We start from the raw sequence: 288,358 nt of genomic DNA on the forward strand, positions 1-288,358 counted from the left end.
CAGCAAATTATCTTTTGGATCTATTCCCAGACCCTCCACTATGTCAATAACTTTCCCTCAATTACCTTTCAGTTCAAATGAAAAAGGCATAAAAAAGGCCTGAGGTGTAGAAGCCTTCTTGACAAGCTTTCAGAATTTGTTTTTCCAGACTGTTTCCAATAATTACTGTAATTGATATTTAAAATATAAGCATAAAAAGACTGTAAAATGGCTCTGAAGAATTTTCAGAGAGAATGATGTCATCCCTTTCATCAGCTGAAAAGCTGTTACACTTACTGTTTAGGTCATTGTTTGCTCATCAGTTCAGAATGTCATTCAGCATTTTAATGTCAAAATGCATTTTTATCTCTACATTATCACCTTTTGTCATTAGTTTTCTCTCTTTAGAAGCATTAAAGGACAAAATTCTCCCCTCAGATATAGGTGCACAATTTTAATGGGATGGGTGCGTGTGTACTTGGAAAATTTTGGCCCAAGTGTACACCTTCCACTTTTCCTGAGGTGCTTTGAGTGATACATTTCAGACATTTCCCAGAAGGTTACTTAGAGAAGGGTGTTCTTTCTCATGAGGAGAAGAAACAAGTTGAAATTGCCAACTGGGAGTGGAAAACACCCATGCCAAAAGTTGTCCACAGTGAACAGTGAGTCCGCCACTTAGGAATTTGAAATTGGGACTATCCTTTAAATTCCAGGATATATATCACCACTAACCCTACCTGTATCTCTCCATTGATCCAAATTGTGCTGGCCCTTATGTGAATGTGCAGGGGCAGATGGAAGGAACCTCTCTTCCAACTGCACCCCTGTCAAGGGAGCCAGGCACTGTGGCATGGGAATCAGAAGACTTGGGTTCCATAATTGGCTCTGCCATGGACCTGCTTGGTGACCTTGTTCAAGTCACTTCACTGTGTGCCTCACTTCCCTATCTGGGGATAGGGATAATATGAGGATAATAAGATTGAGCCCTGCTCAGGGACTGAGCACAATTGCAGCTGGCTAGTGATGCAAACTACCCAAACGAGATGGAAAACGAGGAGTCAAGGCCTTAGCCCCACCTCATTCTATACCAACCAGGCTGGCACAGAGGAAAGCACATGCTGAACCCTATAAAAGAATGGTGCAGCTACTTAGCTACCTTGGAGTTCCACCACAAAGCCTTCTGGTGCACCCGCTAAAGTAGTGCGAGTCCTCAGTGTGATGCTGGCAGACCAGGTGCCAGCTCATGCCAAGGCCCCTAAGTCTCAATGAACACTGACAAATGCATAGCTGGAAACAAGTCTGGCTCACCTGTGTGTTAGGCTGCTGCATATATTGATCTCATTCATAACATCTGTAGCCCACGGTATGAAGTTACATTGATAATTTGTTTGCATCATGAAGTTCTCTAATTGTGTAACACAGCAAACAAGAAATGACTACATTAATTAATGTAAAGTGCTGGGCCTGCATACAAGAAGGCCCTTTGAAACCAAAGGAGCCATTGGGGAACATCTAAGGACCAGGGCCAGCTCTAGGATTTTTGCCACCCCAAGCAAAAACATTTTTGGCCGCCCCCACTTTTTTTTCGTGCCCCCAGCTCCGTCCCAACTCTGCCCCTTCCCCACCCCTTCCCCAAATCCCTGGCCCCGCCTCCTCCCCCGGGCATGCTGCATTTCCCCCCCTCCGCCATTGCTTCCTGCTGCTCCCCACCCACAACCCCCCCGCCCGCTCCCCTGAACATGCCGCCGCTCTGCTTCTCCTCCCTCCCTCTCAGGCGAGGGAGAGGCAGCACATTCAGGGGAGCAGGCAGAGTGGAGGTGAGCGAGGGTGGGGGGAAGCGCAGAAAGTAACAGGGGGGGAGTAGAGGAACCGCTCCCCGCCCCAGCTCACCTCCGCTCCACCACCACCGCCTCCCCCGAGTCCACGGCCGCTTGGGTTCTCCCTCCCTCCCAGGCTTCCAGCATGAAACAGCTGTTTCGTGCGCGGCAAGCCTGGGAGGGAGGGGGGAGAAGCGGAGCGGCAGCGGTGCGCTCAGGGGAGCAGGCGGAGGCAGAGCGGAGGCGAGCTGGGGCAGCAGGGGCATATTTCTAGGGGCGGCATGGCGGGCGCCAGAATGCCGCCCCTAGAAATATGCCACTACAAGCACCTGCTTGTTTTTCTGGTGCCTAGAGCCGGCCCTGCAAAGGACAAAGACTTTGCTGATTGCCTCCCCCACCCTCTACCCACACACACACACAGAGGAGACAAACACCAACACTTGTTTTATCAGTTTGGAGACAGGGAATAAAAATGCCTGACCAGAAGGAACTGTATCACTGTGCTGCTTGGAATTTGGAGATGACAACATTTCTAAGCATAAGCAAGGGATCCCCAAGATGCTTAGTTTAGGTTAGTCCTGCACAGCATAGAGAATTTGCATATTACCACAGCTTCTATTACACTTTGAAACCTAAGACTGTAACTCATTTGTGCATGTGTGTTTATCTGCTTTAAACTTGTAAAGCTTCCTGTTGGTTTTTTTCACTTTTTGTTCACAAAAGATTTGTTTTCTGAATAATTTTACACTAGATATTCAGGTCTCATCTAGTTTGTTTTTCCTAGAAAGCTGGAGAGCTTGTGTTACTGACATCACAGACACCAAGGAAGTGAAACCTGATTCACTGGGGGAAGAAGGGATTTTTATTCAGACTGTTACACTTTAAAAAACAAACAACTGCTTAACTAAACCTTAAACTGTAGGGTGAAAAACTCCCTTTGTTAAAAATTAAACATACTGGGCCTTCACTCAAGGTCGGAGAACTCCCAAACCATTTCTCTGCATCTTCCAAGGGAGACCTCCAGCAAAATCAGGAAATGCAAGACTTAATGAATCAGAATAAATCTCAACTTTAAAAAATTCAGTCTTTCACTATAAAGAAACAGAGGGCAACACAAATCCCACTTTTCTCCCTTTGAAATGACCTTTAATTTAGACTGTAGGGGCCAATTTCACCACTGGTGTAAGTGGCTGCTACTTCTCTGCAGTCCACTGAAGCAAATGGATTGTTTTCAACTCAGCAAATACAGTCTTTGACTCAGGACCAATACTTCCTGGTTCAATTCAAGTTATTTACAGTAAGAGCTCCACATAAATAGCTGCACATGAGAAGTCATTTACAGTGAAGAGCAACAACTTTTACTGGTTCTAGAAAACCTATGAACAATGGTGAATGCCAACAATTTCTTGAATGCCAGCTACTGGCAAATTTTCTATTAACTGGACATCTGCAAATATAGACATTTCTTTTGTAGAGCACTCTCTTAACAGTTCAGTCAGAAGAATCTTATCTTTGGAGGCAAGTCTGTTAAGTCACTGTAAGAATATGCTGTCACCTCAGGAATAAGAAAGGGAAAGTAGAGAGGCAGCGAGGGGGAAACATACAAATACTTACTACTGGAAGAGAGAAAGATGCAGCTGTCACTTACAAAATACCCACTTTAGAGCTGCAGCATTTTGGTTCTGCCATATTGAAAGAGCCAGCCTCAGAAAAGCATGTGAGAGAGACTAGATAATAGGGCAACTCTGTGCAAAAGGGAATTAGTAGGGAAAATAAACCCAAGTAAGCTGCTCATGGGGAAAGGGTTCCCTCTGTATTATGCATCTCATTGCTATATTGTAAGCTCTGAGTAGCTACAGATCAATGTATGTTACTGACAAATGTTCAAAAAATTCACTCTGTCATTTCTATGAGGAAGAGCAGTCACTTTATTTTGAATCTATTTCTTGTAAGTTTGATATTATGTTATATAAGTAAACCAACCTTATATCTGTTTGTTACCAGTGAAAATACTGTTGCTTTATAGTGCTGAGGGATAATTAACCTAAAAGATACTCTTAAAAGGTGTGCTAATTTAAGGAAGCCTAACAGTAGCATATAAGGAGAGTGGCTAGCCTTGAGCAAATAGACACTGACAGCAGCTAAATGTGAATTCCCCCTTCTTTGTCAGGACTTAACTAGGATCTCTGGGATAGTTACATTAAACTGGTTTACCCTGATCTGCTCTTACATCCTGATGAGGAACCATGCTTTGGGGACTGTACAACTCAAACCCAGATAATGAGGTGTCATAAATATAAAGGGAAGGGTAAACACCTTTAAAATCCCTCCTGGCCAGAGGAAAAACCCTTTCACCTGTAAAGGGTTAAGAAGCTAGGATAACCTCGCTGGCACCTGACCAAAATGAAGAGACAAGATACTTTCAAAAGCTGGGGGGAGGGAGAAAACAAATCTCTCTCTCTCTCTGTCTGTCTGAGGCTTTTGCTGGGGACATAACAGGAATGGAGTCTTAGAATTTAGTAAGTAATCTAGCTAGATACATGTTAGATTATGATTTCTTTAAATGGCTGAGAAAATAAACTGTGCTGAATAGGATGGATATTCCTGTCTGTGTGTCTTTTTGTAACTTAAGGTTTTGCCTAGAGGGATTCTCTATGTTTTGAATCTAATTCCCTTGTAAGTTATTTAACATCCTGATTTTATAGAGGTGATTCTTTTTATTGTTACTTCAATTAAAATTCTTCTTTTCAAGAACTGAATACATTTTTTATTGTTCTTAAGCTCCAAGAGTTTGGGTCTGTGGTCACCTATGCAAATTGGTGAGGATTTTTATCAAACCTTTCCCAGGAAGTGGGGTGCAAGGGTTGGGAGGCTTTTGGGGGGGGAAAGATGTTTCCAAACGGGCTCTTTCCTAATAAAATAAACCCGGTCAGATGTTTGGTGGTGGCAGTGGAAGTCCAAGGGTAAAATAGTTTGTACCTTGGGGAAGTTTTAACCTAAGCTGGTAAAAGTAAGCTTAGGAGGTTTTCATGCAGGTCCCCACATCTGAACCCTAGTGGTCAGAGTGGGGAAGGAACCTTGACATGAGGGATAATGATTTGATAAACATGTGGGCCATATTCATTACTGATGTAACTCTACTGACTTGCATATGCAACAGCTTTCAACTATTTATTATTATTGTGTTGTTAAAGCAAGACAGTGAAAATCGTCTCTATTGAATCAGGCTTTTAAATATGGTGAACGTTTCTTTTTAAGCCAGGAGTTCTCAATATGCACATAATGTGACTCCTTAAAAAAAAAATGAGTGCGTAGGCAGTTTCCCTCCCACTCTGCCTACGGGGATAATTAACAGGATGTATGCGTTTTAGATGTCTTTGCATGTGACTTAGCAGGTACAAACAATGAAAGCCAGCACCAGGGTGGAACCAGGAAGGGACTAAGATGTTGCAGTGCTGAACATCATAGCACCTAACTTGTAGGTGCCTACACAGTCGAAGAGCAACACTGGGATCCACAAAGCCAATTAGGTGCCAAGGCTCCTTATACAATGAATAGGTACCTCAAAATACAATTCACCAAAGTCAGCACCCTAGGCAAGAAGTTACCTAAGCTACCCAAAGGGAGATGCTGATCAGAGGGATGGTATCCTCTCAGAGAGATGTGCCTAAATCCAGGTTACAGGGAAATGGTTAGCTCTGCTTAGCAATCCAGAAATGGGGTCCCTCCTTGTAACACCAGCTACAACAATGCTATACAAACCCCTGTTCTCAGGTGACATTGTGACCAAGAAGTGGGCAGCATTATCTTCACTAAATGTAAACAAACTTGTTTGACTTAACAATTGGCTGAATAAGAACTAGGACTGATTGGACTTGTAGGCTCTAAAGTTTTGCTTTGTTTTTGAGTGCAGTTATGTAAAAAATATTCTAGATTTGTAAATTGCACTTTCATGATTGCATTACAGTTCTTGTATAAGGTGAATTGAAAAATACTTTTTCTTTTGTTTATCTTTTACAGTGCAAATATTTGAAATAAAAATAATATAAAATGAGCACTGTACACTGTATTCTGTGTTGTAACTGAAATCAATATATTTGAAAATGTAGGAAAACATCCAAAATATTTATAATAAATTTAAATTGGTATTCTATTATTGTTTACAGTGTAATTAAAACTACAATTTTTTGAGTTAATTGTGATTTAATTGATAGCCCTAGTATTTATCCACAGTGGAACAAGCATTGGGCCAGACAGTGGGAATGACTATGTAGTCCAGAGATTAGGGCACCTAGCTGGGAGGTGGGATGCCTTAGGTATAGTCCCCCTGCTTCAACCACACTTTCCTTAGTAACAGGTTTCAGAGTAACAGCCGTGTTAGTCTGTATTCGCAAAAAGAAAAGGAGTACTTGTGGCACCTTAGAGACTAACCAATTTATTAGAGCATAAGCTTTCGTGAGCTACAGCTCACTTCATCAGATGCATATCGTGGAAACTGCAGCAGACTTTATATATACACAGAGAATATGAACCAATACCTCCTCCCACCCCACTGTCCTGCTGGTAATAGCTTATCTAAAGTGATCATCAGGTGGGCCATTTCCAGCACAAATCCAGGTTTTCTCACCCTCCACCCCCCCACACAAATTCACTCTCCTGCTGGTGATAGCCCATCCAAAGTGACAACTCTTTACACAATGTGCATGACAATCAAGTTGGGCTATTTCCTGCACAAATCCAGGTTTTCTCACATCCCCCCCCACCCCCATACACACACAAACTCACTCTCCTGCTGGTAATAGCTCATCCAAACTGACCACTCTTCAAGTTTAAATCCAAGTTAAACCAGAACATCTGGGGGGGGGGGTAGGAAAAAACAAGAGGAAACAGGCTACCTTAGTAGTGATCCACAACAGAACAGCTTCAACAGGAGAGATTGAGGGAGTTCCTCCTCCTCTTTTGCCCTGAAAATATCCCATAGCTCTCCAGGATTAAAACACTGTCCTGAGCAATGTGAGATCCCTGTTCAGATCCTTTTCCCCCTACTGGCAGAGGTGGAAGGAATTGAACCTGCATCTCCCACATACCAGGTTAACCACTGAGTCAGAAGGTGGGCATCAGCTCCAGCTGCATTTTGCATGGGAGTTAACCTGCTAGATTCCCTCTGAGCAGGCCTACTCATAAATGAGGCAGCCAAATACCTGTCTTCCCCTGATTTGTGAATTGCTCTGGGGCTTAGGTGGGAGGTAGGTACCTGGATGCTTAGGGGGAGGCTGCAGTGCCCAGAGGCAGAAACACAGGCACCCAGGGAACTTTTACTCTGGAAAAACATAGGGGCTAGGTGAGTTTAGGCACCTACAGGGTTCAGCAGAAGTTTTGTGAACCACAGTGGAGGCAAAACAGGGACTTAGGCACCCTGAGCAGCAACTTTGCTGTAGACCACAAGTCACAGTTTTACAAACTGCTTGGTAAGGCCTACATAATCTTGTCTGCAGCCAAGTACTAGACACTTTCTTGTTTAGCCACTTCTATTGCTCTCTTCAAATGCAAATTGATTTAGAAGAGATAGTATTCAGATGTGAAACAGTTAATAAACTAATTCAGTTGTGAACACTGACCTATATACAGAGGCAAACTGGCACCCTCAGTTGTTCTAGTTAATCTTTACAGTTTAAAAGGCAAGCAATGTTTGCGTAACACACCTGGTCCTGTCAGCAGATGTTAACCCTCTCCCAGCAGGATCCACTGGGTTCTGCTGTTTAAATAAGCCTCACCGGCTTGGGGGTCAGGGAAGACTGTTGGTTGCTCTGAAGTAGGAGCCCTAAGAGCATACAAGCCGGGGGAGAACTTAAGGGTTTATTACTTTGTTTATGAAGCCAGAAGGGGTAGAATCTCTAACTCTGGACAGTGAGTGGACTGTGTTTTATGAGAGATTGGGAAAGGCATCTGCTCACAGCACTGTGCGAGGCTCATTTACTGCATCTTTCTCCCAACAATTACTTCATTGGCTCTTCCCCTCACATGCAGAGTTGGACCCAGTTTGGCACTAGGTGATACTATGCATGGGCATTTAAGGGTACAAGATAGGAGAGCTAGTTGAAGAGACCTAACAAATACTAGATTGCAATGGTGCAGAGAGCACATGGGCATAGTACACTGGGCATGATTTGATGCTATGAGGGACCTCAGAGGTATTGTGCTGCAATGGTGTAGAGGGTGCTTTTAAAGTGTGTATTAATGTTTTCATTTCAGTTTCAGAGTAACAGCCGTGTTAGTCTGTATTCACAAAAAGAAAAGGAGGACTTGTGGCACCTTAGAGACTAACCAATTTATTTGAGCATAAGCTTTCGTGAGCTACAGCTCACTTCATCAGATGCATCCGATGAAGTGAGCTGTAGCTCATGAAAGCTTATGCTCAAATAAATTGGTTAGTCTCTAAGGTGCCGCAAGTCCTCCTTTTCTTTCATTTCAGTTGAAATTTCCAACCAATGACTAAATTGACAACACTGAGTACAACTGGTTGACCGCTGTGGCGGTGTTGGGGAAATTAACGGGGTGTAGAGAAATCCCTGGGCCCCTGAGCAAGACCTAACACCATGAGAGTCTGAGGCGGCACTAGGCTGCAGAGGGGCAGAGGACATATGGGCACGGCCTGACGCTGTGAGAGCCCCGGGTGGCACTGGGCGGAAGGGGTCAGCGGGCTCACGGGAACGGCCTGATGCTGTGAGAGACCAGGGCGGCACTGGGCGGCAGGGGTCACATGGGCACAGCCTGATGCTGTGAGAGCCCCGGGCAGCGCTGGGAGGCAGGGGGCAGAGGGCACATGGGCACGGCCTGACGCTGTGAGAGACCAGGGTGGCGCTGGGCGGCAGAGGGCACATGGGCACGGCCTGACGCTGTGAGAGCCCCGGGCAGCGCTGGGAGGCAGGGGGCAGAGAGCACATGGGCACGGCCTGACGCTGTGAGAGACCAGGGTGGCGCTGGGCGGCAGGGGGCAGAGGGCACATGGGCACGGCCTGACGCTGTGAGAGACCAGGGTGGCGCTGGGCGGCAGGGGGCAGAGGGCACATGGGCACGGCCTGACGCTGTGAGAGCCCAGGGTGGCGCTGGGCGGCAGGGGGCAGAGGGCACATGGGCACGGCCTGACGCTGTGAGAGCCCAGGGTGGCGCTGGGAGGCAGAGGGCACATGGGCACGGCCTGACGCTGTGAGAGACCAGGGTGGAGCTGGGAGGCAGGGGGCAGAGGGCACATGGGCACGGCCTGACGCTGTGAGAGCCCCGGGCAGCGCTGGGAAGCAGGGGGCACATGGGCACGGCCTGACGCTGTGAGAGACCAGGGTGGCGCTGGGCGTCAGGGGGCAGAGGACTCACGGGCAAGGCCCGATGCTGTCAGAGACCAGGACGGCGCTGGGCAGCAGGGGTCACACGGGCACAGCCTGACGCTGTGAGAGCCCCGGGCGGCGCTGGGCTGCAGAGGGCGGAGGGCTCACGGGGACGGCCCGACGCTGTGAGAGCCCCGGGCGGCGATGGAAGGAAGGGGGCGGAGGACACACGGGCTCGGCCCGACGCTGTGAGAGCCCCGGGCGGCGCTGGGCTGCGGAGGGCACACGGGGACGGCCCGACGCTGTGAGAGCCCCGGGCGGCGATGGAAGGAAGGGGGCGGAGGACACACGGGCTCGGCCCGACGCTGTGAGAGCCCCGGGCGGCGATGGAAGGAAGGGGGCGGAGGACACACGGGCTCGGCCCGACGCTGTGAGAGCCCCGGGCGGCGATGGAAGGAAGGGGGCGGAGGACACACGGGCTCGGCCCGACGCTGTGAGAGCCCCGGGCGGCGCTGGGCTGCAGGGGGTGGAGGGCTCACGGGCTCGGCCTGACGCTTGGCCACAACGGGGATCGCGCGTCGCGGCCCTTGGCCCCAGCGCCGCTTAGCAGCTTTGCACCCGGGCCCGTATCTTCGCCGCCGCCAGCAGAGAGACGGCGAGGCTCCACCCTCGGCGGTGATTTCCATACGTGCTGACGCTCTCGTCCTCCTACGCTAGGCAATAGCCGGATAGCGGTGAGGCCGGGCCCCGTTAGCTGCCGGCTGCCGCCATCCCGGTGCCCAGGAGCTGGGCGGCCCCTTAGGCCCGGGCTATGCGTCGCGGGGCAGGCGTGCTCTGGCCCTGAGCGCCCATGGAGCAGCCCGCGGGCGGCCGGCGGCCCCGGCTCGTCTCCTCGTTGGCCTTCGGGCAGCGCGCCTGGGAGGTCACGTTAGAGTGGGAGCCGGGGCTGCTGTCCTGGCGGGACCCGCAGCCGCCCCGGGGCCGGGACGGCGGTGAGTGATGGGGCCTGGCGGGAGGAGGGGCTGGGGGTTGTACAGGGCGGGCTTGGAGGGGTTCTGGGGGTAGGGTATAGTGCGGGGCAGACTGCAGGGGCTCTGGCAGGTGCGGGGGACTGAACGGCCATGGGGGGTGGTGTCCTTGGGGCGGAGAATGGAGGGGGTGAGGGTATAGTGGGGGACCCTGGAGAGGCTCTGGCAGGTGCAGCGTTGTATAGTGTGGGGTTTTGAGGGGCTCTGGGAGTGGGGTTATAGTGGGGTACACTGGAGGGGCTCTGGCAGTAGTGGGGGGTTGGATAATGTGGGGTTGGAGGGGCTCTGGGATTGGGGTTATAGTGGGGGACACTGGAGGGGCTCTGGCAGTAGTGGGGGGTTGGATAATGTGGGGTTGGAGGGGCTCTGGGATTGGGGTTATAGTGGGGGACACTGGAGGGGCTCTGGCAGTAGTGCGGGTTTGGAGGGGCTTTGAGATGTGAGGGGTTGTACAGTGTGTGGGGGAGGTTGGAGCGGCTCTGGAGGTTGTCATAGAGTGCACCTGTTCCTGTTCTTGTCTGCTTGTGCCCTTGGCACATGTATCACTGAAATGTGTGTGGGAGGTAACACACATACTGTAAAGATAAGGCACCACCTTCCTATGTCCAACCAGCTCTTACGAAAAGGGACAGACCAGTTAATAGTGCAAGCTGTTGCGCACAGGTCTGCCTTCTCCTAAAGGGCGTAAAGTTCCAAAGGTTCCTGCTCTTTCTTCTCTCGTTTTGGGTCCAGAATGGGGTTGAGAAATGTTCCTCTTGTCCCAGAGGGTTCTGATTCTTTGTGGTGGTGTTTAGCCTACTGTAGTATATTTGGTGTAGTATTTACTAGAGGCTTCTCGAGTGTTGCTGCAAAATAAATTTTAAAAATGTGTGCAATACAGATTAGTTTACACACCATCAGCAACTTTTTCTTAAAGCCATATATTTAGGGCAAGACTGTGGGGTCCAGCGTTTAAAATAAATTAAACAGCTGGTGAGAATTAATAGTAGGAAAACAGCTTTGCAAACTTCTGCTCCTGGGTTCATTCACTAAGTTTCTTCATAAGTATGGGAAAGGCTGCATGCATAGACTTTGGACCACATTGACAAGCTCATAATGATTTGACAAGACACTAAGAAGTGGTTTCTCCCCCACCCCAGCCCGAAGAGCTTGTCAGCAGATATAAAGCCAAGTGTGCATAGTCCTCTTTCTGCGCACTAAACATAAATTAGTAATAGCTAGAAAAAGTACTCATTTTGAGGATCTTGTAGGTGGCTTTTAGTCACTTGGAGAGCCATTGGAGTTAGGGGTTTTAGCTGGAATATGTTACAGCAATGAGCAGATCTAAAACAAGAATATTTATTAAAATATTCAAGCCACAATGTAATTTAGTACTTTTATCATGTAATGGATGTGCCATTTGAGATTCCAGAAAAACTGCATCTGTGAAATAGTGTGTTTGCAATTGAAATTGAAACTTGCAGTGTGTTTGCAGAACTGACTGCTTAATAATTCCAGCATTTCTCAGCGTTCCTCTTAAGAGTAAAGGTTGTAGTTGCATGGTGTTAGGAGGCCTCTAAATTACTACCACAGGATAACTGAGGGTCAAGGCCTTGTTATGCCGGTGCTACTTTAAGTCTTGGGACTAAATCTTGCTCGTATATCAGTGCAGATACCACTGTGCCTATACAAATATTCTTTGGCTTCATGGTAACGGGTAAGTGTGAGAAGGAGAAAATGTGGAAGGACAAGATAACAAGTGGAACTATCGTGTTTAGTATAATCAGCAGTCACAACACACCAACTGCTTAGCCAATGTATACTCCTTGACATGGAAAGAAATGGGTCTTAAATTAGTCAGTTAAAGTAATCCTAGGGCTTGTAACTGCAAGTAAGTACACTTTTCAGACCATATGATTTGAGCATCCTTTGTATGAATGTTGACTCTTTCTGTCTACCACAAGAACACATGCCAGTCTAGCTGGAGTACAAAAACACAGGCTAATATGTTTACACTATTTTCTGAAAACATCAAAGCCTTAAGTATTGTTTTAGTAAATAGTTGTTTTTCTGTTTCATATTCAAATTAATTGCACCTGGATATAGTAGAATAACTGTTGCTTCAAAACAGTGATGAAAACATTCCTTTCCTTTTTGTTTGTTAGCTGATTTCATTATGGTCGAGGAAGCACTTTAATGTTAAGCCACTATAGCTTTGGGCACTTATTGCCTTCCAGATAAGTTTATCCTTTGAGCTGTTGCATGATCCCTCAGCTGAAAAGTGAAACTTCTTTTGCCAAGTCTTGTGAAGTCTCCTAGGTCATATGAGATATCACTGTGAGATAAGGGAAGTTATTAACATAGTTAGAAAATTGATAGTGTATCTATTTGTATGTAAAAAAGCTTAACTTCAAACTTGGGATACGTATTCAACTCACTGGAAGAGAAATGTCTGACAAATTTGAGGAAATTTGGTATTAGAAATAATGGAGTTTATCTTTTGGAAACTTCCTGCATATGAATGATATCAAATTTTCTATTAAATTTTAAATAGTGTGCTTACTTAAATAGTAAGGCTACAATTTAGTCATGGGTATTTTTAGAACAAGTCATGGGCAATAAACAAAAATTCACAGTCCGTGACCTTTACTGGGGCACCGTGGGAGCGCCGCTCCTCTGGGAGGTGGAGATCTTCTAGGGAACATCATCCTGGCAACTATGGATGTAGAAGCCCTCTCCACCAACATGCCACGCAAAGATGGATTACAAGCCATCAGAAACAGTATCTGTCAAGGTTCCTCCCCCACTCTGAACTCTAGGGTACAGATGTGGGGACCTGCATGAAAAAACCTCCTAAGCTTATCTTTACCAGCTTAGGTCAAAACTTCCCCAAGGTACAAAATATTCCCCCCGTTGTCCTTGGACTGGCCGCTACCACCACCAAACTAATACTGGTTACTGGGGAAGAGCTGTTTGGACGCGTCTTTCCCCCCAAAATACTTCCCAAAACCTTGCACCCCACTTCCTGGACAAGGTTTGGTAAAAAGCCTCACCAATTTGCATAGGTGACCACAGACCCAAACCCTTGGATCTTAAGAACAATGAACAATCCTCCCAACACTTGCACCCCCCCTTTCCTGGGAAATGTTGGATAAAAAGCCTCACCAATTTGCATAGGTGACCACAGACCCAAACCCTTGGATCTGAGAACAATGAAAAAGCAGTCAGTGTTTTACAAGAAGACTTTTAATAAAAAATAGAAGTAAATAGAAATAAAGAAATCCCCCCTGTAAAATCAGGATGGTAGATATATTACAGGGTAATTAGATTCAAAAACATAGAGAACCCCTCTAGGCAAAACCTTAAGTTACAAAAAAGATACACAGACAGAAATAGTTATTCTATTCAGCACAATTCTTTTCTCAGCCATTTAAAGAAATCATAATCTAACACATACCTAGCTAGATTACTTACTAAAAGTCCTAAGACTCCATTCCTGGTCTATCCCCGGCCAAGACGACTACAGACAGACACAGACCCTTTGTTTCTCTCCCTCCTCCCAGCTTTTGAAAGTATCTTGTCTCCTCATTGGTCATTTTGGTCAGGTGCCAGCAAGGTTACCTTTAGCTTCTTAACCCTTTACAGGTGAGAGGAGCTTTCCCCTGGCCAGGAGGGATTTCAAAGGGGTTTACCCTTCCCTTTATATTTATGACAGTATCCCTGATAATGTCATGGCAAACCTAGTGGCTGACCTTTGTGACCTTGTCCTCACCCACAACTATTTCACATTTGGGGACAGTGTATACCTTCAAGTCAGCAGCACTGCTATGGGTACCCCCATGGCCCCACAGTATGCCAACATTTTTATGTCTGACTTAGAACAACGCTTCCTTAGCTCTCGTCCCCTAATACCCCAACTCTACTTTGATGACATCTTCATCATCTGGACCCATGGACAAGAAGCCCTTGAGGAATTCCACCATGATTTCAACAATTTCCATTCCACCATCAACCTCAGCCTGGATCAGTCCACACAAGAGATCCACTTCCTGGACACAACGGTGCTGATAAGCCATGGTCACATAAACGCCACCCTATACTCGCCTACATGCCTCCAGCTTCCATCCAGACCACACTGCACGATCCATTGTCTACAGCCAAGCTCTAAGATACAACCGCATTTGCTCCAACCCCTCAGACAGAGACAAACACCTACAAGATCTCTATCAAGCATTCTTACAACTACAATACCCACTTGCTGAGGTGAAGAAACAGATTGACAGAGCCAGAAGACTACCCAGAAGTCACCTACTACAGGACAGGCCCAACAAAGAAAGTAACAGAACACCACTAGCTGTCACCTTCAGCCCCCAACTAAAACCTCTCCAACGCATCATCAAGGATCTACAACCTATCCTGAAGAACAACCTCTCACTCTCTCAGATCTTGGGAGACAGGCCAGTCCTTGCTTACAGACAGCCCCCCATCCTGAAGCAAATACTCACCAGCAACCACATGCCACACAACAAAAACATGAACCCAGGAACCCATCCTTGCAACAAAGCCCGTTGCCAACTGAGTCCACATATCTATTCAGGGGACACCGTCATAGGACCTAATCACATCAGCCACACTATCAGAGACTCATTCACCTGCACATCTACTAATGTGATATATGCCATCATGTGCCAACAATGTCCCTCTGCCATGTACATTGGTCCAACTGGTCAGTCTCTACCTAAAAGAAGAAATGGACACAAATCAGACGTCAAGAATTATAACATTCAAAAACCAGTTAGGGATCACTTCGACCTCCCTGGACACTCAATTTCAGACCTAAAAGTCGCAATTATTCAACAAAAACTCTTCAAAAACAGACTCCAATGAGAAACAGGAAAACTGGAATGAATCTGCAAACTGGACACCATTAAATTAGTCTTGAATAAAGACTGGGAGTGGATGAGTCATTACACTAACTAAAAACTATTTCCCCATGCTAATTTTCCCCCTACTGTTACTCACACCTTCTTGTCAACTGTTTGAAATGGGCCATCCTGATTATCACTACAAAAGTTTTTTTCTCCTGCTGATAATAGCCCTCCTTAATCGATTGGTCTTGTTAAGAGTTGGTATGGCAACCCCCATTTTTTCATGTTCTCTCTCTCTGTATATCTATCTATCTATCTTCGTATGTATTTTTTACTGCATGCATCTGGTGAAGTGGGCTTTAGCCCATGAAAGCTTATGCTCAAATAAATTTGTTAGTCTCTAAGGAGCCACAAGTACTCCTCGTTCTTTCAAATTATACACTGTATGTCAACCACAGCTACTGAGAACTGCGGGTTGCCATGCTTGTGGACTGTCAATGTAAATATTGTCTCGCGGCCCGCCAGCAGATTACTCTGATGGGCCGCATTAGGCCTGTGGGCTTCATGTTGCCCACTCCTGCTGTACATACATTTCCCACTATTTTGTGCACTCATAGTATTGGCTAACTTTACATTTACTCTTACTTAACTATGTTTACTCTTAACTCTTGTGTTAATATAAATATTTTGATTTGAATTTTAATTAGTTTTTGTGTAGATGCAATGACAGATTATGGAATACAAACTAATCCTCTGCAAAAATGGTATGCCTCAGTACAAACCAGGCTGCACTCAATGTAAACTTTACCCTTGAAATAGGTTTAAATGGTGAGTAATATTTTTCGGGTATCAGCTGTGTATCTAAGATACATTTTTTGTTTTGTAAGTGTCCCTTTAAATGTCCTAATTAAGAACTATCTGCATAATCAGTCTGTTGCACACTAAGAATTTTATTGTTACCAGTTCCATGTTTGCTCATGTAAACGTCTGACATGTCAACATTTAACAAATTTCTAATGTAAACTTGGCTTTAATTGCAGGACTGAGGATTTATTATAAATTCTTAGGAAAAGAATCAATTTCAAAGAAGGTGTCCGGCAAAGTGTATCAGACTTAATCAGTACCGGATTTACCATGGCACCAGGTCCACGGTCCAAAGGGGTCCAACCTGGCCTGCTCTTCTTCACCCCACCGCCTCCCCTGATCTCTTCTGTGGGGGCAGAAGCAAGGCAGGCTCCGCCATCAGTCAAGCTCCTCCCCCGCCTCTTCCCCGAGTGTGCTGCGTTCTGCCCCTCCCCCTTCCACTTCCATGCATTTTCTCCCACTTCCATACAGCCAGTGGCCTGTGCTCCCCACTGCCATGCTGGAGCCTCTACATTTATTTATTGACAAATAAGTTTGCAGAATTTTTATTTTTTGGCACAGAATTCCCTCAGGAGTAAGTTTGGGAAGTCTTTATAATGAACTACCATCTAATTTGAGAATTGGGCTCTCCATCTCTAGGCTGAGTCACATGGGCAGGAACATGCGCATATGCACCTATTCTGAGGATAATTAGGCCATCAATCTCCAGGGCTGTCAGACTATTAAAATGGAATTTTGCAATTCTTAATTTTTAAAATGGGATGATCAATGAAGGTGTCTTTGGTTGGTTGGTTTTCATTTTATTGTTGTCTGGCTTTTTGTTTTTGTTGAAGCTTAACATAAAATGTAGGTTTCAGAGTAAAAACAGACACACACCCCAGCCTGGCTGCTGCCAGCTGCAGAGCCAGTGAAGTGCATCCTCGAGGCTTGTGGTGCAGTGTGCTTCAGCACCCCCCAGGATCTCTTATCCCTACCCTTGCTGCACCCCTGGAGGCAGAAATAAGGAATCCTCGGGAGGCAGTGGGGAAGTTTTAGGGCTGGCTCCCACTCACTGCCCTCACAGTGCATGCTGCCTGGGTGAATCTGCACATGCAGCCCTGGGAGGAGCGGGCGGGCATAGTGGGGACCAAGGGACAGAGAGTGGAGCAGGGACTAAAGGGCTGCCCTGCAGGGCGGGGGAGGGGCAGAGCTCCAGGCTCAGCTCTGCAACCTCCCAACATCCTGGCAGCTGCCTCCTGCCTGTCAACTTTGCTCCCTGCTCCAGGCAAGCTCCATGCAGCAGTGAGGAGCAGCAGGAGTAGGAAGGGGGAGTGCACTCAGCCAGGCAATAACGGTAGGTCTGGCCTCTGTGCTTGCTACCAGTAGCATTGCTCTTCTTCCACCAGGAATTCTGGGATATATGCAGAAGACTGCCAGTGCTGCACGCACACAGGAAAGCAGTAGGGCTTGGACCTTTGGTCCTAGCTTAACACAGGCTTGGACTCTCCAGCCCTGCAGGATCTTGGACCCTAGGTCCGAGCCCTAGGTTAGTACAATTGGTGTGTGGCTAAAAGGGGAGGTAGGCTTGAGCCTGGGCTCATATTGCTGTGTAGATATACCCTTAGTAGTTAGCTGATGCATAGGTTAGAGTGGGGCTGCTTTTGAACTGGCGGCTTCTGTGCGGATGATATACTTCCTTCAGACCAGCACTTTTCAGACAGGGGTCTGAGGCCTTCGGGGGGCCACCAAGCATGGCCAGCATTAGATTCACTGGGGCCCAGAGCAGAAAGCTGAAGCCCCACCGCCCCAAGCCCCACCACCCAGTGCTGAAGCCTGAGCAACTTAGCTTCGCAGCGCCCCCTGTGGAATGGGGCCCCAAATTTCCCTGCTTGCTACCCCCTAATGCCACCCTGGTTTTTATATGCAGAAAAACACTTGTGGCACAGCTTGTGCCGAGGAGTTTGTATTGCATGTTGGAGGGGCCTCAGAAAGAAAAAGGTTGAGAACCCCTGCTCCAGACCATGAAAGAACCACAGAACCTACTGGACGTGCTCCCAGCACGCTAGTTTCGTTCGGAACCAGTGGCTGCTTATATGCTTGTATCTGCTGTTGACTATTTTCTGCTGAGATGGGATGTGGACTGGGTAAGATGGCTGCTGCAAAGCAGATGGTATCCCCCATAATCCTTTGCAAATAGAATGTTGTCTGGTCATTCTACATGCAAAAAATTGAGGTTGGCTAAGAGCTGTGAAAAAGCACAATGAACTTGACTTTTCTTGGTATGTCTGCCGAAGCACTAGGTAGGCTGGAGAATCATGGCAGTCCCTGTTATCAAATTTGGCTGCAGTCCTGCAAAAGTCTATTTAAGACACACTGGTAAATAAAGAGTAAAAACAAGGAAATATGCAAGTGCGCTTCTGGAGGCACAGCTACACTTTATGAAGAAAATAATTCAGTATCTGAAGTGCATCCTCCTTTTAACTGCTTGATGTGTGATTTGTGGAATGTGCGGTTAGCTACTAAGGCAATATTTACTAGAGCTTCACAGGTGACTCCTGTTGGCTTTTAGGTTCTCTGTGCTCTGGAGGCCTCAGTACAGTCTTTATAAGGACTTGGGAATATGAAAGAAATGTGTGCTGCTAAAATATAAATGAACACTTTTATGAGGAGGATTGGCAAGCAACCCAAAAGTACCTGAGTGAAGAGGCAGTAATTTGGTAAAGATTGATTGCCTTTTAAAAGTTGATCCTTCATGATCAGGGCGTTACTGTGCAGTATATCTAACTATAAATTTACCTGTGCACAGCTTATAAAATTATGTATTTTTATGAGTGGTTTGCAGTTATCATGTGATCATTAAATTAAAACAATCATTGTCTCAAACTTAGCAAAGGTAGCACTTTCTTGAGGGCTGTTGACCTTCCAACTATTATCTGACCTTTTGGACTTGGGCTTATCTTTTGTGAAAGTTATTTGGTACTTCTATAAAACAGGAAAACACTGGTGGGCAGGAAACAGGAAAGGACTGCTCATAAAGAGTGTTCAAATGCCCACTTGTCTCCTTCCTACCCAAATACAGAAACTGCTAAAGAGAATTCGCTCAAACTTCCCAAAAGGGAACAGTTCGCAAGGGAGGAGAGGAGAATTCATCCTACATGCAGAGATTAAAAATAAAGCTTAATCTGAAAAACTAACAATTTAAAAGTTTTCAAATTAGGAGGATTTGTGGAAAGTCTTGAGGCTTGTATGCTCACTCTGTGAAAAATTCCTTTTGTCAGGAAAAATGTTTTGACCTTCAGTTATATATGGTATTTATAAAGACCTCTAATGAACTGTTAGATATAAAGCTCATCTATATTCATACCGTCGTATGTAGGATTTAAATCATAGGCATTACAAATGAAAAAGCCTATTAGTTTCTCCTACCCCTGCCAGTGCAGGGTTATTAACTAGAATATATTTTCAAGAGTTTTCTTCAGTTTAGTTTAAATAAGCAACACAATGAGGCTTCCACTTTCTTTGGGAGACTACTATGGTCTAATAGAGTTCAGTGTTTAGGACAAAAATTCCCTCAAGTTTACCTTAAATATCTCTTTGCTCCTCCGTTACTTCATTACACTACTTCTTCCTTGGTGTATTAATACTCTTCAAATATATAAGGTTTCTTGCCCCACAACCACACCTCAAAATCACATACATAGTCCTTAGTCATTAATTACATTTGGTTATTGAGTAGCCAAGCTTCACATTTAATATTTTATCAGTTCCTCCAGGTCTTCAATCATTGTATTTTGAAAAAAAATCGCTACAACTTGTTGATCTCTTCCTGGTTTAAATGTCTGGAATCAATTCAGCATTTAGGTGTGGCTTTGCCAGTCAATTGTAGAGATGCTATAATTTCCCTGATGTGTAGTATGTTTTTTCCTACCCCCCCCCCAGACTTTCTTGTTAAACCCTGGATTTGTGTTGGAAATGGCCCACCTTGATTATCATCCACATTGTAAGGAGGGTGATTGCTTTAGATAATCCCTGAGGGGGGGGGGTATAGCTCAGTGGTTTGAGCATTGGCCTGCTAAACCCAGGATTGTGAGTTCAATCCTTGAGGGGGCCATTTAGGGATCTGGGGCAAAAATTGGACACTGGTCCTGCTTTGAGCAGGGGGTTGGACTAGATGACCTCCTGAGGTCCCTTCCAGCCCTGAGATTCTATGATAAGCTATTACAAGCAGGAGAGTGGGGTGGGGGGAGAGAAAACCTTTTGTAGTGGTAAATACCCATTTTTTCATGGCTTGTGTGTATAAAAAGATCTTTTTTCAGAGTAACAGCCGTGTTAGTCTGTATTCGCAAAAAGAAAAGGAGTACTTGTGGCACCTTAGAGACTAACCAATTTATTACTTTCCACAGTATGCAGCCAATGAAGTGAGCTGTAGCTCACGAAAGCTTATGCTCAAATAAATTGGTTAGTCTCTAAGGTGCCACAAGTACTCCTTTTCTTTTTGCTGAAACCTGATATCTAATATGAAACATTTGAGTTTGGCTTACCAATATAAATGTGTAGAGCTTTTTGACTGCACTTTCATAATAGAGAGCATCGTGTAGCAAACACGGTATCAGACCAAGCGTCTGGGTTCTATTTCTGGCCGTGCCAATGACCTCTGCTATGTGACCTTGGGCACATTTCTTCACCTTTCCTTCCCGCTCCTTGTTTCTAACTGTGTTTTAGGCCCAGTCTACACTGCAGGGGATGGGGGGGAATCGATCTAAGATACGCAACTTCAGCTACGAGAATAGCGTAGGTGAAGTCGCTGTATCTTAGATCGACTTAGAATCACTTACTTTGCATCCTCGCGGCCCGGGATCGACGGCCACCTCTCCACTGTCGACTCCGCTTCCACCTCTCGCCGTGGTGGAGTTCCGGAGCCGACGACAGAGCAATCGGGGATCAATTTATCGCGTCTACACTAGATGTGATAAATCAATCCCCGATAGATCGATCACTACCCGCCGATCTGGTGGGTACTGTAGACATGGCCTTAGATTGTAAACTCTGATATCTCACCTTTTATGGTGCCATATTTGGTGGGAGCCTCTAAGATACAAAGTAATACAGATATTCAATTTGCTGTCTGGTCTGATTTCACTTCCATTGTGACACTTTCAAAGTGTATGGGACAGTAGGTCTTTAGACAAAGATTAGGTCAGCCAATAAAATTCAAATGAATTGCTAATGTTCCTATGGGGTAAGTGAAAATTATGGGGAAATGTGGCAGCAGCCCCTGTATTGTTGCCCATCACTTACATAATTGAATAATCTAAAATAAAACTTGTAGGAAGTGTGTAATGAGAAGTTCTACAAGCTGATGTTTCTGTCAATCGGAGAAATTGTCATACTACGTACTCAGTGCAATATGCATATATATTCATAGAATCCTACAAGATTAGGGTTGGAAGAGAGCTCAGGAGGTCATCTAATCCAATCCCTTGCTCAAAGCAGGACTAACCCCAACTAAATCATCCCTGCCAGGCCTTCGTCAAGCCAGGCCTTCAAAACCTCTAAGGATGGAGATTCCATCATCTCCCTAGGTATGGCATTCCAGTGCTTCACCATCCTCCTAGTGAAATAGTTTTTCCTAATACCCAACCTACACCTCCCTCATTGCAGCTTGAGATCATTGCTCCTTGTTCTGTCATCTGTCACCACTGAGAACAGCCTAGTGCCATCCTGTTTTGAACCCCCGTTTTGGTAGTTGAAGGCCCCTCACTCTTCTGCAGACTAAATAACCGCAGGTCAGCCTCTCCTCATAAATCATGTGCCCCAGCCCCCTAATCTTTTTTGTTGCCATCTGCTGGAGTCTCTCCAATTTGTCCACATCCTTTCTGTAGTGGGGGCCCCAAAACTGGACACAGTACTCCAGATGTGGCCTCACTAGTGCTGAATAGAGGGGAATAATAAAAAATTCCTCTATCTGCTGGCAGTGCTCCTACTAATGCAGCCCAATATGCCGTTAGCCTTCTTAGCAACAAGGGCACACTGTTGATCCCATATTCAGCTTCTCACCCACTGCAATCCCTAGGTCCTTTTCTGCAGAACAACTGCTTAGCCAGTCAGTCCCCAGCCTGTAGCAGTACATGGGATTCTTCCGTCCTAAGTGCAGGACTCTTCACTTGTCCTTGTTGAACCTCATCAGATTTCTTTTGGTCCAATCCTCTAATTTGTCTAGGTCACTCTGGACCCTATCCCTACCCTCCAGCATATCTTTACCTCTCCCTCCAGTTGAGTGTCATCTGCAAACTTGCTGAGGGTGTTATCCATCACATCATCCTGGTCATTAATGAAGATGGTGAACAAAACTGGCCCCAGGACAGACCCCTGGGGCACTCCACTTGATACCGGCTGCCAACTAGACATCGAGCCGTTGATCGCTACCTAGTGAGTCCAACAATGTAGCAAGCTTTCTGTCCACCTTACAGTGGGAGAGCATATCAAAAGCTTCACTACAGTGAAGGTATATCACATCCACCGCCTTCCCCACATCAACCGAGCCAGTTATCTCATGATAAAAGCAATGAGGTTGGTCAGGATGACTTGCCCTTGGTGAATCCTTTCTCTCCTCCAAGTGCTTCAAAATGGATTGCTTTGAGGACTTGCACTGTGATTTTTCTGGGGACTGAAGTGAACATTCTTTCCTATTACTTTCATCTCTTGTATTTTTCTTAATGTGAGTACATGTGAAGTATAAAGAAATATTTTCAGAGTACAGTACTCAGTTTGAATGAAAACAGTTCCACTCTTGCTGTCGCACATTTATAGCCCTGGTAGAGCTCCTAGGTTGATATTCACTGGTCTGTTGTGTTTGGGTCCCACTTCACTGGGATTTGGGTGCTTTAAGCTGGTGAATCTGAACAGAGTCCAGGCATTGCCCCTGGCTGGGGTCTCTAGGCACACTTTTATGGTACAGGTGCTCTGTCTAGCACCCATTTCTGAGAGCTGTAACCTCACAGTTCAACTGCCTAGCCTTTGGGACAAGTGCTTGCCCCCCCCCACCACACCCTGTCAGGCTCCCCTGTAGCTGAAGCACACCCTATCCCAGAATTCCAGCTGTGTGGGTTCTCTGGGTTGGGTTTCACTCTTAGGGGCATGTGATAGTGAAGCCAACAGACACAAAGACTTTTCACAAGATTCTAAACATTAATCTTTATTTAGATACCAAAAGAGAGATACAGATGTAGACAGAATACCCTACCTCCATTTCCTTACCACTCCAGAGCATGTTTGGCTGTAGACCAGAGCCCTCTAAGGAGTCCACTGTCTCTCCCGCCATCTGCCTGTGTGTGGTTTCTTATCCAGAACATGAAGTCTTGCTCTCCTTCTCCCTTTCTCTCTCAAATGCTGATGAGACCTTCTTTTTCAGACACAATACACTGATTCTTCCACATGGTAATGTGATCCTGACACAGCTACAAAATGGGTAATATCAAGTTAAATGCTGAAAAGGATCTGCGGGTTATAGAATCATAGAAGTGTAGAACTGGAAGGGACCTTAACAGGTCATCTAGTCCAGTCCCCTGCAGTCAAGGCAAGGCTAAGTAATAACTAGATCATTCCTGAAAGGATCATTAACTGAATGTGTGTCAACAATGTGATGCAGCTGTGAAAGGCTAATATTTTACGATATATTAACAGGACTGTCATGTAAGATGTGGGAGGTAATTGTTTTGTTCTGCTTGGCACTGGTGAGGCCTCAGCTAGAGTATAGCATCCACTTTTGTGCACAACACTTTAGGAAAGATGTAGACAAACTGGAGAGAATCCAAGGGAGAGCAACAAAAATGATATAAGGTTTAGAAAGCCTGATTTATAAGGAAAGTAGGGCTGCCAAGCGATTAAAAAAAATTGTGATCGCACGATTAATTACGCTGTTAATAATAGAATACCATTTATTTAAATACTTTTGGATATTTTCTACGTTTTCAAATATATTGATTTCAGTTATAACACAGAATACAAAGTGTACCGTGCTCACTTTATATTTATTTTTATTACAAGTATTTGCACTGTAAAAAAAAACAAAAGAAATAATATTTTTCAGTTCACCTAATATAAGTACTGTACTGCAATCTCTTTATCATGAAAGCTGAATGTACAAATGTTGAATTATGTACCCCAAAAAAAGCTGCACTCAAAAACAGAACAATGTAAAACTTCAGAGCCTACAAGTCCACTCAGTCCTACTTCTTGTTCAGCCAGTTGCTCAGACAAACAAGTTTGTTTACATTTGAAGGATGTAATGCTGCCTGCTTCTTGTTTAAAATGTCACCTGAAAGTGAGAACAGGCATTCTCATGGCACTGTTGTAGCTGACATCGCAAGATATTTACGTACCAGAGGCGCTAAAGATTCATATGTCCCTTCCTGCTTCAACCACCATTCCAGGGGACATGTGTCCATACTAGGGTGCCCAGAGTCCCGATTTTTACAGGGACAGTCCTGATATTTGGGGCTTTGTTTTATATGGGTGCCTGTTATCCCCCCACCCCATGTCCCAATTTTTCACCCTTGCTGTCTGGTCACCCGAGTCCATGCAGATGATGGGTTCTGCTCAATAACAATCCAAAGCTAATGTTCTCAATGCTTTTTTTGCCTCTGTCTTCACAAACAAGGTCAGCTCCCAGACTGCTGCACTGGGCAACACAGCATGGGGAGGAGGTGACCAGCCCTCTGTGGAGAAATAAGTGGTTCGGGACTATTTAGAAAAGCTGGACGTGTACAAGTCCATGGGGCCGGATTCGTTCAATCTGAGAGTGCTAAGGAGTTGGCAGATGTGATTGCAGAGCCATTGGCCATTATCTTTGAAAACTCATGGCGATCCAGGGAAGTCCCGGACGACTGGAAAAAGGCTAATATAGTGCCCATCTTTAAAAAAGGGAAGAAGGAGGATCCTGGGAACTACAGGCCAGTCAGCCTGACCTCAGTCCCTGGAAAAATCATGGAGCAGGTCCTCAAGGAATCAATTTTGAAGCACTTAAGGGAGAGGAAAGTGATCAGGAACAGTCAGCATGGATTCACCAAGGGCAAGTCATGCCTGACTAATCTAATTGCCTTCTATGATGAGGTAACTGGCTCTGTGGATGAAGGGAAAGCCGTGGATGTGCTGTTCCTTGACTTTAGCAAAGCTTTTGACACAGTCTCCCACAGTATTCTTGCCAGCAAGTTAAAGTGGTATGGGCTGGATGAATGGACTATAAGGTGGATAGAAAGTCTACCTCTCCTCCCAGTTTAGTGTCATCTGCAAACTTGCTGAGGGTGAAATCCACACCATCCTCCAGATCATTTAGGAAGATATTGAACAAAACCGGCCCCAGGACCGACCCTTGGGGCACTCCACTTGGTACCGGCTGCCAACTAGACATGAAGCCATTGATCACTACCCATTGAGCCCGACAATCTAGCCAACTTTCTATCTAGGTACCAATGGGAGATTTCTAAAGACAGCTACAGCACTTGACCCAAGTTTTAAGAATCTAAAGTGGCTTCCAAAATCTGAGAGGGATGAGGTGTGGAGCATGCTTTTAGAAGTCTTAAAAGAGCAATACACCGATGCGGAAACTACAGAACCCGAACCACGAAAAAAAGAAAATCAACCTTCTCCTGGTGGCATCTTACTCAGATAATGAAAACAAATGTATGTCAATCATAGAATATCAGGGTTGGAAGGGACCTCAGGAGGTCATCTAGTCCAACCCCGTGCTCAAAGCAAGACCAATCCCCAATTAAATCATCCCAGCCAGGCCTTTGTCAAGCCTCACCTTAAAAACGTCTAAGGAAGGAGATTCCACCACCTCCCTAGGTAATGTATTCCAGTGTTTCACCACCCTCCATGTGAAAAAGTTTTTCCTAATATCCAACCTAAACCTCCCCCACTGCAACTTGAGACCATTACTCCTTGTTCTGTCATCTGCTACCACTGAGAACAGTCTAGATCCATCCTCTTTGGAACCTCCTTTCAGGTAGTTGAAAGCAGCTATCAAATCCCCCCTCATTCTTCTCTTCTGCAGACTAAACATCCCCAGTTCCCTCAGCCTCTCCTCATCAATCATGTGTTCCAGTCCCCTAATCATTTTTGTTGCCCTCCGCTGGACTCTTTCCAATTTTTCCACATCCTCCTTGTAGTGTGGGGCCCAAAACTGGACACCGTACTCCAGATGAGGCCTCACCAATGTCGAATAGAGGGGAACGATCACGTCCCTCGATCTGCTGGCAATGCCCCTACTTATACACCCCAAAATGCCATTGGCCTTCTTGGCAACAAGGGCACACTGTTGACTCATATCCAGCTTCTCGTCCACTGTCACCCCTAAGTCCTTTTCTGCAGAATTGCTGCTTAGCCAGTCGGTCCCTAGTCTGTAGCGGTGCATGGGGTTCTTCCATCCTAAGTGCAGGACTCTGCACTTGTCCTTGTTGAACCTCATCAGATTTCTTTTGGCCCAATCCTCTAATTTGTCTAGGTCCCTCTGTTTCCTATCCCTACCCTCCAGCGTTTAGTGTCATCTGCAAACTTGCTGAGGGTGCAATCCACACCATCCTCCAGATCATTTAGGAAGATATTGAACAAAACCGGCCCCAGGACCGACCCTTGGGGCACTCCACTTGGTACCGGCTGCCAAGTAGACATGAAGCCATTGATCACTACCCATTGAGCCCGACAATCTAGCCAACTTTCATGGCAAAGAGTTTGCTACTACAGTTCTTGAATGAGATGGATTGAAAAATACTATTTCTTTTGTTTGTGATTTTTACAGTGCAAATATTTGTAATAAAAAATAACACTTTGATTTAAATTGACACAGAATACAATATATATGAAAATGTAGAAAAACATCCAAAATATTTAATAAATTTCAATTGGTATTCTACTGTTTAACAGTGTAATTAAAATTGCGAATAATTGCTATTAATTTTTTTTAGTTAAGCGCGTGAGTTAACTGCGATGAATCAACAGCCCTAAAGGAAAGGTTTAAAAAAACTGGGCATGTTTAGTCTTTAGAAAAGAAACCTGAGGGGACACTTGATAAGTCTTCAAATATGTTATGGGGTGTTATAAAGAGGATGGTGATCAATTGTTTGCTATGTCCCTTTAAGCCCATTACTACAAATCCTACCTTCATCTGCACCATGGGAGCATAAGGTTAGATATTAGAAAATGTTTCCTCATTTTCCTAATTCTAAGGGTAGTTAAGTGTAATTATACAGACTTTCAATCACCATCATTTGAGGTTTATTAACAACAGTTTGGACAAACACTTGTCAGGGATGTTCTGGATTTATTTGGTCCTATCTTAGCACAGGGGGCTGGGCTTGAGGACTTCTTGAGGTCCCTTCCAGCCCTACATTTTTGTGTCTTTATAGTCTTTAAAATTGCACTTCTTGTGATTAGAATACCACACTGACCTTCCCTGTGCTTGCTTTTCTTGTGTGTTACAATAAAACATCGGTGTTCATTTTTAATTTATATATAAAGGAAAGAGAGAATCCTAAGTATTGTCACTTGCCAATGTCACATAAAATGTATATTAGCAAAGCAACAAGTAGCATACTGTATGCTGAGACTTTATTTCTTTATAGATATATCCATTTCAAGAACAATCTCAACTTCAGTTACATCAGGTAATTATCCTAACATCATTCTGAAGAGCTGATGAGGAACTAAGCAGTTAGAAACACAATATTAGCCAGTGTTTGTAGCATTTTTCTGGTACTTGTGTATTTAAATGTATATGTGTCACAGTTTTCAGCCAGCTATGTTCATATTCCCCCTCTGTGGCCCAGCAAGGGCTCCCACTTCAGGTTTCCAGCTCCCAGCCATCACCTCTCTTGGGAGAGACTGGTGTCTCTCTTCCTCCTTACCAGGGATTTTAAGGCAGCGTGGCTCCCTGCCTGACATTGTGATATCCCCAGCAAGCCAAATTGCCGAAGAGGCCAGTGCCTGCACTTTGCTTTCACTCCAAGGGCTCTGAGCAATGTATTGCCCCAAGTTATAAGTTACCACTGAGTTCCTTCTGAGCAAGTACATTTATTCTTAAGGTAAAAGAATTAAAGAGAAAACACATTTAAAGGAACCTACACAGGTTTCAGAGCTTACCAGAAGTCATCCCTCAACTCCAATTTACAGTAACTCCTCACTTAAAGTCGTCCCGGTTAACGTTGTTACATTGCTGATCAATTAGGGAACATGCTTGTTTAAAGTTGTGCAATGCTCCCTTATAACGTAGTTTGGCAGCTGCCTGCTTTGTCCACTGCTTGCAGGAAGAGCAGCCCATTGCAGCTAGCTGGTGGGGGCTTGAAACCAGGGTGAAGCGGCAGCCCCCCATCAGCTCCCTGCTCCCCTAAGTTCCCTGTGCGGCAGCTGCCTAGCAGGCTACCAATTGCCGGCAGTTCAGATGTCCCTCCCCCCACTGCCATGTGCTGCTCCTGCCCTCTGCCTTGGAGCTGCTCCCTGGAGCGTCCTGCTTGCTGTGCAGGGGCGGGGGGAAGAAGGGGGCTAATGTCAAGGTGTCCCCCTCCCCCCTATGCCTGCCCCCCACTTAAACCTTCTCCATATAGAGCAGGGTGGGGACACAACAGGGCTCAGGACAGAGAGAGCTTGCTGGCCGCAGCTGCTGTCTCAACTTCCTGATCTATTTAAAAAGGCAATGTACTTAGAGTGATGTCAGTGTACTTAAAGGGGCAATGTGTATCTCTCTCTCCCCTCCCGCCCACACACACAGGGTTTGTGTCTCTGTCTGCCATGCTGTCTCCCCTCCCACCATTTGTGCTGCCTTGTAGAGTGTGAGGCTACATTAACAATGTGTTAACCCTTGAGGGCTCAGCTGAATGCTAGTTCATCATTTAGCAGTAAGGCATTCCCTGGGAAATATCCCACTCTCTTCCACCCTCTAACTTCACCACCTCAACCAAGCTTCACAATCATCATTGCTGTGTACAATATTAAATTGTTTGTTTAAAACTTATACTGTGTGTGTGTATATGTGTGTATTATTTCAGCCAGGACAAACTCGTAGGGCTAGTCTACAGTACCGCGCTACATCGGTGCAGCTGCACCACGTCTGGTGAAGACACGCTTCGCTGACAGGAGAGCGTGTCCTGCTTACATAGCATGGGGAGGACATGCTTTAAGTTGATGTGACTTGGGTTGGTCAGGGGGGTGATTTTTTCATACACCTGAGCAAAGTAAGTTACATCGATTTAAGCGGTAGTGTAGACAGGCCCATAATGAGCTACACTGTACATATAGGGTCTGATACTGATCTCACACATAGAATCCTCAAATATTAGGGTTGGAAGGGACCTCAGGATGTCATCTAGTCCAATCCTCTGCTCAAAGCAGGACCAACACCAACTAAATCATCCCATTACACCGGTGTAAATAGCAATGAACTCCACTAACACATTGCAGTATAGTGTAAAACTATTATGGGGTTAGTAGTTTGGGTGTGTGGATTATTTTCAAGGGGAATAATTGCTCCACAAATTCTCTGAGAGAGTTGTCCTACTATTTACTTCTGTGGGTGGTTATGATATTTCAGGCTGTTGCAGATAAAGCCATCCTGTTTGGGGATGATTTTAGTAGGGTGCCTTTTGTAGCTTGCTCTATGCATTTGTATTTGAGCACCTACTTGTGGAAACTACCCGCTCTATCGGGGAAGGAATAGACTGCGGTGGATAAGGATCCTAGGCTACTGTTCGTTGACCCTACATTTTCACACAATGTTCTATTGGCAGAGTGAAGTGAGGCCCTACATTCATCTCGATGACATTTGTCCATCTGTATGTAACGTGACAACTTTTCAGAACCATGTGGGAATGTTCTCGGTATTAGTCTCACTCTTGAGCTAGTATTTGGACTGAGATTGGAGGAGGGAGAGCTGGAAAATTTACCCCTATCATGGAGTACATTTTTCTTAACTTGCTTAAGGTTGGGGCAGTCTTCTCCTGTGAAGACAGTAGACTTGTCTGGTGTCTGTACAGTGTCTAGCACTAGTACAGTAGGGCTTTGTAAGTTAGTGTAGTCATCCTAGATGGAACTGAGATTTCTCAAACCATGGTTTGAACTAGTACTCACCACTAATGAGTAAGTAGTTTCTCTGAAGAATGTGCAAGATCCTTTTCATCACTGGTTTCAGAGTAACAGCCGTGTTAGTCTGTATTCGCAAAAAGAAAAGGAGTACTTGTGGCACCTTAGAGACTAACCAATTTATTTGAGCATAAGCTTTTGCGAGCTACAGCTCACTTCATCGGATGCATACTGTGGAAACTGCAGAAGACATTATATACACAGAGACCATGAAACAATACCTCCTCCCACCCCACTCTCCTGCTGGTAATAGCTTATCTAAAGTGATCACTCATCACACACATTGTAAGGAGATCAAATTGAGGATTTGTGCTGGAAATGGCCCAACTTGATTATCATACACATTGTAAAGAGAGTGTTCACTTTAGATAAGCTATTACCAGCAGGAGAGTGGGGTGGGAGGAGGTATTGTTTCATGGTCTCTGTGTATATAATGTCTTCTGCAGTTTCCACAGTATGCATCCGATGAAGTGAGCTGTAGCTCGCAAAAGCTTATGCTCAAATAAATTGGTTAGTCTCTAAGGTGCCACAAGTACTCCTTTTCTCTTTTCATCACTGTCATTGGTGCTGCCCAGTCGAAGTCAGATGTGAAACCTATGACTGTATTGTGAATTAAGGTTACTCCTGTCTGGGGAAGGCTGTAAGCAGAGACAGATCTAGCCCTCAGCTGCTAGAAACACTCTACAGCAGCGGTGGAGTCAAGATGCTATCCTTATCCTCTTTTAAATAAAAGTTAACTTTTTAGAAAGATTAGGCAGATTAGTGCCCATCATACACTCTAGTAGGCCCCTTAAATGTTATTTAACTCACCCAAAATCTTGTATAACAATATATAGGCTTGTGTGTAGGCTGCTTGAAAGCTTTTCCTAATTCAGAATATGTCTCTTGCTTTAGGGCAGGGTTAACTAGAGAGAACTATGTGACAGTTTGAGCAATTTTTGTGTCAGCTTATGAACTCCATTTTTCTTTTGAGAATGCCAGTTGTATTAGAACCTCTGTTTTGAATGTAATCTTAAGTGTAGCTTTGAGCATTCTTTGTGTACCAGGAGTTTGATTTATTAGCACAGAGACTGTCTGGAAAGTTGTGATAGAGCAATTAAGGGGTTAACTAGGGAACCAGAACTCCCACAGCCATTTAGACTGTAGGGAGAATGAGTCTAACATCTGGAGGCTCAGGAGGACTGAGGCACTGCTTCCAGGATCTAAGTAACATCTCACTGCCCAGGAAGGGTGTCTGACACACACAATCTGCTGCACCAGGAGAGATTTCCTGAGACCCAGATTTAGGAACAGTGATCAGTCGCTACCCAGAACCAAAGAGCTTAACTACATGTGTGATTCAGCAGTTGGAGCCCATCACAACAGAATGACGTTTGTCCAGAGAGTGGTACTGGTCTAGGCTGTGACAAACATATTGTGTTTTTTGCACCACACTTGGTACTGGCTGCCAGTCAACTTCTGGTTGAGTCAGTGTTTCCAGTTAAATCTATATACAGGTCCTAGGGCTTGGATACTTCTCTGACCTGCCATGCTGCCTGCTTACCTTTCTCTAGAATGCTTAAACTAAACTCCCAAGATTAAGAACTAAGGGGATTGTTGGACAGAGTATTTTTAGTAGCAGGTGTGTCTCTGGAATTTTCTCTTGCCAGGAATACATCTGAACCTTAGCCTGGCCACGATTCAGAAGGAATCGTGAAACTTGTCGGGCTAACTTTCTACCTGCTGCTGGCTCAATTTTCTCTCATTTTTTGATTAGTGAAATTTTCTTGATGTGTCTTTAAAATGGTGTTGGTTGTGATGTAGGATTACCTTTAATCTAAACCATGTAAAAGGAGCCCGGATACTTATAAATGCTTGCAATAATATGTATTTAAAAGTTTGTATGAAATTATTGTTACCTACGGGGTTAGACCGCTTTCTTTTCTTTCTAGTGTATAGAAAATGTGTAATAAAGCAATGTGCCTTCTGTTACTTCTCCTAGCAAACATGCCAATGAGTATCCTATCCAGAATCTTCGTTTATATTTTATCTAATTGGAATCTCTCATTTTAATTTTAACATGTCCAGGAGATAGCAAAATGAACAATCATTAAAAGTTTGTTTTTTGTTAATGCAACACAGAATTGCCCTTAATATTGAAGAATATCTGAGTAACTTATACAGTTCAGTAATAGAATTAAAAACACAAACAGAGCAGAAATTATATCTTTCTCCCTTTTGTTTCTTGTCCTCCTGCTCTTGACTGCTTCATGTCTAGCCAGGTCAGGCAACTACATTTTGAAATCCCCTTACATAAATGACAGGTTTCAGAGTAGCAGCCGTGTTAGTCTGTATTCGCAAAAAGAAAAGGAGTACTTGTGGCACCACTCAAATAAATTTGTTAGTCTCTAAGGTGCCACAGGTACTCCTTTTCTTCTTACATAAAAGGTTCTATTCTTTGATTATCAAGAGAGCTGACCATTATTATAGTCTTAATCATGGTTAAACTGCAGCTAGCAATATTCAATAAATTAAGTTACATTTATGCTCTAGAGTCTGTTTAGAAACAGAAATAGCTATGGTTGGCTTGCCACACACTCCTACTCTTTTTAGCCTTGATAAATTTAACAATTATTTGTACGGTGAAATCTCATTTTTTTTTTCATGTACTTCCCACTTTTTTAATATAGTCAGGCTTCTGAAATAACAAGATCATCACGGTGTAAGGGTGATGTAGAAATTAGATACCAGTAAGCTTTTCTTCAGTACCAGGAATAGGATTGAAACAACAACAACAATTAGAATTACAAAACACTTTATTTGAAGATTTATTTGCCCTTCTGTCATGACTGGGGGAGGGTCGGGGAGAGTGATGGGCTCATGGTTGGGCCAATTTTGAGTGAGTGGTGTTGTGACCCTGTATTCCTGATTTATGTCCTTGGTTGTGCATGGCTTAGTTCAAAGCTGTTTGTCTGATATTTACCTACATAGTCTTTACATTTGATATGAAATACACATTTTACACTTCTATGTTTTGAGGCTATTTTAATGTGTTTTGTATTGTTAATGTTCAGTTTTCATGTATGGATGTTGTGTTTGTACAGGAAATTATTTTGTGCCCGCCTCAGAGATTATTGTTGTAGAAGAAACTGAAATTGACGAGAAGCAATGTAGTAGTGGAAAATGGCAAAAAATGGGAAAGCCGCATGCTTTCACAGGTAGGGAAACTACTCCTATTTTCAGAATGCTGTAGTAATCTGTAGATATTGTAAGGGGGACTTGAATCTAAGAGCTGTACAAAGAGTTTTTTATAAACAGAACTATTGGTCAAGAGCCTGGCTTTTTATTATTGTTAAAGATGTTTTAATCAAATCTTTCCTTCATGGCTCATCTCCTTCTCTTTGGTCCCACAATGGAGTCATAACCCTTACTTACTACATCTCACTGTTGCGAAGTAAATATTGTGGCATCATAGATTCTGTATTACTCCACTAGAAAATCAAATAAGAGATGCTGTCCTCACGAAAACTCCAATCATTATTAATGATCAGACTGTGTGAGAAAAGATCTTTCACACATTTTTCGACGTGTGAAGACTTTCTTTTATGTAAGCACTTATGTACAATCAAGTGAGATACAATGGTACTCTAACCTGCTTAGTGATATAATGGCAATCCTCTGTACTGCTAACTGTGGAAAGGGGACTTGAATGTACTTGTCCAAGGCTTTATGGAAGGACTAAATGTGAGAAAATAGTCTGTAATGATTTGGTGGTTCTCTTCCACCCACACACATGCTTCTCAAGAGACTGAAATTGGCTTTCAGATTCTCCCTCTTCCTTTCAGCTTCCTGCAAACTGATGTGATATTTAAAAGGGGGTACTGAGGACTGGGTGTTTTTTCTGACATGAACTTTGCAAGCTTTATATGGCATATAAATTTTTCAAAACAAAAGAAATTCAGGCAGTATGAATGCTGCAACTCTTGTAAGCAACCATGTAATAACCTATTGTCCTTTCCTCTGGGCATGCTGAGAAGTATCTTTAAAAAATCATTCACATTTGAGCAGTTACTGTAAGCTGAAATGTGTCAGGGAGGAATTACTGTTTTTTAAATTGTGAAAAATACTTGGAATGTTGCCCTCTTACAAACACACACACAAAGTTTTCCTATTAGAATTATGAGAAATAGAAACATTCCAGAAGGGGGTAGTAGTGTCTTTTGGTTCATTAATATATTGTCTTTTAAATATGTTGCACAGATTTTTAAAACTAGGCTTCAGCACACAATTAAGTATATTTCATTGTTGCAATAAATGTAGAATACATAAATGTCTTTCTTTTTCTTTTTTTATATACTATATATAGTATATTACATGAAAAGAGCACAAAAACACCGCTGGCGGTGCAGCGAAGTAACATTTTCGTGCGTTGATGAGCAACTGTGTAACCAGTGGATACAGGCACTTAAAGAATTACTTGAGTTACAGAGTAAGTTGTTCGACTAAATTACTGAAATATACAACATTATTTTCATGGCACCTACAGCAGTTTAGTTAAGTTTCTATTAATGTGGCTAACTCAGCCCTTAAGCTCAGCTCATGCCCTCCTAAGGGAGAGCAGTTGGGGATAGGAGGTGTGCTGCATTTGAACTAGCAAGTATCTGATTCTCCACTGTCACAAGGTGCAAGGCAGCATAGTCATTAATACCTGTGGAAAGTGAATGTCAAACCCTAACAGATCAGAATAGTAGGGTTCTTATTCATTTGTCCAAGTGTAAATGACTGTGAAGAGCACTGGAGAATGTGGGGCCTGCAGACTTTCCATAGTATTGTGATTTGAATGAATGAGAGGAGTTTTTGGATACATTCATGCTGACAAGGAATCCCGGACCACTGCATAAACATTTGTATGTTAGCCGGGGTAATGCTGCTACAGAATAGCCATTCCATCCATAGTATCTCCTGCACCTTCCGAAACTTCATTAGATTCAAAAACACACTGCTGCTTAAGCTCTTCTTCCCCGCACCCCACATATCACTTGTATTGATTGAAAATCCTCTGGAGCATGGACTATAGGCCTGTCTACGCTTAAAATGCTGCAGTGGCACAGCTTCAGTGGTTCACTAAAGATGCTTCCTATGCCAGCAGGAGGTGTTCTCCTGTTGGTGTAGCTAATCCACTTGCCCGAGAGGCGGTAGCTAGGTTGATGGGAAAATTCTCCTGTTGATCTAGTGATCTAGTTGATCTGGAGAGGGGTTAGATCAGTTTATTGCATCGCTCAGGGGTGTGGATTTTTCACACCCCTGACCAGCGTAGCCTTGCCAACTTTATTTCCTAGTGTAGACCAGATCTATGTGTTTGTAAAACACCTAGAATTATGGGCCTCTAACTACAAGCCCGGTATAACTATTTAGTAATAGTAAACTTCCCAGAGCCTTAAGCACTGGGAACAAACATCTGCTAATAACTTTGTTAATGTTTCTTCCAATAAAACAAGTTACAGTGCTCACACCAGTGTCAGCTACTTCAGAGTGCTTGGTAGTTGCTGGCTGCATAGTTCCTGTTATACCAGTATTGCTTTGTTTTTGAAGTACTTTGTATGCATTACTTATGAAAGGAGGAGACCAAAGAGGCACAATCCTCACTCAGTTTTCCTATTCTGCACCTATTGTGACTAGGCGTTTGCCTTAACTGGGAATTGCTTGCCTTGGGTATTTGTTCAGAATCTTAATGTTGCTTAAAACTACTTTTAAAAATAAGCTAGAGGGAATTATTGTTCAATGGTTTTAATGTTATTCTGGTCCTTATCAGTGAGCTGTCCAGAAGCTTGATTATGTGAACCCTTTGGTTTCATCGATTTTGAGGTCAGAAGGGACCATTGGCTCATCTAGTCTGACCTCCTATGACACAGGACAGAGAATTTCACCTAGTTACCCCAGTGTTGAGCCCAATAGTTTGCTTAAGGCTTATGGGATCTCTGTGTATGGCCACACATATGAATATGTATGATTTGATATCGTCTGGAAAATTTCCTTACTGAGTTAAGAGGTGCAACTTTCCTCTCAGGTATAACACATACTGATAAGCTCTTCAGGATATCTTCCTCTATCTTGCCACATCTACACAGTGGTGAAATTTTGCATCTAAGACATGAAATCAGGGCCCCAATCTTGATCAGGGCCAATGGACATTGCTCTAATAAAATACTAATTTATCAGATTACATTCAATACTATGCTAGAGACGTTGAGAAAGGTGAACTTGCCCTTTTTGTGGTTGGACCAAGAGAGTGAATTATACAGTTTTAAATCTGCACTTCTGGAATAGGTGTCTGAGAGAGAAGCTAGTGTGCCTTTTCTGGTATTGAGGACAAGCACATCTGAAATCATAATTTTATCAGAATGTCTTTTGTAAAAATTGCACTTTAGGATTTCCTCGTTTGTCTAAATAATTTCTGTATTAAATGTACTCAGTTTAAAAATAAATGCTATGGTCAGCCAGCTCTGAATGTCAAGCTGGGTGCTTTTCTTCTCATGCAATATCACCATTAATAAAAGCTCTGCTGGGCAGACTGGGCTCAAAATTATTTCTGCAGCTTTGTGTTTAGATTGTGCCTTCAGCAACGTATGTGCAACTCCAACAGTTACAATGGATTTGCTCATGTGTAAGTGTCTGAAATTTAGTAAACCATGGTGATGCAGAAAAAGGAGTATAATCCAGTTTCTTTCTTTCTCTCTCTTTTTTTTTTTTTTTTTAGTTTTGTCTCTGAATAATCACACAGGACATATCTTTGTGTAAAAAGGTGTTTGCATAAATATCTCTCTGGTACAGCCTGTAACACTATTCTGTGATGCTGAAGAATGAATTGAACATTAGGTTTGCAGGACTGATTCCAGGGACTAGTGAATGAGTTGCAATATACAGCCAGTGCTGGAAAAAAGTCTTGTCTATGCAATGTCCAATTTGGCTATATATGAAACCATGTTACTATAATACGGATAGCCTTGATTCTTTGCAAAGACCTAGGTGATACATTCAGTATTTATCTTATATTCCTTTCAAAGTTGTCTTAATTCAGCCAACCTGGTGCTTTTCACCATGTTCCAGTGCAGATGATATTTGTGATGAAGCTGGTCAAAATATAGGAATTTTCTGTGAATTTTTTTTTTCAAAAATTTGTTTGTGTTTTCCTCAAAGATTTAAATTTTGGAATTTTCAGTCAGTCCTGTGTTGGTTGGTTGTTTGAAACATACGAAGCTGTGAAAAGCATCTCACCTTGAGTCTCAAAATTTGGGCTAACTGGCCTTAGGTTACCAACGGTTTTAGAAAGGGACAATGTGGTTGAAGGTCTGTCATGAGATCTAGATTCTATTTCTGTTTCAATCGCAGATTTCCACTTAGCTCTTGGCCAGTTTACTAATGTCTCTTTTCGTTAATCTTACCTTTTTAAATAGGGATAATAATCAGTACCTCCATAGAAAAACTTTGAATCTTAATTAATTAATGTTATCAAAGCACAGATATATCCTAAGACCCTCTAGCAGTGGAAAGCATTCTCATTTAAGGTGTCTAGTTGGATAGCCCTGTTGTGATAGGTGTTTTTGGTTCCTTGACTCGACTGACTTTGGGGTCAAACTGAAGTCCTTTCAGCCAGACTTCAGACAGTAATGGTAGATATTCTTACATTATATTGAGTTCAGATCTTCAGAGCAGTTTCCCGCAGTTCAGAATATGCTTTTACAAAATATACTTACCACTTTTCTATCACATGAAGGATCATTCAATTGCCTGTTACAAAAGCTATTTTCTAGAATTCTATTCATAAAATACCTTCTGTACAGACATATTTCTGTATTCATCTCACCCACAGGATGCATACAGTTACTATGCTCATTTTTTCCAAGAAGAAGATAATATGCCTCTTTCCAGTTGCCACCTTAGCTTGTATCTTATTGGTAGCTCTGATGCCATTGTCATTTCATTTAGTGGAAAGGCAAGGTGAATGCAGAACTGCCTGAAAGTAATATGAACTTTCTGCTGCTCTTTCCATATAATAAGGAACCCATTTAATCCTCACACTAAGGAGTTTTAATAAAATCTTTTATTCAAATTGCCTCTGTTCACTAACAAAATATTTTATAAGAGTATGTATTTAAATGTAATAACTTAGAATTAAAAAATACATTTATCAAAACTGGCTTGTTTTTATACTCAAGTGCCTAACAATGTGGTGTGTTTGTTTCCCCTCTCCTCCCCCAGAATCTAGACCAAAGCAACTGCTAGTATATATTAATCCATATGGAGGAAAACGGCAAGGGAAGAGGATCTATGAACAAAAAGTGGCTCCATTGTTTAGTCTAGCTTCCATCTCTACAGATGTTATTAGTGAGTAATGTTAATATTTTACTTCAATCTCTCATTAAATATAAAATGAAATCTTTAAAGCAGCTCTTCCTTACAGCTTAAGAAAATGTCTTTTTAGAATTCTGCTTTCTGCATTAATAAGTGCATGAAATGGAACAGTAACTGATTTCTAGCTAATTTAGCTATAGCCCTGCAATTCACAAATGAGGGTGATGTAGCAATGTACCATTTTATTTCAGTGACCATTTTGTAGGTAGTGATGCATCCAAGCTATTTAAGCTCTTAATTTATAAAACATATATCCTTCTTTTTCCACTTAAAATAAATAAATAAATAAAACTTGCCATTTAAAACTGCATAGGTAGTTACCCTGATGAAATAATTACTTTAAATGTTACAGCGACTCACAGTGAAAAATACATGTATGTGACACTTACATTTACATTTAATTTTTTTGTTTTCTCAACAAAGAATTTTCCTCGTATGTAGTACATGCATTTCTCATTTGTTTCCTTGTTGTAAAATCCATTAAAATGAAACATTTTGGTAAACCGAGACATTGTAATGGTTTTGTTTTCTGCTTGTATGTAATGTAGTTGTAGGTGTGTTGGTCTCAGGATGTTAGAGAGACAGGGTGAGTGAGGGAATATCTTTTATTGGACCAACTTTTGTTGGTGAAAGGTCCAGTAAAAGATATTCTCTCACCCACCCTGTCTCTCTATCTTTTATTGGACCTCTCACCAACAGAAGTTGGTCCAATAAAAGATATTGCCTCACTACCTTGTCTCTTGTTTTCTGCTTGACAGCCACATTCATTTGGTTTTGTTTATGGAACTTATGAAACATTACTTGATAAGTTTATGAAACTTAGCTTAATAGGAAGGCTTGAGTGAATAAGTGTGTTTGTTTGTTCTCCATAGTAACTGAACATGCTAACCATGCTAAGGATAACTTATTAGAAGTTAATATCTACAAGTATGATGGGTAAGTGATTTGATTTGATTTTTCCTGGCATATGTAGCTTAATTTCTGGAGAAGAGACTATTGTAACAAGATAGTTTATGGTAATGTGATAACTTTGATGATGAGATCATTGTAATAAACAGCATTTCAAAACAGGCGTCCGTTTCCTGCACCTGAATATGGATTTATTCTCAAAGGCAAAAATAGACTGTTTCAGGGGAGTCCAGTTAACCCCCTGAATTAATATTCTTCTTTGAATGGTGGTCCCTGTTGTATTCCATGGTGGGATTACGCATGTGCACCATGCACCCAGAGCCAGAGAATTTGGAAGTAGTGTCCGTTGGTCTGTGCATGTGCACTGGCTCACCTCATGCCTCCAACCGAGGTGTTAAAGGCGGGGTGGACTGACTTCCTCTCCACTTCCTTCTCACAGTCGTATGGTCCAGGTTGGAATCCTTCGTGTCCACAGCCTCTCATCTTAGACTATATCTTGTCTTTGAAAATGTCGGGTCTATCCATCAGCTCCTTAGGTGTTTACTTAGCAGTGGTCAGTCCATACCATCTACCTGCTTCAGGCTACTTGATTATCGTACATCCTCTAATCAATAGATTCTGGAAAGACTTAATAAGGACCTTTCTGCCTACTCAGAAGATTCCACCCCAATGAGACCTGAATCTTGTTCCTTTAGTACTGACAAGGCCCCACTTTGAGCTTTTAGCTACTTGTTCCATGTCCCTCCTTTCCATGAAGGTTGCCTTTCTGATAGCTGTCATGTGAGTGAGAAGGGTTGGTGAACTGGGAGCAATGATGGCAGACCCTCCATGCACAGTGTTCCATAAACATCAGGTTTCTTTACATCTACACCCCAAATTCACCCCGAAGTAGTTTTGGAATTTCACTTTAACCAGACCATTCACTTACCTGTTTTTATCCTAAAACTTCACACTTCTGTAGAAGAACGAAGACTCCACTTCCTTGCTGTTTGACAAGCCTTGGCCTTTTATCTGCAGAGAACAAAACTAATCAGAAAATCCCCAAGACTGTTTGTCACCGTTGCAGAGAGGGTTAGAGAGCATGCCATGCCATCTCCACCAAGAGAATCTCCAAATAGATATCTGGCTACATTCTACTCTCCATCAACTCTTGAACACCGGGGCCTCCCAGGGGTAAGAGCTCATTCCACTAGAGCGCAAGCTACAACTAAAGTCTCTTCAGGACATACCCTTCCTGGACACCTGTAAAGTGGCCATGTGGAGTTCCATTTACACGTTTGCAAGGCATTATGCCCTGATGCAAGCCTCTGCTGCTGATGCCTCCTTTGGGATGGTGGATCTCTGCTCAACCCTACTGTCCACACCGTCCTCTTCCTTAGGTAATGCTTGTCAGTCAACTAGAGTGGTCCCTATTGTATTCCATCACTCGAAGAAGAAGAAGTGGTTAGTTACATGTAACTGAAGATTCTTCGAGATGTATGGTCCCTAGCTGTATTCCACAACCAGCCCTCCTTCCCCTCTGCTTCAGGTCTTCTATTATTTGTGGTGTAAAAGGAACTGGAAAGGTGGTCAGTCCGCCTTGCTCTTTATCAACTCAATCGGAGGCATGAGGTGTGAGCCAGGGTGCATGTGCAGACCAACGGATGCTACTTTCAAATTCTCTGGCTCCGGACACATGGTGCACATGCATAAATCCGCAGTGGAGTACAGATGTGTGGTTCCTATCTCGAAGAACCTCCAGTTACAGGTAAATAACCTCCTCTTACACTTACGTGAACTTTATATGCTAAGTTAGTCTATAGTTTTATGTACCAAATAAACACACTAAAACACTTAAATTAAGGCCCCAATTCAATTAGCACATGCTTAAGTTTTTTGTGAATCAGGGCCTAAAACCAGATACAGTCATAAGCACGTTTCAGCAGAGTTCAACCACCACTCAATATTACACTTCATTCCAAATTTCTGTACTTTGTTTTAAAAGCTAAAACTTTAAAAAGTCTGGCAATGAATAATTACAGGATCCAGTCACTTTTTCCCCATTGCCAAGTAATCCTTTACCAGTAGGTACACCTCACCTGATTTAGCCACCACTCCATTTTAATTTTGCTCCTGACTTGTTCTGTAGTTGGGGATTATGCTTTTGGATGTATACTGGTGTCCTAAATTCCCTCTAAGCTGCACAGCCACGCAGCTGCCTATTAAACACCGTGCAGGTGCTCAGGGCTGCAGTAGGAAGAGATGCTTCTCCCCAAGCCCCAGACCTGCTGCGGAACCTCTCCCACAGCCCCAACCCAGCCCAGCCCCAGACCTGAGTGGGCCAGGTGACCTGGCCCGGGGAGAGGCACCTCTCCCACTCAGCCCAGGTGCTACTGTGGGGGGAGAGAGAGAGCTGGGGGGAGTCCTCTCTTCCCACCGTAGCCCCAGGGAGCCCCACTGCACCTGAAATCCCTCATCCTCAGCCCTCACCCTCCTGCACCCCAATCCTCTGCCCCAGCCCTGAGCCCCTCATCCCCAGCCCCACCCCAGAGCCTGCACCCTCAGTCAGAGCCCTCATCCCCCCACACTGCAACCTTCTGCCACACCCCAGGGCCTGAACCCCCAGCCAGAGCCCTCAGCCCCACGCAACCACATGAATTTTATGTGCACCAATATGAAGGTGATGTGTCATATATCACCTCCATATTGGTGCACATAACAAAATTCATTCCGCACATGGGTGGGAAAAATTAGAGGGAACACTGCTGTTGACTTTGTATTAAATGTATAGAATTCAAAAGGGGTGATATTCAATTATATCAGAATTCTGTTTTCTTACAGTGTGGTGTGTTGGGGAAATGAAAATATATTTTTAAATAGAATTGGAATGATCGATCTGTTTGGTGGTATGAAATACGTGGATTATTTGGTATTATGGTTTAATGGAAATGTATTCAGACTATGCAAGAACATTGTAAAGAACATTAATATTGAATATTGGCAGCACTCCACCAAAACTTGTCCTTACGTTGCTCTTTAACAAAGTGCTGCTGTTTTTGAATTGCCCAGTTTGGCTTTTTAAATGGGCACTAAAAATTCCGCTTCAAGTAGATGCAGATGTGTATTCCACTTAGATGTGTGTGTATCCAGTGCGCTGGAGCCAGAGACTTTTGCTTAGCAGTACCTGTAGAGGGGAGGTGCTAACGGCTTGTGGTTGTGGCCACTTCCTTGGCTATGTGCTGCGGCAGCACCACCCTGACGCCCCTCAGTTCCTTCTCACCACCTGTGGCTGGAGTCTGAGCTCTGTGTGGTTGTAGTCTCACATTTAGTCTTTGTCTAGTTGATTGTATGTATTTAGTTAGTAGTCAGTGGATAGTGGTCCCAGTGATTCCCTCACCGGGGTTTAAACATTGTCCTTTATGTGGAGGAGTGATCCCCAATAGTTACTCCCACACATAGTGCTTGCTTTGCCTTGGCAAGGCCCAACTTGAAAAGTGTTGTTCGATCTGTAGGTCATTCAAGAAGTGGACTCAGGTGACATGGGACCTCCGCCTCATGCAGCACCTACTAGTACAGGCCAGGCAGCCTGATCCGGTACTGAGGCCCTCCTCAGGCCAAAAATCACCCTTGGGCTTGGAGAGCATTGCCGCTTCTCATTCCAGGACAGGCGCATCTCCAAAGAGTCAGAGGAGCTGTTCTGTTGCCAGCACTGAGGAAGAGGTCTTATAAGACCAATCATGACTGCCCCAGATCGTGGGGCAGCTCCTCTGCCTCCCCCAGGAAAAGCATGCACTGGTTCTGGCGCACAAAATGGCATGGATACTTCTGACCCTTCTCTGGTACCAAATGCGAAGGGTAGAAACCCTGTACCATCAACTCTGGTTCAGACTCCGGGTATCTGTTGAGTCCAGTACTGATGAGGGAGATGCTGGTACCATGTCCATGTCATCAGCATACGAGGCAGCCGCAGACGACCTCTGCCTTTTGGTCTAGACCTCCCTGTTAGTCCAGGACTTTCCCAGGGCTGTGCCACGTATAGCCCCTCCGATGGAGTGAACTGCTGAACCCTCGTGTCTGTTGGCAGGCATCCAGACGTTCCCCTCCCCGTGGTGAGGATGGAGCTGGTACCAGAATTGGTACAGGGGACCTCTGCAACAGGACTGTCTTCAGCCCTGCTGCATTTGACACTGCAGATTCTCCACTGGTGGCTTTCACCATCCTTGATGTCGATTCGCTCTGGTACTGCTGTTTGCACTTGGACCTATAGGCACTGACTTTTGTTTTTGCCAGTGTGTGCTTTTGAAGAGGAGTGTGGGGCGGGGGGAGTGGAAGGGGGCACTCTGCCAGTTTTGGGGAGAGGTTATTTTCTCCATATTTATACACTTCTTCCATATTCTAGTTATTGAATGTGTCATTGATATCTTTACTATTTTAATAATTCAATTCTTATGAATTACATAAATACATTATCATAAATTACAGTATATTAAAATCATTGCAATCACTTACAAGCTGTCTTCACTAATGTCCCAGTTTAAAGACATTATGTCTCATTGTAGCTTTCTGGATGAAACTGTCAGCAATCTTATTTACATCTAATTCCCTGGTATTGTCTTGATGCACGTTAAGGACAGCTACATTATTCAGTTGTGGCTGTCCCATTGATGACTGGAGATAATTTTTAAATCTTCTGAAGTTGGAGAATGAGTTCAGGATGATACAGACATGGTGAGAAGGATTCTTATAAATTTGCAGTACTCTGGAAACATAATGTTTCCAGAGTACTGCAAATGACTCCAAGATCTTTCTCTTGATGGATAACAGCTAATTTAGGCACCATCATTTTGTATGTATAGTTGGGATTATGTTTTGCCATGTGCATTACTTTGCATTTAACATGGAATTTCATCTGCCATTTTGTTGCCAAGTCACCCAGTTTTATGTGACTCCTTTGTAACGCTTTGCAGTCTGCTTTGGACTTAACGATCTTGAGTTATTTTGTATCATCTGCAAACTTTGCCACCTCACTGTTTACCCCTTTTTGCAGATTATTTATGAATATGTTGAATAGCACTGGGCTCAGTACAAGCTCCTGTAGGACACCACTATTTACTTTTTCTCCATTCTGAAAATGGACCATTTATTCCTGCCCTTTGTTTCCTCTCTTTTAACTGGAGTGCCTGATCATGCTTTCAGGGTCATCTAAAGATCCTTTATTTAATTTAATAACAAGCCTTTTGTTATCTTAATCACCCTGCCTCTGTTTATAAACTCCCTTCCCCAAGAGCAGAAGTTGTAGCAGCAGAGAACTCATCACATTCCACACTCAAACTCTGGCTCCTGGGTGCTGAGCACCCACTATTGTTTTTTCTGTGGGTGCTTGAGCCCCGGAGCACCCATGGAGTTGTCACCTATGTTTGGACCAACACTACCTGTGCCATCAGCATGCTTGGTACTGCCACATCAGGAGTGCTAATTTCTGCCACTTTCTAGGTGATGGATGAATCAGACTGCCGATTGGCTCCCTTTGGTCTCACTCCACCAATGTTGCTGAGATCCTGAGGCTCCGATTCAGAGTCGGAGTCATCATCCTCCCACTCCCTGTCACCTGATTAACTCTGGGGGCTGCCAGTGGACCAGTACGGCTTCCAGGGTTGGCGTGTGTGCTCTGGCCATGGTGGAGGTCCCTGTCTCAGCCCCCTATTGGCCACCAATGCCCTACCCGTTTCAGTGGCCTTGAACTCAGTGGGATGCTACTTGTTCATGGAGATCCCATTCTTCATCCCATTCAAAGCCAGTCACCCACCAGGTTGACAGTAATGGCTTTGGATCAACCGCAAGCCTGGGCATTAGAGGTCTTCCTCCCCATGGAGGTTGAGTCCTTCCTCCCTTAGTCCTCATTGCTGGATGATGCTGAGCTGCTTGGTTCATCTTCTTCTGCTCCAAAGGATTTTTAAGGTGTACAAGAACCTTTTTCACTGCGCATCCATGTAGAGTTCCTCCAAGAAAATGTCTCATATTGTTTCCTCTCCATCCTGACCTGTTCACTTAGAACCAGAGCCACACCCTCCATCCTGCAGTCAGCTCCCTGCACCTCATGGTATGGCTGTTGCATGGGTAAAGGAGGAAGAATAGTGCTTGGAACCTGTCCAACAAGTGCTACTCAACAATGGGAAGTCCTCCACTAGGATGGCCTACTTAGTGAAATGGAACAGGTTCTCAGTGTGGCCCATGGGACCCACCTGACAGAGGCCTCCACCCAGTACATCTTGTGATATTTGTTACATCTTCAGAAATCTGGACTTGTGCTCAGTTCACTGAGAGCGCGTTTGGCAGCAATATCAGTATTCTATCCCCCAATTCAAGGGAAGTCAGGTTTTTTTCTAATACCATAGTGACAAGATTTCTGAAGGGGCTTGTCCACTTGCATCCTCTGGTCTGAGAACCCGTCCATTGTGGGATCTAAACATGGTTCTGGTTGCTCTGATGGGCCCTCTGTTCAAGTCCATTGTATCCTATCCTGTCTCAGAAAACCACGTTCCTGATAGCCATCCTTTTGGCAAGAAGGGTGTGCGAGTTGCAGGCCGTGGTGGCTGAGTTGCTTTTCACACAGTTCTCCAAGAACAAGGTAACGCTGTGACCCACACCCAATGTTTTTATCCAAGGTGGTTTCTGTTTTATCTGAATTAGGCTGCGTATTTACCAGTGTTTTTCCCTAAGCTGCACTCTTCCCCCAGAAGATCAACACCTCCATACTTGATAACAGGCAATGTCTAGCCTTTTATATAGACATAAGAATGGCCCTACTGGGTCAGACCAAAGGTCCATCTAGCCCAGTATCCTGTCTTCCAACAGTGGCCAGTGCCAGGTGCCCCAGAGGGAATGAACAGAACAGGTAATCATCAAGTGATCCATTTCTGGTCGCTCATTCCCAGCTTCTGGGAAATAGAGGCTAGGGACACCATTCCTGCGCATCCTGTTTCATAGTCATTGATGGGCCTATCCTCCATGAATTTATCTAGTTCTTTTTTGAACCCTGTTATGGTCTTGGCCTTCACAACATCCTCTGGCAAGGAGTTTCACAGGTTGACTGTGTGTTGTTTGAAGAAATACTTCCTTTATTTGTTTTAAACCTGCTGACTATTAATTTCATTTGGTGACCCCTAGTTCTTGTGTTATGAGAAGTAGTAAACAACACTTCCTTCTGTACACCGGTCATGATTTTATAGACCTCAATCATATCTCCCCTTAGCCGTCTCTTTTCCAAGCTGAAAAGTCCCAGTCTTTTCAATCTCTCCTCATACGGAAGCTGTTCCATACCCCTAATTATTTTAGTTGCCCTTTTCTGAACCTTTTCTAATTCCAATATATCCAATCCCTATGTATAGACAGGACTAAACTGTTGCATGTTTTACCTTGCCTGTTCGGACCACATGAAGGGACAAGCAATCTCTGCACAGACCATCTCTAGATGGATAACATCCTGTATCAAGGCTGCATATGAAATACTTTTCACTGCACGTCTTCAGCAGATACGGGCTCACTCTACGAAGCCACAAGTGATGTTGATCGTGACATTTCCGTACTGGACGTTTGCAGGGAAGCCACGTGGTTGTCGATACATACATTTATGGATCATTATGCTATTACTGCAACTTCCAGACTGGATGCATGTCTTGGAAGGGCAGTTCCGTAATCCCTATTGCAGCAGACTTCGAGTCCCGCCTCTGGTTTGGTGTACTATTCGCGAGTGACCTAAGTGGAATATTCATCTGCATCTACTTGAAGAAGAAGAAATGGTTGGTTACTTACTGTAACTGGTTCTTTGACATGTATTTCCTGACCCACTCTCCATCCCCTCTACCTTGGAATCTCCTCTCATGGGTTGTCAGTGGAAAGGAATTGAGCGGGTGGAGGGGGGAATCGGGGCAGCGCTGCCTCACATAGCCAGAGGAGGGGCCACAGCTCCGAGGCACGAGCACCGCCCCTTTACAGGTACTGCTAGGCAAAAGGCTCGGGCTCTGACACACTGGGTGCGCACACACCTAAGTGGAATATATGTCTGCATCACATCTCAGAGAACCACAGTTACAGTAAGTAACCATTTCTGGTCTTTTTTCCCCCCATTTTAATTGAATATTTATGTAAAGCATTATAATTTAAAATGACCCAAACACTATGGTGAAAGTTAGCATACAGAGGATCAGACTTCTATCGTTTGTATTTAATTTTGTGTGTAAAAGTTAGATTGGTAAAGGTAATAAAAATAGAGGTGACTGAGGGAAAGAAACAATCTAGAGAAGAAAGGGAGAGGGAAGGAGGAGTCATAACATGGCCTACCAACGCATTCCACTGTTTCTATAGAGTCTACCCATATATCAATGAACTTATCATTTTTATTATGATTGGAGATCCTTTCCATCACTGCCATATTGGTATGCCAATCATTGGACTGGATTTTGATTTCCAGTACTAAAGAACATATCTTTTAGCCAAAAGTAGTTATGTCACAAATTTTTAGTATTTAAGTTCTATATCTAGAAAAGGAAAGCATTAAGGAGGATAGTTTAGAATACAAATCCTCAATCCCTTAGGCTCTTTTGAAAATTTCCCCTGTAAAGTTTAACATGGATAAAAGACTCTGCTTCTCCTGTCCCTCTCTTCCACTTCAATGTTAGTGTGAACTATATGCATCCTATCACAAGCACTGTATATTTTTAAACTCTTCTACTACTACTACCACCAGTCATCACTCCATCAGAATACTAATATATTTCTCTTGAGGAAGCCCAGAAAAATAAAACAAAACCCGTGAGTTCTCGGAAAAGCCATTTTGGAGAGATGAACCAAAATACTGAATAATTTTTACGATGGCAACAGGAAAAAAATTTCAACACCACAAATTTTTAAACTCCTTTTCTGACTTCCCAGAAAAATTCTACTCTACAATAAAATGAGGAATGTTAAGTTTAGGGAAATTGTGTGTTTTGGAGAAGTTATGGAGTGGATATTTGAAAATAGGTTTTGTACCTTAAAACTAGCTTCAGCCTTAGCTATGGACTGAATGGCTACCTTACCTCCAAAATAAAGGGGTGAATTTACAGGTGGGTTGAAGTGCTGTTTTCATGTTTGTAAGCCAGTTGTGGCGATAAATCTACACACCTGTAGAAAGGGAAACTGACCCTCTGAAAATGTAGTCTAGTATATGTTGTACCCAACAATCCTCACAATGAGTTTTCTCCCTCATGTTTTCTGGGAGGGTGTGGCAGTGACCAAATATAGTAGCTCTTAATGCAGCGCAAGACCTATCCTCCTAGAAAATCACTCCCAGTATTTTGTTCAAAGTCTTCCTTAAGAAAAAGCCAGATATCCCTGTGTGTAGTCTTTATTATTCCTGAATATCTCATTTGATCTCTCTAAGTTGATAGAACATTAGATTTTTAATTGGAACTTCTTTGATCTGGCTGAGAGAAAAATCTGAACTGTCTAAAAGAAACAACACCAAAAAAAAAGGCAAAAATAGTTGTCTTACAGTAATTCAGTAGATAATTCAGGTACAGTGAAGGTCTGATCTTTAGAAGAAATAGTGACAGTTATCAAGCTGACTGCACCTCTGACCCTTTCTGGTTCCCACTGCATACATGACTGCCACAAATATTTGTTTAGCTATTTCACATTTTCTCCAGTTAGAAAAAACCTTTCAAACCTGTCTATGTCTATTACCTACTCATTAGATACTTCAGCATAAAAATTGTCACTGCTACCAGATATCTCCATAATAGCCAGGCCCCAGGATGACAGTTCATAAGAATTTAATTAAAATGAGCAATAGCTCTGGAGGTATGAAAACTCTTCACTAAAGCACCATTTTTTGCATGTTGATATTCTGGTATTCACTTCCAGTTTGAGTCAAAGTAATATACCATGAATTTCTTGGTCTCTGTTATTGGCAATGGGGATTATCCTCAGAAGAGAGAGGCATCTGTTTTGTCCTGGCAATATTGAATTTGTACTTACTGTTAGTTGAGAGCGGGATAAGATTATCGTTATTTCAGTCCTACATTAATTCCAAACCAATTCCTTGCCTTCACAGTGCCATAGATCCAATCTAGAGTTGAGGCAGGAATATGTCAAGGGTCTGATTGGGTATAGAATATACTTAAGGAGGTGAGAAACTGGCAGCTGCCTTTTCTTTTGAGGTAGAATGTAGCTCAATAATATACAACTGAGAAACTGTATCTTTCTTTTAAAACAAGGTATTTGGCATAGAGAGCAAGTATTGAGCAGAAGCTAACATATATTTATAGGACTGTGACTCCAGTACTGGAGCAAAAATAGGGTTCTCTCAAAGGATAAATATCACTTGTGGATTGTCTATATGCAGGAGTTTCCCTTAACTGCTTATTTTTCTACTCTGTGCCAAGAGTTCGATCAGTTTTGAAAGTGCAGCAGTTCAGTGATGACAGAATTTAAATGCTTAAATGATCAACAAATAGCATGAAAAAGTGTATTAGCATAATGGTCTGTATGTTGAGAATGATGGTGAGAACAAATTCTATTCTGATCTGTACTGTGAGTGCCTATTCCCCATACTGGTCTGTTTCATACAGATGGTGCAGAATATGCAATAGGAGTATTCTGCATGAGAAATGGGTGCAAAATAGAAATAGGTTCTGCAAGTTAGAGTACACACTGAACAAATTAGAGAGTAATTGTACTAATCCAATTGTTTTCATATATAACTTTCTACTGCTTGTATGTGTATGTTAGGGATTTAATATGCAATTTTCTGAAGGTTTGACTAGGCTCATTCTCATAGTGCATCTCATTGGAAGATTTTTTTTTTTTAATTATAGCTCTGTGCCCCTTTAAGATTTTTAAGGGGGTGCATTTTGTTAATATTTATGCACAGACCAGATATTATTTACCATCATGTAATACTTTGTTTCTGGTGTTACTCTTGGCTACAGACTTTGAGTCTGTCCGTCCTGAGCTTTAACTATAGTTGCTACTTTAGCTAAACTGGATTAATTTTGCGAAACAAACTCTTGCTTCTGAAGACATTTAAAACTATTTGTTGTCAGATTGTAGAATTGTCATCTTGATCTATCCAACTCTTTTATGCTTTTGTGTAACAAGACAATTTAAGATTTCAGGATTCAGCCACGTTAAGAAGGATAAGTCACTTTAGCTAATATGTAAGCCTTTGTACTTTTGAGACTTGAGGCTCCAATTGTCTACCATTTTATAAACTTACATGGTTTTTAAATGTATAAATGTTCAGTTCAGGATTCAAAGTATGTCTTTTGATAGTAATTGTGTGTGATGTAGCAGTTGATTTAAAATTAATAGAAAAAACAGATTAAATGGAATTGCATATTAAAGGAATACAAATATCGTACTTCTTTCTGAAACTACATATGTTAACTTACAAATTTTTTTAATTGGTATGTTTATAAATAAGAGGGGAGGAATTTTTACTTTGTTTAATTTTGTATTTGAGGGCTTTTTGTGTACAGTCTGTTTCAGTGTTTTACTTGTATAGTTAGTTTCCACTAATGTTTGTGTCTGTTCACAAAGCAACAGGGGAAAGAAAAAGCACATTTTAAAAACACAGGAGAAAATTGTTGTAAAGTTACAAAATGAGGCAGGGGGACTCCTGTAGTTCCTGCAGCTATCTTGTTTTATTTGTTTGTTTGTTTTAAATATAATGTTTTAAGTTGACTGTGTCCCTTTTTTATAAATCATAAAGGAGAATAGGGAGAACAAAATGATGACTGTAAGTGGCGTTTGTGCTAATTGGAACATTTAATGTGTTTTTTGACTGTTAGCATGCATTCTAACTTGTGTTTTCTGGCAGTATTGTTTGTGTTGGTGGGGACGGAATGTTCAGTGAAGTGATGCATGGTCTAATTGGAAGAATACAGAAGGATTCTGGCATAGATCAAAATAATCCCAAAGCACCATTAGTCCAGTGCAATATAAGGATTGGCATAATCCCTGCTGGTAAGAATGAAAAAGGGTTAACTTTCAGTTTACGTTATTTATTAATGTAGTAACTTTCTGTAGTCAGGCCTGCCTGTAGAATTAAATATGAACAGTAATGCTCCATAAAGCTATTGGTGAGCCAGCATAAATAGTGATGGCTGCAATGTCTTGTTTGTGGGAGAGGGAATTTACATGAGGGGGAGGAAGCAAAAATTAAAGTATCTGATAAAATTATTATTGTAGCGCCTAAGAACTGCTTTCTTGTTTAGTGTTCTGGGGCTTACATATGCTAATACAAATGTTATAAAAAAAGGAATGGTGAGGGAAAATTATAAATTCGCACTAACAAACACTCACTGAAAGCATTATCAGTTGAAACCCACTGAATAGAGGCTAAACACTTTATTCTGTACAGCGAAAGGAGCCCAATATTCTCTCTGTTTTCATCACTGGCTAACTATGCAAGTGTTGAAATCCGTTTTGTGGGATAGAAACCACAGCCTCTCCTTCTATCTCAATGCTTCTGTCACAAGAAGCGTAGAACCATCGGAGAGCCAGTCCACAGGATCCAGATAGGGGTGCATATTATGTTCTTCTTCTTGCTCTGTAGTCATAATGCCTGCAGAAGCCCTGCTGCTAGCTTCCTTCAATATCTCAGTGAGGTGCTGGTCCATTCCAATTCACTATGATAGCCACCCTTTTCAGGCTAATTATGACCACTGCTAGTGAGCATCATTGTTCAAAACTTTTCCCTAAGTGAAGTCCTTTGACAAAGTAGATTTAACTGCCAAAACTAATCCAAAGAGCATCTTTGGCACTTGAAAATTAATGACCCATAGAGCCAAAAAAAGAGATCCCTAAGGTTCCATTCAAAATGGCTCTGGGCTGGAGGGAGGGCTTCCTCTTCCAATACTGGAATTAATAATACTCAGGGGTATCTCCAGAACTACAGATGAGTATGGGCATACAATTGTTCAGGTAAGGCACAGAATTATCCTGTGTTGACAATCACATGACTGCCTTTGAGTAAATTACTAAAATTTGAAGTTAGTCGTGATAAGCAACAAAACACTGAGTGTGCTGATGGTAAATAATGAAAAATTCTGAAATTTAGTATTTTTAGTGAACATAAATATTAAATTTCCTCATTTACTATTTTAATTGTTATTTACCCAACTCTCACGCCTGTTCATTTAGTCTTATAGTGTAGTGAGTAAAACAAAGGTACTGTATATCTGAGGAGCTTTATATAAATCACTCTGTGGAGAGATTTTCATGTGTTCCTCCTATTAATACTAATGAAGAGACACACTTGTATCCATTTGCAACTCAATTAAACTTATGGGAACAAAATCTGAATTGCTTTCTCACTCCTTAACTCTTTGCTTGGGCAAAATTTCCATTGACTTCAGTAAAGATTTTTTTTGTCTGAGTAAAGTATTCTGGGTTTGACACATGCTCATCTGAAAACTTTCGTCTGTTTATGGTGTTAGTGATCTAAAGAAGGTACTGGTAAAAAGCATAACTCTAATGTTTAGGTTATGGCATAATTATACTTTTGTGGGGAGGAATAGGTTAAAATGGAGTTGAAATGCTTTTGCTTTTGTAGCGTACCAATTTGTCACCATCTGACATTTGTTAAATGTACATATTTGGGGTTATCGTTTTTCCTGTCTGTTTTTAAAACAATCTTCGCTGATGTTAAAACAGTATTAAACTTAAGTTCTTTTCTTGTACAATCCTTTATAGTCTATTTGTTATAAATGTGAGTTGTTTGCTTTTTGCTTTCATTTTGTCCACTGTACAGCCATTTGCTGTATGTGAATTTACATTGTATCCTTGTCCTGTATTTTGCAAGGTTTTATATTAAACACATTCTCTTAATATAGTCATAATTTTACTTTTGGATCTGAATAGTGATTTTGAAAAATATATTTAATGAACATGTTTAAGGAAGTTAACCTCTAAATTATGTTACACACTCTTCTGGAGAACAAATTTAAAATATAAATCCTTTATATATAATAAGTATTGGTAAAGTATGTGGTTTTTTTGTTTTGGTTTTTTAATGTTGGAAATAGGGGGAAAGGCAGGGAGTCTTTTCTTAATGTTTTATTCCTAAATAAAGATGGGAAATTGGTAAAGGGATACATACATATAGTGTATACATTAATATTTTCAGTAATTTATATAGATCTGTGCACTGTACAAATCTTAAGGCTCGGTTTCAGGTCCTCTTAAATCATAGGCACCAGATGGCCACATGTGAATCAGTCAGTGACATACTTGAGGAAAAGTTGCAAGAATTCTCCCCTAATTCCTGGTGAACCCACTCACAGCGGTAGTCCTGGTGCTCACCTGAGTGCAATGTCTGTTAGGTTAGAGTTTCTGTAGTGTTGTCTTTCACTGATGGGACAGAACTATGGCTACAAAAATATTATACATTGTCATATTGCAAATGGAAATCTGTTTCTGTAATCTGTCATTTACAGAGTGCATATAGCTATTCATTTTTCCTTTTACATATTAGTAGACAAGTATTGAACTTTTATACTCAACAGTTCTCAATTTAATTATCTTAGTGGGTGTTTTGGGGGCAAGTGAGGGGAGAATTAAAATCTTAAAAGTGGCAGGCAAAGGCATACTGTCTAGCATCTGATACTTTTTGTGGGATCATAAGACTGGGAAGGGTGGGAAAAAATGCAACGAAGTTCTAAGCAAATAGGTTTGGGGGCAGCTATTCAACGCCATCTACAATTGGAGGAATAGAGCTTTGTCTCTGCAGCAACATGCCTTCTGTGGCCTGCAGCATGTCACAAGCTCCACGTGGAGGATGCAGGAGTGATGTGGCGAGATCGGGGGAAAGAGGAAATTTCCACTCCCCAACCCCTTCCTGTACATTGGGCAGCAGGCCAAATGAAATATTCTGGTGGGCTGGATGTGGCCTGTAGACCACAGTTGGCCATTCCTTTATTTTGGATCTGGTTGTTGCACAGCGGGGGGCTGATATGGAGGCACTGTGCAAGTGCACTGAGTGCACATTGATTAATCTGGGCCTGGTCACCCCCCATAGTTTTCAAAGTAGACTGCTAAGATGGAGCATTCATCTGTGAAAAGCCAACCTGAATACTCTGTTCCAGGAAGGTTGTGTTTGGAGGTGAGCCCCAAGGGGACTGCGGCATGAAAAAGTTTGGAAACTGTTGTGTTAGTGTATTAACTTGTGTATAGTGTATTGTATTGTGGGACAAAAGGGAAATTTTACAATATAGTCTGTCATGCTATGCCAGCTTTCCAATTAATAGTAAGTAGGGCTGTCGATTAATCGCCGTTAACTCACGCAATTAACTCAAAAAATTAATTGCAATTAAAAAATTAGTAGCTATTAATCACAGTTTTAATTGCACTGTTAAACAATAGAGAATACCAATTGAAATTTATTACATTTTTGATGGTTTTCTACATTTTCAAATATATTGATTTCACTTACAACACAGAATACAAAGTGTACAGTGCTCACTTTATATTTTTTATTACTAATACTTGTACTGTAAGGATGATAAACAAGAAATGGTATTTTTCAGCTCACCTCATATAAGTACTGCAGTGCAATCTCTTTATTGTGAAAGTGCAATTTACAAATGTAGATTTTTTTTTTGTTACATGACTGCACTCAAAAACAAAACAATGTAAAACTTTAGAGCTTATGAGTCCATTCAGTCCTCCTCCTTCAGCTAAGACAAACAAGTTTGTTTACATTTACAGGAGATAATGCTGCCCACTTCTTATTTACAATGTCACCTGAAATTGAGAACAGATGTTTGCATGGCACTTTTGTAGCCAGCATTGCAAGGTATTTATGTACCAGATATGGTAAACATTTGTATGCTCCTTCATGCTTTGGCCACCACGCCAGAGGGACGTGCTTCCATGCTGATGGCGCTCGTTAAAAAAATAGTGCGTTAACTAAATTTGAGACTGAACTCGTTGGGGGGAAATTGTATGTCTCCTGCTCTATTTTACCCACATTCTGCCATATATTTCATGTTATAGCAGTCTCTGATGATGACCCAGCACGTGTTTGTTTTTAAGAACACTTTCACTGCAGATTTGACAAAACCCAAAGAAGGTACCAATGTGAGATTTTGCTACAGCATTCGACTCGAGGTTTAAGAATCTGAAGTGCCTTCCAAAATCTGAGAAGGATGAGGTGTGGAGCATGATTTCAGAAGTCTAAAAAAGCAACACTCCGATGCGGAAACTATAGAACCGAACCACCAAAAAAGAAAATCAACCTTCTGCTGGTGGCATCTGACTTAGATGATGAAAATGAACATGCTTCGGTCCACGCTGCTTTGGATCATTATCGAACAGAACCCGTCATCAGCATGGACACGTCCCCTAGAATGGTGGTTGAAGCATGAAGGGACATATGAATCTTCAGTGCATTTGGCACATAAATATCTTGTGACACCAGTTACAACAATGCCATGCAAACACCTGTTCTCACTTTTAGGTGACATTGTAAACAAGAAGTGGGCAGCTTTATCTCCTGCAAATGTAAACAAACTTGTTTGTCCGAACGATTGGCTGAACAAGAAGTAGGACTGAGTGGACTTGTATGCTGTAAAGTTTTACGTTTATTTTATTTTTGAACGCAGTTTTTTTTTTTGCACATAATTCTACATTTGTAAGTTCAACTTTCATGATAAAGAGATTGCAGTAGAGTACTTGTATTAGGTGACTTGAAAAATACTATTTTGTTTTTACAGTGCCAATATTTAATAAAAATAAATATAAAGTGAGCACTATACACTTTGTATTGTGTGCTGTAATTGAAATCAATATATTTGAAAATGTAGAAAACAGCCAAAAATATTTAAATAAATTGTATTCTATTATTGTTTAACAGCGCGATTAATCCCAATTAATTTTTTAATCGCTTGACACCCCCTAATAGTAAGAGAGAGTGTGCAATTAAAGTTTTGTTGGAAATTCAGAATATACCCCAGAGTTTAAACAAACCATTTAAGAGCAGATAAAAGTAAGATGATGCGTTTGTAGCAGGAACCATTATTCTAGTTGAAGCTTTTGTTCTTAGTTTCCAGCAAACACAGCGTTAAACTAAGTGTTCACACTACTTACAAACCTTTCATTTTCCCTTCCTTCCTTCACACAGCTTACATTTAAAATGTCCCATTCCAACTTAAACGTGTGTTGCTTTTGAAACAGTTTTTTCTTTCACATCAAATTCAAGTTTCTTGTCATCAAAACTCCTCATAACTTCATTCACCTATATCTTTGCCCATCACTCATCTTTCTTCTGCCTTGTGACCACACTTTTTTTTTTCATCTAGACAGAACATGCCCCTGTGTGTGCACAGAAAACTGAAGAAAGTGCTGTGGTGATAGCAGGATACCCTTAAGAAGGAAGTCAGTAGGGAAAATGTAATAGGAAGCAGGGTAAAATGTTCAAGAAAACTGGGGATAGTGTAAGTGAGAACCAATGAAGCAAGGAAGGAAAAAGCTATTTGATAACCTCCCTGGAGGGAAAAAAAAGTGATGACTCTGCTAGTATGAAGGTCAACTAAGGTAGAATTATGCTTCTTATGTGGGTCATATTTCATGTTTTAAATCAATATATAAAACTGAATACTAGTTCTAGGTAAAGATAGTTTGAGACCAGTTCAGATTCATTAGAAGTAAAATAGGGAGAGCCCTATTTGGCGATGGTAGCTGTACCTTTGACCTTAGTACTACCAGGGTAAGCACTTTTTTTCAGACAGGCTTCTCGGACTACTCTTCTCTCTTGCTTTGTTAGTTTCCTCTCTTACACTATCCCCAGCTTTATTGTACACCTCAGCATGCTTCCTATTACATTTTCCTTACTGACTTTCTCCTTTTGGGGTATCCTGCTTCTGCCAATGCACTTTCTTCCATTTTCTTCTCCATTCAACTACCTCTTACAAATCCAGAGAATCCTTCTGGCTCAGAATACCTTCCCTCCTTCTGTTAGACATACCCTATTTCACTGTCTTAGGAGTGTTCCAGCACTAGTAACAACTTGACAAAAGACTTTTATATTGCAATGCAGTAACAGTGGATCCACCTGTCTGTAAAACGTCTCTTGAAACACTGGATTGCTTTCTGTCAGTGTCATCAAATGGACTGGAAGAAAGCAAATATAACACTACTTTGGTGTCTTACTATGTTCAGAGAGAAGTAGTATGAGTTCTTCTATGCCAACAGAGAACGGTTTCCAAGAATGTATCCAATCTCCCTTGTCAACTCACTAGATTGAAGAGTAATTTAAAAAGGTGTGTGGTGCCTGTGCACTATCTGTCTTAAAACACTTGTGTAGGTGCATGAAAGGGAAAATGGTAAGCTTCTTACTTTAGTTGTATTGTATTCTGTTTAATGCAGTGTTATCCTGTGGCTTCTCTTCACCTCAGAGTGGTAAATCTTTTTCTCATGAACTAGAGAGGACTCGCTGTGTTGCCATAGGGCTGCTGCCCCCTTTGCCCCCTCCCTCCCCGATCCCTACAGGTGCAAGGTGCAGGAGCAAGACACTGGTGTTGAGGGGGCAGAGCAGGGTCCTGGGGGGAGGGTGTCTCTTTTCTGCCCCATACCTTGCCCCTACCGGGAGCAGTACAGCAAGCGTTCTGCAGCCCTGCTGTCATAGGAATAAGTGAATGGGGCAGAGCAGACCTCTGCGTCTGAGGCTGCCAGGAGAAGAGAGTGAGAGAGAGCAAGCCCCTGGTTACATGGGAGGCTACCCTGCTGCTGAATGGATTCTGCCCCCTCAATTATCTGAACTCCTAATTATCCAGATAAAATCTGTGTTGCACATACTATTTGGTTAAGCAGTGGTATACTGTACCACATGAGCCTTGGATACTGAAGCCATACACCTATAAAATTGCTATGGAGCACCTTTTCATACAGATGGCCAATTGTAGTACCCTGATCGAACCATGACCACAAGTAACTGTTCGGGGCTAGGAACATGTGGTGAGCAGTCATTCTCTCTCAAGACAGTTTACATACATTGTGAGCAAACCACTAAATGACACCCTCTGCAGCTATTTGACTCAGGATAGATTGTCAGAACATAGGTCAAATACCCCCAAATTCACCAAGCCAGTAATAAGAGTATTCCTGGATCACTACACTAGTTTTACCATGGAATACAGGCCCCTGTTTATCACCCAGGCAAACTGGACTTTATGATGTAAGGTTATTAAAACCAAAACCACTTCATATTAGGTTATTCCAGTTCCAAATACCAATCAGTCACCGCTGGTTACTGGATACTTCAGTATTTTACCCAAAACAATGGTGTTAGTTTACTAAGGATTGGCTAACTAAAGATTTATTAATTTAAAAATTGAAATGAGAGTTAAGAAATTAAAGCAAATAATATACATTACAGGTGAATTAGAGGTTGTAGTCCAAATGATAGCATAGATGTAGAAGCTGTTAGAATCTTTTCATAAGTCCACAGGGCTTCCCAAAAATGAATTCTGAGGATCTCTGTCTGTATGCGTAGATCTCTCGCTGCTCGCCCAGAGTTCAGGCAGTCCAGAAATGAATCAGAGAGCAGGATCATTCCCATGGTCCAGTATTTGTAGTTGGAAGCAGCTTGGTAAAGGTTATTGGCATAGTATAGGTAATGCAGACAGTTAGAGTGTCTCTAGTGTTAAGCCAAAGACCCTTGGTTTGAAGTTAACTACCTACTTCCCATGCATACACAAATAATTCAATTACACTGATTTACATTAGGCAATGACTGGCCATTCATTAAAACATGGACAGATAAATGAGGACAATACAGGAAATATTCATTAGTTCCTTGCGGTATATACACAACTTTGATCGTAAGGCTAATTAAGTACAGGATATAGACAGATCTAAGCATACAAACACCATTTTCCTTGATTTCTTGTCCAAACAAGTGAAGGAGCTGGTGTCTGCTAGCCCATTTAACATCCCTTTGATACTTACACACGATTGAATTGCAGTGCGTCTTGACATGCCTTTAAAGGTTACAGACAGGTGAACTGGCCTATTGATTCTAATCTGAGCTGGTTTGTCAGCATCACAATACCCTCTTGGAATGATGTGAAGAATTATTAAAGGAGTGGGCCATCCATGTGCTGTATCAGTGTTTTGTTTCTCTGTGATGGCTATACTCTAGTACCTGAGAGCATCAAATTAGTAATGCTTCACACTGCTGTTTACTGTTCAGACCTTGTGTGGCTAACTGACTGTTGGAGTTCCATCTGCTTAGACCAGGTCTGAATATGGAACTAAACTTTCTGTTCAGCTACTGCAAAATCCCTGACCTAGATGAAGGCAGAAAGGCTAAGTGACAAACAAGGAATTCACACCTGAATGCTCAGATCCTATTCAGATCTTCAAGCAGTTATGATATTAACTAAGAGGATAACTAGAGGGTCATCTGCTTTCTTCCCTAACTGAACCAAGATATGATAGAGTTCATGCATGCATCAGGGTCTTCCACAAACTGCAGGCAAAATGAAATGGAAAGATTTGGTATAGCATTTCTACATGCCAAATCTCTGAACAGCTATTGCTACTACGAAGCCCCAAATTTGGCTCCTTACCATCTGCCATCCATCACGTTTGTCACCACCTTAAAAGAGAAATTGGAGTTCTGTGTGCTGTGCCAAACCACTTGCCCATGACAATGTGTCCTGAACTATGCGCTGGTCTCACAGAAAAGTCCCTCCATCACACTTACTGTTTCCTTTGGAGTGTGATTCCATTATGTGTGTTTGCCTCCTTTTGCTGTCAGGGCCTTACTCATTAAAACCTCTTGATCACTGTGGCCAGCTTCTGCAAAATGTTCATATGAGATGGAGCAGCCTCCTCTCTTGTGTCCTTAAGTGGACGTGGTGATGACAGTCTCCTGGACAGTGAGAGATAGGGAAGGATTTTCCCTGCCCCTGTCTACCAGCATGTATTCCCTGGTTTCCTCTGAAGTGATTAAAAAAAAGAATGGAGAGTAGATTTGAAATCCATGAATCATTCATCCTTTGGCATGTTTCTCAGCGTCTGAATTGGCCTTGTGAAAATGGAGTAGTCTGACTTGGCCTTTGTCCAGTTTGTCTGTGCTGTGTCTGAAAACAGGCAGGTGGACAAAGGTGTTTTTCAAGGCTTATGCTATCAATTTTGGAGGAGTTTGGGGAGGAGAAGGGCCTACAGACCCTTAGCAAGTCTCACCTAGGTGTTGGTTCCTCGCAAGATCTTATCTTTGACTTGGCTAATTTAATCTTCCTTGATCTTTCTCAATGCACATTCCTAACCCTTGTTTGGGCTCCCATAGGCAAGTTTCCTCCTGCTCAGTCTGCATTAAAAGCTGGTTCTTCACCTGAAGGGAAATAATCACAGTATTTTATAAGCTAAAATTGGATGTATCTTATACATCCTTTATGTTATGGTTTTAAATTAATCCTGTGAAATACTTCAAACAGCATAAAATAGCTTTCCTTTATTGAATAGATCTTCTTATGCTTTTATCTTCTAATGCTAAATGTGTTTTGTATGTTAAATATCTATACATGTACATAAGAGAGGCTGAAAATTAAAGGGATGCTGTCACATAAAAAAATCATTTTGAATAAAACCTCCATATCTGTGCTGCAGCAAACACCTTTGGTTATTAAAGATGAAAAAATCAGGCATACTCCTCACTGTGTGTGCTGGGTTTCTTTGCATTAATGAGGAGACTGAAAATAAACTAGAGTCAATTTCATTTCTTTACGCTTTGCTTTTCTAGTCAACTTCACTTGCAGGCTTACAGGTGTTTGTACAATACTGAACTGTTTGAGTTTTAAACACAACAGGGACTTACTTTAAAAAAAAACAACCGGTCCTATTGGAATCTTAAAAATGCATGGAAACAAATCTCTTGGGCTTAGATTTTGTAAACATTTGTTTTTATAAAACCTAAATATTTAGCAAAAATTCACTATATCCTTTCAAAATAGCAAAACCTATTTACACAAAGCTAAAATTATTCCCCCCCCCCAACCCTCCAGCCTATGTAGGGACAAAAATAGAATATGAATTATTTGCTCTGCTATAAAGAGCAAAATTTAGTTTTAACAACTGTAATGGTTCTCAGGGTATCCAGAATTGAGAGTCACCGTGTTACCCACTGCCTCGAGCATGAGAGAGTCTTGCCTGTATTTAGTTGGGTGTCAGCTCCCCAATGCCACCAGCTTTTCAGCCACTCAAGCACTTTCCTCTAGCTTGTGACTTCACTTTACAGACTAACATGAGGTGCACCCCTTGTCCTTTTGAGTTGTTTCCCTGTGATATCCAGCCCCTGCCACTGGCTACTAACAGAAATTCCAGGAGCAGTTTACCAGTTTTATCTTAATCTACTGCCCCTGATTAACACACAGCACTTGTATGGTTTATTTAAGAATAAAGATTCTGCTGGAAGCAAGAGAGAGTGATGAAAACAAATTATTACAATACAAAATAATAAAACGTGAACCTGAGCCTACACTTATTAATAGTTACCTTCGTTATCTAAAAAGTAGATTTCTGCACCCACCCCCCAAGTTCAGTCTGTGGCTGGCTTCACGTGAACCAGGATCTAATTTTTCATGAGAACACCTTGCTTCTCTAGGTGTCTCCACAGCAAAAGGATTCAGGGTACCTTCCCCTCCTTAGTGTTCTACTGAAACAGTGTTTTATTTCTGTTCATAGATAGGGTGAACCCCTGTCAAGAGGTTTAGATTGATTGCTGTTGCCTCTGATGGTTTTCCATTGAAAATCTTGGGGTTGAACAAGCCCAAACAATTGAGCTTTGTATTGTATCACCAGCAAAATAGGCAGAGTGGTAACTCCCTCCTGCTTGAATGGGCCATCATCAACACACATTATCCCCTGGTGACTAATTTTTACTCCAAGTCCATAAAGCATGCTTTCAATATAAGTAAATTATTCATTAAATATTACTTGTACATAAACCTCACGATTATGAATCTTGACAAGTTATTAGTTTTCTGTAGGTACCTTACATAGGTTAATATCCTGTAAGACATGTTTGGTGTAGTGAGTTTGTCAGATCTGAGGTGAGAGTTGTTTGCAAAGAACAGGGGGGACCTTTTGACCACGAACCTCTGTCTCATACCAACTCTTTTCCAGTATATTGGATTTATCACAAGCTGTTCCTCTTCCAAACAAAAGTATGTATTAATAATAAATATGCTACTTTAATACAAAGGCACAGGTATATCTACTAGTTTTTGCAGTTTTTGTTGTATCTTTACTCCAGACAAACATTTGTGCAATCCAGATGCTTAGATAAAGTTACTGACTAATTATACAAAGTCTAGAAACCAGTAATTTTGTACTGTGGTAACAAATTTTTTTTTAAGTGGGAAAGAAGGGATTTTTGTACAGAAAAAAATAAGATTGCAAGTATTTTCTGTAAGGACCCAATCAAATTAATGGGTGAAAATATAAGTAACTTAAATATATTTAATACATATTCAAGGTCTTTACACAGTCTATTTGCCCCAAATCAATTTGCCCTTTCAAAAAAGAGTGAGGATTGGTGGACTAGGAGGATGATGCATGCAATAGTCGTTCATGTGTTAGGGTATGTCTACACTAAAAACTTAAGTTGACCTATATTAGATTGACTTACAGCCACGGCAGCGATTACTATAGTGGTGCATGTACACACTATGCTCTTTGGTTCGGTGGTGTGCGTCATCACCAGGAGTGCTTCCACTGACCTAAGAGGGGCAGTGTGGGGAGCTGAGAGCCTGGTCTCCCAGCTGGAAGCCTGGATGCCCCACAGGCTCCTTGGCTCTCGGCGAGCTGCCGCCTCCCACTTCATCTCCCCGTTCCCCCCGGGAGTGGGGGTAAGCCACCCAGGGCTTCTCGCCTCTCTGTTCCCCGCCATCAGTGTGGAAAGCTGCTCGGGGCTTCTCGTCTTCCTGTTCTCCACTGGGAGTGAGGGAAGCCAACTGGGGCTTCTTGCTCCCTGTTCCCCACTGGGAGCAGGGGAAGCCGCCCGGGGCTTCTCGCCTCCCCATTCCCTGCCAAGACGGGGGTCCAGCTGCCAGGGCTTCTTGCCCCCTGGGAGTGGGGTCCAGCCGCCAGGGCTTCTTGGCCCCTGAGAGCAGGGCCAAGGTGCCTGGACTTCACACCCTGGCTCCCAGCTGGGAGCAGGGTCCATTCTCACCCGGTTCCCAGCTGGGAGTGGGGTCCAGCCAATTGGGCTTCTCACCTCGGTCCCAGCTGAGAGCGTGGTCCAGCTGCTTGGGATTCCTTCCCCATCGCTCAGCCGGGAGCAGGATCCATTCTTGCCCTGGCTCCCAGCTGGAAGCAGGGTCCAGTCACCCAGCTCTCCAGGGAAGAGGGAGGGCAGCTACAGCCTAGCTGCCCAGCTTTCTTTTCAATTTCACAGCTCCACTGGGCAAGAGAGCTAACAGTGATGTAAGTAACACAGTATCTACACAGACACTGCGTCGCCCTAACTACACTGACATAAACCCTACAACTCTTGCGGAAGCGGAATTATTATGTCGGTATAGTAGCGCACTTACATTGGCAGGACAAGGCTGTAGTGTAGACACTGACATAATTTGGTCAAGGTAAGCTGCCTTACATCGACCTAACTCTGTAGTATAGATCAGGCCGCAGTGATGAAAAAGCAATACCTAAAGGTGCATCCCTATGTCCTAAGGAATTGTGCCCTAATGCTGTGAATTGACTGGTATGGAGTGGATTGCTTTATCTTTTTTTTTTTTAAATGAGGTTCCAGTGAGCAGGAATTTCTGAACTTGGGGTGCAAAGTGGCAGAAGCTGCCACTCCTGTCCATAGGCTGAGATAAAGACTGTGTCATTGTCCTTTCGCTGAGGTAGAATCGGCTTCTACCTCCCCAAAACCAGCATTCTTCAGTGCATAAAATGGAAGTATGTGGACTTTGTTCAGAGAGGAGTAAATTTCACTCAAAGAGGAAATCAGTATTCTAATTTATTCGTTATAATTTTCCTATCCATATTATTGCTTGGTTTTATTCTATTTCCGCATTTAGGAAAAGGGAATAAAAAGTGATGAGAGAATAGAATGTTTTTAGCTGAACGACTACATGTATAGAGCAGTATTCTCTCTATTATTAAAAGATAAAAAATGAAAAGCATTTATTTTTTACAGGTTCAACAGACTGCGTATGTTATGCAACAGTTGGTGTCACTGATCCAGTAACATCAGCACTACATATTATTGTGGGTAGGTTTTCAGCTTACAGGTCATTAACTTCTTTTCAAGACCTTAACATATCCAGAATGATCATCATTTCTGTTGTGTAAGAATATAGTTTGATTATAATAGATAAATAAAGTATGAGCTGTTTGCTAGTGAGGTGTGTGTGTGTGTATCTCACTAGCAAACAGCTCATACTTTATTTATCTATCTATCTGATGCTAAAGAGAGCTGCATTAAGATTGGATGAGCATTTCTGTTTTAACCGACTGTTTTCGGATGAGCAGAACTTTCTGAAACTTTAACTTTTGGTAATATTGTAAACAAGAAATAAATGATTATGTACTTTAAAATTATTGTAATGCAGAAGTATAAAGAGCAGTGTTAAGATTTTGCATGCAACCTTAATTTCAGCATTTCTCGGCTTTCGAAAGCTTAACTGTTGTAATCCTAAAACCTGATCTTGCAAAGATCTATGCAAATACTTAACTTCATGCACTGTGAGTAGTCCCACTGAAGTGAGCATAAAGTTAAGCACCTGTGGACACCTTTGCAGAATTGGGGCCCTCATGTGCTCTGGACATAGTGTTTGGCCTAGGATATTAAATGTAGGTGTATATTTGTATTTTTTTAAGTATTGCTTTTTTTTGCTTATGCTAAAATATAGAATTAGCTCAAATACATTACATTAAGCAACTTCAAAAATGGTAGGATTCAGCAAGATGCCGCTATTGTCTCTGCCCGCCCCCCCCAGTACACTGGCCAGTACATTAGTACACTGGCCTCCTTGTGTCTTCATTATTTTTCCTCATTTAACAATATATGGCATCATTAGCGTTGCAGAATGTTTCTCTTTTTCTCTGTTGCATATTTTATAAGGTTGTTCTCAATAAAAAAAATGTTTAATGTTAAAAATTAGTATCAGGTTTGAAACAAAGAAACTTTTAACTGAGATAAAGCCTGGAATTTCTGTTAACAGGTGATTCTCAGCCTCTGGATGTCTCCTCCATACATCACAACAATACATTTCTTAAATACTTTGTGTCACTGTTGGGCTATGGTTTTTATGGCGATATACTAAAAGACAGTGAAAAGAAGCGGTGGATGGGTACGATCAGATATGACTTTTCAGGTAACTTTTGTGTAATTACTATATCTTTATGTAGAAAATCTAAAGATAATGGAGCGCTGGATAACTTCTCTCTAAGTAAACTTCTGTGAAGCTTTTCAAAAATAGCAGCCAGACTGCATCAGATGGAAATTCCCTAAGGCACCACCAAGCACACTGGATCTCATTAATAGACTAGGAGTATTTGTGGCACCTTAGAGACTAACAAATTTATTTGAGCATAAGCTTTCGTGAGCTACAGCTCACTTCATCGGATGCATGCAGTGGAAAATACAGTGGGGAGACAAAGTAAAACTATTTCCCCATGTTTATTCCTCCCCCCCCACTGATCCTCACACGTTTTTGTCAACTGCTGGAAGTGGCCTACCTTGGTTATCACTACAAAAGTCTTTTTTTTTTCTCTCCTGCTGGTAATACCTGATCACTCTCCTTACAGTGTTTCATGTTCTCTGTGTATATAAAATCTCCCCACTGTATTTTCCACTTCATGCAACCGATGAAATTAGCTGTAGCTCATGAAAGCTTATGCTCAAATAAATTTGTTAGTCTCTAAGGTGCTACAAGTACCCCTTTTCTTTTTGCGGATACAGACTAACACGGCTGCTACTCTGAAACCTGTCATTAATAGTCTAGCCTGTTGTGAATCTTCATGCACACGTAGCGCATCATAACACAGAGGCAGCCTAAATAGCTCCAAAATGAAGGTTACACTGAGTTTCTGGTTTAACTCTGGGCTTCAGTCTCTTTATTTCTTAACATTTTATCTGTGATAAAAATAAGTGTTTCAAATAACCAAAATTGTGGACAACTTACTCTGATTATACCAAATTAATTTCCTGGAAAGTTATAAATTAATATTTTCAAGATTTTGGGAGCTGGAAGGAGTTTAAAAGGACTTGGTTTTTGAAATGTTACAACTGGTGTCTAATCTGTTTTTCAGACTATTGTGATTAACAAGTGGCTTTGTTTTAACTCTTGAAGTTGTATATAGATATAGTTCTTCAAGTGGTAGTCTCTGTTGTATTCCACTCTGGGTTACACATGTGTAACCCAATGTGCCTGGAGTCAGAGAAATTGAAATTAGTGTGCATTGGTCCGTGCAGGGGCATGTATAAGGGGGGACAAGCAGGGGCATAGCCCTCCCAGTAATCATCTTCACCACCGCTTCCAGCTTCTTCTCCAGCTCCCTTCCTCCTCCCCTCCACCCACCTCAGGATTCCCTAAACTCTATCGTGGCATGGGCATATTTGCCCACAGACAAATTTCAGGCAATGAACAACATCATAGTTTGCATCATGAACAACCCTTGTGTACCAGCCAAGACTTGTCTTATCTCTACTTGGCCATATGGTCTTGTGCACTTATGTGACCCCATTTGGAAGACTTCACCTTCATTGCCTTCAGACAGGGCTGCAGTTTGTGTACTCAGTGAGTCGCCATTCCATGAACCTCATGCTGACAGTCCTCTCCAAGGTACTGTCCTGCCTCCTGTGGTGGACAGACTCACATCACATACGCTTGGGAGTCCCCTTTCTTCCCTCTTCCCCAAACAAAACTATCATCACCGATGCATGCCTGCTAGGCTGGAAAGGCCATTTGGACAACCGCACAACACAAGGGACGTGGATATCTTGAGAATCCAGGATGCACATCAATATCCTGGAACTTCGAACAGTAAGGAAGGTATGTGAACTCTTTCTTCCACTCTTTCACTCTCATCCTGATCATTTCAGACAGCATCACCACTGTTTTCTACATCAACAAACAAGCGGGAGCGAAATCTACCGCTCTATGCACAGATGCAGTCAGTCTGTGGAACGGGTGCATCAGCAATCAGATCACTCTATCCATAGCCTATCTTCTGGGGACAGAGAATGTGATCACAGATTCACTCAGCGGACACTTTTCAATCGACCATGAGTGGGAACTTCACGAAGAAGTGCTATATGCATCTTCACGCAGTGGGGGACCCCAAACAGAGACCTATTCACTTCTCAGACAAACAGCAATATATTGCTCAAAGGTGCCCTCAGTTACTGCTCCTGGGGCAATTCTCTCCTTCTCTCCTGGTCAGACCAAATAAACTACACCTTCCGTCCACTGCTCCTTCTATTTCGGGTTATACATAATATCCAGTGAGACAAGGAGATGGTCACTCGGATTGCCCCCTTCTGGCCCAGATAATTCTGGTTCCCCAATCTCCTGCATATGTCATCCTGTCCACCGATTACCATCCTGAACTTCCCTCATCTTCTCACCCAGTACACCATCAGGATTAAGCATCCCAATCCACAATCTCTCCACCTCAGGGCCTGGTATTTGATGGGCATCAACCTTAGAATACATATGTTCCTCAGCAGCAGAGGACATTGACTTTAAAGGTAGGAAAGACTCCACTAGACAATGTTATTGGACTTAAATGGAAATGCTTTTCGTCTTGGGTACAACATAAAGGTGTTATACCAGAAACTGCTTAGTTTCCCTAATCCTGGACTACATTCGATCTTTAAAGACATTGGGTCTCTCCCTCAGCATCTTGTGAGTCCACCTGATGGTGATTAGCATGTCCCATCCTTCTGTGGAGGGTTACTCTTTTTTATGCTAACGCTTGATTTTGGAAAGGCCTCCTAAGAACCTTTTCCCCTCTCGAAATGATCACGCCTCAATGGGACCTGAATCTGGTACTCTCCGTATTATGAAACCCTCATCCTTTGAACTAATGGTGTCTTGCTCCATATCCCTTCTCTCCATGAAGGTCTCCATCCTATCTAATCACTTCAGGGAGAAGTATCGGTGAACTTGGAGCAATCATGGCAGACACACCTGTGATGGGTTCCCCTTGGGGTGCTGCCTGGAACTGGGGTACCATTGAGCCCCCTGACCCATCAGCCTGGGCTCCCACCCTGTAATGCTGTGATAAGCTTCAGACACACTCCCACTTTCACCAGCACACAGGTAGGGACACACCCAGCTGTAGTAACATGCAGACAGGCTTTCTGACCAGCCCCTGCATGGGAAAGCTATACAGCTTGGGCACTTACCAGCTTCTCAGGCGCATACCCTCTCTTGAGGGTAAACCCAAAATTGTACCGCGTTGCACTGCACAGAGAGCTGTACAGCGTAAGCTCTTAAAATTCGCCCTGTCCCTCAATCTGGAGAGGGATATGCAGCAGCTTTCTGCTCTGAGTTATATTTCCACACACTGATTTTAGACAAAACAAAAGCAAGTTTATTAACTAGAAAAGATAGATTTTAAGTTATTATAAGGGATAGCAAACAGATCAAAGCAGATTGCCTTGCAAATATACAAAAACACAATCTAAGTTTAATATACTAAAGAGATGGGATATGAGGAGTAAATTCTCACCCTAAATGTTGATTTAGGCAATTTGCAGAGATTCTAGAGGGCAAACTGCACTTGCTTTTAGCTTAAAACCCCAGGTATTCTTTTCACAGGCTAGAAATACCTCTAGCCTGGGTTCAGCCCTTCTTCCCAATTCAGTCCTTGTTTCTCAGGTGTTTTTAGGAGTTCTTGGGCGGGGAGTCAGTGATGAACCACGATGATGTCATTCCCCTGCCATAAATAGCTTTTGCATATGGTGGTAACCCTTTGTCTCCAGGCTTAGTTCCCACGCCTTTCATTTGAAAAACAATGGTATTTCAAGATGGAATCCAGTACTAGGTGACTTGGTCATATGTCCCTGTAGGGTCATAGCAGCCATAACTCAGAGACTGTTTGTAGCGTCCTCAGGAAGGCTTCCCAGTGGGAGATTAGCATTTTCTAAGTCCTATTGTTCTCTCTTTCCAGCCTGCCATCTAGACTGACTACATTCTGCCTAGTGGGCATTCCCCTGGTGTAAACTCATTTGTAATAGCTGCATAGACAATATTCCTAATTTCAGATACCAAAATGATACATGCATACAAATAGGATAATCATATTCAGTGAATCATAACCTTTTCAACGATATCTTACATGACCTATCTTGCATAAAATACATCATAGTTACGTCATAATGATATCCTAATAATATCTCTATGAAGAATATGGGGCATAGTGTCACAACGCCATTCACAGTATTCCACAAGGATACGGTCTCCTTATGCCGACACCTGAAATTTTTACCAAAAGTGGTCTCCCCGTTTCATATTAACCAGTCCATTCACTTAGCTGTTTTTCTTTCCATAACCACACACATCTGCAGAAGAATGTAGACTCCATTCCCTCGATGTCCAACAAGCTTTGGCCCTTTACCTGCAGAGAACAAAAACAATTAGGTTGTCCCCTAGACCAGTGGTCCCCAGCCTTTCTGTGGGAATAGCATATTCCTATTCCCAGAAGACTGTGGCAGGTGCTGGACACACCACCGCCGAAATGCTGCTGAGAAGCGGCAGCAGCAAGAAGCGTCACCGCCAAAATGCTGCTGAGAAACGGCAATGCTTCTCGGCAGCATTTTGGCGGGCGGCTTTAGGGTGGCCGCGCTCTGCGGCAGCATTTTGGCAGTGCATTGTCCTGTGGGGGCACACAACTGCCTTGGTGGGCGCCATTGTGCCCACGGGCACCGTGTTGGGGACCCCTGCCCTAGACTGTTTATTGTGGTAGAAGAGAATCAGGAGACAGGCCTTCTCCACCCAGAGAATCTCCCATGTGGAGTTCTGCCTACATGTTCGCAACACACTATGCCTTGGTGCAAGTTGCAGTGGCAGCTGCCTCCTTTGGAATGGCGGCCCTCCACACAACCCTTCTATCCTCATCCTCGCACCCTCCTCCCACTTGGAATGCTTGTCAGTCACCCACAGTGGAATACAATAGGAACCATCACTCAAAGAAGAAGAGAAGAGGAATTTATTTACCTGTAACTAGAAGTTCTCTGAGATGTGTGATACCTATCTGTATTCAACTTCCTGCCCTCCTTCCCTTCCACTTCAGATCTGTCAGATTCATGGTGGAGAAGGAACTGGATATGCAGTCAGTCCACCCCACTCTTTATCACCTCAGTCAGAGGCATGATGTGAGTCAGGGCCCATGCGCGCAACAACCAACACTACTTTCAAATTCTCTGATTGTGGGCCCATGGTGCACATGCGTAACCCATAGCAGAATACAGATAGGGACCACACATCTCAAAAAACCTCCAGTTACAAGTAGGTAACCTCCTCATCTATAACTAAAATTTCATTGATAAGCTAACTCAGTGAGTAAAGTGAACAAAGTTCCTAGTATTATTCATCACAACTGTTTCCATTCACACTATGGAAGCTGACAGATTAAGCAAAATTTGTTAAATGTCAACATCTGATAGTTTCCATGATAGTTATTGTCCAGGTTTTACTAATAGCACTGTTATTGTTAATGTGCTCTTTGTAAGAGTGATATCACATATCAACCTTAACATTCAGTAACCAATTTTAATGGGAGAGCTTGGGAATGTTTTTTGTCTGAGAACAAGTAATGTTAGTGCTACAAGGAGTAAGGGCAAGATGCAACATTTGAGGGTAGAAAAGGAACCAATGAACCCAAGTATTCCTCTTATAGAAAATATATTAGAGTTTCAAGGAGAAAAAAAAATGGAGCCAGGTATTGGATTAACTGTAGAGAATGAGGCTGTTGCGCTTGAAAGAGCAGTGGAACTACAGTGATGTGCAGGAAGCATCCATACCTCCAAAACATTATTTTCCTAAATTCTGTAAATCATATTGGCCAGAAAAAATAAGTTTTGGTTTGATTTTTTTTTAAGGTGGGTGAACTAGTGATCTTCAAATATTTCTATCCATGTATTTCTTACTCCTCCCCCTTTCTTAAGACTGTTTGCCAAAGTGCTTGTAAATCCAGGAATAGACTCATTCAATTTTGTATTTGACCTTCATATTGTGCTTCTCACTTCCACAGAGAGTTTTGGAAATTAATACTGAATTTTAATTTTGGTTGTACTCTCCATTCTTGAACCCTATAAATCCAGTTATTATGCTCCTGGGAAGTATTGTTTATGTCCCCTCTCCTTTAAAAAGAAAAACTAATGTTTTTGCCCCATCTAGGCCATTGAAATTCACGGGAGTTGTATAGCTAAGTGCCATACGCTTTAAAAATCTGGGCCACAATTTTTTTTATTCAAGTAATAATTAAGGAAAATGAAGGAGAGGTATTTTTCACCTTCCACCTATTCTAAAAGTTCCAGTATAGCAAAGAGATGTGGAATTGAGAAGAGCAACTGTTCTCTTGCAATTCCTGGTGGAGGAAATGGAACAACAAGGGGATGGATGAAATGCACGATTAAAACAACTAAAAGCTATGTAATTCTGCTGTTGTTTTTTTGTTTTGTTTTGTTTTTTTAAGGTTTCAAGACGTTTCTTTCTCATCATTACTATGAGGGAACAGTTTCCTTTCTACCAGCAAAACAGACACTGGGATCTCCAAGAGATAAAAAAAAATGCAGAACAGGGTAAGTTAATATATCTCTATTGGTAATTACACACAAACTGTTTAAAAAGGGATCAGAACTAAGATCCCTTTATTTTGATAAACTATTCACTTCCATTTTCTGCATGATCTAACAAAGAAAAGTAATACAGAACACTTATGTATTTATTTATTTTGGGAACAGATAAGGGCAATTTTGTTTTTTCCATATCCAGAAACATACTATGGAAGAGATGAATTTTGTAAAAAGAAGTGCAGTTCCTTGATTATCAAATGGACCACTTAATTTTCCTAAATCAGTAGACAAAGTTAACTCTTCAAAACAAAAAAGAAACACTAGAACTGGTTTGCATTACAAAAATGTGTCTATTGACCAGCTGATGTGTTTCATCCTCCATTACTAAAGGAAGCAAAATAAAGCAATAATGTAGTGCTCAGTTACCAAAGAGACACTCAAGTACACATGTCATGTAAACACGAGCAAAAGACCAATCCAAAAGCCTTCTAGCTTCTACAAACAAGGAAGTAATTACACTATGAGGCTTCAGATCCTGGAAAGGTGTAAGCATGTGAGTAGTCCCATTGAGGTAAAATCTTTTCAGTTATCACAATATGACTCTTGAGGTTAATGTGACTACATACATGGTTCAGTCGTTTCAGGTCTGGGGACTTGTTCTTTTCCCATTGAAGTAAATTGCAAAACTCAAACCCCACATTAACTGGAGGCAGGGCCCCCTAATACAGCCAAATATATTTTAATTAATCACTAGTTTCCTTTTTTCCAATTCTATTAATAATTTTGCTCTAAGGTAGAACTGTCTTTGTCAGTAGTCATTGAGGTGTAAGAATCTGTTCCTTGCTTTGAGATAATGGACCTGGGTCTTTGATTTCAGACAGTAGAGGCTCATGGCTTCAGATCCAGGCATCCTGGGTCCAGTCCCTGCTGCTGAAGACCTACACTGGGAGAGTCCCATCCCCACTCTACTAATGTCATGTCGGGACCTTATGAAATTCCATAATTTTGTACAGATATTTTTCTTTCTACTTACATTTTAAAGGTGTTTCACTTTTTTCTATTTAAAAATGTTGAACCTAAAAATAATTATGAAATTAAAAAACCTTGTAAAAGCTAAACAAGAGTTTCCAAACAAATATTTAAAAAAACAAGTCATCTGAATTGGGGATCAGACTTTCCTCAGCCCTTGGTACTGCTGTTAATGTGCCCCTCTCAACAGCCCTGGTCCTGCAGTCCAATCCAAGAGGACAGATCATCATTGAAATCAGTGATGGTCTACATGGGCACAAGAATCCATCTGCGTGGATCCAGTTGGAGGAATGGGACCATGGTGTGGATGTGGGGAAGAGAATCATACTGCACTTGTGCTCACAATCCTATTCTGTTATCTGTACTCTGTTGTAGACTCTTGGGTGTGCATTACAGGTCTCTTGGAATGGCAGCTCCGTTTGATTCTGATCACTAGCAGAAAATAAAAGTTTTAGTGTGACTTTTGCATAGTTTAGTACTAAAATAATCCATTACTGTGTATGTATCCCTTTTAGGGATTGGGTATTTCTTACACAGATTTCTTTAGTGTAAATCCAAGCACTGAACTCTGTTTGAAGCACGTGGAATCTTTATATGCTAAAGAACAATGAATGTAGGCTGTGGTAAAAATAACATTTTCCAAATGTAAAATAATTTAAGTAACTTATTTCAATAGTTGAGAAAAACATACTAAAATTAAACTGAACAATATTCTTGTTTTTCAGGTGTTACATTTGCAGGCAAAGTAAGCAACAACCAGAGGAGCAACAGAAGAATTATGGATTAGAACATAACGGTAACATATTGAAGTGATAAATGTGAAGAATGTGTAATGTTTCATTTCAAAAAAATTCTTGAACACCTAGATCAATTTCACTTTGTTTTAATTATTATAAACTAGGATTCAAGTTGAAAAGAAGAATTTAAAGAAAAACCATAAGAAACGATCACCCTCCAACAATCCTCCTAATAAATATACTAATTCCTTGAATAGTTTAGTGGATCAGGCTTCTCCTGCCTGAGAAGAAGAGTTTATTTTGTGGGCTCAACTAAATCCTAAATCATCTGAACTCTTAATCACAAAATAACAATTAATTGGCAAGCCCTGAGCTAGTGTGGAAGCTGAATTGCCTCCTAGATAGATTTCTCAGCAGATAGCAGTTAAGGTTTTGTACTTTGTCAGAGCTAAACTTCATCCTAAATAAACAGTTAAAAATTGTAAGTATCATGCTGTGAACATGGACTGTTAACAACTACTTAACATCTTTCTCAGTGACACCCTACCAGTTCTCTGTACAGATTACGTGGTGTTCCTCATCTGGTGCTCCAATCATGTCAACCCCCTCTACACACATACACAACTCCTTGAATTCCTGCATTGACTTTCAGTCTTCTTTCTCAGTACCTTCAGACTACTGCTCCTTCCCTTCAAGGCTCTGTGCAGCTCTGCTCCTGGCTGCATCACTTCTCCTGGAGCCTGTTATTCCCTCACTTGTGCTCTACCGTCTTGGCAAACCTCAAGCCTCTAGCAGAGCCAAATTCAGACTAATGTAAATGGGTGCATTCCATTTGACTGGAAACTAGCCCCGCCTCAATCTCCTCATGGAAATCCTTCTTCAGTGTTCTCGTCTTTTGGACAGACTTCCAGTGCAGACCTCTACTTCTGTTCTTCTTTGTTTCCTTAGAGCCTGATCCAAAGCCTGACTTCAGTGGATCAAGGCCTTAAACATAGTAGACCAGAGCATCCAGTATATTGCAGTCATTTTGTGCAACATCGCTGGTAGATTCTGGTCATAAAACTAGCATATTTAGCACCAAGAGTGTCAACTTATATGACAGGCCCACCTCCTGCTGCCAGTGTAAGAGTTGGGATGTTTTCAGGCTGCACTGATCCCCAACTGCTATTTCAACCCCTTAAGATAGTTAGCAGCTGTAGTAAATTAGAAGAACTCTCAGGTTGCTTTGACTTATGCCTAGGAACCAACCCTGCTCAGAGTACCTGAGCCAGTGCTTGTTGAAGGCAATAGGAGTCTTTTCTGGGCACTGGATCAGGCCCAGAATCCCCATGATCAGGAGCGAAGAAGCATTTTTAGCAGTTTTTCATTCAGTATCTCGTACCACTGCTCTTCCTATGGACATGCACCCCACATACAGCTGAAACCAAGGGCACAGGTTTTCTTGTTTCTCTTTATGGTTATGTAACTTATTGTAACATTGCCTAGTCCCTGGTAAGATGGAATTGCAAAAAATGTGTCATGATATTGAGGAAGTGTTTTATTTTCATCAGTTTTAGGAGCTTATCATACTTTATTAAAGTTCAGTGGTTGTTTCAAATTTCTGTTTTTCCTTATAAATCTACATTAACTCAGCATCTTTATGTGCAGAAAGAAGTGGGAAGATGATGGTAATGTGTCATGTCACACTAGAAGAAAATTATCTGATGTGTTGATCAAAGACTCAACCCTGCAAGGGTTTAGAAGACAGTTGTGAAAGAGCAGTTCAGGGTCATCATGAAGGCTGCTAAGCATGGTGCTATGTTAGTTATGATCCAATAAACACTGGCTCAAGAGAGTGGGACCTGCTAGCTAGTGAGCCAGGAATACTGTGGCCAGCACGTGTCATGAGGCATTAAGCTTCTGGTTGTGCAGATTACTATTTTCTTAGAACACAGATACTGTCAGCAGCTGGTCCTCATGGCTGTCCCAGCTCTTCTCTAAGCGAAACTAATAAGCAAAGTAGAATCATCTGCTAGTCTTGGTTTGCAGTAAAAATAACTAAAAAGATTTACAAAAAGAAAAGGAGTACTTGTGGCACCTTAGAGACTAACCAATTTATTAGAGCATAAGCTTTCGTGGCCACTGCGCACATGCTTTGTATTCACTGGATTGCTCTCCCTACCCTCCGTCATGCTCGCTTCCTCCCTGCTCAGTTCAGCACAGGTTTAGAAATTTGCTCATACTGCTGAGCACTGAATGCATTTCTCAGTTCTATGTAGAAGTATCTGTGCAGGTGCTGAGCAAATATTGAGTACTAGCACTTCTTTGTGTCTGCACAAGTAATTTCAGCAGCTTCCAGCAACCTGTGGAAGGCCCAAATGAATATTGCAATCAAATACTCTGAAACATCTCCATGTTTAACACTCAGTCATCCTGTAGCTATGTCTCCCTTAGTTCAGTTGCCAACGAATCTGGTGAGTGGAAGATTCAAAAAGTGGAAAATTCAAGTGAAGTTAGAAAAATTCATTTGCTTTCAAGAAATATCTCCCTCAGGCTCTCGCTGTCTCTCTGTTGCTGTTTAGATTGGAGGAAGATCAGTTCAGAATTAATCCAACACACGCAACAGATACTGCTTTTGCTTACAAGCTATTCACGCTGCATGATCAGGCTAATTCTTCTCTAAAACAAGCGTGGCACCATTTGATCAAATTGTTCAAAGAATATCAGAATTATAGTACAAATGAAGGTCCTAAAATACTACATTTGAGGCACAGAAAACCAACTCAGAAAGAAAACCATTAGCTATTGATTTACCAAAATGGGTAGAGGGGAAGAATATTGTATTGCAGAATCCCTACAAGTAGATATGTCGCATGGCTTCCATCTCCCCCCTTTTCATTGATACAGAATATTACTGAGCTTGATCATCCAAGTTTATCTTCTTTGTTGGTTCCTTAATATTTCCTTTAATATACTGTACCCTAATCATCTGTAGTGCTGCTTTTCTGTCTAGGTAGGCTCTTAAAACAGTGCTCATTACCGTAGTCTCCAAGCATCTTTTGACTGGGTAGATGGTTGTATAGAGGAGTCTCTCTTAAATATTTGAATCGACTTATATTTGGAAGGGATGTTTAAAAATGCTTTTATGGCCTTTTTAATTAATTGAGGGGATAAGGCAGAAAAGATGTAATCTTAAAACTAAAACATGCAATTTAACTTATTTTTCTCATGTCTGACTCTTTTTCCTTACATTTTTTTTAAATGCCATTTTTATGCAGCGTTTCCAGCGTAACAGTCCACTGTGTCGGGGGAAAAAAATACTGCTACCTGGTAGTGAAATTGATGCATCCAGACATTTAAACTGAGTCTGGTTATAATCTGTTAATACCCAGAGCTTGGTCTGGATGAAAACAAGCTTCTCTACTATTTTTGTCTTTCAGTTACCTGGGCAGGTTTATTATACCACACAGGGACCAATTCTGCCCTCAGTTAATCCCATGTAACTGCCGATGCCAGAAAAACGTTCAGATTTCCTTCTTTCCCTCCTCAAAACTTCAGCCGTCACTGACCCCTGAATCATTTATCCTCCCTCCCACATTTTTTAAATTGATTTGAATACATTTTGTGGCATGGGAAAAATCAAAACAGAAGGGAACAAGCAAACCACCACATGCACACATCCTTAATTTTCCTGGATCAGCATCTTAATAAATAAATATATTAATAAATTGAAATTAAAACTGAAAAAAATTGCTGTCTCTCCCCTTGCTCCCTTTTTTCAGTTGGCACCACTTCTTTTTGGTTTTTTTTTTTTTTGCTTTGATGTGGGTTAATCCCATGACCATGAATGTGGAGTATATGGAATCTGAATTTGACGTTCATGTGGTAGAAGTGTCAAACATTTATGATATAAGGGAGAAGAGCGTGTACCATTCTGGTGCTACAGACTCATAAAAGAATGCTTAGTAGGAAGAAGTATTAAATATTACAATATCAACTTTGTGTATGAATTCATGGTAAAATATACAAAATACATTGTATTACTTACGTTAGATACATATCCCTAATGCATTAAAATTTGTATTAAATAGCTGAAACTTGCTAAGCATGGTTGTATCTCACTCCTCCTGTAAGTATATTGGTAATAGTCTTAACGACATGCTTGACTTTGTGTTTCAGAAGATGAAGGAGGAGAAGATTGGAAGGTTATTAAAGGAAAGTTTCTGGCCATCAATGCAGTCAATATGAGCTGTGCCTGTCCACGGAGTCCTAAAGGCCTTTCACCAGCAGCTCACTTGGCAGATGGCTCTATTGACCTCATTCTAGTTCGCAAATGCTCCAGATTCAATTTTCTGAGGTATCTCGTCAGACATACAAACCAAGATGATCAGGTATGTATTCTCTCTTTCTAACACCATGTACTGTTCAGGGTGTGAAGGGGATCTAAATGCTGGTAAAACTATCTGGCACAAAAATCATTAGTGGTGGAACTGATAAACAAGAGCATTTATGCATTTTAGATGAAATATTTTGTCCACGTGACCATCGAAGATCTTGTGACATTTTACATAAGAGAAAGGACTTCACCCAGGGTGTCCTAAGCCAAATTCCAATTTTGGTAATTACATTAGGCCTTTGTAAAATTTCCCTTGTAATTTCTGTTGAATACAGTTAGTACTTGAAATCCTTTCATCCCCAAATGCTTGTAGGCACATACCTGTTTGTTTGTTTGTTTCACCAAACACTGAAATGCAGGAACTTCTGCCCCACAGCAGTATCACACAACTGTTCAGAACCTGAAATGAAGAGGAAGAATTTACTCATTGGAAACTGCATAATGTATGTAAATTGTCAGAATGTAGTTAGCAAAACTGTAATTTGCGCATGACACAGGCTTCTGAAAGATCTTCAATGACCAGACATGATTAGAATATGAGCTTTTCCTGTCCTACATCAAAATTTCTCTCGCATTATGCTGTTACATTTTTACAGGATTAATTCCAAGGGAAGTGTGCCTGTCTTGTTTAGAATGTACTATCAGGTGAAATCTTAGCTCGGGTGCTGAGATCATATCTATGGCTGCCAGCATGCCGACTTACCTGGAATGATTGCCAGACAAATGACTTTAATGCCATGTGTGGATGATTGACTAAACAGTTGATTAATGGTGCACCTCATTGTAAAATGCTTATTTAGGCCCACCTTTTTATTTCTATTCCCACTCCTCTCCCCAACGTAAGTGGCTAAAACTTCTTGCCCTGTACTCCCTCATACCATTCTCCCTCTCTTCCTTTCCCACCTCCATTTGTCCACACCCAGATCTTGCTTGTTCTTTATTTTTCTTTTCTATTCTCAATCATTTTTGCTTGTTCCTGCCTCCCTGTCCCCTTGCTCCTTGTCCCCGGTTGCTCCCCCTATCTATTCCATCATTTATCACAAGGCTATGTGCTGCTCAGGGTGGGTGGGTGGGCATCCATTGGTGGCTCTCTGGCCATGAATACAAGCTGCTCACTGTACTTGTGGGCTGCTGCTGTGGCTTGCTATATTAAGGAACGCAGCATGAGCAGGGAGAGAAAATAGGCTTTGAGAAGCTTCCCACAGCTTTCCCCACAGGAACATGTTTGCAGTGGGAAGTCAGAATGGATCCAGGGTCATGCAGCTATCCCTTCCCACCCCCACCACCTGCTCTGTTCTTTCCTCTGCCTACCTAGAGTGATATGCTCCATATCACTGTCTGCTCATCTTCTCTGTCCTGGGCAGTCCCTGGATTAGTCTAGCATTCCTCTGTTGAGAAACTCTGATTTAGGTGCTTAGATGATACCAAAACCTAGATACATTGAGATGTCTCTGCATTAATATAGACTAGTTAACAGGTATGAGTTGATATTTGCTAGCATGCATTTTATTGGGTGTCCCTTTGCTCACTTTTATTGTTTCCCCCGTGTGTTGCAGTTGCTAAACTGAGTACCTTACATTAGCCTGACTTTTAAACATTTCAGACCAGATCCTGTAAGTTGCCTCCTGGGAGTGGAGGACACTCAGCAGCTTGATTGGTCCCTTAATGTTTTATACAAAGCTTATTTTAAACAACTTTGTGAAATAAGTGGTTGTATACCATCACATAGTAATCCTCTAATCCTCTGATAATTAAGACAATCTCTTAATTACCAAATTTGTTTTCAATTAGGTTAGCTAGTTAAGAAGATTTTACTTCACTGGAAAATAAATATTACTGTTCCTCCCACACCCTTGACATTCTCAGCTCCCTCACAGTGCCTCTACTGCCATGGACTTCTCTAGATATGGCAATCACTGGACCCCGCCCTCAGGGGAAGGTTACACAGCACAGAGGGAGGGGGTTGCAGAAAAGTCAGTGCAGTTGTATAGGGAAGTTGGAAGTTGAGAATCATAGGCTGGTATGGCAGTGGGCCTCAATCTTTTTCATATTGCAACCCTATGACACAACATAAAATAATTTTGGGACCCCCCTCCTATGGATAGTTTCAGGATCCTACCCCATTTAGCCATAAAGAAGGGCAGGGTTTTGGAAAAAAGGCCCTTGAGGACCCATCTCCTGGTGATGAAAGCAAAGGCCTGAAAGCCAGGAGGACCATGTGTTTTATGTGAAAAGAACTATTGACTTGTTGTGTAACATTAGGAAAATATCACTTGTACTTCATGCCACAATCAGCCCTCTGGAAAATTGGAGAGCCCAGTGAAAATTAAATGCCGCTTTCTGTGTTGAGCTTTACTGATTAATTTAAATAAAATACTTAGTAGAATGCCTGTTTTAATTTCTCTTTGTAGTTTGACTTCACATTTGTAGAGGTGTATCGGGTAAAGAAGTTTCAATTTACATCAAAGCATTTAGAAGACAGTGTCATTGATGTCAAGGATGTAGGAAAGAAACGCTTTGGTCAGTTCTGCAGAGACCATCCAGCTTGTTGCTGCAATCTTAGTAACAGCATCTGGAACTGTGATGGAGAAACTTTGGATAGCTCCACAATTGAAGTTAGGTGAGTAACTGTCAAGGTGTATATTATTTGTAGCAAGGTGATCCTTTTAAGATATCTGCTTTTAAGTCAGTCCGTTTTAAGAAGTTAATAGGTAGTAGATAACATTATATTCCTAAAGAATTCCGTGATGCTTTTTAGAATCTTTGTGAAGAGTTCCTTTGAATGCTAGCCTTTGCTTTTTACCATATACTTTCCAGGAAAATATTAAATGCATCCTTTCTCTTTCACTAGAATACACTAAAATGTATCTGACAGCAGTTTCAAATCACATCCTGACAGGAATTTCGATGATTGGTTGGCTTCATCAGGGATCATTTGCTTTTCTTCATGTGCCTTCTTGTTTGCCAAGTAAAACTAACTGTAAATATCCTGTATAGCAAAGGTTGGAAAGGAAGATGGTTCACTCCCCTTCTTCCTGCTTCATCTAAAAGCTTATATAGCTATTAGTTGCTTCCACAATTCCCAGGATTCCACAGTGAAGATACAGAGTGCTCGTTTTGGCTAGTGAGGAACTAGTTCCATGCAACATCACAAGTTTGCCAAACTTCCGGTTAGGTTATATAAGGGTTGAGAATATCCTCAAAATATTGGTGTTTTATAGTTTTCATTATTTTATGCCACATTTTCAGGCATAGAAATTATCTTAAAATACCCTTCAGTTATTCTTCATTTTGAGGGTTATCATTCATATACATCTCAAAGTTACCAACATTCCACACAAATTCATTATCCCTTAACTTTTATTGTTAAAAATTACTTGCATCAGAAATAAAGGATCATAAAACTAAGATGATAGAAACTACATTCTCTAAAGGAGTGAACCCCATATCATTTTACTTAACCTCCATGAAGACACTTTGTACCCTGATTTTGGGTCTTTGTGACTTTCAGGCCTTGGCAAGTACAGAAGTATGTTTACAACTAGGTAAATGTTCAAGTCAGATGGGAGAGGGACTGTGGAAGGCTGGAGTTTGTTTTTTTAATTGGTAAAAGGAACCAGAAATACACTACAGAAGTCTGTCCATAGAACAGAGTTCCATTAAACAGTAATCAAATGATTAGATAATCACCATGTCTCTTCTGGCCTTGGAATCTATGAATCAAATATTATTTCATAGAGACTTGAATAAGCAGATGTGATCAATCAGATGTAGTGTGCTCATGCAAAACTCCCATTGAACGCTCTCTGTGAGGAGTGGTGGTCACAGGGCTGGTGAACTTGTGAATATGCACTCCACCGTCCAACATCCTCTGCAGAAGGGGAGTGTCCCAGCAGGAGGGGGCCATAGCTTTGTGCTGCGGAATAAAATGTTTAGCCCAGCTACGTGGAATGCACAGTGATTCCAAATTAGGCCCATAGCAAATGTGATTACTTCTTAGTAAAAGAAAAATTAAAAAAATCTTCAGTACATAATTTTTTTATTTTGCAGAGTTCACTGTCAGTTAATGAAACTTTTTGCAAGAGGAATAGAGGAGAACTCTAATGATGAAGCTATCTACAACCAGAGTACAGCTGAGCAATTACTATAGATATCCTTCCAGGCTGTTTAAAAAAAAGTTAAAGAAAATTACTTGAGTAAATATGAATTTCATTCAAGTTAACAAATATTTTAAAATTGGAAAGCATTTTGACGGTTAAAATATAATTTTATAAATATTTTATTTCCTCTGTATACATTTTAAAGGATTTTAAACCTTCTCTGAGTCATCAGGAGATATTTCAGAGAAACAACCAAAATTATGTGTGTGGCAGGAGGAGGATTAATTGGCTTACATTTTCATAATGACTGATGTTCATTCCATTTTTAAATAACTAATTGACTAGCTGTGTTGCAGTAATAATTATAGATGTGTTAAAGTAGTGTGAGTACTTTCCTTTGAAATTACACCATTGGAGTAGATCAAAATGAGATATTTGCAATGTCAGTTTGAAACGATCTGCTTTGCTAGAATTATTCTATAGCTGCCTGTGATTAAATACTGGAAAGTAGTGATATATCTTCATTTACTTCATCTTCATCTCTATTTTTGGTTAATCTTTCATTACTTGATTCTGACTGTATCTTGCAACTTATCAATGCAATTCAAATATACATTCCTGGCTTTAAGTAATAATTTTAAGAGTTTAGAAATATTTTAGTAAATAAAAGGCACATCTGTCTATAAAGCATACCTGATCTTGTGTTTATAAACACTTATAAAGTGTTTGTGGAACTCTGTGGGATTATAAAAGGCTTTCGTGAACTGTTTGGATGATACCAATTACCACAAGCTGAAGTATCTCTCAAGCAGCTCATAGGGGCATTTTATAATACCAGAAAGGCATAGGCAAGAGAAAAATTATAAATACATTATAAAGCACCAGCAAATTCTACATTTTCTAAGTATTTTAAGTTAATACACAAAAAGGTTCCCTCCTTGACAATGGCACAGTCCTTTGGAGAGTCCATTATACAAGGTGAACATGGGGCCACAAGTTCATCTTAAATGTGATTTAATTGACTGAAAGATTTTAGGTACTTTTAATTAGTGAAATGTGGAAAATAATAAAATAAAACTTAATTTGCTGTGTTTTGTATGGGGAAAAACTGACCTTTGATAAATCACAAATTCACTGTGTCAATAGCTTGCTATTTTAGCAGGGAAAATTGATGATCCTGTACAGATATGGAGTGATTATTTACATGTGTATATTAATTGGCGTATTAATACTTTTATGCTGAAATCTGAAGTCAATATAGATTTTGGCCTGAATTCTCTTTTATCCAGTCTCACACCTACATAATGAAGATCAGAGTTTAGCACCCTCTCTCTATGTTGCCTTTTGATGAGCATATGCTTTGCTATAAAAGGTTTTGTTTGTGTTTGTTTTGTGTCTGAACGACTAACAGTACCATATTTAAATAACTTATTGAAACTTCTGTTGTTTAGCTGCAGTAGTTTTGTTTTTCCCACCTGTTTGTATTGTTTAAACTCTGATAATTTTTCATTGTACTGCTGAAGCACTTGAAGTACAGTTATCATAGATGGCTGGGTTTTTTTGCAATAGAGGCAATTACGTTTAAGTGTAATTACTAAATGGTGTGCTGTATCATTGCTATAATGATATTCGTACTGCAGTGTTCTGATCAAACATATGCAAATAATTTTCCTTTAAAATACTTTTCTAAAATCCATCTCAATATGAAAATTACAGATGGGAAAACTAAAAGATTAACTTTTAAAATCTTGCTGGCTTCAAGATTAGAAAAGTACATTTTGTTCTGACACATTGAGGTGAACTCTTCTGAAAAATAAAGTTATGTTGTACACAATATGGCTGATTTTCTTTTGTCATAAGTTTCTGCTCCAGCAATTCTGTTCTTTTTCCACAGATTTGAGTCTGAGCTATTTTATCAATGCTAATTCCCCTACTTTTTAGCTGCTCTGATCTGCACAGCAGATCTTCAAAATTCAGAACAAGTTGTGTTAAGTGAACTATAAAATACTTAGTTCTGACCTGTAGCTGACCTGTTCACCTACCCACATTCTTTCATCCTCCAAAATGTGCTCATCACCAGATCTCTGTCCTGTCGGTTTGTGATAGCAAGAGCTAGCTGGCACCAACATAAGCAGATTTAGCCAAACACAGAATTAATTAACAGGCTTCCATCTGGGAGATCTACATTCAAAATAGTGAGTAGAACTATGTTACTATACAGCCAGTTTGATGCAGAGCAACAAATACAGAAGAATATGCATCATCCTTTATGCATGTGAGCAAGCCAGTTGAGATACAGTTGTTTGCAGAAGTAAAGGAAAAAGGAACTGGCAAATTAGTCAGTGGATTTTATTTTTATGGGTGGTGACTCTGAAGGTCACAGCATATTTTGCAGTCTTGTGATATTGCTGAAAAAGTAATTTGATCATGGCTCATTCCGTACAATCCTGACATCTGTCCTTCGCCATAGCCATCAAGATCTCTAAGTCATAGTTTGGGAGCTGAACTATGTTTGTATAGGAAATAAAAAGGATGTTCTACATTTAAACTAAGTAATTGTACTGATGATTCACCCTGGATTAATCATCCGGAAGAAACATGGTTGAATTTTAGCTAATACAGTTCTCAGATCATTTGTTGGTCAGTGATGCATCTCATGAAAAACTGACTACAGGACTTATTTGGTGCCGAGTAACAATATTGATTCACATTGGAGAAAGAAATGAGTATAACAAATTCATAAAGTTTGAGTTTACAGGATGCCTAGATTACAAATGACGATATGAATTTGTCCAATAAAAGATGTTAACGCACTCGCCTAGTCTCTCTAATATGAAAGTAATACATGTGAATAACAGTAACTCTTTCCAAAACCCAAATATAAGGAAAATGTGCACAATCTGGTATAAATTCCATTACTAAGACAATGTACAGATATCTACCAATTCTTTGAGTTTGCACACACTGTTGCCATAACACCAATAGCAACTTCTAGCAATTATCTTTCCAGAACTTAGTCTGCGACTGAAAATAATTAGATGTCTGTTTAAATAACTGATTTATAAGATACAGACTGTAAAATAGCAAACAAAGCTTTAGATACAGTGCAATTCAGTATTTGGGTGCACTAACTGTATTGTACTCTAATTTATAAAACCAAAGTGAACCACAAAACTAGTGAACACACAAAATATCTTCTAGACATCTGCCTTAAGCAAAAACATGGATTTTTAAAATGTCAATGTAATAAGTAACTCTATCTCTGTTTAATACTAGGAAATGAAACATGTTTTCAGTATATCCCATATGGAAACACATTAAGCCTAGAATGAGAATAGGTGTCTCAGAATTCTTTTTGAGAGAGACACCATCTGTTCTCTTGGTATTTCCTTATTTCTCTCTACTATCTGCTGTATTTCCAAGGTGCCTATCGCTGCAATATCTACATGGTATTTATCTGTGTAGTTTATATAAACAAAGGTCAACCTGCTCAAACAAAAAGAAAAAAGTGCTAGAGCAGAATCAGTAGTAAGTGAAAACAGCTTGAAGCTAAGCAGTATTATGCCACCAAAGAAGTGATCCATAACTCGATTCACAATTTACCTGGCTGTTGCAGAAATGGCAGTGCACATTTGCATAGGGTCTTCAAATAGATCATACACTGTGCCATATTTTCAAAACTTGGGGTCAGAACCTCGGGTGTGAGATGCAATCACTTTCCCTACCCAATGCCCTATGCACAGTAGTAGTGGGATCAGGGGCCTATAAAGAGCTTTTAACCCCCACCGTCGGCCAAGATGTGCTCCTTGCTCAAGGTCTCCATATGTACGTGTGTGCAAAGCTGCGTGCCAACAAATGGAAGTGGAGTTGGGGCCTCTTCGATAACTTGGCTGTAACTGTTCTGTTAGTTTACTTTTCCCCAGGCAAAGATTTTTCGGTCTCAATGGATGAAACTGATCCTCTGGCTGAGGGTTATCACAAGATGGTGTGCACTATGACAACTCCAGCATGAGACTGTATAAGGGGGACCCATAGGCAGAGTGGCTGGGCTATAGTCCTGCACTTCCCCAGTGCATTGAAAAGGGAATTCGTTGCCAGTTCTGCATAGGCCCATGCACAAGAGGGGTTGGGCTGGGCTGAGGGGATAAAGAATCTGCAACTGTGCAGATCCTGTGGTCCAAACTCCCTTCACAGAGTAGTTGTTCCAACCTGTAGCAGTCAAAGAGTGGTTGAGTTGCAGCCCTGCCATTTGCCCATGAGTTTGGGGGCAACTCCCTTACACCCTGCCCCTGTTCAATTTGCTGCAGACAGCCTGATGCTCAAAGATTAACCAGTCACTGGGCCTTTGTGCAATCACTGGTGAATGGCACCTGCTCCAGGTAAACACCAGTAACTTCTCTAGGACTAGATTGTGCTAGCCTGTGCATAGGCACTCTAGGAGGGATTGGGAGCTGGTAAGGAGGCAAGGAAGCTCCCCCATCCCCCACTCTGTAGCTGCACAGGGATCAGGCACCACAGCAGTCCTTGCACTTCAAGTACAAGGTCTGTGTGATGCTAGTCCGGCTGGGGCTCACTTCTCCAAAGGGCCTACGTGAGGCTGGTGAGAATGCAGAGCCATGGTTCCAGGCCCCTTCCTTACTGGATCTAGCTGGGTGCCGAGGGAGGGGATGCTGCATCCTTCAAAAAGGCTGGACTCTCCGTGGAGCTCTAGGCCTTCCTCAGACAGGATGCCTGCCAGAGCTCCCAACAGGTGGTCAACACTTCCATATCCCCTCAGTGCCAGGAAGTGCTGTAAGGAGCAACAGAGTGGTTGAACATTTAATCTAGCCTAACATCATAATTGAGGCAAAGAGTCCTGTGGCACTACAGATCCAGACTAACATGGCTACCCCTCTGACAACATATTGCTGAAACACCAGAGCTGGTCTAGACCAGATGGTGGTGACTATCTGCCTTCCACCCTCCACTAGGGGCCCCTCCATATTTAGTCTCCGAGTAGGTCTATGCTGTAAAGAAGAAGTGTGTTCTTAACTTGGGTTAGCTAACCCATGTCAAGTAACCTGGGTTAAATAGCAGTAAAGACATGGCAACTTGGCTTTTATCTTGGATTAGCAGGTTGAGTTCAAGCCCAGGGTGTAGAAATGTGAACTCACTGGTGGGGTGCCCCCTCGTGGTTGGGCATGGCATAGCAGGCCCTGCCCCTTTCTGGCACTCTCTATCCACAGCCGCTTCTGCCCTGTGGTGGTCTCCCGTCCTGAAATTTAGCCCTCTGGCCCAATAACTTGAAAGTCTCTCCTCTTCCAGAGCAACAGAAAACCCAACACAACATATAAACAGTCCAATGTCCTTATAACAAATCTTTAGCCCTGACACTGGGCCCTGCAGTCCTTACACCCTTCTCTCAGGCCAGGACTCAAGGGTGCTCCCCTGGAATCTCCCAACAAAATCCCAAACTGAAAGTATCAATGTAAACCCCCTGCTTCCCTTCTCAGGTTTGACCTTTCATTCCTTTCTGTTCCTTGGCTGAATGTCTCCCAGGGTCCTGCTGTGTTAATTTAGAGGAACATATGGGACCAAAGAGTTAAGGGTGTCAACGTGAACCTGAAATTGTTTAGTACTAAAGAGTTTTTAAACAAGGTTTGGGGTTTGGTGTACAGAGACCTCAATCTACATAGTACTGTGCCAAATACACCATTAACTTTTTATCAAAGATATAGAAAAGAAGGAAAAGCAGTTAAAGCAATTACAATGTAAAGTATTAAAGCTTTCATTTTAACAATGTCCCTTGTTCCATTGCCCAGTAGCCAGAGAGCATTTTTAGAAATAAACCCCCCTGGTTGGGTGTCACTTAGTTGGAATTAAAGATGGTACTAACTGGCCTTTGGTGAAAAGAGAAGTTAGTTGGGATGGGATGGAGCTGTTGTTGGTGACGCTGTTAAGGTCCAGTCCCGTTTCCTAGAAAACAAAACAAGCCAAAAGTACACAAAAGTGGAAAGGAAAAGAACATTAAAAATAGAACGATCCCCAGCTCCTGTCTCTGGTGTTGACTCTCACTTGCAGCCTCTCTGCTGGAAAAACTACAGGCATGGTACACAGACTTATCAGCCACTTCAAGATCTGGCCAATTTGTACCGGTGTTGGGGCTGTTTAGGGCATTGCATTTAGCATTCTGTTCGCAGGCTGACCGCAGTGTTGCAAAATGTACAGTCTTTGCCAGCTAAGACAGACTCTTATTAGAGAGAAGGGAAAAGAAGAGGGATAGGAAAAAGAAGAAATAGGGTATTTGTGGGACAAAACGTTATATCCCCGGTCAGGATTTAGTTGTAGCTGGTGGAGGTGTCATCTGGCTCCCTCAGTCTGGTTGTGACATCTCCAGGATTAGGATGAAGAAGGTCCAAGGTCGCAAGAGACAGTGCAGGTAGCAGCTGTGATGGGAACGCTTGCTCCTTCACCTTCACTCTCTTTCACACAGCTCCATTTGTTCATATTTCACTCACACACACGGCACACACTTTTTTTGAGAACCCCAGAAGGGAGATATGGGTGGAATAGCCCACTCCTTCATTATTGTGTTCACTAATTTGACAATAGGGAAGCCACGTAATTTGCCACAAAGCTCATTTGAGATAAGTCTTTAAAGTCTCTTTATGCAGCTGCAAAGGAGAAAAGGCCAAACAGATAAATCTCCAAGCAGATAACTAGACTGAACATGCGCTTGGATGTGTTCTGCTATCTGTGGGAAACTGGGTATTTTGCTTTAACCTGCTCTTCCTCTGAACGAGCACGTGCCACCCCCTTGGCTTTTGATATTCCCTAAAGCACTTTGGCAGCTAAGGCTGCCTAACATTAGGACTGGCTGCAAAATGGGGAAATGTTGGCAGTTGGTCTATACTAGCTGGCTGGCTGGCATATTGCTAGCCGTGGTGGAGCTGTGCTAGTAGCAACAGTGGGAGAATATGACCAAAAAAAAATCAGAAATGTAGCCTGCATTTGAAAAGTAGCCATTTATAGGAAATTGCACCTACAAAATCTGTGCCCTGGAATACCAGCAGATTTTGTGGTCCTATAGAGTCCTCTACCGAAAGTAAATTATCTTAAAATACTGTATATTCCAATGTGGGGTTTCGTTTCTGAAAGTGGGCTGGAAAAGCCAAGCCAATTAATTGTTAAGAAATGACCAAGAAAAGAGCTGTCAATTCATAAGCTTCAGAAAAAAATGCACTTTTATTACAAACTGATACTTTCTGGTTTTTAATTTTCCTTGCAGTGACAATTGAGTGCAAATAATTCTGGAAAGCTCATATAAAACTATGTTGATCTATAGTTGTTTCCTTTCCAATTACTTACTTTTTTTAGATGAACGAGTTGGACAAGGTTTCTGATTTCTGGCTTCATTAGAGATGTTTAAAAATGTCATACAGACATGAGAAAAAAATAGTTTTTTGCCACTAGATGAAAACAATTTTGCAGCTCTTTTGTGTCTGGAATCCATGGGCTCTTTATATGGCTCCTGTAGATTTAGTCTGGCTTGGTGACTGGTAATGGGATGTAATGTCTTCTCTCTCACCAGGTCATATGTAGTGCTGGCGGTTTGTTAATGAAGGCCATTTTCATCAGACTGCTATATGATGACTTATGTGAAATGAGCCTGTGAGCTCAGTCTAATTTGTATTTGCCAAGTGTCCACCCACTAGCGCCCCCCCACCACTCCTACTAATTAGCGCTTTTGTTGGCAGTTGCAATAGAGAGGACAAGAAATAAACAGAGTCTGAAGCGGGGCTACCATTTCATCCTTGATGGTGGTTCCTCCTGAGGCACATTGGCAGAATGTAGGTAAATAGTGGTGATAAGTTTCTAGTTCCCTCACTCCAGCACCTTTCAGGAAACCCACTGTAAAAATCACTCCCTCGCTTTTGCATCATTTGAAGTCACTTTGGCAAACTTGTCTGAAATCTGCCACTTTAAGTACAGGAATTCCAGAAAGTCCAACTCCTGCTTTCTTCTCTCTGTAAATTCCTGGCTATGCCCTGCCCTATGTGCTCATTCATGCCGCAGATCATTTCTGAGTGCTACTGTTCTACCCAGCCTTTCTGAGAGCTTATCCAGCCTACATCTGGCCCCCTTCTTTTCTGTCTGGCTTTTCTGTGCAGGTTTCTCTTCTTGCTTTACTTCATGCTATCCTTACCTTTTATTTCTTCCCTTGCCCTCTTCCAGTAGTCCCTGGGTCCCATAGTCCTGTCCTCACCACCCTTACTCTGTACTCCTTTATGCTTTTTTGGCCCTTCTTTGATATTCCTGTTGCACAGTTCTCTGCCACTCACTCTAGCAGACAGTCTTTCTAGTCCTTCTCTATGCTCCCTCTGTTCTGTATAGTTTCTTCTCAACTTTCTGAAGATAAAGATATTCCAAGTGCTGATGGACCTGAATTTGGTACAAGGGGTATACTCTTATAATCCAGTGAAGGGGTATTATAATTGTTTGGCCTCTGGAAGTGTCCATGTGACAACGGTATCTTTTTTTTATAATGGTACGTTGTCTGATCCAAACAATAATTAAAATAGACAACATAACACAAATGTCACAGAGACCAAGCTTTTATCTGTAACTATGACATGTATAGCTATGTATATAAATCAGTACAATTTACCTGTTGAAACCCCTTTGTCAGGTAGAAATATTGAGGGTACAGCATCTGAGTTAACATAGTAATATGAAAACAATATTGGGTGTAAGGAATTCAATAGACAAGGTGGTAGATGCTACCTTTGAGAATATTTAAATACCTGAATATTGAACTGTCCCTAGGTGGTCTAAGATTACAGAACATTACTGTAGGCTTAGTGGAATGTTATACTATATTATGCTGTTCAGCCACAAGGTGGCGCTGTGTGTAAAATACCTTACTTAAGGTAATTTGGAGCCAGACTGGCGGAACATTAAAGGACTTTATGATGAGCACATCTTGTCTCTTCAGAGTGTAAGTTCTTTAGAGCAGGAGCTCTTACTATGTGTCTTTACAGAACCCAGCTCTGTAGCCAGTCCATAGCTGGTACAGAAGCACAGGGCAATTGCCTTTTTAGTAAAGCATTGGCATATTCATACTTGCATTGCATCTACCTAATGCGCACTAAGAGAGGGTTAACAGAAACTTCTGGTTCTTATACTGTGAACAATAATATTTTCTTACTTGTTTCTAGATCTAAGAAAGTCTCCAAGGAAACAGAAGTATCACAGGGTACTGCTAAGATGCTTGTTCCCACTCTACTTAACCTTCCCACAGCCAGTCTTTATTGAAAGCCTTTACAAACCACAGTTTCTTTATGATGTCTAAGTGTATGGATAATATGAATGTCAATATTCATGCTCTATATCTTGTTTCCTGTATAGCAAAGCAATGATATATACATAAAAACAATTTTGCAGAAAATAGTATAGAGTGATTACAATGCAAATATTCCTAATATTTATTGCCATGAGGTGGCTTGCTTACAATGGGATCCCGAATCTACACAGTACTTGACTGAAGAGCATCCCAATGGTTGTAATGGGATTTTGTCAGCGATCATAAGCTATCAATAGGAAAATGGCTGTTTATACTGCCAGAAGGACTTTGTGAGCGTGGACATTATTACATTTGGATCTATAGTGGGAATGCTGAGGGTGGCTGTCAAAAAGGTAGGGAGGAGTACTTTTCCTTCTGCCCTGGAGGAAGCACTAGAATAAAGATATGCAACAGAAAAAAGCTGCCAGTCAAAGGCAAGGCTTCTCTGAGTTTACTCAGATTTGCCTTGAAGGTTTGGCCAGTAGCATGCTGATTATAAAATCCAAACTGACTGTGCTATGAAGCCTTTGGCACATGACCACTCTACTTTAACTATCTTACATAAAAGTTTGAAATCCAAGCAAATCTTAACACAGCCTCTTCAGTCCACTTAAATGTTGGTGGTACTGAAACCAACCTGGTTTTCTCTTCTTTTACAGATACCATGGACAAAAACAATTGAGTGTTAAGGGCCACATACTCAGCAGATGTAAATCAGCATATCTCTGTTGATTTAATCAAGTGACACTCATTTACACCAGCTAAGAATTTGGCCCAATCTGTTTTGGCCAATATACATCCTACCCAAGTGCTTTTTCAAACTTCTTTTCACCAGATTTGTTTTGTGTAACAGTCATTTGTAGCTATTATATTACACATAGAATAGTTTTCTGTTAATTTTACCTGAGAACTAATTTTTCACTTCTCTCTTGATGTTCTGTGACCCCCCAGTTATTAAATCTGATGGAAGTGTTACTTTAATCTCCAGGCACTGTCTTGGGCTAGGCATAGCTCCATTTTCTAGGGAATACACAATCTCATCTCAACAGAGGAAAGGACAAGAAAATGTATTGACATTATGTTAAAACAGCATATCTGTTTAAAGGGTCCCGGTTGCTCAGAAGAGAGTGTGAAGGATACTATTTAATTATCTATCTAGGATTGACAAAGATAAACTCCCTGACATTATTCTATGTATTTGCTTGTAACTCAATTAAGTGTGTGTACTTAATAGTATCACCAATAGGAAGAAATAAAGGATGAAGTCTTTAAATGCTGAGGGAAAAAAGATGCATGAAAGATGCACGTGTGAAAGAGCTAGGAAGCATGGAATTATGGCATTGGTACTTAACCAAGATCAAAAGATGAGGGGCATGTATTTCTGAACTCCTAACGCTAGGGTTCAGTTGAGGAGCGAGGTAAGGCAGAGTGGCCTCTGAACTACACTTCCCCTGGTGGATGGAGCCAAGCCAGCACCCCCTCACCCCACACATACGCACTGGAAGCAGAGGTATGGGACAGGAAGTATAAGACACGGGCCCTTCAGCTCAGTTGGGAGTGAACCGGTGAAGGAAGCAGATGTCTTTAGCCAGCTGCAAGACTCCAGCCTTGCTACTGAGTTCTGTAGTACCCTGTCCCACTAGAAGGCTCAGGCTATACATTGAGTGGTGCTCAGCCCCACGCAGAGAGCCAAAGCCCTAGCCTAATAATTGACTATCTGCTGTGTGATGGAGTGAGGCAGAGTGGCCTCCCTCTGAGCTTGACGGGGAGGGATGACTGCAGGCCACTACAAGGAGTTAACAGGTCTGAGACAGAAAAAGTACAGACTTGCCAGCTCAGAGGGACATGAACTACGACAGCTTTAGTTGTTTTATCAGCAGTGAGGTACAAATGATTTTCTAAGGAGTTTTATTCTGCTGCATTGATTCTTTCTAGATGAAATGACAATATTTGCCAGCTTCCACATATTGCACTCTCTCGAGTAACACGTGTGGAAGCAGAGAGCCAGCCCACTTCACTGGCTGCTTTCTGTGTAGTAATTTTACTATTTAAAAAAAATATACAGAAACAGTGAAAAGTGTGGTCATCTTTGAAATTGATCCGATTATCTCCCTACAACTTGTTCTCAATGTTATTTTGGTTGGATACTATTATGATATCCCCATGGTGCTATGCGATGTACAAACACAGGACAAAGGAACTCCCTGCTCCAAATCCAGGCCCACACCACTGCTATGGAGGATGTATTGGAGGAATGGCTGCAATGCAGCTGGGAGCGAGCTTCCCAGCCCAGGTAAAGAGCCAGGCACTAGCAAGGCTCCAGCTAGTGTGCTAAAAATAGCAGTGTGGATGTTGTAGTCGAGGCGGCAGATCAGGCTCTCAGGCCTACCTGGGTTTGAGATCAGGTGGCTAGCCTGAGTCTCTGCCAAAGCTGCTATATTTAGCATGCTAGCTTGAGCCCCGCTAGTTGTTTTATCAGCGAGTGTGAGTGTGTCTATGCAGGCATTATGCTCACTCCCAGATAAAACAGACATACCCTATGGTGCTGCTGCATGAGGGTGGGAGAGTGAGGGAGGATTCAGGAAAGGGGTAAGAGGATTCTGGGAGTCTGCCTGTTGAACTCAACTTGAGACTTCTCCTGCACTGCTGAACTGGGAATGGGGGTGAGGTGAAGTATGGGTAGGACCACTGGACCCATGACTGTGCAGATCTACCAGACATTTCCCATCTTGGTTGGATGGAGCAAGCAGTGTGGAAGCCAGTGAAGCCCTAAGAGTTCAGTTGTAGACAGTTCTCTTTCTGCTCTGTGGAGCCTTGGGGCGAGGATTTCTTCTCTCCAGCTCCAGGATTGTTCCCTTGCCTCACTCCTCTATACCTGGCCTTGGCACAGGGCAGGATTTGCCAATAAAGGAGTACATCTGCAATGAAGTAATAGCCTCTTTATTGGTCTTAGGTTGAGAGGTGAGACTATGGGCCCACTATTTCAGGGGAGATCTGATGGTATGGAACCATAGAACTAGAAGAGACCTCAAGAGGTCATTTAGTCCAGTCCCCTGCACTCATGGCAGGACTAAGTGTTATGTAGACTAGTGGTCCCTAACCTTTCTGTGGCCAAGAGCACATTCATGCCTTCAGAAGAGCGTGGCAGGCAGCGATGCCTTGGCACCATTTCAGCCACAGCTTCTCTGGTGGATATGCTCCTCTCCTCTCCATTCCTTGGTGCCGGCCCTGATGGTGGGCGCACATAAATGCCCCGGCGGATGCCATGGCGCCTGCGGGCACCACATTGGGGACCACTGATCTAGACCATCCCTGACAGGTGTTTGTCTAACCTACTCTTAAAAATCTCCAATGATGGAGATTCCACAACCTCCCTGGACAATTTATTCTAGTGGTTAACCACCCTGACAGTTAGGAAGTTTTTTCTAATGTCCAACCTAAACCGCCTTAGCTGCAAATTAAACCCATAGTTTCTTGTCCTATCCTCAGAGGTTAAGAACAACAATTTTTCTCCCTCCTCCTTGTAACAACCTTTTATGTACTTGAAAACTGTTATCATGTCCCCTCTCAGTCTTGTCTTCGCCAGACTAAACAAACCCAATGTTTTCAATCTTCCCTCATAGGTCATGTTTTCTAGACCTTTCATCATTTTTGTTGTTCTTCTCTGGACTTTGTCCAATTTGTCCACATCTTTCCTGAAACGTGACACCCAGAACTGGACACGGTGCTCCAGCTGAGGCCTAATCAGCATGGAGTAGACGTGGACACCAAGATGGAAAAAAACAAACCATGAGGGGAAAGGGTTTGTGACAATTCATAAACTTTGAAAATACAACCTGTGTGGATGATTCAAGGAGTCCTCCAAATGCCTGTAAGAAACACCGAGGTATTAAATTCCATCCCACCGGCAGCATGCTTTCAGTGCTTCGAAAATTCTTTCTTCATTTGCCATTCGTTTTCTGGCCTCCAAAAGTTGCTGTGGGTTTTAAATTACATGGCTATTGCTTATCCAGTATAAGCCACTCTGCTTGTTTACTTAGGAAAAGAGACTTCAAGTCCAACCTGCTATTGATACATATTCTTATTTACGTAAGAAGAAATATTATATTGGAATTGCAATCAATTTCCCTGTGAACTCTTGAACTACTTTGCCATGTGAAACTTGCCCTTCAGGAGACAGTTGTTCCTGTCAGTGTTTGACAAGAAACTCTGCTACCACGGGTCTCAGTCCAGCAGAATCAGGACAATGGAGAGAGAGCAGGAACAGTAAGAAAATGCGAACAAGCTACAATCGGCATTGCCACCAGCTTGTGATACTGGAGAAGGCTGTTCAATATCAGCTGCTGTTGCATAATTACACAGAGGTCTGTTATTTTAAGGACCTGACTCATTAGAGCAAAATGTTAGAGGACTACTCACTGATTCTGTCTGGTTTTATCCCTTCTACAGTAGTGAGCATCCTTGATTATCATCAGCACAAGTACGAGGTAGAGAGGTAGCAGCGAGCAACCAAGGGACATAATTTATATATTAGAGAACTGGGGAGTATGCCTGCAGGAGATGGTACCTTTCTCTCCAGTCCCCTATCATTAAAATACCTTTCTATCTAATCTTCCTGCAGTCACACTTGACAATCTGAACGTGTTTATCAAAGCCCCAGGAGGCCTCTGTGGCAGCCGTTTATAAGTGCAAATGTTTGTTTAAATTTAATTGTGTTCTTTATATTTTTATAACATTACCTCACCATTTGAAGAGGGGCCTGCTTCTTTTTATTTTGTCTGCATATCTGACAGCTGATTGTTAGTTTGTAACAGCATCCAACACAGCTGACACCACTGTTGTTCCTAGCATAAATTTCTGCCACTTTTGTTTAAAAGTGTGATTAAAGCTGCTCTGCATTCTGCCAGCCAGCCAGACCTGCAGGAATTATGATAATAACAATGCAAACTCCTTCCTGAGGAGAATGCCACTTCTGTAACTGGTTTCAGAGTAGCAGCTGTGTTAGTCTGTTTCCGCAAAAAGAAAAGGAGGACTTGTGGCACCCTAGAGACTAACATAATCATCAGTTATGATCATAATAATGATCATAAGCTTTCGTGAGCTACAGCTCACTTCATTGGATGCATTCCCGAAGCTATAGCTGTGTCAGACAAGTACCACCTTTTAAGACTGATTGCTGAGCTCTAAATGACATTTTTGGTTTTTTAGAGAAAGCCATTTATTTTCCCCAGGTACAGAGTAAAGAACACTTGCATCCCTAGAGAACAATCTGGTTTTTCAACAGCACAGCAATTACTCACAGGTGTAACAAGCACCTGGTGTTTAAAATTCTGCATGACTTCATGAGTCCAAGAATGGCCTTTCTATTAGGGACTCCTTCCCTAGCTCTTCCGCACCTCCCCAGCCCACTGGCACAATTTCAGAGTTAAAGAATTTCATGGTCCAATAGCTATCCAGTGTTCCACTACCCATTCACTGTTTATGAGAAATGAATTAACTGTACAGACCCCTAACAAGTTTATGTGCGTACTAACAACCTGAGCTCAGAATTAGTATGGAAGACGAATTTAGCCTTGGTTTTGCCTCGTTGAATGTGCTCATGCATAAGGATGACCCTTCACCAGCATGGCAATTTTTATAGCTATTGTGAGCTATGTTTTCAAAATCCTGATCTCCCTCCTTGTGGGCTTGGTCTGGTGCAACACTTATTGTGTTTGCAATTTTCTGTTGCAAGGTTGAAACTGAAGTAGGGCTAGTAGTCTTATGTAATACTGACACTGTGATAATACCAGTGGCACAACCCTAATCAGAATCAGGGATCCTTTGGACTAGGATTTGTATAAACACTTAGCAAGTCTATGCTTAGAAGACATTTGCCTCTAAGAAAACAAGTGACATACAAAGGGGTAGGGTGGGATGGTAGGGAAAGCCATAAAATCAAATGTAGATCCCATGCAGATGTATCTATCTATACATATACAAATTCATTTTCCTGATACTTATGAATATAGAGAGCAAGCACCCCCATATCATTATTAATTTTGGAGGAAGGGGAGATAAAAAGCAGGAGACCAGCAACTGCACTGAGAGGGAAATCAATGTTTTCAAACTTGGGTGCCTAAAGTTATGCACTTAAGTCCCTAGTCATCACCCAAATTAAGTGGCCTGGTATTTTTGGAAGTACAGCTCCATTGAGAGAGACATCAATGAAGTAGTAAAAAAGTTGGAGATGGGGAATATGTCCCCTAACTCCCCACCACCACACACATACACCACAAGTTCTGTGTATGCAGATTAGCCAGCAGCATTTGTACCACTGTGTCTTCTAGGTAGGGTGACCAGATGTCCCAATTTTATAGGGATAGTCCTGATATGTGGGGCTTTTTCTTATGTAAGCGCCAATTACCACCACCATCACCCCCACACCCCCTGCCCCCCCGCCACACCCTGTCCCAATTGCTATCTGGTCACCCTACATCTAGGCCTTCTCTGAGCCAGCATAGATGGGAGGGTGCTAAGAATGCCAGCAGCAACTCTGCACATAGACACAACTACAGTGCAGCAAAAGTAATTTCCTTAATATTGTCATCTCTTGTGACCAAGAAAAACAAGAACTGTAGTACACACAGCACTGAAGGCACAACACCCTATCAACAATGTGCACCTTTGCTATTAGCTTGTGTTTGTTTCTTACCACATAAATCAGAAGTTGTACTGACTGCACAATCCACTGAGAGAAAATATAAAAGTTCAACTCATAAAAACAGAAAATAATAAATAATAATAATAACTATATAGTTCATACTTAGTGGAAGCTTTTTGACACCCAAATGATGCTTTACTGAATAATTTGTGATAGGTAAGGGGTAAATAATGTACAGGATGTATATTACAAGACAGAAGTGGAATTAAATGCATCATACCATGCTATTCACAACGCCCCAAACCCTACATTTAAATAAAGGTAGACCTGGGGAAAAATTATAAAGGAAAAAAAGGGTCATTCTTAAGCCTATGTAGCTGCATAGTCACATGTGTGCGCACACACACACACAACTCCAACAAGCAGAGCGCTGTCTTAATTCCCAGTCTGACTTCAGAGGCAGTGGACCATGATAGAGACTAACCTTTGCCTTCCTAGCCTTGAGCACCACTCCTGTGTAACATGGATATGTCATCAGAAGCCATGAAGTCTCAATCAGGTGAAGAGCTGGGAGGGGGCAGTTGCTGCAGTACTGTTGCCAACTCTCGCCATAGGTGGTATTTTATTTATGTGATTAGGTGAGAATCTCAGCTTTCACTTTAGACAAGTGTAAGTTATTTTTAGTCCTCATGGCTGTGGAGCAAAGCTTGAAAATGTGACCTGAGTGACCCTCAAAGATCCCAAAACCAGACATCAAATAAAAAGCAGCCCAAATTTATTATTATTTTAAAATCTCATAAGTTTTAATCTTATGATTTTTGGGTCCTGAGTCATGATTTTTGAACATATTATTATTGTTTGTATTCTAGTAGTGCTTAGGGGCCCCAAGAGAGATCAGGGTCTCACTGTACACACATATAGTGTTAATACACACAGAGATTTCATGGAAATCTAGAGAGATTGCTAGAAAACTTTCATGGAAATACTTGCCAAATCCTCTGCCTAAGGTTCCAAGGCAGAGCTGCTTTGTTCCTTCCCCCATTGCAGGAAACTTTCCTCCACCAATCGGCAATCACTTGTGCTGGGACCAAAGCAACACACAGGTGAGCAGCATAAGTACCCAGTCTGAAGTGACACACATGCAGGAGATGCACATTTGCATCCTTGCTTACCCGCAGGAGTGAGATATTGGTTTTGATGACCCCCCCCCGGCCTGTGAAAATGGTGGCAGAATTTACAATATTGTCCCTAGTCACTTGCAGTGATCCCCTTAAAAAACATCAAGACCCTTTGCCCCCTATTGAATCCGCCTCCTCCGCCGGGCCGAATTTACCATGTTTAGGGCACTTGCTGAGCTGTGTGCTTGCCAAGGAACAATGATAAAGAGGTGTATTTTACTATTATAATTCGATGCTGTGAGTGCACTAACAATCATGCTTCTGCTTATTGTTTCTTGTACTTCTGCAGATGTGGCCTTCTGGGGAACTCCCTACACACTGGCAGAGTGCCTCTGCCAGCTAAGGAAGCGACTGAGGAGGAGCAAGGAGGACATGTTTCAGAAGGTGCAGATCAGAATTCAAAGACCCATGTTTGGGGCTTATGTTGTGCTTAGAGTGCATGGGACTTCTTTATTAAAGCCCAAATTTCCTTGTGAAATTAAGGCTAATTCTTTCAAACTTGATTTCAGTGGCAGCTGTGAAATCCACAGCTGGAAAATGAGGCCACTCAGTGTAATTGTCTAATGTGGATTTAGATACCTAACATTAGCTACCCAAGACTGATAAAAGAAATTGGCCTATGTGACTTGGTCAAGGACCGAAAGGAATTCTTTGCCAAGCCAGGTATGAGGTTTCCTGCCTTCTAGCCCTGTTCTTTCCTCATTTCTCCCAGAAATTATCTCCCATGGCTACACAATGTAAGTGGAAGCCCAGCTGTTGTGAAACAAAAATAACCAATGTCCTCCACAGCACCCTTCAATAACAGGTCTTACCTTTATTTTCTATATCCAAGTCAGTGCAGACCAGAGTTTTAATTAAAAGGCCAACAGGGGGAAATACCTGCTGGGAAATTTCAGTTCTTAAACTTTCATTCAACACAGCAACATAAATTTAACTGCCAATTAGCCTTGGTGCTATAGTCTCTCTGAATAAGCTTTCACACAGCTGCTCCACTTTTTAGACAGTTTAATCAGTTCATTCCATCTTGCCACTGAATGCCAAGAGCTTTGGTGCGGTCAGTCAAAATCCTACATTAGCTTGTTACCATGTACGCTTGCAGAAGAAAAAAATCCAGAGGGATTGAGTGGCTACTTTCCCCAAGCTGCCTTTCTTCATCTTCACAACTGCACAAGTGCTTGCTGTCTTTTTTTTTTTTTAAGCGCTTCAATTACTTTTCAGAAACACTTTTTTAGAAAAAAGATGGGTTTTCTTTGCAAGAAATGTTAAGTCCAAGCTTATTAGATTGTGAGATTTTTACACACATTGTGCTTTTGTTCTGGAAATGGCTATTTTGCCAGATTTATTGCTTTATCCTCATAAAAAAAGAAAGCTAGACCAAACAGATCACTTGGGGTGATGAACCAGTGTAAGTTATTAAACTTCATGCAGCATTTGTTAAAGATGAATGAACATAATATCCTAAAATTAAAGCACAAAGGCAGTTAGATGTCTAACTAAATCTATGTTTGTGCACCCAAAATGTGTGGGTGCAACATTTAAAAAATACCCTTTACAAATAAGAATACTATCCCATTCCAAATGTTTAACCCCAGACAGCTTCAACTCAAAACAGTATGAACACAGAGGTTCCTTAAGAGGAGCGTGTCTTCTTACAAACATCAGGTACCTTGCGTGTCTTTGGCAAGTTTTAAAACATATATTGATATTGAAACATTGAATTTTTTCTCTCTCTGCTGCAGTCTATGATCTCTTGGGTGGAATCCTGTGAAATGATAATAAAGACTTTAAATATTGTAACAAACCCCACAGCCACTTACAACTCAGACCTCCCAGTTTCCAGGCCCATATTCTACGCACTGACCCCCCTGTCCCCTCTTCAGCCTGCAACAGTATCATTCAGCTCTCATTAACTTTCAGCTCTTGCCCTACTGCCTTTATGCATGTGCTAAAATAACTATTTTAAACTGTTCCTGAGGCTCACGTCTGAGTGTACTGCGAATCCCACTCCTACTGACCACGGCAAGGGATAACTACTGAGGGAACCACCATTTTACCAGAGGAGTGACTAGATACTGCTACATTTTTGCCAGTTGCATTGTAAAACCAAAGCCTGTCACCCCAGCTCTTTAGCCATTCTAAAAATTTCCCCATATAATTATTTTTTAAATCATGTCCTTAAATAGTAGCTACCATGTTATGCTGTGATGGCTTCACTTTACTCTGTAACTGGGAAGGTAAGAAATGTCCACAACCTGGCACTGGTATCCAGTAGTTGGCGGTTGGTGAAAAGTGCTAATCACTGTGTCTTTCCTCTTGCGCTCTCTAAAGACTTTCCAAGCCCTAGCAAAAATGCTGAAGTTGTTTCAGAGCCCAAGACTCCTGTGTGCAGGCACTGGGCCAGCTAGAGTGTATTTAAAGAAGCTAGTGTTTCTCTTCACTTTCTTTTTGCTAGTTGCATTGCATTTGCTACTTTACCCTTCTTTATTCATTTTTATGCTTCTTTAATATTTTTTATCTGGGTTCTTTTCCATCATGTTCCTGCCTTGATCTCCGTGCCAATCATGTCCTCAAACATCATACCATGAATCTCCTTGCTTATCCCCATAAGCCTCTTTTATCCCTACTTTATTTATTACCGTCTCACGCAACCGTTGAGCATACATCAGTATTTCCACAAACCCTTTCCTCTGCCTCTCCAGCAACACTAAACATCAGGTTAGGATAGAAAGTGAATGCTAATAGCCAACTGAACACACAGGGAAAATGTAGGCAGGTCAGAACATTATTATCTGACCTGAAATCTTGTGAGGTCACCCGCCCAACATCCTTACTCTTAAAAAATGGATTCCCTGCGACCTCAAAAGTATAGGCGTGTGTGTTGGTGGAGGAGGGGTTGCTCTTTTTCTGATAAGCAGGAAGAGGTGGGTTGTGGCTCCTTTAAGGGTTCCCCACTGCCCTTGGGTGGGCAGAGGGAGGGTGGTTGGGTGAAGGGGAGAGGCATCAACTGAGCTGGTGGGCTGGCTGAAGGTGCTCAGGTAAGCTAATGGCCCCGGGCCTCTGAGGAAGGGTATATAAACCCTATCCCTCCAGATGGAGCCCTCCCAACTGAATTAAGTTAAAGATGAGGGCTAATTAAGTCCTGTTCCTCATATCTTGTTTTCTTCCTGCATGTCCACAACGAAAGTGACATGGAACCTTTAATGACCACAAGAGGTTCAGCACCTCACTTTGGGGTCTCATCCAATAGGATTTTTTCTTGTCATCTGAAAACAGTCACATTATTCCTGTGTCATGCAGAAATGGTCCTTGGTAAATGATTGCTGTCTTGCCTTATTGCATGTTTGACATTAAACTTCTTTCTTGAGAGTGAACCTGTTGGGGCCCATCCCCTTCCTGGCTTTTAATCCTGATTCCACATCTTCCCTTTGACAGTTATGGTGCTTGGTAATTATTAATTGTTCATTAATATATTACAGTAGCCTCAAAGGCACCAACTAGGAGCAGGCTCCCATTGTACAAAACCTTAGGGAGACTTGGCCCATACTCTGAAGAACTCACAGTCTAAGAAGACAAGGAACGGATGAAGGGTGGAGTATCCAAATATGAATTCTCTCTCTCTAATCCTTTTTAAGAAATACACATTTTGTTGCCTCTCAACTGATCCACTATCATTTGGCCAATTTCTTGTTATTAAATAATAAGTGGCCACAAGAGATATTTGATATCATCTTGTCAATGCAGGACTATACTAAACTGTACTGTAATGTAATATCAAAGCAGAGCTTTACATCAGCCTTTATATGAACTTATAAATCCTCTGTTCACCTTGTTAAATATTTTTAAAGGCACTTAAAGTCACCTCATCTGTAGGGTAGATCACATTATATGTGTACTGTACATCAGGACAAAAGGGTAATGACAGTTATCAGCTTGACATTTATTCTGTAATATTTCAGATAAACTTCAAGTCTAGCCACAGCAAACTTTCAATATCTGCTGCCACCTAATGAGCAGCCGTTGCTGACAGCTCATTAACAGCCAATTAGGAATGATGGAAAAACTACTGACAAGAACAAGCCCAGTGCAACAGGATGGATGGAGGGCCTAATTCGACCCTATCAGAATCAGGTGCAATGCCCATTGACCTCAAGAGGAGCTGTGCCTGCTTCCACCCCGCTCAACTTTTGTGTGAGATCTCTGCTCATGAATTATTCTAAAAATTCATCCATGTTTCAAAAGGACAGGTCATAAACAAAGTGATGATTGTGTTAAAGGTGAAAAACAAAACAAAAACCAAATTCCTTTTTACTGCAACAATATGTGCTGAATGCCCTTGTGCTCAGAACAGGGGCTCAGCACACACACTACTAACTATCTTTCTTTCTTTCTCTTCTCACTATTTATTTGTTTAGAAAGTTTTAACAAGTTTACAAATCATTACCGTGTAAATTTCAGAAACAAAACAATACTCATTACAACATAGTTTATAATCTTTTTATTGAGAGAAACATTGTGCGGTAACATAATCATTCTATTAGCTCTGTGTCACCATATTACAGAGTGAGCCTCTTTTGCACCATTTAAGAAGTGTTGGTTCCTGTGATTCCATTACAGAGTGAAACTACTGACTCTAACCAGCTTTGTCAAGCAAGGTGTATCTAGCAAACATCACTGTTCCAACAAATATTCCTTTTGAGTGACATGAAGTCGTTCCAGCCAGCTCTCCACCATGAGAGTGCCCCAGCATGCAGCATTCCGTCACGCCTCCGGTTCCAGAAAACTTGGCGCGACTGTCAAGCTGATCAGCAGTAACAGTATTGACTCTTATATTGTCATCATGAGGGTTCAGCATCCCATGAAGCTGTGTGGGCAGCTCTCCCCTGTCAGAGCTCTTGTATGGGACTGTCTGCAGAGTCTGAAAGACTGCATTGCATAGAACTGCACTGGTTTTGTGCTTGGTTCACATATGGAGGGCTTTCTTCATAACCAATCATAACATGGTTTGAAATGAAAGCTTTAGTGCCTGAAGCACAGTTCTGTGGTAAAGGGGGATGTCAGGGGTCCCTCCCCACTCTGAACTCTGGGGTACAGACATGGGGACCCTCATGAAAGACCCCCTAAGCTTATTTCTACCAGCTTAGGTTAAAAACTCCCCAAGGCACAAATTCTCCCTTGTACCTTGGGTTAGGTAACGCTGCCACCACCAAGTGATTTATACAAACTCAGGGAAAGGACCACTTGGAGTTCCTACTCCCCTCAAGCCCCCGCACCGCCTTTCTTGGGGAGGCTTGAGAACAAACAAGATGAGCACAGACCAACCTTGGGTTTTTTCACGACACTAAAAAAAACCCCAATCAGATTCTAAAAGAAACAGAACTTTATTATAAAGAAAAAAGGTAAAAGTAGCACCTCTGTAAAATTAGAATGGAAGATAATCTTACAGGGCAATCAGATTAAAAAAACACAGAGGATTTCCCTCTGGGCCAAACTTTAAAGTTACAAAAAGAAAACCAGGAATACACCTTCCTCTCAGCACAGAGAAAATCACAAGCCAAAACAAAAATAAGCTTAACGCATTCCCTTGCTAGTACTTACTAATTCTAATGGAGTTGGATTGCTTGCTTCCTTGATCTGTGTCCCCAAGCACACAGAACAGACAGACCAAAACCTTTCCACCCCCACCCCAGATTTGAAAATATCTTGTCCCCTTATTGGTCCTTTTAGTCAGATGCCAGCCAGGTTACCTGAGCTTCTTAACCCTTTACAGGTAAAAGGATATTGTGCCTCTGGCCAGGAGGGATTTTATAGTACTGTATACAGGAAGGTTGTTACCTTCCCTTTATGACAGATCTGCAGTAAATTCTGGGGCTGTGTATTACATTCTAAGAGAAATGAAATGAAACATATGACATCATATTGTATACTTCTTCTCTGGGCCAAAGAACACATCCTCTTACCACTAACATATCTATTGCTGACAGTAAATGTTTTTAAAAGCACACTTATTAAAACTGTTTTGCAACTCACTAAACTTCTTAGCTATTCACCCATTAGCTTGTGAGGTAGTAAATAATTAGACTATTAACATTTTGTTATTATCTTACCTTTTGAGTTTATAGACTGGCTTTGACTTTTGTCAGCTAGATAACGTCCGAGTAACTTATTTAGCTAAGTTCTGGCAGCAATGACAACTGGCAACTCTAATTACACTTGACAGCATATGGAATACAGGACATTTTTTCTTTCTACCAGATGCTTCCACTGCTTCGGGCTCTCTTGTCTGTTAATTTCTACCCCTGGTAGAGCTTATTAAGATATGCACCTGTCAGTTGGGACAGCACAAATATGCAGCAAGACATGTAAGTGTAACAATGTGCAGCAGAAGTGCCACAATAAGCAGCCACTGCCTGTCACTGCAGCCTATCTTCAAAAGTGAAAAATTACATTAAGTAGATACTTGTCACTAAGGCAACATGACGGGTTCTGCAGCTGTGGTCGTTGAGGGTCACATTTGAAAAAGTATCAGGATGCATCACTGTCCAACTGTTTTAGTGTTGATATGCTCCTTTAATCTTCACATCGTCACTTACGTTTCTTAACCACCCGGGTGGTTTCATGGACTCATGCTTGATTAAGTAGCTGAAGCAGACAAGATGATCTAATGACTGCTGTGATATGATCCTTCAAGGTACACTGGTTCAACTTCTTCTGTTTTCAATAAATCACAACATAACAATCTGTCAAAATGCAAGTACACATTTTTATGTTTGTTTGATTTAAGGTTTTTTTTAAAGTTTGCATTAATTTACCTTCAATGTTTCAAAGGAATGACCTAATTTTTTCCTCTCAGTCATGTGCAAGGAAGGTAGAGGTATTCTATTGGCTTCGTCACATTCAGTACCGTGGAAAGAAAGTTTTGTGGTGTTACCGGAAGTGTCTTCCTGGTACAGAAAATAGTATCTTGAGGATAAGGAATAGCTAAATATCGATATGGAGTTTCTACTGAAAAGAACTAGAAAGTTACGAAGACACAATATTTTGAAGCTTGAAACAATATCTCCCAAATATCTCCTTCTTATGCCTAGCACCCGCTCTGCTCTGAAGAATTGGAATGGTCACTTTTTGAACTAATCAAAAACCAAGGACTCTTACCTGAGGGGAGTGAAGAGTCCTGGAGGAAAGTCAAGGAGAGGCAGCCCTGTGTTAGGTAGTCACAAACAGCAGATCTGGAGGGAAACTGAGGTCTCACGAGGAGTCCTTACAAAAACACTCTGCAAGCGCCTTTCTGAGTGGGTCTGTCTGTGGTGACCTCAGGAACATTTCAGGACAGATGATTAGCTGAACCTGATCACCTCAGATGCACCTGGGTCCTTGCCAGAGACAAGATCCTGAAGCAATCAAGGACTGACCTTTAGCAGGGCAGAAGGGCTGCCGGGTCTTCAGTCTACATACTTCTTATGTGCCCCACATCACCACAGTATCAGGGCTGCTCTTGCTTTTGGCTCCTCAGATGGAGCATCCTGAGACCGATGGGCGAGTTCCCTTAGACAAGGGCTTGGTAAATCACCTTTGCCTTTTAAATATACTCCCTTTGCAGTACAGTCCCCGGTTGGGTATCAGAATGACCCTGCCCACCACAGAAGTAGTGGGATATAGAAGGCCTGAGATGGAGAGATTTTCTTAAAACCAGGGTGTTTATTGCACCATAAGACACATTAAAGGCTAAGGGTTGGTCTAGATAAATACGGCAAGCTGGAGCATAAATCTACCATGCATTAGCCTGCTGAGCACTAAATGTCCACATGGACCCTGTACCACACACTAGAAGTTCTGTAATGCACTTTCATTTACCCCTCTTTGAAACAGGAACAGTCGATTGCCACCCCACATTGCTGCAAACTATGCTGTTCATGCAGGCAAGACCTAATACACAGAACCGTTCCTCAAAGCAATCTCAGCACAGTGCAGCATAGTAGGGTGATAGCAGGAAGGAGAATCCCAGAGATCTGGTCACAGGTTCCTGGCTCTTTGCCCCAGCCATGGCTCTGGCCTAGTTTAAAACAGCTTGGGTGCTTCTCTACCTTGTGCCAGCTGTCTACAGTCCCCAACCACTGTGCTCCTTCTCTTTGCCCCAGCAATCTACCTGCATCTCAGGGCTGCAAAGTGAGTTTAACAAAACATAAAAGCAGCCTCTATGTTTCCTAGAGCTTGAAGCAGGCTGGTGTGCGAGGGTAGTTGATATAGAAGGTCTCTTATTAACCTTTTAAATACATGTAGCGTGTGTTCTCCCCAGCACAGCCTCCAAGACGATGCTTACATGCTATCTCAACCAGAAAAACCCTTTGTGGTTCACTGAGCAATGCAGTCCGCCAGTTGGAAATATTAGAGAAGAAAGAAGCTCTCTAAGACACTTGGACTTCAGCAGCCATCAATCTGTCATATGCTGATGGTAGTAATGATGGAATGAAGGTAGCAAAATAACATTAATCCATCATCAGAACCTTTCTTGGACATCTCCTCTTGTCTGACTTTCTTCCCACATATAATTCCCAGTCAGCCTTTCCTGACATTACTTTTAAAAAAAAATAAACTCACATAATTGCAAGAACCTCCCTAATTTGCTCTTTGACAGATCTACATTTCCCATTGCTAATTTTTCAAGTGGCTAGCAGCACATTACAGCTTAGACATGTATTTCCAATGTTATGGAATATTTATTAAACAGAGTCCAAGTATTGATCACTTGTAGAGATTGCCTGAGCAGTCAGTACCATTTTTGGCTTGTAGAAGGTTTATTGGTATATTGAAGCCTGATGCCTTGTTCTGTATTTCTGTTTTTCAACACAATGCATAATTTTCTGGGTTTCAGTTTTGTAACGATATTGCCTACTTTTCAGAATGGCTGCCCTTGGTTTACTTGACTGTTCTCTTTTTTAAAATCAGGACAGCCTGATCCAAGTAGTTAGTGTCAGAGGAGATAACTGTTATTCCTTTGCAAAGATTGTTTTAAGGCTGTAGGGCTAACAGGGCTGGCCTTACCATGAGGCGAACTGAGGCAGCTGCTTCAGGTGCCAGACTGTGTGTGGCGAGTGCCACTAGGACCCGGAGTGTAGAAAATAGTGTCTGCTGCTGGTGCATCTGTATTCTCTCTGTTCTAGATGCACAGAGATGGTGGAGTGCTGTACTGGAGGAAGGAGGGCACAAGAGACATAACAGGCAGGCAGGAGAAAAGGTGAGAAGGAATAACAGAAAGCAGCAGGAGCTGCAGGGAGAGAGAGGAGGAGGAGCCTCTTATGTACCTCTCTAGCACCTTCAGGAGCCTGGACTGATTAACACCAGCCTCTCAGGGAGCTTCCTGTTTTCTGCTGCTTCCCTGAAGCCCACTGAGGAGACCAGGCAGTCAACTGAAGTAGGAGGAGCCAGTTAGGCCCCTAAGACGCTGGTATCTTCCCTCACTCAGGCCCTGTTACCAGCCTGCTGATTTGTCCCCTTCCACTGAATGCTGAGAGCCACTATAGCTGGCACAGAACGGCAGTCATGAGTGAAAGAAGAAAACGCCCCTCTGGGGCAGCATTCAGAAAAAGAAAGAAGCAGCAAAGGAAGCTTTTCTATCTTAGCAGGAAGGAGCTCTCCTGACAGACAGACACAAATGTTCACGGTGAGCCTTCCAACCGCAGTGAGGATCTGAGTGGTGAGGAGATGCCTGATCTTCCAGTCAGAGTGCAGGTGACCTGGCAGCTACTGCAGCATCCATATCTCCATCTCAAATGGATGTAACTGTGCACATTCCTGAAGAAAAGTGTAGATCAGAGAAGAGTGTAGTGGAGGCACTAGAAACAGCTGCTGCTGAGTTTAGTTCCTTAAATCTGTATGATCCAGGACTGTGGACCCACTTGAGCAGTAGCCTGAGGAACTTCCTTGTACTGCATGGGCCACAGCAAGTGAAAAACTTTGTGTTTCCCAAAGACAATGAAAGTAGAAGTTTCCATCCAACACATTACTGGTGTGAAATCCCCAATAGTGACAAAGTGGAGAAGCCATGGCTTATGTACTCAAAAACCCAGAATGCTGCATACTGTTTTTCTTGCAAACTCTTCCAGTCTAATGTTCCAGCCACATTGGGTTCTACAGGAACAAAGGACTGGAAAACTCTGGCTAGAAATATGGCATGCCATGAGAAGGCAGGAAATCACCAGAGAGCATTCCATAGGTAGAAAGAGCTTGAGATGAGACTAAGATTAAAGGCCACCATAGATGATCAGCATGAAGAGAAGATTACATCAGAGTCTCTTTACTGGCAAAATGTTCTGAAAAGGCTCATTGCCATTGTGAGAATGCTTGCTACCCAAAACCTAGCACTGTGTGGCACTTCAGATCAGCTGTATGTGCCAAACAATGGAAACTTCCTTAAAATTGTGGAGCTGATGGCTCAGTTTGATGCTGTACTCCAGGTGCATGTAAGAAGAGTCACCACCCAAGAAATGTACACACACCACTACCTTGGAAAAACAATTCAAAATGAGATCATATAGTTACTGGCAACAAAAGTCAAACAGAAGATTGTGGCAGATCTGAAGTCAGCAAGATATTACTCTGTTATTCTGGACTGCACACCTCACATCAGCCATATGGAACAAATTACTTTAATGGTGCATTTTTTAACAACAGAACGTAGTGAAAATGTCCCTGCAATGGTGACTGTCAGAGAGCATTTTCTAGAATTTATTGACATTGATGATACCAGAGGAGTTGATATGACAAATGTGCTTCTTAAAAAGCTGGAAGATATGGGAATTACGATAGCTGACATGAGAGATCAGGGCTATGATAATGGTGCCAACATGAGAGGAAAGAACAGAGGAGTGCAGACACAGATCCGAAAATTAAACCCTGGAGCTTTTTTTGTCCCATGCAGTTCTCATTCATTGAACTTGGTGGTCAGTGATGCAGCATCAGCTTCTAGTGAGGCTGCTGAATTTTTTAATGTAATTCAAAGCATCTATGTATTTTTCTCTGCATCAACTCATCGATGGCAAATTTTGAAGCAACATCCTCTCTGACACTGAAACCACTGAGTGCCACACGATGGGAAAGTCAAGTGGAGGCAATAAAGCCTATCAAACACCAAATTGGGAAGATAGATGATGCCATAGTTGCCATTATGGAGAATAATGCTATGACAGGAACTGTTTGTGGGAGGACAGCGGCAGAGGGAAATGGAATCACCAGAAACATACATAACTTCAAATTTCTGTGTGGCTTAGTATTGTGGCATGACAAACTGTTTGAAATAAATGTTGTAAGCAAGAGACTCCAAGGCGTTGACCTTGATATATCTGGAGCAATGGAACAACTGGACAAAGCAAAGTCATACCTACAGTCTGGCTGGTCAGATGAGGGATTTCAAAATGTTCTGAAGAGTGCACAGAAGTTGGCAGAGGAACTTCACACTGAAGCTATTTTCCCACCCATTCAAGAATACAAGCGTCATGAAGAAGACGACGACATTTTGTTTACGAGGCATGGGATAATCCCATAAGAGACCGCAAACAACAATTCAAAGTTGAATTCTTTAACCAGATACTAGATTGTGCAATACAGTCAGCTGAAGAACGTTTCATGCAGCTCAAGGAACACAGCAGTATATTTGGGATGTTGTATGATATTCCAAAACTCCTCACTTTACCTGAAGAAGACCTACACCACCAATGCAGGGCACTAGAGACAGTGTTGATATATGATAACATGTACTATATTGATGCGAGTGATTTAGGTGATGAACTGAAAGCCCTTTCAAGTTACATTTCAGCAGGATCAACTACAAAGGCTGTTCTTATTTATGCACATATATTCCAGATGACCATCCTCTTTCCAAATGCTTTTGTTGCTCTGCGCATACTTCTAACACTTCCTGTAACAGCTGCCAGTGGAGAACGCAGCTTCTCCAAGCTGAAGTTAATAAAAACACATCTACGCTCCACAATGACACAGGAGAGGCTGGTTGGCCTTTCAGCCGTCTCAATAAAGCATGAGCTGGCCCAGACTGTGGACCTTCAGAAAGCAGTTCAAATCTTTGCAACCAAGAAGGCATGGAAAGCACCACTTTGATTATTCAAACAGATAAAATGCCAGTGTTTACTATGAAGACAAGAAAAGTTACATTTGCTGTTCAGGCATTTGAAAGTTAAGTGAAGGAGTACTTGTGGCACCTTAGAGACTAACCAATTTATTTGAGCATGAGCTTTCGTGAGCTACAGCTCACTTCATCGGATGCAGGCAGTTTCCACGGCATGCATCCGATGAAGTGAGCTGTAGCTCACGAAAGCTCATGCTCAAATAAATTGGTTAGTCTCTAAGGTGCCACAAGTACTCCTTTTCTTTTTGCGAATACAGACTAACACGGCTGCTACTCTGAAACCTGAAAGTTAAGCGTTACTTAAAAGTTTTGAACAAGGCATTTTAAGTTATTAGTTCTCCTTTATTGGGATAGGAAGCAGAGCAGTACCATGAGAGGAGTAGAACAGGAAGAAAGCAGAATTGAGACCTTTCAAAGTTTTGGCCCAAGCAAGGGGACCATGGGGCATCATTTGAGCTCCCCGCCTCAGGTGCCAAAATCTTGTGGGACGGCCCTGAAGGCTAATAACATTTTTCACTTTTTTCTTTTTGCTTTCAGATGCACACCATCTAACGTTCAGCCAGCTCTTGTTGCTATAGTCCTGGACATCACTTGCCTAGAGCATCCCGCTGCTACCAAAGACCAAGATTTGCTTCCCAGCAAGATTTGTCAGGTCTAACATTGCACAACTAACAACAAGCAAGGTGATTCATGGCTTGATAGACACCAAAAGGAATCTCTCCACATAGCAGCTGGCCTAATAGGCAGTCAAAGACATTAAATAATCCTTTCCACTTCCATAGCATTTCTCACCTGAGGCTCTTAAAGACCTTTGAAATGTAATAACAGTTATCCCATCTAACTCTAACTACTTGGGTCTAAATTCAGGAAAAGCACTAATGAACTGAGCCTCACAACAGATCTCTGTGGTAGATAAACATTATGCCCATTTTACAGATGAAAGCACTCAGGCCCAGAGAGAGATTTATCAAGTTCTTTAAGGCCACAAAGGAAAGTCTGTGGCCGAGCCAGGAATAGAAGCTAGTCTCCTGACTCCTGGTTTTGTATCTTAGCTACAAAACTATCATTTCCCACTGCTTTCAATACATACTACTACTAATGACTACTACTGCCTTCATGCGTAGAGCACCTTCCTTCCTGAAGGACCCCAGGTGCAGTCCTTACTGCTGCAAGTCATCATACTGATATCAGTGGAAAGTGCCTGGTTATATTAAGCCTGCCAGATCAGGCTTAATAAAGCCAGGACTTGGGGGCAATGAAAGGAACAAAAGTTACTTTCTGCAATATGTACTTAAAATGTGCTGCTTTGGCAAGCATGCATGCCAGTGACTCCGTCTATCAGAATGCATGCAGAAGCAGAACTTGAAAAGGGAGCAAACACAGTGAATTCATTAGACATTTCAAATGAACATTGATGGGTTGGTAGTTTTATTTTTCCTTCTTCAGAATTTTTGCAGTCATTTTATGGTTGCAAGATTCATAAGGAGAAACTAAATATAAGCTTCAGCAGTAGTTCTGAACTGTGGTAGCTGGTTTGTCACATACTGCTGACTCTTCCTCCTTGTTTCCACATGCTAATAATGCATTAAATTCTTTCCTTATTCTAATTGTTCATGTTAGTTGCACAGGGATGTTATTCAATTGCCAATGGGGGGTTACGTGGTCCACATAATCACAGATGGAAGGGGAGGTGGGCCACACTATCAAAAAAATTGAGGGATCATATAAACTGGAGATAGAAAAAATAACCCAGTATGTCTTTTCTATACTCCTGACAGTATATTTGAAAGTACTATGTCCAGCCTGTTTTTAAATCATCCAAGAGATGGGGCTTCCACCACTTTACTTGGGAAGCTATTTCACAATCTGTTAGACCTCACTGTTAGATATTTTGGCAACATAAATCTCCCTTTGCTCAATTTCATCCTAGTATTCTTAATTATACCCCTTAGAACCACTCTAAACAACCCCTTTGCCTCCTTGCTGTTTACAGCTTTCAAATACTTGTAGACAGTTATAGTTCCTTAGCACTGTTCGGGGCAGTTTAAATATTTAGTTTTTTTTTAATCTTGCTCCATAAATCAATCTCTCCAGTCCCTCAGTTATTTTTCATTGTTCTCTGAATTCCCTGTAATTTGTCTTCATTGTTCTAAAAGGTAGATGTCCAGAACTATATGTAGTCTATAATTTGTACAACAAAGATTTCATATTCATAATGCTCCTGGGTTGCACATAATTTTCAGTTATGTTCAGTGCTATTTTCCCTCTCCAGTAATTATATCTTTTCCCCTCTTCTATAAGAGAGAGAGAAAGCAGCATTCCAGTTTAATTAGTTTAGTTTCTGATACTTTAGTGTACAGCACTGTAAGATTTGCAAGGTTAAAAGAGTTTCCTGGTGTCTACAGCATATCATGGGAAATTTTTTTCTTTTGCTTAAAACAACTAAAGACATTTTAGGTGGGATATTAAAAAAATAAAATAAAAAGCACAGTGCTGTTCATTTTACAAAACCAGACAGAAATATAAAATTGTCATCCCACTTCCTAAAATAAACCTCATCCACAAATTCATATTGCCAACCAGAGATTCCTTGTGACAACATGTCAGTCAGATGTCACAAACAGAATGCTATCTGCTAATGTCCTTGACATTAGGTGTCACTGCATGGTAGAAGGCATTTCCTTGTAACAGGCTGCATGAGGGGTTTATAGATGTTGTTGGTTATGACATTTTGGTAGCAGTGTTTGTCTGGTAAAGAAACTGTAAATGGTGCTGTTTCTCTGAAAATATATATATCTGCACGGATACCAGTTATTAATATGGATTTGAGATGGGTCTGGGCCATAATACTTAATGCAAATACCCTTGAAATATAGAGGATGTGTTCCAAATCTGCATGTAGATCCAGATGCAAATTTTACAAATGGATTCTTTCTCTAGGACCAAACATTCCTGAACTCAAAAATTCCAAATCAGGATCCGATTGCAGAGTTTGCAGATTGAGCCCCTCTTTCATTTTATTAATAATAGTTACTACTAATATAAATATAATACTAATATAAATAAATACTAATACTCATGCATTAGTCTGCGGCTCCATTGGGCAGTACAAACACATTATCATCACCCACATCTCACAGGATCATTGTTACCAATGTGATTCTCATATTAAATTTCTATCAGGAACTAGCATAGCTATTTTTGTTCCTTTGGACAAGCAGTATTTTTGAACTGCTTCAAGCACAGCAGGCATCACATCCATCTGCTCCCCCCATTCAGTACTTTGAGTTAAAAAAAGATGAACAAGCTTGCAAGAAAAAAAAAATATGAAAACCCCAGATGAGATCTTTTATGAATAGCATGATAGAATCAAACTTTTGAAAAGCCATCTCTTTATTACCTCTTTCTACTGTACTTTAACTTGAGAATGTTTGAACCGCTGACCTTTTCAACACAATTTCAGTCTCCTCAATATTCATTTTCTGCTGTCTGGATTCTGTCTTGTTGAGGTGCTGCTAATGACTGACATTCAGAATCTAAAATCCTCTCTGAAAATTCCAGCCCACTCAGAGTTACTGATCTGTCTTAATTTAGTGCACCTTCCCCCTTTCACCCAAGCCCTTTTTCTTCCAAATAAGGTAGGTCACAGAGGAACACAAGCCAGACTCAAGAACGAAGATTTCTTCAGCTGCTTCTTGAATTAACCATGTGTTACACAACGGGAGCCGACTACAGCCCACATTGTGATTTATCACCAGTCTAGTCAAGGGTAGACGGTAAAAGCTGCTCCTAGAAAAAGATGAATAAAGACCATGATTTCAGGAGACAATCTGATTAAAGCACAGACAAGTCTTTCGTCTTCATTCTGCTGACTTCTCTTAGAACATGGTACACCAGGCTGCCAAGGAAGGCCTCTTGACACCAGGGCACCTGAGGACGGGAGGTGGGAATTACTTTTAAAGCCAAAGCTTATTTTTGAAATGGGAGCTTTTTCCTTCCTATCCTTTGGGCAGGTATGACATTCTGGGGTACAAGCCAGACCAATGAGGGCTGTCACCCCTGCTCTGCTACCTGGAGTATCTCACAATGCTCTGCTACTGTAGTTCCCAACAAGGTACATCCTTAGTGTCTGTGTACAGCTACTGCCCTTGTCCAGCAGCCCTGACCCCAGCAGCCAGTTAGCAAACATCAGCCACACTCTGGCTTCCAGCAGCCTTGGTTACTACCTGCAGGATGACTCCAGTGCATTCCTAGTCCCTGATTTTCCCCTCAAAACATGTGTTCTGCACTGTCCAGCCCTCTCCTGGACAGTCCAGATATATTAGGTCCGTTGCCCCACTAAGGGGATCAATATAAAACAGTCTGCTGCCTGCTATGAAGTTATTCAGACAATCCACAACACTGGATTAATTTTAATTAAATAAAATAAGTTTATTTAATGAAAAAGAGACAGATTTTAAGTGAGTATAAGTATAAGGCATTAAGATCAGAAATAGTTATAAGAGTAATAAAGACAAAATGCTTTCTGAACTTAACAAACTAGACTTGGTTCAAGGTGAAGTTCTTTACCACGTTACCACTAGCATTGCTGACCAAACACTGAGGCCAAGATCTGCTCCCAAAGTCCAGTGAAAGTTTCTTTTGTCTCTTCGGCGACTAGAGAGAGATGGATAGGGAGAGAACAGTTGGGGCATTTTTGCCCCTCGCTTTTATTGTTCAGTTACCCCTTGAAATGTATTTTCCTCAGGGTTACCCCTAGATAAAGTTCCTTCTAGCTGTGAGGATGGAGGCAGGGGATCTGGTAGTGGAAGAGGTTGTATGCTGTTTCTTCTCACCTGTTTGCTGATTTCCTTTGTCTCCTGTCTTCCCTTTCTTGCTGTCATATACATATGACATATATACATATTGTAAACAGTTTACAATGTTTACAATGTATATGTAAACTGAGATAAACATATATTCCTTTGTCTAAGGCCTGCTTGACCAGTCCTGCCTAGTCGGGGCTATGTGGACTTGAACATGGGCTACCAACATCATTTAGAGGGAATTCATAACTTGCTACACAAATTTCATCATGATATTATTGACCAGTGAGTTTTTACTTTTCAAATGATACCTCACAAGGGATATTTTGTACAAAGATTATTACAATAAGAACGGCCATACTGGATCAGACCAAAGGTCCATCTAGCCCAGGATCCTGTCTTCCGGCAGTGACCAATGCCAGGTGCCCCAGAGGGAATGAACAGAACAGGTAATCATCAAATGATCTATCCCCTGTCACCCATTCCCAGCTTCTGGCAAACAGAGGCTAGGGACACCATCCCTGCCCATCCTGGCAAATAGCCATTGATGGACCTATCCTCCCTGAATTTATCTAGTTCTTTTTTTAACCCTGTTATAGTCTTGGCCTTCACAACATGCTCTGGCAAGGAGTTCAACAGGTTGACTGTGCGTTGTGTGAAAAAAACTTCCTTTTGTTTGTTTTAAACCTGCTGCCTATTAAAGCATGTCAGGTGTGAGTACAGGGGTGCATTCAGTTACAGCAGGATATTGACACCACTCATCAGCTATCTTGTAAACATAGGAATGAGATTCACAGAGTCCACGGCTTCAAGTTCTATGTTAACAGGGAGGCCAGACTAGCCACTTCATCTCTGAAAGGCGAGCACCACTCCATACAAATGGGTAATAGGGTGACCATACATCCCATTCTGGCTGAGACATTCCCCTTTTTAAGCTCTGTCATCCCCATCCCGACTTTTTTGACAAAAACTGACTTTTGTCCCATTTGATCTTCCCAACTAATAAGTTGGGAAGAGCAAACGAACAAATGCCCAGTTTACCATAAAAGTTGGAATGGGCTGGAGTGTGATGTGAGGTGCCAGGCAGCAGGGTTTGGGGGTCCACCCCAGCCCCAGGCACCATGAAACCCAGGGATCAGTCCCAGCCACAGGAAACATGGAGCTTGGGCACTCAACCCCAGTCCCAGCTCCAGGCGGTGTGGGGCTTGGAAGGAGGGGGTCAGCCCCATCCCTGGGCAGTGTGGGGCTGGTTAGAGGGTCAGCCCTAGCGCCGGGCAGCGCAGGGCTCAGTAGAGGAAATCAGCCCCAGCCCCAGGCAGCATGGGGCACAGGGGCTCAGCCCCAGCCGCAGGCAGCATGGGGCACAGGGGTGAGGGTGGAAGGGTCAGCCCCAGCCCCAGGTGTCTGTGGAGCTTAAAGGGTGTGTGCGTCAGGGTGCGGACCTTGCGGGAGGTGGTCAGCCCCAGGTGACTGTGGTGCTCAATGAGGGGGTCAGGTTGCGGAGTTCAGGGAGGGAGGGTCAGCCGCAGGCCATCCCATTTTTACTTTAGGAAATATGGTTACCCTAATGGTTAAGAACTGACAAGAATAACCAAATGAATGATCCTATATTATTTGTCTCTTTTGAAAGGAATTTTCTTGGGTGCGTGTCTTTTTTTATCCTTTCTTTTGATTTTTGGGTAACCAAAAGAAGTTCACTGGACAGCTATGTTCTTGACTGAAATTTTCTTATCTGAAAAGATTACAGATGTCCCCTGCTGTAATGAGTGAAGCAACAGAAGATTAGATGATTATAATGTGAAGCAATAGGCCTCTCCCTCCTAGAGTATCTCATAGCTAGGATTAATACAGGACCCTTGAGATCCTTACTGTTTGAGACCAATGACTTGTATCTAGAAGATCCAGTAGTGACTACAGATGGTATACTCAGCAAACCATTTCCCACAAATACTTTTTGTAATTTTTGAATGAATTTCCTTTTGCAAAATTCCAGCCCCTTTTCGCTTGCTTTCCACAAACCTTTCAGATCTCTCTTTCCCCCTTGCTGCCTTCCAGGATACAAACTCAGGATGCGCAGGGTATGCTTTACCTCCTGAGGTCCTGGTCATTCTGCCCAGGTGGGTTTCCTTGCTGAACTCATGATTCTGCTGACTGGATTATTTGAACTGCTACACTAATGGCAGTGCCTCCAGGGAAATAATGGGTAATCTACCTTAACAGTGGATACTGTAGTCACATCATACATAAGGACACAATTCTCAAATTACTGAACAACTCCAATAAACTTTATATAACCAATAGAAATTATAAACAAAAAAATGCAAAGAACAAGTTATACTAAATAATAAGTCAATATTTCTAGATTTTTAAAATATATATATACACACAGCCATCCATAGCGGATGCCATATATTTCTTTTTTCTTTTTCCGGTCACTTAACACACCCACTCAAAGTCTCCCTGACTCTAGTTGCTAAGTTAACCTTCTAACATGTTAGTCCCAAGTCCAGCCCCTGTTGGTGGTGCACTTAGATGTTGCAGGCATTGTGGTCCAGTGCCAGTCTTTTCTGAGGGGTCGAATGATTCGCAGAGCAGTCTGGGTTTTAGACATAGATTTCCAGCTCCAAAGGATGGTCTGAATGCTCCCACACTAGGGTAACCAGTTTAGATATAAGCTTTCTGCTTTTCCTCCTGGCTGAGGTAACTGTTTGATCAGGTTGCAGGCTGAGGCAGCTGAGGGAGTCAGCTGAACTGTCCGTCGGACAAAGAGAAAAGGAGTACTAGTGGCACCTTAGAGACTAACCAATTTATTTGAGCTTAGTCTCTAAGGTGCCACTAGTACTCCTTTTCTTTTTGCAAATACAGACTAACACGGCTGCTACTCTGAAACCTATCCATCGGACAGTCACTCCCTTCACAGTGGTGTGGTAGGTTCTGTGGGAACCTAACGCTACCACCTGAGAAAATTGAAAAAAACAGTCACTCTGTGAGGGAAGCTGGAGCTCCCCGCTCTCTGGTTCTGTTTGCTGCCCTCCCACTCTCTTCCCATTCAGCTATCTCCTCTTGCCCAGGCATCCAGTCTCTGGGATACCGAACCAACCAGAGATTCCCTCTTTTGAGACATCTGGGGCTGCTGCTTTAGTTCCATCCTTCCAGCCTCCTCTCTGCTTAAGGGAGAGTAGCCTGACAACAGGACAACAACAAATCTTTAGCTCTGGCTGGGCCAAGGAAAATTTTACAGCCCCACCCTCCCCTTATGGCAATGGGGTTAAGGGGTTTCATAGCAAACCTGACCAATGTGAATGTTTACAGATAGCAAATTTCAATGTCTATGCTATTCTATACAGGTTCTTGTACTGTGCTCATCACACTAATATCTGCATGTCTTCCAGCAGCACATTAAGCTATGAGACTAACATCTGTTTGGACGGAAAAGTGTGGACACAGTGGAAAAGTGTGTGCAGTGAGAGTATTTTGTTTGGGACTTTTTTAATTATCTTTATTTACACATGTGTTGCTTTCAGTTTATTTTAGACAAGGCACTTTACTTTACCTTTGATGTAGAAAGTTCTGTTCTGCCTTGTTGACACCGCAGAGAAACTATGCTAGTAATAACCATGCTTACACATATGTGAATAGAAATAGTATCATTATTAATTTGATATGATATGTTTCTCCGTCAGTGTTCATAAGCATTCACAGTGTAAGGAAATGGTCTGATGCTACTTCCATTGTAGTTATTGCGAGTTTAACAATACTAATGGGTGAAGGAACTAGCCCTAAATCAGACAGACAATAAACAGCACACTAAATTTCTAGGCAAAAGGTAACTTCTATGGTAGATGCCATTTATTTAAACTACATTTACCCACTTATTTCCTCAATAGATTCAAGGGAAATGAGTAGCCAGACTACAACTAGCTTGCTGGTTGATCCTCAAAGCAGCCATTGCATGCTTTAAATATCTATCACAAATTTAAACAAGTGGTCCTTTTGGAAGTAGATTTGCCTATACAGGGACAATGACCATCAGCCTTAGAAACCAGTTATTGAAGAACACAAGCTTCACAGTACAGCAATTAGGGATACAAAAGTACTTGACAGATAATGTGGTCATCTAAAAAGGAGGGATGCGCTGAACTGAAATAGCAAGACATTAAAGCCAGTAACCTCCTGGAAATCAAGTAGCCTGAAATAAAGCCTGGATATTTCAGGCTGTGCTTTATTAATAACTTACTGTCTTCTGAATGTAACCTCTCTACTCCAGGAAAGAAGCTGCTGTAGATGAAAGCTCTTTCATAAAACTATAGAAAAGGCTGCACAAACAACTCATAATGTCACCCCTAGAACCAGTTACATATTGATCGACCACAGTGTTAAACAAGGCTGACCCTCTGTGACACCCATTAAAGTCAGTAGAGCTGTAAAGCTAAGAGCTAACAAAAACCCTACAACTCTTTGGGCAAACTCCTGCTCCATATGGCTCTGGCCCAGCAAAGCACTTAAGAACAAACTTGACTTCAAGCACACAGGTATCCTGTTAACTACAATGGAATTATTCATATGCTTAAACTTTGCTGAGCCAAGGCCTGTGAAGTCATTGGGAGTTTTTCTGCTAATTTCAAAGGCAACAGTGTTAGGATATAGATATTCAGACCTGTCTGTAAAGGCCTATACTCTAAGAATTGAGGTGTATTCTTATCACTTAGCTAGTTATAGAGGTATAAAAGAGAGAATCAAAATCCCTGCCTGACAATGTAAGGGCCTTCTCTTACTGTGACAGTGTGAAGCCGTGTTCTTAGGCTAAGGCCTTTGGCTAAGCAGCACAGGCAGCAATAAGCTGGGAAGTGAATGGTCACATCCTCACATTCCAAACTAGTCACACTGATAAGGAGCTATTGGGCTGTTAGGAATATAGTCCTGTCCTGATAATGCCTATCACCTCCAGAGAAAGGGAAGTGACTAGAAAATATAAAAGGAAACTTAGCCTGATAGCACCCTGTCTAGCAAGAACTCACTTATCAATAGCTGGGATATGAAATCCTCATTTCTGTGTTTTTCTACCTTTGTAGTCCCCATTTCCCTATTGTTTGTCTGTATAATCTCTGTCTGGTTCTGTGATTGTTTCTGTCTGCTGTATAATTAATTTTGCTGGGTGTAAACTAATTAAGGTGGTGGATATAATTGGTTAAATAATCATGTTACAATATGTTAGGACTGGTTAGTTACATTTCAGTAAAATGATTGGTTAAGGTATAGCTAAGCAGAACTCAAGTTTTACTATATAGTCTGCAATCAATCAGAAGGAGGGGGAAATGGGAACAGGGAACGGGGGTGGGGAAATTGGAATCATGTTTTGCTAAGGGGGAGAATTGGAACAGGGACACAGGTAAGGCTCTGTGGTGTCAGAGCTGGGAAGGGGGACACTAAGGAAGGAAACTGGAATCATGCTTGCTGGAAGTTCACCCCAATAAACATCAAATTGTTTGCACCTTTGGACTTCGGGTATTGTTACTCTCTGTTCATGTGAGAAGGACCAGGGAAGTAAGCGGGTGAAGGAATAAGCCCCCTAACAAACAGGACCACCCCCGATACGCAAAATTCAGGAGCTTATTTAAAGATCTAATTATGCTGTACCTGGTAACAGTACATTGCATAAAAGTAACTCTGCTTTTGTTCCTACAAATATAATCACCCTAATCACATATGGGCTTATTTCCCCCTATTGTACAGCTTTTGTGCCCAGGGCGTCCCTCCTAAATGTTAATCCTTTGTGTATTTAACAGGACTTCTGCCACCTGTTGCCCTGGAGGATAGTTAATGTGCCTTACAAACCAGTGATTCCTGCACTGGCTTTCATTATTGACATAAACGATGCTGTCTCAAAGGTCCATGCTATTACCATCATATGTCTTTATGTGTACAAGGACACAAGCACTTGTAAAATAGCTTTAAACTCAACCTGAAAGTTTTTAGCAGCAACATTGTAAATCTGATTCATTGATAGTGTAGATAGATTACAATTGCTTGTCAAATAAGCTCTGCCATTTAAAAGATGAACACCTCCAGTCCACACCTTGAGGGGGAGTTTAACTTGCTCTTTCCTTAAACTAAGGCTGCTCTGCCTCAAAACTATACTGGAGTGTCAGCAGGCACATTCCAAAGTGACTGCGCTATAGATCACTTGTTCACTGTGTGTCCCGAGGCACCCTGTATTCACACCCTACACACCATTGTAATTATCTTTGTACAGAATATGCCTTGGAAGGTATCCTTTGAAAACTAACAACTCATTGCTCATTAATACTCTCGCAGGATGTATGTACATGATGTGTATTAAGAGTTTTGGATATGTGTTGGACTTATGACTAAAGTATGTTTAAACCAAGCATGTCGGGATTGTTAAGCAGGTCTAGCCTAAACAAAGGAATGTGGGTTTACCTCAATATACATAGAAGCAGTAAACTAACAATAGGGGAGACTGCAGGAAACAGAACAATTTTCATTTCAGTTCAGTTCATTTCAGCAAACACCAGAGGTGGGAGAAAGAGCATGGAGCTTCCGTCCACATGAGACTCCATGTCACCTTCCTCCCAACTTGAATAAACTTTACTTTGAGGGGTAACCTTCAGAAGAATCCACTGCAAAGGACTATAAAAGAAAGAGGAAGAAAGCTCCAAGTTCTCTCTTTCACCTAAGCAAACAAAGGAACCAGCACTTTGGGCTGAGATCCTGACAAGGGGGAGGGGTCAGCCACTATCTTGCTAGAAGACTGTGGGTGAGAAAAGCTGTCTTGATCAAAGTCTGTATGTGGCTAGATTAAGTTTTAGACTTTTAGAGCTGTGTTTTCATGTTAATTTGCTTGTAACCATTTCTATCTTTATCTTCTTGTATTAATAAACTTGTTTTACCACTGATCTAAACCCAGAGCCCTGTGTTTGAATTAAAGTGAATGTTAATGCCAGTTGGGTTTTGTCACTTTAAAGGAGCAAATGGACCATATTATTTCTCTGAATGCTGCAGGACAGGGCTGGACATTGCAGAGCACATGGGTTTGGAAAGGTTCAGGACTGGGGACAAGGGTGTTGGGATCACTTGCAAACATTAACCAAGACTGGTTAGGGTTAGGCTTAGGATTAATTGCTATTGGATTCAAAGTGGTTGGATCAGAGTTGTACAGCATACACAACACAAAGTGCATGCTGACTGCGTGTGTGTGTCCCTCAGGCAGGGAGCCACGCATAGCGGAAGCATTTGTGGGGCACTCAGTTATAACCCAAGTAGTGACACAAGCTCTCACTGGTCTGGACTGCACCCCAGATTGTGACACACTGGTTCTCTCTTCTCTTCTGCCCATCCCCCCAATGTAGACTCCTGCTCAGAACAACAAAATTATGTGCTCAAATTGGTGAGCTAACCTTTCATTTCCATAATCTCCAATCTGTGGGACTGGCTTTTACAGCCTCTGCAACATGATTCAGCTCTGTAACAAAAAAAAACAGGACAGGTCCAGGTGTTGCCTCATATCATGTGTCGGTTACATGTCCTTTGTCAAAAGAGTGGATTTGGGTTATGGCAGTTTCCATTTCTGTAGCAAGAAAAAGCTACAGATTTTTTCTGCCCTCTTGGAAAATTAGTAGCATAATGGATTGAAATTGAAATTCCTGGTCCTGATTGCCTGGCTTGGTGAGCAAACCTAACAGCTCTGCGTTGTTGAGCGTAACTGCCCAGCTGACCATGCCAGCTACATGCTGCAGCTGTGCTCTTATCTGTAGTACACAGGAAGTATTGGATCTCCTGGGCCTGTTTGGAGGGTGGTGCCCATTTCCACTTTGCACACGTTAGGGAAGCTTTAATAAGAGGATAGTTGTAATGAACAATCACTCATCGGAGGCATTGACAATCAGATTGCAGCAACTAAGATCACAGTGTCTTTTCTCCCACAGACATGTGGATGATGTACACACATAATTTCCATGACCACTTAAAGAAAGTTTATGTGTCTACTTCACCTGCATAGATGAGACAGACTGTATGAAACCTACATAGCTTGGATTGCAATGGGATTTTGTTTACAGAGGCTGGAAATAAACAAAGCCTAGCGGGTTTCCCAGATGACTTAAATCTGACAAACCTTCAGGGACAGCCGCCCATAGTCAAATTTGGTGTGCGCAGTTCTGTAACCATTATTATTTTAACTTTCTTAGATGAAACATGTATTTTGGCTAGAACATCTGGTTTATGCTACATAATACTTTTTATACACATCTATTAAATCCAGCTCACCTAGTTACTATGGCAAACATGAAACTCAGCACTCTGCAAATGTCACATTACCACCAACTTTAAGTTACACAGCCTTTTCTTGGGGTGGTTTTCAGTACATTTGCAGGAAAATATTTATCAATGTTAGGAATGTATATTTAAAATTCACCTTTTTTATTAAGCAGAAATGAGGGCTGGTAAAAAACAAAAACTGTTTTCCACCAAAATTCTCAAAGACACAAAGGGTGAGAGTCTATATTGCAAAGCACAGCCCAGAACACACAACCCAGCAAACTATAGACTAGGGTGCCTAGAAGGTCTCTTTGCAGTCTTCCACTCTCAGGCTGCTCCTGGGACTAGAGCAGATCTCAATGAAGTATAGATAGTTGAGGGAAAGGGGTTGTCTAAGGGCATGTCTACACTAGAAACTTGAGTCTACCTATGTTAGACTTCATGTCCACACTACCCACCTTCTGCTGGTGGTGCCCATCCTCACCAGGAGTGCTTCCACCAATTTAAGAGGGGCAAGGTGGAGGGCTGAGAGACCAGGCTCTCAGCTCCACACGTGACTCCTCACTGGGAGCCTGGCTGCTGCCCCCTGGGCTCTCGGCTCCCCGCCACTGGAAGTCCAGCTTCACCACCCCCACACCCCCGCGCCCGGGCTCTCGGCTCCCCACTCCCCACTGCCAGGAGCCCAGCTTGTCCCCGCCCCCCCACCGAGCTCTCGGCTCTCCGCCACTGAGAGCCCCGCTGGCCCTGGGCTCTTGGCTCCGTGCTCCCAGGAGCCCAACTTCCCCCCAAGGCTCTTAGCTCCCCGTTGCCAGAAGCCCAGCTGTCCACACTGAGTCCAGGTGGGCAGCCCCGGAGCCTCTGGGCAGCAGCTGGGCTCCCTGGGGGGAGCCTCCATGCAGCTGAGCTCCCTGACAGGAGCCATGAGCCCAGGCATCAGCCCAGCTGGAAGTGAGGAGCCAGGCAGGCTCAGCCCAGTGGGGAGCCCAGGCAGTAGCTGGTCTGGGAGCCTGGGGGGACAGCCCGGCTCCAAGCAGGGAACTGGGCTCTAGCTGGAGCCCCCTACCACCCATCTTCCTTGTCAGTTTTAGGCTCCAGCATGGACAGGCTCGCCGACAGCAATCTGGGCCCCAGGGCAGAACAGTCAATGGGCCCCCTAGAAAGGGATGGCTGAGGTTTTGGGGCAGTGCTGTGCCTGCTCTGGCTGGTGCCCAGTGAGCTGCCGGCTGCGCTGCTGGACACGCTCTTCCGGTACAGCCAGTGTTTCCTCATGCCCGCCCATTTGCTTTCGTCGCTGCCGGCACCACCCTATGCATGCCTAGGAGCCCTGTGGCCTGCCCAGGTGATTTAAAAGAGCCCAGGGCTATGGGTGATGGGTATCAAAGGCAGGGGGAGGCTGTACCTCCCCAAACAGCCTTGCGTGGCCCCGTTCATGCTCCACACCCAGGCCCCTTCCTGCTTCCTGGGCTATGCTACAGGGGGCTCTTCCCCCTAGTGGCTGGGGCCCCAGGCTGGGGCTGGGGAGCTAATGGGAGCCGGGCTGCACTCTGGGGCTGGGGGAGGGAGGCTGTGCCGCGCCGCCCGGCCCGCTCACCCACCTGGTGCTCTGAGGCTGGTGGCACTTGGGCAGCTGGGGGAGTGCTGGCTGCCGTGCTGGGAGAGGGAGACTCCGGTGGGAGAGGCAGGGCCTTGGGTAGAAGGGATGGTCCAGGCCCAGGGCTAGCCTCCCCAAACCTGGGGTTCACCCACTTCCCATGCCCAAGCCCCTGTGCAATTGCCCCCTTCCGTGCCCCCCCTCAATCGGCAGGTCTGAGCATGGAGCCATGAAATTGACAAGAATGGGAGCCCACAGCTGAAGTAAGTAACCCACAGTGTCCACACGGACACTGCATTGCCGTAACTACACTCACATAAACCCTTTGTTTCTCGGGAGGTGGGGTCATGATGTTGGTGTAGTAGGGCACTTACATCGGTGGACACAAGGCTGTAGTGTGCACAGCGACATAACTAGATTGACGTAAACTGCCTTATGTTAGGACACCTTCCCTTGGGCAGTCCTCTGGGCTGCAAAGCTGCCCAGCATCCCTCCAGAACAGCCCCACCACTCCTACCCCCAACTCTGCCTCGGTATGCCCCTTACAACAGAGTTTTCCTTTCTTTAAAAATGTGTAACGAATATTTTAGTTTCACTAAATGAAAAAAAATCATTTTGTTTCACTATTCCATTGAAAACTGAAAATTTTTAACCAAAATGAAATCTGGTCTGAACCTGGCCCCTGTCAGGAGATTCTGTTGTCAGGAATGATGTAGTTTTGTTCCTTCACCTGCATGGATATTTTATTATATATTTACTTAATCACATTCTCATTGGTTTCTGGTAAATATTTTTTATTATCCTTTGTTAAGGAACCTAGGGACCTTTGGGAATAAGGTCTCCATGTATGTATATTATTAATAAATATTTTAATGACACAAACCAAATAGTTTAAAGGGACTGGTCAATTAACAATTATATTTTCTAAATAGGATCTACTTCAGCTTTTGACACTGTAAAAGTTTCTAAGGGGGAAATCCATTCTGATTTGGAAACACTAAAAGGTAAATCCATCTGTCCTTCAGTTTGCTTAATGCTGTAAAACTCAACAGCTCTGCTCACTCCTGCCTGGTTTTAAAATCATTAGGAAGTAAGTAAGAAAAAATGTAAGAACATTTAAGTAAAAATTGGCATTACTGAGGTTTTTGTGTTCCCCGGCTGCTGCTCAGGCACAGAGCAAACAAAGACATAACAGAGCAGCAAAGAAAGATTACAGAAAAGACAAGGAGGCTACATATATCAGGATGTGGGTGTAGTGGCTTCTTCTCAGAAACTTTATGGGTACTGTGCAGGTTCATAAGTAGAAGGAAGAGTTGGGGCACAGGTAGGCCAAAATCAGGCAGAGAATCATAGGACTGGAAGGGAACTTGAGAGGTCATCTAGTACAGTCCCCTGCACTCATGTCAGGATTAAGCATTATCTAGACCACCCCTGACAGGTGTTTGTCCAACCTGTTCTTAAAAATCTCCAATGATGAAGATTCCACAACCTCCCTGGGCAATTTATTCCAGTGTTTAACCATCCTAACAGTTAGGAAGTTTTTCCTATTGTTCAACCTAAACCTCCCTTGCTACAATTTAAGCCCGTTGCTTCTTGTCCTAGCCTCAGAGGCTAAGAAAAACATTTTTTCTCCCTGCTTCTTGTAACAATCTTCTACATACTTGAAAACTGTTATCATGTCCCCTCTGAGTCTTCTCTTCTCCAGACTAAACAAACCCAATTTTTTCAATCTTCCCTCATAGGTCATGTTTTCTAGACCTTTAATCATTTTTGTTCTTCTCTGGACTTTCCGTTTTCCCACATCCTTCCTGAAATGTGGCTCCCAGAACCGTACACAATACTCCATTGAGGCCTAATCAGCACAGAGTAGAGCTGAAGAATTACTTCTCGTGTCTTGCTTATAACACTCCTGCTAATACATCCCAGAATGATGTTCACTTTTCTGCTACAGCATTATACTGTTGACTCATTTAGTTTGTGGTCCACTATGACCCCCCTATTCCTTTCCACAGTACTCCTTCCTAGGCAGTCTTCCCCATTTTGTATGTGTGCAACTGATTGTTCCTTCCTAAGTGGAGTACTTTGCATTTATCCTTATTGAATTTCATCCTATTTACTTCTCACCATTTGTCCAGATCGTTTTGAATTTTAATCCTGTCCTCCAGAGCACTTGCAACCCTTCCCTGCTTGGTATCATCCGTGAATGTTCTAAGTGTACTCTATGCCATTATCTAAATCATTGGTGAAGATATTGATCAGAACCATACCCAGAACTGGACCGGCATGGCCAAGGTGGATCTTCAAGTGGAAGAAAGCTGATGAAAAACAGCATAAGAGAAAGCATCCTCTACTGACATTAACAAGTCGAACATGGTAGAGAGGATGTTTGCCAGCCACACTTAGGTCCCACTGTCCCAAACACAGCAAATTCACACTTGAGGCAGTGGGGCCATTGGAAATATAGTGAAAACCCATAAATCTGATCTGTAGATTATGCAACAGAAGAGGAAGTTTACCCACTAATATGTTGTAGCATGTAGTGAATTAAAATGAGTTTTTCCCCAAAGATGAATTTATTGGGAATCTTCTTTTAATAAAAAAAAAGCCGTGCTTGAATAAAATTGATCAGAATACTGAACTGCTTAGTGAAACTGAATATGCACAGGTTTAAAGTCAATTCCTTTCAGACAGTTACAGGGGTGATATTTATCTATGTACAAAAAACGACAAATTGCCAAAAGACAATGTAGATTGTGCTTTCCCACACATGTTGAACAAGATCCTCAAGTAATCCTTGCACATTTTTTCGTTGATTTGTTTGGGATGGATACAGCAATTTTTCTCCATTGGCTTGTGTTTATTATCTACTAGATGAGAAAGACCATTCTATTTCTACTGCTCTGAGTGATTCAAAGACATAGATTTTTCTTCCACTCGTATTTTGAATTTATCTTCTTACATGGCAAATTTTTAACGCAACATAGATCAATAAGGGGGACACCGTTAGTTACTGTTGCATGCATGGCTATGATTAGATACTAAACTTGTACTTCCAGAACAGTACTAAGTTATTTAATGGCCACCAAGTTTTGATCTCCCAGATGTACAAATGCTATGTTCTAGATTTGCCAGATGTATTAGTGTTGCTCTTGCCATGTATGTATTCTCAGATGTCCTCACTAGCTCCTCATCCACACTTTCAGGATGTTGCACAACTTTGCCCCAGCTACATCTCAGTCCTTGTTTCTACTAACTCCGCTCCACATCCCCTATGTGCTGTCCACTCACCTATCCTCGATGCTTTTTGTCTCCTTCACCCTTCTTCTCATGCTGAACCCTCTGTCTAGAACCTTTATGCCTTCTGCAGGGAGAAATTCCCCTTGTGCAGAGACCCAGCAGAGGGCCTATGCAACCATTTAAATCCTATTTAAGCTCATAATTACATAAGGGCTGAAGTGAAATGTAAGTGGTGCCTAGGCCTTCTCCTGGTGCTCTGCACAAGAGAAGATTTCACCCCCAAACACTCACCAAAACATCCTCTTCCCCATCCTCTTCAGACTGCTTTTTAAAGCCTACAACTCCAGCTAGCTTTCCACTATTGATATTGGCTCTGTTGCTATGTATTCCCACTTATTCACCCTGCATGTCCATTATTTTGGGGGCCTTCATGCTTCCTTATCATAATTTCTTATGTCTTTCTTATTTAGATTCTCTTCTGTACAGAGAACATGCACTTTTGTTGTGTGAAGCACCATAACAATGTCTGATGCAATAAATACTAATTGTGTCAAATTGCCAGCACTACTTTGATGGGTCTCACACTTTCTCTTCTTGGGGAGGATTCAGGGCACAGTTTCTCACCCCTGAAATGGGGTATTAACTGCCCAACTAGGGTCCTAGAGGAGGGGAGTAGAGAGGGAGGGAGCCAGGCCCGCCCTCTACTCCAGGTCCCAGCCCAGAGGCCCTAGGGATAGCGGTAAACTGCTTGAACTAGCGGTTCCTTCCCCTGGGCTACTTCCCTCTCCTGCCCTTCAGCTTGTGGGGCTTCCTGCCCTCCCTCTGCACAAATCAGGTGTCCCTTTACCTAGGGTCTTGGTCTTCTTAGTCCACCGCAGCACTTCTCCAAACTCTCCTCTACTTCCCTCCAAACTGCTCTCTACTCCAACACCAATCCACTCTGCTTCAACACCTTCCCTTGTCTGATTGAAGCAGGGGGATTTATCAGGTGACTGGCTTCAGGTGCTTTAATTGGCTTCAGGTGTTTTAATTAATCTGTAGCAAACTTTCTTCCCTCTACAAGGAATAAGGCTCTCCTACTGCTCTCTGGCCATGCTTTATCACATAATATTATAATAGCCATGCACATATAATGTTATGTTCCCAGGAATAGCTAATTATGAATTCATTTGTACTGCACCCAGAGTTGTGCTGGGCACCTCACAGAAGAGATATGTAGACATGGTCTCCTCTATGATTTATCTGCTTCTACAGCCCAGAATCATAGTGAGGACTTTTGGGGGTAGCTGCCACAATTTATGAATTCATTTCTAATATACTGTGTTCCTTAGGTTTTTATCGCCATGTACCTCGTTCCTAATGAGTAACTGCATTTTGGGTTGCTTTTTCCTTTTACATTTTTTCTAGGGTGAACCTCGTTTTCTTACCTGCCCACCTCTCTAACCTCTTTAGGTCCCTTTTTATTATTTTGCCATCCACACTAGGTTTTGTAACAGCTGTCAGTTTAGTATAATCTGTGAGTTTAATTAATATACTGTTTGCCAAAGAGCATAAGCAGCCAAGTCAATTACACAGCAAAAAAGGAAGAGATGACCTTTACTTAGCTATCAATGTTCAACTAAAAAATTCTTGTTTCACAAAGAAAAAGTACAGAACTCCCAGCCTTTGTAGATATAATAGCATATACAAGGCTACCTTGCTAATTTAACTTGAGTCATTTTCAGAATTAAAGTATATTATTTGCCAAACTAAATAACCCACAAATGAAAACCAGGCAACTTGTCTGATCCAAGTAAACGAGACGCATTGGAAAAAGATTAGACAAACACACAGTACTTTTTTGCCATGATATCTCTATTACATGTACCATGATGTTACTTGACTAGAATTGCCTCAGACATTAAAGGCAATTGCAGGCAGCCAGTTAACAACAGACTTTATTTAGAACACATGCTTTTTTGATATTTTCATCTTCTATTACATAAAAAGTGCAATTTTCTGAAGCCCAAGACCAGTCTAATAACATTTGAGCAAAAGCTAGCGTTCTCTGACATTATCATGTCTGGGCTATTGTTGTGGCAGTAGGAATTAGAGCATAAAAAACTCTACCAATCTATTAGGAATAATTGCAGTTACTAGTTTGGTCTCCCACTGAGGTTAGAACCAAATGCATCAAGATAGACAATATTCTTATTACTGTTTCTCAAAATCATCTTCGCTTGTAACGCCATTGGTACACAGAAGGATTGCTTTTGGGGATTATCCAGGGTAGCTGCTACTGGCTTACTCTGCAGAGAAATGATAAAGTTTACTCTTGCTTTAATTAGACCATTTATTTTTAAGGAGGCCTATCCAGGTAGAGCAAAAATCAGCAATGATACAGTAATAGAGCTACACTTTTCCAAAGTGATTTGCAATTTTGAGAGTGTCAGCTTTTCACTGTTCAATCTGAGACACTTTAAAGGAGCCTGATATTCAGGAAGAGCTGATCTTCCATGCAAAAGAAAAATTATGAATCCCATTTTGTTTGTATTTTCATTTCAGAGACAATTTTAAAAAACCACCTCTTACTCCCCCACTCCCCGCACAAAATAAAAAGCAGAACTCCATAACGTTTTTTGTTTGTTTATAAAAGTTCATAGAGGGATATGGCTATTAATATCCATATCTGTCTATGAACTTTTTGATTCAACAAAGTACTTAAGCATGTGCCTAAGTCATATTGAAGTCATTGGGGCTTACATATACCCTTGAAGTGTGCTTTGTTGAATAAAAATGGACTTCAACACATGCTTACAGTTAAGCACATGCTTAAGTGTTTTGCTGAATATGGGGCCTAACAGTTTTGCTTGGATCCCATTTAGGATAGCTTGAATGAGCTTGTTTTCTTTGAGGAAGTCCCATCTGTCTACACTATTATTTACTATGTTTAAACTATAATTATGAGCTGGGTTAAACTTTGTTATGAGTTGAGTTAACAAAACTGATATGTGAATGCATCATTCACTTCAGATTGCTGCAAGAGAAGTTAAGGGGCCACACCTCAAACAAAGCACAAAAAGTATGTCTATGCTGCAAGGAAAAAACCCTGGCACCGAGACTCAGAGCTTGGGTCAGCTGACAGACTCATGAGGCTTGAGTGATGGGGCTAAACATACCAGTGTAGATAGGGTGACCAGATGTAAGGGAGAAAATATCGGGACACATGGGGGAAGGAAAAAAAAAAGCCAGAGCGGCCAAAGCCGCAATATCGGGACAAATGGCGTCCCGACCGTACATTGTCGTACAGTATGAACCGTGCATCAGGAGGCAGGCAGGGCCAGAAGCCAGAGTCTGGGATCTCTCATGTGCAGGGTCTGAAGCAAGACAAGTGGGCAGTGTGTATAGTTGCTCAGACAACTCCCTGTCATGGCTTCCTGGCTTAAATACTGGTGCCAGCCCATCAGTGGGCTGTGAGAAAATTGCCACTCAGGTCATGCTGGGTGATGCTTCCCACAGGAGACTAATTTAAGTCTCCTGTGGTGATATCAGTAGCCCATAACCCTAACCCTGCAGTTTCTTCCACCATGAGGCTGAGTCAGTTGGCCAGAGGCTTTTTTTTGCAGCGTAGATGTACCGTTAGAGTATGCCCAGAAACAAACATCATGTGGGCAGGGTGTTCAATTGGGCATTTTCCTGACCGTGGGGGGGGGGGCGGGCAGGCAAGACAGAGCAAAGACATGAAAGAGAGAGACCGAGAGCGGAGAAAGAAAACAAAGCAGCAGCCTGTAAGTATGATATGACCTGGGAGAAGCTTAGAGAAAGGTCGGGGGTACTGGCTGAAAGGGGCCTGCAATCTAAGAAATTTCCCCTTTGCTTTTGGCTCCTCCTGTGTTCGCAGAAGCCGGACATTGTTAATCCTTTGTAAATAAACAAGAATGCGTCAGATCAAATACCATACTCCATCATGAATTTCTACCCCCAACTGGAGCATGCCCAGGACCCTGAACTTTGACTAGTCCGTCAGCTATGACAAGCTGATAAAAACTTTACTAAATTGCTCTTCCATTTTTTAAAGTATTTTTCCTAAACTTATTTTGATTGCAAATAAATTCCAAACGTCATTACCTTACAAGGTATTGGGAATGTATTGTGGTATTGTGAATGTACGTGCTGTGGGTGAAATTCAGCCGTGTGGTGCCCTGCACACTTCAGTTCCAGGGTGCATAGACTTTGTGCTGTCCTTCTGCCCAGAGCTGTATTTCAGGCTACAATGTAGGAACGGATGGTTAGAACTAAAGGGAGTGTCACATGTCATATGAATAATCATGCTTCCTACATTTGTAGTAAAGTCTTAGATCTGCCCTATGCCTCTGATGTCACTATCACTGTAATGATTCAAAGCAGCCACATACACTCAGAAGTGTTTTATTCTATTTTTTAGACAGAAATGGCTGGACACAATCATAGAATTAGTAAATTATCCCAGTCAACATCTATTTAGAATTTTAAGAATTGCTGTTGCAATTATAAACACCACTCAGATAGCAAACACTATAAGGGTTTTCACCCATGTGGTTTCTCAGAAGAAACTTCTGTGGCCTATTCAGTTTCCAGCCCACCAAGTTTTCCTGTCCTCCTCACTGCATAATCTGCTACAAGTGATTTGTGTGAGATGCTTCTCAAGAAAAATAGGCTTGGTTCGGCCCTCATCCAATCTGTAATGTAAAGAAATAAACTGGTATATACTGCCCTGTCAAGCTGGCTAATTTGGATTTACACTCCAAAACTGTTCAAGGAGAATTATGTCAGACTCTAATTTATGGCAAAATACAGATATATCATCCTATCACAGAAAGTGATGCAGATCTTAGGTTCTGGAGGAGGTGTGGTAATTGTATAAATGAGAGGGATATCATCAAGAAAACACTGAAATCACATGCAGCCCTAATAAACTGGCTACCTTGGAACAAGTAAAAAGTGAGAGAAAGAGAGAGCGAGAGAGCACCCATGCAAGAAGGAAAAACATATGTGACTGATGCTAGTTTCATTGCCTGCTGTGCTACCAGAAGGTGCTTAGATACCAGAGTGGAATGTATGGCATAAAAACTTAAATAGACACAGGGTGGCCACTCACGCATCCCCAGAATACTGGACTGTCTGCTACTTCTGGAAATGATGTGGCCCCTCCCTCAGCAGTGTGACCATATGAAGTGATGCCACAGAGGGGACACCGTTTTGAAGAACACACCACCCCGCCCCCACCAGTGTGACCTCTAATGCACTGCGTCACACCAGGGGCGGGGAAGCAGTGCACTCTTCAAAATGGCATCTCCCATCCAATGCCACGTCTAGTTTTGTCTCAGTACTGGTTGGGGGACAACCTTAGAAAAGCAACACTGTCCAGCTGAAAACCAGATGAATGGCCTGCCTAGTCGAGAGGCAGTTGTAAATCAGTTCTCCAGCAACTTTAATTTGCCTTATGAGGGCCTAGAGCCTAGGCAAACCTCTATACATTCTGATGCTGAAACAAGACTCAGGTGGATGGAGATGACCAGAGGCAAGGCTGGATGAGTGATCAAGATATGTCACAGCACGAACACAGAGGAGCACAAATTAACACACTGCTTCTTTCAAGAGACAGACACAAACAAAGGTGAAGGACAACAGAAAAATTAATGAGTTAGTAGAATCTTCTGCTTAAGTATGCTAGTTATCTCTTGAATGCCTGGTCTGTGTTAGGAAAATTAACTGTTGCTGACAATGGGTTGAACAATGATTAAGGCCTGTCATAAATATAAAGGGAAGGGTAAACCCCTTTGAAATCCCTCCTGGCCAGGGGAAAGCTCCTCTCACCTGTAAAGGGTTAAGAAGCTAAAGGTAACCTCGCTGGCACCTGACCAAAATGACCAATGAGGAGACAAGATACTTTCAAAAGCTGGGAGGAGGGAGAGAAACAAAGGGTCTGTGTCTGTCTGTAGTCGTCTTGGCCGGGGACAGAACAGGAATGGAGTCTTAGAACTTTTAGTAAGTAATCTAGCTAGGTATGTGTTAGATTATGATTTCTTTAAATGGCTGAGAAAAGAATTGTGCTGAATAGAATAACTATTTCTGTCTGTGTATCTTTTTTGTAACTTAAGGTTTTGCCTAGAGGGGTTCTCTATGTTTTTGAATCTAATTACCCTGTAAGATATATACCATCCTGATTTTACAGGGGGGATTTCTTTATTTCTATTTACTTCTATTTTTTAATTAAAAGTCTTCTTGTAAAACACTGAATGCTTTTTCATTGTTCTCAGATCCAAGGGTTTGGGTTTGTGGTCACCTATGCAAATTGGTGAGGCTTTTTATCCAACATTTCCCAGGAAAGGGGGGGTGCAAGTGTTGGGAGGATTGTTCATTGTTCTTAAGATCCAAGGGTCTGGGTCTGTAGTCACCTAGGCAAATTGGTGAGGCTTTTTACCAAACCTTGTCCAGGAAGTGGGGTGCAAGGTTTTGGGAAGTATTTTGGGGGGAAGGACGCGTCCAAACAGCTCTTCCCCAGTAACCAGTATTAGTTTGGTGGTGGTAGCGGCCAGTCTAAGGATAACGGGGGTAATATTTTGTACCTTGGGGAAGTTTTGACCTAAGCTGGTAAAGATAAGCTTAGGAGGTTTTTCATGCAGGTCCCCACATCTGTACCCTAGAGTTCAGAGTGGGGGAGGAACCTTGACAAGGCCCTACCAAATTCATGATCCATTTTGGTCAATTTCATTGTCATAGGATTGTTAAAATAGTAAATGTCATTATTTCAGCAATTTAAATCTGAAATTTCACGGTATTGTAACTGTAGGTGTCCTCACCCAAAAAGGAGTTGTGGGGAGGTCACAAGGTTATTGTAGGGGGGCTTGCGATGCTTCTACCCTTACTTCTGCGCTGCGGCTGGCAATGGCACTGCCTTCAGAGCTGGGCCCCCAGCCAATAGCTGCTGCTCTCCGGCCACACAGCTCTGAAGGTAGCATAGATGTAAGGGTGGTGATACCGCAACCTCCCCTGCAACTCCCTTCTCAGGCAGGACCCCCAATTTGAGAAACATGGCTCTCCCCTCTGAAATCTAGGGTAAACGCACACAAAAGACCAGATTTCACTGGGGGAGACCAGATTTCATGGTCCGTGATGCGTTTTTCATGGCCATGAATTTGGTAGGGCCCTAACAATGAAGCATCTGAACCATTACTAAACACAGTTTAGCTGCAAGCATAGCCAAGAACAAGTTGTTAAACTATGGTTTCAAAAACAGCACTTATTTTTATGAACTTAGGCAAGCCTTTTGAATGATCCATGGTGCACAGAGTCAGCATAAGATCACAGGAGAACCATGGGATGCTTCCAACACCCAATGGGGGTGTGAAGGTAATGGTAGTTCAGTGCATAATATGAGTATTATTCATATCCATTGTCTAATCCTGCTCAGAGTCAAAATAAATGACATGGTGATTAAAACACCAGTGGCCACTGATGCTACTTTGTCCATATGTACTGCTACCACTGATGAAAATTTAGGAAAAATTTCTATTGTAAACAAGGCCCGAGAAGTTAAGTGACTTGCCCCAGGTCAGCCAGAGAATCAGATGCTGAGTCAGGAAAAGAATCCAGGAGCCAGAGCTTATGTACTCAACTAGAGTAAATCAATGCAGCTCCACTGAAGATAATGTATATCAACTGAGAATCTGGCCTAAACTCTTAGTCCACTGCTCTTTCTAACCACTATGGTTTAGTCAACTTTCATCCAAATTCCTTGCCCGGCTAATGATAGAAGACTTACAACTATGTTAAAAAAGATCTGTGTTGCATGCCGTGTATATTTTTATACATTATATGAGTTGTGTTAGTTTTTGCAATTAGAAATAGTAATTACTCAGTTGGGCCTGATCGACAATGTCCTTAAAACAAAACAAAGGCTTTCTGTATTTTTTCCAGTTGATCTCCAAGTAATTATTATTAAAATCTGTTACACAGGCCTTTTAAGATCGACTCATTTTTAAATTTTCTATCTTTCTTCATGCTTTGCTATGGAATTTACTCAGAGAGAAAGTGAGAGATAGAAAGCAGGTACCTGAATAGTATCTGCTTTTAATATTTCATATTCCTCTTCTTTCTTTGCATAATAACTTTCCAGACCTGTAGGGAACATAACATGAAAAGGAGACGCCAGCAGCTGATAACAAAACATGAGCTTCATTCAAATGTGCAAATGATGTGTATTTATTTCTAAATGAAAAACTAAGCAAAAAGTCTGCTGCATACTCACACATTAAAATTTCCCAGAGGCTCGTCTAACTGGCATCAGTAAGCTGTTCCTATAAGGTTTTGTAGAACATGTTTCCTTACATAGAGAACAGAGTACCAATGTGCTAGGAGCTATGCAAGCACAGAAGAGGAGACAGTCCCTACCCTGAAGAGCTTACAGTGCTATTCTTTTGTTAAAATGCTATTTGAATTTGGATATAGCTCTTTTGGGTATGAACAAGGAGGGGAGGAAAATGCTTATGCTTCTCTATTGTTATTTATTGGTTGGTGTCAGTTTGTTAAAGGGGGTAGGACATGCACATACACATAAAGGTGGTGATTTTAATATACTCTGGACAAATAGATAAAGGAATGCATGGCATATGGGTCTCAATTAAATGTATGCACTTAATTGTGCATCATTCACTAGGAAATACCAAAGTAAGGGGGTGAAGACAAGGGGAAAGGATGTTGCTTGGGGAATTTAAAGGCCAAGTTATGCCCCAGCCCTGCATGGATGTGCTAGGAAGTGGAGAGGATGCTGAGAGACCCTGTCCTGTCCTCTGCACATATGCATACAGGGCAGAAGCCATATGGGGGAGACAATCAATCCCCCACCCTTAATAGCACATCTGCAGGCAGCTGCATGGTAGTATGAGCATAGGCTACACACCCTTTCTGACAGGCGTAGCAAAAAGCACTGTAGTCTGCACATACCAGCCACCCTGAGCCAGATGTGAAAAGTTAGTTAGGTGCCTAAAAATGCAGCTAAGCACCTGGTGCAATTTTTAAAAGCACTTTGGTGCCTAACTACTAATGAAACCAGTGGGGGTTAGGAACTTGGGCACTTCTGAAAAATCCCAGTAGGTGTCTATGTGCATCTTTAAGCACCTAAATACCTTTAAAAATCTGGCCCTATGATAGCAAAGACCTTAATCCTTCCTTCTCCTCTGCTCTGGAGTGCAGGCATGCCCTTCTTTCAGTGCTCTAAGCAGCCATCATTTTGCCCTAAATGTTTAAAAGAAGAGTTCCCAATACCTGAGCACATAGCTTATGTGAGTGGCAACTACATCTGTTTGCATACAGGTGGGAGTCTTGCCTGAGTAACGATTTCATGACTGGGCCCCATATTAACACTATGTAACTTTACTTACATACATAATGTTCATCTGGTTCTCTTACTTTTCCAGGAAACAGAAACTGACCTACTACCCTGATGGAGCCTTGTAAGAACGTTGCTAAACCATCTAGATTTTTGTCTCCCCCAAATGTTGTCCCGTGCATTGACACATCAAAAACAACAGTCTCGTCTTTTTTATGAAAAGCAGCAGTCTACCTTTCGATGGTGCTGTTGCCTCTCTCTGTCATTTGGGCCCGCTTTTGCTGCCACTGAAATCAGTGGCATCACTTTTTATGGGGTACTAGCACAAGCAGTAATTAAATTACAGGGGCTGCTGCCACAACAGTTTACTCCAATGTAACTCTTATTGACGTCATCGGACTTGCACTTGGTTTATACTAGCATAAGTGCGATCAGAATCAAGACCATGGTCTTCAAAATAAAGGATATTTGCTATAAGGATACTTATTAGAAAACGAACAGGAGCCTGAGTTTGCCAAGCTCATACTGCAAGACTGTTTTAGTCAGGCGAGTTTTTGGTTTATTATCTTGACTTTGGAGACAATTTTTTTGAGGTGGTTGGTTGGTGTGTCCCCCCCCTTTTTTGGGGGGGGTCTTTTAATTTGGTATTATAGGCAAGGAGAGGCTCTACTAAGAGCAGAATATGTTCTAAGCTGCTTTGCATTCTGAGTTTTTTAATAATGATTTTACACAGTACCTAGCCATTTATGATCAAAAGTTACCTTCATAACGGAGTTTAAAATACGAGCAGTTAACAACCCAAAATGAATAATTTTATTAGAAATTCTCAAGTGTACACTACTAGCACAACTCACTGGGGTAGCAGCCAAGAACTCACTACATGAATGCGAATTTTCTTAATTAGGAAAAAAAATCTTCTACCTTCAACTATTTTTCCTTATGGCATTTTCTTAGTTTTATTCCTTTCATTACATCCTTATTAGCATTATAGTTCCTCATAAAACAAACGTATCTTTTGATTATTTTATTTTTCTTTAAATAATGTAATTTGTTCTAATCCACTGGAAGGTGATGAGGGAGAGCAACTGTCAACGTCAAGAATAGGGGAGTGCTGGGTGCAAGACACAGCTGGAGCGTACCTGGTTGTGGTCAGACAGTGCTCATTTGTGCCTTCATTTTTTTACCCTTTTGAGATCTGAGCAGAATCATGGCTGTTGTAGCTTTATGGAATACAGATCTATAATTTTGGCTCTAAACACAGCAGCAAATTAGGTCACCTTAACAGAAACTTGAGAGTCACCAGCAGGTTCAGTTCCAGGAGGTTCTAAGGCAGTGGTGGGCAACTCGCGCCGCTTCCCGCAGCTCTCGTTGGCCAGGAACAGAGAACCATGGCCACTGGAAGCTGTGGGCGGCCATGCCTGCAGACGGTCAATGTAAACAAACTGTCTCATGGCCTGCCAGTGGATTACCCTGATGGGCCACCTGTGGCTCACAGATTGCCCACCACTCTTCTAAAGCCTAGAAAAAGAGAGGCATCTTACAGTGCATTCTAAGGCCATGACCCTAAAGTATGGATCATATGAGCTGACCCCACTGCCCACAGAGAGCTATCCTGACTTTTGTGACTGAAGAGGACCCCTGCACAGAGCAGCTTGCAGGATTGGGGCCTAAGAGTGCTCAGGCTCTGATATATGTCTGACAGGAATTAATTAGAGGTCACAGCCTGTTACTGGGACTTAACTTTTACCTCAGGACAGACACCCACAGCATTCCTGCCATAAACACGAGAGGTGGCTGGGCATAGGCAAAGAGGCAGCCTTTGAGGTAACTAAGACCTTAACCAGCACCTCGAGAAGTGTATAGGTAGCCATTCAATGGTAAAGAGTACTGATGTATAAGTTCTCAGCAGTCTGCCCTACTCAAAAAGTGGGTAAACATATTCTACAGTAGTTGAAGCATTTCATTGTCAATCAAAGTTATGACCAGCAAGAAGGCCATGCAATTGTCTAATTTTCCAGTAAAAGATGTGTATAATCCTGGTGGGAATGTGTCTGAGAGAAAATAGTGAAATCTCTTCCAACTACAGCTGTCAAGCAATTAAAAAAAATTGCACTTAATCACGAGATTAAAAAATAATCACGATTAATTGCAGTTTTAATTGCGCTGTTAAACAATAATAGAATACCAATTTAAATTTATTATACATATTTTGGATGCTTTTCTACATTTTCAAATATACTGGTTTCAATTACACTACAGGATACGAAGTATACAGTGCTCACTTTGTATTTTTTATTACAAATATTTGCACTGTAAAAAAAGATAAGCAAAAGAAATGGCACGTTTCAATTTACTTCATACAAGTATGGTATTGCAATCTCTTTATCATGAAAGTGCAACTTACAGATGTAGAATTTTTTTTTTTACATAACTGCACTGAAAAACAAAACTGTGTAAAACTTTAGAGCCTACAAGTTGACGCATGAAGGGGTACATGAATGTTTAGTATATCTGGCACATAAATACCTTGCAAGACCGGATACAACAGTGCCATGGGAATACCTGTTCTCACTTTCAGGTGACACTGTAAATAAGAAGTGGGCAGTATTATCGCCTGTATATGTAAACAAACTTGTTTTTCTTAGGTTTCAGAGTAGCAGCCGTGTTAGTCTGTATTCGCAAAAAGAAAAGGAGTACTAGTGGCACCTTAGAGACTAACCAATTTATTTGAGCATAAGCTTTCATGAGCTACAGCTCACTTCATCGAATTTGCCTTAGCAATTAGCTGAACAAGAAGTAGGACTGAGTGGACTTTTATGAGGTGAATTGAAAAATACTATTTCTTTTGTTTATCTTTTTTTACAGTGTAAATATTTTTAAACAAAAGAATAATATAAAGTGAGCACTGTATGCTTTGTATTCTGTGCTGTAATTGAAATCAATATATTTGAAAATGTAGAAAAGCATGCAAAAATGTATAATAAATTTAAATTGGTATTCTATTGTTGTTTAATAGTGCGATTAAAACTGCGATTAATCGTGACTTTTTGAATCTAGTTAATTTGTTTTGAGTTAATCACTTGAGTTAACCGTGATTAATTCACAGCCCTACTTCTAACTATCTTGGATTTTTTTATAGCACCCATCATTATGGTATTTTTACCAGATGAAGATCTAAGGTTAGTTCTGGCCATTGGCACTAGCTGTGAGTTCTGGAGCAGTTTGTGTGTTAAAAGAAAACACAAGTGATATGGTCTCCTGGATAGGTGACCAAACTGTGTGCATGTCAACACTGGAATTAAACACCTGTGATTGGCCCAAGTCAGCTGATACAGGGTCGTGTAGCTCAGGCTACAGGGCTGTAAAATTGCAATGTGGAGCCCAAGAGGTGGGATCTTGCATGGGGAGAGGGTCCAAGAACCCCAGCTCCACTCTGGGCCCAAACGTCTACACTGCAATTTGACAGCCCTGTAGACAAAGCCTGAGTCAGCTGACATGGGCCAGGCCTGGGTATTTAATTGCAGCATAGAGATACCCTGTGAGATAGGCCACCCGAGTTCTACTCCTGCCTCTGTGAATCTCTACTTCTGTGACTTTAGACAAATCACTTAACACATCTGTGCCTCAATTTCCCTCTGCCTCTAAAATAGAATAGTAATCTTTACTTAAGATGACCATATTTTCAAAATCTACAGTCAGGACACTTTTGTGGAGGCAATTCTTAGGATGATGAAAAAGCCATACCAAAAGCACAATGTTTCTTAAAAGGTGTGCAGGTGTCATGAGTGCCAGAGTGTGACTCAGTAGTGATACATGGATATTTTTCATAATGGAGGATTTGTTTCCAGTGACTTTGTGTTCTGAATAACTTGTCACAAAACCCTGAACAAGCATTGTTAAAACTCATACAGAGCAAAAGAACGCCTCGGATATTGTTTACACTCATTCAACTTTTCACGCCCACCCCATTTATCAGAGTGAACACTCATTTCACCTGATTGATTGTTTTTTTCAAGCTATTTTATTATTCTTGGTAGAAATTGTTCTGTGGTCACCATGAACATTTTGTAGTTATTAAAAAACCCTAAAGATTTTGATTAATGAAATAAATAAATAATAAATAAAATAATAAACCATCTCAGATGACCTAAAAGAAGCTCTTGGGAATATCATACAAGATAGATCTTTGGTCACTTTCTGCTTACCTACCTTTGTAAAGCATGTTGCAATAGATCGCCCAGCTGAGAATCTGCCCCATTTGACGTTATGAATGAGACTGGTTAAGTATTCATCTCCTTATTTTTATTAGAGACTTGGGGGCTTGCATACAGTGTGATGTCTAGCCAACAGGAACCACTATTTGAGTGCTTCTGTTTTTCATCAGAATAAGAGAAAATAAAAATGTTTTGACTTTGCAAGATACAGGATTAAAAGCAGCTGCGACACTGGTGAAAGAGAAGTTCTAAATAAAACCTACTCAAAAATAAAGAGGAAGAGTCATGACAAGCGATCACTTTTGTTTTCTAATATCAAATGGCAGTTGGATTAACATATCAGGTCTCCCATGCCCAGGGCCCTCACTCAAATCTTTCATTTCCTAAAGTTCAACGGGCAGCAAGTGCCTCCATCTCAATATCTTTGCCGTCTTGAGTGTTAATCCTTTTGGCATGCAGTGAAATATTCTTTTTGCAAATGAACTTCAGATTCTTTACCCACCAAAATATGCAAACTTCAATTTTGATCGTCTACAAACCGTTGTCGGGTTAGGTTTGAGAATAGTGTGGCAAATTTATCTTCCAAAAACATCTGTGCTTAAATTGCCCACCAAGGTATCATATACTGCTTCTGATCTAACAACTTTGCAAATTGCTTTCCTGATTAAAAAAAAAAAAGACACTGATTATTCTAACTTCAAAAGGCAAGGTGAAAATACTTTCTGCAAAATGACAGCAATTATGGAAGGGGGGGGTGTTATTTATAGATGTGCAATAGACATCAGTTAATCATCACCATCAAGGCTGATTTCTAAGTGTTAGTTTAGGTGAGATTTTGATGCCTAACTCATTATCAGCTTCAAATGATGCCTGTTCCTCTCCACTAGCGGTTTCACTTTCAACAGTCTTAGACAACATAGAATGCATACAATGTAGCTGTAATTAAGTCATTCTCCAGGGAAGAGATAATAGTGAGTTAAAAGATACCTTGAGAGTGCTAATTTATCCACAGGGGTTCTTTTCTATTAGAGTTTAAATACTTTTAAGACTTAGTAGAAAAGTCCTAATTTGAAAGAACTGCAAAAGATCAAAGTAAACAAAGGAACGACGTCATTACACAGCATTAGTCTTATAGGTCATACATATACATCTCTAATAGTATTTCAGCACTTGTGCTTTAATCTCTTTTGGTAAAACCAGAGATTTGCATCCAGAAACTACTCCATTGTCCCCCAAAATGGCAAGTAGTCACCTAATTACATTTAATTAAATTATGGATGGTTAGTTACTAGTCACAGCAGAATCTTGGCCAAAGCCATGAACACTGCAAATAAAAGGAGAAAAGAATTCATTGTATATCTAAACTAGGGAATATATAGTATTTTAGTAACTGGAAGCAGAGACCAACACGATCATCTAGTTTTTCCTCTTGCCAGCCTATGATAGTTCTAGTATTATGGAGAGGTAGTAGGTTTCCAAAAATTAAAATTGCCACCAGCTTCCATTTTAAAGCCCTATTTTCACTCCCTTATAACTTAAGTTTGGACATTTCCATATTTACTCTGCAGTAAAGGGAGACTAGTTCTGCAAAGGTCAAAGAAAATTTGTCAGTTTGACAATACCCACCTGCGGAAGTGAAGAAACAGATTGACAGAGCCAGAAGAGTACCCAGAAGTCACCTACTACAGGACAGGCCCAACAAAGAAAGTAACAGAACGCCACTAGCCGTCACCTACAGCCCCCAACTAAAAACTCTCCAATGCATCATCAAGGATCTACAACCTATCCTGAAGGATGATCACTCACTCTCACAGATTTTGGGAGACAGGCCAGTCCTTGCTTACAGACAGCCCCTCAACCTGAAGCAAATACTCACCAACAACCACACACCACACAACAAAAACACTAACCCAGGAACCTATCCTTGCAACAAAGCCTGTTGCCAACTGTGTCCACATATCTATTCAGGGGACACCATCATAGGGCCTAATCACATCAGCCACACTATCAGAGGCTCATTCACCTGCACATCTACCAATGTGATATATGCCATCATGTGCCAGCAATGCCCCTCTGCCATGTACATTGGCCAAACCAGACAGAGAATAAATGGACACGAATCAGACGTCAAGAATTGTAACATTCAAAAACCAGCCGGAGAACACTTCAATCTCCCTGGTCACTCGATTACAGACCTAAAAGTCACAATATTACAACAACAAAAACTTCAAAAACAGACTCCAACGAGAGACTGCTGAACTGGAATTAATTTGCAAATTGGATACCATTAAATTGGGCTTGAATAAAGACTGGGAGTGGATAGGTCATAACACAAAGTAAAACTATTTCCCCATGCTTATTTCCCCCCCACCCCCTTGCCGCCCCCACTGTTACTCTCACCTTCTTGTCAACTGTTGGAAATGGGCCATCCTGATTATCACTACAAAAGGTTTTCTTCTCCTGCTGATAATAGCTCACCTTAATGGATCACTCCCATTATAGTGGGTATGGCAACACCCATTTTTTCATGTTCTCTGTGTGTGTATGTATATCTTCCTACTGTATTTTCCACTGCATGCATCCAATGAAGTGGGTTTTAGCCCACAAAAGCTTATGCTCAAATCAATTTGTTAGTCTCTAAGGTGCCATAAGTACTCCTTGTTCTTTTTGTCAGTTTCTGAATCACATAAAATCACCCTAATCTGAGAAGGCTGCTATGACCGTGGTTGCTGGAGGGGCCTCACTGAGAGTGCTCAGTCAGGGCAAACTGCAAAGAATGGGGCAGACAATCCTCAAAACTGATGGTTTATTCTAATAATTAGATTCACTGAGCCAGCAACAAAACAGCTTCTGCAACACTTTTCTGGTTATCCAGAAACCAAAAATACAGTTCCCTTAAAGCAACCCAGCCCTGGGCTCCCACCCAGACAGCCAAATCAAATATGAGGAGGACACTGAAAATCTTATTCACCATATATAAAGTTTTACCAGCCCCAAGAAATTGGACACATTATGCTCTGTGTTTCAGATTTTACTCAAATATACACTTACAGCCAATTCTTATTAACTAATCTCCATTGTATTAAAAAGAAAAGAGAGTTCTTATGGTTAAAAGATCATTATACACAGAGATATGAATAAAGTCCTTAGGTCAGTTTCATAGCACAGATGTTGAGCTGCTGTTTTGCAAAAAATCCTTCCAGAATCAATTCATTAAGTCATAGTGCAATAGGCAGGCCATGTATTTAAATTCTTCCATGAGAAATTGCAGGGTAATCCAGAATAGAGCTGGATAGCTCAGTCTTGCGACTTCAACTTCTCCTGACAAAGCTTAAGCAGATCTGAGACAACAGGATCAGGCCCTAGAGTTCTCTGGCAGGCTACAATATCCTCTTGACAGCAGATAATACCACAGGCATTCCTTGGATGAAGAATAGGTAATATACATTGTTGCTTTGAAGTAAACTTTCTATTTCCTATTTATACACTGGTAGTTAGTTGCATTGATTAGCATAAGGCAATTCACCATTCAAAGGTTCACAGGTAGTTTACTACAAACTTAAAAGAGAAATAAGACAATGATATTATTACACCACACGTTTCATCTAATTGACAATATTCCCTTTTGATCTCTGAATCAACAGAATATAGTGATGAAATATTACCAACAGGAACCGAAGTTTTGCATCTACCGGCTAATTAGATCACATTGTTAAATTCCTAACAGATATAGGTAAACACAGACAAATACAATTAGTATTTACTTCTAATTCTGTGACAATATAGGTTTACATTTCAAAGGTTTTAGTGCATCTAAGGTGGCTTTGATAGCTATCTACAAGAAATGGCCCTGTTTACCGTTTCAGTACTTCCCTAATATGTTCTTAAAGGTTGATCTTTAGATCACTTAGCCTACTGGTTGTTTAACCCTCGCTGGCTCACTGTCACAGCTTCTCTAAGGTTACTAATTCCATGCTACATCTGACAAAGTTAAGCAAAGTTCTCAATTATGTTTGTTATGGATAGTTTTGGGCCAAATACTTTGGTTTCAGTGGGAATTATGGGCCCACTCCTGTGTCAGTTGTTAACTGATTGATTGATTGGGCATTGACTTTAGTGGGAGCATGACTGAGCACTATGGCCAGAACTCACTGAAGTCAATAGGAGTCTTTCCTTTGGACTAGTCTCTATATGTGTAAGTGAGTGTGTTGCTGTTAGCTGCATGTTGCTCAGAAAGAACATTAGGGGTATTTCTACAGCTAATTGGTATCTATAGCAAGATTGGTTACTTACCTCAAATGGGGTAAATCATAGAATCATAGAAGGTTAGGGTTGGAAGGGACCTCAGGAGGTCATCTAGTGTTTCTGGAGCTGAAAGAATAGGATTCAATTCTCAGCTTTGCAGGTGTGTGTAGCTGATTATTATGGAGAAGAAGGTAGCCCTTCTGTCATTAAGATCATGGTTCCATTATTAAGCTGATCCTATCCTCCCTAGTAAACTCGAGAGGAAGAAGAAAATCCTCATGCTTTCAAATGTTTACAGTTACCTCTCAGAATATTTGCTGAAAAGTGTGATTAAACTAAGTGTCTTTGAGATTAAATGATCTTTAACTGGCTATTTTATTTTCATTTTTTTGAAAAATGTCTGTTTCTTTGTGACTCTTTACCTGTCCAAGAAAATTACATTACCCCACAACACATGAATCCTAGACTGATTTTGACATATAGTCATGAAGAAGCAGTTTTCAAGGGAAGGAATATAGTAAACTATTTAACAAATTGCCATTACGTGAAAACTAGATCAGATACTAATACTTTTATTTATACAGCACCCAAAAATGTGCTAGGTGCATATACTTAAGCAATACCAACATAAATTATTTGATACAAAGTATATAATATGACAAAGAGAGAGAGAGAGAGAGAGAGAGAGAGAGAGAATACGTATGAATGTGGTATGTCATCCAGTTTCTATCAGCTTGAGTTCAAAATGTTCACATTACTCATGAGTGATGAGACCACCTGTGAGTTCTACAGGTCATCCCCAATGAGTGTAAATCAAATCTTTATACCACACCAGCATGTGTTCTATTTACCACATTGCACACGTGTAGTGCTGAGAGATACCGTGGTGATAAACACTGAATAAGATGCATAGTGAAAAATAACTGATCCATTTCAGAAACTTCTATAATTGTCAAAAATTGATTTTCTGTACCTAATGTCATGATTTTAAGGTCCTCTCAGAACCTATTAGAGTCAGGAGCAAATGTTGGGTTCCATTGGGAATCTGGAAATCTCCCCTGTCCAATGGTATGTAGCACCAATCCCTAGCAATAAAATGGTGTGAGATATCTGCTCTTAAGACTGTCATTTGTATAGGACAGAATACTGCCTGTCCTGCATCTCAGACGAGTGAACTGGGAGATGAGGCTGAAGGGAGGAAGAAAAAAATGTATTAGATAGGTTTTCTCATTGGAAACTGCTTGCATTAGCTTGGAGATATGAGGTAAAATCCTGGCCCTGATGAAATCTAAGGGAGTTTTACCATTGACTGCAATGGGGCCAGGATTTCATCCTTAGAATTTTAGAAATACTCCCAGCAGAGGTAGATTTAGATGATAGAGTGCAAGTGAGATGATCAAGGCAAATGTTAAAAGCTGTTTATCACGTGGATATCCCCACCACAGATATGGTGTATGTACGCACATTGTTCAATTAAACAGGCATGAACAGGAAGCATATTTAAGATGACTCATTTTCCAGTCTCCTGAATTAATATATTTCAGTGAGATTTCTTTGCACATAATTTAAATTAGTAGGGTTCCAAAGAAAACTCTGAAGCAACTCAGAACTATGCCATTTCATTGTGGAAAATTAAACCCACCTAATGAATTTTCATAATAGATACCAATGAAAAGGGATTTATAATTAAAGTGAATATACCATAGACCAAACAAAGAAGAAAATGGGGAATTCAAGTAAGAAAAATTCCATACCAGGCTGCCTTGAAAATATGAAAGAAATACAGAGCACCTTCTTCTGAGGCTCTTCTCAGGAGACAAGCATTTTGTAAATTACACTGCTCTGATGATACAAAAGTATTTCATGTAGCAGTAGCTAGCAGCAGTGGTAGAGCTGGCTTATTAATATTTCATGGTGAAAAGATAAACTAAGAGACAAGTGCATTGTTGTCTGGGTTTAACTCCATGTCATTTACTAATGTCTATGATTTTTGAAATGCTAGCATTGAAACATGTGATTATACCCTTACAATTGCCATATACTGTGTACTAAACTAGTCATGCATTTGAGGAACGGTTATTGGGAAAAGCAGATGACAGTACAGTTAGATAGTAACAGAACCAAAGTATAGACCAAATGCTGATTTACTTCCTCAATTAAGAACTTGATTTTATCTTCAGATCAACATGTTAAAGTAATAATAAAAGTATAGTATTTGCATTTGTGGGAACCTCAGAGTTAAGAATACCTTGGGAATGGAGGTTGTTCGTAACTCTGAAATGTTCATAACTCTAAACAAAACGTAATGGTTGTTCTTTCAGAAGTTTACAACTGAACACTGACTTAATACAGCTTTGAAACTTTACTATGCACAAGAAAAATGCTGCTTGCCCCTCCCCCCCTTTTTTTTGGTCATTTACATGTATTTGTTGCTTTTTTTTTGGTCTCTGCTGCTGCCTGTACTTGGGTTCCAAATGAGGTGTGTGGTTGATTGGCCAGTTCATAACTCTGGTGTTCATAACTCTGAGGTTCCACTGTAGTTATTCAAATACTCTGATCTAGGTCCCATATGAGGCAACCTTCATGAACACTGGCTGTTTTGCAACCTGGATGGAATATGCAACCCACATGAGTCTCCTTAATAGACAGTTGTCTGCATACATGCCATTTTATATTGAACAAAAACGTAGCTACTCAGGGATTCATGTCAAGTTGAGATATTTCCTGAGGAACTTTTGATCCAAAACTCAAAGAATTACACTTTTCCTTATCCAACAGTAGTTTACCAATTTGTGGCTGATATAAGAGAGATCGCTATTTAAATCATACAATTAAATAATGAATGTTCTTCATTACATTTTGGTTTAAGCACACAGTGAATGAGAGAACACAAGTAAAGGGAAATTGCTTATAAAAATGTTAGAGGGGATTGCAGACATTTTACCATGTCAGAGTATCAGAGGACTGGAAGGGATCTCAGGAGGTCATCTAGTCCAGTCCTCCGCACTCATGGCAGGACTAAGTATAATCTAGAAACATCCCTGACAGGTATTTGTCTAACTTGCTCTTTAAAATCTCCAATGATGGATATTCCACAACCTCTCCACAGGCAATTTGTTACAGCGTTTTACTACCCTGAGAGGAAATTTTTACTAATGTCCAACCTAAGCCACCCTTGCTGCAACCTAAACCTGCCCATTGCTTCTTGTCCTATCCTCAGAAGTTAGAGAGAACAATTTTTCTCCCTCCTTTTTGTAACAACCCGTTATGTACTTGAAAACTGTTTTCATGTCCCCTCTCAGTCTTCTCTTCTCCAAATTAAACAAATGCAATTTTTCAGTCTTCCCTCATAGGCCACATTTTCTAAGCCTTTAATCATATTCGTGATCTAATTTACCTCAATTTCAGTAAGTCATTTGATACGGTTCCACATGGGGAATTATTAGCTAAATTGGAAAAGATGGGGATCAATATGAAAATTGAAAGGTGGATAAGGAACTGGTTAAAGGAGAGATTACAACAGGTAACACTGAACGGGGGATCAATATGAAAATTGAAAGGTGGATAAGGAACTGGTTAAAGGAGAGATTACAACAGGTAACACTGAACGGTGAACTGTCAGGAGGTTACTAATGCAGTTCCTCAGGGATAGGTTTTGGGACCAATCCTATTTAATCTTTTTATTACTGACCTTGGCACAAAAAGTGGGAATATGCTAATAAAGTTTGCGATGGCACGAAGCTGGGAGGTATTGCCAATACAGAGAGGGACTGGGATATCATATAGGAAGATCTGGATGACCTTGTAAACTGGAATAATAGTAATAGGATGAAATTTAATAGTGAAAAGTGCAAGGTCATGCATTTAGAGATTAATAACAAGAATTTTTGTTATAAACTGGGGACGCAAAACTTGGAAGTAACAGAGGAGGAGAAGGACCTCGGAGTAGTGGTTGATCACGGGATGTCTATGAGCTGACAATGTCATATGGCTATGAAAAAAGCTAACGTGGTCTTGGGATGTATCAGGTGAGGTATTTCCAGTAGAGATAAGGAGGTGTTAGTACCATTATACAAGGCACTGGTGAGACCTCATCTGGAATATTGTGTGTGGTTCTGGTCTCCCATGTTTAAAATGGATTAATTCAAACTAGAACAGGTACAGAGAAGAACTAGTAGGATGATCCAGGGAATGGAAAACCTGTCTTATGAAAGGAGACTCAAAGAGCTTGGCTTGTTTAGCCTAACCAAAAGAAGGCTGAGGGGAGATACGATTGCTCTCTATAAATATATCAGAGGGATAAATACCAGGGAGGGAGAGAAATTATTTAAGCTCAGTACCAATGTGGATACAAGAACAAATGGATATAAAATGGCCATCAGAAAGTTTAGACTTGAAATAAGATGAAGGTTTGTAACCATCAGAGGAGTAAAGTTCTGGAATAGCCTTCCAAGGGGAGCAGTGGAGGCAAAAGATATATCTGGCTTCAAGACTAAGCTTGATAAATTTATGGAGGGGATGGTATGATGGCATAGCCTAATTTTGGCAATTAATTGATCTTTGACTATTAGCGGTAAATATGCTCAATGGCCTGTGATGGGATGTTAGATAGGGTTGGATCTGAGATACTACAGAGAATTTTTTCCTGGGTGCCTGGCTGGCAAGTCTTGCCCACATGCTCAGGGTTTAGCTGATCACCATATTTGGGGTTGGGAAGTAAGTCTCCTCCAGAGCAGATTGGCAGAGGCCCTGGGGGTTTTTCACCTTGCTCTGCAGCGTGGGGCACGGGTCACTTGCTGGAGGATTCTCTGGACCTTGAAGTCTTTAAATGATGATTTGAAGACTTCAGTACATAGGTCAGGGGTTTGCTACAGGAGTGGGTGGGTGAGATTCTGTGGCCTGCGTTGTGCAGGAGGTCAAACTAGACGATCATAATGGTCCCTTCTGACCTTAAAGTCTATGATTCTATGATCTTGTCAAACTAACCTGATATCCTTTTTCCCCATGAGATTGCAAGTTTGGTTTATAAAGCTAATCGTGTTAATATAAGATACTAAGACTTCTGTAAGGTGTTTGATTTAGTACTGCACAACATTTTGATTTAAAAAAATTAACATGGCCACAATAAATGGATTAAAAACTGGCTAACTGATAGGTTTCAAAATGCAATAGTAAATGGGCAATCATCATTGAGTGGGTGTGTTTCCAAAAGGGTCCCACAGGGATTGGTTCTTGGCCCTACGCTATTTAACATTTTTATTAATGACATGGAAGAAAACATCAAATCACTACTGATAGTTTCCAGATTATACAAATATTGAAGGAGTGGCAAATAATGAAGAGGAGGTCACTGATTCAGAGCAATCGAGATCACTCAGTAAACTGGGTGCAAGTATACAATATTCATTTTAATACAGCTAAATGTAAATGTATACCTCTAAGAACAAAGAATGTAGGCCATACTTCCAGGATGCGGGACTCTTCTGGGAAGCAATAACTGGAAAAGATCTGGGGCTCGTGGTGGATAATCAGCTGAACATGAACCCCCAATGTGACTCTCTGGACAAAAGAGCTAATGTGATGCTGGGATGGCACTGGTGCAAGTGGTGCTGAAATACTGTGCTCACAGTGCCAACAGAAGGATGTTGATACATTGGAGAGGGTTCTGAGATGAGCCACAAGAATGGTTAAAGGATTAGAAAACATGCCTTGTAGTGACAGATTCAAGGAGATCAATCTATTTAGTTTAACAAAGAAAAGGTTAAGGGGTGACTTTATTACAGTCTATAAGTTCCTATATGGGGAAGAAATATTTGATAATGGGCTCTTCAATCTAGCAGAGAAAGGTCTAACATGTTCCAAAGGTTTCAGAGTAACAGCCGTGTTAGTCTGTATTCGCAAAAAGAAAAGGAGTACTTGTGGCACCTTAGAGACTAACCAATTTATTTGAGCATAAGCTTTCATGAGCTACAGCTCACTTCATCGGATGCATACTGTGGAAAATACAGAAGATGTTTTTATATACACAGACCATGAAAAAATGGGTGTTTATCACTACAAAAGGTTTTCTCTTCCCCCACCCCACTTTCCTGCTGGTAATAGCTTATCTAAAGTGACCACTCTCCTTACAATGTGTATGATAATCAAGGTGAGCCATTTCCAGCACAAATCCAGGGTTTAACAAGAACGTCTGAGGAACGGGGGTGTGGGGGTGGAGGGGGTAGGAAAAAACAAGGGGAAATAGGTTACTTTGAATAATGACTTAGCCACTCCCAGTCTCTATTCAAGCCTAAATTAATTGTATCCAAATACTGGAAGTTGAAGCTAGACAAATTCAGACTGAAACTAAAAAAAAAAAAAAAAGTATGCCTGTAACAGTGAGGGTAATTAACCATTAGAACAAGTTGCCAAGGATCCTGGTGGATTCTCCATCACTGACAATTTTTAAATCAGGATTGGATTTAAAAAAAATAAATTAATTAATTAATATAATATAATATCTCGGAATTATTCTGGGGAAATTCAATTGCCTGTGTTCTACAGGAGCTCAGACCAGATGATCACAATGGCCCCTTCAAGCCTTGGAATCTGTAAATATTTTATTATTTTCTATTTCTCTAAAACCTTAAATAAAATGTATTTGTATTAAGGCAACTTGAACTTAGTATCTGAACTGTTACCAGAAAACAGTTGATGGTTGGCCCAAGCAGAGAAAGTACTTTAAGCTCTGAGGACACCCAGCCAAATATACTATACTTGGAAATGAAATGTTGGGCATAGATTAGACTGCCATCTCCCTCTTCAAACAATACCAGGGAAGAGTTGCTAAGGACAATTATAGAGGTGGTCAAAGCTAAGTGATCCAGGAGATAGAAAAATGTAAAAGCATTCAGAGGGCTCACTCCTTGCGTTTCAAAAGTCTGTTTATTTCCTGGCCTTGCCCAGAGGCACAAGTATCAAAATGCAGAGAGGAAAAAAAAAAAGCTACTATGGAATTATTTCTGACACATGAAACATCAGAAGAAAACAAGATCAAAGACATACAGGTAAGTATCTGATATTTTACCTTAAGTGACCTATCTCTAGTCCACACATCATGTGATATCTTAATGCCACTACAGGGACTCATACTAAGTAGAAAAACTTCCTAACGGTCAGGGTGGTTAAGCACTTTAATAAATTGCCTACGGAGGTTGTGAAATCTCCATCATTAGAGGTTTTTAAGAGCAGGTTAGACAATCACCTGTAAGGGATGGTCTAGATAATACTTAGTCCTGCCTTGAGTACAGGGGACTGGACTAGATGACCTCCCTTCGATTCTATATCTTCCAGTTCTCAAATCTTATTTTTTCCCCCTTAATATCCATTCTCTGTTAAATATGTATTTTTGTCATCTTGTCAGATTGTATTAGTCGTTTTTACAGGTCCACTACTCTCTACTGAGGATTCCATTACACATAGTAAGTGCTCCTGACGGATTCCAGATTGCAGCACTGGGACTGGAATCTACTATCGAACAGATACAGTGGGAGCTCAGCAGAATATGTTTGCCAATTATGCTAATGTGCCACTTGACTTGAACACCCTAGAAGATGAGTTGATTGTTAATTAATTCAGTCAATGGCCTCTCATCTGGGACTGCCAACAACGGTTGCAATTTTGATGGCACATTTTGTGATAGAGACACCTATCAGCTGACAGCATCAGCACATTTCACATATGCCACCAAGGAACCATCATGGCAATGCCAACATGGGCTGGATATGAGTTACCTGGACGTGAATAGCTCCATATTCCATTCTCAATGCTCTGTCACTCGCTGCTGCTAACTCTTGTTTTTCCTCTCTTTTAATTCTCTGTCCAACTTCACTTCTAAACAAATAATGCCCCTGGAAACTTGATTGGTTTGCATGCAAAAATGGCACCACTCAGTCTTACTAAAACTAGTTGTCTGTTTGACTTCCACTGTTTACAGTCCTTCCATTTCTTATTATTTCTCTAATAGCTAGCAAGGTTTGGTATGCTTCTCTTCATTAGATCCAGAAAACGTTACCACTGGTTTTCTAGGCACGCATTCAGTACCTTTCCAGTACCTTTATTACTATAGCTGCTGTGAAACTCTCTGGTACCTCCTTAGCTGAAGTTTCCTGCTGAGCTGCAGGGACTTCTGAACTAGCATTTATATCTGATAGCTCAGCTAGAGCTGAAACACTCTTTTCCTTCTTAGCGCTAAGTGTTCCAGTTTCATTGGCAGTAAACATCTTTAAAACTACCTGCATTTCCCTGAAGAGCCCTTGAAATGTGCATTTTTTTTTCTCCTCAGTATCTGCAAACAGGCATTGGCATCTATGTCAGACAAGTTTAAGGGATTCTGATTTTTTTTTCCAGGAAAGTATTTAATGTCAGTTCCAAGGCTAGTGTAATGGGGCTGCCACTCACCATTAGTGCACCTCCTTGCATCTAGATCTGGGAATGTAGCTCTTGCTGCATTGGGGGTCCCCTTGCTGCTTGTTGCTCATTCTGCGATAATCCCTTCTGGTCAACTTGGCCTCTGGCCAATTTACCATTTACTCCACCCCTTCTAGAGTTATAAAGTCCAACAGAACAATGGTCCAAATGCTGTCTCCAGATGGTGTTCAGCCCCAGCTCAGGGTTCTGTGTCACTATGCCAGTGGCTGGCAGGGGAACCTGGGCCCACCCTCTACACAGGGTTCCAGTCCAAGGACCCTATAACCAGTAGTCCCCGTTACTGTTACTATTTCTCTCGTTTCCTTCCTACCTAGACTCTCTATCTTCTCTTGCCTGTTTCTGGGTTTACCTCTGGAGTTCACTCTACTCCCCATGGTTACTTCACTCCTCCCAACTTCTTGCCAGACTCCTTACTCCAGGGCAGGATTTCATGGCTTATTCTCTCCCTAGACTTTCTCCTTGACCATGACAACCTCCTTTATCCTAGGGTGCAGGGAGGGCCCCCGAGAACAGGCTCCAGGTCCAGCCTGAATATCTACACTGCAAGTTTACAGCCCTGCAGCTGAGCCAGCTGACACAAGTCAGCTGCGAGTGTTTCACTGCAGTGTAGATATACCTTCAGGCCTTGCCAGCTCTACCCAGGCTGCTGTGGAGTGCACACCAGTTCACAGCTAGTCAAAGGTATTAAAGTCTCTAGTGTGGTGCAGCTGCTTTTCCCTTCTCTGCTAACATAGTGCCCTAAAGTGGCTTAACCTCTCTCTGCTCGCCCACCCTGCTACCAGCATAGCATGGCCAGAGGAGTGGGGTTTGGATGACCCTTTATCTTACTGATCATCAGCTGTGCTTTTGGACCGCTGTGGCCAATTGCTACCTGGTATCTGGTAGAACAAACTAAGGGCTGCTCTATCCCAGCAAATGGGAACCAGCCTGGTACAGAGCAGTGCAAATGTAAGCTTTAAACCACCTTTCCATCCCTCTTCAACACCCTCATGCACTGTGGTCAGAGCCGCGCTCCTATGCCCAGGCATCTCCTCTGATTACATGGAGAGTCCCTAAGAATTTCTGCTTCAGCTAAACTGAATACTGGCAAACATCGTGTATGTGCTTTCCTTTGAGTGTCCGTGGGGAGCTGGAGAGCTGCTGGGGAATCTCAACAATTTCAGTATATGGGAAAGTTCAAATCCTGTCTAGCATACGTCTGTCTCACAGTCAATCCTTGCTTTTCACTTCCCCCTCATGGGTATATGTACATGCCATCTCCTCCATCGCCTCTCTACAGTAAGGTGCCAAAATGTGTCTCTTTAAATCACTAAATCTTCCAATCACTTGCCAAGGTTTGTCAGAAAACATCCCCATCTGAACTGTTATCCTGTTAATCCACCTCCACAGGCCAAGGAGGGCATGTTGGCATCTGGCCAACCTATCACCTACCATTGGTTTTTCTTAGAACTGCTGCTAGGGCATATTTCTCTAGTGGGATTCTCACTGAAAGGCAGCCGTACTGAAACTCCCAGAACCAGACTTTTTTCCTAATCATTTAAGAATTTTGACTAAAGGCTTGTTCTAAGGATTCTGAATGGGATTAAAAATTTCTGCTTTGCAGTTTTCTGCCTTTACCTCTGATCCCACATGAGGTAGCAGCACTGGCATTTCAGGGAAGATGTTCAAGTTGTAATGGCCATGCTGGCTGACTCTAATGGCATCAGTATAGAAGGGGTGTCAGTCAAAGGCTGGAGGCTGAACCCTATATAGACTGTTTAATTATTTTTTAGGAAAAAAGACCGTCTCCCCTCTCATATGACAAAGCCATATATATGCCTGAGCTGTTCTTGTGCTTCTGTCTATGGCTCAAACAGAATAGGAGTACTTGTGGCACATTAGAGACTAACAAATTTATTAGAGCATAAGCTTTTGTGGGCTACAGCTCACCTCATCAGATGCATAGAATGGAACATATAGTAAAATATATAATCTCACACACACATACAGAGAAGGAAGAGGCTAATTAAGATGAGCTATTAGCAGCAGGAGAAAAGAACATTTGTAGTGATAATCAAGATGGCCCATTTAGACAGTTGACAAGAAGCTGTGAGGATACTTAACGTAGGGAAATAGATTTAATATGTGTAATGACCCAGCCACTCCCAGTCTCTATTCAAACCTAAGTTAATGGTATCTAGTTTGCATATTAAATCAAGCTCAGCAGTTTCTCGTTGTAGTCTGTTTTTGAAGCTTTTCTGTTGCAAAATTGCCACCCTTAAATCTTTTACTGAGTGGCCAGAGAGGTTGAAGTGTTCTCCTACAGGTTTTTGAATGTTATGATTCCTGATGTCAGATTTGTGTCCATTTATTCTTTTGCATGGAGTCTGTCCAGTTTGGCCAATGTACATGGCAGAGGGGCATTGCTGGCACATGATAGCATATATCACATTGGTAGATGTGCAGGTGAATGAGCCCCTGATGAAGTGCCTAATGTAATTAGGTCCTATGATGGTGTCACTTGAATAAATATGTGGACAGAGTTGGCATCGGGCTTTGTTGCAACGATAGGTTCCTGGGTTAGCGTTTTTGTTGTGTGGTGTGTGGTTGCTGGAGAGTATTTGCTTCAGGTTGGGGGGCTGTCTGTAAGTGAGGAATGGTCTGTCTCCCAAGATCTGTGAGAGAGGGATCATTTTTCAGGATAGGTTGTAAATCTTTGATGATGCGCTGGAGAGGTTTTAGTTGGGGGCTGAAGGTGACAGCTAGGGGTGTTCTGTTATTTTCTTTGTTGGGCCTGTCCTGTAGTAGGTGACTTCTGGGTACTCTTCTGGCTCTGTCAATCTGTTTTTTCACTTCAGGAGGTGGGTATTGTAGTTTTAAGAATGCTTGATAGAGATCTTGTAGGTGTTTGTCTCTGTCTGAGGGGCTGGAGCAAATGCAGTTGTATCTCAGAGCTTGGCATGTGGTGTGTGGATCATGTGGTGTGTCCTGGATGGAAGCTGGAGGCAAGTAGGTAAGTATAGTGGTCAGTAGGTTTCTGGTATAGGGTGGTGTTTATGTGACCATCGCTTATTAGCACAGTAGTGTCCAGGAAATGGACCACTTGTGTGGACTGGTCTAGGCTGAGGTTGATGGCGAGATGGAAATTTTTGAAATCATGGTGGAATTCCTCAAGGGCTTCTTTTCCATGGGTCCAGATGATGAAGATGTCATCAATTTAGCACAAGTAGAGTAGGGGTGTTAGGGGACGAGAGCTAAGGAAGCATTGTTCTAGGTCAGCCATAAAAATGTTGGCATACTGTGGGGCCATGCGGGTACCCATAGCAGTGCCACTGACTTGAAGGTATATATTGTCCCCAAATGTGAAATAGTTGTGGGTGAGGACAAAGTCACAAAGGTCAGCCACCAGGTTTGCCGTGACATTATTGGGGATACTGTTCCTGATAGCTTGTAGTCCATCTTTGTGTGGAATGTTGGTGTACAGGGCTTCTACATCCATAGTGGCCAGGATGGTGTTTTCTGGAAGATCACCAATGGATTGTAGTTTTCTCAGGAAGTCAGTGGTGTCTTGAAGATAGCTGGGAGTGCTGGTAGCATAGGGCCTGAGGGGAGAGTCCACGTACCCTAACAGCAGGATTGTCTGGCTGCCAATGCCTGAGATGATGGGGAGTCCAGGATTTCCAGGCTTATGGATCTTGGGTAGCAAATAGAATACCCCTGGTCGGGGTTCTAGGCGTGTGTCTGCACAGATCTGTTCCTGTGCTTTTTCAGGGAGTTTCTTGGGCAGATGGTGTAGTTTCTTTTGGTAATCCTCGGTGGGATCAGAGGATAATGGCCTGTAGAATGTGAAGTTAGAGAGCCGCCTAGCAGACTCTTGTTCATATTCCAACTTATTCATGATGACGACAGCACCTCCTTTGTCAGCCTTTTTGATTATGATGTCAGAGTTGTTCCTAAGGCTGTTGATGGCATTGTGTTCAGCATGGCTGAGGTTATGGGACAAGTGATGCTGCTTTTCCACAATGTCAGCCCATGCAGGTCGACAGAAGCAATCTATGTAGAAGTCCAGTCTGTTGTTTTGATCTTCAGGAGGAGTCCACGCAGAATCCTCCTTTCTGTAGTGTTGGTAGGAAGGATTCTGTGGGTTAGTATGTTGTTCAGAGATGTGTTGGAAATATTCTTTGAGTCAGAGACATTGGAAGTAGGATTCGAGGTCACCACAGAACTGTATCATGTTCGTGGGCCTGGAGGGGCAGAAGGAGAGGACCCGAGATAGGACAGACTCTTCTGCTGGGCTAAGGGTATAGCTGGAAAGATTAACAATATTGTTGGGTGGGTTAAGGAAACTTCTGTTGTTGCTCCTTTTGGCATGTAGCAGTTTAGATAGTTTAATGTCCTTTTTCCTTTGTAGAGAAGCAAAGTTTGTGTTGTAAATGGCTTGTCTAGTTTTTGTAAAATCTATCCATGAGGAAGTTTGTGTGGAAGGTTGGTTTTTTATGAGAGTATCCAGTTTTGAGAGCTCATTCTTAATCTTTCCCTGTTTGCTGTAGAGGATGTTGATCAGGTGATTTTGCAGTTTCTTTGAGAGTGTGTGGTACAAGCTGTCAGCATAGTCTGTGTGATATGTAGATTGTAATGGATTTTTTACCTTTAGTCCTTTTGGTACGATGTCCATCTGTTTGCATTTGGAATGGGAGATTATATCTGTCTGTATCTGTACGAGTTTTTTTGTGAAGTTGATGGATTTCTATTCCATACAGCTAAATTCAGTGCCTTGCATAATGACAGGTTTCAGAGTAGCAGCTGTGTTAGTCTGTATCCGCAAAAAGAACAGCAGTACTTGTGGCACCTTGGAGACTAACAAATTTATGCATCAGATGAAGTGGGCTGTAGCCCACGAAAGCTTATGCTCTAATTTGTTAGTGTCTAAGGTGCCACAAGTACTCCTGTTCTTTTTGCGGATACAGACTAACACAGCTGCTACTCTGAAACCTGTCTATGGCTCAGTCTACCTTATAGCTACAGCTTCTGATTTTAAAACTGTTTGTTAAATTAGGCTGTGGTCCCGCTATGTTATAACATGGTTAGGAGCTATCTGTGTGGATAAGGCTAACCTGTGTTATTAACCCAGTTATACAACTGTTCTTTTACCCACATAGCAAGTGAATGCATGTTTTTTAAAGTCTGGCCATAATGTAGCATAGCCCCATCCACCTAGGCTAGCTAAAGCATCTCATAGTTAACTTCTGCCTCAATTTTAAAAACCCTCAATTGCCTCAATTGGTTTTAACAACCAAGGCTAACAGTTGTTTCAGCTGTGACAAGAAGTTTGAAATTCCAGCCAACACTGGGAACAGAAGCATATTAGCTATTGGGGTGCTCCTAGCATGGCTCTAGGCCAGTATGAGACAGGCTTCCCCATTTTCCTCTTCCCCACCGAGGATCAGAAAAAGTTCTACCCTTTGGTAGTTTATAATGTGGTCTTGCAGTTCCCAGACAAAAATTGCATGTTCACAGAGCCCAGGGAAATGACAATTGAACCCTGTGGACAAAAACTGTGTGTAAATCAGAGATGAGTGTAGACTATAAACCTGGGTCTGGACACTATCTCCAAACATCCTTCAAAATTCATTTCCGGATTTAAATTTTGTGGCTTCAGCTCTTCTCTTACAAATTAGATTACAACACAAATAAAAGAATGTCTCTGGCCTGAAGAGATTGCAAAATGACCAGTATACTTTGAGATGCTGTAAAAATAATTATATTAACCTCTAGTTCAAAACAGATGCAACTAGCACCACTGTTGCCCACATGGAGAAGGCAACATGGCCCGTGGATCGTGCTCTGTGAAAGTCCAGAGATCTAGGTGCTAATCCTTGCTCTGCCACTTATGCTGTGTGATCTTGGCAAGTCTCACTTCACCTCTCGGGGCTTCAGTTTTCCCATCTGTAAGATGGGGATAATGACTTTTACCTTCCTTTATAAAGTCCTTTGATATGTATGGATGAATAGAGTTATGCATTATTAGCTGTCTTGTTATGAAGGGGCACCTTATTTGCTATATAAATATCTGTTCCTCTTTATCCTCCCTAGCTCCAAACCACAATGAACGATCTCCCTTGATGCAAAGATTTTCAAAATTAACTTTTTTTTAAAAACCTAGCACATATTTGAAGATGTGGAGTGTCTGCATGCCGTCACAGTCGTTTCGCCTCCCACTGGGTGGGTTGTTTTACTAGCCTTCAACAACTTGTTTAAATTGGGTAATACTGACTGAGAACATTTCTTCAAAATGCTACAGTTACAATGAGGCAATTTATCAAACGAGCAGGATTCAAAACTGCAAGACCCTGATTTTCATAGTTATTTGCAGCATCAGAAGCTGCTAATGGCCCATAAAATTTAGCAACTTCTCCGTAAGCTGTTGGTTAATGAAAAATTGGTTACATTGTTCACAGATCAGTTGACACAATGCCCTCTGATTCATTCTAAGCATTGTCTGGCAAAAGTTACATTAACTGGATGAAAGAAGCAAAAAGAGTACTGTACACTCTGATTGTGTCTATGTCGAAAAGCCAGACTCTCTGGCAAAACAGATATACATATACCCCACAACACACAAACATGACTGCGAAGAACTGCCAGTGTGTTTAATAGTGAACTACTAAATAGACTTTCATGTCACAGATATAATGCTTTCAAGCATCCCCGAGACACAGCCATACAAAACTGTTTGCATCACTATTGCTAGCCAGTTGTGATGTTCCAGCAATGGAAGTTAAAATCCTCTGCTAGCCAGACAGTCATAGATATAGGGTATCAACAAACTGCTCCATTTGCAACATCTTTTGCTGGGAAGATGCTCACTCGAACCCTGCTCGCTCGAAACACTCTGAGCTTCTTCAGACAGTGCTCAAATGCTGGTTTCAAGTAGCTGATGCCACTGGTAAGATTAAAGTTGGGTTGCAAGATAGCAGCCGAGTTCAATATGGAGAGGCAATTTTATTTGTTGACAAGTATATAAACACAGGTACTGAATCCACATCCTGGTAGGGCTGCACATTGAAAATAGAATCTGAAAGTTCCCATTGTTTTGGTAACTTGGGGGTAGAGAAGCAGCATTTATATTGATTACAGGGGAACAAATGCTTTACTGCCACTCCCAGCTCTCCTCTTCCTCTGGCACTGACTGCTGGTTTTATGTCTGATGATTGTGCACAAGTGCACCCCGATGCTGTATAAGGTGAGCAGAGCTTTCAACAGCAGCTGAGATGAGTACACAGTCTGAAGTCAGCACAAATTAACACCGCTCAACACCATGATGTTTTGAGAAGCCCTGAGCACCAGTGCTGCCATTTATGATGCAGTGAGTTTTAACATGCCAAGCACCAAAAGCTTACGTGATATGATCCATCCATCTTATGGTTACTGGATGTTCTTGCACTGGCATATGTTACTCTAGTGAGAGCCTATGTGGATAATGATTTTGCCACTGCCTGTTTTCAGCTACCTCTACACAGCAAGAGAAAACACACACACACACCCCCAGCAGAAATCACGGGCACGGAAATGCCCTGGGCAGGTTACTGCATCTGCAGTGAAATCCCATACCACCCTTAGCACTGACCTCCCTGAGGTTTCAGATGAATAGTATCCACAACCAAGGTTTCCAGGTTAGAGCCCTTAAAATACACAGCACTGATTCTACTCTGGATCCTTCCTACCTTTCAAGTGTTGCGGCAGCTGAGCAGTTGCTCTCCCTACCCCCTTTTCCACACACCGACCTGCAACTTAAAAATGCCTTCCTCTGCCTGACTGAGAGCCAGGGCCTGGCTAACTTTCAGCTTCGGCAGCTGGGAGGAGAAGCCACAACCCAGCAGCAGCAAAGAAAAGAATTCCCTCCTTCATGTTCAAAAGCACCATCCGGTCCTCGAGAGATTTACCAGCTGTTCTGATTAAGGCAGTTCAGCAGCAATGTTTAAGGGCCTATTCCACCTGCTCCCTGCAATCCCCATGTTCTGAGCGAGAGCAGCTCTAATTAAAAATTCTCTCCTGCTGTGGCACATCCTCCCCCACCTTTCTGGCCGTCAGTGTTTTGCAGACAGCTCCCTGGGGATTGTTCTTCAGGAGACAGCCCCCATGCAGTGGAAAATCTAGTCAGGCTGAATTTCTGGGACTGAAAACCCAACAGCTCTCTTGTGGAGAAAAGCCTTCCAAGAGAAGCCCCCTCTCCCTCCAGTACTAATTATTACTAATAATAACAAGAATTTCTTTTCCCCATCCCAGGTACCTAGATCTTTGCAGCTGCTGGCAACCCAAGAAGAAGCACCTACACTCAAACTGTGGAGTGACGCTTGAACCCTCATAACCTTTTAATGTGCAATTTACAGTCCGACTTGGCAGAAGTGAGGCTATTTCAAGGTAGTTGGTCTGTTAGAGCAAAGCTCTATTCCTAGTCAATCGTGTAGCACTCTTCTTCAGAGAGGAAAATGTTCCCCTGGCTCTCTCCTCCCTAAGGCTGACTTTAGGAGTAGTCAGCTGTCTACAGCATCAATATGTAGGATGGAAATCAGACAGAGGAATAGAATTTCCTTTGCTAATACAAAATGATGGTACTCTATCCTTCTTGGTAACCATCCCCCTCCCACACCTAAGAAAACTGCAGAACATCCATAGTCCCGAGACCATGGGCCAGGGATTCAACTGGAAATAAAATAGAGCAGATGCCAGCAATACTATGACACCTCACAAACATGTTGCCACTGTACAGTCCCTGCCTCCACTGAAACCAGTGGATACTGACCCCTCTCATGTGACACAAGTTTTTACCTTTGTACCCTGACCCAGGTCTGTTGACCGGGGCCAGGAAATAAACTCTCCGACACTGAGCTCACATTTTTATGATGCCCTCTGCCAAGTGAAAATAAGCCCCTGTGCTCTATGAAGATTCCATCTGCCTGGGGTGCTCCAGTGCCTATGGGGACCCCAGCCAAAGTGCTTCCCCAGGGAGCAATGAAACTTAACCCAGTTCTGCCCTCAGGCTTTCAATTTTTGACGAGAAACAGTCATGCAGAGCACTAGTCTACAATCTCCACCATGGCAACTGAAAACTAGCTCATTACAGAGTTGTTCATTTTAGACAGTCTATTTGTCCTGGGCAGTGGGCCTAATGTAGACATTTCATCTGCACACACACCCCAAACCTGCACTCAGAAAAAAAGCTATGCATCAACATGTCAGAAAGAGCCTTTATTACACCACCATTCATGTACTCCCCTTCTTTAACTGAGCATCAATTTTCATTTTGCTTTGCTAATAAAAGTCTTAGAACTGCACACAGGCAGCTCAGTGCAGCTTCACCCGGCTTTGAAAAAGGCCAGGGTGGAAAATCACCCTACGTGAATCTCTGCTGATAAGTACTATGCAGCCTGTTAGCTAACTACTCTCTGTATTGAGTTACTCATATCTGCAGATGGGCACACACACATATATTTCCCTTTTCTTGGACAATATCCCCTCAATGCTGTTTTCCCCAAGAGGTTTTTGTCCTTGTCCAATTGTGCAATTTAACCGTCACAAACACTCTGGTATTCTGAATCTTATTTTATTGGCATATCTCCAAGGCAACAATCTCCATAATATCCAATCACCATTACATGAAGTTAAAGCTATATCAAGTCCCTCACTAAAAGCAAGCAAAGTTCTCAGCCCCTGATTCCCCTGTCCCTCACAGAAATGTAGTAAAAAATAAAAACCTGGTTGAGTAAAGGTAAAAGGCAGATAGGGCATTTTCTCTTCTGAGAGTGAATGTGTTCTGTACCCCCATGTTCAAAGTACGCATGCCCTTTTGCTCCTCACGCTCAGTGGCCCTCAGTGCATGTATGCATCAGTATGCATGTGCATCAGAAGGAGCACAAGAAAATCCCTGACTTGTGCTTGCACAATGGATGTTGCACAAATCATGCAAGTACTTGGAAAAATGTGGACCTTAATGTACTGCTAGTACATGTACAATGGGCATTAATAAGAAAAGGAGTACTAGTGGCACCTTAGAGACTAATGCATCCGGAAGGCATCCGATGAAGTGAGCTGTAGCCCACGAAAGCTTATGCTCAAATAAATTGGTTAGTCTCTAAGGTGCCACAAGTCCTCCTTTTCTTTTTGCGAATACAGACTAACACGGCTGCTACTCTGAAACCTGTCAATGGGCATTAATAATACTAGTAACTGGTTAGAAAAATAGGGGCTGATTTTTCCTGTCTTTACAGTCTATGTGGCTGCCCATTCAAACATGCCTGCTGCATGCTTAAAATAATCTGGGGTTGGTTTTCCAAGTTTTGCAGTTCAAAGAGTTTATGTTCAAATATTATCATCTAAAAAAGTAACCCTTTAAAATGGGATCCACTGTTTACCTAACTTCAGTGTCCATTGAAGGGCTACAAAACCTGGCAGCTAGCACCATTCACTGGTAAAGCCAGGGACAAAGGAATTTAACAACTCATTTTACAAGCTTCACACACAGTACACTGCACACAAATCTCAGCACTAACATTTTTATTTAATAAAAATGAAACTGCAGCACATCATTCCCCCTCCCCGGCTTAAAAAAAATTCTCTATCTAGCAGCATTTGAATGGTTTCCATTGACAAGCGCTTCTTCCAGCAAATGCTTTGGATTTCTGCAGCAATGAGGTTAGGCTTGGTCTGTTATATTCCTGTGTACCGCCAGCACACTACTCAAGGCCCTGATCCTGAAATCAATGGGAGTTTTGGGGGTGTGCAGGTTTGGGTCCTAATCACAGACTCACGCACTGAGGTCATCGGCAGAAGACCATGTCCATCCAGGCTTATTTTTTTTAATGGGAAAATGCACCTCATTCTGGAAGTTTTTCCTCCTCCTCCTCCAGAATACCCCTTTACACTGGATGAAATGATGACTGGCCCCTGGGGTCCCACTTCAGGAGGGTTTGCCTTCAAAGTCATTCATGTTCCTTTAATAATGACCAGTGGGTGACATACAACAGCTCTTGCTTCTTAAGTGAGGCTTGGTTTTGTTTTTGTTTTTTTTAACAGACATAATAGCAGGAGGCATCTTTGAGAATATCAGTGATTTGTACAAGAAATTGCTCACAAACCGGGTAGAATTAGTGGGGGAAGCAAAAGTGGATGGGAATCTGGGAGGCAGTGACCATGAGTTGGTTGAGTTCAGGATCCTGACGCAGGGAAGAAAGGTAAGCAGCAGGATACGGACCCTGGACTTCAGGAAAGCAGACTTCGACTCCCTCAGGGAACGGATGGCCAGGATCCCCTGGGGGACTAACTTGAAGGGGAAAGGAGTCCAGGAGAGCTGGCTGTATTTCAAGGAATCCCTGTTGAGGTTACAGGGACAAACCATCCCGATGTGTCGAAAGAATAGTAAATATGGCAGGCGACCAGCTTGGCTTAATGGTGAAATCCTAGCGGATCTTAAACATAAAAAAGAAGCTTACAAGAAGTGGAAGGTTGGACATATGACCAGGGAAGAGTATAAAAATATTGCTCGGGCATGTAGGAATGTTATCAGGAGGGCCAAATCGCACCTGGAGCTGCAGCTAGCCAGAGATGTCAAGAGTAACAAGAAGGGTTTCTTCAGGTATGTTGGCAACAAGAAGAAAGCCAAGGAATGTGTAGGCCCCTTACTGAATGAGGGAGGCAACCTAGTGACAGAGGATGTGGAAAAAGCTAATGTACTCAATGCTTTTTTTGCCTCTGTTTTCACTAACAAGGTCAGCTCCCAGACTGCTGCGCTGGGCATCACAAAATGGGGAAGAGATGGCCAGCCCTCTGTGGAGATAGAGGTGGTTAGGGACTATTTAGAAAAGCTGGACGTGCACAAGTCCATGGGGCCGGACGAGTTGCATCCGAGAGTGCTGAAGGAATTGGCGGCTGTGATTGCAGAGCCATTGGCCATTATCTTTGAAAACTCGTGGCGAACCGGGGAAGTCCCGGATGACTGGAAAAAGGCTAATGTAGTGCCAATCTTTAAAAAAGGGAAGAAGGAAGATCCTGGGAACTACAGACCAGTCAGCCTCACTTCAGTCCCTGGAAAAATCATGGAGCAGGTCCTCAAAGAATCAATCCTGAAGCACTTGCATGAGAGGAAAGTGATCAGGAACAGCCAGCATGGATTCACCAAGGGAAGGTCATGCCTGACTAATCTAATTGCCTTTTATGATGAGATTACTGGTTCTGTGGATGAAGGGAAAGCAGTGGATGTATTGTTTCTTGACTTTAGCAAAGCTTTTGACACGGTCTCCCACAGTATTCTTGTCAGCAAGTTAAGGAAGTATGGGCTGGATGAATGCACTACAAGGTGGGTAGAAAGCTGGCTAGATTGTCGGGCTCAACGGGTAGTGATCAATGGCTCCATATCTAGTTGGCAGCCGGTATCAAGTGGAGTACCCCAAGGGTCGGTCCTGGGGCCGGTTTTGTTCAATATCTTCATAAATGATCTGGAGGATGGTGTGGATTGCACTCTCAGCAAATTTGCGGATGATACTAAACTGGGAGGAGTGGTAGATACGCTGGAGGGGAGGGATAGGATACAGAAAGACCTAGACAAATTGGAGGATTGGGCCAAAAGAAATCTGATGAGGTTCAATAAGGATAAGTGCAGGGTCCTGCACTTAGGACGGAAGAACCCAATGCACAGCTACAGACTAGGGACCGAATGGCTAGGCAGCAGTTCTGCGGAAAAGGACCTAGGGGTGACAGTGGACGAGAAGCTGGATATGAGTCAGCAGTGTGCCCTTGTTGCCAAGAAGGCCAATGGCATTTTGGGATGTATAAGTAGGGGCATAGCGAGCAGATCAAGGGACGTGATCGTTCCCCTCTATTCGACATTGGTGAGGCCTCATCTGGAATACTGTGTCCAGTTTTGGGCCCCACACTTCAAGAAGGATGTGGATAAATTGGAGAGAGTCCAGCGAAGGGCAACAAAAATGATTAGGGGACTGGAACACATGAGTTATGAGGAGAGGCTGAGGGAGCTGGGATTGTTTAGCCTGCAGAAGAGAAGAATGAGGGGGGATTTGATAGCTGCTTTCAACTACCTGAAAGGGGGTTCCAAAGAGGATGGCTCTAGACTGTTCTCAATGGTAGCAGATGACAGAACGAGGAGTAATGGTCTCAAGTTGCAGTGGGGAAGGTTTAGATTGGATATTAGGAAAAACTTTTTCACTAAGAGGGTGGTGAAACACTGGAATGCGTTACCTAGGGAGGTGGTAGAATCTCCTTCCTTAGAGGTTTTTAAGGTCAGGCTTGACAAAGCCCTGGCTGGGATGATTTAACTGGGAATTGGTCCTGCTTTAAGCAGGGGGTTGGACTAGATGACCTTCTGGGGTCCCTTTCAACCCTGATATTCTATGATTCTATGATTCTATAATTACAAGTATCATTCAGAGGCAATTTGGTGTATTCAATTTACAGGGTATCTCAGCTGCACTTTATTACATTTCTGTGTTTGCCTTACAAAGACATTCTATCCAGCACTGTGTTGTTTAGACTATACCATTTTTTAAAGAAAAATGCCAGGAATATAGACAGGGAAAAGCCAAAGGAGCTAAGCCTCTTCACAGCTCCTGCTTATGACGGAAACCACAATAGCACTGTAAGCTTTTAGGAAGCAGATGTCCATCATATTACTGAACCAACCTTCATAGAGGCAGTTGTTTACCAATCAAGGCCATGACTCTTCAAAAAGCTTTGTTCCTGCTAACGATTTAAGGTTTCTTTTCATCACATGAGTTCTATTTATTTCGTTCCCCAAATGGAGAGAGCTTCCAGGTGTATGATCTCCACTGAATAGGAATAACTCATATTTTATAGCCCTGCCTATTGAAAGGATCATCTTGAAAAGGAAGATGCATACATTAGATACACTGGCAGTTTCCTCACATTTTTAATTAGGCTTTGCTGAGTACCTTCAGTCTTTGTGATCGTTAGCATTTCTAGCTTCTTGTACTTTATTTACATATTTTTGGGACATGAATGTAATTGCTAATTAACACTGTAGATTCTGCTCCAGCTATTTCGAGATGGCACATACTGAAAATCTTCAGATGTGTTTGCCAGATGTCTGCTGAATTTAAATTATGCATCTAATCAGATTGCAGAACCTGAGGCCCTTTTTGGGGTGCAAAAACACACCCCAGAGGCATTGGCGGGGTGCTAATTCAGCTTTCAGGAGGTTTGAGAGTGGCGGCAAATTAAACATGCTTACCAAACAAAAGCTTTCAGAAAACCGTTCTGCCAGGAATTTTAAAAAGAGAGTGTGCCTGTAGGGAAACACTTTTGACAGCATGCTGTCAAAGGCACATCCCCACCAGGGTGGTCCGCTGGCTGGAGCTGAATTGAATGATTCATGTTGGGATTTCAAGAGGCTCAGGCAAATGCATGCCTTCTTACAAGGAAAGAGAAGGGAAGCTTCTATAACCAAATAGAAGAATAGACATTCATAGATTGAACATGAGCCCCAGGGCTTGAATGGAGAACATTTAATAAGGAGAAATGCCATTAAATAAGAGGAACTCCTCTATCTCTGTGTCATTTCCGTACATTAAACTCACTGATTATTTTAAGAAGGGAAGCAGTGTCCTCGCACTGTCTCCCACCTCTATCCTAATCAGTTTGACCAGTAAGTAGAAACTTACCACCCACAAACTCATGTTTGTCAGCATTTCCACTCTGAAAACCAGTTGCTGCCTACACATACACAGCAAAGCAATAATCAAGTGCTGTATTTCTTCTTCTATTTTCTATGTAAGCAGGGTCTAAACAAGCTCTCCCCTGACATCTTGTGATGCACTGGGGAAAAGATTTCAGGAGCAGACTGTGTTTGCTTAGACATGCTGCCGAGGTGCGCACCATGATGGAGCTGCTTTGCCAAAATGATCAACTCTGGCTGGCTTTGAGTTACAGATCACTCTAGTATTTGAATGCAGGGGTAATGAAATATTGTTATCCTTACTGTATGAGTAAAGGTCAGCAGAATTGTGCTCAGCATAGCCTGATTGAGGGGGTCACCCTCAACTGAACCTCTCTTGCTAAGCAGGGAGTAGGGATGCCAAATCCTAGTGAAGATGAAAGGGGGTGGGGCAGGTGTTTTTACCTGGGAGTGCAGACTCTACCTGAAGAATCCTAGCCAACATTTGGACTGCCCTTTTCCAGTGTTTAAAGATGGAGCTGATTAGATTTATTTGAGAGCCCTTTGCGCTGGTGGGTGGTTCCTGGTGCAGACATCACAGCTGAGCAGGTCGAAGGGGCTCAGCTTTAGACCTTGTTGTGGGGACAATGTTGCTGTGACAGACAACACAGCAACTGCACTGGCCGTGAGGTTCCCTGCTACCTGCTGAAATCACGGAGACCTGAGTTAAGTGGTGGAACCTCAGAATGTGATGTGCAGAGAGCAGTGGCAAAGAGACAGCAGCAGCTGTGAGCTAGTTGCAGAGGCATTGCTCAATGCCCCCCCACCAAGGGTGGGAGGTGAACCACTGTGAACGCACCTCTGAACTCTGGGTCTTCCATAACCAAGCACCACCAACTGTGAGTGGGGTGCAGTGCAGTGAGAAGGGTGTGATGTGTTAAAGGGGCATTTGTTTGTCAGACTTTCCCACTGCAAGGCGGGAAACTGAGGCAAAGGACACTGCCCCACACACTGTGGGGTCCGGTCTGCTTATGGTCACATGCTTTTGAATGTGTTTGTGGTGTTTTCCCAAATTAATGTTGGGCTCCCTTTCCCTTTTATTTAAAGTTCTCTTTTGTTATACACAGACTCAGTGCTTGCGAGAAGGGAAATATTGCCTCTCAGAGGCGCCCAGAGGCAGTGTTACATTTTCCCAGATTATTGGGTGGGGGCCTGAGTCAGTTCTGTTTTGTATTAAGAGGAACCTCTAGATACTGCTGCTGCTGACTCCAACTGGCAGACAGGTCACACATATTTCAGAAGTTGTAAAGGGGATGCTTGGCAGGGAATGTTCCTACATAGGCAGGGGGCATAGAAGGCACAGAGTATTAGGTCTTTTCCCCTCTCTAGTTTTTGTGCTTCCATATCTCATCCAAGGTCTGTTTTAGCTTTGCTATCTTATTCTGATCTAATGGTATCTATCAAAGTATTTTTCAGTGCATTGACCACTATAGCAGCTATGCTCCAGATACACAAATTAAAAGTAGCATCCGTTCTCTCTGAAATGACCCTGTCCTCTGTTTATTTAGCCTAATTATCACTGCTTTCTTGAGTGGGGTGAACTTGCTTTGTCACTTCTAGCTCTTCTACAGCTGCTGACTCAGGGAAGGCCTGAGCATAGAGATGCATCTTATATTGCATTGGCAACTGTCCTGAAATTTACAGATCACCAAATGAACAAGATGAATTAATAATTTCCCCCACACCTCCATACCCCATAAACAGTCCCAACCACAAGCACCCTTGAACATTATGGTACCCAGGAAAAAGGGAGAAGATGAATAATGGATCACAGATGAAGAACCCTGCTCCAATCACCTATCCAACTTTGCTCTTAAGACATGGGTTTGTCAACTGGGGCATCGCAATAGGTGTCAGAGGCTCACAGTCAACCTGCCTTTCCTACTGGTAAGTGAGAGGAGGGTCCTGGCTAGAATGGAGAGAGAACCTAGAGCCATGGAAAAAGGGGCCTTGGTGTGGAAAAGGTTGAGAACTGCTACACCTAATGGATTGTGTAAGTTTTACAAATTGTAAAGAATAATGGAATAAATCTTCCCCTCTGTAGGGCATGAGGCTCAGGAAAAATGTTATTCTGAAATCAAGGCTCTTTTCTGCAGCAAATAGAAGTCTTAGAACTGTGTGGAAAAATATCTTCTCTCTCTCTCACACACACACACATGAGAGAGAGAGCTGTGGCTAGCAGTCATTTGACAGGAAACAAAATTAGCTGCACCTAAACTGTGTATATACAGTCATTTGGAAATATCAGTTAACATTTTAATACCCAGAACAAAAAAATTTGAATGGGGAGAAACTTAGGCCTGGCACTGGTTTTGTAAAACCCATATCTGGGATGATTGAAATCAGAGTCCTGTTTTATCTCAATGTTCAACTTTTGGGTTGGGATGGACAGAAAAAGGATCTAGTGTGGGGCCAGTTCTAAACCATTATTTCCTATGATCTCTCTGGGAGAGAGCTGAGCAACAGACTGTGATATTAGGTCTTCACTTAAGTAGCACTTAATACAGGATAACGAGAAGTCTGGTGGCACCTTAAAGACTAACAGATTTATTTGGGCATAAGCTTTCATGGGGAAAAAAACCCACTTCTTCAGATGCATGGAGTGAAAATTACAGACGCAGGTATTATTATACTGACACATGAAGAGAAGGGACTGGGAGTGGCTGGCTCACTACAAAAGTAACTTTCCCTTTCCTGCTATTGACACCTCTTCATCAAATATTGGGAGTGGACTACATCCACTCTGATTGAATTGGCCCCGTCAACACTGGTTCTCCACTTGTAAGGTAACTCCCTTCTCTTCATGTGTCAGTATAATAATGCCTGCATCTGTAATTTTCACTCCATGCATCTAAAGAAGTGGGTTTTTTACCCATGAAAGCTTATGCCCAAATAAATCTGTTAGTCTTTAAGGTGCCGCCAGACTCCTCATAATTTTTGTGGATACAGACTAACACGGCTACCCCCTGATACTTAATACAGGATAGAGGCCTTTGGAGAAAGGTGGCAGAAATGGTACTGTTTCCTCCAAATTGTAGGTTTGTAAGTAGAGAGAACTCCCCTGTCATGAGGCCATCATTTCTGTTTGGTTTCCAGTGGACCAGATAATGATGGGGGGAGGAAGACAAGCAGAGTCCTACCACTCCCAAAGAATCCTCTAAGTCAGTGGTTCTGAACCAGGGGTCTGGGATCCCCTGGGGGGCTGCGAGCAGGTTTCAGGGGGTCCACCAAGCATGGCTGGCTTTAGGCTCACTACATCCTAGGGCATAAAGCCAAAGCCCCACAGCACAGAACTGCAGCCTGTGGCCCTGAGCCCTACCATCCGGGACTGAAGTAAAGCCTGAGCCACTTAGCTCTCTTGTGCCCCCTGTGGCATGGGACCCCAGGCAATTGCTCTGCTTGCTACCCCTTAATGCCAGCCCTGGCTTTTATTTGCAGAAAAGCAGTTGTGGTGGCACAGCTAGGCCATGGACTTTTGTAGCATGTTGGGGGGGTCATCAAAAAGAAAAAGGTTGAGAACTCCTGCTCTAAGTAATAGTGGTTGAATCAAAAAGTGGTGGAGAGTAAGGTCCTTTCATGGGTCTACTGAAATTCTTAATTTTTCTCTGGTGCTTAGATACTATGTGACCAGCCTATTAATATATCAGTAGCTAAAACTGGATTTGATTCCCAGAACAATGACACTGCAAGAGAGAGTTATCTACCACTAGGAATGGAGTTTTTCTATTACAAGGCTTTCAAACGGTTCCAAATAATTCACTCTACCTCAGTATAAACTATCATTTTAACTCCTGCTCCAACATCATCTGCAGTAACCTGAAGTCTTTAAATCGTTATTTGAGGACTTCAGTAACTCAGCCAGAGGTTAGGGGTCTATTACAGGAGTGGGTGGGTGAGGTTCCATGGCCTGCAATGTGAACGAAGTCAGACTAGATGATCATGATGGTCCCCTCTGATCTCAAAGTCTATGAGTCTATAATGCATAGTTATAGTTTTGCTATAACTTACTTCACTGTAAGTGCCACCACACATTGAAACCTTGTGAAAGTGATGCATGGTGAATTCAAAAATACATGACACTTATTATTACAAGTTATATCTGAATGAGACCAAAACCCTTTCGTTAATACAATAAACAAAAACAAGGAAGTGCCCTAGCGCAGCCAAATCATTAACATAGAATCATAGAAGGTTAGGGTTGGAAGAGACCTCAGGTGGTCATCTAGTCCAACCCACTGCTCAAAGCAGGACCAACCCCAACTAAATCATCCCAGCCAGGGCTTTGTCAAGCGGGGCCTTAAAAACCTCTAAGGATTGAGATTCCACCACCTCCCTAGGTAACCCATTCCAGTGCCTCACCACTCTCCTAGTGAAATAGTGTTTCCTAATATCCAGCCTAGACCTCCCTCACTGCAACTTGAGACCATTGCTCCTTGTTCTGTCATCTGCCACCACCTGCCACCACCGGTGTCACTGCCACCAGCCTAGCTCCATCCTCCCCTTCATGTAGTTGAAGGCTGCTACCAAATTCCCCCTCAGTCTTCACTTTTGCAGAGTAAAAAAGCCCTGTTCCCTCAGCCTTGCCTCATAAGTCATGTGCCCCAACACTCTAATTTTTGTTGCCCTTCGCTGGACTCTCTCCAATTTGTCCACATCCTTCCTGTAGTGGGGGGCACAAAACTGGACGCAGTACTCCAGATGTGGCCTCACCAGTGCCGAATAGAGGGGAATAATCACTTCCCTTGATCTGCTGGCAATGCTCCTACTAATGCAGCCCAGTATGCCACTAGCATTCCTGGCAACAGGGGCACACTGTTGATTCATATCCAGCTTCTCGTCCACTGTAATCCCCAGGTCCCTTTCTGCAGAACTGCCGCTTAGCAGTCAGTCCCCAGCCTGTAGCAGGGATTCTTCCATCCCAAGTACAGGACTCTGCACTTGTCCTTGTTGAACCTCATCATATTTCTTTTGGCCCAATCCTCCAATTTGTCTAGGTCACTCTGGACCCTATCCCTATCCTCCAACATATCTACCTCTCACCCCAGCTTAGTGTCATCCTCAGACTTGCACATCTCATCTTGGGCAGCTCCCACTGTAGGGAATACAAAATCTGAACAATTAATGAATATTTTTCTTATTACATTACAGCTATCATAATTAACAAGGGAGGAAAGATTGCTAGAGACCATAAAATAAAATGTGACCTGAACTGTTACTCTCAAAGGAACAATGAGTTGCATGTTTTAGGGCTTATCCTGGTTAACAGGTTGTAGCTAAAAGAAAAGGCTCTTCTGTAAACAGGAACCTAGTCATCAGCACTGTGACAGTCAGAAATCCCACTCACCATCAGGGACAGTCAAAATCTGCACAAGCAGTTTCCTTTAGAGATGCTGGACTGTCTCTTTCTTTTACTTAAAAAAAAGCAGACAAAGTCAGTGGTACAGGGTCAAACTGCTTCCAGTGCAGACATGGCTGAACAGCAAATGTATAGTTTTAGGTAGTCTTGTTTCTCTAGCATTTATTTGCTTAAGAGGGTTTCACATTATTACTGAATGGTGTTTTGAAATAGACAAGATTTCGCCCATAAGGGATAAGGGGGTGTTCTCCCACCAATACTGGAACTGAGCAGACCTTTGGCGCTCAAAAGGTACCTGCTTAAGGTCTGTTTTACAGTGGAAAGAAACACTATCAGTCATCCTCTAAGGGTGAGAAGTTTGACTAGTTCCCAGGGAGATTTGTTTAAAGTTTGCTTTAAATGGATTAATTTAAACCTTTGGTGGCCAATATGTACCGACTAAAAAACAGATTTCTGTTGCGTAACAACCGCTGAGTACGGCGGATTTATGGGCTATGCACATACTGTCCATAGCAACAAATAGAATGTGTTTCTTAATTGCTTTTATTCTCACTCAATATTATTCATATCCGAGGCTGCTTTCTGTAACTGGCATGAAGCCTGCTCCGTCCGCAATTCTTTTGCTGCAGCACTTGTTCCCTACTGAAGGCTCATTTCCACTGTACAGCATCTCCTTGATCACTGGTTGTAACTTACGTACACTTTTAAAATAAGTAGGTAGGTGTCAGGGAGTTATTTTTGGGACTGAAACAACAAATCCGCACACAAATGGATACATATTTCTCCCCAAGAGATGTGAAAATCTTCAGGGATCTTTTTTGTTAGTGGCTCGGGGAGAGGGAATGCAGTTGTTGCTATAGGGGCTCCATGATGGATTCATAGACTACTGTAAAAGTCTTAAGCGCCTGGGGCACTCAGCGAGGTGGTTCCAAGAGAGGGAATGCATTTACTGTCTCAAATGTAATATGAAGCAATATCGTCAGATAAGTCAGTGCCCTAATCACATAACTGTGTGCCAGAGCTGCTGGAGAGTTATTTACAATGACTTCAGTTTTCAGTGGAGAAAAGAATATCTGGAGAAGCAGCCCACAGGAAGAGAATCTGTGTCACCTCTGTCAGCCTAGTCCTCAACTACAGTGGGGAAAAATAAAAAGAACCCCCAAAATAACCAGAGCAGCCAGGAGTTTCTGACTCTTGGACTAATCTGACACTCATTTTACTTTCTGTATTGTGACCAATCAACACCACTCCATGTAGGCTCCTCTGGAGGTTCTATGAACTATGAAGTCATCCACCAACTGATTCAGAATCCCAGTCAGGAATCCCCAGGTCGCTCCGGGGGCCACAAACATACCCTCCTCTAAGGGTCTGAACTCTACGAAATAAGCCACAAAGTTGTTACTTTAAACAACATAGTTCGCGAACAGTCAATTCCCTGCTCCAACCTCTTTGTCTTTGTCCATTATTATCACACTATGAGAAGGAGAAAATTCTCTAGCTATCAATCACTTTTCTTTGAGCTTGTCAGCATAGAGAGTTTTGTACAGTAACGCCACTAAATATGATACTGGGTGATAGGAACTTAACACACGCTGCCTTGTCTGTTTAGAAAGGAAGGTTGATCTCGTGGTTATCACAGGATAGAAAGTCAAACTGCTTGGATTATATTCTCAGATTTCTTACAAAGTTCATGTGTGACCAGGGATAAATTTTAGCAGTCTCTTTGTGCCTCATTTTTGTCATCTGTAAAATGAGGGTGATTGTATTTATGTCACTGGGGTTCTGAGCTGCTTAATTCATCCATGTGTGTAAATGGCTTTGAGACCTTCAGGTTCCATAAAAGCGGAAGATTTTTTTATTAATTATTATTTTAATGGTATTTCAGCAGCAGTGCAGAAGCAACCAGCACACCATGAGAATATCACTAAGAATATTTCTTCTGCAGATGTTACCCCCATAGAAAAACTTTGCCACCCCAATTGAGTGATCCCATAATAGCAGCTCCTCTTCAAAGGCAGCAGGTTTGGAATGTGTTGAACTATTTGGAATATTGTAATGACCGTGACTGGTCCCCTGTCTTTAGCATGAGGCGTGAGCCAGTCTTTTTCCTCTGGGATATTATGGGATGGGTAGGTCAGCAGCAAGAATGCTTGATGGTATGTTTAACTGATATGGATGTTTTCATAGTAATTCAAAGGCTAATGAAGAGATAAAACAGTCTTGAAATGAGTCAAATTGCTTCCGTGCTTTTAGTTTAAACAGCTCTATTAGCAGAATAGTGACGGGCCATGTCTTGTGCCCACATACAAATGTGTTATCATCCCAACTCCTAAATCCTTCGCTCTGGCTTTCGTGGGTGTTTTTGGCTAAGTAAGGGCTGTAGGATTTTGGCTATGCTGTGCACCTACAGTGCATTTCATGTCAATACACTTTGACATTTTTATGCATTATAAAATTCTGTGTGTGTGTGTGTATGTGCCCAGCACATGATCACACTTTACAAAGCTCTGATAGTTGTGAACACCCAAGAAGGAAGAGGAATTATTTAGGATGGTACATGGAGATATTATTAGGAATGAAAGGAAAGGAAACAATTATTAAGGAAGTGAAAATTCAGACAGACTCAGGAAGAACTTCCTGATAGTGAAATCTATTAGATTGTGGAACAGTCTCCCCAGGGGAGAAGTTTAAAACTACATGAGAAAGCACAGAATGCTAGAAATCCATTCTACAGAATGATTCAGCATTGGCAAGGGAATGACATAGGTGACCTGCTAGATCTTTATATTTTATAATGTCTATGTTTCTGCTGTACACTCATCGCCACACAGTTATTTGTATATTTGCATAAAGGCTAGCATATATACATGCAGCCAGGGAACTGAATGCATAAGTGCCCTTTTCTGAGTGGATGACAGGAAGTTGCAAGGGCCAGTGCCTGTTTACACACCCAATTACTGTTTTTTCACCCCTCACAAATGTTGTGGTTTGCACTTAAGAAGCTGTGCACTTGCAAATTTTAGATGTGTGATTTAAGAAACACATTTGAGAATCTGGCTCTGAAGTGCATATATCCATCTACTTACTATATGATGTACTTATAACTTTTTTATTTGCCATTTTAGACAGCTTTAAAGAGGTAAAAGTATTCACCTTCTAAGATCATGGAATGAGAACAGGATACAAGGGCCAGGATGCTGTGAGGGAACATAATAATGATTGACAAGCTTGCAAAACCCTCAGTAAAACTATTAGGAAGTGAGGGGGCATATGAGTGGATTGTCAATCCTTTCTATCCTTGCTAATGCCTTCTCTTCTAAAGAAATAAAAAGCTGCATTCAACATGTCTGCTTAGAAAAGTCCTAAAAAACATGAATGTAGTTCTGAGACTAACCATATCCATCCATGGCTAGCGCAGAGTGTACAGAACAAAAGGAGACTCCAGCTAGACTGAATTCCTTTTAAAGTTGCTAGCCATATAGAAGTTTGTACAAGAAATCTGTGGTGCTGAACCATTTTGGCACAATTCAGATCCTATGTTGTGTGTAAATAAACCATAAGTGTCATCAACTTAGAAATGAAGATGTGTCTCTTTATCACCACTCAGGTTCAAGACCAGTAATCATCTTGGTGTAGATGAAACTCCAACCCTACCTTGGGAAAATTTACATGAAACTTATCTGGGCTCTGTTCATCTGGAACATAGTTTACTGATGTTATTTCCACACAGTAGACCTTACAATCTTTCTAAACGCAGTTTGGCCTTTGCTCAACAACCAACTCTAATGTAGTAAAGACACATGACAAATAAGTAGAAATATGTATCAGAGCAGTGACAAAGAAATTGCTCAATTCCCTCTCTCAGAATTTTATTTCCAACATTTATAGCAAACTGAATAATAAAGTAAGTAAAGCCCTACACTTCAGACTCGGTATAAATGCAGCACTAATTTAATTGTGGAAATAATTCTTCTCTGGTGGAATGTAATATGCTGACTGAGATAGAAAAACAGAACATACTGGAGAAACAGAAATGTAGCCCATCAAGACTTACATCTGTGATACAGATTAACTGTATTTAAGGTACATAATGCCTAAAACTGTGCAGAATATGTGAGTAAGCACTGCAGCCTGTTTGTCCAGGAAATATCACACCATGAGTCCTAGGTAAAGTGCCTGACTCTGTGCTAGAACTAATGACCACAAAGGGTTAACTACAATGTCTATCTCTACAGGGTTATTATATACTCTGGCATTCCGATGTTTTACAAAACAGTTCAAATAAAAGCAACACCATTGGAGAAATATTACTCATTGAGGCTTCTGTTGTGATAGACGAGAGCTGTGCAAAACTCAGCAGGTTTTGTTTGCAGAGTTCATTTGGACCTTTCGTTTGATTTTGTTTTTGTGTGATTCACTTTTTCTGACTGCTGCTTTGAGCAAATCCCATAATTCAACCCAAACTTCTCAAATTAACCTGGTTTAGATCAAAACCATGTGAAACTGTGAACTATACCAGTGTCAACCTGGAGTAACTCATTGATGTCAATGCAACCATTTTTTCATTTATTTAGAATCTGTCCCAATGAATTTGCACCTTAATTGAGAACACAGAAGTCCTTCACTCAAAACTGTTTAAGACATTTGGGTAATTTATTTGACTCTTAATTCCAATACTGGGATGTTATGCCAGTATTTATCAGTGCTTTTTTCAAAAAACTTTTACTTTGCACTTAATTTCAGTAGCTATGGAGATCAGGAAAAGAGATCACCTGAGTATAGGATGGGAATTATAATAATAATAATAATAATAACAATAATTAATAATATATTAACCAAAGTTTAGATATAGTTATTAACACCTAGTGGTCTATAAGCTTACATGCTAAACTGCTTTTGGGGGAATCTAAAAACCACTGCATTATCAGTTACTCTGAACAGAGCCAGTCCTCATTCAGGATTACAGTGATGGTTGGCCAGCCCAAGGAGTCAATTAATGAGCTTTTCACGTACAAATTCTTGGGTTCAGATCCTGTTTTGTTCACAATAAAAAGCCACATTCATTGTCTCATCTTAATATGTCATGGCTGACTTTCCATATCAAATACCTAGAAGTTTCTGGGCCTGATTCTGTATCATTTACACTACATTGGAATTGCTTGCATATTCTATGGTAATGGATACTATAGAAAACCAATCAATCCATAGATGACTTATAGATAGATAGAACTACAGGCGAAAGAGTGGGAACTTTAGAAAACCAAATCAAAGCTAAGCTGTAGCTATGCCAGTTGATAAGGCAATGAGAAATCTGGTGGACTGTTCTGGAGGTAAAATCCTAACCCAGTTAGGCCTTGATAAAAATGACCATATGTCCATTGAGTAGAGTAGCCACATATCCCACCAAGAGGAACCCAGAGAGAAATTGCAATTGAGAGCACAGTTCAGATTCCCCATATTATTGGGAATATTATTGGTCAAATAATTGTGCAAATTATTGCAGATGCCATATTATTACGCAAATGCCGAGCAATTGCAGATGTCCAGGGCGGCTTCCCACAGGAGGAGAAATCAGCGACACAGAATCTGGGTATATTCTAAGTGTTACTTGTTTTATTTAGACACATACACCAGTCCCAGAAAAAAAGTTGGTCAGACAGTTTGCAGACAGACAATCCCTTCTTTCAGGAATCTCAGCCCAACACCAATGCCCGGCTCCCAGACAGCAATTCTGCCTCAAGAACTGGCTGCAATCAGTGACCAAGAAAGTGAGTTAACTCTTCTGGTGCTTGCACTGCTCCCACTAGGACAACATGTTCAGTCCCAAGACTGAACATTTGGTCACATGTCCCCAGAAAAAATAAATTAGAAGACTCTGTATAACAGCACCACCTTGTGAAACCTTCATTAACAGTTTAACCAAAATTCATATGATTTATGAACTAATTATTTTCCTGAATTCTGAGTAAATAAACAATGAGTAAGCAGCTATAGTGTTTATTAGCTGCGGCAGAAGTTGTGTGACACGTTGTAAGCTTAGGTAATTAACACACAGAATTTCTAATTTAGCTGCTTGAATAGATACAGGATGACTTACCCTGTCATACCCAGGTCCATTGTTGCTAAACATAAGATGTAAAGTTGTACAATTTGCTATTACTGTTATTCCTGAGGGAATTCTGTGCCACTGCGCATGTGCAGAATCCATGTCCCCCACAGATAATACATTCTGCCGGAGAATTGCTGCAATTACACCTTTCGTCCACCAGGGGCTGCTGTGATGCCAGAAGGCTCAGGGGCAGGAGCACCCAACCACAGTGAGGTGAGAGAGAGCGGGGTCAGAGGCTGCATTCCTCACAGCAACATGCCAGTGGGGTCAGGTGAGGAGGCATAGGATATGGGGGAACAGAGTGAGACACACGGGGCTGCTGGGGAGATCACAGACTGGGGTCCAGAAGGGCTAATAGGGGGATGAACTGGGGCAGGAGCACAGGAGCTAGAGGGGTGGCAACATAGATCAGGGGCTGAATGGGAGGTGGTGCAAGACCACGTGAAGATGGGGAGAGGAGGGCAGTGCAGGGACACATAGGGATGGGGGTGGGGGAGCGAAGGGACACACAGAGAAAGGGCAGATGTGCCTGACCGAATGGGAGAGGCTTGGGGTCAGCCAGGGTTTGCATGGGGGAGGCTTCCCAACTCCTTAGCAATCCTACCCTCACCCCAGAAAAATAAAGAACTGTTCAATACTTCTCCCAACCACACACAACAACCCTCCACATTCACTTCCAGGCTTCTTCCCAGCAATTACTTCCCCATCCCTCAGTTCCTCCATAACCCCTGACTCCCCCAAGCCTTTGCACTGCTTCTGAGGGGTGCAGGAAATATGTTTCTGTATAGTAGTTTAAATGAATTATTACTCAAAGTTCTGTATTAATATGCCTAGAAAGGAATCTATTTGTCAAAAAATAATTTCCTGAATCTTTTGTTGTCTGTACTGTTACAGACATACTTGCTGACAGGTATTTGGAAATAGATTATCAAAATAATTGAAACTGGTGTGATTATATTGTGTTATTTTGACAAATAAAATATGCAGAATTTTTAAAATTCTGTGCACAGAATTTGTGCAGCCTGTTACTGTTACGACTGGGATTGAACTATGTCTGAAGTATGCAAGGAAATATACTGCTACACAAATAAGGCTTTACTGTACAAAAACTTTAAACCCAGCTTGGAGAATATTAATGTCTGTCTAAGACACCTATATTTCTCCTAATCTCCTACCCCTTCACAGCCAGAAGGCAGACTGAAAGGGAATATCTGAAGCATCTTTATCCTGTAAAAAGGGCTAGCATATGGGCAATATCCTTTGCAGGGTTTCTGGAGTTACAAGAGACTTGATGGCCTTGCAAAGCAGCAGCTGTAAAGTTTTCTGTTTTGTAAGGTTACATAAAATTTTGATTGAAAAAATCAATCAAACCCTCATATAAGGCTAAATTCTCCAGCCTATTAGGCTAGCTTTGTGCTGACTTTCCAGAGCAAAGCTGCCTTAAACCTAGCAAATTCAGGCAGTGGAGGATCCTTCCCTACTCAAGGAAATCTTTGGGTGGCATAGAGCCATTGTAGCAGTCTCTACTTCCACCCCTGGCTCCCAACTCTTAGTGTATTAGCCAATGTGTCTAGGAAAAAAGGGGTCTTCCCTGGAGCATCTCTGGAGTCCAGCAATCCCCAGCTGCTAGAATGAACCCTGTGGGCCATTTGTAGCTGGTGCGGTTTAGTGCAGTCTTCAGGGTAAGCAGGTCAAGGAAAGATGGGCTCGGAAAGCCACCGTTGCCCTGTCCCCAGTCTTATGTGAAACACATTGAGCCTGACCAGAGAATATTGACCACATTATACAGGGGAAGGAAAAATACACTCCTCCCCGCCCCCTCCCCAGCCCTCCAGAAGTTTCAGGTTCTGAGAGGGCACTTGGTTATTGGCACCTCCAACAAAACCTTCACAAGGGAACATAAGAACATAAGAATGGGCATACTGGGTCAGACCAAAGGTCCATCCAGCCCAGTATCCTTTCTACCAACAGTGGCCAATGCCAGGTGCCCCAGAGGGAGTGAACCTAACAGGTAATGATCAAGTGATCTCTCTCCTGCCATTCATCTCCACCCTCTGACAAACAGAGGCTAGGGACACCATTCCTTACCCATCCTGGCTAATAGCCATTAATGGACTTAACCTCCATGAATTTATCCAGTTCTCTTTTAAACCCTGTTATAGCCTAGCCTTCACAACCTCCTCTGGCAAGGAGTTCCACAGGTTGACTGTGCGCTGAGTGAAGAACTTCCTTTTATTTGTTTTAAACCTGCTACTCATTAATTTCATTTGGTGGCCCCTAGTTCTTATATTATGGGAACAAGTAAATAACTTTTCTTTATTCACTTTCTCCACACCACTCATGATTTTATATACATCTATCATATCCCCTCTTAGTCTCCTCTTTTCCAAGATGAAAAGTCCTAGCCTCTTTAATCTCTCCTCATATGGGACCCATTCCAAACCCCTAATCATTTTAGGTGCCTTTTCTAATGCCAGTATATCTTTTTTGAGATGAGAGATCCACATCTGTACGCAGTATTCAAGATGTGGGCGTACCATGGATTTATATAAGGGCAATAAGAATTCTCCTTGTTATTCTCTGTCCCTTTTCTAATGATTCCTAACATCCTGTTTGCTTTTTTGACTGCCGCTGCACACTGCATGGACGTCTTCAGAGAACTATCCACGATGACTCCAAGATCTTTCTCCTGATTAGCTGTAGCTAAATTAGCCCCCGTCATATTGTATGTACAGTTGGGGTTATTTTTTCCCAATGTGCATTACTTTACATTTATCCACATTCATAGAATCATAGAATATCAGGGTTGGAAGGGACCTCAGGAGGTCATCTAGTCCAACCACCTGCTCAAAGCAGGACAAATCCCCAACTAAATCATCCCAGCCAGGGCTTTGTCAAGCCTGACCTTAAAAATATCTAAGGAAGGAGATTCCACCACCTCCCTAGGTAACGCATTCCAGTGTTTCACCACCCTCCTAGTGAAAAAGTTTTTCCTAATATCCAACTCAAACCTCCCCCACTGCAACTTGAGACCATTACACCTTGTTCTGTCATCTGCTACCACTGAGAACAGTCTAGATCCATCCCCTTTGGAACCCCCTTTCAGGTAGTTGAAAGCAGCTATCAAATCCCCCCTCATTCTTCTCTTCCGCAGATTAAACAATCCCAGTTCCCTCAGCCTCTCCTCATAAGTCATGTGTTCCAGGCCCCTAATCATTTTTGTTGCCCTCTGCTGGACGTTTTCCAATTTTTCCACATCCTTCTTGTAGTGTGGGGCCCAAAACTGGATACAGGTCTCCAGATGAGACCTCACCAATGTCGAATAGAGGGGAATGATCACGTCCCTCGATCTGCTGGCAATGCCCCTACTTATACATCCCAAAATGCCATTGGCCTTCTTGGCAACAACTGAACACTGTTGACTCATATCCAGCTTCTTGTCCACTGTAACCCCTAGGTCCTTTTCTGCAGAACTGCTGCCTAGCCATCTGGCCCCTAATCTGTAGCAGAGCATGGGATTCTTCCGTCCTAAGTGCAGGACTCTGCACTTGTCCTTGTTGAACCTCATCAGATTTCTTTTGGCCCAATCCTCTAATTTGTCTATGGCCCTTTGTATCCTATCCCTACCCTCCAGCGTATCTACCTCTCCTCCCAGTTTAGTGTCACTAAATGTTACTTGCCATTTTATTGTCCAATCACTTAATTTTGTGAGATCTTTTTGAAGTTCTTCACAGTCTGCTTTGGCCTTAACTATCTTGAGCAGTTCAGTGTCATCTGCAAACTTTGCCACCTCACTGTTTACCCCTTTCTCCAGATCATTTATGAATAAATTGAATAGGATGGGTCCTAGGACTGACCCTTAGGGAACAACACTAGTTACCCCTCTCCATTCTGAAAATTTACCATTTATTCCTACCGTTTGTTCCCTGTCTTTTAACCAGTTCTCAGTCTATGAAAGGACGCTAATAGATTAGTAAGACATGATCTCTCTTTACAAAAACCATGTTGACTTTTGCACAACAATTTATATTCTTCTATGTGTCTGACAATTTTATTCTTTACTATTGTTTCAACTAATTTGCCCAGTACCGACATTAGACTTACCAGTCTGTAATTGCCAGGATCACCTCTAAAGCCCTTCTTAAATATTGGTGTTACATTAGCTATCTTCCAGTCATTGGGTACAGTAGCTGATTTAAAAGACTGGTTACAAACCATAGTTAATAGGTCCACAATTTCATATTTGAGTTCTTTCATAACACTTGGGTGAATGCCGTCTGGTCCCGGTGACTTGTTACTGTTAAATTTCTCAATTAATTCCAAAACCTCCTCTTATGACACTTCAATCTGTGACAATTCCTCAGATTTGACACCTACAAAAGATGTCTCAGGTTTGGGAATTTCCCTAACATCCTCAGGTGTGAAGACTGAAGCAAAGAATTAATTTAGTTTCTCTGCAATGACTTTATCGTCTTTAAGTGCTCTCCTTTTGTATCTCGATCGTGCAGGGGCACCATTGGTTGTTTAGCAGGCTTCCTGCTTCTGATGTACTTAAAAAACATTTTGTTATTACCGTTTGAGTTTTTGGTTAGCTGTTCTTCAAACTCCTTTTTGGCTTTTCCTGTGATGAGCTGCCAAAATCTTAACAACCGGTTCCCTATAAAAAGTTCTGATTTAAGGGATGTGCCTCTGTTCTGCCCTCTCCCACCCCCCCAGGCTCTGTCCTGCCCCCCTGCCCTTTCCAGGCCCGTTCTCCATCCCAGGTGCCTGCTGGTGGCGCAGGAGTCCTGCAGTCCTTGCACCAGTGGGGTCGCTCCTGGCATGTGGGGCGGCGGCTCCCTGCAGGCAAAGGCTGCCGTCTGCCCGACTCCCCACCGCAGGATGTGAGTGCCCCCAAGCGGCAGAGGCCGGACAGCACCAAACCGCAGGAGCAGGAGAGACTGGGTGGGGAGGCTCGCCCCAGCACGCCCAAGGCAGCCCCCAGTCATGGTACCAGCCAGCCCTGCCCGGCTTCTGGGGCAGAGGAGGCTGCTGCTGTGAGGGGCCTGGCTCCCAGGCCCTACGCAGCGCCCAGTCACATGGTGCCTGATCTCCCTGCCCAGCGCAGCTGGTCGCACTTCCTGGGCCGGGCAGGAAGCAGCATGGAGCTCGGCCGCGGCTGCTGAGCGAGGTGGCATCGGATCGGCCTCTGTGCGCATGGCCCCGGAGCGGCTGTCCGGATGGCTGCGCAGCGCAGGTACCAGCCACAGCGCAGCCCCTGCCCCAAGACAGGACGTGGGGTCCCGCAGCCCTTCCATAGCCCTGTACCCCCCAAACGGTGCTGATCCATGCACCCCCCCTCTAGCACCGAGCCCCTTCTCCAACCAGGGCCGGCTATAGGATTTTTGTCTCCCCAAGCAAAAAAATTTTTGGCCGCCCCAGCTTTTTTTTCATGCCCCCCCTCACCCCCAGCTCTGCCCCTTCCCAACCCGTTCCCCAAATCCCCGGCCCCACCGCCTCCCCCCGAGCATGCCACATTCCCCCGCCCCGCCATTGCTTCCTACGGCTTCTGCCCTTGCTCACCTCCGCTCTGCCTGCTCCCCTGAACACGCCGCCGCTCTGCCTCTCCCCCTCCCTCTCAGGCGAGGGAGAGGCAACGCGCTCAGGGGAGCAGGCGGAGAGGAGGCGAGCTGGGGCGGCGGGGGGCACATTTCTAGGGGCGGCATGGCCGGCGCCAGAATGCCGCCCCTAGAAATGTGCCGCCCCAGGCACCTGCTTGTTTTGCTGGTGCCTGGAGCCGGCCCTGTCTCCAAGCGCCCCCTTCTATAACACTGAGCCCTACACCATGCACCCTCCCTAGCGCCGCGAGTCGGGGCCCCCTTGGCCCGGGGGGCTGCCCCAGCTGAGCCCCAGCTTGGCTGGAACTTTCTGGGGTGGAGACTGCCTACTCAAACCCCCCCCGTTCCCCATCCTCTGACCACCCCCCCAGATCCTCCGCCCCCTCCAACCGCTCCCTGCTCCTTATCCAACCCCTCCTCCCAGCTCCGGCCCAGCCCCCTTACCATGCTGCTCAGGGCAGCGTGTGTGGATGCCGCGCGGCTGGCTGGAGCTCACAGCCCCGCCCCCTGGCCACGCCGCTCAAAGCGGCAGGCGCTCCAGAGCTGCCCAGGAGCGGTCCAGCTGCACGCTGAGGCTCTGCCAGAGGGGAGAAGGCAGGGGAGGGGCCGGGGGAGCCTCCCCGGCCGGGAGCTCAGGGAGCCCTAACAACCAGTTCTAAAACCGCTTCTAAATTTAACAACCGGTTCGCACCGGCTCCAGCTCACCACTGGGCTTTTCTTATTACATTTTTACATTGAATTTGGCAGTGTTTATGCTCCTTTCTACTTACCTCACTAAGATTTGATTTCCACTTTTTAAAAAAATGCCTTTTTATCTCTGACTGCTTCTTTTACGTGGTTGTTAAGCCACGGTGGTTCTTTTTTAGTTCTTTTACTGTGTTTTTTAATTTGGGGTATACATTTAAGTTGAGCCTCTATTATGGTGTCTTTGAAAAGTGTCCATGCAGCTTGCAGGGATCTCACTCTAGTCACTGTGCCTTTTAATTTCTGCTTAACTAACCTCCTCATTTTTGCATAGTTCCCCTTTCTGAAATTAAATGCCACAGAGTTGGGCTGTTGAGGTGTTCTTCCCACCACAGGAATGTTAAATGTTATTATATTATGGTCACTATTTCCAAGTGGTCTGGTTATAGTTACCTCTTGGACCAGATCCAGCGCTCCACTCAGGACTAGATCGAGAGTTGCCTCTCCCCTTGTGGGTTCCTGTACCAGCTGCTCCAAGAAGCAGTCACTGAGACAAAGTCCATTGAGACAAAGTCCAATGACAAGGTCCACTGAGACAAAGTCCAACAACAACCTTTTTCTTAAGGGGGATGATTATTCTGTCTCCAAATGTCAGTCTCTTTCTGTATCAAAAAATGGACTGAGTTAACACCCAAGGCACAACGATGTTGCAAATTAGGCTTTAAATGTTTTGTGAGAAAACTCCAGTCACTTGGCACTAGCCGTTGCTATTAGTCAAGTCAGTCATTTTCATCAGTCCCAAATTCATCTGAAAACAAAAGAATGATCTGATGGCCCAGTGGAATCCTTGCTTTTGCTTTGTGAAAGAATATGAAACTCTTTCCAAAGAATGGTACGCACAGCTGGTTTGTAACCGGTCAGATCACTTGTCCTCATCTTGCACATCTAATCATTTGCTAACACACAAACCTTGTTTGTGAGTGATAAGAATGAGTTAGCTTGATATGCTGTATAACTGCTTACATTACTCCTAAAACACAATCACTGCAGCTCAGAAGAGGGAATATCCTGGTTTAGTAAAATAATCCCTTGTCAACAAGTATGCTACACAAGCCATTGTATTGTATTTATACAGTCTGCAGGTCACCCCACTTCAACATTACACAGACAACAGATTAAAAACATTAAATATACTTGATCTATAGTAAATGACCCATAGATTTCACTAAATAGAAAAAAATTTGGATAGCCTAACGTACACACACACACACACAAGGTTAAGTTGCTGGTAGTCACTGAACCCAATAAAGGATTATAGAATTTCTTTTTAACATCTAAAGAGTAACTAAAGAGCCACAAAGCACTCCAGATAAAAAGCAGGCCATCATTTCATTGCCCTGAATAAGAAGTGTTTTTCAGACCCGTTTGTTCTCATATGTGGAGAGGGAGGAGATCAAGGATATCGCTCTCTACACAAACCTTAAAAGCACAGATAAAAGTTTAGCAACCTTACTGAAATGAATATTAAGGTTTAGCAAGACTGAAGGTCAAATCCTTCAGATTTTCTTCATATTTGCATGTAACTTTCCCACATATTTCTTTCTGTAGGTATGGTAAAGAACAGCAGAGGGGCAAGCTAGAATGGTAGAACCTTGTGGCACTACTGAGTCATCAAAATAACCTCTAGCAGCCTCACCTTCTGCAGCTTGATTTCCAATGCACTGTCCAAAACTGCAGCATTGATATTCGTCTCACGGATGTCTTTTAGAACTTTCACCTGCAAATGGGATTACAAATGCAATCATTAGTACAGATTCCTTGAGAAGCTTTCACAGTATTACAATTAGATTTCCCATTCTAGCAGCATCTAAATCAATATGATATGATTAGTTACTCCCGTGGATTACATGCTGCTGTAACAAACCTTCACACGCAGAAATCTGGGTAATTTAATCAGGCAGTAATGGATTCTGGGAATGCTCCCACTGTCTAGAAACTTAAAATGATTCTCTCCCTATAATAACTTGCCATTATGCACCTGAAGCTAAATTGCCTGACAGGCTTGACAGTGGACAGTGGTGATTAAAACAGGTCACATCTCATCATCAAAAGTGGCAACTCCTGCTGAATTCACTTAGAAAACTGAATCCAAGAAAGGGGGGGAAAATCCTAATTGTATTTCACAGGAATAACATACGCGTGCATCTCTCTCTTTAATATACATATTATTAAAAAATGCAACTCATTCCCTAGTAAAGGAAAGAATGTATGGACTGATGCCTGTGGGGAAACATAACAGACTAGGGAAATGGCAAACTGAGCACATAAATGTATTCCTTTGAAGGTGCTCAATGCCACTGAACAACATACCAGGAAGCAGCACACTTTCTGGAAGGGGCTTGTATATGATACTGGACTCTGCTGTCATAGTAAATAACTCACATAGCAGAGCTGTGCTGCTACAGATGAGTCTGATGTGCTGGTATCTTCATCTTGAAAAAGACTTTGCACCTACTCCCTCCCAGGCTCATGCAACAGCTTGGCTCCATGCCTTGATTAAATTTTATGGCTTTTTCAAGGCAACCTCCTCCTGGAATTATCAGTACATGTTGTATTGGATAAAAAAAATAACCCAACTTGTTAACTGTCACATGGCCAGGATCACAGCGTAGAGGGGAAATATACAAATCTACATCCAGGCAAACACACATAGCTTCATTTTGGAAATTAGGCCTCTAAATGTTGTAAACAGCCAGTATACTGGTTTGTATGAACGGTGCAGCTGTATTTCCCTCTAATATTGCTGGTGTGCTACAGTAAACAGCATACATTGTGAAACGTAACCCATCATATAGCAATTCAGGACATTTGTTTATCCATTGTGTTGTCCTGTTCCTAAACATTCCTGCCTCATGGTACAGCTGGCTCAGTGCTGTTCAACAGAAATGTAACACACTTTTCCTATGGATCTTTAATAGAGCAGGGATTCAGGAATGAAAGAAAAATAGCCTTCCATGAAAACTCTTCCCCGCAATAATTGCCAGTGAACTCTGCCCTCGTTATAAAACTCTACACAATTGGCCAGAAAAAGAGCCCCGTGGTGCACATGATTTTTCACCTCTCTATTCTCTGTAATATTCTTGGGTTTAGTGTTCTGTTCTGACGTGCTAACCATTTGGAATGTTAATCTTCACCCTTTTTATTGTTTGTCACCAGACGCGTGCTAAACTGGCTCAGAAGATCCTGTATGCTGCAGTGCTATCTACTGACCACAGTCAGTCATTACAGAAGCAGCCCAAAAGCCGGGCAGGGAGGAATTGCACAGGTCAAGGAGACACGCCGTAGCAAAGAACACTGTAAAGGAGTGAGAACTAGAAAGCATGGTTAGCACATTAGGAACATTAACAGGCAATTATTTGTATGACAAATGTTCGATTACTTACATCTCTTTATTACTTAATTGTCCATTTGAAGAAACTGCTTTTTATGCTCAGAAATCTGTAGAAGAAAAATAATCTGTGGGAGCTCATTAATTAGAGGAATTGTTCCTTGTCATGTTTGTAGAGGCTTAGCATAAAGGGCAGTGTTGTAGCACATTAGTGACAGTCTTATTGTCACCCCTACCTACCATACATTGGCACCACTGAGCTTTCAGACAATGAACTAGCTTACATTTAATGTAAGACTTGAAGTTGACTGGTGCATTACTATTAATAAACAGTAACGCCATTAAGGCCTGTTAAGGCTGCACAATGAACTTGTCACAACGGATGATCTACAAATCAATATAAATAACAGTGACGGGTGATAATTGAATTCCAGCAGTCCCTCAGCACATGCTGTATATGAAGAGACATGACACACTGAAACTAAAGTAGGAAAGCCAAAAGATGTGATAATATGAACATTCTTATGTGAAACTTGATGTCACTATAGCTTTTAATGGGGTCACACTGAGAATATGTATTGACTTCTTTAAAAACAAAAAATAACTAGATAGTTACCCAGTCTCCCAAATTAGGACTTAGACACAAAAGTTTAGTGTGATTCTAGCCTTGCTTCCTTCCAAACAACGAATGCCGCCCTCCGATGAATTCATTAGTGGGTGCATTGCTTGCACCTTGGTTACAGTAAGAGTGGGATTTTGTGCAAGCCAGGAAGTCTCTGAAGTTGCTGTCGGTTGATTCATCACTTTACATAATCAAAAAGGTACCAGCAGAAGTAAGGAGGTCAGGAAAAATAAATGATTCCATTATGCCATGCTCTGGGTTGGCACATTACTTTCAAAAGCAGTTATAACAAGCTAGGCCCCAAACGTTTGCACTTGACTAGACCATTAGAACAGAAAGAAATACTCTGGGGCCACAATGAGCTTTTCAATGGAAATGCAAACTCCAGCAAATAAATCCCTATAGGTTCTTCGGAGGAATCTATGTTCAAACTTTTATTTTCTCTTGTTATACTCATGGCAGCAAATGAAAATCCATCCTTCTTACTCGCATTTTTTAAAGACGAGCACAATGCCACCTGTGTTTTGGAACTGCCTCAAAAGCTAGAAGGTGAAGAGATCAGATAATATTGTTGAAGACTGTTTTGTATGTGCATCCTCTGTTACAGGCAAACAACCACTACAGACAAAGGGGTGGCTGCTCTTTGCACATCAAGAGTTTTCTTAGAAATGTAAGCATGCAGTGCATAGGAAATAAAAAACTGGATTTGTACATATGCCATGTCTGCATACTTGTTAAGAGATGACACAGTAATAAGGCCTTTAATAATAGGGGAATGAGCAGGGCCGGCTCTAGGCACCAGCTAAGGAAGCTAGTGCCTGGGGAAGCTCTGCTGAAGGGGCGGCACTCAGGCTGTTCTTGGGGTGGCACTCCGGCAGCAGCCCTGACAGTAATTTGACGGCAACACCTCTCCATTGTTTCCCATGGCGGCAATTCGGCGACAGCTCCCTCCGATATTCCTGTTCTCTCCGCCGGCAGTGTATTCGGCAGGTTTTTTTTGTTTTTGTTTTTTCTGCTTGGGGCGGCAAAAAACGTAGAGCCGGCTCTGGGAATGAGTAAGGAAACAGAGAACAAGTAAAGGAGCTGTTTGTGTGATGCATGGTCAGCATGAATTACCAGAAACAACAGAGTATTGGGCTGCCATGGTTTAAGCAATGAAAAACAACAATTAAAGTAAAATTGCTGTTTAATACAAGATCAAGCAGCCTGTCATCGTTACAGCTGTAACATGTCATTGTGCTGGGAATGTAACCTGGGTGATCGAGGATTTGAAGAGCAAAAGAACAAGGGGACGTTTCCTGCATTTTTTTTTCAAATAAATGATAGTAAAACTGTTTTGTCACAGTAGTGCAGCATATTTAAAACAGACATAAAGCCTGGAAGGGATGCTTCCAAAGGCTTGAATATTTTCCTTTTCAATATTTTGTATCTGTTCTGAGATCAGTCCAGGGTAATTTAATATTTTCTATATGTAAGTCCTAATTCAGCCATTGGACATGCTGGTCACACTGACATATCCCAGGGTTCAGGGAGCCAGTGTCTGGAAGTCTGCCCACAAGCGGGTTGCAGGAAAAGTGCCCACAATTCCTCACTCCACCAGGGGACAGCTAACTCCTGAGCTGTCCCAGAAGTTAGTGCTGTTGGCTGGGGAATGAGTATGACCAGAGTAACATAATATATTGAACTAGGTTATGCATTCTCTGTTGATCCCCTGGGATGCCTGGCAGCGCCAGTGAACGCATAGGCACTGACTCCATGGGTGCTCTGGGGCTCGAGCACCCACAAAAAAAACCTGGGTGCTCACTCACTGGCAGGGAGTGGAAGGGGCAGGACCAGCTCCTTCCGGCCACTGAGAAACTGCTCTGCAGCATGGCAGGCTGGCAGCTGCCTGAGAGAGCCACTCCCACCCCTGGGCGAGGGTGCTGGAGGCGAGCGAGCCAGAGGCTCCCCTCCCCGCTTGTTCAGCTAAGGACCTCAGCAACTGGGCTGTGGCAGAGAGCGGAAACCACGTCCCCAGCCAGGTTCTCTCAGGCAGCTGCTGGGCTGCAGAACAGCGACTGGGAGGGGCCAGCATCCAGGGGCAGCATGGGTGGGGGACCAGACTGCATCCGTGGGGCAGCGTGGGGAGGAAACAGCTCAGCGCACTAAGGGAGAAGAGGGCCAGGCTATGGCCAAGGCAGCTGAGGAGCCGGACCCACTGGGGCTGGTTGATCTGGTGTTGGCTGTCCCCAATCTGGGCCATGCCCCCACCCCCAGGCACAAAGCTCTCTGCGTGTCCAAGCCCCGCACGATGGGCCCCAGAAGCAGGGTAGTTTGGCCTGGCGAGGCACCTAGGCTGAGCTGGGAGAAGCTGGAGGCAGGAGACACTGGGGGGAAGGGGGAGGGGGAAGGGAAGGAGCGGGGACGGGGCATGCTTGGGGGAGGGGAAGGAATGGGCGGGAAGTGGGGGAGCAGGGTGGAGGTGGGGTCTTGGGGGAAAGGATGGAGTGGGGGCGGAGTCTGAGGTGGAGTGTGGGGTCGAGCACCCATCAGGAAAATCAGAAAGTCGGGGCCTGTGAGTAAACCTATATCTCAGTATTGTTGTCCTTATTGTCCTAATTCCTCTCCATTTGTAATGTCTTTCTTGCTGTATCCATGACTCTGCTTCCCCAAGTCCCCTCCTGATCTTTTTCAAATCCCTTCTGGAAACCCACCAGATCTGAAAAGCTGCAAATTGCAAGAGTCTACATGATGCACTGTTCATTAAGTGTCATGTGCCTTTAAATTACAGCCTGTTGTAAAGAATACACAATAATGACACTGTCGGAATCAACAGAGCAATAATAAAAGTAACATGGTTGACACCTTCCCATCTGCCACGTTTTGCTAGACCACCAGAGTCCTAGAGTACATGCACTTACCTTGACTTTGCTTTCACTTGTATCATTCTTGCTTTCTTATGTAACCCCCTGTTCACTGGCCCAGTATGAGGTTGTTCAAGATCGGGGAAGCCTGCCTCGCTATTTTGTCCACAACTTTGGGAAACTGGGCCTGACGCTCCTTTGTGTGCTCAGTGCTGTGTGTCAGTGTGTGTTCACATCAGACCAGACCCAATCAGACAAGCCACCAGGAACAAGACTTTATTCTGTAAAGAACATAGAACAGAATTACAGTCCAGCAGCCTCCTCTCTGCTTGCCAGCTACCTGCTCCCAGCTCAGTCAGTGCTGAGAGGTCCCGCTGGGGGGAGGAGAGGGCTCAGAGGGTACATCCTGCCAGGAACCAGGAAGTACTCCCAACATACCACAGTTTGTAGTCCACAACTTGTAATTCCCAGGGCTGCTGTTGGAGCACACTGGACCTTGGGCTACACCCTTCCCCCACTTATCGAAAGGGCGACCTCGTCCCTTTCCTTAGTCTAAACCTCTCAGATTGATTATCATATGCCACCCCCTTTTCAATATTCCCCACAGCAACACTAGCCAAACACCCGGTCTCTGCTTCTCTTTCATCAGGCAGCCCACTGTTCCAAATCGAGCTCGACAGGTGCCCTTCACTGTCTTGTTGAGGGCTGAGGAGCTGGTGAACTATCTCTGGGCACCTCTCCAATCTGGTCCCACTCTGTCTGCCCTTCTCCAATTCAGTTAGGTTTGTTCAGACTCTCCTCAGTTTGGTCGGTCTCCTCCTGTGGTCCCCATGGTGTGATCAGGCTCTTCCAGGTCAGAGTACTGAGGGTCTGAGTCAAGATGGTCTTGGTCTGGGTCCGGGTCTGGGTCTGGGCCTTTTGACTCAATACAGTGTAGCCCTGACACCCCTTCATTGCACTGCCCATCCCCCATGTCCAGGGTATCCCTTGTGTACGTCATCCCCCTACTGGTTTTCTTTCCCCTATAACAGCCGGTCTATCTACAGAGCCAACAGTAAGTTCCTTTCCGACCGCTGCCTCCAATGGGAAGTTTCCCTCAAGCCCCGGCTTGGCTTCCTCCATTTGTACCTCCCTGCCTGCTGGTTGATTAACTCCACTGATAGGTAGAAACATGCATGATGTAGTTTGGTTACAGTGTATCACTCATTCCCCTCCTCCTGATTCCAGCTGTACAGCATAGACAGGCAAGTCCCCTGATCACAATATAGGGGATTGGTTCCCATCTGTCTCTCAGTTTCTGTCTCCCTTTCTTCTCCCTGACTACTAGCACCCTGTCTCCAGGAGTCAGTGGGGCTTCTCACGTCTGGTGGTCATAGTACTGTTTCTGGTGAAGTTTGGCAGCTTCAGATGCCTGTGCACCCTGATGATATGCTCTCTCTAGGTATTCCCTTCGCCAGAAGATGTACTACTCCACCTCTACCCCCTCATCTCCCCGGTGAGGGATACCCAGGGCCAGATCTACCTTCAGCCTGGGGGGCCAAACATTAAGAAGAATGGGGAAAACCCAGTGGATTCATGGTGGGTACAGTTATAGGCATGAGTCATGGGCTCAACACAATCCTTCCAGTTCGCCTTTTGGCCCAGACGCCGGGTTCCCAGCATATTCATGAGCGTTCGGTGGAAACACTCAGTAGTCCCATTCCCTTGAGGGTGGTAGGGCATGGTTCTGCTCTTTGAAGTCCCCAATAGATTCCAAAGCTGGACCAGGAGATTACTTTCAAAATTTCTCCCCTGGTCCATATGTATCTTTTCAGGGATGCCATAGTAGCAGATGAACTGTTTCCACATCACCCTGGCCACAGAAGATGCGCGCTGGTCAAGAGTAGGCTATGCCTGAGCATAACGAGTGAAGTGGTCAGTGACTACAAGGACATTCTTGATGCACCCCCTGGACAATTCCAGGGTGAGAAAATCGAAGCACACTACCTACAGAGGCCTACTGGTATGCATTGAGATAAGTGGAGCTCGGCCTTCAGAGATGCCTCTCTTTCTTAGGCAGCACCTTTTGCAAAAGAAGCACCAGCCCTGGATGGTGAACTGCATGCCTAGCCAATAACAGCGAGTGCGGATGAGATCCACTGTACGGTCAATGCCCATCTGTACCCATGTCCATGTGCAGAGCTTTGAATACTTCTCTCTGAGGTTTCTCGGGCAGCACCACCTGTTGGATCTGTCCCTCTCCTGGGATTGTTGTCCTCCTGTAAAGGATCCCCTCTACCAGCTGCAATCACTTACATTGATTCAGTAATGTCCGCCCTGGTGTTTCTTTCTTCTGCCTCTTCTGGGCACTGCCTGGGCATTGCCTAGGCATGTAGGTCCTTACTCAGGAGATTACTGCATCCTTTTCCTGCAGCCTCCTCAGTTCTTCCTTAGGTAGGCCTGGGATTAATTCTATGCATAGCCTATGGTGTGGCTCATCTCTCACCATTGCATTCCTTTGGCATTCACCCTGGGTTGCTATGGAGGACACATTGCATCCGGCATTCAGAACTGTAGCCACCTCCTCCCGGGGTAACTGAGACAGGCCATCAGCATTGGCATTACTTCTCCCAGGCCGGTACTTTATGTCAAAGTTGAACTCTGCCAGCTTTGCCATCCACCTTTGACTGGTTGCATCCAATTTAGCAGCAGTACTAACATAGGTCAGTGGATTGCTGTCAGTCAGCACTGTAAATTGGTGTCCTAGTAGATAAATTTAGAGCCTATCTGCTGCCGCTCATTTTAACGCCAAGAACTCCAGTTTATGGGCAGAGTATTTTTTTTTCTGAGGGAGTTAAGCCCATGCTGGCATAAGCTATGACCCTCTCCTTCCCTGCCTGAACCTGAACCAGTACAGCTCCTAGCCCCTCTGTAGATGCATCTGTCTGGACTATGAATGTTAAGCTGTAGTCAGCATATCCCAGTATTGGTGTAGTAGTCAGCTTTGTCTTCAGCTCTGTGAAAGCTTGGTCGTAGTCCTCTATCCAAACAAAACTGGGTATCTTAGTGGAACCACTTTGATTTCTCCTTCTGGTCTGGGGTTCACCTGCAGTTAATCTGAATAAAGGGGCTGCCAGTTTGGAGTAGCCTTTGATGTATCTCCTGTAATAACCAGGAATCTAAGAAATTGTAACACTTCCCTCTTAGAAGCAGTCTTCCAATCCCTCACCTGCTGTATCTTATTTGGATCTGTTGCAATGCCTTGGGCCAATACTATGTGCTCAAGGTATCCTACCTCTTCTCGTAGCAGGTGACACTTCCTGGGCTTCAGCTTGAAACCGTGTTGACGGAGTCTATCAAAAACCATCTCCAGGAGCTCCTCAAAAGTATGGGAGAATGATATGACATCATCAAGGTAAATCAGTACTGCTGAGAAGTTTAAATCCCCAAAGACATGCATCATAAGCCTCTGGAAGGTAGCCAGGGCATTCTGTAGACCAAAAGGCATCAGATTACATTCAAACAGCCCCATGGGATGATGAATGTGGTTTTGGGTTTATCCTCCTCTGCCATTTCCACCTGCCAATACCCTGAGGTAAGATCCAGTGTGGAGTAATATCTGGCTCCTCCTAGGGCATCCAGGGCTTCTTCGATACGGGGCTGAGGAAATGCATCTCGAGTGGTTTTAGCATTCAACTGTCTGTAGTCAATACACAGTCTCATAGAACCATCTTTCTTCCTCGCCACCATTATTGGTGATGCATAAGGACTTTGACTCGGTCTGATTGCTCCTGCCTCCACCACCCCCTGCAAGTCTTTACAGAGCTCCTGGTATTGTGCCAGAGGTATTCTCTGGTAGGGTTGCCTCACAGGAATAGTATCAATCAGCAGTATCTCATGCTTGACTGTGGAAGTGCAGCCCAAGTTGAGATCATTTTGAGAAAATACGTCTGCATTCCGCCTCAGGAACTTTTCCAATATCTTCAGTTGAGCTGGGTCCTGCACAGCTACCTGACTCTGGTCCACTTCCTGCACAGCAGCATCGGCCTGTGCCACTTGTGCTTGTGTGCTTGTGCTTGTCGGCCAGTGCTTGTCCTGGAGAATATTTTAAGTTGCTGTTCATGCTAGCCATGCTGTAGACTACTGAAGCTGTAGCTAGATGCTGGTTCCTCTTTATTACCTCTGTTGTTTGTCCTACATTCTGCAGATAAATATAAGCCTTCCCATGTTCAACATTCATTATGCCTTCCTCCACCCTCAGGTCTTCTGGCAGGTAAGTCTTAGCATCAGCTTCTAGTGTATGGTCCCCATCCTGTATGCCAAGGGGCCTTCACAGGTACAATTCTTCCTTCTCCAGCTCCTAACAAGATGGGCCGCTTGCCAGTTTATCTCAAGGATGGCATCTCTTGGCCAGAGATCACTTACTTCTAGGCTGCATACCACACTGGTGACTTCCCTTTCAGGCAGGCAGGGAATTGATTCCCTCACTGGTTAGCTAAATCCTGCCAACTTGAACGGATGACATTTGTTTCAAACAACATGGGGACTCCCTGGCAGTACTTCATCCCAGGCACCACAAGGGCAGGGACTCCCTTGTAGGTTCAGCCAAGAAAAAATAAATCTAACTTGATTGCTCCTTGATGGGAAATTCCTTGGCCACCGGCTCCCTCTATTAGGATATCTACAGGCATGGGATGCAACTTGCCCAGGGTAGGGTGGTTTCTCCAGAAATCCTCTCTGATGGTTGTGATCTGAGACTCTGAATTAATTAGAGCCTTGCACAGGATACCATTCACTTCAACAGTTTCCTCGTTCAAGAGCCCCACCAGGCCAGGATGACAGGTTGCAGCTGGTAGATTACGCTGGAAAGTTGTGCACACTGACGCTACTGGGGGACTTCTCACCAGCTCTATGCCCTTCACCTACCTCTTGGTGTCAGGCTCTAGCAGTTTAAAGAAGAGGGAGCCTCAACTTGCCGTGGCCCCATGGGGTGGGGCTGAGGGGGTTGACTGCAGCCCCGGGCTATGTGGCCTTCTTGTCCACAACAATGGTATATTAAATGGCCTCTGGTGCCACAGACACTAAGATCAGGGGGTACCTCACCCACTTCCCCATCTAGAATTTTGGGGTGTTGTCTTCGCTACTGCATCCTGCTGCAGCACTTGTGCCTCCAGTTGTCCCATTCTCTCCTGGCTCTGGCTCTGGAGGACAGTCAGTTCTTGGACTAGCCCAGTTAGGCCCTTCACTGCCTCCAACATCACGTGATATGGTTGGAGGCAATGAAGGCACCTTGGGTGGAGGCACGTTGGGAACAGCCTGCACAGCACCATGTGACAGGGCAGCTTGTTGCATGCTGTTTATCCTCTGGGCTGGCATATCCATTCTACCCTCTACATTCCTCTCCCAAGCCAGCTGGCGCAGTTCTCCTTGCAGCTGCCAGAATGTCATGCAGCAAGGCTGCATAGGTGCCAACCTGTCCCAAACTTCTCGCTCTCGGATGCCCTGCATGAACTGCTGTGTCAACTTATAGTCCCAATCAGGAAAAGGGTGGCCCTTCGGAGCGTCTCCTCTACTACCCGCAGTGGTGCCTCTAACTTGATGGCATAGACGAAGCTGTCTCTCTAGGGCATTGGTGTCTCTCATAAGTCTGCCATGAGGTCCAGAGATAAATGGCAGTCACTGTACTCTGCTTTAAGCTCTTCAATAGCTTGGGCTGGAAACTGCTCCTGGGGCAGCAGATTAAGGACTAATTTACGGGGGCCCCCACTCAGATATCTGATGTGGGTGGGGAACTTCAAAAGCTCAGGAATGCCAGTGGCTGTTAGCAGGTACTGTATACATTTTATCCAGTCCTTTATGTCTACTCTGCAATCTGCACCACCACTGAACACAGGAACCCCAAGGATTTGGTGCTGTGCAGGGAGGTATGGCATTACCGTGTTCCTCCCCAAGATTCCTCCTGCCCCCCCAATACCTTCACCCTGAGTAACAGGAGTCTCCTGGCTACAACACCCATTGGGGGTCTCTAATTTCACTGACACCAAACCAAAGTCAGGCCAATCCCCTTGGGCTTCAAACCGTGAATCCATGCTGTCCTGGTTCTCTTTTGTGTCAGCTTCCCTACTGTGTGCAAAAAATTAAACTTCCCCTATTTGAGTCACGGCACCAACAACTAAAAAAAATGTAACCCCCTCTCCTGTTCACTGGCCTAGTATGAGTTTGTTCAAGATAGGGGAAGCCTGCCTTGCGACTTTTTACACAACTTTGGGAAACTGGAAAACTTGAGGCTCTTTTGTGTTCTCTGCATTGTGTGTCAATGTGTGTTCACCTCAGACCAGACCCACTCAGACAAACGTCCAGGAACAAGGCTTTATTCTGTAAAGAACATAGAACAGGATTACAGTCCAGCAGCCTCCTCTCTGCTTGCCCGCTACCTGCTCCCAGCTCAGTCAGTGCTGAGATGTCCTGCTGGGGGGCTGGAGGGTACGTCCTGGCAGGAACAAGGAAGTTCTCCCAACATGCTGCAGTTTGTAGTCCAAAACTTGTAGTTCCCAGGGCTGCTGTGGAAGCACACTGCACCTTAGGCTACACTTATTTGGAGGTTTTCACTTTCATCTAATCAATCAATTGAATCCTTCATTAATTATCGCTGTGTTGTAACTCTGTTTCATAAGGAATGTCAAAGCTGTCCAAACTTCCATCATACTATTTGCCACAGTTCAGGGCAACTGCACCTGTATTCCCCCTCTGTGGCCCTGCAAGGCTTCCGGCTTCCCTGCTGTTATCTCTCTTGGGTGGAGACCCATGTCTCACTCCCTCCTGATGGGGGTATTTCCTGGCTGCACAGTTCCCTGCCTACACTAGGAATTCCCCAGCAAGTCAGACTGCCTTAGCAGGCCTGCTTTGCTTTCCTTTCTTACAGGCTATAAACAGTGTGATTGCCCACAGTTAAGTTACCACACCGCTCTAAGCAAGCACTTTTATTGTTAAGGTGAAAGCAATACAGAGAAAACATTAAAAACAATAAAGGAGTCTCCACCCATGCTAATAAGATCACCAGAGATCACCTCAGCTCCACCAAGGTCTGTGGCAGGTGAACAGTCCTTCAAACCCCACCAAAGGGTTTTTCTGCAGTCACAAGTTCATAGCACTGTTAGCTCAGAATGAGCTCACTCATGAAAAGTTTAGTCCCTCCTTTATACAGTCTGTGTCTTTGATCTGGGAATAGGTAATCTGTAGACAATGGGACTCTCCTTGGGGCACAACTTCAAAAGGCAGGTGCATAACACCAGGAATTACATTTGCATGTCACTCCCCTGGGAAACCCACTTAACTGTAAAAGTTCACATTGTTTCAAATAGTTCTTTGAAGCTCATAACAATTTTCAGGTTTACCTTAGTCATGTCTCCCCCCTTGAGACACTACATACAATCCCACAATAATACACAAACATATTCATTATAATACAATGACCACATAAGACACTTAGGCTTCATTTAGTAAAGTTTAATTTCATTCAAGAAGATTTGTCCAGGATATTGTAGGAAATTGCCATATTGGTCACATTATTATCCTGTGTTTAGTGGCACTTCAGCATTGAAGTATTAAGAAATTATGCTGAAAACAGACAAATTACATTGAGAGTTTACCAAAGCATTTTTACGTGCCTATTACCAAAAAATGATGTGAAATCTAGCATGAGTTTGCTACCCTGTAAGGAGGTAAAATGAATAGAAACTGTCATCAACTTATTGTTCAATCAGCACGCAGAATGCTCCCAACACCCTAGATTTGAAGGGCCACATTTTCATTTCTGCAGAGCAGAAGGGAGAAAAAGGAAAGTATCTCACATTAACTTGTGAATGATTCAGCAATGAATAACCCCATGCCTTTTGATGCACCTCCATGGTGTGAGAGGGCTGACACAATATGAGTGGTTGAACCTTCCTGATCAATTTGCCATTTTTTAATTTAAGCCCCATTCCCAAGAGAAGACTTCTATACTAGAAGAGATACCTCCATCCTCACTGACAATGGAGTTACACTAGGGAAGCATATTGCTCATTAACTTACGTCAGAGGCATTTCAATCTTTGAGTAGGACTATGAGATTTGACACTGATTTTTGCAAAAATTTGGCCCAGAAGAACCTTTGTCCATTTTCATCACTAAAATAGCTTTCTTTTGTGTAAAGTGTGACCTTTTTTCTCCTTAAGAATCTCATGAATGGTAGTAAAACTATGCAAAGTCTAGGCCTTGAAAGCTAAGCTTCAACACATTGTTTTGTGCCCACTGGTTGGCATTTTTCCATCCGGGCCTTCTAGCTTTCCCTTTTGGAAACTCTTGATTCCCTCCTGGACTAGCTGAAATCCCAGTGTCTTTCCAGCCAGTGGTCTGCATAGGTCCATGTTTTAGTGTGAAACACTAAAAGTCAGTGAAGCCATTGCCCATGAGCATACATGCCATGGATTGTACAGGTGTGCACATTTTCATATATTTGCATAAATTCAGGGGAAAACAATTAGAAGAAAACCACTTCTAATTTTAAATTACACTCTATCAAAACCTTAGTGTAGGAGGACACTGTGGAGGTGGGGGGAGGGCACTCAGGACATTAAGTCCCTAGTATCCCAACAACCATCCCAAGCAGATCACATGGCTCCATCCCTACATATTAGGGGTAGAGTTACCCCTTAGTAAGGGGAGGATTTTGTCCCCCTTTGGACCCAAAGCACCAGTGACAGGGGGAGGGAACCAGCCAGTTCCCTCTGTCCACCACAGCAGCAAAGTCAATGGGGAGTCTCCCAGGGTGATAGGTGTCCTGTACCCTTCCCTCCCATCACAAACAGGACTACACAGAGAAGTGGTCCTACCACTGGTTCCAGGCCAGCCTTAGGAAGGGGGAGACTCAGTCCCTGCTAGGAGCTGGAGGACTAGGGTGCACTTTCACCATTCAGTGCCCCAGGGCAGTGACATTACCAACTACCATTGCATTTCAACCACTACCAGCTGCCTCTGCAGCATCAGGAGATAAGGCACTAAGGGGGTGAGTATGGGCCACTGTCCCTCCCTCTGCCTTTGCCCAAACCTCACACCCTGCATCAGGCTTCCTTCCCAGTCTTCCCTTCCCGAAGCTACACTCAGTTCTACCCAGGACACTTGTCAAGGTTCCTTCCCCACTCTGAACTCTAGGGTACAGATGTGGGGACCTGCATGAAAGACCCCCTAAGCTTATTCTTACCAGCTTAGGTTAAAACTTCCCCAAGGTACAAACTTTTACCTTTTGTCCTTGAACCATTATGCTGCCACCACCAAAGTGTCAAACAAAAATAACAGGAGAAGTGCCCACTTGGAAACATCTCCCCTCCAAAATATCCCCCCAAGCACTACACCCCCTGTCCTGGGGAAGGCTTGATAAAAATCCTCACCAATTTGCATAGGTGAACACAGACCCAAACCCTTGGATCTTAAGAACAAGGAAAAAGCAATCTTAAAAGAGAACTTTAATTAAAGAAAAAAGTAAAACAAAAACCTCTGTAAAATCAGGAAGGGAAATACCTTACAGAGTAGTCAGATTCAAAACATAGAGAATCCCTCTAGGCAAAACCTTAAGTTACAAAAAGACACAAAAACAGGAATATATATTCCATTCAGCACAGCTTATTTTATCAGCCATTTAAACAAAACAGAATCTCATGCATATCTAGCTAGATTGTTTACTAACTCTTTACAGGAGTTCTGACCTGCATTCCTGCTCTGGTCCCAGCAAAAGCATCTCATATTCAGATAGGACCCTTTGTTCCCCCCCCCTCCCGCTTTGAAAGTATCTTGTCTCCTCATTGGTCCTTTTGGTCAGGTGCCAGCAAGGTTATCTTAGCTTCTTAACCCTTTACAGGTGAGAGGGTTTTTTCCTCTGGCCAGGAGGGATTTAAAGGTGGTTAGCCTTCCCTTTATATTTGTGACAGCACCTCTCCAATTTGAGTCTTTGCAGTGTTGTCTTCTTGTCCTACTTGTGGTTGTGTACTACTGTCCTTTGCCATACCCCACCATATCCCCTCTCCCACCTGTCTTCTCTCCCCAGCAATCTCATGATCACCTATTCCTACTGTACACATACACCACTAAAAACAAATATCCAGATTCAGTTTTGAATTACATATATATATATATATATATATAAATAAACCTATAAAAAACAAACAGCAACTAGACATGAGCTACACTACTAAGCTAACTAGGATCCTGTTTTTGTGACCCGTGTTGCTTATATCCCCTCTCTCTTCTTTCTGTTCTGTCTCCTCCGCACTTCAGTACCAATCCTTTAATCTGATCCTTACAGGTGGTTAGAGCCCTGCGTAGATACAAAATTTGTATCTGCCATCTGAGCCATGATCTGCAAACACAGTCCACAGATATCCACAGATTTGCAGGGCTCTAGAAGTGGTCCCTTATGCCGGAGTGGGATCTTCTTGAAATCAATTGAGCTCCTAGTGAATGGAGGGCGCATCCCACACAGATCATGGTGCAGGATCAGAAGCCGAGATTCCAAGTTCTCCAGAGTATGAACTGAGTCTGGTTTATGTGCCTGTGTGGCACCACATGCATTTGTGGGTGTGTAGTGGGGTGGTAATCCCACTCCTGCCGGAAGGGGATAAAGCAGCCCCGGAGAGGGCTGCAGCGAGGAAATCTGGGCTAATTGGGAAAGCAGCCACAGCTGTAGCCAGTGCAATCAGGGCCCAGCTGACCCTTATAAGAGGGTGGTGGGCCAGAAGGACACAGACACTCTCTCTAGCTTCCTAGAGAGAGAAGGACCTGGCTGCCTAGGAAGCTAGGAAGGGCACCTAGGGTGCAGCAGTGCTGGGGAAGGGCAGAGGGAGCTGGGGAGTTCCAGCCTAGCAAATCCCCAGGCTGCAGGCCTAGTTAAGGACACACAAAAGGAGCTAGCAGGGTACCTGAAGTGGAGCAGTGCTGGGGAAGGGCAGAGGGGATGATTTAGCACTGGCTGGGATGATTTAGTCGGGGATCGGTCCTGCTTTGAGCAGGGGGTTGGACTAGATGACCTCCTGAGGTCCTTTCCAACCCTGATATTCTATGAGGGGGCTGGGGAGCTCCAGCCTAGCAAAGCCCCAGGCTGCAGGCCAAGTTAAAGGCCTATGAAAGGGTACTGGGGCTGCAGAGGGGCAGCCCAGAGATAGGCAGAGGCAGCTGGTTCAACCCCCCCTGTCGATGATGAGTGGTTCATAGACTGCAGTCTGCTTCAGGGAGTGGGGGCTAGATGGTGACTGGCAGTGGCCACTGAGGCAAGGTGGGGGAAGAGGGTTGGGAGATCCCCTGGGTGGTGAGACCCAGATTGTGGGGTACTGCTGGGGCAGAACCCTGGTGAGGAGGGCACCAGGGTCTGGGAGGGACACGGGGGCCAGTGGCAGGTGAGACCCCGGCCTGCAGAGGGCGCTCCTGGCTGAAAGTGCTAATTCCCAGGATGACCGACAGGAGGTGCCGCACTAGTGAGTCGTTGTCCCGTGACAGGATGTAAAAGAATAAATAACAACAGTGTATAGACAGTTTATAAGAGAAGCCAAAAGAGTGCAAATAATCACACATTAATGTCCATATCAGATTTCTCACACTCTTAATTTTCATGGTGACATATCCTAAAAAGTGAGACAGGAAAACAAGGACCATCCCTACTATGCATATCAGCCAACTCCAGAGGGGTTGTCAAAGGGAAATTCAGAAGAATTAAGCCATTTCAAACACTCTGTACTGGTGCATATTAGAAGATGTAGCACTGAAGGGCTTCTTGAAGTTGCACCTGTGGAAAGTCCAGGATCCAAATAAATAATTCATTTCCATTTCTTTTACTGCAAAACAGATTGATCTTTTACCCAAGGGACAACCTGAAATATTACAAGGGAGCCAAGAAGCTCTCACAGCAAATTTCAAACTTAAAAGGGATTAAATGGAAAACCTGAGAAATAAGGACATGGGGGGCTGGTGGGGGAGAGAGAAAGAAATATATTTAGAATGATGTCTTGTTACAGAATCTGGAACTGGATACTCTAAATTACGAGCAAAACAAGGAAATAGATTATTACTTTTGATGGAAACCTTTAGCTGCCTGCTCTATTATTTTACAAGTATACATCACTCCAGTCTGATATGAAATAATCATCTGTTTATCCCAGAGTGCTTAGGTTTCCCAATAGGAAGTGCTAAAAACCAGTAGCCTGCCAGGAAAGCAGTAGAATTGGCAGGACTGTATTGGCCTCAGTAAACCTTCTTGAAAAAATGTTTGCTTTTGGGGCTTTGGGGGCTGGGAATGCCACCTCTGGAACAGATGGAAGATCTCTCCTACTGCTCACTGCCACACGAGCTGAGATCAGACAAGAACTCTCCAGGCTCACCAGTAATAGAATATTTCATATATGTCTGTTACATTAATACACAGGAGTAACTCAAGGTACATTAGTGGATAAATTGCAGCCCTAAAATGCCCCAAATCTCATCTCCTGCTGTGATTTAAAATGACAATTTCTGCAGCAAGCTGGAGTACGATAGGTGCAGTGCCCTTCAACCACCCATAAGATGCCACTCCAAGCTCTAAGACTGAGAAATGATACTGATTTCTTTCCAGTAGTAAGGAATGATCATCTTGCAACTAAGTTTGTGGCTGGCCAGTAACCAGGTGCAACTCAGCCTGCCATGCAGAATGCTGTTCCTTTGAAAATAATGAGATTTTACAAAAGACGTTTCACTCCAAATACTTAATGTGGAGTCTGACAAAAGATCAATCGATGTAACCCAGAAGCTGATTTAACCAACATACACTTCCTGTCGTGCCCAGCTTCATTATTCTTCATTTGTTTGTGAAGCCCGACAATGTCTAGAGTCATGGTCTCTTGAGGTTCTCAAGCAAAAGTCTGCTAATTGTTCACCTATAACACCATTCAGGTTCAAAGAATCAGCATAATGCCATTTTGGCTTCCAAGGTGGCTGTTCCTGCATATCAAAGACCTAGTGACAAAAACAGGATCTTTGATCCTTGCCAGCAGAAAACAAATGAAATCTTATCATCCCTTGGACACAAGGACAAATCTCTATTTGCTGCAATCTGCAGCCTCAATATAAGAAATTAAAATCCGTTTGCTAGTTATGAATACAAATGTCTCTTTTTAGGAGAGATGCGGCTCACAGTGTGTTCCAGGAATAGTATCTAACTTGGTATTTTGGGGGAGTAGCCAATTCTAAGCTGTTAATGGAAGAATATACAGGTTGATGCTAATACCACTGATTCCTTACTTCTCTGCAATTTCTAAACAACAGAAAGGGTGGGCGAAAGACAGAGTCTAAGTTTGGAAATGCCCCTGGGAGATGTGCTAAAAGATTCTTTTGAAAACATAATGTCTCAGCAAACACTTTGTCTTTAAAATATGATTAAAAGCAGTGGCCAGACACAGTTCACCTTTAGAAAATAATGCAAGAAATCACTTCCCAATAGGATAGTTGCTTGAGTCTCCGAGATGAAGAAGAGATTTGATGGATGAGAAGGCAATATTAAAATGTCTCCTCACATAAGAAAACAGAACGAGAGCAATCATCAGAATTTATCAGCCAGAGAGGAGCACCGTGTTCTCTTGGTACTAAAGGGACCCAATATACTAAATCAAAACAAGCACACACAAAAAGGAGAAAGATGTCACTGTGGTATAAATACCATATAAATGAGCCTCTTGGAACTGGGAGCTTATTTAAGTCCACACAATAGTGACACGTAAGAAAGAGAAAGGGGGAATCAAATCAAAGTACTGGGTTAACATCAACAATGAAAGCAGCAAATTTCTAAAGAATAATGCCCTATCCACCAGCTATGCTGGGGAATTGTGCCTTTCTTATCTAGTATTTACCACATTGCAAATACCAAGGTCTTATTACACCTAAAATAAGAACTAGTTACACTTCATCCATTTTGCAATATATCTATGTGCACATTTATATCAGGCTCATCAACACCACATGTTGAAGTCAGGAGGAATGTGTTGGTGTCATGCAATGAAATGTCTCATTGTGAGTCATGTCACTACATTTTGTGAAACCCTTTGAAAATTAAGGCCCTTATAATCTGAATTAGCAAATGCACTCTCAGTTTGTATGGGTTTCTCCTGGTCCTACCACAGGGACTTTAGTGACTATACTGGTGTGTTTTAACACAATGTTCAGTTGTAGGTGGTGGTTTTTAAAGGATTAAAGTCCTTCCTTAGACAATATACAAAATAGAAAGGTTTGGCCAAAGCCTCTTTTCGTTTATGAAAATAAGTGAATCTTTCATCAAAACCTGATTGAGGCCCAAAGTGGTTTTTGTATGGGTGCACGTACATTTACAAATAGGCTGAACTACAGGCCTACAATAAATATTTACATCCAGATTAAATCTATTTTTGATAAGCCAAAATTCATACTACTGGAAGTACAATCTGCAGGTAATATAAGGATTGATCTAGTGCTGGCTAGGGCTGCTGGAACAATTTGTATAGTGGGGGTGCTGAGAGCCATTGAACCAAACTATAAACCCTGTGTCTAATGGAAAGGACTCCAAGCTAGGTGGTGCTGCAGCAACCCCAGCACCCTCGTTCCAGCACCTGTGGTGCAGGCTGTTTAACTCTAAAATTTAGTTATTGCTCCTTAGGTCTTTCTACTTTGGGTTTCCTAAAGAAAATCTTTGAAGTTGTTCTTCCCACACTCATCTTAAGAGAAAATCAGCAAACTAGGATCACAAACGCATTGGTATACACCAAGTGAAGGAGGGCGAAAACAATGGGTTGAACGCCTGGCACCAGAAGTTACACCACAAGGCCCAAGAGATTATAAACCATCCATTCCCAGGTATTTAGGCCATCAAGTAAGCAGCACTGCACTGGCAGCTATAAATGAAGTTTGCAAGGCACATATGGATGAACATATCCTGATTTTTACAGAAAGCTTTGTGGAGAACCAGGAAACTTGTATAAAATGTATAAGAGCACAGTTGTTCAGCAGAAAATGTTATACAAATGCTGAACTCATTTTAACTTCTCAAAAGCTGAAAGGAACTGGAGCCAAAGGATTAGGTCATCACTTACCTTCAGAAATATTCACATTTTTGTACTGTGAAAGTGCTTAATTGTTTTTCCACTGTTGAGTGCTACCTTCTTCTGGGGATATTCAGGGGACAGGTACCTCAATACAAACATTTCTGGCATTCGTATATTCCAGGAATATATAGAAGTCCTAGTCACCAAGAATATATCAAGCTGCTATTAGTACAGTCATCTGGGGAATTAGGATAAGATAATGAATTAATTAGTTCTAGGACATTGGATTTAACTGCTATGGCATAAATATATTTCATTCCTTTAAACAGTGTTCTTTTGTCCAACTACAGTGATACCAATAAATATCTGATTTACATGAAGCCCTTATTTTGTCATCCCAAACCTGGTCAAACAGGAACTCAGCTTCTGATCTTCTATCAAGCCAAAAAAAGAAAAATCTGCAGGAAATAAAAATGGCTGCACCATGAATTTCCCCACTAATAACCCTAAATAATAAGGGTGAAAAATGACTGCTCCAGTTAACATGGTTCAATAAAAATTCCCACTAAGGGTCCAGTCCTGCAGCCCTTTATCATGTGATTATTCTCTCTGCAGCCAACACATTCTTTTGAAACACAAATGCAGAACCTAATGGAATATATTTTCCACAACACTTTATAATGACATTTTATCAAGTACTAGTACATCCTCATTTGGATCATTGTGTGCCATTTTGATGAACTCACCACAGGTTGAGCTGGTAGAGTGAAGGTCAATGAAAATTGTAAATTCTTTGAGATGTGTCTTTGATATGTTTGTACAGTACCTAACACCCTGATCCTGACTGGAGCCTCTGGGTACTACTATAATAAATACCTACGTACACCAAGATAAAAAATATTTAGTGAATAGCTGGGTTTAGTTTAAGGAGGTATTTCAAAGATGAGGATGACTTTTTCTTGAAGGGAGGAAATAAAGGGAACTTAGTTGAAGAATTTAGAATTATGATGATTACAGAGAAACTGACCAGCACCTCCTTTTACATACTGACCCCCTTAACAAGGTTAAGAGCTGGTAAATTTAAAACAAAGAAAAGGGACTGCCTGCTCACACAGTATACAAACAGTCTGTACAAAACAGAAGGATTAGAGTCAAATCCTGGAGATGGATATAAAAAGGCAGTAGATAATGTTATGTTCGCAGTGTTGTTGTACCACAGAATTTTCTCTGAAGAAAATACACCCAAATACATTTACCATTAGCTTCACTAAACAAGTACACTCCACCAGAGAAGTAGATTCCATCATGGAATGGGCCACCCAAATATCCTGGGAGAACCTGCTTCAATACAAAAAACAAAAAAACCACAACAACATTGACCGCACGCTCCTAGTTGTCACCTAAACCCCCACACTGGAACCTGTACAGGGTATTAAACAATTACAATCCACACTTGATGGGGACCACTTTCTGAAAGAAATCTTTCCTGAACCCCTTCTTCTGGCCTTCAAACAACTCCCCCCCCCCGCAACCTTATTAAATTCATCATCAGAAGCAAGATCCCCATAGACCCAGACCCACCCACTCAAAGCAGCACCAGACCCTGCCAGAACAGATGCGAAACCTGCAGACATATCTCCACAGCTACGATGATCAATAGCCCCACAAAACACCTTTAAGATCCATAGGTCCAACACATGCCAACATCAGGTAGTGTACCTCATCCTGTGGATCAAAGGCCGCAACAACTGGGTGGAACCAGAAAAATCACTATGCTTCTAAATTAACTCACACAGGGAAATGATAATGGACAAAAAATCATTTCACCCATGGAGAAAGAATATTCAGAACATGTGTCACGTTGTACTCCATATGTTTTATGGAAATATGGTAATGAGTGTGAATATGATGTAACTGGAATATGCTTCATGCAAAAGGTCTCTTGTAAGGTATCATTACAAAGGTTATAATCTACTGAGTGTGTTCATCCCATTTGTATGTATGTATCATTCTTGTATCTGAAGCTAGAAATATCAAGTATAACTCTGAGGTACTATTGGAATTATGCAATTCCATTGTGGGCCATTGATGATGATTTAAATTAGAATCTTGATGGCTCCCATTGACTAGGACAATTGACTGTAAATGGCTCTGTTTACTTGCAAGACTTCTTGTGTTCATGTAAGCCAGCCCAGGAAGAATGGTGGAATTCATCTTAAACCTGGTGCTTTTCTATTTAGAAGGAGGGGTGGGGATCCAGAGGGACAAAAGATTTCCACCTTGTGCCAAAGCTATAAAAGGGGGTGGAAGAGAACAAAGGGGGATCCCAGTCATGAGAGAGACCCTGCTTTTCACCTAAGATGCCTGCTGGAACTAACAAGGACTGCACCAGGGGAAAGGATTGGGCCCAGACTAGGAAGGAGTCTAGTCTGTAAAAGAAGCTTATTGGAACATGTCTAAGGGTGAGATTGTACCAGTAATCAGTTTCTTAATGTATTAGCCTTAGACTTGCGTGTTTTGTTTTATTTTGCTTGGTAACTTAAACCACTTAAATCCTACTTTTTATACTTAATACAATCACTTTGGTTTATTAATGAACCCAGAGTAAGTGATTAATACCTGGGGGAGCAAACAGCTGTGCATATCTATCAGTTTTATAGAGGGCAGACAATTTATGAGTTTACCCTGTATAAGCTTTATACAGAGTAAAACAGATTTATTTGGGGTTTGGATCCCATTGGGAACTGGGTGTCTGGGTGCTGGAGATAGTTTTTGGTTAAAGTCTGCAGCTTTGGGGGTCTGTGCTGCAGCAGGCTAGCATGTCTGGCTCAACAAGGCAGGGTTCTGGAGTCCCGAGATGGCAGGGAAAATGGGCTCAGAAGTAATTTCAGCACATCAGGTGACGGTCTCAAGGGTGTCTCTGTGACTGAACCCTTCACAATGTGATCACTCTATATCTGACCTCTCACTCCTATCTCCAAAGGAAACTTGCACAACTCCTTCAAGAGACAAGCCTGGGAACCAAATTCATAACGCTGCTAGATACTAAAACAAGGACTTGCTGATTTTATGGCTCATTACATAGGCACCGACTCCATGGGTGCTCCGGGGCTGGAGAACCCATGGGAAAAAAATAATGGGTGCTCACACCCATCTGCAGCCTTGCTGATCAGCTCTCTCTCCCTCCCTCCCAGTGCCTCCTGCTGTGATCAGCTGTTCAGTGGCATGCAGGAGGCACTGGGCAGGAGGGGCGGAGCAAGGGCTGGGCATGCTTGGGGGAGGGGGCAGAATGAGGGCAGCAAGAGGCAGAGGTGGGGTCTGGGGTGGAACAGGGGTCAAGCACCCCTGGGAAATTAGAAAGTTGACACCTCTGGCTCACTATCACAATTTGTCACACTCCTTGCTGCCTGCTATCCCTTAATTGCCCATTTCATTTTAAGTGGTATCCTCCAGCATGTGTGAACCCCTTATGCCAGTGGTCCCCAGGGTACATGGAGAAATGTTTGGGGGGCTTGGTGGGACCCAGACCAGCCCCCCATCTCTGCTCGAGGCCACAGCCTGTGTCTCTGACCCGAGCTGCGGCCTCTTGTTCCCAGTGCAGGCACACTCTGGCCCTGACCATGGCCCTGCTCCCAGCCCCAACTCACAACTGTGGCTCAGGGGAAAGGCGATGTGGACAGGGGTGGGTGGGGGGGCAGCACAAGTTAAAAAATTTAGCGACCACTGCCTTATTCTTAGCAATCTGTCTCAACTTTTATTTAGCTAAGATGCTCTTGTTACCTTCCCCGGACCTGAAGAAGAGCTCTGTGAAGCTCGAAAGTTTGTCCCTTCCAACAGAACTTGGTCCAATAAAAAAAATATTACCTCACTTACTCTGTCTCTCAAGATAGTTTTATTACCAATAATAATATTTGTTTTTTTTTGGAATCAAAAATACAAATAATAAATATCTTGTTTCAGGCCAGTCAATCAGGCTGATTGTGTTAAGTATTGACCATCCTTGACAGGTGTTTGGAGATTTTTAAGAGCAGGTTAGACAATGATGGAGATTCCGCAACCTCCCTAGGCAATTTATTCCAGTGCTTAACCACCCTGACAGGAAGTTTTTCTTAATGTCCAACCTGAACCTCCCTTGCTGCAATTTAGGACCATTGCTTCTTGTCCTATCCTCAGAGGTTAAGAAGAACAATTCTTCTCCCTCCTCCTTGTAACAACCTTTTATATACTTGAAAACTGTTATCACGTCCCCTCTCAGTCCCCCTTCTCCAGACTAAACAAACCCAATTTTTTTCAATCTTCCCTCATAGGTCATGTTTTCTAGACCTTTAATCATTTTTGTTGCTCTTCTTTGGACTTTTACCAATTTGTCCACATCTTTCCTGAAATGTGGCACCCAGAACTGGACACAGTACTCCACTTGAGGCCTAATCAGCGTGGAGTAGAGCGGAATAATTACTTCTTGTGTCTTGCTTACAATATACCTGCTAGTACATCCCAGAATGATGTTTGCTTTTTTTGCAACAGCATTACACTGTTGACTCATGTCAAGGTTCCTTCCCCACTCTGAACTCTAGGGTACAGATGTGGGGACCTGCATGAAAAACCTCCTAAGCTTATTTTTACCAGCTTAGGTTAAAATTTCCCCAAGGTACAAACTATTTTACCTTTTGTCCCTGGACTTTATTGCTGCCACCACCAAGCATCTAACAAAATATAACCGGGAAAGAGCCCACTTGGAAACGTCTTTCCTCCCAAAATCCCCCCAAGCCCTACACCCCCTTTCCTGGGGAAGGCTTGATAAAAATCCTCACCAATTTGCATAAGTGAACACAGACCCAAACCCTTGGATCTTAAGAACAAGGAAAAAGCAATCAGGTTCTTAAAAGAAGAATTTTAATTGAAGAAAAAGTAAAAGAATCACCTCTGTAAAATCAGGATGGTAAATACCTTACAGGGTAATCAGATTCAAAACAGAGAATCCCTCTAGGCAAAACCTTAAGTTACAAAAAGACACAAAAACAGGAATATACATTCCATTCAGCACAACTTATTTTATCAGCCATTTAAACAAAACAGACTCTAACACATATCTAACTAGATTGCTTATTAACTCTTTACAGGAGTTCTGACCTGCATTCCTGCTCTGGTCCCGTCAAAAGAAACAGACAGACAGAGAGAACCCTTTCCCCCCCAGCCCCTCCAGCTTTGAAAGTATCTTGTCTCCTCATTGGTCATTTTGGTCAGGTGCCAGCAAGGTTATCTTAGCTTCTTAACCCTTTACAGGTGAAAGGATTTTTCCTTTGGCCAGGAGGGATTTAAAGGTGGTTAGCCTTCCCTTTATATTTATGACAACTCATATTTAGCTTGCGATCCACTATGACCCCCAGATCCCTTTCTACAATACTCTTTCCTATGCAGTCATTTCCCATTTTGTATGTGCACAACTGACTGTTCCTTCTGAAGTGGAGTACTTTGCATTTGTCCTTATTGAATTTCATCCTATTTACTTTAGACCATTTCTCCAGTTTGTCCAGATCATTTTGAATTTTAATCCTACCCTCCAAAGCACTTGCAACCTCTCCCAGCTTGGTATCATCCACAAACTTTGAAAGTGTATTCTCTATGCCATTATCTAAATCATTGATGAAGATATTGAACAGAACCGGACCAAGAACTGATCCCTGCGGGACCCCACTCATTATGCCCTGCCAGCATGATTGTGAACAACTGATAACTACTCTCTTGGAACAGTTTTCCAACCAGTTTTGCACTCACCTTATAGTAGCTCCATCTAGGTTGTATTTACCTAGTTTGTTTATGAGAAGGTCATGCGAGACTGTATAAAAAGTCAAGATATACTATGTCTACTGCTTCCTCACTATCCACAAGGCTTGTTACCCTATCAAGCTATCGAAGTTGGTTTGACATGATTTATTCTTGACAAATCCATGCTGACTGTTACTTATCACCTTATTATCTTCTAGATGTTTGCAAATTGATTGCTTAATTATTTGCTCTATTATCTTTCCAGGTACTGAAGTTAAGATGACTGGTCTGTAATTCCCTGGGTTGAATTTATTTCCATTTTTATAGATGGGCACTATATTTGCCCTTTTCCAGTCTTCTGGAATTTCTCCAGTCTTCATGACTTTTCAAAGATAATCGCTAATGGCTCAGATACTTCCTCAGTCAGCTCCTTGAGTATTCTAGGATGCATTTCATAGGCCTTGGTGACCTGAAGACATCTAATTTGTCTAAGTAATTTTTAACTTGTTCTTTCCCTATTTTAGTCTCCAATCCTACCTCATTTTCACTGGCATTCACTATTTTAGACGTCCAATCACCACCAACCTTCTTGGTGAAAACAAAACAAAGAAGTCATTAAGCACCTTCCATTTCCACATTTTCTATTATTGTTCCCCCCCCCACACACACACACACATCTTCCCAGGAGCTGCATTATACAATTGGCCAGGTGCAGAATGGTTGGGTGGATGTGCCACAAAGTTTTCTGCAACTATTCAAATTTCTTTTGAGTTAAATTTACTTTGTATACACTCCCCGCTGGTGTTCCTGAAAATAGCCAAGTAAAGGGGATTACTGGCAGGAATTTTCCCCAAGAGATCAAATTTAAATAACTATGGCAGCATCTCCCTGAAAAGCAAGTTCTGAATGTGTATCCCCGAGTAGTCGCACTAGAAACCTGATTCTAGAAATTACGGTCATCCATCCAAGGCACTAAACATACTACAGGACCCTTGTGTCCAATCAAAACAAGCTCAAAATAAATTGCAACAAACTGCTTGTGAATAAGTGACACCCCAAGTATATGCACAAAAATTATGTGGCAAATAATTTTTGACTTAATGGTAAACAGTTCACCAATTGAAATGGGAGTACCATAAATTATTCTGTACAAATTATCTGTATTGCTCAATCCTACCATGATTTGCCCATGCACAGTCCCTCTCTCTTCAAGAGGGCTCTGCCTACACCAGGGGTTGGCAAACTTTGGCACGCAGCCCATCAGGGTAATCTGCTGGCGGGCCACGAGACATTTTGTTTATGTTGACCATCCAGAGGCATGGCCTCCCACAGCTCCCAGTGGCCACAGTTCACCGTTCCCGGCCAATGGGAGCTGCAGGAAGCGGTGGCCAGCACGTCCCTGTGGCCCGCACCACTTCCCGCAGCTCCCATTGGCTGGGAACGGTGAACCGCAGCCACTGGGAGCTGTGGGGGGCTGTGCCTGCAGACAGTCAACGTAAACAAAATGTCTCACGGCCTGCCAGCAGATTACCCTGATGGGCCGTGTGCCAAAGGTAGCCGACATTTGGCCTACACATATTTGATCGCAGGATTGAAGCCCTGCTGACTGCTGCTGGAGAGAGGTCACTGTGCTTAAAGGATCAATTGCCTGATGTGACAGTGCAAAGGATATGTATTCTTGACCCTTCTGCATCTAAGCCCAACCAGAACCGACAAGTGCACAGATGTGAAAAATAAAAATGATAGTTAAATGAACTTTTTAAAAGAGCCACATGGGTCCAGGTTTGTTTTGAGTTTGGACAAAGGTTCAGGAGAACCTCATTTCATCCCATCCAGTTCTCCTACATCACATCCAACAATAAGAACACATTTAAAAATTGTTTTCCTTATCCTCTAGTATATCAGCAGGGACAGGAGTTCCTTACTATCCCACCTCATCAATGATCCTGTGTGATGAGCCAAATACTGCCCAGTGAGCCAAAGCTGGACTTTTCCACTGGAGTCAGTGGGTTTGCATGGCTGACACTGAGAGCAGAATTCAGCTGGTTTTTCCATGTATCATCCTAAGTCGTTGGTTAAACTTCACTTGGAGATATTCTCACAAGTTACTGCCAACACATCTTGTCAGAAAGGTCAGCCTTACTCAGCCCCCAATGGGTTCAAACACAGCCCAGCAAGATACGCGCTTTAGGCTGCACTTGCTGTTACCTGACTGTTACACTGATATAGAACATGACAACTCAATGTGCTAATCATAAGGTACTCACAGGCTCAGTTTCCATTTCTAGCAGACCGAGCTCTGCCTGAGGAAGATATTCTGTTCTGAGAGTTCACAAACAAGTCACATTTTAGCAGACGCATGCTAAGCAGATTCAGTTCCTGGTTCCAGTTTTATGTTAGAATTTTCCTTCTACCTGTTAATGTTTAGGGCTTACTCTTAGGCTGCAGTGCAGCAATGAAGCTGTTTTAGGGTTTTCTATTGTGCTCATCCTTGTAGTATCTATAATGCATTAATTAATAAAAGAAATAGTTTGGTGAGTCAAAATGGCATTGATTGATTGCCTTCTGATGGCTGGTGTGTGAACGTGAGCAGAAGTGACTGTGTGACACTGCAAGGGTGACCAGATAGCCAGGGTGAAAAATTGGGATGGGCGTGGGGGGTAATTGGCACCTATGTAAGACAAAGCCCCAAATATCGGGACTGTCCCTATAAAATCAGGACAGCTGGTCACCCTAGACACTGCCTCTCACAAGTGTTGTGTGCTTGTGGCAAATGTGCACTATCAGCAAAACAGTGCAACCCAGCTACTCTGTATGTTGTAGCTGCATCCATTGGGATGATGCTGCAACGCTAATGATGAACTGCCACTGTAAGTTACAATGCATATTTGATAGACATTTGCAACAGGGTGTCATGGCTGGGTCGTGGGCAGCCAGACCCAGCAGTCAGAGGAAGAATCCACAGTCATAAGAAAGGAGTCAGCTAGGTCAGGATGCCTGGAGGTCAAAACTACAAATTAGATGCCAGGGTGACACTAAGTCAGGATACCAGGAAATTAAGCCAGGGTAGCAGGAAGCACAAGGTATACAGAGCCCAGTTGTTCAGACAGCTTCCTGTTCCTGCTGCTGACTTAAGAAAGGCCAGGGGGACAATCAGCTGCTCCAGGATTACACCAATAGGGTGCAGGGACACAGCCTCAAACTAGGGCTGGGCTTTACAGGTCCCAGTAAGCATGCATCAGCAAGCTTCCAGATGGCAGGTTGCAGCATGGCTGTTCTTATAAACCCTACAGACCCAGGTTTGAGACCTATGGGTCATAACATATGGTCTGTCTGCCTTTACAATGTAACTGGTTTCAGAGTAACAGCCGTGTTAGTCTGTATTCGCAAAAAGAAAAGGAGTACTTGTGGCACCTTAGAGACTAACCAATTTATTTGAGCATAAGCTTTCGTGAGCTACAGCTCACTTCATCAGATGCATACTGTGGCATCTGATGAAGTGAGCTGTAGCTCACGAAAGCTTATGCTCAAATAAATTGGTTAGTCTCTAAGGTGCCACAAGTACTCCTTTTCTTTTTACAATGTAACTGTTGCTTCTACCTGGAGGATGGGTCCATCTCAAGAATTAGGTCCATATTTCAAGCTGTGTATCTGCATTTCTGATTAAATCTTAAGAAACAAAAAGGCAGAAGCTAATAGCAGAAAGAAGCCCCTTTGAAGTTCTTGCCTTCCTGAAAGAAAGAGACATGCAAACAATAGGACTTAGGACATGCACTCTGATCTTAGCATGCAAGTTAGCAATCCATTAAAAGAGTGAATAGTAGCCATTATATTCAGTAGTACCTTAATATCATCTTGAAAGGTAACCATGCTATGACACCTGACACTGCTCTATCAAATAGTGAGAGATTGTTAAGGGCACTTCTTTTGTGTGGGTCACAAGTCGATAACTAAATTGTTCAGCCATCTCATTGCTGCATCAGAAGGTATCAAGATGTTGCAGTCCACCCTCCAATCTTCTGATTGTGCACTCCTCCACCACATTTGACCATTTGCCTTGCTGTCCCTCAGTCACACCATGGAGATTTGGTTTAGCCCAATTTCTGCATTATAGCAGCTGCTCTGGACGTTCCAGTCAGCAACCTGTTATGCCTAGTCTAGGATCTGCATCATGTATATTGTAAACTCTTCAAGGCAGAGAAAGTTTGTTAAGCACCTTGCACAATGGAGACAGGATTCTGTTTGGGACCTCTCGATTTTACCGTAAAATAACTAACAATGTCTCACTCATTGTACTATTAGTAGACTTATTATATGTAGCAATATTAGGTATTAGTCTCTAGAGGGAACACAAGGATTTGAACATTTAAACTCACTTCTCCTCTAACCATTCTTCTATGGCTTAATCCTGCACCCACTGACGCCAATGGCAAAGCTCCATTGATGCCAATGGCACCTCTAGGCTTTGACAGTTCATAGCCCCGACACGTCTGGCCTTGCTGCATCAGCTATGAATGTAAAAAAATTTGTTGAGCCCTGGCACCTCTTTCATTACAAATTAAGCACTGTGTGGGACGTGTCTAGTGGTGGTATATGAGCTTGGTGTTCAGTCAATTCATGTCACAACTATTTTAAGAAGCTGGTACATAAACCAATACTGTATGGGAACTGCTGTGCTAGGGTGTGTTCATTTTCTGAAGGAAAAAGTGTTAACCAGCTGTGCTCTGACAAAAGCAGGGGGCAGATATGAAACAACTCAGGTCTGGTCTTTATTAAGCAAGATTAGTGGCAACGGGTCCCAAGGTACAATACAGCAGAGTTTGTATTATTCATGAAGCAAGGCTACAAAGTTCAGATCAGGGTCCAAAGTTTGAGGCCGTTCAGACTGAAGGGCATGCCCATCTCTAGTTTGGTAATTTGGAGGGGAGGGGTTGCACTGTTTTCTGAATAACTTTTTTTTTTTTAACTGCAACTGGGTCACATGCTCTCTCCCTACTGACTCAGTATCATCCGACTCCAGGTGCAGGTTCTGGGCGGAATGGTTCAACACAATAGGAAGGAATAACTGAGTGCCAGCGGGTTGAGACCTTTCACTTTAAAGCCTTGCTTAAGTCCTGGCACTTTAAGAGACATTTTAAAGCCTCCTGCCATAATTTTGCTTGAAAGCAGGATTGACTGGAGCTGGTGATTCACAGCACACAATGCAAATTGGTCTTCACATTTTGTGCCTTCCCTTTTCCCTGTACACACACGAGTAGATTTGCAGGCCCACAATTTTGCCGCTTAACCTGCACTCCTTCCCCACAGTATGGTTTGGATGGCACCTTTTGGGCACAATTAGCTTAAATTCACCCCTGCCTCTCTTTGTTTTTCACATCCATAGTCCCCACTTCATGTAATGGCAGCCTGGCTGTGATGGGTCCAGCCATGTTCCCTGAGCCCCAAGTGCTTAGGGGGATGGATAGAGGGAAAGAACTGCCCTTTCCATGTTCCAATGCTCCAACTGGTTAGAGACGACAGGAAACCCACTTCCAACTTCCAGCTGTCAGTCCTGCTCCTTTTGGAGGATGGAAATGGCATGCCAGAGGAGGAACTCAGACCTGCCCAAATCCATAGTTTGTTGACTATAGTCCACTGGGCCAATCAGCTGGGCCAGGTATCCTTGAAAACAGACCTACAGGGTGGGACTGGAACGAGACCACACAGTGCGGGCCGCAAGCCTGGGTTGGGGCCTGGGAATGCCTGAGCACAGAGCTGGGAGACCATCCCAGAGAGAGGGCTGGGTGCACTGCCGTAAGTGAGGCACAGGCAGTAGAGAAGTCGGAGGCAAGCTGCATCACCCCCCATTGCATGGCTCTTTTTGTTTTCAGTGCTGAATGTGGCTAGAATTGATTTGAATGCTTATCTGGGAGTCTCTGTCCAGACAAAAGAGTGCAGGTATCTATCCATGTACCCTTAGCAGCTTTGCCAGATGTGCCTCTTCACATCAGGTTCTTTAACTAAAGCTCTATGTATGAATGGAAAGTCACATATCCACTCACTCCACTAATTCCATGCATGCATTTTACCACCTTTGGCATAAGAATATCAAATTGCTACATGAAACAAAATGGACATTCTCTTTTGATGAGGTCATATGCCAGTTATCCTCAAGCCTCAGGGCACCTCAGCCATATCACCCTAAATGCATGAACATCACTCATTGCGCTCCTCCCCCGTTCATCTAGTGCCCTCTCCCTCCTCCCTCTGTTATTTTATCCAAAGGTTTGGAGAATCCCTGACTCTTTGAATAAATTCAGTCAGCCAGGAGCACAGAAAGCCTCCATGGTCTGATTTTGACAGGGGTGTGGAGCTTCAACAAACACACAAAGTGAAAGGAAAGGAAAATAAAAATCTCACAGGTTTGAAGCCTGCCCTCAAATTGCTAAAAGAAAAGGAGTACTTGTGGCACCTTAGAGACTAACACATTTATTTGAGCATAAGCTTTCGTGAGCTACAGCTCACTTCATCGGATGCATGCAGTGGAAAATACAGGGGGGAGATTTTATATACACAGAGAACATGAAACAATGGGTGTTACCATACAGACTGTAATAAGAGTGATCAGGTAAGGTGAGCTATTACCACTGTATTTTCCACTGAATGCATCCGATGAAGTGAGCTGTAGCTCACGAAAGCTTATGCTCAAATAAATTTGCTAGTCTCTAAGGTGCCACAAGTCCTCCTTTTCTTTTTGCAGATACAGACTAACACGGCTGCTACTCTGAAACCTCAAATTCCTGTTATAGTTCAGAGCTTCTGCTTAACTATCTTGTGTCATCGGTAATTTCCAACCCCACCTGTGCAATCATTTGCAGAAACATTACCTATTTGATTTTTTTCCCGAGTTTGCTTCCATAGCAACATCCATCAGGAAGAGAACAGCGGGTGCATATGGTGGAGTTACAAAGCAGATTTTCTACAAGTAAAAGGAGGCCAAAGCATTTAGCACAGCACTTAGGTTTCCCTTAGTAACTAAAAATCCAAAATACCTCTCCTGTTTCAGTGTGCCTAGTATTAATTAGGATGCTTTATGATGCACCAGCTTAAACTGCTGCAAGCTAAAGTAACACTTGGGCTGTTTTTAATTAATCTGCATGCTGGAATGTTTGCATGAGATTTAAGCCTATTGCCAAAATACAGTCTTGTTACATTTGTTTATTTTTTATTGTTAGTAGTAATATGTTTTACAGGCAGGGCTCTGAGCTGTTTGACAGCCTTTGACATGCTAAGTATTGTGGAGGGATTGAGCCTTGAATGCCAAGGAGAAATCCAAGTACTGAAAATTATTTATTCGAAGTAGGTGAAATCAGTCGCTAAGGAACTAGCTGAAAACTGTCAGGTTAATTCTGAAGTAAGTTGGGGGGAAAAGTGCACCTCCTGCTTAGTCATTTCTCTCGCTGTCAGTAGCTTGATACTCACAATGCACAACGATATTTTAGAACTGAAAACCATAGTGGTGTTTCTCCTTATTTTGAAATACAGCCCTTTAAGCTGAGTAAGAAAAAAGGAGTACTGAGGGAAAAGAACAAACACATTTCCAGTCTCAGACTACAAGGGAAAGAAGGAAACCAATCTGCAGCCTATCACAGCTCTGGAGTAAGCTAACAGCTAAAACAAAAGCCAGGAATCTAGATACACACCAACTTTCTGAAAATTTAAGAGCTGCTAAACCTTTTATTAAAAGCAACATTTCCCCTTTTGTTTTTGGCTAGATACCTTTTCTATCATTATATGTATACTTGTAATGAAAACATTGATATTTTGGGTTTGTCACATATTTCATACGTGTAAATGTTCTGACCACGAGATCTATAGGACTGGGCTATAGTCTTGCAAGGAACTTAAGGTGACAGAAACCAAATCACTGGAGTCTGGACAAAAAAACACTAGAATTACTGTTGTAATTATTATTGTAATGAGCTAACAAGTGTGTGATTATTCCTCTGCCATCTGTCATTTATCTTCATCATTATTATTAGCCTAGTTGTATCCATGCTGTGCTACACACTGCCCAAACAAGTAGCAAGACACAATCCTTAATCACCCAGAAGTTCAGGAAACTGAAGAGAACAATTTTGAAATACTTGGTACAATTTCTTTGTTCTTTCAGTCTTTCCCTGACAACCTGTCACTTTCTCTTCTTCTTAAATCCAAATCCCTCTCCCCCATCTCTCTGTCCCACATTCCACTCACCATTTGCCCCATTCCATTCTCTCTCCTCCAGAGCTCTCTACCCAATCTGTTCATTCTTTTTCTTCCTAGTTGTCTCACATAATTCATTCCCTCCCACCAGTTCATCAGTTCTATAAAACCCTTCCCATCAGTTCAATGCCCCTTTTCCCAAGCAATTCACCAAGCCTGTGTCCCACGCCTCAAGTTCAACAATTCAGCCCCTTCCTTCCAATTCTTTCCCATCTCAGCTGCCCTCCCCAGTTCATCAGTTCTAGCTATACCCCACTCCAAGCTATTCAGTTTCAAGACCCATTCAATTAATTTCTTACCTCATAAGTTCTAGCTATTCCTTGCCCCAAACAGCTCAATTCTGCTACTCTTTCATTCTTTCTCACCCATCAATTTAATTCTCAGCACCCCTCCCCAGATCCGCTAATTCTCAGATTCCCTCTCCTCCCCTAATACCTCAGTCCAGTTCACAGCCTCCCTTTCCACCGTTCATTAGTTCTGCACTTCCCTCTCTACTCACTGTTTAATTCTGGCCTCTCCCTGCCTATGAGCAGTTTTCCTCCTCTTCAGTGCTGTGTGATTGCCTGCTGAGCTGCTTCTGAACCAGGCAGCTCCTCTTTAAAGCCGCAATGAGCCCTACTCCCAATGCTGCTGTCCTCCTTACCGTTCAGGGGTGCTCTGCCCTGGAGCTCTCTCACCAGAGCTGGGAGTGGAGGAAAACAGAGCATGAGATGAGCTGGGGCCCCCTGCTACAGGTACAGCTATAAGGGAGAGGCTGCTGGCTGGGATGGGGCTGGTTGCTGGACAGTGGATCTGTAGTCAGGTGGCTGAACCATGAGGAAGGCACTGCTGCAAGGCAGAGAGCAACACAGTGCTGAGGAGGCACTAGCTAAGCTGGCTAAACAACTGAGGAACAGCATCTCCCAGTGTCTCCTGGTAGCAATGGGGCTACTTGCCCTTCCTGGACAGGCTCAGAGCTGCTCAGCTGTTATAAGCTGCTGTACTGCTAACAACTGTGGAAGATTATCCTTTGGCTTAAGTACTAGGGGGCTGTTCTTTTGAGTTCTATCTCCTTTGGCACTACAACATTCCAGCTGGCTATTGTATGCTGTATAGCAACAGCCTGTGCTGGCAGGGTTTGTTATATAACTGTCATGTTCTGGGGTGCAGTCCAGACCAATGAGAGGTTGTGTCACTGCCTGCCCCGTAACCCCGGGCACCTTAAATGCTCTGCTGCTGTGGCTCACAGCCCAGACACCAACATCCAGCAGACAAGCATGCAGGTCCCTGAGCATCTGGGTGCTTTGCAACCCTAGTTCAGTGCTCTGACCCCAGAAGCCTGCCTACAACACAACATCCACCCCCTGGTCTCAGACAGTCTCTGACTACTTGCCGGGTGACCTCCCAACGTAGCCCCAGACTTAACTTTCCCCAAGACCCTCTGCCCTGAAGTGTCCAGCCCTCTCTTGGAACATTCAGAGAATTAATGAGGTTTGTTGCACCTTTAAAGAGACAAAAGCACAATTTATCACTTTAACTGTAGTTAATGACCACTTCAATTCAAACACAGCATAGATTAAAAGTAAAACAAAACAAAAGAGAGGTTTTAAGGGAGTTCATGTACAAGGGATAAAATATAAAAATGGTCACAAGCACATAAAAGTAAAATACATTTTCTAGTGGCTAAGACAACTCAATAAGCTACAGCCTTGGATCAAGGTAGATTTCTTTCCAATCTTTCTTTCCAGCCATGACTGACTTTCTCTCAGTCAGGACCTTCCACAGAAGTACAAGCTGCTAATTTCCTGTTTCCTCTTAGGTGAAAGGTCTTTGCCTAGGAAGGTGTCTCACTTATGTTCAGTTTCCAGAGACTTCAACCCCCTTGGCTGAAGGACCCGTCTTTCTCAGCTTGCCAGAGCTCTAGCCTCTTGTGTCTGTCCAGTGATGGGTGTCAGGATGGTTTCTTTCTTTCCTTATATCTTCCGAAACCCACTGTTTTGTCCCCAGACTCAGGATCACCTCATACTATTCTTGCTTTCCTGTGGACTTCCCATCTCCCTGATGATTTGTATGTATATTGGGCTTCCATTGTTTTTTATCACATTTTGCTTAATTTCACTGGCAACAGTTAAATAGCTGCCTTCACTCCTGTCTGGGTGAAAACCTGTTTCTCCCTGTGATTGGTCACAGACTTTAAAGCATAATATCATTGAGTATCCATTTTTTTTCACATTGTTAATAATACATTTCACAATAAAATTAATCACCTGTGTCATTAGCTTTCATAAAAGACTTCACTTGATACACTTTTATAAAGAGCAATATTGTATACAATCAGCTGATTCAATTGCATATCATTTGAGGTTCAGCCCCCGACTCCCTCCCTCCGCCAGAGGCTGATAACTCTGTTTACCCTTTATATAAATGTAGTGTCATTGTCTCTGCCTGACAGCAAGGCTGGTGAGCCAAGCAAATACACATTCCATTGTCTAGGACAGACTGGCCTTATGCACTGCTTGCCAAACACATTTTAAAAACATAATTCTAGCATGTATCCAAAACTCTTTGTACACACCTCATAGACACATCATGCAAGAATATTAATGACGAGTAAATTATTAGTTTTGAGATGATATTTTACATGCTACCTTTTAGTTTTATCATGACAACAGTATTTTAGGTGTATTTAATATGTCAGGATGGTTTCTTTCTTTCCTTATATCTTCCGAAACCCAAGACAAGAGCAGCTGACACAGAGTAGTGAACAGTCAGTGGGCCTCTGTGTCACAATAACCCCACAAAAATAAGCCCCTTACCCTGCTGCTGCACTGCATGAGCATGACTGGAACCATGCAGCACATGAGCAGGGGACTATAGCAGCTGTAACTCACAACAGTCGTGAATTCTTGATGTTTTCTCATCTTTTCCAGAGTTCATTTTTTTTAAACCAGAACTTGAATAAATACATTTCTTGCAACTTAACCAGTTGTTTTGGGTTAAAACTGAAAACTGGACTCCCTAGACTGACAATATATGGTAGGGGGCAATCTTGCACTGGAAAAGTGAAGGGACTAGTGCCTAATAATACTAGTCCTCTTTAATGTCTGTTCTTCTGATATTCCAGGGGGGTATCTCAAACCCTGCTGCTATTAGAGGTGACAAAGTTTGAACATATCACTTAGAAGTTGTCAAACACTAAATAAAGAGAAAGGTACAGGAATATCTTTCTCCCTTTATGAAGAAACACCTGCCACATTGACTAAGTGATAACACATATAGAGCATGAAAAATAAAATCTAGCAGAGTCCAGATTAGCTCTGCTAGAGGAACTTCTTTCGTCAAACTAAACACAGCAATGGCCAAAGCAAGGGGTTTCACCTGCCTCCACTTGCACAGGTAGCTCTCCTAACAGCTCCTGAAAAACTAGCCAAAACCCTAGCCAAACCTCAGCATGTGAGAAAAAGAGCAGAGGACAGGAAAGCCCTGAAAGCTGAGTCTGCTTAGGCTGCATTTCCTTTGTGTAGCTGAGGGCATAACACATGAGGATGAAAAGGAATTGATTTTACTCCAGATAAGGGCAGAAGACAGCAGCTATCTGTTTGTACCTATAGTCAATTTTTTTAAATGTAAGCCACATACCCTTTTTAAAGAAATATTCCTAAGTAATTACAGATAGCCACTAGATGGAAAACAATACTCCATCCTTTGCTATGGTATGGAGCCTTAGAAATGACAGAAAGAATATTATTCCATCATTAACAAACTAGAATGAGGGGAGGGACATTGCTACATCTGTATTATTATTTTTACAATATCCGAAAGTGTTGCAAGTGCATTATGGGTCAGATAGAAAGGCCTGGTCCCTGCCCCAAAGAACTTGCAATGTATTCTCGGATGTGACATGACAACTGGGAATAAAAGGAGAGTGGTGAAGGAGAGGAAGGACAAGGGTTACAGCAATAAGATGGGGCTTTCCAGCTTAGGTATGCCTATAGCTAAATAGATGGTTAAATTACACAGACATGCTGAAATCTGAGATTGGCTCAAGGACAGTAGTGGAGAGGTAGATCTGAGATTTGTCAGCATGAAGAAGAAGTAATGAAGCCAGATAAGTGGACTGGGTCCCTCATTTAAAGGTCATTAGAAAACTTGGTGCCAGGAGTTGCAGAGGGCAGAACAGGTTGGAGGAGAGTTCGGATGGAGTTAAAGGAGAGGAACTCAGGGCAATGGCTGTGGATGGCTCGTTCAGTGAGTTGAAGGCAGAAGACAGGTTAGAAGGAAGCGGGGTAATATTTGGAGAGGCTGACACTTAACTCTCTGGATCCTTCTCAAAGTGTAAGGGCAAGAAAGAGGGGGCAAACGGAGTCAGTCACCAGGAGAGGATGGATCAAGGATCAGGTGAGGAGATTAGAAGTAAAGAACAGATGAGACCCCCTCAGAGTCAGTGAGGGGGGAAGTGGGGAGAGGGGTGAGTTTATGTTCTGTATTTCACTGAAGAGAAAAGAAATGTGGTGCATGATTTTTGCCAACATTGTTTAAAACCGACTCTGTATGAAGAGTCACACAGACCTCATTGCTGCAGATGTGTCCAGAGCAGAGCTAAAAATACAAGTCCACGGCTTACAGTTTAATGCTCTGTAAAAACTCTAAATCCTTTCTGAGACCCGTTATTTTCAATATTATAAAAAACCCTGCAAGGATTCAATAAGGATTAAGGGCTTTTATCTTCCCATGAAAACCACGGCCAAGTTCTCTCTCACTTGTTTAATTTTTAACAAATTGTGCTCAGCTGCACTGGCTTCCTTTCAACCCTGTGTGTATGAGAAGGTCTCTTATTCCTCTGCTCCGTCTTAGAATTAGCCTCCCAAAACCCTGACATGCAACAACAACTGTTGTTCTTTAATTTGTATAAAATATTAGAGTTCTATTTCAGACAGCTTGCACAATTTGCCAACTCCTATAGTTCTGGAGTTCTGAAGTCTTTTCCATTGCTTCAAAAGTCATTTGCATGTTGTGACAGATGTGGAGATTCTCTGTAATATTTGTATGAACGATCGGTATGACTCTGTACCTAACACTCTGGTATCCAGTGGGTTCAGAAGGGTTAAACTGTGACTCTCAGGGCAAAGCAGGAGACATGAGGTGTTTGTGGCAGGTAGCTGTCTTGGGTTATATAAATGGGTCATTCAGGACTGGCTGGAGCCAACCCATCTTGGAAGACTCTACAGAGACAATGGAAACCTCAGCACCTGAACAATTAACACTTATCAACAGCAAAAACAATGTGGAGTCCTTGTGGCACCTTAGAAACTAACAAATTTATTTGGGCATAAGCTCCCAGCTGGTTACACATGTAAACTCAACATGGCTTTGCAGCAGGAGGATAATAGGCAGAGGTGACAAGAGGCAAAGATAAGAACTGGGTTTGCAGAGACACAGAGCCCTTACCTGGGCCTAAGACAAAGGAACAGAGAGAGAAGGAGCAAAGATGGTTCGTACAGCAGCATGGCTCAAGGGATCCCTGGTGTTGGCCAGTCTGAACTCTGAGTTGGGCCTTGTCTACACTACAGAGTTTTGTTGATGCAAGTTACACCGACATACAGCCACCGCTATAATTAAACGACTGTTGCATGCCCACACTATGCTCCTTGTGTCAGTGGAGCGCATCCACAGTAGCAGCTCTTGCATTGACACAGAGAGCCGTGCACAGTGGGTAGCTATCCCACTGTGCAACTGGCCGCCGGGTGCTTTGGGAAGGGTTTGCAATGCCTCATGGGGGCAGTTTCAGCATCACATGATGCAGGTTTCCCAATCCCATTGTTCCATGGACATCCTGCTAGATTGCCAGCTGCTTTTCAAGTACACTGGTAACCCACACCCCAGCCATGTCTATCAGAAAACAGGGATCCTGCACTGCTCTTCAGTATTGTGCTGTGCCTTATGAACACAAGGCTATAAGATGAGCCCAACAGGGGACTATTCAGCTGGGGATGGCTTGAAGGAGTATATTAACACTGACCCACAGTAATGTGTATTGGTATAGCGTGCAGAGCCTGGCTTTGTTTGCTATGAACCTTGTAATGACTGCTGTGTGTGCCTGAAAAGTAACACATTTAAAATCACTTTTTAAAGTAACACTCAGTAATATGACCAAACTTACATTGCTAAACACTAACACAAGAAGCCCACAGAAGTGGGGACGGGTGGGAAGCATGTGTGACAGGGAGAGAGTGAGAAAGAGAGTGTGTGTGTGTGTGTTTCGGGGGAAAGTGAGTGTCGGCACCCTGTCTCTTTAAGTTCAGACAGCAGCTGGAAGCAACCAATCCTGAGGCAGAAGCTGGTGCACAGATAACTGATGTCCCCGCACCCCAGCAGCGACTGGTACACCAGCAAGGAGAGGGAAACATCTCCAAATCAGCCCCTTCTTCCGTCCTCGGCTCTCACCCTGGTCTACCCTGCCTGCCTGCCACTGCAGTCCTAGTGCCAGGGAGAGCAGAATTACTTGTTAATGTTTGATTCCGTGTGTCAAGATTCCTTCCCCACTCTGAACTCTAGGGTACAGATGTGGGGACCTGCATGAAAACCTCCTAAGCTTACTTTTACCAGCTTAGGTTAAAACTTCCCCAAGGTACAAAATTATTTTACCCTTGGATTTCCACTGCCACCACCAAACTTTATCTGGGTTTACTGGGAAACGTGGTTTGGACACATCTTTCCCCCCAAAATCCTCCCAACTCTTGCACCCCACTTCCTGGGGAAGGTTTGGTAAAAATCCTCACCAATTTGCATAGGTGACCACAGACCCAAACCCTTGGATCTGAGAACAATGAAAAAGCATTCAGTTTTCTTACAAGAAGACTTTTAATAGAAGTAAAGGAATCACATATATAAAATCAGGATGTTAGATACCTTATAGGGTAATTAGATTCAAAACATAGAGAATCCCTCTAGGCAAAACCTTAAGTTACAAAAAAGACACACAGACAGGAATAGTCATTCTATTCAGCACAGCTCTTTTCTCAGCCATTTAAAGAAATCATAATCTAACACATACCTAGCTAGATTACTTACTAAAAGTTCTAAGACTCCATTCCTGTTCTGTCCCCGGCAAAAGCAGCATACAGACAGACTCAGACCCTTTGTTTTTCTCCCTCCTCCCAGCTTTTGAAAGTATCTTGTCTCCTCATTGGTCATTTTGGTCAGGTGCCAGCGAGGTTACCTTTAGCTTCTTAACCCTTTAGAGGTGAGAGGATTTTTCCTCTGGCCAGGAGGGATTTTAAAGGGGTTTACCCTTCCCTTTATATTTATGACACCGTGATTCCCTCCAAGTTCTCCCACAGCCTCCTCTCCCCACAGACCAAGGTCATCCATCCCCTCCCCTGTAGTCCAGGCAGGAGTGTGTTTGCTGCCGGGAGCTGGCATGCTCAGCTGGGTGGTAGCTATGTGAGCTCTCCACACTGAGCAGTCTCAAAATTTCCTGGGGCTTTGAAAGGGCAGGGGTGCATGCCTGTGTAGCTGGATGCAGGGCAGCAGAGTTCAAAACAGTGAGCAGAGCAGTCATGGTGGGCATTGTGGGATATCTCCTGGAGGCCAGTTACAGTGACATAACAGATGCATCATCTACACTGACGCTTTGTCGATCTAACTTTGCCCCAAAAAGCTCTACGCCTCTCATCGTGGTGGTTTTATTTTGTCAGCAAAGCAGGAGAGTTTTGTCAGCAGGAGGAACATTGTAGTGTGTGCACCTCCATGGTTTTGTCAGCAACAGCTGTCTTTTGCTGACAAAACTGTGTAGTGTAGACAAGGCCTTAGATTGGCATAGAGAAGCAAAAATTAAGGGCTGTGCGATGCTGTATTCCAGTCAACTCATAAACCCGACTGTTTTGAAAAGGCTGCATGGAGTCACTGCCAATACTTGCTGAAGTTCATCAATCCCTGAACTGGATAAAAGTCTCTATCACGGGGTTCACTCACCACTTATGGCGCCTCCTCCTGGCTGTGCTGGGGATTAGCTCCACCAGCCTTGTGCTCTCCCCCGGTGGTGTCTTCCCCTGTCCTGTCTGTGGCCCCACTCACTCTCAGATCTCCTCTTTGTGGTTTGCCCTATAAAATCTTCCTGTTCTGGGGAATTCAAAGTCCTTCCAGACTTATTATCTGGCTGGCACTTCCAGTGCTCCCTGGATCCTCCTCCAGTTACACTAGTAAAGTTAATTGGCCTGCCTGGCCACCTTAAATTCTTTCAACCCTGTGTGGGGCAGATGTTCCACCACAGTCTCTGAACAGGAGTCTCTCTCTCGGCCGGCCTCGCTGGGCAGAGCTCATGGTGAGACACAGGAGTGCTGGAGCCCAAGGCTCAGTCTAGGATGTGTTACAAGCCACATAGCCAATCCTTATGGGAAAGTATGACCACTTGGGAGGTCTGGCACACTGAAGGGGTCCTCCTAAGGAATTGCTTAAGGTTGGGACATAAAACAGGCAGTGCTTGAATTATGGGGAAAAAGTAGAGAGGCCCCAAGCCAGAAATAGAACCCAGGAGTCCTGGGCTCTGCCTCCTGGTAACTAGGCCATGCTGCCTCCCAGCAGCCTGGCTATGTTGCCAGCAGAACCCAGATAGCTCCAGGGACTGCGCCCCTCCCCTGAAAGGGGGATGGGGGTGATGGGACCTGCTACTTTCTCCCAGGGGCTGAACCCAGGCAGGATTAGGGACTGAGCCCCCCCCCATAGCTATGTAAGGAGCCAGGTCCTGGCACACAAGGGGGCCCACACTCCAGTACCCTTTGTTGTGAGGCCATCCCCATACTGGGAGCACATGCCAGAGTCTGCCCACAGGGGTTCCAAGCTGCTATACTCACCACCAGGGAGTGCAAGCCAGAAGGAGCACGGCCCCTTTAAGAGCCCAAGTAGCGCCCTTTGGCAGCTGACACATTCAGTAACAGCTGCCTGGGTCCCTGCTGAGTGGGTGGGGCCAGAACAGGTAGCATGTACCAGGGCTGGAGTGTGTGGGTCTTGTTGGAAAACCCAGGAGGTGGGAGGGCGTGCACCCCCCCACTTCTAAAGGCCCCTCCCCCAGCTTACCGGAAGGGACCACTGGGAGATTTATATACACAGAGAACATGAACCAATGGGTGTTACCATACAGACTGTAACGAGAGTGATCAGGTAGGGTGACCTATGATGTAGAAGCCCTCTACACCAACATTCCACACAGAGATGGACTACAAGCCGTCAGGAACAGTATCCCCAATAATGTCACAGCAAACCTGGTGGCTGAACTTTGTGACTTTGTCCTCACCCATAACTATTTCACATTTGGGGACAATGTATACCTTCAAATCAGCGGCACTGCTATGGGTACCCGCATGGCCCCACAGTATGCCAGTATTTTTATGGCTGACTTAGAATAACGCTTCCTCAGCTCTCGTCCCCTAACGCCCCCAACTCCACTTGCGCTACATTGATGACATCTTCATCATCTGGACCCATGGAAAAGAAGCCCTTGAGGAATTCCACCATGATTTCAACAATTTCCCACCATCAACCTCAGGCCTGGACCAATCCACACAAGTGGTCCACTTCCTGGACACTACAGTGCTAATAAGCGATGGTCACATAAACACCACTCTATACCGGAAACCTACTGACTGCTATCCTTACCTACATGCCTCCAGATTTCATCCATACTTTCATTCAGCTTCAGACCACACCACACGATCCATTGTCTACAGCCAAGCTCTACGATACAACCCCATTTGCTCTAACCCTTCAGAAAGAGACAACACCTACAAGATCTCTATCAAGCATTCTTACAACTACAATACCCACCTGCTGAAGTGAAGAACAGATTGACAGAGCCAGAAGAGTACCCAGAAGTTACCTACTACAGGACAGGCCCAGCAAAGAAAATAACAGAACGCCACTAGCCATCACCTTCAGCCCCCAGTAAAACCTCTCCAATGCATCGTCAAGGATCTACAACCTATCCTGAAGGATGACCCATCACTCTCACAGATCTTGGGAGACAGGCCAGTCCTTGCTTACAGACAGCCGCCAACCTGAAGCAAATACTCACCAACAACCACACAATAAAAACACTAACCCAGGAACCTATCCTTGCAACAAAGCCCGTTGCCAACTGTGTCCACATATCTATTCAGGGGACACCATCATAGGGCCTAATCACATCAGCCACACTATCAGAGGCTCGTTCACCTGCACATCTACCAATGTGATATATGCCATCATGTGCCAGCAATGCCCTTCTGCCATGTACTTTGTCCAAACCGGACAGTCTCTACGTAAAAGAATAAATGGACACAAATCAGACGTCAAGAATTATAACATTCAAAAACCAGTCGGAGAACACTTCAATCTCTCTGGCCACTCGATTACAGACCTAAAAGTCTCAATTCTTCAATAAAAAAACTTCAAAAACAGATTCCAATGAGAGACTGCTGAATTGGAATTAATTTGCAAACTGGACACCATTAAATTAGGCTTGAATGGAGGCTGGGAGTGGATGTGTCATTACACAAAGTAAAACTATTTCCCCATGTTTATTTCCCCCCCTTACTGTTCCTCAGACATTCTTGTCAACGGCTGGAAATGGCCCACCTTGATTATCATTACAAAAGGTTCCCCCCCCCCACTCTCCTGCTGGTAATAGCTCACCTTACCTGATCACTCTTCTTACAGTGTGTATGATAACACCCATTGTTTCATGTTCTCTGTGTATATAAAATCTCCCCCTGTATTTTCCACTGAATGCATCCGTTGAAGTAAGCTGTAGCTCACAAAAGCTTACACTCAAATAAATTTGTTAGTCTCTAAGGTGCCACAAGTCCTCCTTTTCTTTTTGCGGACACAGACTAACACGGCTGCTACTCTGAACTCTGAAAAAACAACAACATATCAACCAACCTCCTCACCCTCCCACACAAAAAAACCCCTATCCCAAGCAGAGTTTTTATGTCAAAAAGGGAAGAGCCAGGAACTCCATGGAGTTCGCTAAGGACTTCATTACTGGAGTTCGCTAAGGACTTCATTATCAATTTTAAATGGAAGATGCCCAGATTCCAGGGTGATGGGCAGCTATATGAAACAGTTTGCTAGATATGCCTACTTGGCAGCTTTGGTGACCCAAGTCATCTTTTTAGCCACAGAACAGGTAAGGACAGTGGAAGCACATGTCTTGTGCGCTGTGGCAGAGTGCCTCCCGACCTCTAGGACAAGGGGGGAGTTCAGCTTTTATATCCATTCAATTGTTGATCTGTCTGCTGAAACTCCCAACAAGTGTGCCAGTTGGCAGCCATTTATAAAAAGTTTTCCAAATTCAGAGCTAAGTGTTTAGCAAGATACTTTAGAGCGGAATGAGGAGATACAGTTCACAATAAATCTCTAAGCTTTGTTAGGACGGGGAATGATGGCCTTGCCTAAAAAAGGAAGGACCTGCAGAACAAACAGGGGAGAAAAGTGGACCAAAGTTGGATAATCAGTAATAATGAGATGGGAGGATGTTTGCCTTGCATTTACCTGCTTCCCTGGCAAATACTACAGGGAAAAGAGCTGCAAAGGCTCTTAGACCATGAGAATAGAGCCCAGACTTTTAAAAATTGATAGTCAAATTCAAGATAATATTTACTGAAGGCTGCTGGTTTCAGTTCTAATATGGTGCTACCATAAATTATTGACTCCCTTTTAAGCCAGTTGCATATTGTAAATTTCAGTCCTCTATGTGATTATATGAACACCTACAACATTATTCTACAGTAATAGTCCAGGACTGGGATTTTCAGTGGAGCCTAAGAAAGTTGGGTACCTAAATCCCACTGACTTTCCATGGGAGTTGGGCACCTAAGTCCCATAGGCTCCTTTTACAAACTCAGCCCAAACTACAGTTTACAGAAATGTTACTAGTATTTAGCCCCTTACTGTAGAATATTTAAATCCTTTTAATTTGTAATCCCACTGCAATAATGGGAAGCTTAATTATCCTCAGTTAGCAGGTAGGGGGCTCAGGCTCAGAGGTAAGGTGTCTTGCTCATGGTCACTTGTCAGGTCACAGGCAGAAAGAGAGTGCAAATTACCCAATTCCCAAAGACTGATCTTAATCCACAACTGCCCCTTTAAAAAGGTATTTATTCCCTAGGGTTCTCGCATTAATAAATAAAAGGATGGCAGCGTTTGGTTGAAATACCTCCACCCTGTAAACAGTGTTGATGCCATTGGAAGGTAGTGAGATGGGCTCTGCTAACTCATTGGAGTAGGTAAGCACTTAGAGGATGTAGGGTGCGGGCTGAGCAATTGTCCAGTAGAACCCAAGAAGCAGCCAAGCCTGAGAAGATTTGGGCTGAACTTTATTAATTTCTTTGATAGCCAATCCTTCAGGCAAAGGCTGACTGTTTGACGCTCCCATCTGTGGACTTTAGAGAAGGCTGGAAAAGACATCTCATCACAGTTACATTGTCTCAAGTTATTTTTCAAAGTCATGAAATACCTAACGCCGAACTTCACTTTTTTTGAACTGATATTGTACTGCAAAACACAAAAATTGCCACTGCAGCCTAAACACTACACAAAGAGCATTAAAAATCGGCACCAGTGGAACCTCAGCAAGGTATTGCCTCCCATGACTTCTACTTGCTGAAGCTCCAAGGCTATTATCTATGCAAAACATTAACAGCTCTGACATTATAGCTAGTGAAAAATCTGATGGAGTTATTTTTTAAACAAATTACGGATTTTACAGACTTAACCTTTTGTCCTAGAGCTTCTCATGACTTGTTTTAACAACACCCAAGAGATCTGACGCTCTGATTACTCCGGTTAAATAAAGTACAAAATTTAAATTATAGTTAGATCTTGGTTTATTCCCATGATCTACAGCTGCAGTTTGGTGTGGGTGGTTCACTTTGACTACATAAGCTAAGACCGACTGTTTGGAAAACATATAGATTGCTACCTAAGGAGATTTCATAACTGGATGATAAATCCTTAACTTGAACATTCAAAGGGTACTGCTATGCTTTCTCACTACTCCTCAATATATGCTGCTATTTTGAAAGATTATACCGCTTGCAGCAGGCCCATTATTTCTATCTACTGGGGCTTTTTCTTACACAGTAGGGCAGATTCTGCTCTCATTTACACTGATTTAAATAAGGAGTGACTGCACCCAAGACACTGGAATTACACCACTCCATAATTGATCAGAATGAGGTCCATTGTTTCCTACTTACAGCTTTAAAACAGGCCCAGTTCTGCTCTCACTGAAGTCAATAGCAAAGCCACTTTTGGTTTCAAGGTCAGCATGATCAGAAAGTGGAAATGATAACCTCCTTTTGTTGCATTCTCCTATATACAGAAAACAAGCAGATACTTCAGTCAGAGAGAACTTTCTTTTATATTAAGAGAACAATAAGGAAAAGTAGAAAGCACATAACTGGGTGCATCTACATTGCCATCATTTACCACAAGTGCAGGCTATAGAATAGAAAAAAGACTCAGGTGCTTTTACCACCATGTCATCTAGGCATCAACAAGTGGCAATTTACAGGCCCTAATTTTCCCAGTGCAGAAAAAGACTTATTTCAGCCCTGTAGCAGGTTGCATTTCAGTAGAGAAGATAAGCTGTCTCTGAAGGCAAGGGGGAAATGTATGCACATGTAAAAGGTGCAGCACAAAGAAAACAAGTTAGAATTAACACAAGCCGCAGCCGCCACAGTCTGGTGTGCTAGTTAATTTAGAGGCCATCTAAACTCCTAGATATTCAGTTGGTGCTTTGTGTAAATGTCAGACGGAGAATTATTAGAAATTATTGGAATTACAAAAAACCCAGAATTTAGATCATTCCAAGAGGCAGAAAGATAAGCACACACTCAACTGGCTTTTTTGACACAGTCCCACATGACATTCTAATAGGTAAACTGGAGAAATGTGGGCTTAGCGGAACTACCATTAAATGGATACCTATTGGTTAATCAACTGCAAACAAAGAGTAACTATTAATGGAATGGTGTCAGATTGGAGAGAGGTCTCAAGTAGGGTTCCACAGCCATCTATTCTGCGTCCGGTGTTAACATCTTCGTTAATCACCTGGATAAAGGAATAGAGAGCATACTGATCAAATTTGCAGCTGACACAAAGCTGGGGCAGGGGGTTGCCAGCACTTTAAAGGATAGTGATAAACTTCAGACGGAGCTTGATAAATTGAAGAACTGGACTATAGACAGCAAAATGAAATTCAACGCAGACAAATATAAAGTGTTACATTTTGGGAAGAAAAATCAAATGCACAAATACAAAACGGGGGATAACTGGCTTGGCAGCAGCAATGCTGAGAAGGATCTGGGAGTTGTAGTGAATCACAACCTCAACATGGGTCAGCAATGCGATGCTGTTGCGAAAAAAGAAAATGCAATTTTGGGTTGTATTAACAGAGGCATAGCATGTAAGTCACGGGAAATGATAGTACCACTCCACTTGGTGCTGGTTAGGCCTCAGCTTGAGTACTGTGTCCAATTTTGGACACCAACGTACAGAAAAAATGTAGAGAAACTGGAAAGGGTCCAGAGGCGAGTGACAAAGTTGATCAAAGGGATGGACTGCAAGCCATATGAACAAAGGCTGAAGGAACAGGGTACGTCTAGTTTGGAAAAGTGGAGATTAAGGGGGGGACAGGATAATGGTCTTCAAATACTTGAAAGGCTGCCATATAAAAGTTGGAGAAAAGTTGTTTTCTTTTGCCACAGAGGGCAGGACAAAAGGCAATGGGTTCAAACTACTGCATAGCAGATTTAGATTAAATCTCAGGAAACATTTCCTAACTGTAAGAACAGTAGGACAATGGAACAGACTGCCTAGGGAGGTTGTGGAAGCTCCTTTGCTGGAGTTTTTCAGAAGGAGGCTGGCCAGCCATCTGTCTTGGGTGGTTTAGGCACAACAAATCCTGCATCTTGACAGCGGTTAGACTAGATGACCCTTCTAATCTTATGATTCTAACAGAACATGCACAGTGTGCATGCAATTTTTCCTCCAGGGGCATGCAGGCAGCACAGGGAGTGGTCAAGAGGAAGACAGGACTTTCAGAAATGGAGATCATGCAACAGCTGTAAATAGTGCAGGCCAAATGGCAGCACTGTTGCATGATCTCCATTTCTGAAAGTCCTGTCTCCCTCTTGATCACGCCCTGTGCTGCCTGCATGCCCCTGGAGGAAAAATTGCAACAGCTCATTCATCTGTAAATAATAGTTCACAGGCTCAGAGAAGACCAGATGGGGATGGAATGGGCCCAGTAGGGGAGCATGAAGGGAACCAGTCTAGGAGAAAAATGATGTCAGAGGTCACAGGTACACATGGATGAGGCTTTCAGTAGATGAGACAGAACAACTGACAGCTCAAAAGCAAAGACAGAATCTCTCCCCTTTCCTTTATGGGGGCCCCTGGGCACCATTCGCCTGCCAGTTAGTGATATCATTGACCCCCGTGAATCTAATGTAATTATCTATGGCATTTGTAGTGCACCTTTACTCTCATAGGCACCAGTCAGGGTTTGCTGAATGCTGTAGTGCTTGGCATGGCCACCCATGTCTCTCCAAATGCTGCTGTCCCTGCCTGTTGGTGGGAACACATCCAACTGGCCTGTTTTACACTATGCTCATTCGGCAGCTTCAGCAGCGTGCACTGGCCCTGTCACCATTGGCCACACCTACGGTCCTGAAAACCAATCCCCTTTGCAATGCATGCCCCCAGGGAGTGCAGCAGCTATTCACCCTAGCCATACCCCACATAACTGTGAGGGGAGGGCACTAATTGCACCCATTTTGCGATACATTCAGGTCCCAATTATAGTCTGTAGCAAAATTCCCACTAACTACAGTGGAAGCAGGATAACCCTTTGGGGATGCAGACTCAAAGGTCTCCCTCTACATACTTTTCCTAGGTTGCAGAGAACATGGTTACACGGACTGATCAAGACCCAGCTGTTGAAAGTTCAGTGAATTGCTCCTGTGGTTTTCAGGTTCTAAGCTTTTCAGGGAAGGCACCATGATTAGTTTTGTCTTTGCAGAGTGAATAGCACATCATTGGTGCTACTGAAATACAATCAGTAAATGATACTGTTACCTCCTCACCTTCTTATTTGTATTTCCCAGTTCAAGTGAAATTGGTTGTTTCCAAGAAGGGGGCAAAATCTCTGTACACTGGAAGAATATTTCTGTCTTGTGCAACTGTTTGAATACAACAGTGATCAGGGCATGGAAAGAAAGCCTTCAAATGGCTCCATATATAATTATTCCTGACCTCAGAGTGCAATGTTTAATACTTGTGCTTTGGATGTATTAAAAGATAAAAAATGAACCAATGGCATGATTGGAAGCTGTCTTCCTTAAGAAGAAAGAGGAAGCCTAAAAGTTTTATGAATCATAGAGTTGGAAGGGACCTCAGGAGGTCATCTAGTCCAACCCCCTGGTCAAAGCAGGACCAATCCCCAATTTTTGCCCCAGATCCCTAAATGACCCCCTCAAGATTGAGCTCACAAGCCTGGGTTTAGCAGGCCAATGCTCAAACCACTGAGCTATCCCTCCCCTTCCCTTTTATGCATCCGTACATCAAAGTGTTATTACTAGCTGAGGTTTCTTTTTTATAATTTCAACTTGTATATGAATTGAATTTCAATGGGTTGGTTGTGCAATGTATTCCGATCTCCAGATCAGTCAAATTTTATGAACACCCCAAAGCTCAGTGGCTGTGAAAGACTTAGGGAAAAAAGCACATTTAGGAACATCAAATGGGAATGCAGGACTGATATCTTTTGTCAGTAGAAAGATTGTTTTAATACCCTGTTGGTCACAGTAATAACCTTAAACAAATAGATCACTTGTATTTACTTTGTAATATCAATGCTTTTACAAGATTGACTACCTAGTGGGATTGTCTGTACAAATTTCACAGTTGTCCCCTGGCAGCTCTGTGAAGAGGACACTTTCACTCCATATGCTATAGAAAGATGCCTTCAGTGATGCTCTATGAATTAATCATATCCCCAGGGGCTGGAGGAGGATAATCATAGAAAAACCCTGTAGCAGTGACTCAGAGAGCTTCAATAAGATGTAACAGCACCTGGCCACTTCATACAATGAGGAGCAGTTATATCAAATAGGCTGCTGCCTCCGAGAGGAGATAGCTCTGAACCTCATGGAGTTGCCTGGGTTAGTCAGAGAGTAAATGAGATGAATCCACATGATTTACATTACAGATTTGTGCATGCTCCCCACCACCTGAGGCCAAGAGGTTTAGAAGAGAGAAAAGGTACAAACCATTTATCTAGCCGATGACTCATTTTTTGAAATCCCCCCACTGCTCTGGTATTAGAGAGGCACAGCAGGACAGGCTGCACTTTATTCAATGTTGAAATACAAGTGCTAGATGGCAAACTGAAGGTTTTGGTGAAATGTATCTTCATCAGTTACGAGACTTCCATGCACATTTCTTCCTTTCACAGAGACACACTCACCCTCCTGCCAGGTCATCTTTCCCTGAAACTATCTATTATACACCCCTTCCCCCCAGCACATAGATTCAAGGGAGTTTACATTAGTCACTTGGCATCCATCAGAAAATAAAAAGTCATGTCACACACCGAGGAAAGATAAATGTATCATTAAAACTGTGTTTGATTTTCTGTTCTGGGCCTTCTAAGATGTTACAACCAGACTTGGTTAAGTTTTATTGCATCTCTACCGGACAATAAGAGGTTTCGTTGTGTGAAAAGAAAACACACAGATTACAGAATAAAGATGTTTGTGTGCAGAGCGTGCTAACCTGCAAGGGTATGGAGTCGGTCTATTTCTACTATATTTTGAGGCTTTTTGTTCCCCCTCCAGACAAATTCTGAGCTGTCTAAGTAGGTGCAGTTCTGCAAACCTCCATAGTTTTGCATCTACTTGTGTTGTGCCAGTGTTTTTACAACATTCAGAAAGTTTCTAGAAGCAGTGGCCTGATTGTCCTCTGATTTACACCAGTATGATTCTATGGACTTCAGCAGAGTTATACCTGTCAAAAGGAAGAGGCAAATGGGGGCCACTGGTAAAACACTCATTCCCCCCACTCCTCAAATAGTTCATATTAATCAAACGTTCAGTAAATCTGTTCTTTTTAAAAAACAATCTTGAGCTCTCAGAGCTGAAAACTCAGCTGAAGCTTAAAGGCTGCCACAAAAAGCTAATTAAATCACATCCTTTCAGAAAGAAAAAGGACTGATATAAGAATCCTGCTAATGGTACATTGCACTGAACAATGGCTTAAAGCTACAGCCCCTGGGTCTGCATATTTGCAATCCAAGCTTTTTATCAAGAAATACAAAATTACAGCAAAACAAGTCTATGGTTGATGCACCTGTCTGTCAGCAACCCAACAACTGATGCACTATTGCAACAATGGAGTCTTACTTTGCTGGCATCTCATTTCAATAACACTAGCATAAATGCAAAGTAACTCCATTAATCTTAGAGTTGTTGCTCTGGATTTACATTAGTGTAACTAAGATCTGACTCTGTTCCAATGTCTTATTCAGTCCCAAAGCTAGTTAAAAATTATTTCCATTTCAAAATGATAGCTTAAAGTGCATTCATAAGGGTAAAGAGTAATTACGTCTCCCCATCTCAACGAAAGAATCAAGGCAAAAGATGAATATTCTACCTAGATTGTAACCAGACGCAGCCCTGCTCTTCATACACACACACACACACGCACATATTCCTGCCCATTTGCTCTTTCAGATGCAGTCTGAATAGCTTTCTGTTATGCTGTTACAAAACCACAAGCAGCAACGGAAAGTATATTAGATGCTTGCTTAAAGCTACAGTGCTCTATATTACCAATTGTATTCATGCTTCTAAATATGTAAACAATTGATGTATGGAATGAGTGAGATAGTGTGAGTGACAGCCAATGGCAAAGCAAAGAAGCAAATATCGCCTTTTATGGAACCATGGTGTTATCTGGGTGAAGGTATAAATCTCGAGATGAGCTGCCAGGTGAGTTACCAACAAGGGAATGTAACAGCACACTAAACTCAGGACCGGACCAGAAGCAGTAGAGCCCCCCCCCCCCCCCCACCGCAGATCTGAAGTGACTCTGGGGACTCTCGTCACCTAGCAGCTGTGGCCTGGCCAGCCCCAGCCATTGAAATCTAAACCAACATCCACGCCTGCAGCCTCTCAGCATGAATGTGTTGCATGTGTGAGTATGACTGCACAAATAAGGGAAGCAATAAGGAAAGCAATAAATCAAGCCTCGGTGCTGCTCGAGTTCACCCTTTGTCTGTGGTTATAGCCTGGTTGGTTCCAGGAACAGGTAACAAGATCACATTTCACTACCCATACCTGCTCTTTTTCTTTTTTTTTGGTAGTCCTGCAAATTTATCAGGGATTAAATGTGCACCCCCACTGCAATGACAAAACTTTGGTTGACTTCAATGGGAGCCTGACTTGTCTTTAGAAGAGCATTGCTTCTACACTCATACATCCCTAAGACTATGCAAGGTATTTCCAGTAGACCATTCCTCAGGTTGGAGCTAGCTTTTCCTCTTTCTGCAAAGAAAAAGAGCAGTCCTGTCATGGGGTACATGAATAGAAAAGGGAATAATAATAATACAGTACTTACACTATATACAAGCTTTTTCATCCATAGACTCAAAGCCTTTTACAAAGGAACGGAAGTACCATTATCCAAATGTAACAAGGTAGCAGGCCCATTAAATGAAACTGGGCTCAGCTCTCCTGTTCTAGTCCAGAGGCTCCCAGTTGGCCCACTTAAGGTGTGGAGGGAAAGCTCCTGGGGGCTATGGATCAGGAACTCATGCAGATGCTGCCATCCTTCTATGCTCAGCTTGGGAGGGTGAACATTTATCATCCAAAAAAGGGTCTGAGCTTTTCAACTCTATTATCCCTCCATGACGGGGGCAATAAAGGGTCAATCCAGCATTGGACACGAGTTGAAAGCTGTAAGAGACAGGAAGCGTAACAGTGACCTGGGGAAGCTCATGCCACAGGAGACTGTGTGGAGCTGGGATGAGTGGCTACAAGGAGAAAGTTTGGCTCCTGCAGAGCTATTGCCAATAAAGTCTATGAGTGAGAGTAAAGAAAGAGCAGAGCTACAAGGGGACTGCAGAGTGAAGCTACAGGGACAGAGCGCGTCCTGCAGTGGTCCCCAAGGAAGGGAAAGTACCTCAGGGAGAAGTGGCTATGCCCAGTTTAAGGCTGGGTTGAAGATTTCTCCTGTTTATTTTTTGGGGACTCAGTTAATTTAATAAAAAAAAACAGATCCCAGGAACTGAGATTGAGAAAATTAACCTCCACAGAAACCCTGAAGGAGAAAACAGGATCAGCGCACTGGGATAGCAAGCACAGTGCTACAAACTGGTGTAGTCAGCAGGATTTTTGAGACTCCCTCCCATCAAGTAGGGAAATGACTACAGTGTAGCCCATGGACAAGATGGAGGATGTAGTCTGGCTACTGGTTGAGCAGCAGCAGTGCACTCAAGCATTTCTTCTGCAGTTCCAGTGGAGTCAGCAGGCAGTGTAGCAGCAAGGTCAGGGAGATCACCATTACCAGCTGGTGAGGGAGATCCTGCTTTGCTTTAAATGTGGAAAGCCTGGTCACAAGAGTGGAGTGCCCCAGCTGTCAGGTGGAGTGGTCGAAGTGGGACTGAGGAAGAGACTTCCAAGGGTGGCCTGGAGGTGGAAGGGCCTGCCCAAGTGTTTTAAGCCCTGGCTGGGATGATTTAACTGGGAATTGGTCCTGCTTTGAGCAGGGGGTTGTACTAGATGACCTCCTGAGGTCCCTTCCAACCCTGATATTCTATGATTCTATGAAATATCAAGAGGTGGGGCATATCAGTCGGGTCTGCCCACCATGAAAACATAAAGATGAGCAATGGGTCACATTGGACATGTCCCTTGAAAGGCTTGGGAGATGTGTACACTGGGACAAGGAAGGAAGGAAGAAAACCCCCTCTAAGAAGTGTTTTAGTTGTATGTATTGAGGACCTTAGGGAAGAGGAAGATGGGGTCTGAGAGGCAGAAAAAACTTAACCACTTTAGAGACAGTTCCCAGACCTGCAAATTACTGCAGGAAGTATGATATGGGCTGTTGGCAGAAACTGAATCACGAACTCATGCAGTTGCGGCCATCCTTCCATGCTCAGCTTGGGAGGGTGAACATTTCCCATCTAAAAAAGGGTCTGAGCTTTTCATCTCCATTATTCCTCCATGACAGGAGGGGGCTCTTGGATCTTGCCAGCTACACCACTGTAAGTGAGTGGGCCCCCTCCCAGGTTCCCCCTTAGAGCCTGGCGGCAGCAGAAATAAAACACTCCTAACCTCAGTTTCCCACGTGGGTCCCCACTAACTTCATACAAGCTTGTCCTCTAGTCCAGGCATTCTCAACCATTTTTCTTGATGAGGCCCCCCTCAACATGCTATAAAAAGGCACAGTGTGGGGAGTGGAGCTGGGGGCTCTGGGCTGGGGGGGACCCTTGGGCATACACATAGTTTTACTTCTATTTGGAGAGGGCAAGGGCTGGCAGGGCTTGAGCCAATTCTACACAGCAGGGTCCAGGGAGGGAGCACCACCTCCATCCCCTGACTCACTCAGCAGGCCATCCAGGCTGTCTGGGCTGTGGGGGGACGCAACCAAAAATACAACTCAAAGTGGGGGACTCACTTCAAAAAGTTTGAAAACTGCTCAGGGTGCAGGGAGGAGGTAGCTAGGAGCTGTGTGAAGTGAGAGAAGTACCTCAGGGTAAAGGGAGGTGGGTAGCTGGGGCTGCGTGTGGGCAGGGAGTAGCTCAGGGTGCAGAGAGGGGGATATCTAGGGGCTACGTGCATGCAGGGGGTAGCTAGGGGCTGTGTGTAGGCAGGAGGGTAGCTCAGGGGGTAGCTAGGGGCTGTGTTTGGGCCAGGCAGGGGCTCCCAGTGGGGCTCCCAGCTTCATTGGGGGGGCTGCTGTGGTTCTCACCTTCAGCCATCCGCTGCTCCTGGCTTGGTGGGGGGCACGCTGGCTTCAGCCTCGCACCACTCACAGCTAGGGTGGGGCACCGGCTTCAGCCCCACACCGCTCCCGGTTTCAGCGCTGGGCCTCGGGAGAACCGGGTTTCAGCTGCAGGCCTCTGCAAGCCCCCTTGAAAGGGCTCACGGACCCTCAGGGGCCGTGGACCCCTGGTTAAGAACCACTGCTCTAGTCCATCAATATAGCTGATTAATAAAACATATGCAAATAGTTTATATCACCCCCAGTGCACATAGTCCTTAAAACCCTGCTTCATTCTCAGCACATGCCAGTGTCCTCTGCCACAGCTCCATCCCTGTGCCAGGACAGTCACTCCAGCCCTTCCTTCCGGGGTGTAACCCTGATCTTCCCACAGCCTCTCCATTGGGAGCATTCCCCACTCCCACGGGCCCTCTCCCCGTTCCTCAGGTCCAATTCTCAAGCTCAGCCCCTTGGCAGCTCCCCCTTCCTTCAGCCCTTTTTGGCCCTTGGTTTCGAGCCAACAGGCATATCCCACTGCTGCTGCTGCTGCTCCTCCTCCCCCTGCCTTCAGCCCTCTGTCCCTGGCTCTGAGACACCAGCCAGCAAACCACTCTTTCTGCTCTCCTGCCTTCATCCTCCCAGGAATCACCTTCTGTCTCTGAGTGCTCTCATCGCCTGACAGACTTGGCCTGGTCTGCTCCTGACTGACATTTTATAGCCCCCCACATGCTACCCACCACCCTCTGAACTGGCCCAACTGGAAGCACCTGGGCTACAACAGGAGAGCGGAGCCCAGTTTCATTTAAAGGGCCTGCTACCCTGTTATGTACACTATACAGGTGAGCAAACAGAGGCCCAGAGAGATGAAGTGACTTGCCAAAGGTTACCCAGCCTGCAGTAGCAGAGACAGGAATAGAACCCCACTCTTCTGAACCTCAGTTCAGTGCTTGTCCATCAGACCATGCTGCTCAGGTTCTTTTTGGTACTATCATCCTACCACATTAGCAGGGCTGGCCCTCATTATATTCTGTGTTAAGTAAATAATGTTTCTGGTGCTTCCGCTTACTCACTGAATCATGATCCCCATTGCCTTCTCTTCCCTTCTTTCTGGGTTGCTCCCCATCTCTTTTCTGCTGGAAAGGGAAGTTGTCTTAAGTGGCTAGAAGAAGTCTCCCCGTACAGATATGCTCCCAGGGACTGGGACCCAGAGCATAGTTTTCCAAGACAGTGGATCCCTCTGGGAGAGGGAATCTTCCTAGAGCGAGAGCAACCCCTGGAAATGTGTCCCCCTACATAACTTGCTATGCAGCCCATGCTTTAAAAAGAGGAAATGGTGAATTAGCATTGACCTAACAGGCCAGTTCCACAGTGATATTTTTATAAATGTGTTGCTTATAGACATGGCACAAGAGCTCACTGTTCCCAGTTACTCATTCAGTGAAGGCCATTCGGTTGAAGATATTTTAAACACCCAGGAACTATTGCGCTTTACAGCCTTCTGCTGACTTGAAATACAAGCAGCTAAGCGCAACAGATTCAGGGGCTTTGATTATGGACTGTGTGTCAGAAATGGAGAACTGCAGAAAGATAAGAGAAACACATATACCGCAACATGATTGGACCTTCATGGATCATGTGCAACCCCCTGCAAATGGTTGTTAAAGCAAAAATGATAGGTGAGTGACGAGTCGGATTGCTACAAAAATCCCTAATGTTCAAGAGAACAAATGAATTGTTCCCCACACTGCACTATTTACAGCTACTTGAGAATTTGGCCCTGTTCTCTACAGAAAAATATCCTTTCTCCGTATTTCTTGCTTATATGTTGCAAATTCTGTAGTACACAAGGATTTCCCTGGAGATCCAAGCATACTGTTGGGGTAAAGATCTGAATTCAAAATAGAAATATGTTTGATCTTAAAATGCTGCTCACTGGAGTGCGGCACAGTTACGCTGCAAAGTAGAAGTTTCCTATCTCTGTCAATACTGATGCACTTTTGCCATCAATAATCTCTTGTTGACTGAGCTTGATGTGAGTTCTGAGACTAAGTAGCCTAGAATAACCTTCAAAAATGACTGCTGATCAATACCAGTGCTGCTCAGCTTTTCTTGAACACTCATAGGAAACTGAAAGAGGTAATGCTTATTTCCACGCTAACAGGCCACCCTGTCATTAAATGCCTGCAAGGAGAAGACAATAGGAAGCCTCAACTCCTATTGGTGTGGTAGTTGCAGGCTGTCATCAACTCCAAAGAGATTCTCAGCTACTTGTAGGATCAGGCCTATGGGATTTTGAATTCACTGCAGAATTAAGCAGAAGATGACAGGATGATAAAGAAAAAGTAGGAAACATTTAAAACTCAGCTTTTCAATAACTGTCAGCAAAAGCAAGGAAAGCAGAGAGTGTTAATGCCAAATGGCTGTTTGTGTCAATATTCTCTTTCTGCGCATTTTCCCCCACCCGGAGAGTCCTACTACCAATTATATTTAAACTGAACTTGAAAGAGCAGGAGGAGGCACTGTCCAGATTCTCAGATACTTGAAGTTACTGTGCATGGAAGCAATAAGTCGTTTCAACTCCTTCTGTTCGTTGTTGCCTGGGTAGTATAGTGGTGAGCCGAGCTGTCTTCCAAGCAGTTGACCCCATTTGCTTCAGCTAGTTCCTGAAGTACCCTAGGGTAAATGTCATCAGGCCTTGCCAACTTGAAAACTCACTGCTGTATATTGACTAGGAATCAATCTCACAACAACTGGTGATTATTTTTAAGAACTCCTGGAGGAGGGGTGAGATCCCAGAGGACTAGAGAAGGGCAAACATTGTATCGTTGAAAAGAAGAACAAAGAGAACCCATTGAATTACAGATTTCAATACCAAGAAAGATACTGGAACAAATTATTCAACAATCAATTTGTAAGCACGTAGAGGATAATAAGGTGATAAGTAATAGCCAACATGAATTTGTCAAGAACAAATCATGCCAGAATAACCTAACTTCCTTCTTTAACAGGGTTACTGGCTTAATGGACAGAAGGGAAGCAGTAGATAGGATATCTTAGATTTTTTGTTAGTAATCCCTTTGACACAGTTCCATGTGACGTTCTCAAAAGCAAACTAGGGAAATGTGTTCTCGATGAAATTACTGTAAGGTGGGTGCACAACTGGTTGACAAAACATATTCAGTGGTTCACCGTCAAACTGGAAGGATGCATCTTCAGGAATGGAGTCCCATAGGTGTCTTCACTAGTCAATATTTTCATTAGTAACTAGAATAATGGAGTACTTATAAAATTTGTGAACAATACCAAGATGGGATTGGTTGAAAGCACTTTAGGGGACAAGATTAGAATTCAAACCGACCTTGATAAATAGGAGAATTGGTCTGAAATCAACAAGATGTAATTCCATAAAGACAAGTGAAAAATACTACACTTAGGAAGGAAAAATCAAATGCACAAGTACAAAATGGGGAATAACTGGGTAGGCAGTAGCACTGCTGAAAATGATCTGGGGGTATGGTGGTCACAAATTGAATGTGAGTCAACAACATGATGCAGTTGTGAAAAACCAAATATTACTGTGGGATGTATTAACAGGACCATCACATGTAAAACACTGGAGTTAACTATTCCACTCTACTTCACACTGGCGAGACCTCCTAGTCTGGAGTGAACTGGAGTGTTGTGTCCACTTCTGGGTGCTACACTTTAGGAAAGATGTGGACAAATTGGAAAGAGTCCAGAGGAGAGCAACAAAAATGATCAAAAGTTTAGAAACCTGACCTTTGAGAAAAGGTTAAAAAAACTGGGCATGTTTAATCTTGAGAAAAGAAGACTGAAGGTGGACCTGATAACAGTCATGAAATATATTAACGGCTGTTATAACAAAGAGGATGATCAATTGTTTTCCATGCCCACTGAAGGTAGGTACAAGAAGTAATTGACTTAATCTGCAGCAAGGGAGATTTAGGTTATATATTAGCAAACACTTTCTAACTCTAAGGATAGTTAAGTATTGGAGTAGGTTACCTCAGGAGGTGTGGAATCCCTGTCATCAGAAGCTTTTAAGAACAGGTTAAACAAACACCTCTTAGGGATGATCTAGGTATACTAAATCCTGGGGGTTTCAGCGTGGGGATTGGACAGGGGTTCCCAAACTGTGCCGCAGCCTGAAGGTGGGACACAACACAGTCCCGGGTGGTCTGCCAATGCAACTGCATTCTCCAGTCAAGCTCTTAGTAAATCTTTAACTCTACGTGACTTGTGTAATCTAAGTAAAGGCTAGATAAATGTAATGTTTTGAGCTATATATGTTGGACAGTGTCTAGAAAAAAAATTATTTATTTAAAAAACAAACAAGATGCAATATGTCAAGTTTAATTTTCATGAGTACAACAGTGCATTGCAAGGTAACCTAGCAATGTACACACAGTCTGTCATTTACAACTGTAAAAAATGGCAAGCAGTATTTCAATCTGACATGGATCAATATATTTGTCAAAAATGAGAAGGGTGCACTGGTGGAGAAGATAATGAAAGTTCTGGGCCATCTACAGCACAGAAATTTATTTATACAGCACAGAAATTCAGATTTTATACACACAAAAATTGAAAACACAATATAGTCTTCAAAGTTGGACTACTATTTTGTTTTAAAATCAACAAATAACATAATGTGTTTTTTTAACAATTTTGTTACTGTTGTGTTGCTTATTGCTCAGTTTTATACAAAACTGTAAAAGCAATGAGGAGCCCTTATGGCACCTTAGAGACTAACAAATTTATTTGGGCATAAGCTTTCGTGGGCTAGAACCCACTTCATCAGATGCACGGAGTGGAAAATACAGGAGCAGGTATAAATACATGAAAAGATGGGAGTTGCCTTACCAAGTGTGAGGTCAGTCTAACAAGACAATTCAATTAACAGTAGGATACCAAGGGAGAGGAAAAAAACTTTTGTAGTGGTAATGAGAGTGGCCCATTTCAAACAGTTGACAAAAAGGTGCGAGTAACAGTAGGGGGAAATTAGGTTTAGGTTTGGTAATGACCCAACCACTTCCAGTCTTTATTCAGGCCTAATTTGATGGTGTCCAGTTTGCAAATTAATTCCAATTCAGCAGTTTCACATTGGAGTCTGTTTTTGAAGGTTTTTTGTTGAAGAATTGCCACTTTTAGATCTGTTATTGAGTGACCAGGGAGATTGAAGTGTTCTTCTTCGGGTTTTTGAATGTTATAATTCCTGGTGTCAGATTTGTGTCCATTTATTCTTTTGCATAGAGACTGTCCGGTTTGGCCTATGTACATAGCAGAGGGGCATTGCTGGCACATGATGACACATGATGACATATAGTACATTGTCTCGTTAGACTGACCTCACACTTGGTAAGGCAACTCCCATCTTTTCATGTATTTGTACCTCCTCCTGTATTTTCCACTCCATGCATCTGATGAAGTGGGTTTTAGCACTTTTACATTAAAATGAAAAGGACACATAGTTTATTTACAGTGTTATGGTTTGTGTATGTAATAATAAAAATGAACAATTTTCCTCAAGAAGTGTGAATAGTTGTGCCTATTGCAGCTACACAGCTGGTCCTCAGCGAAAAAAGTTTGGGAACCCCTGGACTAGACGATCTTTCAGGGTCCCTTCCAACCTTATGTTTCTATGATTCTAAATTGCAATTAAATTTACTATCCGTGGGGGGAGGTGGAGGAGGAATGTAAACTGTGTCACAGCCATAGAAATTGTATCTGTGAATTTTACAGGAGATAAACTCCGAAACTGGGCCCCTAGGTATCCATGGATACACAGAGGTTGGAGCTTGGTCAGGATGCCAGATCACTGTGGCAAAACCAGCAGGTTTGACAGCTAGTACAGGAAGCACTTAGATGTCAATGGGCACTATAGAACACCCTAGTACTATATAAGCTCCACAGGAAAATTGAGCCACTAGATTTCAGATAAATCAAAAAAGGCTTTGAGTTACCTTTCTGTGCAATTTATTGCAAAACTTGCATGCAGCTGGCTCTGTAAAAGCAGATTTGGAAAATGGAGTGCATCAACTGCATTGTGTTACCCGCTGAAACTTAGTATTAATTGGAATGATTTTTAGGACCTCATCTTGCAGTGCGCTGAATGTACTCAACTCTCACTGAAATCAGGATCCTATGGACTTCCAAAGGGTGGTCCTATGTGACTGCAGTTTGATAGGGACAAGTACAAAAAAGTGGAAGGAGAAAGGCGTAATGAGTATGGTATCTGGTTCACAGAAGCAAATAGTCACATTTAGGATCAATTCTCTAATTTACTAATACTAAGTGACAGAAAACTTGCAAAGGTGAACAACACAGCATGGCATGGGAAGATCCCTATGCCAAGGTAGAGAGACAATGTTTGCATCTTGTGGGTAGAAGGTGCAGATAAAGTTTTAGAAGAGGTATTTGAAAAGGAAACTCTCTTGTCAGGAGACCCATTGAAAAATTAACCCCAGCAGCAAACCAATATGGATTTATTTAAGAATTGTTTGGTTTTCCATTGTATACAAATGTAACCACACACCTCCTGGGTCTGGTGTTCTGTCTCATCTAGTGCACCGAGACCACTTGAGAAAGAGAGAGAGAGAAAGAGAGAGAGAGAGATTAATGAGTCTGCTCTACAGCCTTAGCTAACAGCCATATGACTTTCAGCTCATGCAGTAGAGGCTCATGCCCTAAGCTCCAGGTTCAATTCCACCCGCCAAGAACTGGGGCCTGTTGGCGTTACACAAACACACAGCATTACATTCAGTGATGCAGAGTCAGGGAAACTGTCCCCACGATGGAGTGGCCAGGTTGGCTCAAGGGCTCTCTGTTCTCCCTGGTGGGAAGAAAATGATCAGGAAGAGTGGCCCTCTCCTTTCTGCCCTTCCTCCCCATCCCCAGACTTCCTTCTGGAACAGAGGAGAGACAATGGCTCTCTCTGTCCTCACCACCCACAAAGAGAAGGAGGAAAACTTTCAACCCTTCCATCCCACCCCCAAAAGCAGATGAAAGGAAATTAGTCTCTGTCATGCCCTAGAGATGGGAGGGAAAGTCCTGCTGTCCTTCCTGCAGCAGGGTGTGAGGGAATAGCCATACATAGGGTGTGTATAGAGCAGACCAATACAGTCTGAATAACAAATCCTCAGCAGAGAGAACTGTCCATGATCCATCCAGGGATGTCAACAACAGGCAAAACTAGTTCTTTCAGTTCCAGATAAGGAATCTGAGGGGATCACAGCTTGCTACAGGCAGAGACCTCATGAGTAAAAAGAGGCAACATTCACCCCGTAAGTTATTTGCCAAGGATGGCCTACTCAGCCCCTGGCGATGAGAGCTCCTAACTCAATGCTTGCTCCTGGCATAACTTGCTTTTCATCCCACACCACTCATGGAGTGAGGCACCAAGGAATTTTCATTCCCCATTTCCTTCTGATTTCTACTTTTCTCCTCTGTGGCTGAGCCAGAAGGATCACCAGGAAAATGTCAGTACGTTTCCGCTCATCCCTGAGCCATTCCTTTCTGGAGAAAGGAAATCCAGACAGTGGAGGGGGATGTCACTTCTGGGGTGCTGAGAAGTCTGTAGGCTACTGTCATAAATATAAAGGGAAGGGTAAACCCCTTTGAAATCCCTCCTGGCCAGGGGAAAGCTCCTCTCACCTGTAAAGGGTTAAGAAGCTAAAGGTAACCTCGCTGGCACCTGACCAAAATGACCAATGAGGAGACAAGATACTTTCAAAAGCTGGGAGGAGGGAGAGAAACAAAGGGGTTTGTGTGTCTGTCGGTAGTCGTCTTGGCCAGGGGCAGAACAGGAATGGAGTCTTAGAACTTTTAGTAAGTAATCTAGCTAGGTATGTGTTAGATTATGATTTCTTTAAATGGCTGAGAAAAGAATTGTGCTGAATAGAATAACTATTTCTGTCTGTGTATCTTTTTTGTAACTTAAGGTTTTGCCTAGAGGGGTTCTCTATGTTTTTGAATCTAATTACCCTGTAAGATATCTACCATCCTGATTTTACAGGGGGGATTTCTTTATTTCTATTTACTTCTATTTTTTATTAAAAGTCTTCTTGTAAAACACTGAATGCTTTTTCATTGTTCTCAGATCCAAGGGTTTGGGTCTGTGGTCACCTATGCAAATTGGTGAGGCTTTTTATCCAACATTTCCCAGGAAAGGGGGAGTGCAAGTGTTGGGAGGATTGTTCATTGTTCTTAAGATCCAAGGGTCTGGGTCTGTAGTCACCTAGGCAAATTGGTGAGGCTTTTTACCAAACCTTGTCCAGGAAGTGGGGTGCAAGGTTTTGGGAAGTATTTTGGGGGGAAGGACGCGTCCAAACAGCTCTTCCCCAGTAACCAGTATTAGTTTGGTGGTGGTAGCGGCCATTCCAAGGATAACGGGGGTAATATTTTGTACCTTGGGGAAGTTTTGACCTAAGCTGGTAAAGATAAGCTTAGGAGGTTTTTCATGCAGGTCCCCACATCTGTACCCTAGAGTTCAGAGTGGGGGAGGAACCTTGACAGCTACATTTGGGAGAGGAGGAAACACTCGTCCCTCCCTTTCATTCCTCTTAGGTAACTCACCTCCCACCACCTCCATTCCCCCTGGGCTTAAGGCACCAGTCTCTGCTCTCCTCTCAGCAGCAGCTGCCTTGTCTCAACAGGCATAGAAGGGACAGGGCAAGGAGGCTTCTTTCATCCTAGCATGAGGAATCCTAGACTTCTATGACCACCATGAAAAAATTACTTTCTTACTCTTCATGTACTACTAGAGTCCTTTGGGGAGTTACAAGGTGCCCAATGTGCATCTGTACAAGTGAAAAGTAGGGAGACAACAGTCACCAGCAGCAGAAGATACGTGGACTCCCACTTCATTTGGCCCCAACTCAGACCCTAAATGTCCCATGGCTTCCTCTGAGCCTAGAGTTCGGCACCGTCCCCAAGTCATCTGCCTCCTGCCTGCCCTGCTCCCACGGGGCCCATACCTTACTTACTGCTCTCACTTCCAAATTTGACATCCTATAGACTTCTTACCATCCCCAGGAGCTGCTATGGACCAGCTCCACTACACTCAGGGTTCCCTCTGACCAAAACATTCCAAAGGATGGACATTCATAACTAAAGTCACCAATAAACTCTGTCCCTGTGGAGAAGCCCTGAGAAAAATCAGAAACTCTGAGTCCAATTTATTCATCCCTAAGAGTTTAATCTTATTGGTAGACAAAAAAAACTAAAATGCCTTATTCTTAATTGTACACCATTAATGCTAGCTATAGTCTTTTTTATGGCCACACAGAATCCACAGAAAATGAAACACTTCACAAATTCCTGATTAGACAATAGCTTACTGAAGCCAGTCTTCATTAAAATTCTATGTACACATGTATCATTAAACACATAGCCCTCATGTCCAAAGTCCCAGTATCAGATCATGAAATTGTAACACTTAATTATGCTCCGGACAAAAACACAGTGGGGCAACAAAACATCAGGGACATACTGTATGCATGAAACCAATTGCAAAACTAATGCTTTGTGATGCACATTTTTGAGACTCCACCCCTAATCTGTACAAATACACCAAACGCCACAGGCTGCACACTTCTTAAAGCCTTTGTGAACAAACATGTTGAAGGCAAGAAGAAGGCATGCTCAGTGCATGGTCCCTGCATTGCACCCATAGCTGCGGACCTCTTAAAGCCCTTAGGAAAAGGCCCTTGATTCAAACCAACCCACCATACCACCTGTATGAAAGATAGTACGATAGCAAGGTGGGAGGCTGGGGGTACCACTAAAGGGCCATAGGTAACATTGTTCAGGTAACTTAGCTGTGCATGTCGATACTTTCAAGTGTTTCTGTTTCTTTTTAAGTTCAATTTTACCTCTGAATTTCCCAGATTTCTAATGTTTTGTTGATAACTACAATGTTCTTGTAAGGCGTTTTCTTTTATATCACTGATATGAACTGCCACCCTTACCTCCAGGTTAGCCAAATTTTTGCCTGGGAATGATAACATTGGTAGCACAGTGTGGCCTATATTTCAGCTATAAGAACAATAACAAGTACGAAAACAAAGTAGCTTTGGGTTAGATGAGACAATTATTTCATTTTTCCATAGTGAGGTCCCTTCCCGCCCTTCACTCCTATGATTGTTACAATTTGTCACTTTTATGGGCTTTCAGAATTGTAGCCTGTCCCCTGAGATGTGGCTCAAGTCTCTGCCCGGGTTGGTTGCTCTTTGGAGTGGCTTCTCCCCTCTCTTCATAGGGGTTGGGTCCCCAGTTATATTTTGTGATGCCTGATGCCTCCTCCCTGAGCCAGAGACACAAAGAAGGCTATCCCTTGGGAAAGTGACTACTACTTCTACTACAGCTGGCAAGGAGTAATAAACCCAGGACACAAGAAACAATAAAGTGCATCAACACAAACCCCAGCAAAGGAATGACACACCCCAAAATAACAATATAACCAAGGAGGAGCAGGAAAATAAGATCTGGGAGGGAAAAGTTTGGAGTTAACTAGTAAGTACCAACACACCAACGAATTTCCCTTCTCCCAGTACTCACCACTCTTCCCACCTGGGCTACAGGCGCCAACTTTCCAATGGCCAGGGGATGCTCACGGCTCAACCCCTGGCTCTGCCACAGGCCCTGCCCCCACTCTACCTCTTCCTGCCCCCTCCCCTGAGCCTACCGTGCCCTTGCTCCTCTCCCTCCCCCAAAGGCCTCCTGCATGCCATGAAACAGCTGATCAGGAGGTGCAGAGAGGAAGGTGCTGATCGGCCGGTCTGCTGGTGGGTGGGAGGCTCCGGGAGCAGGGTGGGGGGAACTGATGAGGGGCTGATGATGTATTACTGTGGCTCTTTGGCAATGTACATTGGTAAATCCAGACTCAGGTTGGCCACTCCTGCCCTAGAGGCTCAGCCTGGCACTCCAGAAGCTGGCAAACTCCAAGTGGAGGTTTACAGGATTTTAATGTTAAGGGTAATGAGTGCATTCCCCCACACCCATTCTGTTTTCCAGTAATACCTACATTCCATGCTGATGGTTTCCATGTCACTCGTTTTGATGCTATGTCTTACATTGGAATGGGGAAAAGCAGCCTATGGAATTATTTAGCATGGCTGTCATCTTCAATAATATGGAATTGCCGCTATCTGCAACTACAAATCCTAGCATGCAGTGATCCCACTATGTCTGTTCTGTTTTATGTAGATTAGGTGTGGCTCTCAGGCAATTAACTAACGTGACCTTCAGATGGGCAAAGTTTATGCATTTACATTCTTGACTCAATGAAGATTTAGATTTGACAAAAGGATTCAACATAAAGAAAGTATCTAGGAGCTTCAGAGCAAGTGACAGGGGTATTAAAATCCAGCTAAAGCATAAACATACAAGGCAAGTGTCACAAAATGAAATTACTTTACCTTTATTGTAGTTTATTGTCTGCATATTGACCATGAAAGTAAACTGCTCTCTGTAGCATGTTCAATTTATGTCATGAAACTTCTCTAAATCAAATTTAAAATGTTTTGAGATTTCTCAGGAGTACAAATAAGAAATAAATAGCAAAGCAGCATTTCTTTGAAGTGTCTAGTCACCAGCCATCATCAGATCTGACAGACAGAACAATGTGTTTAGAAACCATATTGAATATGAACGGTTTCCTCCTCTTATTTAGCTATGCACTGAAATATTTATCTGATGTCCTTTAGCTTTTCTTTACACACAAAAATACACTGTTATACTTTTATTGCAAATAGAGTGTATATATTCATCATCTATAATATAGACCATATTGACTACAGTATATTGTGTTCCAGAGTAGCAGCCGTGTTAGTCTGTATTCGCAAAAAGAAAAGGAGGACTTGTGGCACCTTAGGGACTAACAAATTTATTTGAGCATAAGCTTTCGTGAGCTACAGCTCACTTCATCGGATGCATGCAGTGGAAAATACAGTGGGGAGACAAAGTAAAACTATTTCCCCACATTTATTTCCCCACACACACACACACACACTGTTCCTCACACGTTCTTGTCAACTGCTGGAAGTGGCCCACCTTGATTATCACTACAAAAGGCTTTTATTTTTCTCTCCTGCTAGTAACAACTCACCTTACCTGATCACTCTTGTTACAGTATGTATGGTAACACCCATTGTTTCATGTTCTCTGTGTATATAAATCTCCCCACTGTATTTTCCACTTCATGCAACCGATGAAGTGAGCTGTTGCTCACGAAAGCTTATGCTCAAATAAATTTGTTAGTGCCTAAGGTGCCACAAGTCCTCCTTTTCTTTTTGAGTATAGTGTGTGAATCTTATACTTCAAATAGATTCATATTTCATGGCAACATAGTTTTTTATGCTTTATACATATACATGGTATGCAAAACTATTAACATTTAGGTATGCATAGCTAATACAGGACAAAATTCTGCTCTGATTTACACATTTATATATCTAAAATAACTGGTGACTTCCATAGTTACTAGATATCCACAGGTGTAACTGAATTAGCTTCAAACAGTCTTATATATTTGTATTTTGCTAGTTTTTAAGGGCTGCAATCAGAACTCAGTACTACATAGTGGAAGATACTATACAAATACTAATCAAAAAGTTCCTGTCCTTCTATCTGAATCTTCAGTCTATTTCTAGTCTAGCTTCACCTGGATCCTGTTTTGCCTTTGTCTGCTAGATTAAAGAGGTATCTGCTTTCTGAAATCTTCTCCCTGTATAGGCCCTTATAGACCATGAACAAGTCACTTAATCTTCTTTTGGACAAACTAAATTGACTGAACTTCTCTAGTCTCCCTGTAAGGCAGGTTTTCCAGATTCAAATAATTCTCATTGCTCTTTCCTGAACCCTTTCCAGTTTATCAACATCCTTTTAAAAGTGTGGACACCAGAACTGGTCATGGTATTTCAGTAATGGTCTCACCAATGTAGGGTTGCCAGGCATCCGGTTTTCAACTAGAACGCCCAGTCGAAAAGGGACCCTGGCAGCTCCAGTGGGCACTGCCAACTGGACTGTTAAAAGTCTGGTTGGCGGCACAGCGGGGGCCTGGGCTAAGGCAGGATCCCTGCCTTCCCTAGCTCTGTGCAGCTCCTGGAAGTGGTGATCAGGTCCTTGCAGCCCCTAGGCACATGGGCAGCCAGGGAGGCTCCATGCAGTGCTGGCTCCGCAGCTCCCATTGGCTGGGAACCGCGACCAATGGGAGCTGCAGGAGCGGTGCCTGCGGGCAAGAGGGCAGCATGCGGAGCCTCCTTGGCCACCCATGTGCCTAGTGGTAAGGGCCTCTGGGACCTCACACCCTGAACCCCATCCCACACCCAAACTCCCTCCTGGAGCCTGCACCCCTCACTCCCACAACCTCCTGCCCCAGCCCTGAGCCCCCTCTTGTACCCCAAACCCATCATCCCCTGCCCCAGCCCAGAGCCCACTCCCCCACCTGGAGCCCTTACATTCACACACACCTCAACCATTGCCCCAGCCCAGAATCCCCTCCTGCACCCCAAACCCCTCATCCCCATTCCCACCCCAGAGCCTTCACCCCCAGCTGGCACCCTCACCTCCCTCCCATACTCCAACCCCTGCCCCAGCCCGGAGCCCTCTCCTGCACCCTGAACAACTTATTTCTGGCCCCACCTGGAGCCTGCATCCCCACCCCCAGAGCCCTCACCCCCTCCCACACCCCAGCCCCCGGCCCCAGCCTGGTGAAAGTGAGTGAGGGGGGGAGAGCGAGCTACAGAGGGAGGAGAGATGAAACGAGCAGGGGTGGGTCCTTGGAGAAGGGGTGGGACATCAGGGAAGAGGTGGTGCCCGGTGTTCGGTTTTGTGCGATTAGAAAGTTGGCAACCCTATACCAATGCCATACATATAATGATAATACCACCTCCCTACTCTGGCTTGATATTTCCCTGCTTGTACATGGAAGCCTTGTGGTAGTTCTTTTTGCCACCGTATTAAACTGGGAGCTCATGGTCAGTTGGTTATCCACCATGCCCCCTAAATCCTTTTGTGAGTCACTGCTTTCCAAAATACCTTACCCTCTCCTGTAAGTACAACCTATTTCTTTGGTACAAGATACATGACCTTGTGCTTTGCTGCATTAAAACACATGTTGTTCAAGGGAGCCCATCTTCCCATGTAATTCAGATCACTTTGTAGTCCTGACCTTTCTTTATCATTATTTACTACTCCACTAGTTTTGTGTCATCTGCAAACTTCACCAGCATTGAATTTGTTTTCTTCCAGATCCCTGCTAGATATAGAATGGAATGGGCAAAGAACAGATCCCTGGGGCCCCAGTAGAAACACTTCCATTGGATGATGATTGCTCATTTACTATTATTTTATTAGATCTGTCAGTTAGCCAATTTTAATCCATTTAATATGGGCTGAATTGATTTTGTATAGTGCTAATTTTTAAATCGGAATGTCATGCAGTGTTAAAGTCAGATGCCTTACAGCGCTCCAAGCATATTATGTTAACAGTTATCTTTATCAGCCTGATTTGTAATGTTCTCAACAAATGATCTCGGGTTTGGCAGAGAACTACCTCGCACTCATTTGCCTGCATATACATCAAAAGCAAGCAATCCTGCAAAACTTCAGCAAGTAACAAACTGTATTAAACTGTTCAAATAGTCATCCCCTTGCAAATAGATTTACGTCATCCCCTTGCAATTGTCCTGCAAACAAAAGGCCTTCACTTCGGCCTGCTATTTGGTTACTCCCATAACATCTGAGACAGCTAACTTCTTTCTTTAGCCATTTAAAGCAGATGGATTGTATTCGCACACACAGCTTTCTAATGAATCGGGCCAACTACAATTGCATATTATATTATATAATAACCATTTGTAAAGAACTGGTCATTGAACCCGTTGAAGTCATCACTTTCTTTCTTTGTGCAGCTAGTTTTTATTAAAACAACAAGGAGTCCGGTGGCACCTTAAAGACTAATGGATTTATTTGAGAATAAGCTTTCGTGGGTAAAACCCCCACTTCTTCAGACGCATGGAGTGAAAAAAAAAAGTGAAGTGGGGTTTTTACCGAAGAAAGCTTATGCTCACATAAATCTGTTGGTCTTTAAGGTGCCACTGAATTCCTTGTTGTTTTTGTGGATACAGACTAACACGGCTACCCCCTGATACTAGTTTTTATTGTGCATTTACTGCCATCCAGTGCTTATGTGGGATATTGCACTTACACTTTCATGTGAAGAACTAACCCAATGCAAGGTGATTTGGCTCCTTAACAAATAGGTGGACCTCCTTTGTAAAAGAACTGCTCCAGGTGTTCTAGGTAACAGTCCAGAGCCTTGCCATAACCCTGCAAAGCTGGAGAACCTTGAGATATATTGTATGATATTGTTATAGTAAGGGCTGGGGGCTCAAATAGTCATCCTGATTTCAGGTGCCTCAGTTCTTTAGTGCCCAGCTTCAGGCACCTTAACCCCAGAGCTTAATTTGCGCCGGGGTCAGCCCCAGCACCTCTAGGTTTGGCAGTTCAGAGCCCCAGCACCTCTGGGCTCCTGGCCAGCAGCAGTTTCTCGCTGGCCACCCAGCTCTGAAGGCAGAGCCGCCGCCAGCAGCAGCGCAGAAGTAAGGGTAGCAGTACACCACACCATGCCACCCTTCTTCTGTGCTGCTTCCGGCAGTAGCGCTGCCTGCAGAACTGGGCAGCTGGCCAGCAGCCGCCGCTCTCCAGCTACCCAGCCAGTGTTTAATTTGTGCCAGAGCTTGCGAGGACTGAGCCCCAGGACCTCTTTCATTACAGCAACTCCCTCTTTCCTCTCGGAGCCAGGATAGGGGTTGGAAGTCCAGGTTCCCAGACGCTTTGGTCTGCGGAGCCCTACTGCCAGACTTGTTGCTGCTGCCTGTACTTTCCTTGGCTTAGGTTGTCCTTTCTCCCTAAGCAGTTCTTTTTTCACTCCCCCGTCTCTGCTTCTTCTCCCCCCCTCTCCACTTTTCTTGTCTCCAACTCTTCCCCCCCAACCTCCCCACTCTTTCCCCCCTCTCTCCGCTGAAAGTATTTACTGTCTTTGATGATATGGTTGCCAGGCAATGCTGATTAGGACGTGGGAAGCAGTTTTGAGAAAAAGCAGTAAATTAGCAAAAGAAGGATCGGGCCCAAAGATTGAAAAGCTAGTGTCCACATGAAGCAATCTTGTTTAAAGCCATGGTCCCTCCTAAATAAGATTTTAAAAGAGGGTAAAAAGGAAAAAGGGAAAGTGAATGAAGACAGGCCCCTTCAAGGGTCCAGTCAAAGCTCTTGATCCCTGGTGGGTGGAAATTTGGAGACAGCTTTTAAGCCTTGTCCACCCTAGAATTTTTGTTGAGGCTGGCTGAGCACGCAGGAAAAATCCTGAGTGCCCTGCTACTGCAGCCAGTTGCCTCCCTATAGGGAAGCCAATGCCCCCAACTCCCCCCAGCAGTGACACATTTGGACACCGATGGTGGGGTGGTTCATGGTTTATGTGGAGTTTGAAGGAGGGGAGTTCAGACGGAATTTGTTGTTAGGTACAGGTGCCACTTACTCCTTGATGAGTACCCAGAATGAGAACTTGTTTGACCCTCCAGCTGGAGTTAAGACCTTATAGGGGTTTAATGAGATAAAGAATGTTGTTCCCTTTTGCAGAAATATTTTGTATTAGGTGTGGAAGAGGAGAAATAAAGAGAAATTTGGCTTACTTAATTTGGGGGGAGAAGGAATTTGGGGAATTGATGTTTTAAGAGAATGAAGAGTGTTAGCTGATTTTGCTAACAGGGTTCTATGGAAAATGCCTCCTGGTATATCTAGGAACCAGTGGAAATTTTAGCAAGCTACCTGATAGCGGTCCTTAAGGCATCTGAAGAATTAGAGTGGCCGTCGTGGACTCCAGAAATGTTGGCAATTGCAGAGAAACACTGGGAGGTGTGGGCCAAGAATAAAACAGAATGTGGCAAAATTGAATCCTAGTTACAGACCCCCATCCCCAAGCCCAGAAGCAGTACAGGTATCCAAGGGAGGCAGAAGCCAGCCTGAAACAACTGATGGACTTTTAAAGCCAAGGGATTTTAGTGAAATACTCAAGCCCCAAGGCCAGTCCTTGAAAGTGATGGCAAGAACTGGAGGCTGATAGTTAATTTCCCCCCCTTGATTGGGTAACATCCCCGATAGCCCCCATAGTAGCTAAGTATTAGGGGGTGATGGCCTCCATTGTGGGGTGGGAGGAACACAGTGGTTTTAGTCTTGGATTTGGCCAATGCTTTCTTTGCTATCCTTTGACATCGGGTCAGCTATTACAAATTTGCCATTAGCTTTCAAGGGAAGCAGTTGTGTTTTGCCAGGGTCCCCCTGTAATCAGGATGTGGCATGGGATGCCTGAAAGAGACAGTGTGATTTTTTTATATGGATGACATCCTGATTTGCACTCAGACCAGACCAGCAAGGAACTAAGCAGGGAGGTGCCTAAGACTGCAGAGGTGCTGAACTAGCTGCTCAATACCCATCAATGGCTGAGCGCAATGAGTGAGGGTTGGTATTGTGTATTACTGTGCAGAACTCAAAGTTGGCATTTCAGTGGGTGGAGGTCAGAGGGTAGGGATCAAGTACTTACATGTGATCCTGGGAATATAAATGAAGTACTTAGCAGCTATTTTTGCTTCTAAAGATACTCAAAATCCCTCCTGGAGGTTGAGGCAGGGTGGTCTAGTGATTAGAGATAGGACTCGGGAGACCAGGCTCAGTTCCCTGCTCTGCCACAGACTTCTTGTGCAACCTTGGGCAAGTCACTTACTAACTCTTTGCCTCAATATCCCACTTGTAATTAACACTTCCTTACCTCTGGGGGTGTTGTGAGGATAAATACATTTAAGACTTGAGGCACCAGAATTCTACAGTAATGAAGGCCCGTATAACTACCTCAGATAGAGAGAATAACCAGCCCTTAGGTAAGTATGTTCAGCAGAAGGACTTGTCCGATCTGGAAAGTACAGACAATAAGCCCTTCCCTGCACCTAGCCATTGCATTGAGTCACAAAGTGTTCACAAGCCAGTCCAGCTGCATGTCAGACCCAAAGTGTGCATTGTGAGTTGTATGTTTAAAGCAGCATTTAGCATTTACCTCAGTTAACACTCAACCATTTTTAAAACTCCCTATCATATACTGCTAACACCAAAAATGTCACTCTCAAAATGCCCAGATAAGGAATGCAGTCAATTCCTCTTCTATGTAATAGCTCAGCATTTCTCAAACTGGGGGTCCCAACCCAAAAGGGGGTCATGAGATCACAAAAAGTATTGCCGGGAGCAGGGGAGCTCAGAGGGAGGAGGGAACAGCGGCTGCCGCTCTCTGGCCACCTCGCTCTGAAGGCAGCTCTGCCACCAGCAGCAGCACAGAAGGAAGGGTGGCAAAACCATGAGTATGCTCTTATGAGTACGTACAGTAATTTGCTATCACTTTTGGAGGGGGTTGTCACAGCCTGAAATATTTTAATATTTTCAAAGGGGGGGGGCAGCAAAAAAGTTTGAGAACCCCTGTAATAGCGGATTGTTCATCATCAATAAGGCAATGATTTTGTCATGCAAATTTTTAGTCAATTTCATGGCAGAGGTGCTGAGAAAAACCCGGTAGTCAGGAAAAGTTCACAACTAAGGGTGTGGGGTCTGGTATAGCAAGCCAACCCCAGCAAAGAAGCGAAGCCCCAAGGGTGGGGCTGGAGCACGAGCCCATCCCTCACTCAATCTTCAGTGGCAGATTCTGTCCCATGGGGCTGGGCCTGGCTACCTGCTCTAAGCATTGCAACCCCATGAATTAGGTCACAGCACCACTTAGGGCTGCATGTCTGCCCCTGTCTATGCCAAACCTGCCAATGCCCGGAGCTGGGCCCACAGGACCCGGCCCAGTGGGGAGGGGGTGTCACAGACTCTATTAATATTCATAATTGCTGTGAACACTGTGACCTTCACACCAAAATCATAGCCTTGACCCCCAACAGTGTTAACACTGCTTCTTTTAGACTTCTGTCCCATGGGAAATTCTGATATTTCTGCAGGTGGGTTTGTCCCGAGGACTCTGGCAGAGTGGAACAGCCAGGAAATGGTTAAGGGGTGGCCTGTCACATGATTCATCAGGACTTTAAAGGTAGGGGTATGTCCATTTCCAGGTCAGAGAGATGCAGCAGGAAGGCCCTGTTGTCACTTTTGTTTTGTGTTATCTTGTGAGGTTTTATGTTTAATCATAAACCATGCCCTGAGGAAGGACTCTGAAAAAGAGACTTGGCTGTGGCACTGAATTCTTCCTGGGCTAGTGAGGGAGCCCATGAGTTTACACATGGTGGAGAACACAGGCAAACTGCCACAGCCCAAAACCGGATCCTGAAGCCCTACAAGAATAACAGCAGCTGAGGCAGCTTTTGGCACAGGGACAGCAACAGCAGTACCAACAGCTCCAGCAAGAACAGCTGCAAGTTCAGCAACCGCAGATTAAACAGCAACAGGAAAGCCCGCAGCAGTTACTGCTCCAACTACTGGCTCAGGATGGCTAGGATTCACCGGTGGATGTAATGTGGTGGCTATCCATATATAGGGGAGCATTTCTCATTAAGATGGGGCCAGAGGGTGACCCCAAAGCCTTCCTAGAGACCTTTGAACAGGTGACAGATGCCCAGGAGTTATGGGCCCTCAAGATTGCTCCTTAACTGACAAGTGAGTCCCAGGCTGTTTATTGTGCTATGGCTGGGGCCTTGGCAAAGAGCAATGGGCTGCTGAAAGCAGCCATCTTGGACTGCTTGGCTCTCAGCGAGGAGGAATATCATGACTGTTTCAGACGAAACTTGTCCCTAATGCTGAGCCTCAAGCAGAGGTTCAATGGTTATGGGATTTCTGCTCTCACTAGTTATGGACAGAGATCCTATCCCCTGAAATTGTGGAGGTGGTAGTCCGAAGAAATTTTGTCAGATCCTACTAAGGGGCTCAGAAGTGGGTCTGTCACCACCGAGTAACCACCAGGAGAACTTTCTGGAGGTACTACTGGATTGGGGGACTACTGAGGCTTTTGAAACCAGTCCCTCTATGAAAGTGAGGCCAGTAGTGGCTGGGACTATGAGAGGGTGGCCAGGGTTACAAGGCCTACACTGGGAAGGGTTCCACTAAGCTATGGGAAGGTAGAGACCTGTGCTAGACCCAGTATCAAGCCTATGACTGGGAACAAGGAACATGCAGTGATGGGATCGCTGGCTAAATGGACCAGGGGCTCCATAGTGGGACTGGAGTGTCCCCTTTCGCTTCTGTTGTGGGCTAGAAGTCCACAGGTATTGGGATTGTCCCAGTGTGGAGTGTGATTATACCTAAACCTGAACGTTTGAAACCCAAGTGGAGCCCCCTGATTCAAAAGCCTATGTAGTTCCAGTCATAGTAAATGGGACAGAGGTGTTAGGCCTTGTGGATTCAGGCTCAAGGCAGATATATGTGCCTGGACAGCTAACTACCTCAGAGATTCTGCACAAGAGAAAGTGATTAAATATAGGCTGCGTCCATGGAGACAGCCAGCCCTACCTATGACTATGGCTGTCCCTGGGCGGCCTTAATACAGACAGGATAGTAGCTGTAGCTAAACAGCTGCCTTCCCCAGTGGGGGCTGGGATTTGGGCTCTGTAGCCAGTCTTTTACCGGAAGCAGCTGCGGCAGGCCCAGACTCAGGCATCAACACCCAGCAGGTGAGTGAACCAGAACAGGTCTTTATCTTCCCAAACTCTTCAGTACCCAGCCCAGGCCTTGAAGGGAACATTGTCATACCAGGAAGGAGACTCTTGGGAGTCCAAGGGGCCCTGGGAAAAGAAAAAAAGCACAGTACAATGTAATCTGGACCCCAGAGCGGGGCCCCTTGAGGACCAGATCCCTCTGTGGTAGATGCCCAGACCACAGCTAGCAGATCTGGTTTTCTTCAAAGCCAGTGGGATGATGCAGTGTTCCGTAGCTCCAGGGATGGCTGGCTAGGGTATATGAAGTACTTTTATCAGCTCTTCCAGGATTGTCTCTACCCCTAATTCAAGATCAAGGGAGACAACCCAGTAAGAGTCATCCAGACACACAGACAGGAACGCTCCCAAGTTTGTCTTTTCAAAGTGTTGGGCTGGCTTCCTTTGAGGACTCAGTAACAACCAAGTGAGTAAAACGAGACAGTCACTACGCTCTTGAATGAACTCACACAGAAAAATGATAGAAGTCAAAAACACCCTATCTCCCACGGGTGAACATTTTTCACAAAACGATCACTCCATATCTGACCTCTCAGTCCTTGTCCTCAAAGAAAACCTGCTCAACACTTTCAAAAGACAAGCCTGGGAGCATAACTTCATAACTTTACTAGACAGACACAGACACACACAAGGTCTGAATAAAGACACTGGATTTATGGGTTATTACAACGATCTGTAACCTACTAACCTCCCCCCCCCCCTTTTTGTCCTATGACTGCAGAGGTGTTAATGGGCCACTTGGAATGGTCCCTTAGACTATGTATTCACCCTGACACAGGCCATTGGCCGGGAAGGAGCAGACCCGTTGGGAAGGGGCACATTTCAATATTTTTTTTGGACAAACAATTACTTAATTTAATTATTGTTTATTTTACGCCATTTCATCCTCTTTATCTATCCCCCAGTGGTTCCCAGTGAGCTCCTCCCTTTCTTATTATTCCCATAGGGCTCATGGGGACCACCTTAGTTGGCATCTCATTCCAAACGACTTCTGCAACTATTACCGAGGTGCTAGCCCCCTAGCTGAGCATTTTGCATTTCCATACACTTCTTCCCCCAAGGCAACCTGTTGAAGCTACCCCCTCCCACCCGTATCACAAGGTTCCCTGTTCATTGAGTTCACTGCAGGTTCACCTTTGCTGCCCTTTTGCGTTCCATTGCAATTGCAGATAGTTGTGCTAGTTGTTCATTGATTTATGGTTGAAGTTTTACATTTTGGCTTATTAATTACTTAGTTACCCAACGGTCCCCCAGATTCAATACACCCAACCCTGTGGTTCCAGCTGCCCATAGATCCCTTTGATGTATGTTCTGCAGCTGGGGTGTACCCGGCCCACCCACCATTCTCTGGGGTGTACCACCCATCCATGTAATGGACTGAAAGGACACACTGACCAGCTCTGGTTGCACGCACTCCCACACGGTTGCCTATAAGGAACTATTTCCAGCTCCAGGCTGTGGCCAGCTTAAATCAAGATCCTTCCCGCGTGGCATCCATATTATCTGCAAAACAGTTAAATTGTTATATTCCCAGCATTTTAGGGGAGACTTCATGGCCCATCTGGTATGTACATAACTGCAAGCTTACGGATTGTCTTTTATAGAGGTACCATTATGATTACACATGGTAATACCACACTCCAACTATGGAACCCCCCCAAACACCCCAGGAAGCCGGAGAGTTATATTTTTGGGCCCTTTGTCATAAACCACCTACCAGGATGACTGTTTCCCACTGTAATTTATTATGGCATATTTTAAGGAATACCATGCAATATTTCCTGATAAATTTGATATTTGTTTTACCGGGTTAGGATTTCCCCCTCCAATCCATACACCACATACCGACGTTGCCAAATTCCCATGGGGGGCTAATAGTACAGTTTTTCACGGGTAAATCCTTGAAATCCTTATTTGCCTCATTACCACCATTTGGGGGTGTAACAGTTCACGTGTCTCCTTCCTTTGCTACTTTATATTGCTGGATTTGGGTAGGGCTTACAATAGCAAGAATAGCAGCAATCGTTGTTTTATTCCAGGCCAGGGCATTCTTGTTTCCCCTCTGTGGGTTTACCTGTAAGATGCATGCCACAGAATTTATTTATTTTCATTTTTAATTCCCATTTTGTGCCTTTTTATTTGCGTGCAATAAACCCATTTTTGTTCTTTATTTTTTGTTTTTAATAGCAGCAAGCTGGGCTCCAACTGGTCACAGGCTAGGTAAGGAACCCTCCATTTAGGAACTGGGAATGGATGGTGTTCTACTGGAATGCGGTACAACACTTGATCCCCCCCCACTATGGGTAGACCGTGCTCTCCAGGCAGGTTATATCATGCACTGACCTTTGCTGCTATATGCGTTAACCCTCCTTGTACAATATCCGCCAAAATAACGATAACAAGACAAACACCGCAAAACATACAACACAATTTTTGCTGCGACAGTAGACCCATGGTGTTCTGGATTGTTCGTCCACTGGTGCCAGCTTGCCCACAGAGTGTCTGAAAAACAAAATAAACATTTCCCACCTCTTTGGTGGGGACAGATTATTGCATAAAAATAGTCCTTTCTTTTACAAATCTTTTTGCTAACTGCAGGAAATAGAAAAATTACCTTCATACTTTTCTTGTTTTGTTTTATAGGCAGGCTAGGTTTTTACCCTTAAAGGGAAAGGGTGAATTATTCCACTGTTCATTTATGAAATTCATGAGGTTGTGTACCTCAGTTTCCCCTCTTGTACAACAGACCAGGTTTGTAATGGTTTCTCTGCTGTGCCAAGCTTTAAGTTCATTCACAGGTAATAGCTGAGAGGCAGTATTACCATGAGACCTTTGACATGAAATTTGCTTTCAATTACCGTTTTTAGCATGCTTAAAAATTTCCCCCAAAAAATCACACACATTATATATTGTCACGGGATTACTTACTAGCATTCATTCCAAGGTTTAACATTGTGACAGTTAGATTACTTACAGCCACCTTAAGGATCAGTGTTGTGCATTTCACCCCTGCTGTTGCTCCAGAGGGGTGCTTTTTTAAACTTTTTTGTTCCTCTCCTGCAGTTTTTAGCTGCTATTTATTACCAAAAAAAAAAAAAAAAAAGTGAATTCAGAATCTCTCCCCATTCTTCCAGTTCTGGTTGCCCCAGCCAGGAACACATTGTCTGGTCCTTATTTAAAAAGATATTAAACTTTATAAAAAACATGGAAGTACCCAAAGCTGCCCGTGTCCAGCACAAGGGTCTGTCAGTGTTGCAGCTTTGAATGAGAGATTTAAATGGAGTTTTAGTGGCATTGGTTTTTTTTTAATTTAAAAAACAAAATCAATTTATTTTAAACCTACAAACAGGATTTTACAAACCATGAGTGTTGGTTTCGGTCCTTAAACCCTCACATAATTATACAAAAAGATTCATACACAAAAATTTTCCTTTGCCCAACACCCCTTGGATGGCTTTTGTTATTTTTTATATAACTGTTCCCCAATTACACTCCCATTTTGTACAACTAGAGACAGTTACGTTTTAATGGAAACCCCTTATATTTTTTTAGTGATTTTGATTAACTTGTTCAATAGTTAAATAATATAGATCAGAGTATTTGGCTGCTTGCTGCCTGCAGCAGTCCTTTACAGACCATTTCTGTGGGAAAAGGGCCCATTTTCCCTCAGAATATCTATAAAGTCTCCTGGGGTCAAAAACACAGTGGTGGTAGTAGCCACCTGACCCCCTTGTGTAATTTGTTTAACTACCAGGATTTCACCTAATGTGACTGTACTGAATTGCACATATATTACATTTATATAATTGGGTTTTATTCTTAAACCACAAATTTTCCTTTTATAACACCACAACTGTTACTTTTTAACATTTTTACAACCCCCATTTTCCCACCAGTTTTTAAACATTTTCACAACTTTTAAGTGTTTACTTCCCTCCAAACTTTTCCCAAATTTTGCAGTGTTAATTTTTACAAGAGCTACTTGTAACTCTTCACTCACTTTAAATTATTCACTTGTGCATTCGATTCTTTAAGATGGTACCTTTTGCATGTAACGACATAGCCACCCTGCAACACACAGCTGCCTCACCCTGTACTTCCATTACCTTGGGATTATTTAAAGAGGCAGTAAAACATTTGTTTCCATGGTCACCCATGGACCTTTTACTCTAAAAAATGTCAAAGGAATGCTGCAGACTCTGTCCTGCTTTGTCCAAACAAACTTTTTCCTAAGTATTCAAAGTACTGTCCATTAAAACTTCAGAAAACCAAAAATTGGGGGGTAGAGGGAGAGAAATGGGGGATAGGGAACAAGAATTTTGCTTTAAGGCGTCTACTTGAGGATCAGGTTCTTTGACTTAAGATGATTAAAATCGTCCATGCATTTTCAGCTATTCTGATTGCCAGCCCACTGTGATGATTTACCATGTGCTGTTCCTCAGCAATTTGCTGCAGAATTTCAACTTTGCTTTTAAGACTGGTAACCTCCTCCCATAAACCTGACAGACCCTCACACAGAGCCTGCAACAAAACAGCCTTTTTCTTATTCTGGGAGCACTTGGATGCCAGGGAAGCTTCCACCCACCCCTGGATGGCTAGCCAATCCTGACAATCGCGGGGGGGGGGCATAAGGACCCCCCCATTTCCCTACTGGTTTATTAATAAACTCCTTAACCGGGGTTGCAGTAAAGGGCCCGTTCAACTTACTCATCGAATCCATGGCAAGACATGGCGATCAGGCACAACTCTCCCCTGGGATCCTGTTCGTGCTGCCAGATGTTAGAAAATTAGCAGGCTGACCCAGAGGTGGATTGAGTAGATGGAGTTCTTTATTGCGGTACCTGTTCCCCTCGACTCAATTGTCGAGTAAGCACTGAGTTAGTTACAGCACACTTTTTATCTAAGTTAGTATGTAAATATTTACATTTACTACAACACCCCCAAAACCCTTATTGAGTAATATGAATGCCTATACAATGAATATTAATAGCTATATACTGAATATAATTATCCCCACACCTGATTACTGTTTACAGCATTAGCATATTCTACAGATAATTTTTGCTTCGAAGATACATTTCTTTGCAATAATTGCAGCCACGAATTCCCTTGATCAGCAGTTTGCAGGGAATGGAGGAAAGGGCCATGACCCCAAGGTCGTTTATGTAGCTGGGAAAGGAAGCGGGGGGGGGGGAGGGATAATGCTGCTTTACACAAAGGTATCCTTTAGATCCCTACATTCCTTGTGCAGCTGCAGTGCTTATCAATCCTTAACAAGGAGAAGAGAAGGGAGAGGGGTAACACTTTATCTATCAAGTGCAGAAACATTGGCAGGGCTTCTATTCCCTAATACCATGTCAGCACCCCCCTCGCTTCCTTTCCCAGCGGTTTCCCAGGTATCTACTTAACCCTTACATGTCCCAACAATTTGGGCTCCATGGCCACATTTCAAAAGCTGATGAAGGGAGTGCTATCACCTCACCAAGCCTCTCTAGCTGATGTAGTAATTTACTCCAGTAGTTCCCCAAGTTTTTACTAAGGTGACCCACCAACTGTATTTTGCCCTTTTTTGTGATCTACCATCACATATATGTACCCTCAGCCCTGGCACCGCAATGCTAATCTTGGCCTGGTGCGGCGGGGAGGCCCCTGGGGCTAGAAGGGGTGGAAGTTTGAGCCCAACCCGCAGTTCCCCCCCAGCAGTGGCTCCTGTTCTGTGTGGCTGGGCACAGCTTCCTGCTCTGGGCATTGCAACCTGATGAATGGGATCACAGTACAGTTCAGGTTTGGCCCAGCCACCCCTCCATTATGACAGAGGAGCATCCAGGCCAAACCTGAGTAGAGCTGTGATTTATTCACTGGGTCACAAAGTCCAGAGCAGGGAGCTGGGCGCAGCCTCACAGGACAGGAGCTATCACTGTGGGATGAGTGTGAGGCTAGCTCTCCCTCCAACCCTAGAGGGCCTCCCCTCAGCAGCAGGCCAACAGAAATGTATGTTTGCCTAGGCTAGGGCCTAGTGATGGGTCAATCCAGCCCTGCATCTGGCAAGCCATCTAGAACATTCCTGAGACGCAGTGGACCTACCATTGGGAAACACTGATCTACTCGACCACTTGATCAGAACATCCTGGGAGGGCAGCAGAACTAACAGCCAACCTGACCAACTGTCAGAGTGGTTATGCCAAGACCAAGTATTTGGGATACATCCTGGGAATTATACAGACTAAACCCCTGGCTAGTAAGGTAGAAGGCCTTGCCCAGAATCCTCTGTCTCTGCTGTGAAATGCCAGGTATTAGTGGGGTGTTATCACCAATTTGTGCCCCAGTTCTCTGTGAAAACTGCTCTTTTAATGCACATCCTGCACAATAAAGTACCCTGGAAGCTACACTTCTCTGCAGCATGTGCAGATGCTTTTGTGGAGCTCAAGTAGATCCTGTGCAGCAAATTGGTGCTGTATAGTCCAGATTTCACCAAGGAGTTTGTCCTACACACAGTGCCTCTGAGCAAAGGCTTGGGGCTGTTTTCACAGGAGTTCGAGGCTGGGGAGCAGCTAGTATTACATCTCAGGAGGAAGCTCCTTTCCAGGGAGAAGAATTACTTGTGTTTATCAAAATAATAGGCAGCTGGGGCTCTAAAGTATTACTTCCTCAGAGCACCTTTTACCGTGCTGATCAGCTATGCCCCTCTGAAATGGCCACAGGCTATGAGCCAGTCCTACCCCAGGTTGAGCCTCTGGTTATGTGATTCTGGAGCCCTGTGCCTTCGCAGTAGATCCCAGCTGTGGTGCATCCCATGTGAATGTGGATTTCTTTTCCTGGAGGGTTGGACAAAGTGTGCGCTCTAGACCCAACTCTTTGTGACCGGTGACAGGGGGGAATGGCCAGGAAATGGTGAGGGGATGCTTGTCACATGATTCAGGTGGGCTAAAAGGATGGAATGTGTACTTTCCAAAGGTGTAGAGGGAAAGGCGTCTAGGCCCTGACAGCCTGTAAGCTCTGGGGCACTAACTTTTGGTTTGGTTTTGTTAAGAAACTGTGCCTCAAAGGAAGGACCTGAAAAGAGACTTGGGAGTGGCTCAGAATTCTAACTGAGCTGGAGAGGGAGCCCATCAGGTTACAGGGATGGAAAGTCAAACTATGGATATCTTTCACAGAATATAAAGGTGTTAAAAACCTAGAAATGCCTAAATGTTTCATTCTAGCTAGACTCAACCCTGAACTGTGTCTGCCTGAGCCACAGTGGTGCTTCCTTGAAGCTGCACTTCAGTTGCCTCATACCCCCATTCTCTGCTATGGGCTATGGTCCCTGGCTGGACTATATCTCCCATGATCCACCACAGTCATGGCAGTTAAACCAGAGAAGAGCCTGCGATACATCCTACCCCGTACAGAAGGGTGCCACGAGGTACCCAAATTCCCACAAGGCACCAGGGCAGTTCAGGGGGACAGAATAATGTTGAACTGACCCAAAATGTTTCAGTGCAGATCAACGAACCGAAATGTTTTGATTTGGGTTAACGACTTGAAATATTTTGTTTTGATTTTAAATCAAAACTGTTTTCAGAAACTGTGTTTTCCTTTGGAAAAGCCATTTTGATGAAAATCCCTGACCAATTCTATGTTTTTTAAAGCTTCAAAAGTTAACATACATAGCAATGAGTGTCAAAACAGTGACATATTTTCTCCAAAATTTCCAATGGAACATATCAATAGCACACTACACAGAATTATCCACTCACAATATGTATTTGCTGTACTAGTTCAGACTTCCAACTTTAATATAGCATTATGTCCACCACCATCATGTAACCAAGACATTACTGCAAAATAATCATAACCAAACATTCCAATTATGTTCATGAGCTAATATGTTTCTCGTATCTATCAAGCAGTTAGGTGTCCTCCGATGGCACAGCACTTCACAATATTACATAACTTAGGCAATTCACAGTGATAGGAAAAAACCCCAGAAAGCGACCCTATAATCATGTAAAGCTACGCTGCTGTCTTTTTTCTATGCTTATCTGTCCTTTCTACTTTGTTTATGGATAGAAAGAATGTGAACTGTGTGTAACCTGCACTCCCTTCTTTTGGGGAGAGAATTCCTTATACAGATAAGCCTCCATGCTCTTACCTACCCCAGAACTTCAAACAGACTGGGTTAACCGGTTCGAACTGGAAGAGATATCACAATGTATGTTGAACCAAGCTATAAAAGCTCATCCCTGTTCTTTGTTCGGGGCTTCACCATTTTCCTCTGAAAAGGAATTGGTGAGCCCTTCAGCTGTCGTATCCGCTAGCAATAAAGTGCCTCACTTTATCAAAGAGCCAAGACTCTGTGTTTTGTTTGGCTAATACAGAAGTCCAGGGAAGGCTACCCTCCTAACCCTAGACGGGAGGGGAACCCTTTTTCCCTAACAATTTGGGGGCTCGTCCGGGATCGCCTCTTCTCCGGACCGGTGGACGGTCGGGACTCTGAATCCTTCTTGCCGGCACCCGGGTTGCTTTAACCCTGAAGGCTTCCCGTCTCGCTTCCACCCGCCGCTTCGGCGAAATAAGGCATCCCGAAGGCACTAGGGTCCGGACCTATTGGTGAACACCGGCCGGTGGGAACTTGGTGAGTTCTGAATTTTTCCTTTGTGATTGTCTAGACAACAGCCGGGGGTCCCGTCTTTGGGAAAAGATGGGGGGGGGGTCCAGTAGAACTGTTGATCCTTCTACGCCTCTGGGCTATATGTTAAAACATTATGATAGGGATATCAAGGCCTTACAATCGGATGGCAACAAAGCTTTGTATAAGTTTATATTTTTGTGTCAAGGTCCCTGGGTGGGAATGACGCAAGACGACCCGGAACCAGGAAATCGCTGGCCGGGGGAAGGAACATTTGAGTTACATAACATTGTTCAATTACGAAAAGTATTATATGATTTACAACCGCGGCAACTTAAGTATTCTGATGTATGGATAAGGGAGGCCGAACGGCGCAAAAGTGCCAGTGTAACTACTAGTTTACGTGCTGAGGTAGAAAAACTTAAAGCCATGCGGCCCCCACCATACAATCCAGAATCTAGTCATGCTGACCAGAAGCTAAAAACGTCAAAGTCTATTTATCCCCAACTCCCATTGAAAGAAGCGGGGGATCCTATACCATTGGAAGAATGTAGCTGGCTATGGGGTGGGGTACCGCAGCCTGACCCTGATGCACCCACTCCCCCAACCAGGGAAAGGAGCGGTCCCACTCTCCCACTAGCCACCGATACCCCCACAATTAACGCAGAGCGGGGGGGCGATCCGGAGGCTGGCACCTCTACCAGGGGGTTGACACGTCCTGATCCGCAACACCCCAGTGATGCAACCCCTGCAAAGACCCGGTCTCACGGTTCTCTAGGCACCCCTAAGGCAAAAGTTCTTGGAGCTGCAATAGCTAGTGCAGTCCAAATGCCTATGCGACAACTGCCGAGCGGTAGGGGGGGGACACAGATGGTGTATGTCCCTTTTACCAGCACGGATCTAATGAATTGGTCATCTACTTTTCCCTCATTTCGACAGTGTCCGGAAGAATTTATTAAAAAGTTAAAGGGTATTTTCACAATGTATAATTGTAATTATGACGATGTGGAAATGATTTTAAATCAAGTGCTAAGCGAGGGTGAGAAGGAAACGGTGTATAAGAAAGCTAGAGAGACGGTGCAAGGCAGGGCGGCTTATCCGCAAGAGAAACCTGAAATGGATTGGGATGTTCCAGAGACCGTTCAAGAGTGGGATAAAATGAGAAAGCGAATCTTAGAAGCATTAGAGGATATGTCTAAGCCTGTGTATGATTGGGGAAAAGTAGATGCATGTGTTCAAAAGCACGATGAGCACCCAGGGGAATTCTTCCACCGCCTTTGTAAGGTTTTGAAAAACCACGGCGGCTTAGATCCAACCTCCCCTGTAGCGAAAACACAAGTGATCGGCCAGTATGTAAAAAATTTATTACCATTCGCTCGGAAGTATGTGTGTAGTCAACCAGCTTATGAAAACAAAACGCTGGAGGAGGTGGTGGGGTTAGCAGCCCATGCCTGGAGGAATAGGAAGGAATTAGACACTAGGAGGTCCGAAAAGCTCCTTAATCTGCAGTTGCAAGGTTTCCAAGACGGCTCTCGGGGACGGGATGCAAGCCGCAGGAGGGGAGGCTTTCGGGGACGAGGCGGAAGAGGAGGCAGCTCTACCCAGGGATGGGGATCACAAGGTCAGAGCTTCCAGCCACGGCCCGGGAGGGCAGGGCCAGATGAGTGCCGGCGGTGCCGACAAAAAGGACACTGGGCTGCCCAGTGCCCAAATTACCCCCTCCAGCCAGCTGACCCTCTTATGCAAGCCTACCAGAGGGTACAGGAAAAGGGGGAAGAAAAAGGAAGTACTGATTGAAAGCTAGCCACCCACAATGCTTCGTCCCCCTCGCCAGGAACCCCCTCCGCTTCTTGGACAGTGCAGTTGGATGCAAACCACCCGGAGCTTCCAGTTGTGGTGGGAGGAAAAACTTATTCAATGTTAATCGACACCGGGGCAGATAGAAGTACTCTACAGGACCCCACCCTTCCTACCACTTCTGCAACCGTAAAAGCTATAGGCGTTGGTGGCACCGTGTGCGCCCTTCCTCTAACTGCGGAGCAAACGGTCCAGCTTGGCCCGTTATCAGAGGATCATAGCTTTTTAATTGCAACTTCCTGTCCTGCAAATTTATTAGGTAGAGATCTGTTGTGTAAACTACGAGCAACTATAACTTGCAGCCCGGAGGGGCTATATCTCTCAGTCCCTACTTCGGTCCCTGAAGCTACGGTAATGGCATTGTTAGCCACTACACCCACCGCCCCCTTTGTCCCTGCTGAGTTATCTGATATTCCTGAAGCATTGTGGGCCTCGGCGTCCACTGAAACTGGACTGTTAAAGTCAGCAGAACCGGTGTATATCAATTACCGTACAGATGTCCCTCTGCCCCGAAAAATGCAATATCCCTTGCCTAAAGAGGCCATAGAGGGCATTCGGCCAGTCCTACAACAGCTTTTAACTCAAGGAATCATTAAGGAGGCTACCAGCCCTTGCAATACACCTATTCTTCCTGTTAAGAAACCCAAGCCTGGCCCCGATGGCAAACCAGTTTACCGTTTCGTGCATGACCTCCGACTGATTAATGCTATTGTGATCCCGAGAGCTCCGGTTGTTCCCAATCCAGCAACTATTTTAACTGCTATTCCCCCAGGGGCTACTTATTTTACTGTGATTGATCTGTCTTCAGCATTTTTCAGCATCCCTGTGCACCCAGACTCACAGTTCCTATTTGCCTTTACCTTTGACGGATGTCAATACGTATGGACCCGCCTCCCTCAGGGCTACAGGGAGAGCCCTACCATCTTCAGCCAGTATTTAAAGCGAGATCTGGACTCTATTTCGTTGACTATGGGTTCTTCTTTGATTCAATACGTTGATGATCTGTTATTGTGCTCTACAGCCAAGGCTGCCTGTGTACAGGACACTCGAATCCTTCTTTTTGCATTGGCCGAAAAAGGTCACAAGGTGGCACTCTCCAAGCTACAGTTTGCCCAACCCGAGGTGGAATATTTGGGGCATCGTATTTCATATGCTTCTACTGCACTTACTCAGGACAGGATTGAAAGCGTTCTGAGTATGCCAAGGCCTACCACTAAAAAGCAACTCCGCCAGTTACTGGGAGCAAGTGGCTATTGTAGAGCCTGGATTCCGGCTTATGCGGAGTTAGTGCACCCCCTCACCGATTTGCTGCTGGATTCCGTTCCCGAACCCTTACCATGGACGACTCTACACAATAACGCCCTTACCGCCCTCAAACAAGCATTAACTTCTGCACCAGCCCTGGGCTGACCGGATTACGCAAAGCCTTTCACCTTATTTTGCCATGAACAATCTGGCGTGGCGTCTGGTGTGCTAACTCAGCCCTTTGGGCCTGGCCAGCGACCGGTGGCTTATTTTTCGGTCCTTCTTGACCCAGTGGCTCAGGGTCTTCCGCTCTGTCTCCGCGCTGTTGCGGCTGCCGCCGTGTTGGTCGAGAAAGCTTCGGGGCTTACCTTGGGCCACCCTCTTCTAGTTCAAGTGCCTCATGCCGTTGCAGCACTTCTTAATCGTGGATCCACGCAGCACCTCACAGCAGCCAGACTGACCAGGTACGAATTGGCCTTGCTCGCGAATCAGGCTGTTACCCTACGCCGCTGCGAAGTCCTGAATCCTGCAACCCTTTTGCCTCTGCCTGAGGATGGGGAACCCCATAATTGCCTCCACGTGGTGGATTTGATCTCCACGCCTCGTCCTGACCTCTCTGATATTCCATTGCAGAATCCTGACCTCCAATTATTTTGTGATGGTTCTGCCTGTCGGGACGAGTTTGGGGCCTTGCGAGTTGGCTATGCAATTGTTACCCTGATGGCAACGCTTGAAGCGCATGCCTTACCTACACAAAAGTCAGCGCTAGCAGCAGAACTTGTGGCGCTTGTTAGGGCCTGTCAATTAGCTGAAAACAAAACTGTGGCCATCTATACTGACTCCAAATATGCCTTTTCGGTATGCCACTCTACTGGACAACTTTGGAAGCATCGTGGGTTCCTTACCTCCAGCGGCTCTCAGATCTCCCATGTTGCCTTGATTTCTGCCTTGTTAGAGGCTATTCAACTTCCTGCCGCTGTTTCGGTTACACACTGTAAGGGCCACTCCCGCGCCTCGGACGAGGTTTCCAAGGGAAATGCTGCAGCCGATTCGGCGGCCCGTCATGCTGCCCTCTGTGGGGCTCCAGCCCCTTTTCCTTTTTTGGCACCCCTGCTACTGCAACCAGTGACGCCAGCCGTTTTGCTCTCTGCCCAGCAGCCGACGCCCCCGGCCGAAGTTAGCCATTGGAAATCCATTGGATGCCACCTAAATGAGGACAACCTCTACGTCAGCCCGGACGGTCGTCCGGTTCTCCCAAGACAACTCCTCCCTCAGGTTTCCCAGGCACTCCACCTGGCCTCGCACCTGGGAAAGGGGGGATTAGTGGCTCAAATGGAGAAGTTGTTTTTTGCTCCGGGGGTCCATGCAGCTGCGAAGACCGTCACTGCACAGTGTGAATTGTGTCAACGGTACAATCACCAAGGAGCAGTCAAACCACAAGCTATGGGACATTGCAAACTGCCTGAGTACCCATTTGCTGTGGTCCAGATGGACTTCATGGACTTACCACCAGTGACAGGACTAAAACACTTGCTTGTCCTGGTTGATCTTTTTTCAGGGTGGGTTGAGGCTTTCCCCACTCGAAGGGCAGATGCAGTATCCGTAGCGAAGTGTCTCCTCAAGGAGATAGTGCCCCGCTTCGGGATAATGACTCGTTTGGAAAGTGACCAAGGCCCCCATTTCACTTCCCAAATTATTCAACACTTAGCAAAGGCCCTCGGCATAAAACAAGCCTTGCATACCCCCTATCATCCACAAAGTTCAGGAAAAGTAGAAAGGGTGAATGGGCTGATAAAAACCCAATTGGCAAAGCTATGCGAGCAGACTGGATTAAAGTGGCCTGAAGTGTTACCCATAGTGTTAACCAATCTTCGTAATACACCCCATAGGAAGCATTCGTTGACACCGTTCGAAATTCTATTTGGCCGACCCTTGCCGATTCCTCTAACCAGTGTAGACGGGTTTGCCCCAGCAAAAACTTCATTAATGGCTGGGCAAGATAAGTTGGCGGGTTATTGTCGCATGTTGCAAGATGCCTTGAGTGATGCATGGGCCAGAGTAAAAGATGCCCAACCTTTACCGCTTGATACTTGTGCGCACTCTCTTTTTCCAGGAGACTTTGTCTGTGTTAAAATCCATCGAAGGAAGCATTGCCTGGAACCAAGGTGGTCGGCCCCGGCCCAAGTCCTCCTGACTACTCCAACTGCAGTGAAGGTCGAGGGCATCGATAGATGGGTGCACTGCAGCCACTGTAAAAAGGTTCCTGCTCCAACATCCCCAACGACTCCCATCACGACCGCCGCTTCTACATGAACTGGGTACCGGTCAATCAGCGGAATCAGAAGCAGTTACAGAACTCTGGAGTATTAGTATACTGTTACAAATATTGTATTAATATTATTTTTTTTAGAGTTGTTAGTAGCTGGTAGTGTTTATAATGTATGTATGGCTATGGGCGTTAACCTGGACCTCTGCCCTGGGGGGTTGGGATAAAAATACATTTCTACAATTAGCCCAAAATTTAACCAACGCATGGAATGTTAGTGACTGTTGGGTGTGTTCCCACTTCTCTTCCCATTCACTGCAAGGGTTCCCCATTTTGCCGGTTCCAGCGCTCCTCAATTCTTGGCAAAATGGTTTGGCGTGGTACGGCCAAAAGGGAAAAAGGGGAAGGGGACCCATAGATTTTAGGACCTGGATCCCGAACCATCGCCCAGACTTGCTCGTTAAGGCCCCCTTGTGCGTAGAAAAGAGGTCGCTACGCACCCGAGGCAAAACTACTCTGGGAAAATACCCGAAAACCCACTGTGAGAAAATTCTAATTTTGGGAAACAATGCAAGTACTACTCTTTTGCTGTATCCCAATGGTACTGAGGTAGCCAACTATGCCCGTGCTGGAGGCTATGTGGGGTACATTCTCAGAGAAAATGCGACTCAATTTGCCGGCCTTACATTATGGAAATGGGGGGGAATAGGACCCAATCCTGATGATGCTGCATCCCTGGTGGGACGATTGCAGGAAGTATCTCAGAACTCAGGGGGCAATAAAGGCAACTATAGCATAGTATTAGGAGATCATCACTTATGGTGGGTATGTGGCACTTGGGCAGGAAAGACCTTGCCCCCAAAGTGGTTGGGAAGATGCACGGTGGCCTTTGCCTGGCCAGGAGGGATGCATCGTAGAGACTTAATAGAAATCAGAGACACAACCCGACGAACCCGTCGAGATACCAGTTATAATCCTATTGTTGAGGAAGGCAGTACAGGTATGCGCGCCTTCCGTATTCTGTTTCCGTGGGTGGGGGTGGGCCAACTTGAATACGCGCTAAAAAATATGTCAGCCGAAATGGAAATATTTACTAACGCCACTCGAGATGCAATCCAAGCTTTGCAAGAAGAAATAAGCTCACTAGCTCGCTACAGTATGCAAAACAGGTTGGCCCTGGATCAGCTTTTAAGTGCACAGGGAGGGGTGTGCACATTTCTCAATGCCACATGCTGCCTTTATGTAAATCAAAGCGGACGCATAGTCACAGATACTAACATAATTGCAAACGTGTCAGCCTTCTTTCATAAGCAGGCCTCTATTTCTCCCAGTGTGGGCTTTGACTTGTGGGGCTGGCTCACCAGCTGGTTGCCTAACTTTGGATGGCTAAAAACCTTGTTTGTGTATGGAGTGGGATTCCTTATGATTGTGGGTCTGCTGTTTTGCTGTGCGTCCAGTTGTTGTGCTCTCTTCCACCGGGTATGTACCAAAACCATGAGCCCAGCAAAGATACTATATGTAAAGAAGGGTGGTGTTAACCAAGATGAGAAACACATGAACATGTTAAACAATGAATAATGAGCCATGTAAGATAATTATCTTCAGGCTCAAAGGGGGGAACTGATAGGAAAAAACCCCAGAAAGCGACCCTATAATCATGTAAAGCTACGCTGCTGTCTTTTTTCTATGCTTATCTGTCCTTTCTACTTTGTTTATGGATAGAAAGAATGTGAACTGTGTGTAACCTGCACTCCCTTCTTTTGGGGAGAGAATTCCTTATACAGATAAGCCTCCATGCTCTTACCTACCCCAGAACTTCAAACAGACTGGGTTAACCGGTTCGAACTGGAAGAGATATCACAATGTATGTTGAACCAAGCTATAAAAGCTCATCCCTGTTCTTTGTTCGGGGCTTCACCATTTTCCTCTGAAAAGGAATTGGTGAGCCCTTCAGCTGTCGTATCCGCTAGCAATAAAGTGCCTCACTTTATCAAAGAGCCAAGACTCTGTGTTTTGTTTGGCTAATACAGAAGTCCAGGGAAGGCTACCCTCCTAACCCTAGACGGGAGGGGAACCCTTTTTCCCTAACAACAGAAGTATTTAAGCATCTGCTTAACTTTAAGTGCATGAGTAGCCTCACTGAAATCAATAAGGCTACTAATTTTTAAGGATGTGAGTCTGTCACGGAGGTCATGGAAGTCACGGATTCTGTGACTTTCCGTGACCTCCGTGACTTCTGCAGCAACTGGTACTGGCTCAGTGGCTGCCCGAGCTGGGCAGCCCCTGGGCCAGCAGCTGCAGTTTAGGTGTGTGGGAAAGGGCTCAGGGCTAGGGGGAGGGGGGACTGGGGGCTCCCTGATTCCCACTGGCATGACCTCCCTGCAGCTCCTAAGCGGTGGAGCAGCAGGAGGGTGTCTCTACACTGCGCACTGCCTGCCCCCACAGGCCCTGCCCCCACAGCTCCTATTGGCTGCAGTTCCCAGCCAATGGGAGCTGCGGTAGCCAGCGCTTGTGGCAGGAGCAGCCGAGCCCCTGCCTCTGCCACCTAGGAGCTGCAGGGACATGAAGCCGGGTAGGAAGCCCTGCCAACCTCCCCCACCCCGCAGCACCAGCAGGGGTCCCAAGCCACCTCTCCCAGCACCTTCAGAGCCCTCGGACTGCACCTCTGAACCACCCCCACCCCAGAACACCCACAGCCCCCCACCCATAGGGGCTGACTTCCCCTCTGCCCAGTGGGTGCTTGACCCCCCCCTCGCCCCGGCCTTGCCCCTGCCCTGCCGCTTCCTGCCCCTGCACAGTCCTCACCCCACCCCCATTCCACCCCTTCCCCAAAATCCCCACCCCCTGCCCTGCCTCTTCTCTGCCTGCTCCCCTGAGTGCGCCACCACCCCACTCCTCCCCCTCCCTCCTGGAAAGTCCTAAGTGCCACCAAACAGCTGTTAGGCAGCGGGAGGGGGGGAGGGAAGCATGGGAGGGAGGGGGAGGAGTGGGGACATGGTGCGCTGAGGGGGAGAAGGTGAGGAGGGGGGAGCTTGGCTGCCTATGGGTGCGGAGCACCAGCTAATTTTTCCCCTTGGGTGCTCCAGCCCCGGAGCACCCACGGAGTCAGCACCTATGGCCCCACCCAAGTTTTAGTCAGAGCGGGTATTTTCAGTAAAAGTCATGGAGAGGTCACAGGCCCGTGAATTTTTGTTTATAGCCCGTGACCTGCCCATGACATTTACTAAAAATACCTAAATGTAAAATGTAAAATGACTAAAATGTAGCCGTAGCCATGTTTAACGATAAGCAAGTGCATAAGAGCTTTGCTGAACAGGGTCCTAAATGGATACTTAGACCCTGCTACTTTTAAAACATATGCTATGAAGCATATATACTCAAAACTACTGAACCAGCCAACAGAAGGCAAAATTAGAGTTGAGTGTGTGGACGAAATTGGTTCAGGTGACAGCATGGATAGGTTGGGAAGGCAATGAACTGGAAGGCACAGGGCCCAAAGAGGGCAACACCTATCTTCCCAATCAAGCTTCAAGCTCCATACCAAAAACTTTAGGCTCACACAATTTAGTTACAGAAGACATCTCTGAGTTTGGACTTGGACTGAAGTTCTCTGTGCTTCTGAGGGTGGCCTGGGTGGAGGAAGGACAGTGGACTTGGGGCCTCCACTTAGAAGGCACCTTCTGGAATTAAATTCCTTCTCTTTGGCCCCTGCCACCCCATCATCTGCCCCCTGCACAGTCCTTACCATCCAGGGCTGTCCTGTTAAAGAGCCATCACTACAAAAGGTCCCCCCCCCATATCCCGCTCTCCTGCTCGTAAAAGCTCACCTTACCTGATCACTCTCCTTACAGGGTGTATGGTAACACCCATTGTTTCGTGTTCTCTGTGTATATAAATCTCCCCACTGTATTTTCCACTGAATGCATCCGATGAAGTGAGCTGTAGCTCATGAAAGCTTATGCTCAAATAAATTTGTTAGTCTCTAAGGTGCCACAAGTACTCCTTTTCTTTTTGCAGATACAGACTAACAGGGCTGCTACTCTGAAACCTGTCAAGTGATAATGAAGCCATTTAACAGGCATTTGCCAACCCCCAGATATATACCATCAGTTTCTGAATTTACTGACAAAAACAGTTGTGCATTACTGTAATATTTACAGGACCAGATTTCCATTAAAAGTTTCTTATCTACACTCAGACTTTGTTCTGTGAGTGGAGAAGTATTGCCTTTCAGAGGCACCCTGGGGTGGTGTGTAATTTTCCCAGGTTACTGGATGGGGGCTTGAGCCAGGTCTGTGTTGTATTGTTGAAAAGGAGCCCTAGAAATTGAACCTGGCCCTGGTCGCTGCTGGCTCCACCTAGCAGAAGGCATTATACAGTTAACATTTACCAGTTGTTACTACAGATATTTTCTGTTCTAAATTATGCCTCTAAGTTATCGCAGATGTATTCTTTGCTAGAACTGTGAGAAAATTGGAATTTCTGTCTTACAGGAAAATCTGATTTTTAAAAATAGTTTGTCCCAAATCAGGTTGAAAAGTTGAAATATCAGGGATTTTTTCATGGGATTAAAAATTCAGAAAAGTTTTTGATCCAGAAACATATAAATGTTTTGTTTCCAGTTAGTTCTACAGTAAACTGTGCCTGCCTTTGATGCTGCAGTGCCTCATGGGAGTTGTAATTCAGGTACCTCTGTCCTGGACTCCCAGGGTGGACTCCATCTCCCAAGATGCACCTGTAGTCACATGACTCCCATGATGCTCCACATGGATCAGTCATAGGGGAGATGGTGGGGCAATCTCATGGGAGATGTGGTCAGTGAAGAACCCAGCCCACAGAGGAAATGATGGGCATGAGGTACTGCAGCAGTTTAGACAGATGCAATTTAATGTTGAACTGACAAATCTAAATGCTTCACTTTGGGTTAAATCAACCCAAACCAAAAATATTTAATTTTAGGTTTTCCTGACAGAAAACTGAAGCCCTTTGGAAAATTTTGATTTCATGGAAGCTGTTTTCTGTTAAAAAATCATTTTGAGAGAAAATTCCCAACCATGGGAAGACGACAGAACAAGGAGCTAAAGAAGGAAAATTTTAGGCTAGAAATTATGAACAAGTTCTTAAGAGTAATTGGGCAGGGGAGCAATAGGCTAGACTACCAAAGTACAGTTAGCAAACTCAGGATTACTGCAGATGTTCATGAACAGGTGAGATAGACTTCATAGGAAATCATATAGTGAACAAGCCTATAAAAATGTAAGGGATCAGAATGGGCCAAGTGGTTTCTTCTGGTCCAATTATATAAGAGTCTGGGAAAGAACATTCTCTCCAATATGTGTGACCCTCACTCCTTTCTGCGGTTAAACTGTGAATTCAGCTCTCATAATGTGAAACATTCTTACTAGCCCTTTTCAAGCTGCAAACATTAAAAACTTGTCATCTAGATCTGTTGAAGAAATACTGTCAAGTGTGGTTTAGCCACAAATGTAAGCCCTGCTCCTGCAATTTAGATCAACTTGAGGCCTAAATTTGGGCCAAACTAGAACTGATAGTGTCCCTTGAATAGATATGGGGCCCCATCTGGGTACAAGGGTTGACTGTGTAGATCTGACTGTAGGATCAGTAGTGTTCCACATGTGACAGGTTGCCTCCCTTCAAGATGCCACCTGGTGTGCTGAGATATCACAGAGCCCACCTGTTCTGCCACCTTTAACCTGTCTCGCTGAGCCAGGCTCTTAAGCCTCTTCTAGAGCACACACAGGCACGGCCACACCCAGCTACAGACACAGACTGAAGTCAGCTCCGTGTTAGAGGATTCACCCAGCACTCATGTGTACACCCCTTTTGGGGAATAAACCCAAAATAATACTTTCTTGCACTGTACAGAAATCTATACAATGTAAGCTCATAAATTTGCCCCCTCCCTCAGTGAGGAGGAGGATATGCACAACTTGTTGGGGGCCTCCATTAGAAATTGCACAAACTGAGTTTAATAATAACCCAAACAAATTTATTAACTATAAAAAGCAGATTTTAAAGGATTAAAGTGATACAGAACAAAGCAGATTACTAAGCAAATAAAACAAAACGCGCAAACTAAGCTTGATTCACTAAAGAAATTGGCTACAAATAGTAATTTCTCACTCTGGATATTGTCACAGTCAGATTACAGAGAGTCTTGAAAGCCAACGGCACTGGCCTGCAGCTTGAAACTTCAGGTATTTCCACTCTCAGCCTGTACGCCCTTTTAGCCTGGGATCAACTCTTCTCCCCCCAGTTCAGTTCTTGCTTCGAGGTGCTTTTCAGTGTCTCTAAGTGGGGAGGCAGAGGAGAACCATGATGACATCACTCCCCTTCCTTATGTAGCTCTTGTGTAGGGTGGGAACCCTTTATCTCCCAGTGGAAGAACACTGGCATGCCAAGGGGTGGGTCCTATACCAGGTGACTCAGACCCATGTCTCTGTAGGGCTATGGCAGCCATTACTCACAGGCTGTCTGGAGCATCCACAGGAAGACTAAGCCCTTTCATAGTCCATTGTCTTTGCTAATGGGCCATCAGCCCTGACTGGCTTTTCATTGTTGTACCCGAAGGGCTAGTTGTGGGTGACACCCAAAGTAGCACATTTGAAATACAGATACATGGTCAATATTTCTAATTGCAGATACAGAAATGATACAGGCATACAAATTGGATAATTACATACAGTAAATCATAACCTTTCCAATGATATCTTACACAAGCCATCTTGGATACAGTATATTTCAGTTATCGTATCCATATCATAAACATATTTTCATAGAGACTATGGAGTGTAACATCACAACATGCTTTCAGTTTTTATTTGTAAAAAAATAAATCCAGGAATATTTCAGTGTTTATTTTCCAAGTATTAAAACCAGGTTGAAATCTGGTTAAAAATGATAATTAAAAAAATTGGAAAAAACAGGGGAAAAAAGAAAAAAAACCGTTCACAATATACTCATTTTACTACAGTATAATGGAAGCTTTTTTTTAAATGTACAAAAGTATTTTGTCTCTCTCAGAGCTAGTAGTTTTTCCAGAAATCCTTATTTGCATATGCTTGCATAATTTTCTCCAAAGTATTCTCACTCATATTGAGCCTTTTGCTGTCTTGGAGGTAGTCCCACTTTGAATATAAGCTCTCTGCGTCAATAGATCCAGGGGGTACACTCAAAGCTCTCTGTGTCACTTTGCTGAAGTTGGAAAGTGTGTCTTGATGACTGTTCCAAAAAGCCAGCACATCCAGTTTCACATTGTCAGGGATAGGCATGTTCATGTAAGTAGTAAATTCCTCTTTAATGAAAGGAGAGAAGTCACATGACATTAATAAGGGAAAATGCCACAAGCAGGATTCATATTTACAGGACTAGATTCATAAACAGAACTGTGAGCAGGACACCCACCCCAGAGTGCGCAGGGCAAAGTCTTCTGCCTCATGTTCTTGAGTTCTACAACCAA

General features: G+C 43.2%; 1 protein-coding gene and 2 long non-coding RNA genes across 6 annotated transcripts; 1 reads left to right on the forward strand and 2 right to left on the reverse strand.

The window, feature by feature from the left end:
* The first annotated feature begins 9,310 nt into the window (after positions 1 to 9,310).
* Positions 9,311 to 84,123, forward strand: CERK (ceramide kinase). 4 transcript variants are annotated; one of them, XM_084640365.1, is made up of 13 exons: positions 9,311 to 9,611; positions 33,050 to 33,163; positions 34,312 to 34,434; positions 38,205 to 38,330; positions 39,230 to 39,293; positions 51,106 to 51,251; positions 64,438 to 64,512; positions 65,465 to 65,617; positions 71,949 to 72,054; positions 73,803 to 73,873; positions 77,973 to 78,184; positions 80,601 to 80,809; positions 82,240 to 84,123. In XM_084640365.1, exons 2-13 carry the CDS (start codon positions 33,139 to 33,141, stop codon positions 82,337 to 82,339), a joined length of 1,410 nt encoding a protein of 469 aa, XP_084496491.1. In that variant the 5' UTR covers positions 9,311 to 9,611; positions 33,050 to 33,138; the 3' UTR covers positions 82,340 to 84,123. The 4 variants fall into 4 exon arrangements, with proteins under 4 accessions (XP_084496491.1, XP_084496489.1, XP_084496490.1 ...); XM_084640363.1 differs by lacking the exon at positions 9,311 to 9,611 and adding an exon at positions 9,649 to 10,110 and having other exon boundaries at positions 77,976 to 78,184; XM_084640362.1 differs by lacking the exon at positions 9,311 to 9,611 and adding an exon at positions 9,650 to 10,110.
* LOC311526927 lies at positions 68,906 to 163,577 on the reverse strand. Its single transcript, XR_014713194.1, has 4 exons — positions 163,459 to 163,577; positions 147,335 to 147,412; positions 78,511 to 78,589; positions 68,906 to 69,869 (listed from the first exon to the last, which is right to left on the reverse strand). It is a non-coding gene; the product is annotated as an uncharacterized lncRNA (long non-coding RNA).
* LOC311526932 lies at positions 131,406 to 137,619 on the reverse strand. The gene is made up of 3 exons (XR_014713197.1): positions 137,553 to 137,619; positions 133,586 to 133,725; positions 131,406 to 131,766 (listed from the first exon to the last, which is right to left on the reverse strand). It is a non-coding gene; the product is annotated as an uncharacterized lncRNA (long non-coding RNA).
* Positions 163,578 to 288,358: the final 124,781 nt, after the last annotated feature.

Source organism: Lepidochelys olivacea, assembly GCF_965140295.1.
Source record: "Lepidochelys olivacea isolate rLepOli2 genome assembly, chromosome: 1".
NCBI classification, from domain to species: domain Eukaryota; kingdom Metazoa; phylum Chordata; order Testudines; family Cheloniidae; genus Lepidochelys; species Lepidochelys olivacea.

What these genes read in the sequence shown, in the direction of transcription:
- CERK (XM_084640362.1), top strand. Translation starts at nt 9,969, where the DNA reads ATGGAGCAGCCCGCGGGCGGCCGGCGGCCCCGGCTCGTCTCCTCGTTG. An exon ending in GCCCCGGGGCCGGGACGGCG is followed by an intron (nt 10,111 to 33,049) that starts GTGAGTGATGGG and finishes GTGTTTGTACAG; the next exon opens with GAAATTATTTTGTGCCCGCC. An exon ending in AGCACTACATATTATTGTGG is followed by an intron (nt 64,513 to 65,464) that starts GTAGGTTTTCAG and finishes TTCTGTTAACAG; the next exon opens with GTGATTCTCAGCCTCTGGAT.